General features: G+C 44.7%; 1 protein-coding gene, 2 long non-coding RNA genes and 1 pseudogene across 3 annotated transcripts; 1 reads left to right on the plus strand and 3 right to left on the minus strand.

The window, feature by feature from the left end:
• Positions 1-75,966: 75,966 nt before the first annotated feature.
• On the minus strand, positions 75,967-81,118 carry LOC143767883 (serine/arginine-rich splicing factor 9 pseudogene; annotated as a pseudogene).
• Positions 81,119-102,568: 21,450 nt separating this feature from the next.
• On the plus strand, positions 102,569-233,667 carry PATL1 (PAT1 homolog 1, processing body mRNA decay factor). The gene is made up of 19 exons (XM_077250815.1): positions 102,569-102,834; positions 106,872-106,962; positions 107,890-108,083; positions 122,189-122,266; positions 122,406-122,606; positions 122,688-122,744; positions 147,709-147,792; positions 166,731-166,924; positions 178,374-178,460; positions 196,979-197,159; positions 201,185-201,308; positions 204,115-204,212; positions 204,286-204,345; positions 210,475-210,620; positions 224,805-224,964; positions 225,047-225,187; positions 226,665-226,753; positions 232,089-232,238; positions 233,302-233,667. Exons 1-19 carry the CDS (start codon positions 102,820-102,822, stop codon positions 233,318-233,320), a joined length of 2,169 nt encoding a protein of 722 aa, XP_077106930.1. The 5' UTR covers positions 102,569-102,819; the 3' UTR covers positions 233,321-233,667.
• Positions 215,884-216,249, minus strand: LOC143764825 (uncharacterized). The gene is made up of 3 exons (XR_013213276.1): positions 216,211-216,249; positions 216,026-216,138; positions 215,884-215,953 (listed from the first exon to the last, which is right to left on the minus strand). It is a non-coding gene; the product is annotated as an uncharacterized LOC143764825 (long non-coding RNA).
• On the minus strand, positions 216,254-218,166 carry LOC143764826 (uncharacterized). The gene is made up of 4 exons (XR_013213277.1): positions 218,002-218,166; positions 216,581-216,647; positions 216,396-216,508; positions 216,254-216,323 (listed from the first exon to the last, which is right to left on the minus strand). It is a non-coding gene; the product is annotated as an uncharacterized LOC143764826 (long non-coding RNA).
• Positions 233,668-243,793: the final 10,126 nt, after the last annotated feature.

Below are 243,793 nucleotides of genomic sequence, written 5' to 3' on the forward strand. Positions count from 1 at the left end.
GGCTGAAATAATGAGACAATTATCAGATACTACCACATATCAACAAATTTCCTCTGATCCAACCCCCAACATTAGACTACAGATTAATAACATCCTTCAAAAGTACCAAGCTCTCAATATCTTGGACTCAAAAACTAGTCTTTTTCTCACCAATCCTCACCCTGTTACTCCAGTCATCTATACATTACCCAAAATACACAAATCACTCCTCAATCCACCTGGCCGACCAATTGTCGCTTCAACCGACTCCATATTGGCTCCCATCTCAATTTACTTGGAGAAAATTCTCACTCCCCTTACCAAAAACATGCAATCCTTCATCCTGGACACGGGCCACTTCCTCCAAATTCTTAAGCAGTTTGCCATCACCCCGCCAGATTGTCTCTTAGTCACATTTGACGTTAAAAGCCTCTACACCTCCATTAAACACGATCTGGGTATAACAGCAGTTGGTGATCTTCTTGAGCAATCTGCCTTTTCACACCACTCTAAACAGCTATGTATTGACCTGTTGTCTTTGATTTTACGGAATAATTTTTTTCTATTTGGGGATCAATTCTATCTCCAAACCCAAGGTACAGCCATGGGTGCCAACGTGGCCCCTGCCTACGCCAATACCTACATGGATTCTTTTGAAAAGGAGTATGTATACAATAACCTTCTGTTTCAGTCCCACAATCTCTGCTGGCTCCGCTACATAGATGATGTGTTTTGTCTATGGACGGGCCCACGGGATTCTCTTATCACTTTCTCTGAGCAACTCAATTCTGTCCGTGCTGAACTCCAGTTCACATTAAACTTCAGCACATCTCAAATTTCATTCCTGGACACTATGGTCATCAGAAGCCCCAATGGAGAGCTCAGCACAGACCTCTTCTCAAAACCCACGGACACCAACAGCCTTTTGCATTATCAGAGCTGTCACCCACTATCCACCAAAAATAGTCTACTGTCATGAATCCCAATGGCTAGGGATAGCAAGGGACAAGCAAAGTAATACAAAATATCGGACGAGCTCTAGGGTGATGGAACCTGGGCTGACCGCTGCCCTACGCCTGACAAACGCAACTAGAGATAGCCAGGGAGCGTGCCTACGTTGGTTCTAGACGCCACGCACCAGCCTAAGAGCTAACTAGTACTGCAGAGAAAATAAGACCTCACTTGCCTCCAGAGGAATGAACCCCAAAAGGTATAGTTGCCCCCCACATGTATTGACGGTGAAATGAGAGGAAGGCACACACATAGAGATGATATATATAGGTTCAGCAAATTGAGGCCCGCTGTAAACTAGAAAGCAGAACGATACAAAAGGGGTCTGAGCGGTCAGCAAAAAACCCTAATCAAAAAACCATCCTGAGATTACAAGAACCCATGTGCCAACTCATGGCACATGGGGAGAACCTCAGTCCACTAGAGCTACCAGCTAGCATAGAGACATAATAAGCAAGCTGGACAAAAAACCAAACAACTGAAAATCAGCACTTAGCTTATCCTGAAAGATCTGGGAGCAGGTAGGCAGGAACCAAACAGAGCACATCTGAATACATTGATAGCCGGCAAGGGAATGACAGAAAGGCCAGGTAAAATAGGAAACACCCAGCCTCTGATGGACAGGTGGAAACCAAAGGCCGCAACCCACCAAAGTCACCCAGTACCAGCAGTAACCACCAGAGGGAGCCCACAAACAGAATCCACAACAGTACCCCCCCCTTGAGGAGGGGTCACCGAACCCTCACGAGAACCCCCAGGGCGATCAGGGTGAGCTCTATGGAAGGCGCGGACCAAATCAGTCGCATGAACATCGGAAGCGACCACCCAGGAATTATCCTCCTGACCATAACCCTTCCACTTAACCAAATACTGGAGTTTGCGTCTGGAAACACGAGAATCCAAGATCTTCTCAACAACATACTCCAATTCTCCCTCCACCAGCACCGGAGCAGGAGGCTCAACCGAAGGAACAACGGGCACCTCATACCTCCGCAACAACGACCGATGGAACACATTATGAATAGCAAACGATGCTGGGAGATCCAAACGAAAAGATACAGGGTTAAGAATCTCCGAGATCCTATAAGGACCGATGAACCGAGGCTTGAACTTAGGAGAAGAGACCTTCATAGGGACAAAACGAGAAGACAACCACACCAAATCCCCAACAAGAAGTCGGGGACCCATGCGGCGACGGCGATTAGCAAACTGCTGAGTCTTCTCCTGAGATAACTTCAAATTGTCCACCACCTGATTCCAAATCTGATGTAGCCTGTCCACCACCACGTCCACTCCAGGACAATCCGAAGACTCCACCTGACCAGAGGAAAAACGAGGATGAAACCCCGAATTACAAAAAAAAGGAGAGACCAACGTGGCAGAACTAGCCCGATTATTAAGAGCAAATTCGGCCAGCGGCAAAAAAGCAACCCAGTCATCTTGGTCAGCAGAAACAAAACACCTCAAATAAGTTTCCAAGGTCTGATTAGTTCGCTCCGTCTGGCCATTCGTCTGAGGATGGAATGCAGACGAGAAAGACAAATCAATGCCCATCTTGGCACAAAACGTCCGCCAAAATCTAGACACAAACTGGGATCCCCTGTCAGAAACGATATTCTCCGGAATCCCATGCAAACGAACCACGTTCTGAAAAAACAAAGGGACCAACTCAGAGGAGGAAGGCAACTTAGGCAAGGGCACCAAATGAACCATCTTAGAAAAGCGGTCACACACCACCCAGATAACGGACATTTTCTGTGAAACCGGGAGATCAGAAATAAAATCCATGGAAATGTGCGTCCAAGGCCTCTTCGGGATGGGCAAGGATAACAACAACCCACTGGCCCGAGAACAGCAAGGCTTAGCTCGAGCACACACTTCACAAGACTGCACAAAGGTACGCACATCCCTAGACAAGGAAGGCCACCAAAAAGACCTGGCCACCAAGTCTCTAGTACCAAATATTCCAGGATGACCAGCCAACACAGAAGAATGGACCTCGGAGATGACTCTACTGGTCCAATCATCCGGAACAAACAGTCTTTCTGGTGGACAACGATCCGGTTTATCCACCTGAAACTCCTGCAATGCACGTCGCAAGTCTGGGGATACGGCGGACAATATTACCCCATCTCTAAGGATACCAGTAGGCCCAGAGTCTCCAGGAGAGTCAGGCACAAAACTCCTGGAAAGAGCATCTGCCTTCACATTCTTTGAACCTGGCAGGTATGAAACCACGAAATTGAAACGAGAAAAAAACAACGACCAACGAGCCTGTCTAGGATTCAAACGCCTGGCAGACTCAAGGTAAATGAGATTCTTGTGATCAGTCAAGACCACCACACGATGTTTAGCACCCTCAAGCCAATGACGCCACTCCTCAAATGCCCACTTCATGGCCAAAAGCTCCCGATTACCCACATCATAATTGCGCTCGGCGGGCGAGAATTTTCTAGAGAAGAATGCACATGGCTTCATCACCGAGCCATTAGAACTTCTCTGTGACAAAACCGCCCCCGCTCCAATCTCGGAAGCATCAACCTCAACCTGAAAAGGAAGTGAAACATCTGGTTGACACAACACAGGAGCAGAAGAAAACCGGCGCTTAAGTTCCTGAAAGGCCTCCACGGCTGCAGGAGACCAATCAGCAACATCAGCACCCTTTTTAGTCAAATCAGTCAAAGGTTTAACAATACTGGAAAAATTAGCAATGAACCGACGATAAAAATTAGCAAACCCCAAGAACTTCTGAAGGCTCTTAACAGATGTAGGTTGTGTCCAGTCACAAATCGCCTGAACCTTGACGGGATCCATCTCAATAGTAGAAGGAGAAAAAATGTACCCCAAAAAAGAAATCTTCTGGACTCCGAAGAGACACTTTGAGCCCTTCACAAACAGAGAATTGGCCCGCAGAACCTGAAACACCTTCCTGACCTGTAAAACATGAGACTCCCAGTCATCAGAAAACACCAAAATATCATCCAAATACACAATCATAAACTTATCCAGATATTCACGGAAAATATTGTGCATAAAGGACTGAAAGACTGACGGAGCATTGGAGAGTCCAAAAGGCATTACCAAATACTCAAAATGGCCCTCAGGCGTATTAAATGCGGTTTTCCACTCGTCACCCTGTTTTATCCGCACCAGATTATACGCACCGCGAAGATCTATCTTAGTGAACCACCTAGCCCCCTTAATGCGAGCAAACAAATCAGTCAATAGTGGCAGTGGATACTGATATTTGACTGTAATCTTATTCAGAAGGCGATAAACTATACAAGGCCTCAGGGAACCATCTTTTTTTGCCACGAAAAAAAAACCTGCTCCCAGAGGGGACGAAGATGGACGAATATGTCCCTTTTCCAAGGACTCCTTAATATAATTCCGCATAGCAGTATGCTCTGGCAGTGACAGATTAAATAAACGACCCTTAGGGAACTTACTGCCAGGAATCAATTCTATAGCACAGTCACAATCTCTATGAGGAGGGAGCGAATTGAGCTTAGGCTCCTCAAAAACATCCCTATAGTCAGACAAAAACGCAGGGATCTCAGAAGGAGTAGATGAAGCGATTGAAATCGGAGGTGCATAATCATGAACCCCCTGACATCCCCAGCTTAACACAGACATTGTTTTCCAGTCCAGGACAGGATTATGAGTTTGTAACCATGGCAGACCAAGCACTAGTACATCATGTAAATTATACAGTACAAGGAAGCGAATCACCTCCTGATGAACGGGAGTCATGCGCATGGTCACTTGTGTCCAATACTGCGGCTTATTCATAGCCAATGGTGTAGAGTCAATTCCCTTCAGAGGGATAGGAACTTCCAGAGGCTCCAGACTAAAACCGCAGCGTTTAGCAAATGACCAATCCATAAGACTCAGGGCAGTGCCTGAATCCACATAGGCATCGACGGAAATGGAAGACAGTGAAAAAATCAGAGTCACAGACAAAATGAACTTAGGCTGCAGAGTACCAATGGCAAAAGATTTATCAACCCTTTTTGTGCGTTTAGAGCATGCTGATATAACATGAGCTGAATCACCACAATAAAAACACAATCCATTTTTCCGCCTATAATTTTGCCGTTCACTTCTGGACTGAATTCTATCACATTGCATAGTCTCAGGTGCCTGTTCAGAAGACACCGCCAACTGGTGCACGGGTTTGCGCTCCCGTAAACGCCGATCAATCTGAATGGCCATAGCCATCGACTCATTCAGACCTGTAGGCGTAGGGAACCCCACCATAATATCCTTAATGGCCTCGGAAAGACCATTTCTGAAGTTAGCAGCCAGGGCGCACTCATTCCACTGAGTAAGCACCGACCATTTCCGAAATTTTTGACAATATATTTCCGCTTCATCATGCCCCTGAGAGAGGGCTAATAAAGCCTTTTCAGCCTGAATCTCCAGGTTGGGTTCCTCATAGAGCAATCCCAATGCCAGAAAAAACGCATCCACATTGAGCAATGCAGGATCCCCTGGTGCCAATGCAAATGCCCAATTCTGAGGGTCGCCCCGCAGGAAAGATATTACAATCTTGACCTGTTGAGCAGGGTCTCCAGAGCAGCGAGATTTTAAAGAAAGAAACAATTTACAATTGTTCCTGAAATTCAGGAAGGTAGATCTATTTCCAGAAAAGAACTCTGGAATAGGAATTCTAGGTTCAGACATGGGAGTGTGAACAACAAAATCCTGTATGTTTTGAACTTTTGCCGCGAGATTACTCAGGCTGGAAGCCAAACTCTGGACATCCATGTTAAACAGCTAATATCAGAGCCATTCAAGGGTTAAGAGGAGGTAAGAAGCAGCTAGACAGCAATTAAGGGCTAGGCAGCAAAACTCTGAAGGAAAAAAAAATAAAAATAAAAAAATAAAAATTTCCCTTAAACACTTCTTTTTCTCCTGCTTCAGCCCAAACAATTAACACTTTGTGGGCCGGCTATACTGTCATGAATCCCAATGGCTAGGGATAGCAAGGGACAAGCAAAGTAATACAAAATATCGGACGAGCTCTAGGGTGATGGAACCTGGGCTGACCGCTGCCCTACGCCTGACAAACGCAACTAGAGATAGCCAGGGAGTGTGCCTACGTTGGTTCTAGACGCCACGCACCAGCCTAAGAGCTAACTAGTACTGCAGAGAAAATAAGACCTCACTTGCCTCCAGAGGAATGAACCCCAAAAGGTATAGTTGCCCCCCACATGTATTGACGGTGAAATGAGAGGAAGGCACACACATAGAGATGATATATATAGGTTCAGCAAATTGAGGCCCGCTGTAAACTAGAAAGCAGAACGATACAAAAGGGGTCTGAGCGGTCAGCAAAAAACCCTAATCAAAAAACCATCCTGAGATTACAAGAACCCATGTGCCAACTCATGGCACATGGGGAGAACCTCAGTCCACTAGAGCTACCAGCTAGCATAGAGACATAATAAGCAAGCTGGACAAAAAACCAAACAACTGAAAATCAGCACTTAGCTTATCCTGAAAGATCTGGGAGCAGGTAGGCAGGAACCAAACAGAGCACATCTGAATACATTGATAGCCGGCAAGGGAATGACAGAAAGGCCAGGTAAAATAGGAAACACCCAGCCTCTGATGGACAGGTGGAAACCAAAGGCCGCAACCCACCAAAGTCACCCAGTACCAGCAGTAACCACCAGAGGGAGCCCACAAACAGAATCCACAACAGTCTACCCCGGTCACAGTTTAAACGAGTGGCACGGATTGTCTCTAATCCCGATTTATTACCTACTCGTCTGGATGACATGTCCCACAAGTTCGCAGCTAGACACTATCCTAGCAGTCTACTTGCCAGAGAAAAGGGGTCAGCCCTTGACCCAGTTTTAAATTTCAAATCACCAACTAAACCAGAACGAGTTCCCTTCGTTCATACCCATCACCCGGCCATGCCCTTGATTTATAACATCATTCGCAGACACTGGTCCCTATTGCACAGTGCATATCCACACATTGAAGCATTCCGAACACCGCCACTCATGTGCAAACGTAGGCCTAACAACATCAGGGACCGAGTTGTCAGGGCAGATATAGGTAGTTCCTCTAGGTCACCACACCAGACCTTCTTGGGCACCGAGAGGCGCGGCACATATCCATGTCTTAATTGTGCATGCTGCTCCAATGTGATTAAGTCCAACACCATCACCCATCCACATTCTGGTAAACAAATCCCCATCAAAGGATTTTTTACTTGTGAGTCTAGCAACGTGGTTTACGCTATTAAATGCCCTTGTGGGCTTCTTTACGTGGGTGAAACCACGCAACACATTCGCGAACGTATCTCCAGCCACAAGTCCACCATCAGGTGTAAAAAAACTTGGCTCCCTCTTCCACATCATTTTGTAGCAGCTAATCACTCAGTATCCCAGCTACGCTTCCAGGTGCTCGAGCAGGTTGAGCGTCCCAGACGTGGTGGGAATCATATAAAACTATTACGCCAACGTGAATCCTATTGGATTTTTACCCTGCAGACACTAATGCCCAAAGGTCTCAATAGGGAACTCGATTTAATCTGACTTTCTCCGATCAATATTTCTCTACCAGGTGACCTCGTGATCTCCTGCTGAGTCTCCTGCTATTTTGTATGACTTTGTATGACACTATATAGCATACTGTACATTGTGTTCATTATATTCTACTGTCTTTTGTAGGTGTGAGCATACTGACCTTCTCTATTCTGATTCTACTAACCTATCCCCTACTTACAGGTAGCCTGAACATTGTTATTCCACTGGGGTAAGTACCCAGATTCATTTTTTATTTTTATTTTATATTTTATATTTTAGTTTATTTTTCTTGTTTTCCCTTTTATTCCTTATATTTTGTTCATCATTTTCAATATTTTGTTTCTTTCTCTCTTATTTATTGCATTCTTCTTTTTTCATTTTACTTTTTCCTTTTTTCCTTTTTTTCAGTATTAGGTTCAATTTTTCATTTCTATTCAATTTTGTCTATTTTATTATTATACCTTTTTAATCATTTTTCTTTCTCATTTTTTTCATTTTTTTCTTTCTTTTCATTTTTTCATTTTATTTTTTTATTTTTTATTTTTTCATTTTTTTCATTCCTTTCATTTGTTTCATTTTCATTTCACAATAACAATCTGTGTATTTTTTCAGGTATTTTATGACTGTTTACCCTTAGTTTTCAGCATTCCTTTTTTCAATATGGTCCCCCTCGCTCCAATATGTCTATCTTTACATGGTTCATTCCATCCTATATTCATCATCATACCACATTCATTTTATTCCCCCTTTTATCTCCATTATCACCTCTATTTTGTACCTTATCCGCCCCCTTTTAATTCCTCATTTTCTGTTTTCTCTTTTTCCCCACATTACGTGTCCTAGCTCATTTACATTGGTTCATCTAGCTGTGCCACCACTGCCTGGCCCAGTGCCAGACTACCGCGCTCCCCGCAGCTGTCAGCCCTTCAGTACATAGGCGCTGTTCGCTACCAACTCAGCAACACGGCACATGCTCCCGCTTTTTGCGCTCCACCTTGCAATCCATTTTGGTCCCCTACCCTGTGCGTCCCTGTCGCGCTGCTTTCGACATCATTCTCTCAGCCCAGCGGCACCGCGCATGCGCCTGCCCTTTGCGTTCCACCACAGTCCCCTTCCTTGTGCGTCTTTGTCGCTCCTCCCCCGACGTCATCCCGTTCCCGCCCTACTTCACTTCCTGCTCTGGGTCTATTTTACCCACAGCCACCGGCCAAATGCACACACTACAGCCGCCTTTCCCGGACATAGGACCCACAGGTACTGTGCATCACCATACGCTCCTGCATACCGTTCCTAGTGTTTACTCATCTCATCAGCGCCCCCCCTGCAATCTAAAGGTGACACAAGGTGGGGGTGGGGGTCCGGGCCCCCATAGAAAATTTCAAATTTCCTGTGGTCCCCCTTCCCCACTGTCTCCTAATTTACTGTGGGGCCCGGTCACCTCTCCCACCATTTCACCTCTGGGGAAGGGCCCCAAAGGGGCACACAGGTGGCCCTCAAGAAATTAGGTGACACAGTGGGGAAGGGGTCCTCAGGAAATCAGGTGACGTGACACAGTGAGGAAGGCAATATACTACGTTGCTGGGCAATATACTACGTGGCTGGGCAATATACTACGTGGACATGCATATTGTAGAATACCCGATGCGTTAGAATCGGGCCACCATCTAGTAGTACTAATAAAACGTTATCTAGCCCTGCAAAAAATAAGCTATCACACAGCTCCATCATCCGAAAAATAATAATTTTATTTATATAGCGCCAACATATTCCGCAGCGCTTTACAACTTATAGAGGGGACTTGTACAGACAATAGACATTACAGCATAACAGAAATCACAGTTCAAAACAGATACCAGGAGGAATGAGGGCCCTGCTCGCAAGCTTACAAACTATGAGGAAAAAGGGAGACACGAGAGGTGGATGGTAACAATTGCTTTAGTTATTTGGACCAGCCATAGTGTAAAGGTACCTTCACACGAAGCGACGCTGCAGCGATAGCGACAACGATGCTGATCGCTGCAGCGTCGCTGTTTGATCGCTGGAGAGCTGTCACACAGACCGCTCTCCAGCGACCAACGATGCCGAGGTCCCCGGGTAACCAGGGTAAACATCGGGTTGCTAAGCGCAGAGCCGCGCTTAGTAACCCGATGTTTACCCTGGTTACCAGCGTAAAAGTAAAAAAAACAAACAGCACATACTTACATGCGTCCCCCAGCGTCTGCTTCCTGACACTGACTGAGCGCCGGTCCTAAAGTGAAAGTGAAAGCACAGCGGTGACGTCACCGCTGTGCTGTTAGGGCCGGAGCTCAGTCAGTGTCAGGAAGCAGACGCTGGGGGACGCATGTAAGTATGTGCTGTTTGTTTTTTTTACTTTTACGCTGGTAACCAGGGTAAACATCGGGTTACTAAGCGCGGCCCTGCGCTTGGTAACCCGATGTTTACCCTGGTTACCAGTGTAAAACATCGCTGGTATCGTTGCTTTTGCTTTCAAACACAACGATACACAGCGATCGGACGACCAAATAAAGTTCTGGACTTTATTCAGCGACCAGCGACATCACAGCAGGATCCTGATCGCTGCTGCGTGTCAAACGAAACGATATCGCTAGCCAGGACGCTGCAACGTCACGGATCGCTAGCGATGTCGTTTCGTGTGAAGGTACCTTTAGGCTCGGGTGTTCATGTAAAGCTGCATGAACCAGTTAACTGCCTAAGTATGTAGCAGTACAGACACAGAGGCTATTGACTGCATAAAGTGTATGATAACATGATGCGAACTTAACTGGTCTCATAAGGTGACACAAAATCTTTTTTTTTCTCAATGTTCTATATTTAGTTTTTCACTACTCAAATAATAAAAAAAATGGACGTTTGGTATTGCCGTCATCATACTGATGAGCCGAATGATATTGCAAGGTCATTTTTATCACAAAATGCTCAATTAAAAACAAAAAATCCTTTTTTTTTTTCACAATTTCACTGAACTTGGAACATGTTTCCCTTTTTCAAGTACACTATGTGTAAAAATCAATGGTGTCATTCAAAAGTCCAACTCGCCCTGCAAAAAACAAGCCCTCATATGTCTAATATCAGACCTGGGCAAAGTGCGGCCCGCGGGCCACATCTGGCCCTCTGGCTGTCTCAGTCCGTTCCATGGACCAAGACAGTCGTGGGGCTGGAAATCAGAGGTCTATGGGCCACACAGTGCCCGCCCGCTCGCTGTCTCTCCATCTGTGGCTCTGCGCTGCGCTGCTGACTCCTTTGGTGGATGAGGAGCCTCCTGCCAATTCCTCCAACAATCAGCGTGTGAAACAGCTGATGCGATGACATCACTTCATTGCGTCAGCTGTGTACCCCGAAGAGTCAGCACACTGGAGGCAGGGAGAGAAGCAGAGCGCCAGGGAACAGGACCGAGGTGAGCATGTTGTGTTCATTTTTTTTTCTCATGTGTATGGGCTATTTGGGTGGGCATGGGGAGGCTATGGGGGTGTGACATGGTGCTGCATAAGGGGGTGACATGCTGCACATGGTGCTGCCTTTGGAGGCGACATGCTGCACATGGGGAGGTTATGGGGTCGACATACTACACAAGGGGAGGATATGGGGGCGACATTCAGTGTATATGGGGAGGCTATGGGAGGCTCATATGATATACAGAAGGGGCTGCGCTCAGGTTCAAATGATATATAGGGGGATGTCAACATACTTAATTCTGCTCAATATTAGGTGATACAATTAATATTAATAATATGATCAATAGTATAATAATTATATATTGATATTACAGTTGAGCAGAATTAATTTTGGCCTATTGGTTCGGCCCTCCGCAGCAGCCACGGTCTCATGTGTCCCCTTGGGAAAATTAATTGCCCACGCCTGGTCTATATGGACATAAAAATGATGGCTCTTGGAAAAAAAAAGGAAGCACAAAACTAGAGCTCAAAGCTGGAAAATTTCCCCATCGTGAAAGGGTTAACAAAATTAATAAAGGGGATAGGGGAACTACAATACCCAGAGATATTAGCAAAATTAGGATTATTTAGTCTAGAAAAAAGATGACTGAGGGGCGATCTAATAACCATGTATAAGTATATAAGGGGAAAATACAAATATCTCTCCGAGGATCTGTTTAATACCAAGGAAGGTGACGGTCACAAGGGGGAATTCTCTGCGTCTGGAGGAGAAAAGGTTTTTCCACCAACAAAGAAGAGGATGAAGAATGGCCCCACTATCTTTGTATGGGGAGGTATATGAGATGGTACAACAAAGATAGTGGGGCCATTCTTCATCAATGGAAACCTAAATGCCACTGGATATCTGAAATTGCTACATGATGATATGTTGCCCTCGTTATGCACTTTAGATGGCACGTTCCCTGAGTTTTTCTAGCAAGATATTGCACCACCCCATTATGGGTGTCAGGTCCGAGCATTCCTACATGAACAGTGTCCTTGAAAGTGGATTGGTTGTCATGGGCCAGTTGAATTGCCACCAAGGACTCCAGACCTGGCTGATCCCCTTAGACTTTTATCTTTGGGGTCATCTAAAGGCAATTGTCTATGCTGTGAAGATACGAGATGGGCAGCATCTGAAACAACGGCTACTGGAAGCCTGTGCCAGCATTTCCTCTGCGGTGTTGCTATCAGTGTGTCAAGAGTGGGAGAAAAGTTTGCCCCCTCCCATATACTAATGTGCCACGAACAGGAAGTTGATATCACCAACCATTCCCATTTTATTTATGTGTATCCATATAAATGGCCCGCCCTGTATAGGAAGCCTAATGTCATTATGTCAGGAGCTTAACCTGTATTTTGTTTTCTGCTCACTTCTATCTTTTTCTTGCCATAGTGAGCCGACACCAGACAATCTAACGGGTGAGTTCAATTTTGAGATCTGAGCCTCGGAATTGTGAGTAGTGCCCCTGTTTCCATTATTAATAATGATCATTCATGTTTTTATAGATGGGATGTCATTGTTTTCTTGATATTCACATTTAGGAACAGGGTTCTCTACATCTTCAATCGTGTGAGGTTTAGGGTTCATTCACACGGCCATCAATTCTGTCATACAAAAGAATTGGTCCGACTCAAACTCTCCCCGCTCTTTCTCAGAGTTTAACTGTAATGGCACGCTGTGCACACCAATAGTTAAATGTAGTGTAGCTCCAGGTGGGCTCCTCAGAGCGCGGGGCCCAGGCCAACACCACCCTCTGACCCCTATCCTTAGTTATACTACTGCATGCACCTATAGACTTGTATGGGTACGTGTCATCCGAATATCAGATACACTTGCACCTTGCTGCCATAATTGCACATCTGCACTATCCCATAGTAGAACACTGGGCCTAGTGCTATCCAATACAACTTCACATAGCTCTCGGCCATGTCATACGCTCGTGTGAGCGAACCCATAAAATATAGTTCCTGGTCTGTGTGGGGAGCTGCTTATTAGGCCTCATCTGCACTGACATGTTTTCGTCAGTAATTTGAAGAATAAATGTGAATCTTTCTATTATATTCTGTGTGGGTTCAGCTCTGAGTTCTGTCTTACAAATCCCAGTGCTGAATAGTGACCAAAATAAGAAAGTGTGAATGAGGCCTAACTCTGCATTAGTCTTGTGTCCTGCTCTGTCTTCTTTATTTCCATATCCGTACTGGAGCCAGTGCTGTAAAATGACATTCCATTCCACAGTGTTGGGTTCTGTACTGGTAATTGGAATCAAGGAGAGTTATAAGCCTGAGTCTGGAGGGCTGTGTGTATATATATATATACTGTATACACACACACAGACGGAATACGCAGTGGAATATGGCCAGTGGGATATAGAGGACCTCCTGTGCTGTGCAGTATATAGAGGATGTGTCCTGTGCTGTGCAGTATATAAAGGATGTGTCCCGTGTGGTGTAGTGTATAGAGGTTAATAAACACTATGTTTGATATTACATCATTTTGCAACATAATTGGTATTATTTCTATATAACTGCAAGGTGGGCCCCAAGAATGATTTTTCTCTGGTGGGCCCAAGGTACTCCAGTCCAACGCTGCCGACATTACTCGTGGCCCTGATGATGATTTCACCATAATAGCCAGTAATGGTCAGCCATTGCCACAAGTGGGGTACAAAGAGGTCACCATTAAAGTGGGGCGGGTAGAATTGAAGGCCCAAGGAATTGTAATTGTTGATATTGACCGTTTCGCTGTGTCCAAGTGTGTCAGTGGATTGTTGTCCGTGAAGACAGTGAATTTTGCTGAGGCCAGGTAGTGCTTGAACCTCTCTCCGTCACTGCCCAAACGATGGCGGGGAAATCCAGCTTAAAGGAACTGTAGTTGTCAGGGTTCCTTTCAGTGGGACGAAGTTTCCTGCTGGCGTAGGCAATTACCCTCTCTTTGCCTTTCTGGACCTGGGACAATATGGCTCCCAGTCCCATGTTGCTGGCATCTGTATATAGCACAAATGGTTGGTCATATTCAGGGTAGGCCAGCACCTCTTCTCCCGTCAGCGCCAACTTCATACAAGTGAAGGATCCTTCCAGGCCGTCATTCCAGTCAAATGAGGTATTCTTACCCTTGGTTTTCTTGGATTGGCCCACCAACAGGTCTTGCAATGGCGCGGCTTTCTTGGTGAAGTCTTTGATAAACCTCCTGTAGTAGCCTACCAACCCGAGGAACTGCCGGACTTCATGGAGGTTGCTGGGCTTCGGCCAGTCTCTGATCACAGTGACCTTGTCAGGGTCTGGGGCCACCCCTTCAGCACTCACTACATGGCCCAGGTACTGCACTTTGGGCTTTAACAGATGGCATTTGGATGGTTTTACCTTTAGGCCAAAGTTGGACAGGGCTTCGAACACTTCGACCAGGTGCTTCAGATGGTCCTCATAAGTCTTGGAGAAGACAATGACATCGTCCAGATATAGCAACACGGTTTCAAAGTTCTTGTGTCCAAGACAGCACTCCATCATCCTCTGGAACGTTCCTGGGGCATTGCACAGTCCGAATGGCATGTAGTTGAATTCACAGAGACCCATCGGTGTGGTGAAGGCCATCTTTTCCTTGTCCGCCTCTGCTACGGGAACCTGCCAGTACCCACTGGTGAGATCCAAGGTAGAGAAGTAGTTAGCAGATTTTAAAGCAGCCAAGGACTCTTCTATTCTGTGCAGTGGGTATGCATCTTTATGTGTAATGCAGTTTATCTGCCTATAATCAACACACATCCTCATCGTGCCATCTTTCTTCCTGACGAGGACTAATGGAGCTGCCCAGGGGCTACAACTGTCTCTCACTACCCCAGCCTCCTTCATCTCTCGCAACATGTCTTTGGCACACTGATAATGAGCTGGGGGTACAGGATGGTATCTCTCTTTAATGGGTGGATGATCTCCCGTGGGAATATGATATTGAATCCCTTTTACCTGCCCAAAATCTAGGGGGTGCTTGCTGAATACCCGCTCATACTCATGAACCACTCTGTAAACCCCCTTGTTTCTGGTGTGATGGGGTGGAGTCAGTGCCCACGTGTAATTTCTGACACCAACCTTCCGTTTGCCCTGCAGAGCCATTGTCCTCCGCCTGGTTGGATGGGACCAAGGGTTCTGGTGCCTGTATCACATTATTATCAACAGTAAACAGTTTGGCAAGTGTGGCATATTTGGTTAGGTGGACCTCTTCCTCTCCACAGTTAAGGACATGCACTGGCACCCTCCCCTTGCGGACTTCAACCACCCCTCTGGCTGTCAGGAGGGTGGGCCTACTATCTGAATACACAGGTTCTACCAGGGCCTGGTAGTCTTTACCTCTGAGGCCTATTGCTGCCCGACACCATATTAACATTTCACTCCTGGGGGGTATTGCAATGGGGATTGAATCACTCACTGTGACACGGCCAATTTCACCACCAGTCAGTTCTACCTGCTGTCTCTGCATCAGAGCTCTGATTTCTTTCTGTAGGGCATGTTGTTCACTGTAACCAGCTGTTTCTGCCACCTGCTGTAACAAGACAATAACCTCTGCAAGACAATTTTCTATGACATTAGTACCAGTGGTCATCATGGGGGTACTGACTCTACCCCATCACACCAGAAACAAGGGGCTTACAGAGTGGTTCATGAGTATGAGCGGGTATTCAGCAAGCACCCCCTAGATTTTGGGCAGGTAAAAGGGATTCAATATCATATTCCCACGGGAGATCATCCACCCATTAAAGAGAGATACCATCCTGTACCCCCAGCTCATTATCAGTGTGCCAAAGACATGTTGCGAGAGATGAAGGAGGCTGGGGTAGTGAGAGACAGTTGTAGCCCCTGGGCAGCTCCATTAGTCCTCGTCAGGAAGAAAGATGGCACGATGAGGATGTGTGTTGATTATGGGCAGATAAACTGCATTACACATAAAGATGCATACCCACTGCACAGAATAGAAGAGTCCTTGGCTGCTTTAAAATCTGCTAACTACTTCTCTACCTTGGATCTCACCAGTGGGTACTGGCAGGTTCCCGTAGCAGAGGCGGACAAGGAAAAGATGGCCTTCACCACACCGATGGGTCTCTGTGAATTCAACTACATGCCATTCGGACTGTGCAATGCCCCAGGAACGTTCCAGAGGATGATGGAGTGCTGTCTTGGACACAAGAACTTTGAAACCGTGTTGCTATATCTGGACGATGTCATTGTCTTCTCCAAGACTTATGAGGACCATCTGAAGCACCTGGTCGAAGTGTTCGAAGCCCTGTCCAACTTTGGCCTAAAGGTAAAACCATCCAAATGCCATCTGTTAAAGCCCAAAGTGCAGTACCTGGGCCATGTAGTGAGTGCTGAAGGGGTGGCCCCAGACCCTGACAAGGTCACTGTGATCAGAGACTGGCCGAAGCCCAGCAACCTCCATGAAGTCCGGCAGTTCCTCGGGTTGGTAGGCTACTACAGGAGGTTTATCAAAGACTTCACCAAGAAAGCCGCGCCATTGCAAGACCTAGAAACACATGGGCCACTTGCACATTGAACAAGTCTATAGGAACCTGTTCACACCACCAGAAAACTTGAAGACAAAAGAGCACAGTGAGGTAAAAAATACTCTGTTGTAAAAAAAATCACAGTAATCAGCAAGTGCTAGTCAAAAGATGTAAAGAAAACAGGGTATTTAGTTGATACGTTTTTTTGCAAAAAAATGTATACTAAGCTGCTCCACCAAATCGTCAAGGTATACCCTTATAGAGCAGTCCTAACTAATGTATAAAATCCCTATCTGATATATTTAAAACCTGATCATCTGTATAGTACCTGTATAAGCAGGGTTCAGAGAAGGACTATCCATGTGGACATGCAGGATGGAACAGCTTAAATGCAAATGACCCACAGAGGAGTGGTGGACTCCCCAGTCTTGTAGAAACAAGAAAACAATTAGAGAACCAGAAACACATGGGCCACTTGCACATTGAACAAGTCTATAGGAACCTGTTCACACCACCAGAAAACTTGAAGACAAAAGAGCACAGTGAGGTCAAAAATACTCTGTTGTAAAAAAAATCACAGTAATCAGCAAGTGCTAGTCAAAAGATGTAAAGAAAACAGGGTATTTAGTTGATACGTTTTTTTGCAAAAAAATGTATACTAAGCTGCTCCACCAAATCGTCAAGGTATACCCTTATAGAGCAGTCCTAACTAATGTATAAAATCCCTATCTGATATATTTAAAACCTGATCATCTGTATAGTACCTGTATAAGCAGGGTTCAGAGAAGGACTATCCATGTGGACATGCAGGATGGAACAGCTTAAATGCAAATGACCCACAGAGGAGTGGTGGACTCCCCAGTCTTGTAGAAACAAGAGAACAATTAGAGAACCAGAAACACATGGGCCACTTGCACATTGAACAAGTCTATAGGAACCTGTTCACACCACCAGAAAACTTGAAGACAAAAGAGCACAGTGAGGTCAAAAATACTCTGTTGTAAAAAAAATCACAGTAATCAGCAAGTGCTAGTCAAAAGATGTAAAGAAAACAGGGTATTTAGTTGATACGTTTTTTTGCAAAAAAATGTATACTAAGCTGCTCCACCAAATCGTCAAGGTATACCCTTATAGAGCAGTCCTAACTAATGTATAAAATCCCTATCTGATATATTTAAAACCTGATCATCTGTATAGTACCTGTATAAGCAGGGTTCAGAGAAGGACTATCCATGTGGACATGCAGGATGGAACAGCTTAAATGCAAATGACCCACAGAGGAGTGATGGACTCCCCAGTCTTGTAGAAACAAGAGAACAATTAGAGAACCAGAAACACATGGGCCACTTGCACATTGAACAAGTCTATAGGAACCTGTTCACACCACCAGAAAACTTGAAGACAAAAGAGCACAGTGAGGTCAAAAATACTCTGTTGTAAAAAAAATCACAGTAATCAGCAAGTGCTAGTCAAAAGATGTAAAGAAAACAGGGTATTTAGTTGATACGTTTTTTTGCAAAAAAATGTATACTAAGCTGCTCCACCAAATCGTCAAGGTATACCCTTATAGAGCAGTCCTAACTAATGTATAAAATCCCTATCTGATATATTTAAAACCTGATCATCTGTATAGTACCTGTATAAGCAGGGTTCAGAGAAGGACTATCCATGTGGACATGCAGGATGGAACAGCTTAAATGCAAATGACCCACAGAGGAGTGGTGGACTCCCCAGTCTTGTAGAAACAAGAGAACAATTAGAGAACCAGAAACACATGGGCCACTTGCACATTGAACAAGTCTATAGGAACCTGTTCCCACCACCAGAAAACTTGAAGACAAAAGAGCACAGTGAGGTCAAAAATACTCTGTTGTAAAAAAAATCACAGTAATCAGCAAGTGCTAGTCAAAAGATGTAAAGAAAACAGGGTATTTAGTTGATACGTTTTTTTGCAAAAAAATGTATACTAAGCTGCTCCACCAAATCGTCAAGGTATACCCTTATAGAGCAGTCCTAACTAATGTATAAAATCCCTATCTGATATATTTAAAACCTGATCATCTGTATAGTACCTGTATAAGCAGGGTTCAGAGAAGGACTATCCATGTGGACATGCAGGATGGAACAGCTTAAATGCAAATGACCCACAGAGGAGTGGTGGACTCCCCAGTCTTGTAGAAACAAGAGAACAATTAGAGAACCAGAAACACATGGGCCACTTGCACATTGAACAAGTCTATAGGAACCTGTTCACACCACCAGAAAACTTGAAGACAAAAGAGCACAGTGAGGTCAAAAATACTCTGTTGTAAAAAAAATCACAGTAATCAGCAAGTGCTAGTCAAAAGATGTAAAGAAAACAGGGTATTTAGTTGATACGTTTTTTTGCAAAAAAATGTATACTAAGCTGCTCCACCAAATCGTCAAGGTATACCCTTATAGAGCAGTCCTAACTAATGTATAAAATCCCTATCTGATATATTTAAAACCTGATCATCTGTATAGTACCTGTATAAGCAGGGTTCAGAGAAGGACTATCCATGTGGACATGCAGGATGGAACAGCTTAAATGCAAATGACCCACAGAGGAGTGGTGGACTCCCCAGTCTTGTAGAAACAAGAGAACAATTAGAGAACCAGAAACACATGGGCCACTTGCACATTGAACAAGTCTATAGGAACCTGTTCACACCATCAGAAAACTTGAAGACAAAAGAGCACAGTGAGGTCAAAAATACTCTGTTGTAAAAAAAAATCACAGTAATCAGCAAGTGCTAGTCAAAAGATGTAAAGAAAACAGGGTATTTAGTTGATACGTTTTTTTGCAAAAAAATGTATACTAAGCTGCTCCACCAAATCGTCAAGGTATACCCTTATAGAGCAGTCCTAACTAATGTATAAAATCCCTATCTGATATATTTAAAACCTGATCATCTGTATAGTACCTGTATAAGCAGGGTTCAGAGAAGGACTATCCATGTGGACATTGCAAGACCTGTTGGTGGGCCAATCCAAGAAAACCAAGGGTAAGAATACCTCATTTGACTGGAATGACGGCCTGGAAGGATCCTTCACTTGTTTGAAGTTGGCGCTGACGGGAGAAGAGGTGCTGGCCTACCCTGAATATGACCAACCATTTGTGCTGTATACGGATGCCAGCAACATGGGACTGGGAGCCATATTGTCCCAGGTCCAGAAAGGCAAAGAGAGGGTAATTGCCTACGCCAGCAGGAAACTTCGTCCCACTGAAAGGAACCCTGACAACTACAGTTCCTTTAAGCTGGATTTCCCCGCCATCGTTTGGGCAGTGACGGAGAGAGGTTCAAGCACTACCTGGCCTCAGCAAAATTCACTGTCTTCACGGACAACAATCCACTGACACACTTGGACACAGCGAAACTTGGTGCCCTGGAGCAGCGGTGGATGGCCCGGTTGTCCAATTATGATTTCACCATCAAGTACCGGGCAGGGCACAAGAATGCGAATGCCGATGCGTTGTCCAGGATGCCCAACTTGCCAGAAACGGGAGAGGACTCCGAAACACTCGAAGAAATAGAGTTGCCAGCTTTCCATCGCTCCAAGGCCACTCAGTATTCCCATCATGTGAGAAACGGGCGCAGGAACAAGCAGGACGCCACGCTGAATCCCCTGCCTCACCATGGATGTGCAGAGACCCAGGACAGTGACCCCGCGGTCCGTCGGGTGAAAGAGCTCCTGACACAGGCAGGATCACACCCTGGCCCGGAGGATCCACAGGAGATGCAACAGCTGTGGAAGGGGAGAGGCAAGCTGTTTATTTACGATAGTAAGCTGTGCCGAAGAAGCATCGACCCACGCACCCATGAGTTGGTATGGCAGATAGTAGTCCCAAAGCAGGATGCGCCAATGGTTCTGGAAGCATACCACGATGGAGCAGGACATTTCGGATGGAGGAAGTTGGAGAGTCTGTTTCGTGGAAGTTTCTACTGGGTTGGCATGAAGAAAGCCATCAAAAAGTGGTGCCGAGAGTATGGCCCATGTAGCCTATGCAGGAAGGACCGTGACAGCCAAAGGGCTCCAATACAACACATCATCACCAGATGACCACTCGAACTGGTCGCGCTAGATCATGTGAAGCTAACACCCAGCCGGTCAGGCTATGTCTACGCCCTCACCATCGTAGATCACTACTCTAGATTTCTGGTAGTTGTGCCTGTCAAAGATCGGACAGCAGCCAAAGCCTTCCAGCAGTACTTCTGCAGACAGCACGGGTACTCGGAAAAGGTACTGACTGATCAAGGGCCAGCCTTTGAAGCAGAAGTGTTCCAGGAATTCTGCAACTTATATGGGTCTAAAAAGATCAGAACGACACCGTATCACCCTCAAACCAACGGGATGTGTGAAAAGATGAACCAAGTGGTAATTGACTTATTGAAGACTTTGCCTGTGGAGGAACGGAACTTATGGCCAGCAAAGTTGCCCGACTTGGTAGACATGTACAACCACATCCCAGTGAATTCCACCAACTGTACCCCAGCATACCTGATGAGAGGAAGATCCAGCAAGTTACCTGTTGATCTAGACATGGGGGTCCTAACCCCAGAAGATACCTCGCCAGATGCAGATTGGGATACAGAAAGGCAGCAAAGGTACCGCAAAGTACAGGAATGCGTGGAAAGAAGTCTAGCCCAAGCCAGACAAAAACAAGAAAGGGACTACAACCAGCATGCTCCTGCAATTCCCTTGTCACCAGGTGAACAAGTACTCAAAAGGAAGAGGAGACTACACAAACTTGACGACCAATGGGAAGCGGAACCATATACCATCCGACTTCGACAATACGAAGGTCTGTCTCATCAGCAAAGATGGAGAAACTTTGACAGCAATATCCAGAGACCACCTCAAAATATGCCCTGATAAGTTGAGAGATAGGGAAACGGATCCAGGAACATCTCCACCCGTAGAAGAAGAGAAGATGATACACACTGTTCTTGGCAATTTTCCCCAGTCTTGGACTCAAATAAATCAGGCCATCGTGGTACCTGTTTTAACGTTTCGTCAGCCGAAGCCGCCGGAACCAAATGTGATGCCAGATCATCTGGAGCCAAAAGAGACTCTGCACCAACAGATTCCCATAGCCGACGCGATCCCGGCTGTAACTCAACCACAGCAGACTCCAACAGAGGATGCCATGCCAACAGTTGAATCGGCAAGTCCTCCCTCTGCTGTCGGTGAATCTGCCATGCCCACAATTAGAAGCAGCAGTCCTGTGAGCTCCAGCATGCCAGTGCTACCTAGACTCACTAGAAGTGTAGCCAGAAGACAGTGCTCCACACCAGCGATAGTGAGCACAGCGGACCCTGTTAGGTCACTAGCAACCCCTGCATTGCGGAGGTCTACACGTAGCACTAAAAATCAGACCCCAAAACATCTGCCCCCAGCCACTCCAGAAAAGGCACATCTGTAAGATGCGCCTATTCTGGCACTTAGCCTCTCTCTTCCCACTCCCGTGTAGCGGTGGGATATGGGGTAATGAAGGGTTAATGTCACCTTGCTATTGTAAGGTGACATTAAGCCAGATTTACCCCTTTCTGCCAGCTGACGGAATAGTACGTCTGCTGGCAGATCCCCTGCTTTGAGGTGGGCTCTGGCGGTGAGCCCACCTCAAAGCTGCGACATATCAGCTGTTTTGTACAGCTGACATGTGCACGCAATGAGCACGAGTGGAATCGCGATCCGCCCGCGCCCATTAACTAGTTAAATGCCGCCATCAAGCGCTGACAGCGGCATTTAACTAGCGCTCCCGGCCGCGCGGCCAGACGTGATGGCCGATTGCTTTGAGCGCCACCCTGTGGTCGGCGTTCAAAATACACCTGCATTTCTGCTACATAGAGGTGATCTGTACTTCACCTCTATGTAGCAGAGCCGATCGAGTTGTGCATGCTTCTAGCCTCCTATGGAGGCTATTGAAGCATGCCAAAATAACAAAAAAAAAAAGTGTTTAAAAATATAAAAAAAATAAAAAATATATAAAAGTTCAAGTTTCGCCCCAATCAAAATAAAACAATAAAAAAAAAAATCAAACATACACATATTTGGTATCGCCGCGTTCAGAATCAACCGATCTATCAATAAAAACAAAGGATTAAACTGACCGCTAAATGGCGTAGCGAGAAAAAAAAATCAAAACGCCAAAATTACGTTTTTTTGGTCGCCGCGACATTGCATTAAAATGCAATAACGGGCAATCAAAGGAACGTATCTACACCAAAATGGTATCATTAAAAACACCAGCTTGGCACGCAAAAAATAAGCCCTCACCAGACCCCAGATCACGAAAATTGGAGACGCTACGGGTATCGGAAAATCGCGCAATTTGTTTTTTTTTTACCTAAACTTTGGATTTTTTTTCACCACTTAGATAAAAAATAACCTAGACATGTTAGGTGTCTATGAACTCATAATGACCTGGAGAATCATAATGGCAGGTTAGTTTTAGCATTTGGTGAACCTAGCAGAAAAGCCAAACAAAAAACAAGTGTGAGATTGCACTTTTTTTTCAATTTCATCACACTTGGAATTTTTTTCCCATTTTCTGTTACACGGCATGGTAAAACCAATGGTATAGTTCAAAAGTACATCTCGTCCTGCCAAAAATAAGCCCTCACATGGCAATATTGATGGAAAAATAAAAAAGTTATGGATCTGGGAAGGAGGGGAGCGAAAAACGGAAAAAGCTCCGGGGGTGAAGGGGTTAATAATGGAGAGGCGTCAATTCTGACACCTATCCATTATTAATACAATAGTACGAAATGGTTAAGAAAACACACACACATTATTACAAAGTCCTTTAATGAAATAAAGACACAGGGTGTTGTAATATTTTATAAGACTCTTAATCCACCTGAAGACCCTTGTCACCTGAAACAAAGTTAAAAAAAAACCAACAACAATATTCCATACCTTCCGTCGTTCTGTCCCACGTTGTAAATTCATCTGAAAGGGTTAACTAATTTTACAAGCAGAAGCCTGTTAATGCAGCCGCCCCTGCCTGTAAAAACTCGGGGAATGAATGGAAAGCAGGGTGATCTGTAGTTACCTTGAGTTGCGGTGACGCGCCCTCTGCTGGATGTCCTCATGAACTGGAGCCTGGGAAAAGTTCCCACGCTCGAGTTCATATGAGGACATCCAGCAGAGGTCGCGTTTTTTGTTACACGCCATGGTAAAACCAATGGTATCATTCAAAAGTACATCTCGTCCTGCAAAAACTAAGCCCTCACATGGCCATATTGACGGAAAAATAAAAAAGTTATGGTTCTGGGAAGGAGGGGAGCGAAAAATGAAAACGAAAAAACAAAAAAAGCTCCGGGGGTGAAGGGGTTGAGAGATTAAACCGGTCTCTCTTAAACCCCTTTCTGACCTCGGACGGGATAGTACGTCCGAGGTCAGAAGCCCCGCTTTGATGCGGGCTCCGGCGGTGAGCCCGCATCAAAGCCGGGACATGTCAGCTGTTTTGAACAGCTGACATGTGCCCGTAATAGGCACGGGCAGAATTGCGATCCGCCCACGCCTATTAACTAGTTAAATGCCGCTGTCAAATGCAGACTGCGGCATTTAACTACCGCATCCGGCCGGGCGGCCGGAAATGATGGCATCGCCGACCCCCGTCACATGATCGGAGGTCGGCGATGCTTCAGAATAGTAACCATAGAGGTCCTTGAGACCTCTATGGTTACTGATCTCTGGCAGCTGTGAGCGTCACCCTGTGGTCGGCGCTCACAGCACACCTGATTTTCTGCTACATAGCAGCGAACAGCAGATCGCTGCTATGTAGCAGAGCCGATCGTGCTGTGCCTGCTTCTAGCCTCCTATGGAGGCTATAGAAGCATGGCAAAAGTAAAGAAAAAAGTTTAAAAAAATGTGAAAAAAATAAAAAAAATATAAAAGTTTAAATCACCCCCTTTTCGCCCCAATCAAAATAAATCAATAAAAAAAAAATCACACCTACACATATTTGGTATCGCCGCATTCAGAATCGCCCGATCTATCAATAAAAAAAAGCATTAACCTGATCGCTAAACAGCGTAGCGAGCAAAAAATTCGAAATGCCAGAATTACGTTTTTTGGTCGCCGCGACATTGCATTAAAATGCAATAACGGGCGATCAAAAGAACATATCTGCACCAAAATGCTATAATTAAAAATGTCAGCTCGTCATGCAAAAAATAAGCCCTCAACCGACCCCAGATCATGAAAAATGGAGACGCTACGAGTATCGGAAAATGGCGCAATTTTTATTTTTTATTTTTAGCAAAGTTTGGATTTTTTTTTCACCACTTAGGTAAAAAATAACCTAGTCATGTTAGGTGTCTATGAACTCGTAATGACCTGGAGAATCATAATGGCAGGTCAGTTTTAGCATTTAGTGAACCTAGCAAAAAAGCCAAACAAAAAACAAGTGTGAGATTGCACTTTTTTTGCAATTTCACTGCACTCGGAATTTGTTTCCTGTTTTCTAGTACATGACATGCTAAAACCAATGATGTTGTTCAAAAGTACAACTCGTCCTGCAAAAAATAAGCCCTCACATGGCCAAATTGACGAAAAAATAAAAAAGTTATGGCTCTGGGAAGGAGGGGAGTGAAAAACGAACACGGAAAAACGGAAAATCCCAAGGTCATGAAGGGGTTAACACATGTCAGGGAAGTATCGTACCTCCTCCTCCACCAGTGTTGGCTGATGGCGAAGAACAATTTGTGGTACAGGACATTATTGATTCAAGACTTCATAGGAACCGGCTTCAGTATCTAGTTAGATGGCAGGGTTACTCTCCTGAAAACGATTCTTGGAAACCAGTAAGTAACATTAATGCTCCCCTGAAGGTTGCTCAATTTCATTGTAGATACCCAGACAAGCCTGGTCCAGGACCGTCCTGAGGCCGTTTCTAGGGGGGGGGGGGTAATGTCAGTATTCCGGGTTTTCCAAGTCACCTTGTGAATGATTTTGCCCTTTGTTAAGATGGAGTTTGCTGTTTTTGTCTGCCCTACTTCCTGTTCATTTGTTTAAAACCCGGCTTAGGTGTCAGCCTCCTTGCTGGAGTATTCTGCTTCCGTTTCCCCTTCAGCTCAGCTGCTTGTTCTACTGTGCTTCTACCCGTGGCTCTGGACATTCTCTGCCTATGTAAGCTACACTCTCAGTTATCCTTAGTCTGTTGACTTTAGAACTTAACCCTTGGTTCACTCCTCCTGGGAAGAACTCTGTTTTTGAACTGTGTTTTGGAACTATGTTACTGGACTGTGTTTTTGCTACTTAATCCTTCATTTACTCCCCCCGGTGGGAGCTACTGGAATCTACACCAGTATAATACTTTAATGTGAACTTGTTCTGGATTTACCCGTGTTTATGCCACAACTGAGATCAACTTGAGAACTTGTTTCTGGACTTACCCGTGTTCATGCCACACCTGGGATTAACCTGAGGACTTGTTCTGGACTTCCCTGTGTTTACTACATACCTGGATTTGACTCTTTCTGCACCAACAGTGTTTTGGATCTGCACCACGTCACCTGTCACAATCACCTTGCCGAGGACTCTGCCCTAAGAACTCTGCCGATTTGCTGTATATGATTAAGGGACTTGTTTAATTGCGGGTTATCAGTATATTGTTTTGGGTGTTATTGCTGTGGTACAAATACACTATTTGCACTAAACAAACCCGTCTCTGTCTGTTAATTGCCCCACGCTACCAGAATCCTAGAGTTCCTACAATAGTATTACACTGGTTCTCAGCCTATTAATGATGCACTATGGCGGGCTGCCTTGTGCTAACTATGATGCATCCTGTGTGAATAGAGGCCACAGTTTACAGAACCATTTGGGCCCAACTGCACCCTGAAAAAAATATAACGTGCAAAAAAACATGTCAATATATGTAAAGTATTGGTTGATATTCTGGCCATAATATGTAAGCTGGCAACCCGTGTCAAGGGTCCTTACGTTTGCCAGTCCTACTCTAACATGAAAACCACAAAAAGAGGAAAAAATTCTCCAATATTCAAGAAAATTTCATGTTAGAGTAGGACTGGCAAACGTAAGGACCCTTGACGTGGGTTGCCAGCTTACATCCCCCCTGCCCAAAGCTGTGGGTTTTGTCACCTTCAGACACCAAACGGGATTTGGGAGAGAGCATACACGTTACCGTGTAAATTGCCTGGTCTACGCTCTACTTGGAAACTGAAATCTTTAAAGGGAACCTGTCACCCCGTTTTTTGAAGATGAGCTAAAAATAGCGTTAAATAGGGGCATAGCTGGGCGTTACATTAGTGTCTTTTGTGTGCCTTTATTATCCACCTATGCTGCTGAAATACCTTTGTAAAGTCGCCGTTTTCTGCTGTCACTCACGCTGGTCTGGCCCTATGGGCGTGGTGACAGTGCTGTTTCTCCCCCCGATCAGGCTCATCATTCCGTTGGTGGCGTAGTGGTGTGCGCATGTCCAACAGAGAATATCCACTGCCCAGGAGATGAAAAAGAGCCCGATCTGCGCTATTCAGCCGTTTACCGGTGGGCTCAGCCATCTTTCCTGTGGCCGCGCGTGCGCAGATGGAGCGCTCTGCTGCCCGGGGCTTCAGGAAAATGGCCGCGGGATTCCACGCGTGCGCAGATGGAGATCGCGGCGGCCATTTTCCTGAAGCCCCGGGCAGCAGAGCGCTCCATCTGCGCACGCGCGGCCACAGAGAGATGGCCGCGCCCACCGGTAAACGGCTGAATAGCGCAGATCGTGCTCTTTTTCATCTCCTGGGCAGTGGATATTCTCTGTTGGACATGCGCACACCACTACACCACCAACGGAATGATGAGCCTGATCTGGGGGAGAAACAGCGCTGTCACCACGCACATAGGACCAGACCAGCGTGAGTGACAGCAGAAAACGGCGACTTTACAAAGGTATTTCAGCAGCATAGGTGGGTAATAAAGGCACACAAAAGACACTAATGTAACGCCCAGCTCTGCCCCTATTTAACGCTTTTTTTAGCTCATCTTCAAAAAACGGGGTGACAGGTTCCCTTTAAGGGCTAAGAACGACCTAGTCACCTGTGCATTCTTACCCTTCTTTTCTCTTAACCATCTCAGAGGGGTATGGTCTGACACTAGTTTTTACTTTCGGCCTAGTAGGTAATATTTCAGTGTATCTACGGACTACTTTATGACTAAGCACTCCTCCTCAACAGTCGCATAGTTTTTCTCGCAGGAAGAAAGTTTCTGGCTCAGATACAGGATGGGATGCTCTTCTCCATATATTTACTGAGACAGCATGGCTCCCAACCCAACATCTGAAGTATCTGTCTGGACCACAAATTCTTTGCTAAAGTCCAGTGCAACTAGAACTGGATGCTTGCACAGAGCCCACTTAGGCTGGTTTCACATTTGCGTCTGTGTACACAGCGTTTCATCTGCATAGATCCGCATGCGTCCTGCGTGCATATCTTTAACATGGTGTACGCAGGGACATGCGTGTGGATGCGTACGCATACGTCGTTTCTCGATGTGCCTTTGGTAGATGACTACTCCAGTCAGGGCTGAAGACCACAATATCATCAAGGTAGTCTTCAGCGTACTTCTGATGTGGAGCCAAGATCCAATCCATCTCCCTTTGGAAAGTAACTGGGGCCCCCTGCAGTCCCAAGTGTATTCTGGTGTACTGGAAACATCCATCAGGCGTCCAGAAGGCCGTCTTCTCCTTAGCACTCAGGGACATGGGGATCTGCCAGTAACCCTTCATCAGGTCAAGGGTTGTAATGTACATTAAGGGCCCAAATCACTCAACGAGTTCATCCAAGTGGGGCATCGGATACGCATCAAAACTGGACACCTCTTTCAGCCTGCAGTAGTCATTACAAAACCACCACTCGCCGTCGGTCTTCGGCACGAGGATGATAGGACTCGACCATCCACTTTTTGACTCCTCTAATACATTGAGGTCTAGCATTCTCTTAACCTCCTTAGATATTGTCTCCCTGCGTGCCTCAGGAATCCTATAGGGCTTGAGGTTCACCCTTACATGCGGCTCTGTCAACAAGTCATGTTCCACCACCTGCGTACGCCCTGACAACTCTGAGAATAGGTCCCGTTTCCACTGCAGCACTTCCCAACATTGTTGCTTCTGGGCTGGCGTTAGTCGCTGTAATTGTGACTTCCTCCACTTTGGCTTCGGAACATGCCCCAAGGCAAGGAGCTTCCAGCGATTCCCGATCTCGTCATTGTTTAAGCAAGTTCACATGGTACACGTGGTGCGGCTTCCTTCAACTGGGCTGGTGTAAGTTCTAATTGACTTCACCCAGGTTTTCCACCACCTCGTATGGGTGTCGCGGGTCCACCCCTCAGGGTGTCTGGGATGCAGTTACTGGCAGCTCGACCATCCAATCTGGTACAGGGGCATGCTGAGCTGTCGGTGTGTTTACTGACAGCTCGACTAGCCAATCTGTGACTGGGAGGCGTCGGCTGTCTCAGGTGTTCACTATCCCAGGTAATGGCCATGCCTACTTAACTGAGGAGCTTCTCCCAGACCACTGCCAAGCGTACATTCATCTTGTGAGGTTTGTGCTTTGTGCTCCCTGTGCCTTGAGTTCTATATTCTTGATCTAATGCCTGACTTTGGACTTCGTTCTGACCATCCGCCTGTTTAACACCTTCAGTTCTGATCCGTTATACTTCCGGTACTCTCACCTCAGAATGTTACCTGACTACTCTTTTGTCCCTTCCTTCTGTTTATGCATACCCTCCTGGCTTCTGACCTCAGACTCCCTGACCACTCTGACTCACGGCTCAGCCGTGAGAAGTGACTAGCATCACAATGGGCCTTTCCAATTGACTAGGAACTAGCTCTGCACTGTGGGGATAAGCATTAGCAAGTGGTGCCTGGGCTGCATCTGCCATAGCCTTGCTGATTGGTTACATATCCTTGCCTGTGCCTACTGTGCCTGGAGAAAATGTTCCTTCACTATAGCATGACATGCGCCATCCTCTCCTGCAACTGGGTGACATGCTCAATGACGCTGGCCAGTGGAGGCATGAGGGACTTCTCTGATGGAAAAGAGCAGAAATGGAAGCAGATTGTCCCAGTCTCAACCGTCCTTCTCAACGACCTTCTTGAGCATGTCCTTCAAGGTCTTATTGAAGCGCTCCACCAGGCCATTGGTCTGCAAATGGTAAACTGAGATTCGCAGGTGGGCAATTTGAAGGACTCTATACAGCTTCCTCACCACTTTGCTCATGAAGTGGGTTCCATGATCCATCAAAATCTCCTTTAGCAGGCCCATCCTAACAAAGATATGGACAAACTCCCGGGCAATACTTTTAGCCGAAGAGTTCCTTGGTGGCACTGCTTCAGCGTACCGGGTCGCATAGTCCATGACAACTAGGATGTACTGATGGCCCCATGCAGACTTAACTAGGGAACCTCCTAGGTCAATGGCAATCCTCTCAAAGGGGACCTCTATCACAGGCAATGGGACTAGAAGTAGGAGTGTTATCTGACAGGTGGGGCAGGACCTACAATAATTCAGGATCTCCCGGTAACATCCTGGCAAATACAATCTCTGCTTAAAGGCCCCGTCTCACATAGCGAGATCGCTAGCGAGATCGCTGCTGAGTCACAAGTTTTGTGACGCAACAGCGACCTCAGTAGCGATCTCGCTATGTGTGACACGTACCAGCGACCAGGCCCCTGCTGTGAGATCGCTGGTCGTGTCGGAATGGCCTGGGCCGTTTTTTGGTCGTTGAGGTCCCGCTGACATCACTGAATCGGTGTGTGTGACACCGATCCAGCGATGTCTTCACTGGTAACCAGGGTAAACATCGGGTTACTAAGCGCAGGGCCGCGCTTAGTAACCCGATGTTTACCCTGGTTACCAGCGTAAATGTAAAAAAAAAAAAACAGTACATACTCACCATCTGATGTCCGTCAGGTCCCTTGCCGTCTGCTTCCCACACTGACTGAGCGCCGCAAAGTGAAAGTGAAAGTACAGCACAGCGGTGACGTCACCGCTGCGCTCTGCTCTCACTGTACGGCGGCACTCAGTCAGAGCGGGAAGCAGACGGCAAGGGACCTGACGGACATCAGATGGTGAGTATGTACTGTTTGTTTTTTTTGGTAACCAGGGTAAACATCGGGTTACTAAGCGCGGCCCTGCGCTTAGTAACCCGATGTTTACCCTGGTTACCCGGGTGCTGCAGGGGGACTTCGGCATCGTTGAAGACAGTTTCAACGATGCCGAAGTCGTTCCCCTGATCGTTGGTCGCTGGAGAGAGCTGTCTGTGTGACAGCTCCCCAGCGACCACACAGCGACTTACCAACGATCACGGCCAGGTCGTATCGCTGGTCGTCATCGTTGGTAAATCGCTATGTGTGACGGGGCCTTTACTCTCTCTTGAGTTTTCTATGACCCCCAAAACACATGCAAATGGACCATGTCTAAAACCCTCCGCCGGTAGGGTCTCGGAACTAACAGCTGCTCCACTATCTCTCCTTCCCTCAGTTTGGTCACCCGATACAGCAAATCGCCATTGACAGCAAAGATTGGGAACCTGTGTCAGCCCCTGGTTCTTGAGCAACTCTATTACATATGGTAACATTATCTTCCAGAGAGACCTTGCTTTTGTATAGGACACTCTGTGCAACCCCCTTGCGCCACAAATTCCAAAATGATGAAAAATCTCGCCCCAGTATGACAGGATGTATCTAGTGTTTTACTACTCCAACCTAATGGGACTAAGTACCACAGTCTGTTCCCATGGTCACTCTGGCCACAGGGTAGTCCTTGTCATCTCCATGCAGCGGACACCCGCAAACTTATTCGGCATCAACTGGCTCAGCAGTGCAGCACTAATTAGGGTCACTAGACTTCCAGAGTCCAAAAGTCCAAGAACCAGTACCCCACTGACATCACTGTACATGTCTGCGGCCCCTTGACAGTCCACACTGTAGGCCAGATAGGCTGCAGTCAATTGGTTCAGGGGACATATGACACCGGGCGGCTACGTGTCTAGGATTTTGACATCGCCAACAGAACACATCCTTAATAACAGCCCTAGGGAACCCCTCAGTGGGATTGGGATGCCCCCATTTGTATTTCTATCCACTCTCTGTGGTGAGGCCGCCCACCTTTGGATATCCCAGTACGGGGAAGTGGCGATGTCTGGTGTCCCGAAGGATTTCTCAACAACCTGGTATCTCTCCACCAGGCTAACCAGGTCATCCACATTCCGAGGGTCGCCTTGGGCAACCCAGGTCTGTATTAGCCTGAGAAGGGAGTGGATGGACCTGTCCATCACCACACACTCGACCATCTGGGCGTGAGTGGAAGTCTCTGGCTGCAACAACTTTTGGACCAGGTGCACCAAATGAAACATATTTTATAAACATATTTAGAAACACTGCATGGACCAGGGCTCATACTACTGCACGTCCACTCTTTCCCTGTGGGCAGAACACTACCCAGACAATACAGGGTGAGGGTAAAACAGTGTGGCAATAATTTATTGAACCACCAACACACAATATCATATAGAACAGTCTCAGAAAACACCCAAGATGGTGCAAATTACAGAGTCTCACCCTTCCGCTGAGTCGCCAGGATTAGAGCTGCTTCCAGAGGCCGAATATCCCCACCAGTGGCTCCCCGCTTTTGGTGGGTCCCCACAGTGAGGAGATGATGACAAGCTTAGGAATCTGACAGTCCATTGATGTACGAGGCCAGGTGATTGATTGTCCCAACCTGGATTCTCTAAACATCTTTGAGGGTTCAGTGTTGGTAAATGAAACAGCTCTGTATTACTTCAGTTGGTGCCATGATGCCATGGCTGCTGTAATGTACTCTCCCTAAACACAGGCACATCGTCCTTTTTATAGGTCACAACAGGGGCGGACACAAACAGCTTGGGGCCCCTGTGCAGTAAATGTGTCTGGGCCCCCCTCCTTTTAAGGCGACAAAGATTAGATAGATAGATAGATAGATAGATAGATAGATAGATAGATAGATAGATAGATAGATAGATAGGACTGTGCTATACATAAGTGAGTACACTATATACTAAGGGACTGTGTTAGACATAATAATCAATAACATTTTCCTCCACCTCACCGTTCCTAAATCCATTATAAATCCCCTTTCCTCCCATCCCAATCTCTCACACCCCTCATTGTCCTCCCCCCGCATCCCATTATTGTCCTCTCCCCCACCCCCATGATTATTGCTTTCTTTCCACCACCCAATTATTACCCATTCACCACCTCCATCATTTCCTCCTCCCCCACCACCCCTATCATTACCCTCTCCGTCAACCCAATCATTGCCTTCTGCCCCACCATTGCCCTCTCCTCCTCCTACTCACACAGACACACACAGCACTATTCACCTCTCTGCATACACACACACACACCTCACCTCTGCGCACGCTATCCTGAAGCCCCACCATCGCCGGCAGCTTCCTGTCTCGCACAGCCGCCATGCTGAATGATGATGTCATTCAGCCGCTGCTGTGTGAGCTAGGAAGCAGGATGGATCCATTCCCTGCAGCTCCACTCCCATTTTCTCCTGCAGGCAGCTGAGCTCCAGGGATTGCTCCCTGCTAGCCGCACATGAAGGCAATCTGGCCAGGGGCCCCACGGAGCCGGATAAACTGGCCAGATTGCCCTTAATATTAGCCGCCCTGCAGGCAGGGCCGGTTTTAGGCAAAGTTGGGCCCTAGGCAAAGTTTAAAATGGGGCCCCAAATGCTAACATATTGCACAACACACAGAAGAATTTTGGTTGTATTTACATGCGCTGAGTTCAGGCCGTTAAACGAGTGTGATCAACAATATTGAAGTCGTTCAACGCTTGTTTCCCGGCCTCTTTACACCAACTGAGAAAGAATGATGGGAACAGAACAATCACTAATAGATCAATCTGTCCCCATACAGTATCATGTTATCAGCAGCATATCTACAGTTTACATCGGGCGATGTGCTGCTGAGAACAATGATTTCTGTTTCGGCATAAACCAATCACTTGATGAAAATGCAGCATTTTGCTTGTTTAGTATAATACACACCATAGTCCTCCATATTATATAATGTGCCCCATAGTCCTCCATATAGTATAATACACTCCTCATAGTGCTCCGTATAGTATAATGCACCGCCATAGTCATCCATGTAGTACAATTCACTTCCCATAGTATAATGCACCCCATAGTTCTTCATATAGTATAATGTATTCCCCAAAGTCCTAGTTATTGTATAATGCAGCCCACATATAGTATAATGCAGCCACCCCATAGAGCATAATGCAACTACCCCACAGAGTATAATGTAACCCCCCATAGAATATAATGCAGCCCCACTCATATAGTATAATGTAGCCCCCTCAGAGTATGATGTAATCACCCCTCATAGAATATAAATATAATACAACCCCCATAGAATATAATGTAGCCCTAAATAGAATATAATACAGCCCACCTCCATATAGAATATAATGTAGCCCCAAAGAGTATGATGCAATCCTCCCTCATAAAATCTAATACAGCCCCACATAGAATAGAATGTAGCCCCCATAGAATATAATACAGCCCACCTCCCCATAGTATATAATGCAGCCCCCCATAGTATATAACACAGCCTCCCCCATAGAATATAATGCATAATGTACCACCCATAGTATATAACACAGCCACATAGTATATAACACGGCCTCCCCATAGAATATAATATACCCCAAAATATATAACACAGCCTCCCCCATAGAATATAATATATCCCCCATAATATATAACACAGCCTCCACCATAGAAAATAATATACCCCCCATAGTATATAGCACAGCCCGCATAGTATATAGCACAGCCCACGTAGTATATAACACAGCCCACGTAGTATATAACACAGCCCATGTAGTATATAGCACGGCCAACGTAGTATATAACACGGCCCACGTAGTATATAACACGGCCCACGTAGCATATAGCATGGCCCACGTAGCATATAGCATGGCCCACGTAGCATATAGCATGGCCCACGTAGCATATAGCATGGCCCACGTAGCTTATAGCATGGCCCACATAGCATATAGCATGGCCCATGTAGCATATAGCACGGCCCATGTAGCATATAGCATGGCCCACATAGCATATAGCACGGCCCACGTAGCATATAGCACGGCCCATGTAGCATATAGCATGGCCCACATAGCATATAGCATGGCCCACGTAGCATATAGCATGGCCCACGTAGCATTTAACACAGCCACTTAGTATATAACACAGCCACTTAGTATATAGCACAACCACTTTATATATAACACAGCCACATAGTATAACACAGCCACTTAGTATATAGCACAGCCACTTAGTATATAACACAGCCCACGTAGTATAACACAGCCCACATAGTATATATTACAGCCACTTAGTATATAACACAGCCCACGTACTAGTGTATAGCACAGCCACTTAGTATATAACACAGACCACGTACTAGTAAATAGCACAGCCACTTAGTATATAACACAGCCCACGTACTAGTAAATAGCACAGCCACTTAGTATATAACACAGCCCACGTACTAGTATATATCACAGCCACTTAGTATATAACACAGCCCACATCCTAGTATATAGCACAGCCCGCATCTTCCTGTTATAGTAAAGAAAAAAAAACACTCCTCACCTCTCGTGCCCGCGCTGCTCCCTGCTCCTATCTTGGCGGCTGCACTGCCAGGCACAGCGCAGTGTCAGAGGCAGAGCGGGGAATGATGGGAGAGGGAGGGTCATCTGATGCTCTCTCCTCCATCGATGCTTTGAACTGTACCGGTAGACACCAGTATAGTTCAATGCGGCGGGGGATTCGACGCTGGCGGCAGGCTGACCCCCTGCCTCACAGGGGTCCCATAGCGGCTGTGTGATGTGCCGCTAGCTGGGGGCCCCTGGGGGAGCGGGGCCCCTAGGCAGCTACCTGCCCCTACCGCCAGCCCTACCTGCAGGGGCCCCCTGGAGCCTCCGTGCCCCGGTGCAGCTGCACCGGTTGAACCGTCGGTATGTCCGCCCATGGGTCACAAATTCTGGCATTCCACCACATGCTTGGAGGAAGGTGGAAGGAGACCATTGCTCACTGCTGGAGTGTTCAAACAACATGCATAGATTGTCCTTCATATTGCAGCAGAGGTGTATCTAGGTTTTCTGGCACCCGGGGCAAGAACTAATTTTGGCGCCCCCCACCAAGCACATATGGGATGTGTACACTAAGGGTATGTGCACACGTTGCAGATTTGCCTGCGGATTTTTCTGCACTAAATCCGCAGCTCTTGGCAGAAAACGCAGATGCGTTTTTGATGCGTTTTTTAACTTTTTTATGCGTTTTTGATGAGTTTTTGTATGCGTTTTTGAAAGCTAAATAAATATGTATTATTGAACAAAAAAAAAGATTTGTGATGTCATGTCTTGTCCAACCTCCTCTTTTAAATTTGTTCAACCCACACTCCATTACACACATAGATAGACAGATAGATAGACAGATAGATAGATAGATAGATAGATAGATAGATGAAGATAGATACAGTATATCTATGGATAGATGTAGATAGATATATGGATAGCTAGGCTACTTTCACACATCAGTTTTTTCTGTCAAGCAGGATCCGACGAATTTTTGAAAATATGGATCCATTGCAAATAGTGAAAAACTGATGCAATTGATCCATTGCTTTTTTTTAGAGAGAGAGAGAGAACAGAAAATGTGCATGATTTGAATGGAAACATGTATGAAAAACCGGATTCGGAGGCTGGATTCATCATTTCACATCTCAGTTTCGCCGGATCCGTCGCTGTGCGTTTTTTCGCCGGACAGATAAAAGTTCCTCTGTATGTTTTCTCCGTCCACTGGAACAGATTTTCTGATGGATGCGGCAAAAAACAGATGAAACGTGTGGCCATCAGGCACAATCTGGCGCTAATTAAACTCTACCATACTTACCATACTCGATCGCCTGCAAAAAATTAAAAATAATAAACCATATACTCCCTGTCCGACGCAGTCCAATTAATAACGAGCGTCCCACGATGATCTCCCCTATAGAACAGTGACATCGGGTGATGTCACTGCTCTATAGACCCCCCAGTGACACACTCACAGGAGACACTGGCTCCTGCAGTGCATCACTGAGGTTACCTTAGTTCACGGTCTCACTTTATGGCAAAGCTGCGTGGGAATTTTACCACACAGCAGTGCCACAAGTGAGAGTAGGGACTATTTTTTACAGTGGCGGAGGAATACATTGCGGAAGGATACCTTCCGTCATTGTATTCCTGGAGCCCCTGGAGAGCGGTCGGATCAGCTGATGTGGCTGCTCTCTACGGGAGATCGTCGTGGGACACTCGTTTTAATTGGATATCTGCGGATCAGGGAGTATAGTGTTTGTTTGTTGCTTTGATATTTTTTACAGGTGACAATGGCTTCAGGGATCAAGGTGAGTATGTACTCTATGTTGTATGTACTGTATGTCTATATGTATGTATTGTATGTAATGTATGAATGAACTGTATGTATGTATTGTATGTTATATGTTGTATGTACTGTACGTTGTATGTATGGTAATATGTTGTATGTACTGTTGTTTGTTATATGTTGTAAAGTATGTACTGTATGTTGTATGTACTGTTATATGTTGTATGTACTGTTGTATGTTGTATGTACTGTTGTATGTACTGTTATATGTTGTATGTTGTATGTACTGTTATACAGTACAGACCAAAAGTTTGGACACACCTTCTCGTTTAAAGATTTTTCTGTATTTTCATGACTATGAAAATTGTAAAATCACACTGAAGGCATCAAAACTATGAAATAACACATGTGGAATTATATACTTAACAAAAAAGTGTGAAACAACTGAAAATATGTCTTATTCTAGGTTCAAGAGGTAGTCACCGGAAATGGTTTTCACTTCACAGGTGTGCCCTGTCAGTGTCAGGACTCTGAACATTTTTTATTACCTTTTTGTGCATTACTGCCCTTTTCCAAGATGGCATCTTTGGTCTCATGTGCACTGTGTCTTCCTGCTATAAAACTCCATCCCAGCCTTCAGTCTGTGCTAGAGTATTCTGCCTTGCATCCAGCTCCTGACCTCTGGTGACTCCCTGGCTATATACCTGCTCCTGTGAACCTGTGGGGTTATCCTGCTACTCTGCTCTGAGTTCCTGCTGCATACACCAGTTCCAGTAATCCTCCTTCAACTGCTGCTCGTGTTTGCTTCCATCTGCATTTGCTGGACATGTAAGCTGTTTCTGCTCTGCAAGAACCTGAGACTATTACCCAGACCTCCCTGGTTGAGCTAAGATATTATTTGAACTGCCTTATAAGCATATCTATCTGTGTTGTGGACAAAGCAAGGACTTATTCGTGTCAAGTATCCTCAATTGTGCTTCATAGACTTTCTGCGTGATTGCATTTTCCTCTGAAGTTTCCTATAGACTGCTGAGCTGCATTTGATATTTGCACCAAGTGTTGTGGACTTGAGTTTCTCTCTGCTCCTGTTTGAATCACCGTGTGATAATATAGACTTTACCACTTATAAAACTGTGTCCTGTAGTTGTCTTGTTCCACGCAAAGAGTCTCCTGAGTTATCCCCTATAATTATTACAGTCAGGTGTAATAAGTTGGATTTCTTGCCTTATAAATGGGGTTGGGACCATCAGTTGTGTTGAGCAGAAATCTGGTGGATACACAGCTGATAGTCCTACTGAATAAACTGTTAGAATTTGTATTATGGCAAGAAAAAAGCAGCTAAGTAAAGAAAAACGAGTGGCCATCATAACTTTAAGAAATGAAGCTCAGTCAGTCTGAAAAATTGGGAAAACTTTAAAAGTGTCCCCAAGTGCAGTTGCAAAAACCATCAAGTGCTACAAAGAAACTGGCACACATGAGGACCGCCCCAAGAAAGGAAGACCAAGAGTCAGCTCTGCTTCTGAGGATAAGTTTATCCGAGTCACCAGCCTCAGAAATCGCAGGTTAACAGCAGCTCAAATTAGAGACCAGGTCAATGCCACACAGAGTTCTAACAGCAAACACATCTCTATAACAACTGTTAGGCCGGAGTCACACACAACGTATAAAAAATGGTCCGTTTTACACAGACGAGAATCGCACAAATGTTTCCTAAACAGTGATCCGTGTGCAGTGCGAGGATGCGATTTCCTGGCATCAAACTATCCGTGTGACATCCGTATGGCATCCATATGGCATCCATATAGCGAGATTTTCTCGCTGGCTTGCAAAATGGACATATAACGGTTTTTTAACCTGAAAGTAATTTAAATCATCATCAAGAACACTATTTAAGGGCCCTAAAACAGGTGGCCACCAATCTATGCAGTAGAGTCCCTGCTTGTGTTGGTGTAGTTCTTCTTTCTGAGCAACATGTCAGATCTATTTTCTTTTAACACCACAGAGCGTGTGCTTTACAACTGGGTACTGTCCCAATGTTTTGGGCAGCCATACCCAGTGATTGTGGATCCGAGGAGGCGGAGACGGATGTGGGTGCATCCACTTTTGAAGCAACGGATCAATAAAGGCCATTTCAACCATCTGTATTTTGCTCTGAGGACAAATCCGGACAAGTTATCCGGACAACTATTGTCGGATGAGGATTCAAACGTTTGACATTTTGTTTGACATTTTTCACCCAGGGATCACCAAGAAGGACACCAGGATGTGCAAATCTATTTCTGCAGAGGAGCGCCTTATCCTTACGTTACGGTATGTATTCATCCTCTTTATTGAAATTTTTTTTTTTTTCATGGCCTTATCCCTTTTTTGGAAAATAACCTTAATTGTCATGTTGCTTCAACATCATCTGTGCTATAATAATATGTTAGTGTTTAGAACATCAAAGCCATCGCATGTACTTAATTTTTTGGGAAACATGGCTTCTTAGTTATATATTCTTATTTTTTGCCAAGATTACACTGTTGTGTTCCATTTTTTTTATTTTTATTATCATTATGTTTACTTTTAGATTCCTTTCCACTGGCCTTTCATATGCGGCACTGCATTTAGAATTTTTACTTGGCAAATCCACACTCTCAGGCATTGTGCGGTATACATGTTTGGAAATCAGGAGAAGACTCCATCAAGAGGTGATGCCTGAGCCTAAAATGGCAGACTGGTTACGTATAGCCCAAGGATTTCAGGACACGTGCCAGTTTCCGCACTGTACTGGAGCTCTGAACGGAAAGCACATCCGTGTGCGTAAGCCGCCAAACTCAGGGTCCCAATTCTATAATTATAAACAGTTTTTCACTGTAGTGCTGTTGACCCTGGTCTACAGCCACTACAGGTTTATAATTATAGATATTGGGGCCTATGGGAGAACTGGAGACTCTAGAGACTTCAGTTCTTCCATTATGGGTCGGCGGCTGCGCAATAATGAGTTGGATCTCCCACCCCCAAGTCACATACCAGAGGCTAATTTGGATGCAGTGCCTTACATGATGGTAGCAGATGAGGCGTTTCAATTATCAAGGAACGTCATGAAGCCCTATCCACGGAGAGGCCTGGCCTACCGGCGGCAAATTTTTAATTTGCGTCTTTCTCGCGCCCGCCGTCTGGAAGAGTGTTCCTTCGGCATTCTCAGTGTAAAATGGCGGGTACTACAGTCCGCAATTCAACTGAGTGAAGGTAATGTCAATGGCGTGATAAAAGCTTGTGTTGTTCTTCACAACTTTACAAGATACCATGATTGTCCATCATCTGCTGATGATGAAGTTGAATCTGCAAATACTGTCTTGTCTACTACACGTTTTCTTTCTTCACATCGTCAGCCCTCTGGCATAAAAGTTTGTGATGTCTTAACAAATTTTTTTGTTTCACCAGAGGGATCGACTCTCTGGCAAGACAATGCTGTTTCTATCTAATTTTTTTTGTCTTCTAACTTAATAAATAGATTAAAGTTCCTGTTTGAATTGTGTTGTATGTTTTTTTTTGTTTTTATTTAAATATTTTAAGAATTCACATAATATATGTACAGTAGTCTTTTTTTTTTATATATTTTTTTTTAACAATACATAATACTCATTGTTTTAAAAAACGTTTTTACTGGTCAAAGCATATTTATAGTAGCCAAAAACATATTCATATCATATGTCATTTTAGGCATATTAACCAGAGCAAACAATAAAGCATAACATGCCAAGGACACAAATAACATTACACCCAAAACACCATCAATGGCAGCCAAATAACTATTACAAACAAATTAAAGGTTCTATTAGATTGGGGGTGGTGATGGCGGGTGGCCAGCATGTGCGGAACTTGGCCTAGGTGGTTGACCAACCTGACTGACAACCTGTGGTATGCCAGATATATATGAAGGATTTTGTTGCAAGGATCTATCCTGTGTCTGAGGGAAAAATTGTTGTTGAGGGTAGAAGTGCATTAACTCCTGTGAACTGGATTGACCCATTTGGTCATACCCCCCAGTACGGCCATGTCGAGCAGAAACATGTTGGGACCAGCCTCCAAACATGTGTCTGCTCAAGTGGCCAGATTAGACAGGTGCTGGATATTCATACATTGGCCTAGGTTGTGTTTGTTGGTGGGTTTGGGCAGGCTGTGGCTGTGGTGCAATACGTGGCGGGGGTGCTGCTACGACTGGTTCTGTTTGTTCCTGTGGAAGGTCTTGCACTGCAAGAAGGTTGGTAGATGACATTTGCCAACTTTTAAGATAGTTAAACACAGGAGTAGGGTTGTTTGGGGGTGTTGCCACATCTATCACTATTTGTAGACAACCTCTGGTCCGCAGCCTGAGCGAGCGCAGAATGGGACGCAAGTAGCGGGCAAGACTGCGGAAGTACTCTTCCTCCCCATCGTCATGGGCAGCTCTGGACAAATAGTCCAACACCCCTGTATCCACTTGTCTCCTGGTGGCAGTGGTAGAAGGCACCCTTCTGCTCCGCCCACGGTGTGGTCTTGTAGAAGGCTGTGGTGATGTATCCAGAGCCAAGGTTGGACTGCTGCTGTGGGCCCCTTCCTCCACCTCTGGATTGGCCTCCTGTGTGGCAGAAGACGCTGCTGCTGTGGTGGTGGTGGTTGGTTGCTGGCTGTTGGTTGGGCAGATGGGGCAGCTACTTCGGCACCTTCACCAACGGGGTCAATCACCACCTCAGAGTCAGATGCAGTCTCCCTTTCTGTAAGATTTGACTCTGTTCTGGTAATCCAAAAATAAATAAAAACTTGTTTAAAAAACATATTCACGTTATAACATGTGTTATACATTTTTGGACATGCATGCACTTACGGTCTGAGCTCCATCACCGGTGCAAGAAAATTAAGACGCTCAAAATATACATATTTTCTTTTCTTGAGGGTTGCATCACCACTACACCCAAAAAGTTGACGTTCACGCTGGTATTGGTCCCTGCAACTCCACCAGTGTCTATTGACATCATTCACTGCAAAGAAACACAAGAATTGTTTTAACTATCGAGCACATAACTCCAACAGGTACAGGGTTTGCAATCGAACACGGGCCCTGGAGCCTAGAGGGAAATAAAAGTCCCTTTGTCCTATATAAAAGGACTATTGCTATTAAATTTAACACATATTTGGGTGTCATGTTGCTGATTTCGCATCCGCAAACAAGAGTTTAACAGTAACTTCACTAATAACCACATCACATATGATGTGTTCATGGTAATTTTTCTCAGGAAGGCAATTTTTAAGATATTTTGGTAAAGGATGGTACTTACAAATTTCTTGCTGCACCTCATGAGGTCGCTCATCAAAATCGGGGAACATGTGGCGACAGATTGCTCTCCATGCTGCGTCTTTACGTGTACGGTCTGCATAATGTGCGTCGCGTTGGTCCCATAATTCTAGTCTATCATGGACCAGAGCTATCAGCATCTCTACATTTATATGTCTGGCCATGCTGCTACACTCCGTGGAGGCGTGCTTCCTGGTTTGCTCTACAGCGTGGCCAAGAAATTTGCATGCCAAAGCTTCCTGATAATGGATGATTCAATTTCCTGTCACCTGGAGAAGTCTTCCGTATTTCTCGCAATTCACACACATGGTCCGTGTGGAATCCGATTTTTTTTTTCTCGCACCCATAGACTTGCATTGGTGATTCTCGGCCGAGATACGCTGACAATCGCAGCATGCTGCAATTTCACTCGGATCCTGAATATGGCCGACAAAACAATGGATAATAGGAGCTGCCCCATAGATTAACATTGGGCTGAGTGCTATGCGATTTTTTTTATCGCATTGCACTCGGCCGTATTACGCTGTAGTGTGACTCCGGCCTTAAGAGGAGACTTTGTGCCGCAGACCTTCATGGTAAAATAGCTGCTAGGAAACCACTGCTAAGGACAGGCAACAAGCAGAAGAGACTTGTTTGGGCTAAAGAACACAAGGAATGGCATTAGTCCAGTGGAAATCTGTGCTTTGGTCTGATGAGTCCAAATTTGAGATCTTTGGTTCCAACCACCGTGTCTTTGTGTGACGCAGAAAAGGTTAACGGATGGACTCTACATACTTGGTTCCCACCGTGAAGCATGGAGGAGGAGGTGTGATGGTGTGGGGGTGCTTTGCTGGTGACACTGTTGGGGATTTATTCAAAATTGAAGGCATACTGAACCAGCATGGCTAACACAGCATCTTGCAGCGGCATGCTATTCCATCCGGTTTGCATTTAGTTGGACCATCATTTATTTTTCAACAGGACAATGACCCCAAACACACCTCCAGGCTGTGTAAGGGCTATTTGACCAAGAATGAGAGTGATGGAGTTCTACGCCAGGTGACCTGGCCTCCACACTCACCAGACCTGAACCCAATCGAGATGGTTTGGGGTGAGCTGGACCGCAGAGTGAAGGCAAAAGGGCCAACAAGTGCTAAGCTTCTCTGGGAACTCCTTCAAGATTGTTGGAAGACCATTTCCAGTGACTACCTCTTGAAGCTGATCAAGAGAATGCCAAGAGTGTGCAAAGCAGTCATCAAAGAAAAAGGTGGCTACTTTGAAGAACCTAGAATATAAGACATATTTTCAGTTGTTTCACACTTTTTTTAAGTATATAATTTCACGTGTTAATTCATAGTTTTGATGCCTTCAGTGTGAATTTACAAGTTTCATAGTCATGAAAATACAGAAAAATCTTTAAATGAGAAGGTGTGTCCAAACTTTTGGTCTGTACTGTATGTTGTATGTACCGTTATATGTTATATGTTGTATGTACTGTTATGTGTTGTATGTTGTATGTACTGCTGTATGTTGTATGTACTGTTGTATGTTGTATGTACTGTTATATGTTGTATGTTGTGCGTACTGTTTCATGTTGTATGTACTGTTATATGTTGTATGTACTGTTTTATGTTGTATATACTGTTGTATGTACTGTTATGTTGTATGTTGTATGTACTGTTATATGTTACAGTTGTGGCCAAAAGTATTGACACCCCTGCAATTCTGTCAGATACTACTCAGTTTCTTCCTGAAAATGAATGCAAACACAAATTCTTTGGTATTATTATCTTCATTTAATTTGTCTTAAATGAAAAAACACAAAAAGAATTGTCCTAAAGCCAAATTGGATATAATTCCACACCAAACATAAAAAAGGGGTGGACAAAAGTATTGGTGCTATTCGAAAAATCATGTGATGCTTCTCTAATTTGTGTAATTTACAGCACCTGTAACTTACCTGTGGCATCTAACAGGTGTTGGCAATAACTAAATCACACTTGCAGCCAGTTGACATGGATTAAAGTTGACTCAACCTCTGTCCTGTGTCCTTGTGTGTACCACATTGAGCATGGAGAAAAGAAAGAAGACCAAAGAACTGTCTGAGGACTTGAGAAACCAAATTGTGAGGAAGCATGAGCAATCTCAAGGCTACACGTCCATCTCCAAAGACCTGAATTAGGGTTGAGCGAAACGGGTCGATCATTTTCAAAAGTCGCTGACTTTTGGCTAAGTCGGCGTCTCATGAAACCCGATCTGACCCCTGTGCTTGTCGGCCATGCGGTACGCGACTTTCGCGCCAAAGTCGCGTTTCAATGACGCGAAAAGCGCCATTTCTCAGCCAATGAAGGTGAACGCAGAGTGTGGGCAGCGTGATGACATAGATCCTGGTCCCCACCATCTTAGAGAAGGGCATTGCAGTGATTGGCTTGCTGTCTGCGGCGTCACAGGGGCTATAAAGGGGCGTTCCCGCCGACTGCCATCTTACTGCTGCTGATCTGAGCTTAGGGACAGGTTGCTGCCGCTTCGTCAGAAGCAGGGAGAGCGTTAGGCAGGGTCCACTAACCACCAAACCGCTTGTGCTGCAGCGATTTCCACTGTCCAACACCACCTTCGGTGTGCAGGGACTGTGGAAGCTATTTTTTTTTTTTTTTCCCCTCAGCGCTGTAGCTCATTGGGCTGCCCTAGAAGGCTCCGTGATAGCTGTATTGCTGTGTGTACGCCACTGTGGAAACCAACTGCTTTTTTCAAAGCACATATCCTCTTGTTCCTTCCTTTCTGCACAGCTATCTTTTTTGTTTGTCCACACTTTTTATTTAATTTGTGCATCAGTCCACTCCTATTGCTGCCTGCCATACCTGGCTTAGATTACTGCAGGGAGATAGTAATTGTAGGACAGTCCCTGTTTTTTTTTTGTTTTTTTTGTGGGAGATTAAGATTGGCATTTCTGCTACAGTGCCATCCCTGTGTGTGCCATCTCTCACTGAGTGGGCCATAGAAAGCCTATTTATTTTTTCCGTGATTTGTGTTCTAAATTCTACCTCAACACAAAAACACTACATCAATCAGTGGGAGAAAAATATTGGCCTCAGTCAGGGCTTGTGTGCCACTGCTGTGTGTGCTATCTCTCATTCAGTGGGCTATAGAAAGCCTATTTATTTTTTTTATTTTTTTAATATTACTTGGTTTCTAAAGTCTCCCTGAAAAAAAAAAAAAACCTAAAAAAACAGTGGGAGAGTAATATTGCCCTTTCAGCTTGTGTGCCAGTCTTGACTCCTGGGTGTGCCACCTCTCTCTAATTGTGGGCCATAGAAAGCCTATTTATTTTTTCCGTGATTTGTGTTCTAAATTCTACCTCAACACAAAAACACTACATCAATCAGTGGGAGAAAAATATTGGCCTCAGTCAGGGCTTGTGTGCCACTGCTGTGTGTGCTATCTCTCATTCAGTGGGCTATAGAAAGCCTATTTATTTATTTATTTTTTTTCTTATTATTTGGTTTCTAAAGTCTCCCTGAAAAAAAAAAAAAAAACATAAAAAAACAGTGGGAGAGTAATATTGCCCTTTCAGCTTGTGTGCCAGTCTTGACTCCTGGGTGTGCCACCTCTCTCCCTCTCATTCAGTGGGCCATAGAAAGCCTATTTATTTTTTTTTTTAAATATTATTGGGTTTCTAAAGTCTCCCTTAAAAAAAAACAAAAACATAAAAAAACAGTGGGAGAGTAATATTGCCCTTTCAGCTTGTGTGCCAGTCTTGACTCCTGGGTGTGCCACCTCTCTCCCTCTCATTCAGTGGGCCATAGAAAGCCTATTTATTTATTTTTTTAAATATTATTGGGTTTCTAAAGTCTCCCTTAACCCCTTAGTGACAGAGCCAATTTGGTACTTAATGACCGAGCCAATTTTTACAATTCTGACCAGTGTCACTTTATGAGGTTATAACTCTGGAACGCTTTATCGGATCCCGCTGATTCTGAGATTGTTTTTTCGTGACATGTTGTACTTCAAGTTAGTGGTAACATTTCTTCGATATTACTTGCGATTATTTATGAAAAAAATGGAAATATGGCGAAAATTTTTAAAATTTTGCAATTTTCAAACTTTGTATTTTTATGCCCTTAAATCAGAGAGATATGTCACAAAAAATAGTTAATAAATAACATTTCTCACATGTCTACTTTACATCAGCACAATTTTGGAAACAATTTTTTTTTTTGTTAGGGAGTTATAAGGGTTAAAAGTTGACCAGCAATTTCTCATTTTTACAACACCATGTTTTTTTTAGGGACCACATCACCTTTGAAGTGATTTTGAGGGGTCTATATGATAGAAAATAACCAAGTGTGACACCATTCTAAAAACTGCACCCCTCAAGCTGCTCAAAACCACATTCAAGAAGTTTATTAACCCTTTACGTACTTCACAGGAACTAAAACAATGTGGAAGAAAAAAATTAACATTTTACTTTTTTTTGCAAACATTTTACTTCAGAACCATTTTTTTTAATTTTCACAAGTGTAAAAACAGAAATTTAACCACAAATTTTGTTGTGCAATTTTTCCTGAGTACGCCGATACCCCATATGTGGAGGTAAACCACTGTTTGGGCGCACCGCAGAGCTTGGAAGTGAAGGAGCACCGTTTGACTGTTTCAATGCAGAATTGGCTGGAATTGAGATCGGACGCCATGTCGCGTTTGGAGAGCCCCTAATGTGCCTAAACAGTGGAAACCCCCCACAAGTGACACCATTTTGGAAACTAGACCCCCCAAGGAACTTATCTAGATGTGTGGTGAGCACTTTGAACCCCCAAGTGCTTCACAGAAGTTTATAACGTAGAGCCGTGAAAATAAAAAATCGCATTTGTTTTCACAAAAATGATTTTTTCGCCCACAAATTCTTATTTTCACAAGGGTAACAGGAGAAATTAGACCACAAAAGTTGTTGTGCAATTTCTCCTGAGTACGTCGATACCCCATATGTGGAGGTAAACCACTGTTTGGGCGCACCGCAGAGCTTGGAAGTGAAGGAGCACCGTTTGACTTTTTCAATGCAGAATTGGCTGGAATTGAGATCGGATGCCATGTCGCGTTTGGAGAGTCCCTGATGTGCCTAAACAGTGGAAACCCCCCACAAGTGATACCATTTTGGAAACTAGACCCCCCAAGGAACTTATCTAGATGTGTGGTGAGCACTTTGAACCCCCAAGTGCTTCACAGAAGTTTATAACGTAGAGCCGTGAAAATAAAAAATCTCATTTTTTCTACAAAAATGATCTTTTTGCCCCCAAATTTTTATTTTCACAAGGGTAACAGGAGAAATTAGACCACAAAAGTTGTTGTGCAATTTCTCCTGAGTACGTCGATACCCCATATGTGGAGGTAAACCACTGTTTGGGCGCACCGCAGAGCTTGGAAGTGAAGGAGCACCGTTTGACTTTTTCAATGCAGAATTGGCTGGAATTGAGATCGGATGCCATGTCGCGTTTGGAGAGTCCCTGATGTGCCTAAACAGTGGAAAACCCCCACAAGTGATACCATTTTGGAAACTAGACCCCCCAAGGAACTTATCTAGATGTGTGGTGAGCACTTTGAACCCCCAAGTGCTTCACAGAAGTTTATAACGTAGAGCCGTGAAAATAAAAAATCTCATTTTTTCTACAAAAATGATCTTTTTGCCCCCAAATTTTTATTTTCACAAGGGTAACAGGAGAAATTAGACCACAAAAGTTGTTGTGCAATTTCTCCTGAGTACGTCGATACCCCATATATGGGGGTAAACCACTGTTTGGGCGCACCGCAGAGCTTGGAAGAGAAGGAGTGTCGTTTTACTTTTTCAATGTAGAATTGGCTGGAATTGAGATCGGACGCCATGTCACGTTTGGAGAGCCGCTGATGTGCCTAAACAGTAGAGACCCCCCACATATGACACCATTTTGGAAACTAGACCCCTTAAGGAACTTATCTAGATGTGTGGTGAGCACTTTAAACCCCCAGGTGCTTCACAGAAGTTTATAACGTAGAGCCGTGAAAATAAAAAAATCGCATTTTTTCTACAAAAATGATCTTTTTGCCTCCAAATTTTTATTTTACCAAGGGTAACAGGAGAAAATGGACCCCAGAAGCTGTTGTACAATTTGTCTTGAGTACGCCGACACCCCATATGTGGGGGTAAACCACTGTTTGGGCGCATGGCTGAGCTCGGAAGCAAAGGAGCGCCATTTGACTTTTCAATGCAAAATTGACTGGAATTGAGATCGGACGCCATGTCGCGTTTGGAGAGCCCCTGATGTGCCTAAACAGCAGAAACCCCCCAAAAGTGACCCCATTTTGGAAACTAGACCCCCCATGGAACTTATCTAGATGTGTAGTGAGAACTTTGAATGCCCAAGTGCATCACAGAAGTTTATAATGCAGAGTCGTGAAAATAAAAAATATATATTTTTTAACAATAAAGATTTTTTAGCCCCCAAGTTTTTATTTTCACAAGGGTAACAAGAGAAATTGGACCCCAAAAGTTGTTGTCCAATTTGTCCTGAGTATGCTGGTACCCCATATGTGGGGGTAAACCACTGTTTGGGCGCATGGCAGAGCTCGGAAGGGAAGGAGTGCCATTTTGGAATGCAGACTTTGATAGAATTGTCTGCGGGCGTTATGTTGCCTTTGCAGACCCCTAATGTACCTAAACAGTAGAAACCCCCAACAAGTGACCCCATTTTGGAAAATAGACCCCCCAAGGAACTTATCTAGATATGTGGTGAGAACTTTGAATGCCCAAGTGCTTCACAGAAGTTTATAATGCAGAGTAGTGAAAATAAAAAATATTTTTTTTCCCACAAAAAAGATTTTTTTAGCCCCCAAATTTTTATTTTCACAAGGGTAACAAGAGAAATTGGACCCCAAAAGTTGTTGTCCAATTTGTCCTGAGTATGCTGGTACCCCATATGTGGGGGTAAACCACTGTTTGGGCGCACGGCAGAGCTCGGAAGGGAAGGAGCGCCATTTTGCAATGCAGACTTTGATAGAATTGTCTGCGGGCGTTATGTTGCGTTTGCAGACCCCTAATGTACCTAAACAGTAGAAACCCCCACAAGTGACCAAATTTTGGAAACTAGACCCCCTAAGGAACTTATCTAGATATGTGGTGAGAACTTTGAAAGCTCAAGTGCTTCACAGAAATTTATAATGCAGAGTAGTGAAAATAAAAAAATATATTTTTTTCCAACAAAAAAGATTTTTAGCCCCCAAGTTTTTATTTTCACAAGGGTAACAGGAGAAATTGGACCCCAAAAGTTGTTGTCCAATTTATCCCGAGTACGCTGATGCCCCATATGTGGGGGTAAACCACTGTTTGGGCGCACGGCAGAGCTCAGAAGGGAGGGAGTACCATTTGACTTTTTTAGCGCAAAATTGGCTGTCGTGTTTGGAGACCCCCTGATGTACCTAAACAGTGGAAACCCCCCAATTCTAACTCCAACCCTAACCCCAACACAGCCCTAACCCTAATCTCAACCCGATCCATAATCCTAATCACAACCCTAACGATAATCACAACCCTAACCCCAAAACAGCCCTAATCTCAACCCTAACCATAACCCTAATCAAAACCCTAAATCCAACACACCCCTAACCCTAATCCTAACCCTAATCCCAACCCTAATCCCAAACGTAACACTAATCCCAACCCTAATCCAAACCCTAACCCTAATCCCAACTCTAACCCTAACTTTAGCCCCAACCCTAACTTTAGCCCCAACCCTAACCATAACTTTAGCCCCCGTCGTCACAAAAAAAGTTCAATGTAACCTTTTTTTTGTACGTCGCGTCCGCCATTTCCGCGGATGCGTGGCCGTAACTCTGCCCTCTCCTCCCCAGGACATAGACTGGGCAGCGGATGCGTTGAAAAACTGCATCCGCTGCCCACGTTGTGCACAATTTTCACAACGTGCGTCGGTACATCGGGCCGACGCATTGCGACCGCCCCGTACCGACGCAAGTGTGAAAGAAGCCTTAGGCTACTTTCAGACATAGCGCATTTTTGAGCGCTATTTTGCGGGCGCTTTTCAAAAATGCGCAATGTCATTTTCGTCTGCCGGCAAAGTGAATGAGAAATTCACTTTGCCGTTCAGACACACCGCAAAAAAACGCGGCGCTTTTGTCTGCAAACACGCCGGCGTAAAAAGAATTGACATGTCAATTCTTTACGCAGCGGCGTGTCTGCGTATCCCCCTAGGGCCCCATATTACCTTCTACACACAGCGCCTTTGTCCTGGGTGTCGGCGTCTTTGTACGGAGGGGTTGACACCCAGGACCGGACGTGACGTCGGACAGGAAGAGGGAAGCCCCCGCCCCCCAGTGAAGCAGCATGGAGTCCTTCTGTGTGTGTGTGTGTGCGTGTGTGTGCGTGTGTGTGCGTGTGTGTGTCCCCATGCGACGCTAGTGCCACCATTGTGCTAAGTCGCCGTATGGGACTACGACTCCCATCCGGTATTAGGATGGGAGAGTTGTCCCTGTGTCCGGCGACTTAGCACAATTGTAAAGTTACACAAAACACCTACACACAATACACATACATGACACACAGTACATACAACATATAACACAGAGTATATACTCACCAACAGCACACTTGTAGGCGAAGCCCTCGATCCTCCAGGAAAAAATCCAAAAATAATAAACCAAATTCATACTCCCTGTCCGCAGAATCCATAAAACGAGTGTCCCACGCCGATCGGCTGCTCTCCGGCGATACACTGCCAGGAGCGAAGCTCCTAGCAGTGTATCGCGTACTGTTCCGGAGTTCAATGACTCCGGCGTCTCGGTTAACAGCAGTACAGCTGCGTTGAACTTTCCCACGCAGCACTGCCGTTAAGCGAGAGTGCCGGGGTCAATGACCGCCGGTAAACTCGCTCGCGCATGCGCAGTGACACACCGACAGGAACTATGGCTCCTGTCAGTGTGTTGCTGCAGCCGTGGAGAGCAGACATATCTCTGGATGTGTCTGTTCTCCATGGAAAATCTTGATACGTGGCACTTAAATATGTGGCAATTAAATACGTGACACGTGGCACTTATACGTGATACGTGTCACTTAAATACGTGGCACTGAAATACGTGGCACGTGGCACTTTGATACGTGGCACGTGGCACTTTGATACGTGGCACGTGGCACGTGGCACTTTGATACGTGGCACTGAAATATGTGGCACGTGGCACTTTGATACGTGGCACGTGTCACTTAAATACGTGGCACGTGGCACTGAAAGATGTGGCACGTGGCACTTTGATACGTGGCACGTGGCACTTTGATACGTGGCACTGAAATATGTGGCACGTGGCACTTTGATACGTGGCACGTGTCACTTAAATACGTGGCACGTGGCACTGAAATATGTGGGACACGTCGCACAAAAAAGTTACATGTAGTTTTTTTTGTGTCGACGGTCCGCCGAAGCACGACGCATCCGTCGCACGACGGATGCGACATGTGGCAATCCGTCGCAATGCGTCGCTAATGCAAGCCAATGGAGAAAAAACGCATCCTGCAAGCACTTTTGCAGGATGCGTTTTTTCTCCAACGACGCATTGCGACGGAAGCCAAAAAACGCTAGTGTGAAAGTAGCCTAACCCTAACCCTAGCCCTAACCCTAAATTTAGCCCCAACCCTAACCCTAACCCTAACCCTAACTCTAACCCTAACCCTAACCCTAACCCTAACCCTAATTTTAGCCCCAACTTGTCTTCTCCTGCCGGCCGGCAGATGGCAGCAGATGGCGGGCGCACTGCGCATGCGCCCGCCATGATGAAAAAGCCGGCTGGCAGGAGAAGACAGAAGAGGACCCAGGGACCCCGGGTGAGTATGTTAGGGTCCCCGAATCCCCCTATTTCTCTGTCCTCTGATGTGCGATCACATCAGAGGACAGAGAAATAACTGATCGCTTTTTTTTTTTTTTTTTTTTTTGCGGTCGCCGGTAAACTGTTAATTACCGGCGATCGCAAAGCAGGGGTCGGTGCAAATCGACCCCGATCATGTTCTTTGGGGTCTCGGCTACCCCCGGCAGCCGAGACCCCAAAGAACATCCGGGTGCCGGGCGGCGGGCGCACTGCGCGTGCGCCCGCCATTTTTTCCCGGAAAAAAGATGGCGGCGCCCATGGGGAGACACGAGGAGCACCGGGGGAGGTAGGTAAGTATTGGGGGGCTATTGGGGGCCATCGGGGACCACATTTCTCTGTCCTCCGATGTGCGATCACATCGGAGGACAGAGAAATTAAACGGCAAATCGCGTTTTTTTTTTTTTTGTTGCGACCGCCGGTAAACGGTTAATTACCGGCGATCGCAACTCGGGGGTCGGTAAAAACCCCCCGAATCATGTTCTCTGGGGTCTCGGCTACCCTCGGCAACCGAGACCCCAGAGAAAATCCGACTCTGGGGGGCGCTATTCACTTTTTCCACAGCGCCGTTAATTAACGGCGCTGTGGTTTAAGTACCCTTAGCGGCCGCCGTTAAAAGGCGTATCGGCGGTCGTTAAGGGGTTAAAAAACAAAAAATACATAAAAAAACAGTGGGAGAGTAATATTGCCCTTTCAGCTTGTGTGCCAGTCTTGACTCCTGGGTGTGCCACCTCTCTCTCATTCAGTGGGCCATAGAAAGCATTTTTTTTTTTTTTCCTTGATTTGTGTTCTAAAATCTACCTCAACACAAAAACACTACATCAATCAGTGGGAGAAAAATATTGGCCTCAGTCAGGGCTTGTGTGCCACTGCTGTGTGTGCTATCTCTCATTCAGTGGGCTATAGAAAGCCTATTTATTTATTTATTTTTTTTCTTATTATTTGGTTTCTAAAGTCTCCCTGAAAAAAAAAAAAAACATAAAAAAACAGTGGGAGAGTAATATTGCCCTTTCAGCTTGTGTGCCAGTCTTGACTCCTGGGTGTGCCACCTCTCTCCCTCTCATTCAGTGGGCCATAGAAAGCCTATTTATTTATTTTTTTAAATATTATTGGGTTTCTAAAGTCTCCCTTAAAAAACAAAAAATACATAAAAAAACAGTGGGAGAGTAATATTGCCCTTTCAGCTTGTGTGCCAGTCTTGACTCCTGGGTGTGCCACCTCTCTCCCTCTCATTCAGTGGGCCATAGAAAGCCTATTTATTTTTTTTTTTAAATATTATTGGGTTTCTAAAGTCTCCCTTAAAAAAAAAAAAAAACATAAAAAAACAGTGGGAGAGTAATATTGCCCTTTCAGCTTGTGTGCCAGTCTTGACTCCTGGGTGTGCCACCTCTCTCCCTCTCATTCAGTGGGCCATAGAAAGCCTATTTATTTTTTTTTTTAAATATTATTGGGTTTCTAAAGTCTCCCTTAAAAAACAAAAAATACATAAAAAAACAGTGGGAGAGTAATATTGCCCTTTCAGCTTGTGTGCCAGTCTTGACTCCTGGGTGTGCCACCTCTCTCTCATTCAGTGGGCCATAAAAAAGCATTTTTTTTTTTTCCCTTGATTTGTGTTCTAAAATCTACCTCAACACAAAAACACTACATCAATCAGTGGGAGAAAAATATTGGCCTCAGTCAGGGCTTGTGTGCCACTGCTGTGTGTGCTATCTCTCATTCAGTGGGCTATAGAAAGACTATTTATTTATTAATTTTTTTTCTTATTATTTGGTTTCTAAAGTCTCCCTGAAAAAAAAAAAAAAAAACATAAAAAAACAGTGGGAGAGTAATATTGCCCTTTCAGCTTGTGTGCCAGTCTTGACTCCTGGGTGTGCCACCTCTCTCCCTCTCATTCAGTGGGCCATAGAAAGCCTATTTATTTTTTTTAAAAAATATTATTGGGTTTCTAAAGTCTCCCTTAAAAAACAAAAAATACATAAAAAAACAGTGGGAGAGTAATATTGCCCTTTCAGCTTGTGTGCCAGTCTTGACTCCTGGGTGTGCCACCTCTCTCTCTCATTCAGTGGGCCATAGAAAGGCTATTTTTTTTTTTTGTTTTTTTAATATTATTTGGTTTCTAAAGTCTCCCTGAAAAAAAAAAAAAAACATAAAAAAACAGTGGGAGAGTAATATTGCCCTTTCAGCTTGTGTGCCAGTCTTGACTCCTGGGTGTGCCACCTCTCTCCCTCTCATTCAGTGGGCCATAGAAAGCCTATTTATTTATTTTTTTAAATATTATTGGGTTTCTAAAGTCTCCCTTAAAAAACAAAAAATACATAAAAAAACAGTGGGAGAGTAATATTGCCCTTTCAGCTTGTGTGCCAGTCTTGACTCCTGGGTGTGCCACCTCTCTCTCTCATTCAGTGGGCCATAGAAAGGCTATTTTTTTTTTTTGTTTTTTTAATATTATTTGGTTTCTAAAGTCTCCCTGAAAAAAAAAAAAAAAACATAAAAAAACAGTGGGAGAGTAATATTGCCCTTTCAGCTTGTGTGCCAGTCTTGACTCCTGGGTGTGCCACCTCTCTCCCTCTCATTCAGTGGGCCATAGAAAGCCTATTTATTTTTTTTTTTAAATATTATTGGGTTTCTAAAGTCTCCCTTAAAAAAAAAAAAAAAACATAAAAAAACAGTGGGAGAGTAATATTGCCCTTTCAGCTTGTGTGCCAGTCTTGACTCCTGGGTGTGCCACCTCTCTCCCTCTCATTCAGTGGGCCATAGAAAGGCTATTTTTTTTTTTTGGTTTTTTTAATATTATTTGGTTTCTAAAGTCTCCCTGAAATAAAAAAAAAACTTAAAAAAACAGTGGGAGAGTAATATTGCCCTTTCAGCTTGTGCGCCAGTCTTGACTCCTGGGTGTGCCACCTCTCTCTCTCTAATTGTGGGCCATAGAAAGCCTTTTTTTTTTTTTTTTTTTTTAATATTATTTGGTTTCTAAAGTCTCCCTGAGAAAAAAAAAAAAATAAATTAGGTGGGAGATTAATATTGACATTAGTGCTTGAGTGACAGTCCTGCGTGTGTGTCATCTCTGTGATTTTGTGCCACAGAAAACAGAGTGTGTAACATTGTGCCTGATTTTCCTTGTGGTCTCACCAACCTGTTAAGGGATATTGAAATCATACTGAAGTTATAGCTCACCGTGTAAGTTGTTTGACAGCAACAAATAAAGTTACTTTGGTTAAGATTTTAAAACAATGAGGAAGTCTGGTGCAAGAGGTCGTCGTGGGCGTTCATTGTCAGCTGGTAATGATGGTAGTGGTAGTGGAGCATCAGGTGGTCGTGGGGATAAAAATATTCCACCTAAGTCTGGAGCTGTGGAGCCAGTTTCGTCGTCAGGCTACACAAGGCCTCGAACGCTCTCTTTTCTGGGAGTAGGAAAACCGCTTTTAAAGGCGGAGCAGCAACAGCAAGTTTTGGCTTACATTGCAGACTCAGCCTCTAGCTCTTTTGCCTCCTCTTCCGAAACTGGTAAATGTAAAAGCAGCGCGTCGCTTGTGGATGTTCACGGTCAGGGACAAGTCGCTTCCTTGTCCTCCTCAGCAAAAACTACAACAAGAGAGAAGGATGCAGCAGGCGACACAACGGGTCACTCCATGGAGCTCTTTACACATACCGTCCCTGGCTTAGAAAGTGAAACATTTAACAGGCCATGCCCATTACAAGTATATTCTGACATGGAGTGCACTGATGCACAGCCACAGCCAGAGTACTATGCTGCTCCTTTGACTCAGACCACCACATTGCCCTCTCAGGGTACAGATCCACAATCAGACCCTGATGAGACTATGTTGCCCCGCCACGAACGCTATACCACCGACCGACACAGTGACACAGACGAAGTTGCACACGAGCTCGAAGAGGAGGTAATAGATGACCCAGTTATTGACCCCGATTGGCAGCCATTGGGGGAACAGGGTGCAGGCGGCAGTAGTTCAGAAGCGGAGGTGGAGGAGGGGCCGCAGCAGGCATCAACATCGCAACAGGTTCCATCTGCCGGGCCCGTATCTGGCCCAAAACGCGTGTCAAAGCCAAAACCTGTTGGAGCACAGCGTTGCCATCCGGTTAAAGCTCAGTCTGCAATCCCTGAAAAGGGATCCGAGTCTAGGAAGAGTGCAGTCTGGCATTTTTTTAAACAACATCCAACTGATCAGCGCAAAGTCATCTGTCAAAAATGTTCAACTAGCTTAAGCAGAGGTCAGAATCTGAAAAGTCTAAATACTAGTTGCATGCATAGACACTTAACCACCATGCATTTTCAAGCCTGGACTAACTACCAAACGTCCCTCAAGGTTGTAGCACCCTCGGCCAATGAAGCTAGTCAGCAACGCAACATCCCTTCCGTCACTGTAAGGCCACCATTTTCCGCACCACCGGCAGTATCTGTGCAGGTTTCTTTGCCAGCCAAAAGCAGTCAGGGTCAGGGAATCACCAGTTTTGTAGGAGGAAATATTGCATCTAGGGCACCGGCGGAAACAATACCGTTTCCAACCGTCTCTCAGTCTGCCATGTACACCGGCACACCCGAAAGTTCCACGATCTCCAGCTCTCCAGTCCAGCTCACCCTACATGAGACTCTGGTTAGAAAAAGGAAGTACTTATCCTCGCATCCGCGTACACAGTGTTTTAACGCCCACATAGCTAGACTAATCTCGTTAGAGATGATGCCCTACCGGTTAGTTGAAAGCGAAGCTTTCAAAGCCCTGATGGAGTACGCTGAACCACGATACGAGCTACCCAGTCGACACTTTTTTTCCAGAAAAGCCATCCCAGCCCTGCACCAGCATGTTAAACAGCGCATCGTCCATGCACTCAGGCAATCTGTGAGTACAAAGGTGCACCTGACTACAGATGCATGGACCAGTAGGCATGGCCAGGGACGTTATGTGTCCATCACGGCACACTGGGTGAATGTGGTGGATGCAGGGTCCACAGGCGACATCAATTTAGGGACAGTTGTGCCTAGCCCACGGTCTAGGAAACAGTTGGCTGTAGGCGTTCGCACCCCCTCCTCCTCCTCCTCCTCGTCCTCCTGCAGAAGCTACAGCTCTTCCACAGAACGCAGTCTGCCAACCACTCCATCGGCAGATGACACTGTTGCACACCAGTTGTCCCATTATGGGCCAGCTACTGCCAAGCGTCAGCAGGCTGTATTGGCTATGAAGTGCTTGGGCGACAACAGACACACCGCGGAAGTTCTGTCCGAGTTCTTGCAACAAGAAACGCAGTCGTGGCTGGGCACAGTAGATCTTGAGGCAGGCAAGGTAGTGAGTGATAACGGAAGGAATTTCATGGCTGCCATCTCCCTTTCCCAACTGAAACACATTCCTTGCCTGGCTCACACCTTAAACCTGGTGGTGCAGTGCTTATTGAAAACTTATCCTGGGTTCTCCGACCTGCTCCTCAAAGTGCGTGCACTTTGCTCACATATCCGACGTTCGCCTGTACACGCCAGCCGTATGCAGACCTATCAGCGGTCTTTGAACCTTCCCCAGCATCGCCTAATCATAGACGTTACAACAAGGTGGAACTCAACACTGCACATGCTTCAGAGACTGTGCGAACAGAGGCGTGCTGTTATTTATTTGTGGGAGGATACACGGGCAGGCAGTAGGATGGCAGACATGGAGTTGTCAGGTGTGCAGTGGTCTAAGATACAAGACATGTGTCAAGTCCTTCAGTGTTTTGAGGAATGCACACGGCTGGTTAGTGCAGACAACGCCGTAATAAGCATGAGCATCCCCCTAATGCGTCTGCTGATGCAAAGTTTGACGCACATAAAGGAGCAGGCGTCTGCACCAGAGGAAGAGGAAAGCCTTGATGACAGTCAGCCATTGTCTGGTCAGGGCAGTGTACAGGACGAGGTAGCGGGCGAAGAGGAGGTGGAGGACGAGGAGGATGATGGGGATGAGTATATTTTTAATGCCGAACCTTTCCCGGGGGCACAGGAAATTGGTTGTGTGTCACGGCCGGGTTCTGGTTTTTTGAGGGACACAAGTGACGTAGATTTGCCTGCAACTGCCCCTCAACCAATCACAACCGGAGATTTGGCAACTGGAACTTTGGCCCACATGGCGGATTATGCCTTACGTATCCTAAAAAGGGACACACGCATTACGAAAATGATGAACGATGACGATTACTGGTTGGCCTGCCTCCTTGATCCACGCTATAAAGGCAAATTGCAAAATATTATGCCACATGAGAACTTGGAACTAATATTAGCAACCAAACAATCAACTCTTGTTGACCGTTTGCTTCAGGCATTCCCAGCACACAGCGCACGTGATCGTTCTCACACGAGCTCCAGGGGGCAGCAGACTAGGAGTGTTAGGGGTGCACACATCAGAAGTGGCGTTGGACAGAGGGGTTTTCTGACCAGGTTGTGGAGTGATTTTGCTATGACCGCAGACAGGACAGGTACTGCTGCATCAATTGAAAGTGACAGGAGACAACATTTGTCCAGTATGGTTACTAACTATTTTTCATCCCTTATCGATGTTCTCCCTCAACCGTCATTCCCATTTGATTACTGGGCCTCCAAATTAGACACCTGGCCAGAATTGGCAGAATATGCATTGCAGGAGCTTGCTTGCCCGGCAGCAAGTGTCCTATCAGAAAGAGTATTCAGTGCTGCAGGTTCAATATTAACCGAAAAAAGGACTCGTCTGTCTACCCAAAATGTTGACGATCTAACATTCATTAAAATGAACCACAACTGGATTTCGAAATCTTTTGCCCCACCTTGCCCGGCCGACACCTAGCTTTCCTATGAAAAGCTCTTGCCTGTGAATTACTTTTCTAATGTCTAATTTGCTGCAGCTGATTGTACAGCATACGACATGTTTACACCTCCCTAAATGGCAAAACTCCCCACACGGGGCCGTGGTATCGCGACTTGGCGCAAGCACCCGTGAGACTGCTGTTTGTCTGAAGAGGTGGGTGTGCTCGCTTTTGGTTGACGGCATTGCTACTGGGTCCCTCATAGTACAATGTAGTGTCTCTGGCGGTGGTGGTGCGCACCCAACGTCAGACACACCGTTGTAACATGAGGGGCCCTGGGGCGGTCCCGCCGGCCTCAAGAGAGTTCCCCCCTACCCCAGCTCAAAATGTGCTCTACCACGTGCAAAATTATGTCGCACAGCTCCACCAATCTTTAGTCTATTCGCTGACATCATTCAATGTCTGGCACTGACAATACAAATTTGTAGACATCTATGATGCAACTTAAAGTAGTCTGTGTCTGTGTCCTATATTGGCACCATTAAATAGTTACTGCCAAATTACTATGTCAGAAACTCAGCAGATGAGCCCACCCCTGTACCTAAGTATGCCACCTTTTTTTTTGTTTTGGTTGTTTTGCGAGACATTAACATCTATTTATATTTTGGGAGTACTGGGACAGACACTCCTTGCACTACTCCTCCACTCACCACCAAGCTGCCCGTGTATCCATGTAACCGCTGTAAAACTGCCATGAGCCTATTGTTTGTTATTTTAGGCCTTTGAAGCCTGTCTGCGGTCCCTCCTTCCACTAGTCCTCCACTGACCAGACCACTGCTGCCCGTGTACCCCTGGAACCAATTATAAAGTGCCTACAGCCAGCCCATTTTTTTATTTTAGGCCTTTGAAGCCTGTCTGCGGTCCCTCCTTCCACTAGTCCTCCACTGACCAGACCACTGCTGCCCGTGTACCCCTGGAACCAATTATAAAGTGCCTACAGCCAGCCCATTTTTTTATGTTAGGCCTTTGAAGCCTGTCTGCGGTCCCTCCTTCCACTAGTCCTCCACTGACCAGACCACTGCTGCCCGTGTACCCCTGGAACCAATTATAAAGTGCCTACAGCCAGCCCATTTTTTTATGTTAGGCCTTTGAAGCCTGTCTGCGGTCCCTCCTTCCACTAGTCCTCCACTGGCCAGACCACTGCTGCCCGTGTACCCCTGGAACCAATTATAAAGTGCCTACAGCCAGCCCATTTTTTTATGTTAGGCCTTTGAAGCCTGTCTGCGGTCCCTCCTTCCACTAGTCCTCCACTGGCCAGACCACTGCTGCCCGTGTACCCCTGGAACCAATTATAAAGTGCCTACAGCCAGCCCATTTTTTTATGTTAGGCCTTTGAAGCCTGTCTGCGGTCCCTCCTTCCACTAGTCCTCCACTGGCCAGACCACTGCTGCCCGTGTACCCCTGGAACCAATTATAAAGTGCCTACAGCCAGCCCATTTTTTTATGTTAGGCCTTTGAAGCCTGTCTGCGGTCCCTCCTTCCACTAGTCCTCCACTGACCAGACCACTGCTGCCCGTGTACCCCTGGAACCAATTATAAAGTGCCTACAGCCAGCCCATTTTTTTATGTTAGGCCTTTGAAGCCTGTCTGCGGTCCCTCCTTCCACTAGTCCTCCACTGGCCAGACCACTGCTGCCCGTGTACCCCTGGAACCAATTATAAAGTGCCTACAGCCAGCCCATTTTTTTATGTTAGGCCTTTGAAGCCTGTCTGCGGTCCCTCCTTCCACTAGTCCTCCACTGGCCAGACCACTGCTGCCCGTGTACCCCTGGAACCAATTATAAAGTGCCTACAGCCAGCCCATTTTTTTATGTTAGGCCTTTGAAGCCTGTCTGCGGTCCCTCCTTCCACTAGTCCTCCACTGGCCAGACCACTGCTGCCCGTGTACCCCTGGAACCAATTATAAAGTGCCTACAGCCAGCCCATTTTTTTATGTTAGGCCTTTGAAGCCTGTCTGCGGTCCCTCCTTCCACTAGTCCTCCACTGACCAGACCACTGCTGCCCGTGTACCCCTGGAACCAATTATAAAGTGCCTACAGCCAGCCCATTTTTTTATGTTAGGCCTTTGAAGCCTGTCTGCGGTCCCTCCTTCCACTAGTCCTCCACTGGCCAGACCACTGCTGCCCGTGTACCCCTGGAACCAATTATAAAGTGCCTACAGCCAGCCCATTTTTTTATGTTAGGCCTTTGAAGCCTGTCTGCGGTCCCTCCTTCCACTAGTCCTCCACTGGCCAGACCACTGCTGCCCGTGTACCCCTGGAACCAATTATAAAGTGCCTACAGCCAGACCATTTTCTTATGTTAGGCCTTTGAAGCCTGTCTGCGGTCCCTACTTTAAATACTCCTCCACTCACCACCAAGCTGCCTGCCCGTGTATCCATGTAACCGCTGTAAAACTGCCATGAGCCTATTGTTTGTTATGTTAGGCCTTTGATAGCCTGTCTGCGGTCCCTACTTTAAATACTCCTCCACTCACCACCAAGCTGCCTGCCCGTCTATCCATGTAACCGCTGTAAAACTGCCATGAGCCTATTGTTTGTTATGTTAGGCCTTTGATAGCCTGTCTGCGGTCCTTAATTTAAATACTCCTCCACTCACCACCTAGCTGCCTGTGTATCCATGTAACCGATGTAAAACTGCCATGACTGCCTACTGTTTGTTATTTTAGGCCTTTGATAGCCTGTCTGCGGCCCCTACTTGCAATACTCCTCCACTGACCACAATGCTGCCTGGAGTGCCTGCCTGTGTATCCATGTAACCGATGTAAAACTGCCATGACTGCCTACTGTTTGTTATTTTAGGCCTTTGATAGCCTGTCTGCGGCCCCTACTTGCAATACTCCTCCACTGACCACAATGCTGCCTGGAGTGCCTGCCTGTGTATCCATGTAACCGATGTAAAACTGCCATGACTGCCTACTGTTTGTTATTTTAGGCCTTTGATAGCCTGTCTGCGGCCCCTACTTGCAATACTCCTCCACTGACCACAATGCTGCCTGGAGTGCCTGCCTGTGTATCCATGTAACCGATGTAAAACTGCCATGACTGCCTACTGTTTGTTATTTTAGGCCTTTGATAGCCTGTCTGCGGCCCCTACTTGCAATACTCCTCCACTGACCACAATGCTGCCTGGAGTGCCTGCCTGTGTATCCATGTAACCGATGTAAAACTGCCATGACTGCCTACTGTTTGTTATTTTAGGCCTTTGATAGCCTGTCTGCGGCCCCTACTTGCAATACTCCTCCACTGACCACAATGCTGCCTGGAGTGCCTGCCTGTGTATCCATGTAACCGATGTAAAACTGCCATGAGTGCCTACTGTTTGGTATTTTAGGCCTTTGATAGCCTGTCTGCAGCCCCTACTTGCAATACTCCTCCACTGACCACACCAATGCTGCCCGTGTACCCCTGGAACCTATTTAAAAGTTCATAGAGCCTAGTTATATATTTTATTTACTATTAATAAGGCCATGATGGACTACGCTGTACCACGCTACAAGCTAACCAGTCGACACTTCTTTTGCGAGAAAAGCCATCCCAACCCTCCACCAGCATGTAGAAGACCGCATTGTCCATGCACTCTGGCAATCTGTGAGTACAAAGGTGCACCTGACAACAGACGCATGGACCTGTAGGCATGGCCACGGAAGATTACGTGTCCATTACGGCGCAATGGGTTAATGTGGTGGATGCATGGTCCACAGGGGACAGCCTACTAAGTCTGTCTGCAGTCCCTAATTCAAATTGTCCTCCACTGTCTAAATTGGAGCTTCCACCTTCTGGCTTTCGGCCTATAGTATCAGAAATTAAACTGCATTTGGCCTTCAACTTTGGTTAGGGCCTACTAACGGCTTCTGCCCCTCCCTGGTGTTGCCCTCAACTAAATAAAGCTGAGCTTCAACCTTCCGGCTCTCATTAAGTGGTTTTTAAAAAAAAAAATGGTGGTTAGGGCCTACTAACGGCTTCTGCCCCTCCCTGGTGTTGCCCTCAACTAAATAAAGCTGAGCTTCAACCTTCTGCTCCAAATTACCATTTTAAAAAATGCAATAGGCTTTTCCGGCCTACTAAAGGTGTCTGTCTGTGTTCCCCTGCCTGGTGTTGCCCTCAACTAAATAAAGCTGAGCTTCAACCTTCTGCTCCAAATTACCATTTTAAAAAATGCAATAGGCTTTTCCGGCCTACTAAAGGTGTCTGTCTGTGTGCCCCTGCCTGGTGTTGCCCTCAACTAAATAAAGCTGAGCTTCAACCTTCTGCTCCAAATTACCATTTTAAAAAATGCAATAGGCTTTTCCGGCCTACTAAAGGTGTCTGTCTGTGTGCCCCTGCCTGGTGTTGTCCTCAACTAAATAAAGCTGAGCTTCAACCTTCTGCTCCAAATTACCATTTTAAAAAATGCAATAGGCTTTTCCGGCCTACTAAAGGTGTCTGTCTGTGTGCCCCTGCCTGGTGTTGCCCTCAACTAAATAAAGCTGAGCTTCAACCTTCTGCTCCAAATTACCATTTTAAAAAATGCAATAGGCTTTTCCGGCCTACTAAAGGTGTCTGTCTGTGTGCCCCTGCCTGGTGTTGTCCTCAACTAAATAAAGCTGAGCTTCAACCTTCTGCTCCAAATTACCATTTTAAAAAATGCAATAGGCTTTTCCGGCCTACTAAAGGTGTCTGTCTGTGTGCCCCTGCCTGGTGTTGCCCTCAACTAAATAAAGCTGAGCTTCAACCTTCTGCTCCAAATTACCATTTTAAAAAATGCAATAGGCTTTTCCGGCCTACTAAAGGTGTCTGTCTGTGTGCCCCTGCCTGGTGTTGTCCTCAACTAAATAAAGCTGAGCTTCAACCTTCTGCTCCAAATTACCATTTTAAAAAATGCAATAGGCTTTTCCGGCCTACTAAAGGTGTCTGTCTGTGTGCCCCTGCCTGGTGTTGCCCTCAACTAAATAAAGCTGAGCTTCAACCTTCTGCTCCAAATTACCATTTTAAAAAATGCAATAGGCTTTTCCGGCCTACTAAAGGTGTCTGTCTGTGTTCCCCTGCCTGGTGTTGTCCTCAACTAAATAAAGCTGAGCTTCAACCTTCTGCTCCAAATTACCATTTTAAAAAATGCAATAGGCTTTTCCGGCCTACTAAAGGTGTCTGTCTGTGTTCCCCTGCCTGGTGTTGTCCTCAACTAAATAAAGCTGAGCTTCAACCTTCTGCTCCAAATTACCATTTTAAAAAATGCAATAGGCTTTTCTGGCCTACTAAAGGTGTCTGTCTGTGTGCCCCTGCCTGGTGTTGTCCTCAACTAAATAAAGCTGAGCTTCAACCTTCTGCTCCAAATTACCATTTTAAAAAATGCAATAGGCTTTTCCGGCCTACTAAAGGTGTCTGTCTGTGTGCCCCTGCCTGGTGTTGTCCTCAACTAAATAAAGCTGAGCTTCAACCTTCTGCTCCAAATTACCATTTTAAAAAATGCAATAGGCTTTTCCGGCCTACTAAAGGTGTCTGTCTGTGTGCCCCTGCCTGGTGTTGTCCTCAACTAAATAAAGCTGAGCTTCAACCTTCTGCTCCAAATTACCATTTTAAAAAATGCAATAGGCTTTTCCGGCCTACTAAAGGTGTCTGTCTGTGTGCCCCTGCCTGGTGTTGCCCTCAACTAAATAAAGCTGAGCTTCAACCTTCTGCTCCAAATTACCATTTTAAAAAATGCAATAGGCTTTTCCGGCCTACTAAAGGTGTCTGTCTGTGTGCCCCTGCCTGGTGTTGTCCTCAACTAAATAAAGCTGAGCTTCAACCTTCTGCTCCAAATTACCATTTTAAAAAATGCAATAGGCTTTTCCGGCCTACTAAAGGTGTCTGTCTGTGTGCCCCTGCCTGGTGTTGCCCTCAACTAAATAAAGCTGAGCTTCAACCTTCTGCTCCAAATTACCATTTTAAAAAATGCAATAGGCTTTTCCGGCCTACTAAAGGTGTCTGTCTGTGTGCCCCTGCCTGGTGTTGTCCTCAACTAAATAAAGCTGAGCTTCAACCTTCTGCTCCAAATTACCATTTTAAAAAATGCAATAGGCTTTTCCGGCCTACTAAAGGTGTCTGTCTGTGTGCCCCTGCCTGGTGTTGCCCTCAACTAAATAAAGCTGAGCTTCAACCTTCTGCTCCAAATTACCATTTTAAAAAATGCAATAGGCTTTTCCGGCCTACTAAAGGTGTCTGTCTGTGTTCCCCTGCCTGGTGTTGTCCTCAACTAAATAAAGCTGAGCTTCAACCTTCTGCTCCAAATTACCATTTTAAAAAATGCAATAGGCTTTTCCGGCCTACTAAAGGTGTCTGTCTGTGTGCCCCTGCCTGGTGTTGTCCTCAACTAAATAAAGCTGAGCTTCAACCTTCTGCTCCAAATTACCATTTTAAAAAATGCAATAGGCTTTTCCGGCCTACTAAAGGTGTCTGTCTGTGTGCCCCTGCCTGGTGTTGTCCTCAACTAAATAAAGCTGAGCTTCAACCTTCTGCTCCAAATTACCATTTTAAAAAATGCAATAGGCTTTTCCGGCCTACTAAAGGTGTCTGTCTGTGTGCCCCTGCCTGGTGTTGCCCTCAACTAAATAAAGCTGAGCTTCAACCTTCTGCTCCAAATTACCATTTTAAAAAATGCAATAGGCTTTTCCGGCCTACTAAAGGTGTCTGTCTGTGTTCCCCTGCCTGGTGTTGTCCTCAACTAAATAAAGCTGAGCTTCAACCTTCTGCTCCAAATTACCATTTTAAAAAATGCAATAGGCTTTTCCGGCCTACTAAAGGTGTCTGTCTGTGTTCCCCTGCCTGGTGTTGTCCTCAACTAAATAAAGCTGAGCTTCAACCTTCTGCTCCAAATTACCATTTTAAAAAATGCAATAGGCTTTTCCGGCCTACTAAAGGTGTCTGTCTGTGTTCCCCTGCCTGGTGTTGTCCTCAACTAAATAAAGCTGAGCTTCAACCTTCTGCTCCAAATTACCATTTTAAAAAATGCAATAGGCTTTTCCGGCCTACTAAAGGTGTCTGTCTGTGTGCCCCTGCCTGGTGTTGTCCTCAACTAAATAAAGCTGAGCTTCAACCTTCTGCTCCAAATTACCATTTTAAAAAATGCAATAGGCTTTTCCGGCCTACTAAAGGTGTCTGTCTGTGTGCCCCTGCGTGGTGTTGCCCTCAACTAAATAAAGCTGAGCTTCAACCTTCTGCTCCAAATTACCATTTTAAAAAATGCAATAGGCTTTTCCGGCCTACTAAAGGTGTCTGTCTGTGTGCCCCTGCCTGGTGTTGTCCTCAACTAAATAAAGCTGAGCTTCAACCTTCCGGCTCTCATTAAGTGGTTTTTTAAAAAAAAAATGGTGGTTAGGGCCTACTAACGGCTTCTGCCCCTCCCTGGTGTTGTCCTCAACTGAACAAAGCTGAGCTTCCACATTCTGGCTTTCGCCCTATACTATCAGATATTAAACTGCATTTGGCCTACTAGTGTGGTTAGGCCCTTGAAACAGTGTCTGCTGCTCTTGGGTTTGCTACTCCACTGAACAAAGCAATGCCGCCTGTTTAGTCCTGTTACCAATTTTGAACTGCATTTAGCCTACTTTATTCTTTGGCCCTATATCTGTTTCCTCCTCATCCTGCCCATTGCCCAGCCACTGCTAAATGAGTCTGCTGGTACATTGACCTAGACCACTACATTCCCCTTGTACACAGCCAGAATCTGACCCTGCTGAAAGTAAGGTTCCCCTTCCCGCATGTTATACCACCTTACACAGGGACAAAGAGGAAGGTGCAGATGAAAGTGCAGGTTCCTTCATCAGGTGGGGGGGCATACTCGTTGGCGACGTCACTGGCACAGGGCCCCTCAGAGTACGCAAAAGTGTCGCTGCTGGTGGGAGGCGCCTCCGCCATGCAAACACACCGCCGTACTTTGAGGGGCCCTGTGCCAGTGCCAATGCGAACGAGTGGGCCCCCCCCTGCTTGCTTGCTCAGGATCACAGCACTTGCAACGTTTAAATACTTACCTTTCCCTGCAACACCGCCGTGACGTAGTCCGCATTTCCTGGGCCCACGAAAAACTTGAGCCAGCCCTACTCCCCTCACAACTTTCCCCCAATTCCCTATGCCCAACTATTATTATACAGTTAATTAAGATTGGCAAGCTTCAGAAACAAGAATGGATGTTTTTGGCATTAAAATGGGCACTGTAGGTGTTTTCCTGGCCTCCACTCACTGCCGACTATGCTTCCCCATTGACTTGCATTGGGTTTCGTGTTTCGGTCGATCCCCGACTTTTAGCGATAATCGGCCGACTGCACTCGACTCGACTCTGGACAAAATCGGGTTTCCCAAAACCCTACTCGATCTTAAAAAAATGAAAGTCGCTCAACCCTAACCTGAATGTTCCTGTGTCTACCGTGCGCAGTGTCATCAAGAAGTTTAAAGCCCATGGCACTGTGACTAACCTCCCTAGATGTGGACGGAAAAGAAAAATTGAAAAGAGATTTCAACGCAAGATTGTGCGGATGTTGGATAAAGAACCTCGACTAACATCCAAACAAGTTCAAGCTGCCCTGCAGTCCGAGGGTACAACAGTGTCAACCCGTACTATCCGTCGGCGTCTGAATGAAAAGGGACTGTATGGTAGGAGACCCAGGAAGACCCCACTTCTTACCCCAAGACATAAAAAAGCCAGGCTGGAGTTTGCCAAAACTTACCTAAAAAAGCCTAAAACGTTTTGGAAGAATGTTCTCTGGTCAGATGAGACAAAAGTAGAGCTTTTTGGGCAAAGGCATCAAATGTCACGGGGATACAAGGAGGGCAAGAGCTAATAACCCGGGCCCCTGCAATTTCCCTCAGACTAGGGAAACCCTGTCTGACCCTCTACCTGAAGTTTACACTGAAGGTGTGCATGTTCAGGCCTCCACCCTCACCCTGACTCCTGATTCAGCCCTAGACTGAATACCACCGCCCACCACCCAGTGAATGCAATAGACCAATACCCACAGTTATAACAAACAAGGATAAAGGAAAATATACACCACACCGCAGTCAATCAGGAATACACTATAAAGGTGCAGGGCAAAATAAATACAAATATAGGAAGGAGTAAATAAGACAAAGGAAAATACACCACCAGCAACGAATCTCCAACAACCAGCATTGCAGGGGTGCCAATACTTTTGGCCACAACTGTATATGTTGTATGTTACAGTTGTGGCCAAAAGTATTGACACCCCTGCAATTCTGTCAGATAATACTCAGTTTCTTCCAGAAAATGATTGCAATCACAAATTATTTGGTATTATTATCTTCATTTAATTTGTCTTAAATGAAAAAACACAAAAGAGAATGAAGCAAAAAGCAAAACATTGATCATTTCACACAAAACTCCAAAAATGGGCCAGACAAAAGTATTGGCACCCTCAGCCTAATACTTGGTTGCACAACCTTTAGCCAAAATAACTGCGACCAACCGCTTCCGGTAACCATCAATGAGTTTCTTACAATGCTCTACTGGAATTTTAGACCATTCTTCTTTGGCAAACTGCTCCAGGTCCGTGATATTTGAAGGGTGCCTTCTCCAAACTGCCATTTTTAGATCTCTCCACAGGTGTTCTATGGGATTCAGGTCTGGACTCATTGCTGGCCCCCTTAGAAGTCTCCAGTGCTTTCTCTCAAACCATTTTCTAGTGCTTTTTGAAGTGTGTTTTGGGTCATTGTCCTGCTGGAAGACCCATGACCACTGAGGGAGATTCAGCTTTCTCACACTGGGCCCTACATTATGCTGCAAAATTTGTTGGTAGTCTTCAGACTTCATAATGCCATGCACACGGTTAAGCAGTCCAGTGCCAGAGGCAGCAAAGCAACCCCAAAACATCAGGGAACCTCCGCCATGTTTGACTGTAGGGACCGTGTTCTTTTCTTTGAATGCCTCTTTTTTTCTCCTGTAAACTATGTTGATGCCTTTGCCCAAAAAGCTCTACTTTTGTCTCATCTGACCAGAGAACATTCTTCCAAAACGTTTTAGGCTTTTTCAGGTAAGTTTTGGGAAACTCCAGCCTGGCTTTTTTATGTCTCGGAGTAAGAAGTGGGGTCTTCCTGGGACTCCTACCATACAGTCCCTTTTCATTCAGATGCCGACGGATAGTGCGGGTTGACACTGTTGTACCCTCGGACTGCAGGGCAGCTTGAACTTGTTTGGATGTTAGTCGAGATTCTTTATCGAACATCCGCACAATCTTGCGTTGAAATCTCTTGTCAATTTTTCTTTTCCGTCCACATCTAGGGAGGTTAGCCACAGTGCCATGGGATTTAAACTTCTTGATGACACTGTAGACATGGGAACATTCAGGTCTTTGGAGATGGACTTGTAGCCTTGAGATTGCTCATGCTTCCTCACATTTTTGTTTCTCAAGTCCTCAGACAGTTCTTTGGTCTTCTTTCTTTTCTCCATGCTCAATGTGGTACACACAAGGACATAGGACAGATGTTGAGTCAACTTTAATCCATGTCAACTGGCTGCAAGTGTGATTTAGTTATTGCCAACAGCTGTTAGGTGCCACAGGTAAGTTACAAGTGCTGTTAATTACACAAATTAGAGAAGCATCACATAATTTTTCGAACAGTGCCAATACTTTTGTCCACCCCCTTTTTTATGTTTGGTGTGGAATTATATCCAATTTGGCTTTAGGACAATTCTTTTTGTGTTTTTTCATTTAAGACAAATTAAATGACGATAATAATAACAAAGAATTTGTGTTTGCAATCATTTTCAGGAAGAAACTGAGTATTATCTGACAGAATTGCAGGGGTGTCAATACTTTTGGCCACAACTGTATATGTAATGTTATATGTCGTATGTTGTATGTGCTGTTGTATGTTGTATGTACTGTTGTATGTTTTATGGTGTATGGTGTATGTTGTATGTACTGTTATATGTTATATGTTGTATGTTGTATGTACTGTTATATGTCGCATGTACTGTTATATGTTGTATGTACTGTTGTATGTTGTATGTACTGTTATATGTTGTATGTACTGTTATATGTTGTATGTACTGTTGTATGTTGCATGTACTGTTATGTTGTACTAGATGGTGGCCCGATTCTAACGTATCGGGTATTCTAGAATATGCATGTCCACGTAGTATATTGCACAGCCCACGTAGTATATTGCCCAGTCCACATAGTATATTGCCCAACCACGTAGTATATTGCCCAGTGACGTAGTATATTGCCCAGTGACGTAGTATATTGCCCAGCCACGTAGTATATTGCCCAGTAACGTAGTATACTGCCCAGTGACGTATTATACAGCACAGAGCCACGTAGTATATTGCCCAGCCACATAGCATATTGGCCAGTCAAGTAGTATATTGCACAGCCCATGTAGTATATTGCCCAGCCACGTAGCATATTGGCCAGTCACGTAGTATATTGCCCAGCTACATAGTATATTGCCCAGCCACATAGTATATTGCCCAACCACGTAGTATATTGCACAGCGACGTAGTATACAGCACAGAGCCACGTAGTATATTGCCCAGTTATGTAGTATATTGCCCAGTGACGTACTATTTTGCCCAGCCACGTAGTATATTGCCCATTTACGTAGTATATTGCCCAGTGACGTAGTATACAGCACAGAGCCACGTAGTATATTGCACAGCGACATAGTATACAGCACAGAGCCATGTAGTATATTGGCCAGTCACGTAGTATATTGCCCAGCTACGTAGTATATTGCCCAGCCATGTATGTCACAGGTTAAAAAATAAACATATACTCACCTTCCAGGGCTCCTTGTAGTCCTGTCGCCTCCTTCTCGCGCAGGCGCGCAAGACCTGTAAGACCTGTGATGACGTCACGGTCACATGACCATGTCACGGTCACATGACCGTGACGTCACGGCAGGTCCTTCTCACGCAGGCGCGCAGGACCTGTGATGACGTCGCGGTCACATGACCGTGACTTCATGGCAGGTCCTTCTCGCAGACCATCCTTGCCACCGGAACCTGCCGCTTGCATGGAGCGGTCACCGGAGCGTCGCGAGGAGCGGGAAAGGTGAGTATATAATGATTTTTTAATTTTTTTAATTATTTTTAAACATTAGATGTTTTTACTATTGACGCTGCATAGGCAGCATCAATAGTAAAAACTTGGTGACACAGGGTTAATAGCGGCGGTAACGGAGTGAGTTACTCGCGGCATAATGCGATCCGTTACCGCCGGCATTAACCCTGTGTAAGCGGTGACTGGAGGGGAGTATGGAGCGGGTGCCGGGCACTGACTGCAGGGGAGTAGGGAGGGACTAATCGGACTGTGGCCATCGCTGATTGGTCGCGGTAGCCATGACAGGCAGCTGGCGAGACCAATCAGCGACTTGGATTCCATGACAGACAGAGGCCGCGACCAATGAATATCCGTGACAGAAAGAAAGACAGAAGGACAGAAAGACGGAAGTGACCCTTAGGCAATTATGTAGTAGATGTACTGTTATATGTTGTATGTACTGTTGTATGTTGCATGTACTGTTGTATGTTCTATGTACTATTGTATGTTGTATGTACTGTTGTATGTTGTATGTACTGTTATATGTTTGTGGGGTTTTATTTACATTCAACGCATTAGCCAGATGATGGGACTACCACTCTCCCATTGGCTAATGTGTCAATCACTGTCACTGTAGCAGGCATAGCCCGATGGGACTTGTAGTCCCATGAGACGATGCCTGCACACACACACACACACACACACACACACACCCGACAGACATGGCAGACCCCCGACAGCCCCGCACAGACCCCCGCAGGACCCCCAACAGCCCCGCACAGACCCCCGACAGCCCCGCAGACCCACACACACACGAAGACCCCACACACTCAGACACGCACAGTCTCCACCCACACTCTGGCGACACACTTCCCTCCTCCCGATCTGCAGTATTTCCCCCACAGCTAAACCGCTACATCAACGACTTACCAACGATCACGGCCAGGTTGTATCGCTGGTCGTGATCGTTGGTAAATCGTTTTGTGTAACGGTACCCTTAGTCACGTGCCGACAAGCTGCTCTTCCTAATTCAATGTTCAGTGAAAAACAGAAGCAGGAAGAGAAGATAGTTGTCACATTGACGTTAAGTATGAAAATCGCATGAGTGATGCAGCCATATGATGACTGTTGGAACTTGCACAGCTGAATCCTGACAGTGAGTATATTACAAGTTGTTAGGATTAGCTACAGGGTTTCATTTTATAATTAAAGGGTGTATCCAGGTTGGAGATGAAAGTCTTCAGTCATTATAAGTTACTGCAGCTTCTGATTTCTCACAGCACATGCACTGTTCACTTAGGATTCTTCTTTAGGCCTGTTTCACACGTCAGTGGCTCCGGTACGTGTGGTGACAGTTTCCTCACCTACCGGAGACACTGACACACGTAGACACATTAAAATCAATGTGTCTCTACAGATGTCAGTGATTTTTCGCGTACCATGTGTCCGTGTGCAAAACATGGAGACATGTCCACGTTTCTCCGGCAGCACGGGCTGCAAAGCGTCCCGCACACGTGCACACGGAGAACAGTGTGCACTCTCCACCGTGTGCACGTACCGCCGCAGGAGAAACAGCGCTACAGTTAAGCGCTGTCCCCTGCTTTTGGTGCTGAAGCCGGCATTCATTCCTTCTCCCCATAGGGGTGGAGCCGCATATTCATCACTGTAATGAGCGGTACCACGTGTCCGCTCACACAGTACAAGCTGCGGTGCTGAGTGGAAGCATCGCGGGAGCTGGGTGAGTATTTCAATGCAAGCGGGCCGGCGCACGGGGGGTGGGAGGCGGGAGGTGACCCCGAACTTTATTTTAAATTAAAAAAAACAAAAAAAACCTTGATTTTTCATTCCTTCTCTCCAGCGAACGCTGCTGGGGAGAAGGAATGAATGCTGGCTTCAGCACCAAAAGCAGGGGACAGCACTTAACTGTTGCGCTGTCTCCTGCATGGTCCGTGTGGTCCTCAGTTGGCACACGGGCGGCACATGGCTGCTGCACGTGTGCCACACTGATGTGCCACGTGAGCACACGGACACATGGACACGGATAACTCCAGTACCGATTTCTCCGGTACTGGAATTATCTGGACGTGTGAGACTGGCCTTACACAAGTATGAGACTTGTATACTTCTGGCAACATTCCAACTAGAAGTGTCCAGCCTCGCTCAATTCATTTTCGTTGAGTGAGGCCACACATGTCTAGTCAACACTTGACTGTATATATGCAAATCCCCAGCACGAGAGAATCCTGACAGCGTGCAGTGTGAGAATTCAGAAGTCTGCAGTCACATAGAATGACTGCAGACTCATCAGAAACTTGGACAACTCCTTTAATGCTCCTAGCATAAATGAAAATATGAGAATTAGTCAGCATCACAAAAAAAATTTACATCCAGGCACCTGATAGATCATGTTGTCTCTGGAGTCCTTTGGTTTCTTTTCTTCATCTTGTCCAGAACCCATGATGAGTTTTCTCATCCACAGCTCGTCTCTGCAGACTTCCATCTTCGCCGGTCTTCTGCAACACATCCCCACACGACACCCTTAAAGATAGCAGTGTCATTACAATGCTCCCCCAAAAAAATATCTGCCCTATACTGAGTCACTGAATAAATAATTGCTCCTCAGTATATTCCCTGTACAAAATATTACCCCAATACTGTCCCTCTTATGGTGCATGCCCTCCACACTCCCTTCTCCTTTCAATACTGGGCCCCCTCTTCACACTGGGTCGTCCCTTTGGAGCTCAGTCTCTATAATATGCCCCCTCACCACACTCCCCCATCCTTGGTATGCTGTGCCCTAACACTGTCCCCCCATGCCTCCCCAAACACTACTCAGTCTCCAATACACACAGCAATACCCCCATACATAGCAATACCCCACACACAGCAGTACCTCCACACACACACAGCAATACCCCCACACACAGCAATACTCCACATACACAGCAATACCCCCATACACACAGCAATACCCCCATACACACAGCAATACCCCCAATACACACAGCAATACCCCCCACACAATAGTACCCCCCACACACACAGCAATACCCCCCATACACAGCAATATCCCCCACACAATAGTACCCTCCACACAGCAATACCCCCCATACACACGGCAATACCCCCATGCACAGCAATACCCTCACACACACAGCAATACCCCACACACAATAGTAACCCCTATACACACAGCAATACCCCCATACACACAGCAATACTCCCAATACACACAGCAATGCCCCCATACACAGCAAGCCAATACCCCACACACAGCAGTACCCCCCACACACACAGCAATACCCCCACACACAGCAAAACCCCACATACACAGCAATTCCCCATACACACAGCAATACCCCCATACACACAGCAATACCCCCAATACACTCAGCAATACCCCCCACACAATAGTACCCTCGCACACACAGCAATACCCCCATACACAGCAATACCCCCATACACAGCAATACCCCCAATACACACAGCAATACCCCATACACAGCAATACCCCCCACACAGCAGTACCCCCCCACACACACAATACCCCCACACAGAAATACCCCCCATACACATAGCAATACGCCCATACACACAGCAATACCCCCATACACACAGCAATACCCCTCATACACACAGCAATACCCCCACGCACAATACTCCCCCACACACTACTCCCCCCACACACAGCAATACCCCCCACACAGAAATACCCCCCACACACAATACCCCCACACACACAGCAATACCCCCCCCCACACACAGCAATACCCCCCCACACAGTAATACCCCACATGCACATCAATCCCCCCCCCCACACACACACACACAGTAAATAGCTTCCCCCAATCTTCGGTGACTTCAGCTCCACTGACGTTGAGCACTTACCACCAATCTGACCCGCTGGGCGCTGGCGAGTGACGTCAGCAGCGTGGTCACATGACCTGATCACGTTGCTGGTGTCGCTCTGATCCGGCAGTCAGAGCTTCAATTGTGCTCGTGTCTGTGGGATGCGAGTACAATTGATCCATGGGAGCCGACGTGCTGCAGTTTCTTTGTGCCGACTGTCAGCTTGACAGCTGGCTCAGAGAACTGCCGACCTCTAGTGCGGGGGGGCATCAGAATGCAGCCGCTAGGGGAGACGCTTCACACCGCCGCATTAGGCGGCCCATCTGCGCCCCCTCGTATTAGGCGGCCCCGGCTGCCCCCTCTTAGATATGTCTCTGTATTGCAGAGCAGGAATGGGTTATCAACATATTAACAAACATACATTGTGCCTTTGTTACCTGAAGACAGAACAATACTAGCACTGCAATACTAGGGCAGATACAATAGCTAATCAGCAGTCACCAAATGGCAGCCATTGAACATTAACTCAATGACAATACGGATCAACAGTCATTCTCACTTGAAAAGGCTGCATTTTTGTTGAAAAAAAACGGTTCCGTCGCAGATTGTGAAAAACTGATGCGACGGATCCGTTTTTTCGACGGATCCAACTAGCTGAGCCAGCTAATTGGATCCTAAACAAATCGGAGCATGCTCAGTTAAAAAAAACGGAATCTGTTGCCGGATTACGTCATTTGACGGATCCGACACCATAGGGTTCCATTCTAGCAAACGAAAGACGGCGATGGATCCGACGAACACAAAAAACATTACTATGTCCTTTTTCTCCGGCCATCGGAAAACCAATTTTCGACCGGTCCAGTGAAAAACGGATGAAAGGCCATCCGTCGCAATCCGTCGCTAATACAAGTCTATGAGAAAAAAATGGATCCAGCGGCAACTTTTGCCAGATCTGGTTTTTTTTCAAAATTTGCCGGATTGTGACTGATGGCAAAAAACTGATGTGTGAAAGCAGCCTAACTCATGTCTCTGGGCCTACTGAATTAATATGTCTGGATATTTCATATTAAATGTGTAGTCGCCACACCCCTCCCCCATCTTAATAAGCCAGATATGATAGGTTTCCAATCATCCTTCTCCACTTATCGGGGAAAGTCCATCAGCATGTTTTTAAGCACAAACACGAATGTAAGAGGTCTCATCTTCATGAGAACGAAACTTTGTATCATCCACATTCCTTAAAGCATATTCCATTTCTTCCTTACAGATAAACACCACAATCCTCATGCCATCCTTGTGCATATCAGCATAGCGGCTTCTCTCATATTGTCTTTTAGATCTTGCCAATTTCCACCCCAAGGCAGGAAGTTCTGAGATGAGGACTCTGTATTCAGTTCGCCAGAAAGGTGATCTGTTCCACAAGCAGAGTCCTCCATAAAACCTCCCTAGTTTCTGGCATGACCTGGGAAACTCCACATGTAATCGACGAGAACCAAACTTGTATCCATTGCTTCCACTCACAGCGTTCTCTGCATCCAGCAAGTTGATGAAGGCGAATCCTGTGGCACCGCCTCCCCCATGATTCTTCAGCTCAATGGTACGGATCCTCCCATACTGATGGAACAACTCCTTCAACTCCTTCTCCCATACGATGGATGGTAAATTGCCCACGTAAATGTGCCCATTCCCCAAGTGCTGACCCCAGCCCTGGAGAAGGCCACTTATTGGCCTGGTAAATGGTGTTCTGGTGGGACAATACCTGGGCTGGCTAGGGTGATGGAAGACCCAGTGTCCCGAGGTCCCTGGGCATTGATATCACTGACCTTGACTGGCTAGAGGTGGCTATGGAGGTTGGCTGGTGTACGGTGGTCAATCTGCCATATAGTGTGAACAAGGTATGTGATGGTGGGATATAGTATGTGGATATAATTTTATTTTTATTAATATTTTACTGATTATCATGGTGTTCTCTTGTAGGATGAGTTATTTGCTAATTGATAAATGACTGTTGTAGAAAAAAAGAGAGTGGGCACTCGCCATCTGATAATATTCAGTCTTTATTATAACCACATGTCATTTGCAGGAACAGCAGGGAGAAACGTGATGTTACAAGACGACGGCCGTTTCGCGCTGCTGCACTTCCACGGGTCTTGACCCAAAATGTTGGGTCAAGACCCGTGGAATCCAAAATGTTGCCTACTGAAATGTATGTTCAGTAAATGCACTCAATACTTGGTCGGGGCTCCTTTTGCATCAATCACTGTATCAATGCGGCGTGGTATGGAGGCAATCAGCCTGTGGCACTGCTGAGGTGTTATGGAAGTCCAAGTTGCTTGGATAGCAGCCTTCAGCTTGTTTGCATTTTTGGGTCTGGTGTCTCTCATCTTCATCTTGACAAGAATCTATGGGGTTATGGTCAGGCGAGTTTGCTGGCCAGGGCTGCCACTAGGAATCTCGGAGCCCCATAGTGGCAAAATTTTTTGGGCCCCCTTGTGAGCCTGCCCAGGCTCCACCCCTCAAACCGTCCGCAGTCCCACCGCCCTCTCTTGAAAAAAATCAACTTCTGCACCACATTCTCACCAATCACACATTTACAGTTCTCATCACCTCATACATAACTTACTAAACATTTGTTAAAATATCCAATACAATTTCAGTATATTTTTATTTATGTTTCAATTTTTAAAATGGCCAATAATATCACAAACAAGGAACAAATACCGCTGCACTACGACCAGACCACATATTGCCACCATATAGTGATCAAATAATAGCACATACAAGGAATGAAAACTGTCACACCATGACCATCCTATGTATTACCACCACATAGTGACCGAATAATACCACATACAAGGAACAAATACCACCACACCATGTGCAGACCACATATTACCACCACAGTTATCGAATAATAGCATATACAAGGAACAAATACCACCACACCATGACCAGATCACATATTACCACAACATAGTGATCGAATACTACAATATTGATCTTTAATTAAAAAAACCACAATATTAATATTACCATTGTCATTATACACAGGAGATCTGTACTTCGTGTACAGTGTTCGCATACAGGTAATATACAGTGATCACCAGTGACATTATATATAGGAGCTCTGTATATGGTGTATAGCGTACAGGTAATACAGGGATCCCCAGTGACATTATACACGAGATCTGTACTTTGTATACAGTGTCAGTGAACATGCAATATACAGTGATCACCGGTGACATCAGGGCATAACTGCCCTGACTGGCGTATGGAACATTTAAGGGACATTAAAAATTCAACTAACTGTTCCGAACCACATTTGTTGAAACCAATCCCGAAACATTTTTTTGAGAGGCACAATAGTAATCCCAAGGGGTTTACAGTATGCGGGATTGATCGCGTTTATATGGGATTTGGGGCGGGAATGTTAAACAGAGACTGCTCCAAAAAGAAGCACGTTGGATAGTAACTTTAAATACGCTTTCACCAATAGGTCTGAATGAGGCCCTCAGTTTCAAGTCTTTTCTATAGATATATTTTCTTCTTTTTTATTTTAATTATGGTCCGGTAGTATTTTTTTGAATTGTTTTGTGTTTTTACTTTTGTGTTGCACAATTTCTCATGGTTGTTCTGTCTTTCAATTATATGCAGCTTTATGTATGACTTATTCACTCCTTTATTATGTGCTGAAGGGACCCTACACCGGATATCTCATCAGCTCATTCTGCTACACCTGAAGACTTATGGACTGTTTTGGAGGAAACTCACATCTGCTTTTAATATGCCTGCATGCTCAACTCTAGTGTAGCCCTCTGCCATCTGATTGACCGGCATTAATTTCTAGCCGGTAGTACATGGTCATGAAGCTTTATATGAGTAAATCTGATTAGTATGCTTTATGGCCATTATAATTTAGTCTGTGTAATGTTTATTATAACCTTTTTAGGCTTGTTCTATGATGTATTGCATTTGTATATGTCATTTCTATTCTATGATGGATTATTACTATTATGCATATGCGTTGCTATTCTTCAATAACATCACCAGTTCTTAGATGCATTTCTGTATATAAGCAATGTTTTTTCCTCTTATTAATGTTTAAGAAGACCTCGCGTTTCATTTTGTTTATTGCAGTATGTCTTTGTTGCATTCTTAAATATTTTTTCACTGCCTAATAGGTCTTCTTAATATTATTATTTATCAGTATTCACCAGTTCTGCTAAGTCCCGGTCACTATGGGGAGGAGTTCTTGAGGCTGGCTCTGGCTTCTTTTCGTGGTGACCTGTCCATCTTCTTACTTCCGGTGCAGATGCGCCCCACGCATGCGCTGTGTTGCCTCGGCCGCGTCGCTGGCTGAGAGCGTTGCTGTGGAGATGGAGAGGGATGACGCACGTCCTCCTGCCCATGATCCACGGCGCGCGGCGGCCCGCCTCGCTGCTGGCGCGTACACATCATGATGGGTCAGTGCGCCGATTCGCCAGAGTCCCCTTGCACTTCCTTATAAATATTCTGGCCCATTTTTATCGTTCACGTCTCCTGACGAAGCCAAGGCGGTGAAACGCGCGTCGAGGCTCCCTGTCCTGTCTGCAAGCCCGCACCCTGTTGCCACGATGTCCCAAGGTACTAGTATTCAGCCAGGCTTGGTTTAATTTTGATTAGGTCTACCTTGGATTACTCTTCATGGTGTAGCAATCCAGTACCCTGGATTTTCAGTGTGATTATCATTAATTAGCCTTTGATTTGTTACCCTCTATGTGGTTTCACTGATTTTTTGCTGGTTTCTCTCATGGCACCGTTGCTTCGGGTTTGCGGGCTTTGCAACAGTGGTACTTTTGTGCTGCCTTGCAGCGTTTTTTTTGTAACATCTGATGCGCTGATCTTTTTAGCTGTTACTGCTCACTTTTTGCTGTTGTCTCTTTTGTATGATGTATTTAAAAACAATTTTTTTCTAATAAACTATATATTTAATGCTTACCCCCGTTTGGTATGGACTCTATGTATTTTCACATTGATGTGCTATAACTTTTAGTCATATTATTGATCCATTACCGTAAAGTTTTTTTCGGTTTATATGTATTGGCTTACGGGGGATGCCCTCTGGTAGCTCTGAGGATTGTTTTGTAGGTGCATTACTTGACTGGCGTATGGGGCCTGCTGAGCAGAGGGGCCCGCGTTGCTGATCTGCCGGGCAGATGCCTGGTGGGCAGGTGGTTCTGTACTTCAAAGTGGGCCGCCGGGCCTTTAAAACGCCTTACTAGAGTTCCTGTGTGCGTGCGCTCTGTCGCCTGCACACGCTTACAAGTGCTGTGTCAGCACTTGACAGTATGTGCTCGCCGCTGCTGCCCTTGTCAGTATGGGCGCGCGCATGGCTGCAGCCCCTATCAGTGTCTGCAAGCATGAGAGTGCGCACGCACAGGGCCTTCAGTAACAAGGACCCCACATGTCCTCTCATTCTGTCTCATGTCTCTCCATACTTCCCCCCTGTCTCTCCATATTGTCCCTATAGTCATCCATAACAGTATAATGTATCCTGTAGTCATATATAGCAGTATAATGCACCCCATAGTCATCCATAGCAGTATAATGCACCCCCATAGTAGTATATTGTGCTCCATAGCGCCCTAGTCATATAGAGCAGTATAATGCAGTCCCATAGTAGAATAATGTACCCAATAGTCAGATATAGTATTATGCACCCACATAGTAGTATAATGTACGCAATTGTCTTATACAGTATAATGTACCCACATAGCAGTATAATGAACTCATATAGTGGTATAATGCACACCCATAGCAGTATAATGCACCCCCATAGCGGTATAATGCACCCCTATAGTGGCATAATGCAGCCCCATAGTAGTATAATGCAGCTCATAGTGGTATATATATAATGCATCCCCCATAGTGGTATAATGCAGCTCCATAGCAGTATAATGCAACCCCATAGTGGTATAATGCACCCCCATAGTATAATGCACCTTATAGTACTAAAATGCAGCCCATAGTATAATGCACCCCCATAGTATAATGCATCCCCATAGGATATAATGCACTCCATAGTATATTGCAGCCCCATAGCAGTATAATGCAGCCCGATAGCAGTATAATGCACCCCCACAGGAGCATAATGCAGCCCCATAGTATAATGCAAACTCTTTCCCTACCTCCCCCCACCCCCATAGTAGTATACTGCACCCCCATACCAGTATAATATGCCCCATACTGCGGCTTTGCAAAATAAAGTTTTTCCTTACCTGACTGAGCTCCAGCGGTGGCATCCTCTCAGATTCAGATGAGGCGCGCAGCGTCGTTCCGACATATGACAGTGACGTGATATGTAGGCAACGTGCACGCTGACATCAGCTGCTGGCCTGTGATTGTCTGCCATGAGATACACGTGATGTAGTGTTTGATCCACAAATGGGCCTTAGTACTGGATGTCTGACTCATGTACAGCAGTATTGGAGGTCATTTAGCCATTACTCACAGTGTGCAGATGCACATGTACTGTATGTATATAATAATGACATTGTCACCAATGGGCCAGGACATGATAGTAAGGACTTGCTATCTTCCACTGTTTTCTATAAAACATTGAGTGTGGGGCAGAGTGAGCACTGCTAATGAGTGTGGGGCACAGTGAGCACTGCTGCCAAGTGTGGGGCACAGTGAGCTGTTGTGAATTCAGCTCTTGGGCTCCCTCCGGTGGTTATAAGTGGTAGCGCTGCTGTCTTTGGATCGCTGCATTCATCAGGTGTGTCCACTTATTGCAATCCTGACTGGGCTATTTAGTCTTGCTTGACCCTTTAGTCAGTGCCAGTTGTCCATTGTTCCTGGAGGATTCACATCCGTTCCTGGTCTCTCCTGCTTTGCTGTTCATTTCAACAAAGATAAGTTCTGGCTTTGATTTTTGCAGTCCACATGCTTTGGGCCTTATTGTTCAGTTCTTTTCCATGTTTTGTCTTGTCCAGCTTGGTCTGTATAAGGATTTGTTTAGCCAAGCTGGTATCTCTGGAGATGCAGATATACCCTCCATATCTTTAGTTAGATGTGGAGATTTTGTATTTTCTGTGGTGGATATTTTCTAGTGTTTTAATACTGACCGCATAGTACTCTGTCCTATCCTCTCTATTTAGCTAGAGTGGCCTCCTTTGCTAAATCCTGATTTCAGTCTGCGTATGTTATTTCCCTCTCCTCTCAGTCAATATTTGTGGGGGGCTGTCTATCCTTTGGGGATTTTCTCTGAGGCAAGATAGTTTTCCCTTTTCTATCTCTAGGGGTATTTAGTCCTCCGGCTGTGTCGAGATGTCTAGGGAGTGTTAGGTACATTCCACGGCTACTTCTAGTTGCGGTGTTAAGTTCAGGGTCTGCGGTCAGTACAGGTACCACCTTCTCCAGAGTACGTATCATGCTGCTCCTGGGCCACCAGATCATAACAGTGAGTGCTGCTGCCAAGTGTGGGGCACAGTGAGCGTTGCTGTTGAGTGTGAGGTACAGTGAGCGTTGCTACTGAGTGTGACGCACAGTGAGTGTTGCTGCTGAGTGTGGGGCACAGTGAGCATTGCTCTTGAGTGTGGGGAGCAGTGAGCGCTGCTGCCGAGTGTAGGGCGCAGTGAGCGTTGCTGCCGAGTGTAGGGCGCAGTGAGCGTTGCTGCCAAGTGTGGGGCGCAACGAGTGCTGCTGCCAAGTGTGGGGCGCAGCGAGCACTGCTTCCGAATGTGGGGCGCAGTGAGCGTTGCTTCCGAGTGTAGGGCGCAGTGAGCGTTGCTGCCGAGTGTAGGGCGCAGTGAGCGTTGCTGCCGAGTGTGGGGCGCAGTGAATGCTGCTGCCGCTTGTGGGGCGCAGTGAGCATTGCTGCTGAGTGTGAGGCGCACTGAGTGCTGCTGCTGAGTGTGGGGCGCAGTGAGCGTTGCTGCCGAGTGTGGGGCGCAGTGTGCATAGTTGCTGAGTGTGGGCTGCAGTTAGTGATGCTGCTGAGTGTGGAGCACAGTAAGCGTTGCTGCTGAGTGTGGGGGCAGTTATAACACCCCAGGGTCCTGGTTGTTACAGTGGCATTGCTTTCCTCACTGGGAGAGTGATGTCATGCTTGGAAGCGAAGGAAGATCTTCTTTATCAGGTAATCCCAAGCATACATGTTCACACTCCAAGCCAGAATGGGGAGCTCTGAACCCGGTTTTCAGGGGAACTTCAGGGGAACACTGCTCAAAAAATAAAGGGAACACTAAAGTACCACATCCTAATCCTAGATATCACTGAATTAAATATTTCAGTTGCAAATCTTTATTCATTACATAGGGGAATGTGTTGAGAACAATAAAACATAAAAATGATCAATGTAAATCAAAATGAATATCCCACGGAGGTCTGGATTTGGAATGATACTCAAAATCAAAGTGGAAAATCAAATTACAGGCTGATCCAACTTCAGTGGAAATGCCTCAAGACAAGGAAATGATGCTTAGTAGTGTGTGTGGCCTCCGCGTGCCTGTATGACCTCCCTACAATGCCTGGGCATGCTCCTGATGAAGCAGCGGATGGTCTCCTGAGGGATCTCCTCCCAGACCTGGACTGAAGCATCCGTCAACTTTTGGAGTCTGTGATGCAACGTGACATTGGTGGATGGTGCAAGACATGATGTCCCAGATATGTTCAATCGGATTCTGGTCTGGGGAACAGACGGGCCAGTCCATAGCTTCAATGCCTTCATCTTTCAGGAACTGCTGACACACTCCAGCCACATGAGGTCTGGCATTGCCCTGCATTAGGAGGAACCCAGGGCCAACTGCACCAGCATATGGTCTCACAATGGGTCTGAGAATCTCATCTTGGTACCTAATGGCAGTCAGGCTACCTCTGGCGAGCGCATGGAGGGCTGTGCGGCCCTCCAAAGAAATGCCATCCCACACCATTACTGACCCACTGGCAAACCGTTCATGCTGAAGGATGTTGCAGGCAGCAGATCGCTCTCCACGGCGTCTCCAGACTCTGTCACATCTGTCACATGTGCTCAGTGTGAACCTGCTTTCATCTGTGAAGAGCACAGGGCGCCAGTGGCGAATTTGCCAATCCTGGTGTTCTGTGGCAAATGCCAATCGTCCTGCGCGGTGTTGGGCTGTGAGCACAACCCCCATCTGTGGACGTTGGGCACTCAGACCATCCTCATGGAGTTGGTTTCTAACCGTTTGTGCAGACACATGCACATTTGGGGCCTGCTGGAGGTCATTTTAGAGGGTTTTTTGGCAGTGCTCCTCCTATTCCTCCTTGCACAAAGGCTTAGGTAGCAGTCCTGCTAGGTTGTTGCCCTCCTACGGCCCCCTCCACGTCTCCTGGCAGCACCTCCAGCCTCTGGACACTACGCTGACAGACAAATCAAACCTTCTTGCCACAGCTTGCAAGGATGTGCCATCCTGGATGAGCTGCACTACCTGAGCCACTTGTGTGGGTTGTAGAGTCCGTCTCATGCTACCACGAGTGTGAAAGCAAAACCAACATTCAAAAGTGACCAAAACATCAAAAGTTATTGTGGGTGAGGATGAATTTTATAAGTTTCACTTTACTACAAAAAGATGCCCGCTTACAATCCATTTTTCCAGACCCCCCACTACTGTGTTTTAGGCAGCACCCAAATCTAAAAAGTATAATTGTCAAGAGCTCCCTGTCCTCTCCAACAGCTGCAGGTACCTTTCCTTGCAATCAGAAAAATGTAAAACCTGTCCATTTATAATGACCACGGACAAGATAAAGATCCCCAATTCACATCAGGACTACAAGAGACCAGGTACTTTCAGCTGCGACACTTCTAATGTGGTCTACCTAATTATTTGTACTAAATGTCCAACTGGGGGTCTGTATGTGGTGTGGGGGAGACAGGGCAAAAGCTTAGAACAAGAATTAATTCTCACCGCCACACAATAAGTGAAAAAAGAATGGATCTACCTGTGGCCATACATTTTTGTCTCCCAAATCATAACATTATGGACATGAAATTACTTGTGTTAAAAGGTAGCTTCAAATCTGAGACAGAAGAGTATGGGAATATAAACTGATGATGACCTTTGACAGCCTTAGTGCAGGAATGAATGTGTAGCATGGATTTATGTCTTTTTACATCAACTAAGGAACTTGCCCCTCAGACTATGAGGGGTCATCACAACAGAACCAGATCCCAATCAGAGGACAATAAAACATTCCTTATCTAAGAACTGGTCCAATATTTATGGACATAACTGTTTATCACTAGTGTTGAGCGATACCTTCCGATATCCGAAAATATCGGTATCGGATTGGATCTGCCGATATCAAAAAAATATCGGATATCGCCGATACCGATACCGGAAACCAATGCAAGTCAATAAGACACAAATATCGGAATTAAAATAAACCCTTTCTTTCCTTGTAGGTTAATTCTACATGAAGGAAAACAACTAAGAATAATGTAGAATGTATTGGGGGAGGTGGAGGAGACATTAAAGGCATTGAGGTTTAGCCCAATCAAATGGAATAGCAGGAATTATTATTTTTTTTTAGACGTTCGGAGTTACAAAAATATTGACTATGTTAATCTTTTTTATATTTTGTCAGATATTTATGTTTCACTACTTCCATGCTCTTCACCTTATTTTTTAGTTCTCCCACACTTTCTCCTTCATCATCCTCAGCAGCAGCATCTTTTTCATCAACTTCTTCACCTTATTCATCTTCTTCTTCACCTTCTTCCTATTATTCTTTTTTTTACATTCTTCATATTCTTCTTATTTAACTATTCTTCTTCTTTATATTCTACTTCTTCATCTTCTTCATATTCTTCTTCTTCATCATATTCTTATTTGTGACAGGCATTCCTGTAGTTGTTATCTATAAAAGTTTGACACCTTCCGTTCTGCCTGTCCCAAAAGATTTACAACAGGATTTGTCCGCGTTCAGTTTGGCCTGCAGCAGCAGGTTTTTTCCAGGGGCTCCACGAGGAGAAACGGACTCACCCCCATACACTGCTTAGTCTTCTTCTGCTTATAATTTAGATAATATCTTTTGCTCTGATTTTTAGTCTTATGCTTAAAGTACTTCTGCTTTCTGTTCTGCAGCTTCTTGTTCTTCTGCTTCTTGGTCTTCTTCAGGGTGGTCTCCAGGGTCGTCGTCTCCAGGGTCGTCGTCTCCAGGGTCGTCGTCTCCGGGGTAGTCGTCTCTGGGGTCGTTGCCTCCGGGGTCGTGGTCTCCGGGGTCGTCGTCTTCTTCGGGGTGGTCTTCAGGGTCGTCGTCTTTCGGGTCATCGTCAGGGAGAACCAGAGTGATTACCAAAAACCATTTAAAAAAGCTTGAACTTGGAAATGTAGCAGACGGTACAAGAAGGCTGAGGAACTGCCGAGAACCAGCTGACAGTACTGGAACCCGGATGGGTAGCCGAAGGTACAAGAGCCAATGGAACTATGGAGGACCAGCTGACGGTACTGGAACCCGGTTACTAAGCAGGAGGTACCCGTTCCAGAAAGCACTACCAAGGACCACCAGATGTTGGTGGAACTCGGATACCGAGAAGGAGGCACCTAAGCCAAAAGCTCTGCCAGGAACCAGCTGACGGTACTGGAACCCGGTTACTAAGCAGGAGGTACCCGTGCCAGAAAGCACTACCAAGGACCACCATACATTGGTGGAACTCGGATACCGAGAAGGAGGCACCTAAGCCAAAGGCTCTGCCTGGAACCAGCTGACGGTACTGGAACCCGTATGGGTAGCAGAAGGTACAAGAGCCAATGGCACTACCAAGGACCAGCTGATGGTACTGGAACCCGGTTACTAAGCAGGAGGTACCTGTGCTAGAAAGCACTACCAAGGACCAGCAGACGTTGCTGGAACTCGGATACCGAGAAGGGGGCACCTAAGCCAAAGGCACTGCCGAGAACCAGCTGGGGGTGCTGGAACCCAGATGGGTAGCTGAAGGTACCCATGAAAAAAAAAGTTGCAAGGCCGCGAGATGGTCACAGTTACCGAAACCCACAGTCCTACAGGGGGTGCTTGTCCTATTGGCACTATGGAACAAGCCTTAATTGCCAGATTCCGCAGCCCAAGAAGCACCTAAACTGCAGGCACCATAGAGTCGGCTAACTCGACCGCAACACGACAGGACAACGGATTGGTGGCAAAGTGACTTTGACACTGCCCAGAAATAGCTGGCATGCTGTAACCCGGCTGGGCAGGAGGGAGTACCCATGCCAAAGACACTGCCAAGAACCAGCTGGCGGTGCTGGAACCCGGATGGGTAGGAAAGCTACAAGAGCCAATGGAACTACCGAGGACCAGCTGACGGTACTGGAACCTGGTTACTAAGCAGGAGGTACCTGTGCTAGAAAGCACTATCAAGGACCAGCAGACGTTGCTGGAACTCGGATACCGAGAAGGGGGCACCTAAGCCAAAGGCACTGCAGAGAACCAGCTGGCGGTGGTGGAACCCGGATGGGTAGCTGAAGGTACCCATGAAAAAAATAGTTGCAAGGCCGCGAGATGGCCGCAGTTACCGAAACCCACAGTCCTACAGGGGGTGCTTGTCCTATTGGCACTACGGAACCAGCCTTCATTGCCAGAACCCGCAGCCCACATAAGAAGCACCTAAACTGCAGGCAACGTAGAGTTGGCTAACCCGACCGCAACACGGCAGGACAATGGATTGGTGGCAAAGTGACTTTGACACTGCCCGGAAACAGCTGGCGTGCTGGAACCAGGCTGGGCAGGATGGAGTACCCATGCCAAAGACACTTCTGAGCAGCAACTGGCGGTGTTGGAGCCCAGGGATTACAGGAGAATCAGAGTGTAGGCTGAGGCCTAATTGGAGCAAGTTGAAAGGGAACCTGTCACCCCCCCAAGCGTTTGTAACTAAAAGAGCCACCTTGTGCAGCCCTAATGCTGCACAAGGAAAAGGTGGCTCTTTTAGTTATGCTCCTTGCATACGCTGAAGTCAACACTTATAAAATGTGCCCCTCATACCGTGAAACAGTCCCAGAGGCGGGACTTTCCTTTTTAATGAGACGCTGCACAACTGTCATTCATACCCCCTTGGCGCCGTGCGACGCCTCCTCAGCGTTGTTTGAATCTCTCCCGGAGCCTGCGCTGTTATGTTATCCCTTGGCTATGTGCAGTTAGCACTGCCCATCTTCTGACATCATTTGATGTCAGGCTGAATGCGCCTGTGCGGCCACGCTGCCCGAGATCCCGCCATTCATGGGCATGCGCTGTGCATATCTTCGCCTCTCACTCATCTCCTTCCGCCTTCTTCAGACTGTGCGGCGTCAGCTGATCCCTAAGCGCATGCCAGGGCGATTAGGGATCAGCTGATGCCGCACATTCTGAAGAAGGCGGAGGGAGATGAGTGAGAGGCGAAGATATGCACTACGCATGCCTATGAATCCCAGCCCCGCAGTGTGAATAAATCAGAAGACACTGTGGGGCGGGATCTTGGGCAGCGCGGCCGCACAGGCGCAGTCAGCCTGACATCAGAGAACCAGCTGGCGGTGGTGGAACCCGGATGGGTAGCTGAAGGTACCCATGAAAAAAATAGTTGCAAGGCCGCGAGACGGCCGCAGTTACCGAAACCCACAGTCCTACAGGGGGTGCTTGTCCTATTGGCACTACGGAACCAGCCTTCATTGCCAGAACCCGCAGCCCACATAAGAAGCACCTAAACTGCAGGCAACGTAGAGTTGGCTAACCCGACCGCAACACGGCAGGACAATGGATTGGTGGCAAAGTGACTTTGACACTGCCCGGAAACAGCTGGCGTGCTGGAACCAGGCTGGGCAGGATGGAGTACCCATGCCAAAGACACTTCTGAGCAGCAACTGGCGGTGTTGGAGCCCAGGGATTACAGGAGAATCAGAGTGTAGGCTGAGGCCTAATTGGAGCAAGTTGAAAGGGAACCTGTCACCCCCCCAAGCGTTTGTAACTAAAAGAGCCACCTTGTGCAGCCCTAATGCTGCACAAGGAAAAGGTGGCTCTTTTAGTTATGCTCCTTGCACACGCTGAAGTCAACACTTATAAAATGTGCCCCTCATACCGTGAAACAGTCCCAGAGGCGGGACTTTCCTTTTTAATGAGACGCTGCACAACTGTCATTCATACCCCCTTGGCGCCGTGCGACGCCTCCTCAGCGTTGTTTGAATCTCTCCCGGAGCCTGCGCTGTTATGTTATCCCTTGGCTATGTGCAGTTAGCACTGCCCATCTTCTGACATCATTTGATGTCAGGCTGAATGCGCCTGTGCGGCCACGCTGCCCGAGATCCCGCCATTCATGGGCATGCGCTGTGCATATCTTCGCCTCTCACTCATCTCCTTCCGCCTTCTTCAGACTGTGCGGCGTCAGCTGATCCCTAAGCGCATGCCAGGGCGATTAGGGATCAGCTGATGCCGCACATTCTGAAGAAGGCGGAGGGAGATGAGTGAGAGGCGAAGATATGCACTACGCATGCCTATGAATCCCAGCCCCGCAGTGTGAATAAATCAGAAGACACTGTGGGGCGGGATCTTGGGCAGCGCGGCCGCACAGGCGCAGTCAGCCTGACATCAAATGATGTCAGAAGATGGGCAGCGCTAACTGCACATGGCCAAGGGATGACATAACAGCGCAGGCTCCGGGACAGATTCAAACAATGCTCAGGAGGTGGCGCACGGCGCCAAGGGGGTATGAATAACGGCTGTGCCACGTCTGATTAGGAAGGAAAGTGCCGCCTCCGGGACTTTCACGGTATGAGGGGGCACATTTTATAAGTGTTTAGTTCAGCGTGTGCAAGGAGCATAACAAAAAGACCACCTTGTCCAAATGCAGCATAAGTGCTGCGCAAGATGGCTCTTTTATTTACAAACGCCTGGGGGGGGGGACAAGTTCCCTTTAATATCTGTAATAGTGTGGGTGTGGAGGTAGCAGGAGCAATTGCCGGATACACAGCTGGGGATCAGCTGACGTTACTGAACCCCAATAATACCGCAGCAAATGTTGACTGTGCAGACAGTACTTCCAAGCAGCAACTGGCGGTGTTGGAGCCCAGGGAATCCAGGAGAAGCAGAGTGTAGGCCAAGGCCTAATTGGCGCAATTTAATATCTGTTGTAGTCTTAGTGTGGAGGTAGCAGGAGCAATTGCCGGATTCACAGCTAGGGATCAGCTGACATTACTGAACCCCAATAACACTGGAGCAGGTGTTGACTGGGCAGACGGCACTTCCGAGCAGCAACTGGCGGTGTTGGAGCCCAGGGTCAATGCTAGAAACAGAGTGGAGAAATTGCCGCACACACAGCAGGGGAGCAGCTGGCGTTACTGAACCCCAATAACAGAGGAGAAACTGTTGACTGTGCAGACAGCACTTCCGAGCAGCAACTGGCGGTGTTGGAGCCCAGGGATTACAGGAGAAACAGAGTGTAGGCCGAGGCCTAATTGAAGCAAGTTTCATATCTGTAGTAGTGTGAGTGTGGAGGTAGCTGTCAGGACTCTGAACATTTTTTATTACCTTTTGTGCACTACTGCCCTTTTCCAAGATGGCATCTTTGGTCTCATTTGCACTGTGTCTTCCTGCTATAAAACTCCACCCCAGCCTTCAGTCTGTGCTAGAGTATTCTGCCTTGCATCCAGCTCCTGACCTCTGGTGACTCCCTGGCTATTTACCTGCTCCTGTGAACCTGTGGGGTTATCCTGCTACTCTGCTCTGAGTTCCTGCTGCATACACCAGTTCCAGTAATCCTCCTTCATCTGCTGCTCGTGTTTACTTCCATCTGCATTTGATGGACATGTAAGCTGTTGCTGCTCTGCAAGAACCTGAGACTATTACCCAGGCCTCCCTGGTTGAGCTAAGATATTATTTGAACTGCCTTATAAGCATATCTATCTGTGTTTTGGACTAAGCAAGGACTTATTCGTGTCAAGTATCCTCAAGAATAATTTGGCTTCATAGACTTTCTGCGTGATTGCATTTTCCTCTGAAGTTTCCTATAGACTGCTAAGCTGCATTTAATATTTACACCAAGTATTGTGGACTTGAGTTTCTCTCTGCACCTGTTTGAATCACCGTGTGATAATATAGACTTTACCACTTATAAAACTGTGTCCTGTAGTTGTCTTGTTCCACGCAAAGAGTCTCCTGAGTTATCCCCTATCATTATTACAGGATACTCTAGCCTAAAAAAAATGGAGACTGCTGGAACAATGACTGCAGAAAGCAGACTAGAGCAGGTGTTTTCCATAATTAGATCACTGCAGAAAGATGTGGAAGGTCTACAAAAGAAGTTTGGAAGCTTTGCACACAATCAAGTGTTTGGACAGACTTTGCAGGACTTAAGCACCCGCATGGCAGCCCAGGAAAACAAACTTGCTGGCATAGAGTCCCAGTATGGACGGGCTTATCAGGACATAAGCACGCAAATAGCTGCACAAGCGACTTTTCCCTCTGGGCAACCGTCACCAGCTAGCCCACCGAAGTTGCCCCCATTCAGATTTAATGGTGATCGCGACAAATTTTGTGGCTTTGTGAATCAATGTATGCTATATTTTGATGTGCATGCTGACCGTTTTCCTAATGATAGATCCAAAGTATTGTGTGTAATAATGCTGCTGACCGGCCTGGGCGAATCCGATGATTGAGTCTCGTGACCCACGGTTAAATAACTTGGATGATTTTTTGGCCGCTATGGCATTAACGTTTGATGATCCTAATCGCCGTGCAACTGCTGAATCTGCTTTATTGTCTTTACGCCAGGCAAAACATTCTGTTATTGAGTATGCTACTGAATTCAGGAGATTAGCGGTAGATACCAATTGAGACAGTTATGCACAATTGCCTATTTTTAAAAGGGGTCTGTCTAGTATTGTAAAAGATGAACTAGCTCACTCTGAGTCACCACAAGAGCTAGAGACATTTATACAGCATTGTGTGCGCATTGACATTCGCCTTACTGAGCGTAGGCAGGAGAAGTTTGCTGCATATAACCGTATTTCTAACTTTTCCCTGCCTTCCAAAGAGCCTGCAGGTAAAACATCTCGGGAGGTGGAGGAGGTGCCCATGCAAATTGATTCCGTTCAGAGGCGCGAGATCAATGAGCGCCTGGAGCATCGCCTTCATGAAAGTCTATGTTTCTACTGCGGCCAGTCTGACCACTTCTTGATCAATTGTCCTAAGTGTCCTAGACGGCCTAACAAGGTGCTAGCAGCAGTAGGGGAGTATGACAACTGTGATGATGAATCTGACATCTCTGAATGTAGCCTGCCTTTAAACGCTGTATTCCATTCCCTTTCTATGACTTCACCCCCCAAGGAGCTTAAGGAAAAGAACTCTCACTGTTCTCTCCCTATTAAGATCCTGTGTTCAGGACAGTGGATTTCCAGTGCAGCTATGTTTGACTCTGGTGCAGGTGGCAATTTCACGGATATCGCATTTGCCAAGGAACATGGTATTGAAATTCAGCAAAGAGCCTCTCCAATTACCATGGAAACAGTGGATGGGTCACCTTTAATCTCTGGGCCTGTTGATCAGGAGACCGTACCCCTTGAAATTTTGTTGGAGCCTAATCATCAGGAGCAACTTTCTTTCTTGCTAATTTCTTCTCCTCATTTTCCTGTGATTTTAGGCATTCCTTGGTTGCGTTCTCAGAACCCAATTATCAACTGGGAGACCAAGGAGATTATCTTTCCAACAAGGAGCAACTCAGCGTTAACAGAAGCTGTCCCCTGAGTCCACGGCTTCGGAACCACATGTACAGGTATGTTCTTTACCTCCAGCATATAAAGAGTTCTCTGACATCTGTGATAAGAAGAATGCAGATCAGCTTACTACACACAGGCATTATGACTGTCCCATTGAGTTGCTTCCTGGAGCAGCTATTCCTTTTGGTAACGTATACCCTTTGGCGGCACCTGAGCTTCAAGCCTTAAAGGAGTATATTGATAAAAATCTGGCCAAAGGCTTCATACGTCCTTCTTCCTCACCAGCAAGGGCACCTATTATTTTTGTAAAGAAGAAGGATGGGACCCTGAGACCCTGTGTTGACTATCGGGAACTCAATAAGGTAACCGTACGAAACCGTTACCCTTTGCCTCTGATTCCCGAATTACTGGAAAGAGTCCGCCATGCTAAGGTGTTCTCTAAACTGGATCTTCGTGGGGCTTATAATTTGGTGCGTATTCATCCAGGGGATGAGTGGAAGACAGCATTCAGATGCCGGTATGGACACTTTGAATCTCTTGTGATGCCCTTCGGGCTCTGTAACGCCCCTGCAATGTTTCAACACCTTGCTAATGACATTTTCAGAGATTTGTTGGACCAGTTTGTAGTGATCTATTTGGACGATATACTAATCTTTTCTGACTCTCTACAGTAACATGAAGAACGTGTCAAAACTGTTTTAAGACGTCTGAAAGAGAACCATCTGTATATTAAGCCGGAGAAATGCGAGTTACATCGTTCTGAGATACAGTTCTTAGGTTATATCATCTCTCCCCAGGGGCTGAACATGGAATCTGGTAAGATTCAGGCTATCCTTGACTGGCCGGTACCCAAGAACGTTAAGGAGGTCCAACGTTTTATTGGTTTTGCAAATTTCTACAGACGCTTCATTTGAAATTTTTCTGATATTGTCCGTCCCATTACTTCCTTGACAAAGAAGAAAAAGCCCTTTAAGTGGTCATCACAGGCTCAAGAAGCTTTTCATCGGCTTAAGATCTGTTTCACATCAGCACCGCTGTTGATACACCCAGATCCAACACTTTCTTTCATTGTGGAGGTGGACGCTTCTGATAATGCTTTGGGGGCTATTCTCTCCCAAAGAACTGGAGAGAAGGGTCTGCTACATCCTTGTGCTTTCTTTTCCCGTAGCCTAACCTCAGCAGACAAGAATTACGACGTGGGAGACAAGAAATTGCTGGCTATTATTGCGGCTTTCAAAGAATGGAGGCATCATCTGCAAGGAGCTGCACAACAGATCATAGTGCTAACTGACCATCGCAATTTAGAGTTCCTTAGATCCGCTAGATGTCTTTCTCCTCGTCAGGCTTATTTTTAAATCAATTTAACTTTATCTCATACCGTCCAGGTTCTCATAATGGGAAGGCTGATGCTTTATCCCGAATCCATGCTGCGGATTCCGTACCTGGAGCCCCGTCCAAGACCATTCTATCTGATGCCAATTTCATCGGAGTTATCCACGATCAGGACTTGTGGAAGGAGTGCAGGGAGGCCTATGACGGTGATGTATTTCTGGCCAACCCACCTGTGGATATAAATCTTGTCTTTAAGGGTGGCATGTGGTTCAGAGATCGACGTATCTACGTCCCTGAGGTCGCCCGTCTGCAGATCCTCAAGTTGGTACATGACTCCAAGTTGGCTGGTCACAGGGGGGTACAGAAGACACAAGAGTTCCTGAGCCAATTCTTCTGGTGGCCAACTTGCCTGAAGGATACCAAAGACTATGTTCTCTCTTGCGAGGTATGTGCTCGTTACAAGACTCCTCATGAGGCACCTATGGGTCTTCTACAACTATTACCTATTCCGTCCCGCCCTTGGGGGTCTATATCAATGGACTTTATTGTGGAGCTGCTTACATCGGGGGGCATGAATACAATCATGGTGGTAGTTGATCGCCTGACTAAAGCTGCTCATTTTGTTCCGTGCACCGGCCTCCCCTCAGCTAAAGATACAGTGAACTTGGTTATACAGAATGTCTTTCGGTTGCATGGGGTTCCGGATGAGATCATCTCTGACCGTGGAGTGCAGTTCACTTCAAGATTCTGGAAGGGGTTTTGCTCTGCACTCAATATTAATGTCTGTCTCTCTTCCGCTTACCATCCCCAGACAAATGGTCAGACTGAGCGTACCAACCAGACGCTGGAACAATATCTAAGATGCTATGTCAGCCATCTCCAGGATGATTGGTTGGAGTTGCTGCCGTTAGCCGAATTTTCATATAACAATTCTCCACTAAATTTACACCTTTCTTTGCCAATCTGGGTTATCATCCATGTATCTTACCTAGGTCTTCAATTAATTCTCCGGTTCCGGCAGTGGAGGAAAGGCTGACTGCGATGAGGCAAAATCTGGAGGTTCTGACGGAATCCCTGACCACAGCTCAAGAACGTTATAAGAGATCGGCTGATAGATTCCGTAAACCTGCACCCATGTTCAAGGTAGGAGATTCCGTGTGGTTAGCAACTAAGAATCTGAAGTGAAACGTTCCTTCACAAAAACTTGGACAGAAATTCATTGGACCTTTCAAGATCAACGTTATTGTGAGCTCTGTGGCCTGCCGGCTGAAGCTGCCTAGGACTATGAAGGTACACCCAGTTTTTCATGTATTTTTACTAAAGCCTGTATCTCCTAATACCTTCCAGGGACATGTTGTGCCACCTCCGCAGCCTGTGGTGATTGATGGACAAGAACAATTTGTGGTGGAGGAAATTGTTGATTCCAGGATTCGCAGGAATCGGCTGCAATATCTGATAAGATGGCAGGGATATCCCCCTGAGGAAGACTTTTGGGAACCTGTGGAAAACATCAATGCGCAACAGAAGATTTCTCGTTTTCATCAGAGATTCCCTGAGAAACCAGGTCCAGGATTGTCCTGAGGCCGCATCTAAGGAGGAAGTAATGTCAGGACTCTGAACATTTTTTATTACCTTTTGTGCATTACTGCCCTTTTCCAAGATGGCGTCTTTGGTCTCATGTGCCACTGTGTCTTCCTGCTATAAAACTCCACCCCAGCCTTCAGTCTGTGCTAGAGTATTCTGCCTTGCATCCAGCTCCTGACCTCTGGTGACTCCCTGGCTATATACCTGCTCCTGTGGACCTGTGGGGTTATCCTGCTACTCTGCTCTGAGTTCCTGCTGCATACACCAGTTCCAGTAACCCTCCTTCATCTGCTGCTCGTGTTTACTTCCATCTGCATTTGCTGGACATGTAAGCTGTTGCTGCTCTGCAAGAACCTGAGACTATTACCCAGGTCTCCCTGGTTGAGCTAAGATATTATTTGAACTGCCTTATAAGCATATCTATCTGTGTTTTGGACTAAGCAAGGACTTATTCGTGTCAAGTATCCTCAAGAATAATTTGGCTTCATAGACTTTCTGCGTGATTGCATTTTCCTCTGAAGTTTCCTATAGACTGCTAAGCTGCATTTAATATTTACACCAAGTATTGTGGACTTGAGTTTCTCTCTGCACCTGTTTGAATCACCATGTGATAGTATAGACTTTACCACTTATAAAACTGTGTCCTGTAGTTGTCTTGTTCCACGCAAAGAGTCTCCTGAGTTATCCCCTATAATTATTACAGTAGCAGGAGCAATTGTCGGATACTCAGCTGGGGATCAGCTGACATTACTGAACCCCAATAAAACGGCAGCAAGTGTTGACTGTGCAGACAGCATTACCGAGCAGCAACTGGTGGTGTTTGAGCCCAAGGAATCCAGGAGAAGCAGAGTGTATGCCGAGGCCTAATTGGAGCAAGTTTCATATCTGTAGTAGTGTGAGTGTGGAGATAGCAGGAGCAATTGCCGGAGACACAGCTGGGGATCAGCTGACATTACTGAACCCCAATAACACGGCAGCAAGTGTTGACTGTGCAGACAGCACTTCCGAGCAGCAACTGGCAGTGTTGGAGCCCAGGGAATCCAGGAGAAGCAGAGTGTAGGCCGAGGCCTAATTGGAGCAATTTAATATATGTTGTAGTTTTAGTGTGGAGGTAGCAGGAGCAATTGCCGGATACACAGCTGGGGATCAGCTGACGTTACTGAACCCCAATAACACTGGAGCAGGTGTTGAATGTGCAGACGGCACTTCCGAGCAGCAACTGGTGGTGTTGGAGCCCATGGTCAATGCTAGAAACAGAGTGGAGAAATTGCCGCACACACAGCAGGGGAGCAGCTGGCGTTACTGAACCCCAATAACAGAGGAGCAACTGTTGACTGTGCAGACAGCACTTCCGAGCAGCAACTGGCGGTGTTGGAGCCCAGGGATTACAGGAGAAACAGAGTGTAGGCCGAGGCCTAATTGGAGCAAGTTTCATATCTGTAGTATTGTGAGTGTGGAGGTAGCAGGAGCAATTGCCGGATACACAGCTGGGGATCAGCTGACGTTACTGAACCCCAATAACAGAGGAGCAACTGTTGACTGTGCAGACAGCACTTCTGAGCAGCAACTGGCGGTGTTGGAGCCCTGGGTCAATGCTAGAAATAGAGTGGAGAAATTGCCGCACACACAGCAGGGGAGCAGCTGGCGTTACTGAACCCCACTAACACAGGAGCTAGTGTTTTTCTCTGTGCAGACGGCACTTCTGAGCAGCAACTGGCGGTGTTGGAGCCCAGGGTCAAGCAGGGTGTAGGCCGAGGCCTAATTGGAGCAAGTTTAATATCTGATGTAATATGACTGTGAAGGGAGCAGGAGACATTGCCGGACACACAGCAGGGGAGCAGCTGACGTTACTGAACCCCACTAACACAGGAGCTAGTGTTTTTCTCTGTGCAGACGGCACTTCCGAGCAGCAACTGGCAATGTTGGAGCCCAGGGTCAAGCAGGGTGTAGGCCGAGGCCTAATTGGCAAGTTTAATATCTGATGTAATGTGAATGTGGAGGGAGACATTGCCGTACACACCGCAGGGGAGCAGCTGACATTACTGAACCCCACTAACACAGGAGCTAGTGTTTTTCTCTGTGCAGACGGCACTTCTGAGCAGCAACTGGCGGTGTTGGAGCCCAAGGATTACAGTTCAGGTGGTAGAAACATGAACACAACAGGAGACTTGGATACTGTTGCCAACCAATTATTTAATCTGGAAGAGGAGTGGCAAAATCCTGCGAGATCCAGGCCTTGTTCATTTTCAGAAAAGCTGCTCAACAATATCGGAGGATAGTCGCATGCGACGGTCTGTTAGTACACCACCTGCAGCACTAAAGACGCGTTCCGATAATACACTAGCAGCAGGGCAAGCCAGCACCTCTAATGCATACTGGCTAAGCTCTGGCCATGTATCCAGCTTAGAGATTCAAAACTTGAAGGGGGAAGAGCAGTCTGGGAGTATACACTGAGAGGGCAAGACATGTAGTCTGTCACCATCTGACGGAAACATTGCCTCCTGCTGACTGGAGCCGTCTGTGATGGTGTAGACATTTGTGGCGGGCACACAAAACTTTGCCACAATTGGGCCATACTGGTCTTGCCTTGTGCTGAGGCACTGCTTCTGCTCCCTCTTTGTGCAGAGCTTCCTCCACTGCCTTGACGCACTGAGCTGCTTTGTAAAGCACAAGCAGCACTGCTCTCGGTTGGAAGGGAGAACATGATGGAATGCACCAGTTTGTCTTGGTACTCCCGCATTTTACGCTCCCGGTTCAACGGTGTTATGAGGCTTTGTAAGTTGTCCCGGTAGCGAGGATCTAGGAGAGTGTACACCCAATAATCAGCTGTGTTGAGAATGTTGGCGATGCGGCGGTCGTTTCTCAGGCACTGCAGCATGAAATCAACCATGTGCTGCAGACTGCCAACTGGCCAAGAAACGCTGTCCCCTGCTTGAGGCGTCATCTCTGCCTGCTCTGCATCACCCCACCCTCACTCTACATACTGACTACTAGAGCATTGTGTAATGTGTAACTCCCTCCTCTGGACAGATGTCTTCCTCCTCCATTGACTCCTCCTCATCCTCCTCACAAAGTGTCCCCTGCCTAGGCCTTTGTAAGGTACCACGTTGCGCAGACTGTCCAGAAGCTGATGGCGTTTGTGACTCCTCATCCTCCACCTCTTCCACAACCTCCTCCCTTAGTGCTTGCAGTGTTTTTTTCAAGCAGGCAGATAAGGGGGATAGTCATGCTGACTAGTGCATCATCTGCACTCGCCATCCACGTGGAATCATCAAAGGCACGCAAAACGTGGCAGATGTCCTTCATAGAGGCCCACTCAGTGGTGGTGAAGTGTGAACGGCGCGCAGTGCGACTTGTTTGCACCTGATGCAGCTGGTACTCCATTACTGCTGCCTGCTGCTCACACAACCGCTTCAACATATGTAACGTTGAATTCCACCTGGTTGGTAGGTCACATATGATGCAATGTTCCGGAAGGCGGAATCGGCGCTGCAGAGCTGCAATTTGCGATCTTGCCATGCTGGGACACCGCAAGTGAGCGCACTCTAGGCGGACCTTGTGCAGCAGTGCATCAAGATCCGGATAGTCCCTCAAAAAACTCTGCACGACCAAGTTGAGCACATGTGCCAGACATGGGATGTGAGTGAGGTTGCCTAGGCCCAGAGCTGCCACCAGATTTCGGCCATTGTCACATACTACCATGCCTGGCTGGAGATTCGCTGGCACAAACCACACGTCGCTCTCCTGCTTGATGGCATTCCAGAGCACCTGCGCTGTGTGGCTTCAATTCCCCAAATAAATTAATTTCAATACGGCCTGTTGACGTTTGGCCACGGCTGTGCTCATATCGGTCATAACAGGTAAGTGTTCACGGGTCCATGTGGAGGTAGACTGTGACGGCTCCTGCAGCGGTGATTCAGAGGAACTGGAGTATGAGGAGGAGTCAATGTGTACAGACTGGATTCCTGCAATCCTTGGAGTTGGCAGAACACGTACAGCGCCACTCTCAAGATCTGTCCCCAGCTCCACAACATTTACCCAATGGGCAGTGAGGGAAAGGTATCGTCCCTGTCCATGGTGACTGGTCCACGCATCGGTGGTCAGGTGGACCTTGCTACTGACGGCGTTTAGTAGCGCATGTTTAATTTTTCCCTCCACATGCTTTTGCAGGGCAGGGACGGCTTGCCTGCTGAAATAAAAGTGGCTAGGCACGTTGTATTGTGGGACTGCCAATGCCATGAAGTTACGGAAGGTGTCAGTCTCCACCAGCCTGAATGAGAGCATTTCAAGGGACAGTTTTGCAATGCCAGCATTCAGAGCCTGTGCTCGGGGGTGGTTTTCCGAGTATGGCCGCCTTTTCTCCCATGCCTGTGCTACCGATAGCTGTAGTAGACTGGCCTGGGAGTGTGAGGATGACAGGGAACGTGGTGCTGTGGGTGGAATTACACTGTGTCTCTGTCCAACAGTGCCAGAGGTTCTTCCATGGCGATCCTGTGAGGAAGCCGAACCAGCTGTGTGTGAGCTGGAGGAAGAGGCTACAACATGAGCTGAAGAGGTGGTAGATGCCGCTGTAGGTTGGCCTAGGTCTTCAGTGTGTTTTTGTAACTCCACCACGTGCTTGGTCCGCACATGTTTCCACATATTTGTGGTATTGAGGTTGCTGACACTTTTACCTCTTTTGACTTTCTGATTACACGGCTTGCATTTGACAAAGCAAATGTCATCTGCAACTGTGTCAAAAAAGGACCAGGCACTGCAAGTCTTTGGAGCGCCCGTTTTGGGTTTTGGAAGAGGCATGCTCCTAATGGGTGCCGAAGTGGAGGCGACAGGCAACGCAGTCTTCCCTCTCCCTCCTTTTTGGGCCGTTCGGGGAATCTCTTCCTCAGAGCTGCTCCCACCACCTTCCTGTACCTCACGCCATGTTTGGTCAAGGACCTCATCATCTACACTACCCTCTTCCAACAACTGCTTCTCCTGGGTAGTCTCGGCAGCACAGTACGCACCAGAAAGTGGCACCTGAGTCTCATCATCAGATGCGTACTGAGGTGTGCTGACTGTAGGCACTGGCCCACCCGCCTCTTCAGATTCAGAGAGACAAAGCTGTTGCGCATCACTGCATACTGCCTCTTCTTCAGTTTCTCGAATGCTGCTTGGCTGGCCCCCTCTTTCCAAGCCAAGAGATTCAGAGAACAGAAGTAGAGATGGCTCCTGTCCTGGGCTCTCTGACTGCCTGGGCAATTTGGCAGGTGGTGAAGAGACAGATGGCTGCTCTTCAGTGCTCTGTGCCTGAGAGGATGTGGCACTAATTGAAGTTGATGCGTTAGCTGCCATCCATCCGACAATGGCCTCAATTTGTTCGTCCCGCAGCAGTGGGGTACGGCGAACTCCTACAAAGCTGCGCATGAAGGACTGTTCCCTGCTAAAACTGGGGGATGATGAGTCACCGGTGCCCGCAGCAGGCAAAGAATCCCCACGTCCTCTCCCTGCAGAAACTCCACGCCCACGACCACGTGCCTTACTCCCTGCCTTTTTCATCTTGGTAGACTGATAAAGATAGGCAGAAAAGTACTAAGGGCTTAGTGTGCTTATTCCTGAACAGCTGCTAACAGGTATAAGAAACACTAATTTTATAAAGTGTGGACTAGACTTTAATATGAGCTAATGTGGCCTACACGACTGTAAAGTGAAGTGTTTGGTGAACTTTATTAACTTTTTGTTTTTTCACAAAAAGACACTGGATGTGCCCAAAGATGTAAAACCGATTGTATCACAAACTTTTTGTAGCGATTACAATGCAGGAAGGTAACCTACAATGCAATAGATGAGGCTCCAAAAAATAGGCTAATACTAATCTGGCTGGGGCTGCAGGGCACAAGGCTGCAGAAAGGCTCCTCTATGTACTGCTATATAGTGTTTTTCCACAATCTAGCAGGATACGGATAGAAACCCACTAACAGGATAAATCAGAAAAAATGTGCAGCAGGCAGCACTAATTGACAAAAGGACAATGGCACAGTATGAGGCAGTGACGCACGCTGAGCTGACTACAACCAGCTGTGGCTACAGAACAGGCAACAGCGTGAGCTGCACTCACACAGAGACCTTGCAGACAGCCGTGAACAGCACTAAAAGGCCAAAAGAAGCTCCTCTATGTACTCCTATATAGTGTTTTTCCACAATCTAGCAGGATACGGATGGAAACCCACTAATAGGATAAATGAGAAAAAATGTGCAGCAGGCAGCACTAATTGAAAAAAAGGACAATGGAACGGTATGAGGCAGTGACGCACCCTGAGCTGACTACAACCAGCTGTGGCTGCAGAACAGGCGACAGCGTGAGCTGCACTCACACACAGACCTTACAGACAGCCGTGAACAGCGCTGCAAGGCAAAAAAAGCTTCTCACACAGCAGTTGCTAAACAATGAAGCAAATCGCTATCTCAAACTATCCCTCAGTCAGAACAGCAGCGTCCTGTCCCTAACTGAATTCACAGCAGAGTGAACCCAAAATGGCGGCAGCGGCATTTATAGTGCATCATGACATCATTTCAGCAGCCAATCACCGCCATGCCCTTACTTACATGCCTAGCATGCATAACAGGATGTGCCCACACTTCTTAGGATTCCTCATTGGCTGAATTAAATTAAACTGGCTCATTGCACTATGGGAACTTCCGATCCCGGTATTCGATATACTGAAAGTATCAGAACTCAGTATCGGAATTCCGATACCGCGAATATCGGCCGATACCCGATATTTGCAGTATCGGAATGCTCAACACTATTTATCACTCATGGTAATTCTGCTTCATGTCACCTGTCTTATCCATGTTTTTTTTTTCTATACTATGTTGTGCATAAATATGTGATTCTTCATAATTTATTTTAGTCTTTGCCTGATGAAGAGACCAGAGTAATTGCCAAAATTTTCCATCTGTTGTCTATTCCATTTGCACAACAGCATGTGAAATTGATTGTCCGGAGGGGGGGGGGAGGGGGTGGGGTGGGCGTGGTGCCGCCGAGTGCGGGGCGCGGGGAGCGCTGCTGCTGCTGTCACCAGAAGAGGGAAGGCTAATGCTGTGCCAGGATTATTTATGGCACCAGCAACTATTGCACAACAAACTTGTAATAACAGAGCATTGTCCGTAGTAATAAAGTTACAGCCTTTGAAGTTCCCAGCAAGGCAAGGCCCCGGATTACGTCAGACGCAGATCACCTGGCAACAGAGCGAGCACGCTGATCACGCGCCGGAGGACGTATTATAGCAGCGGACGCGAACGCCTTTCAGTACAGCCAATCAAAGGAGAAGGAGTCGGGAACGCGCTCGTGCCAGCAGCCAATCAGAAAAGAGAACTGGAAAGAGGAGGGAGCGCGTGAGCGCGCCTCGCAGAGAGAGGGGGAGGAGAGTGCGAGAGTAGGAAAGCGAAAGACATGCTACGGTTTCAGGTAAGAATGGAGACCTGGGGGTGTGGAGGTTCGTGTCCGGACTGAAGTGCTTGGCATGGGGCAACGGACCCGAGCCAGACAGAATGGTGGGTGAGGGGAAAGTTACAGTGTCCTCCCAGGGATGAGAAAGGGGTTTCATGTACTCTGATAGAGTCCCCAGCTCACCACTGTGATTGTGGGGGCTGGTCATATTGGCGTTCAGGAGATGGGCACTTCCATCTGCGCACGGGGGCATGTCTGCCTGCGCCGTGTCTCGTGGGGCACTTCGGTCTGCGCCGTGGCTCTGGGGGGGACACGTCTGCCTGGGCCGTGACTCCTGGGGGGACACTTCTGCTTGGGCCGTGGCTCCTGTGGGGGGGGGGGGGTACGTCTGCCTGGGCCGTGGCTCGGGGGGGGGGGGACACACGTCTGCCTGGGCCGTGGCTCGGGGGGGGGGGGACACACACACGTCTGCCTGGGCCGTGGCTCGAGGGGGAGACACACACGTCTGCCTGGGCCGTGGCAAGGGGGGGGGACACAAACATCTGCCTGGGCCGTGGCAAGGGCGGGGGACACACACGTCTGCCTGGGCCGTGGCAAGGGGGGGGGGACACACACGTCTGCCTGGGCCGTGGCAAGGGGGGGGGGACACACACGTCTGCCTGGGCCGTGGCAAGGGGGGGGGGACACACGTCTGCCTGGGCCGTGGCAAGGGGGGGGGGACACACGTCTGCCTGGGCCGTGGCAAGGGGGGGGGACACACGCGTCTGCCTGGGCCGTGGCACGGAGGGGGTGGGACACACACGTCTGCCTGGGCCGTGGCAAGGGGGGGGGACACACGCGTCTGCCTGGGCCGTGGCACGGAGGGGGGGGGACACGCGTCTGCCTGGGCCGTGGCACGGAGGGGGGGGGGACACGCGTCTGCCTGGGCCGTGGCACGGAGGGGGGGACACGCGTTTGCCTGGGCCGTGGCACGGAGGGGGGGGACACGCGTCTAATGGGCCGTGGCACGGAGGGGGGGGGGACACGCGTCTGCCTGGGCCGTGGCAAGGGGGGGGCGGACACGTCTGCCTGGGCCGTGGCAAGGGGGGGGACACACGTCTGCCTGGGCCGTGGCAAGGAGGGGGGGACACAGAATAGCCTATGTACATGCAAACTTCGCATACACATGGAATAATAACCACATCCTCACCCTGCTCCCGTTCCCCCGGTGCTCTGCTCCGGTCTCTGGTGCACGCAGTCTCAGCAGTGCACAGCCAACGTGATCAATAAACCTATTTACCGGAGGTCAAACATTTCTGTGTCGTGGATTTCCAACATGCATTGCAGGTCAGTTTGTTCAGCATAAAAAAAATAAAAAAATCACCATGGGGAAGAGATCTCTATAAATCCCGTCCACCTTGCTGGAACTGTAAGGCAATGCATTTTTTTTTTTTACAGCAAAAATATGTATTGTCAGAAACTTGCCAAAAATTAATTGTGGGAACTTTACCCTAAGGAGGTGATAACCTGCACACAACACATTGCTGGTGCATCTTAGGGCTCATTCACATGTCAATGATTCTCTCATACTACAAAAACGGTTCAAGTTTCATCAGTTTTTCTTTTTTTTTTTTTTTTTGTTGTTTTCCTTATTTAAATCAGAGTTTTACCAACCTGTTTGAATGAGCCCTTACTTTAGGCAGAAGCATTCACTCTAAAGGTACTGTCACACTCAGCGACGCTGCAGCGATATAGACAACGAGCCGATCGCTGCAGCGTCGCTGTTTAGGTCGCTGGGGAGATGTCACACAGACAGCTCTCTCCAGCGACCAACGATCAGGGGAACGACTTCGGCATCGTTGAAACTGTCTTCAACGATGCCGAAGTCCCCCCTGCAGCACCCTGGTAACCAGGGTAAATATCGGGTTACTAAGCGCAGGGCCGCGCTTAGTAACTCGATATTTACCCTGGTTACCATTGTAAAAGTAAAAAAAAAAAAACACTACATACTCACCTTCTGATGTCTGTCACGTCCCCCGGCGTCCACAGGGTTACGCGCTGCTGCTCAGAGCTTCCTGCACTGAATGTGTCAGCGCCGGCAGTAGCAGAGCACAGCGGTGACTTCACCGCTGTGCTCTGCTTTACTGCCGGCACTGACACATTCAGTGCAGGAAGTTCTCGGCAGCAGCGCTTAACCCTGTGGACGCTCCAGGACGTGACAGACATCAGAAGGTGAGTATGTAGTGTTTTTTTTTTTTTTTTTTTACTTTTACAATGGTAACCAGGGTAAATATCGGGTTACTAAGCGCGGCCCTGCACTTAGTAACCCGATGTTTACCCTGGTTACAAGTGAACACATCGCTGTATCGGCGTCACACACGCCGATACAGCGATGACAGCGGGTGATCAACCGACGAAATAAAGTTCTGGACTTCTAGCTCTGACCAGCGATATCACAGCGGGATCCAGATCGCTGCTGCGTGTCAAACACAACGAGATCGCTAACCAGGACGCTGCAACGTCACGGATCGTTGTCGTTCTCGCTGCAAAGTCACTTAGTGTGAAGGTACCTTTACACGTTCTTTGCTCACATGGTCTAGGAAATTTGGGAATCCATTCTCGAGGGAATCTGTGGGAGAGAATGTGCATGTAGCTGTTTCATAGACAAGTCTAGTAATACACTTCCATGGTCAGTCCATTACTGAGAAATCAGAGTTTGAATTAATGAGATGAGGCTGAACTATGGTGGATCTGAAGCCTGTGTCGCTCCAGCTCTATTCCCTGCCCGGCTCCGCCGCTTCCTGTTTGACTGACAACGCCTTTGCCTAAAGTCACACAGCATAGAGGCTGGTAGTCAAGCAGGAATAGGTGACGTGGGGAATAGAGCTGGAGAGGCAGATGATTCTGGTCTATAATAGCTGCAATTGCCTCAGTTAAAACACTAATTTCTCAGTAATGAAGGAACAGATTGAACATGTAAACATATTGCTGGACTCATCTTTGAAAGAACTACAAGCACTTATACATGGGGGGCGGGGTGTATGTTGCTGTTAGATTTCTTTTAACGTAGTTTTTCCACTTTAAAAACAAAAAAACGCCCACCAAACTTTATTCCTCCTCCCTGGTCTAGTGTTGAGTCTCTGCCACGCCGCACTGTGTCTGTTATTGTTTGCAGCACTGACATCGCATTGGAACCCAACAATGTGTAAAGGAAAGCAAGCCATTTAAATGCACAGTCAGTTATTGACCGTGGCATTTAAACGGTTAAACATCAGTAATCAAGGTAAGCTCCATGCGCTGCTGATAAATTCAGATGTTGACTGTGTAGCACAAATTTTGCCCAAAATAGATGGGGCTCAACTTCTGTGCTTGCTGAATACGCCCTAGTAGTGGGTCAGTAGCAAACAAGTTGGCTCGATCAGCCGTCTCCTGGAAACCTTGAGCGCCGCCACCTCAGTAAGAGCCACTGGCACTCCTGATCCGACTGAATAGAAACCCAGCCAGAAGCTCCAGTCAAAACATAGAAAAGCTCTCTGTAGTTGGCCAACTTCCGGCAGGTCTGGTTTTGACTCCACTGGCACTGGTTTTAACTCAAATGCTGTGTTCATCATTGAAATAGGGATCAGTTCAGGATTCAAAAGGGCCAGATCTATTTATTAAACTGAACCAAATGATCCAGTTAACCAAAAAGAGTTGGACTGCCCACCACTAACCAAGCACACAGACAAAGATAAAAATGTAAGCCATTTAGGGGTTGAGGAGCCTTGTCGCATGACTAAAGCCTTATTCAGATGTGAAGGATCTTTCTCATGTATAAAAAGGTTCCACAGTTGCCATCATTGTTTGGTCTGTATGTCAGCTTTCACTATCAGTTTCATCAGTGATTTTTCCATTAAAAAATAAACTGCAAAGCTTCCCCTGTCCATTATAATGTTAATCATGGATTTTCACAAACCCGTAGACTTGCATAGGTAATTTAGACTGTTCTTTGATGCTGAACGGTCCGGTTAGGAGGCAGGTGCTAGAATACACTCACTTGCGCCATGCAGTTAACTGAACCATATTTTCTCTTTTAGTCTCTCGAGGATGGTGATGGCTTTCCTGACCTTGAGGAGGATGAGGACATTGACCAGTTTAATGATGATACATTTGGAGCTGGAGCAATTGGTGAGTTGGATCTGTCTACACATTTTGCTCCTTCCTCATTGAGAGGATTGGTTATACAAGCAATAGGTATTCAGTACAAGTAGAATGTCATCTACTAAATCAGTATAGTGTCTCTTATTTCAGGTTTTTGGTACAATATTTGTACCCTCCCATTAATGAGAAACTCCATTTTAGTTATTCATTAGTGACTGTGTCCTCCCAAAACCTAAAAAAAATGTCCGTATTAGTAAATATGCTAGTAATGGTGATAAATATAACAGTGACAAGTCTGGGGTCTCAAAATAAGAAACAAATGTGTGCCTAAATAGGTTTGTTGGGTGAATTACTGTTATTGTTAATGTATAGGAAATATCAGGACTTGAGTTAAAATATCCTTCCAGGCGTACCCTCGCCTGGATCCGTCATTGGGCTCGGAGAGGTGCAACTGCATACTGGTCTATAGAATTATCGAGGCAACCTTATGATGCTGCGCTTCGTATGGTCGCCTCCGCAGTTTCCCCTCCCAGTCTGCTGTCACCATGCTACAATACAGTGTGACGCACTACAGTTCAGAAAACCTGGTTATGCAGACTTGAATGAATGGCCACCCATTTGACTCTTCCCCTGTCTTGTATCCCTTTGCAGGAATAATGCATTCCTTTTTGAAGCTTCTGTAGGTGATGGATGCTAGATTATTTGATTACCACTGTTCCTTCATTTTAAGAAGTTGATGTCTTCTTGGGACAACAAACTTTAAATGTTCTCTGTTGTTTCAATGAGCTTGGGTTCTTCTGATGGCCGATGCATTGTGAAGCAAAATTCCTTTGTTTGAGTCTGAAAAAGACTCAGTAGCCAGCCAATAGATGTGTTGCTTTTAATGCTCTGTTCACTATTTTAGTGCCAAGACATCTACTTAATGAGCCTACTCGATTGCTCTTTTCTTTGCAGATGATGACTGGCGGGAGGAACATGAACGTCTGGCAGAGATAGAGGAGAAGATCCCTTCTTCTCAACTTTTGGCCAGAAGTATATCTCCCATTAATGACCCACTGGAAGAGCAACAAGAAGAGCTAGAGCACAGTCTTAATCAGCTTGTGAAGGAGATAGAAGAACCATCCCTCCCTCGTGGGACACGGACTCCGGTAATTAATAGGATTTCCCTCTGACAAAAATGGAAAAGCTAAACAATCATGTGAAGATTAACTGCATTGATTTGAGTGTCGGTAAACCCATTTTTTTTGTTGTTGTGTTATTGGGAGAAATTGATATCTTGAGTAGCCTGCTGCCACTGTGAGGCTAACCCCAAATAGTGTTTCCTTTGCCAGCTACACCCCTCCTGCAGCACTATATTTTTAACTTGTCAGTAGGAAGGAGACACTTCTGCCATCTTACAGGACACTTTTTTTTTATATATATATATTTCATTGTAATTTTTTTTTTTCTCCCTCCATATGGAAGATGGGGAACACAAGGTGTCCTTGTTGTCTGCCTTCCTGTGCAGGAGTGCTAGCGTCAGTGTGCTGTGACCATGCAGAACCCCCGCTTTGATGCGGGCTCCGGCGGTGAGCCCGCATCACAGCCGGGACATGTCGGCTGTTTTGTACAGCTGACATGTGCCCGCAAATAGCGGCGGGTGGAAACTCTGACAGCGGCACTTAACTAGCGCTTCCGGCCATCGGGCCGGAAATGCGCGCATCGCTGACCCCCGTCACGTAATCGGGGATCAGCGATGCGTCGGCGTGACAACCAGAGGTCTACTGAAGACCTCAATGGTTGTTGATGTCAGACTGCTGTGAGCGCCACTCTGTGGTCGGTGCTCATAGCAATGCAGCAATTCTACTACAGAATCTACAGATCTGAGCATCGGTCCTATGTAGCAGTCGATCAGGCTGTGCCAGCTTCTAGCCTCCCGAGGCTGTTGAAGCATGGCAAAAGTAAAAAAAAAAAAAATATATATATATAATCACACCCCCCCCCTTTTTCGCCCCTTTCAAAATAAAACAATAAAAAAAAAAACCTAAACATATTTGGTATCGCCACCTTCAGAATCACCCGATCTATATATAAAAAAAAGGATTAACCTGATCGCTAAACTGCGTAGCGAGAAAAAAATTTAAAACGCCAGAATTACATTTTTTTTGGTTGCTTGCTACATTGGTTATATTAAAATGCAACAACGGGTGATCAAAATAACATCTGCACCAAACTGGTACCATTAAAATCGTCAGCTCGGCACGCAAAAAATAAGCCCTCACCCGACCCCAGATCACGAAAATGGAGACGCTACGGGTATTGGAAAATTGCACAACTGTTTTTTTTTTGTTTGTTTGTTTTTTTTAGCAAAGTCCGGAATTTTTTTTTTACCATTTAGATAAAAAATAACCTAGACATGTTTGGTGTCTATGAACTCGTAATGACCTGCAGAATCATAATGGCAGTTTTAGCATTTAGTGTACCTAGCAAAAAAGCCAAACAAAAAACAAGTGTGGGATTACACTTTTTTTGCAATTTCACCACACTTGGAATTTTTTTCCCGCTTTCTAGTACACAAAATGGTAAAACCAATGATGTTGTTCAAAAGTACAACTCGTCCCGCAAAAAATAAGCCATCACATGGCCATATTGACGGAAAAATAAAAAAGTTATGGCTCTGGGAAGAAGGGGAGACAAAAACGCAAAACCGAAAAAAGCTGAGGTAATTAAGGGGTTAAAGAAGGCAGATAAAAACAGCAGAATTTACCTGTCCACCATGCCAGGGGTGCCCCAGATTCGAACATACTTTCCATCAGTGCTCTGTTTCATAAACAGAACGATCATAGAAAGACCGGCACTCTAGTTACATACAAAACATGTCATTAATATTGTTTTTTAATTGATGATCTGATGGAATAAACCTTGAAAAACTGCCTTTCTTTTTATCATTGTTTATAAATGGTATGCCATCCCTTGTCACGAGCCGTGTGCCGACTGGATTTATTTATGCTCTTACGGAAGACCTTTCTGGTCTAAACTGGGAGCTCAGGAGAATAGAATTTAAGGAAGGTGAGGATCCAAATCCTTCTGTCTCCCGCATCCCGAAGCTTAGTAATGCCTAGACCTGGGTCATCTCTTGGCAGCAGAATCCTCCATCACAGCCACCACTGACTCCTGCCAGCCACTTTTCTCTTTCAAGTACATACTGGATGTGTGTAAATATGTACAATCGGTACCATATGCAATCAGTGCCATATACAGCTGTCAGTATATATTGTAGCATTTAAGAGGCATATAACCAAAAACTACCTAGAACCATTATTGTACCCAAACAAAATCGGGACCCTGCAGCCCCATGACCAATTCATGAGCATCCCCCTAGTGTATACTGGTACGGTTCCGGTGTTAATAAAAGAAACAACCTATACAAGGTCAGGCACCATCATGTGCCAATTTTTGAGACAACTTCATGGAATGATCTCACCCGAATGTTGGAGAGAATCCTCCTGTCTCTCAACGGGTAAGAATGCCTCTGCTGCGGATAGCGTCTCCCGACGCGTTTCGTCCGTTATGGACTCATCAGGGGAGTATAATAAGCTGTGGCTGCGGTTTTTGGTTATATGCCTCTTAAATGCTACAATATATACTGACAGCTGTATATGGCACTGATTGCATATGGTACCGATTGTACATATTTACACACATCCAGTATGTACTTAGTTTCAATTATGGTTTGAATAGCAAACATTGCTCTATGGTTTAACACAAATGATGTGGTTGTAAGGCCAAAACAGGAGAATTATAGGGTGACTAATTGACCTTTGGAACTACGTTTTTTCTGATTAGTACATCGTGGAACAGGTGTATCATACATCAGGATACACTCCTTTGATTATGCAAAGCCTTATATATACATCCAGCTAGTATAACACAGGTTATTATTACAACCATACAATAGTTGTTCATACCTGGGGCTAGCTGTATTGGCTCTGTCAGCAATAATTTTTTGTTGTGAATTTTCTGTTTGTTGGTTTGTTTTCCCCATCTGTGTTGGGTAGGGTCACATTGGCACTAGGGTTTCCCCTCCCTTTTTTCTTTTTTCCTTGTTTATTGGTATTTATTCATTTTAACATATAGACCTAATAAAGGTTACGTTTTATCCAATCGCTCTATATTATTATTATTCTCTTGGATTTGTACCCAGCTAGCTTATATAGCCTGCCACAATGTGATTCTGCTGAAGGTGTCCAGGGCTGACATCGTGGTACTCCTGTGATGCGCCGCCGTAAAGCTCCATAAAGTACCATGATTTTTCTGATGTGCTGCAGTACTGTGGTATTACTGTATGTACTACAAGCGATTAAACAACCACAGGTTCAAGTCCCCTAAAGGAACTAAAAAACATGTGCAAAAAATGTAAAGGTTCAAATTGAGCCAATGGGTAAGCCTTCACTAACTGCCTCGAAGGAAAGACTAAAGTCCTATAATCATAAGCATTAGCCTTGGCACAATAATTGGCTAGAAGAATACGGTATGTTGACATAAATGATGGTTTTATTACTCCAACAGGTAAGTATAGATATAGAATCCAATGTTTCGACCTGAAAGGTCTTTTTCAGGGCAATCTGTGGAGAGTAGTCACTGCTGCACAGTGATGCAGATGTAGTTGCACTGTGATCAGTCAGTAATAAAACCCTCTTTTATTTCAGCGTATTCTTCTTGCCATTTATTGTGCTGAAGCTAATGCTGATGATTAAAGGTTCAAATTGCAGTCTCTTGTTCCTGTTAGCAATAAAGTAAAGAGAAAATTTATACACTCATTACCGTGTGCATAAAACTCTGGTCTGTCAAAATATAAAATTAACTTGATTGTAAAAACTATAAAGAGAAAAGTAATTAAAACTGCATATATTTTTTTTTGCTCACCTCCCTTTAAAAAATGCAATAAAAGCGATCAAAATGTTGTATGTACCCAAAATTTGTATCAATAGAAGCACACTAAAAACAAGCTCAGAGTTCCATCTATAGAAAAATGTTATGGGTCTTGGAAATGGTGACACAAAGCAAAACTTTTTTTTCATCAAATTCAGATTTATTTTTTTTCCACCACTTAAATAGAATGGGAAAAAATCCAAAGGGAGTTTTGTTTTCGCCATAAATTAACTTACCTGGAGATTTAAGTTTTCATATTACAATTATGGTGCTTAAACCCTCTAGGTTCAAGCAACATATTGTAATCCGATTTCTTATATTTTATTCTTCTTCTTCTCCGCGTTTTCCGCGATTAATGCGGCCCGAACCGCTCGGCGCAGAGACCCCGTTCAGGTGGCGTTTCGAAGCCCTAGGTGGGGACAGGTGTGCCATGTATTTTTGGAGTCGATCCGATTTGTAGTTTTTTTAAAAAAAATCGCATTTAAAAAAAAATAAAATTCCCATAGGAATCAATGGCGTCCTTTCCATGACCCCCAACTTGACCTTCCAAAGATGGCAGCTATGCAAATGTACGGTGTCCATTTTAGGACATGATCATTTATCAAAGTCAAACATCAGAATAAAGTGACTACGACACCCTCCGGTCCCGTGTGTGAAAAGTAAGTGCCCCCCCTCCCTCGGTCCCGTGTGTGAAAAGAAAGTGCAGCCCCCCCCCCCCCTGGTCCGTGTGTGAAAAGTAAGTGCCCCCCCTCCCTCGGTCCCGTGTGTGAAAAGAAAGTGCAGCCCCCCCCCCGGTCCCGTGTGTGAAAAGTAAGTGCCCCCCCCCCCGGTCCCGTGTGTGAAAAGTAAGTGCCCCCCCCTCCCTCGGTCCCGTGTGTAAAAAGAAAGTGCAAAAAGGAGGCGTGTGATGCAGGGAGAGACGCTGGCCAATGAACGCTTTCCTCACTAGACTGAGGAGAGCGCTCACTGGCTGCCGTCTGTCCCCCTGCATGGCGCTTCCCAATGGTGAGTGCTCACCTACAGTCAGGGGCCCCAGGGCACAGCACATAGAGACAGCAGTGGAGGAACAGCAGGACTTACAATGTGCCTTCTGCTTCCTCCACTGTTCTAATCGGAGCAGGCTGCAGCGTCTCCTCACAGAGAAGAGATGGGGGAGGAGCTCACTGCACGGGACAGCATGGCAGCACCAGGGGGCTGATATCAGTCCTGTCTGCTCTGTGCCCCATCCCCCACAGTAGTGGGTTCTGCAGCCCTCTCCAGCTGAACTATGTGACTTCATCTAGGGCTCCTCTGATCACCTGATATCACAGATTAGTATGTGTGTATGTATATGCTTGTATGTGTATGTATGTATGTGTGTGGTGTGTGTATCTGTGTATGTATCTACGGTATATGTGTGTATGTATGGTATATTTGTATGGCTGTGTGTATGCATGTACAGTATGTGTATGTACAGTATATGTATGTGTATCTGTGTATGTGCAATAAATTTGTATGTATATATGGTATGTGTTTATGTGCATGTACATACAGTATGTGTATGTATGTGTGTGCGGTATGTTTATACTATGTGTATATACTGTGTATGTACGGTATATGTGTGTATCTGTATGTACGGTATATGTGTTTATCTGTGTGTATTAACGGTGTATCTATGTACGGTATGTGTATGTATGTACGGTATACTGTATTTATGTGTATTTGTGTGTATGTATGGTATATGTATGTACGGTATGTGTATATAACTGTATGTACAGTGTGTGTATGTACAGTACGTGTATGTGTATATGTATGTATGGTATGTGTGTATGTATGTACGGTATATGTATGTGTATCTGTGTATGTATGGTATATGTATGTACGGTATGTGTATAAAATGTGTATATAACACAGCCCACATAATATATAGCACAGCCCACGCAGTATATAACACAGGCCACGCAGTATATAACAGTGGCCACGCAGTATATAACACAGCGCATGTAGTATATAGCAGCCACGCAGTATATAACACTGCCCTTGTAATATATAGCACAGCCCACGCAGTATATAGCACAGCCCACGCAGTATATAGCACAGCCCACGCAGTATATAGCACAGCCCACGCAGTATATAGCACAGCCCACGCAGTATATAGCACAGCCCACGCAGTATATAGCACAGCCCACGCAGTATATAGCACAGCCCACGCAGTATATAGCACAGCCCACGCAGTATATAGCACAGCCCACGCAGTATATAGCACAGCCCACGCAGTATATAGCACAGCCCACGCAGTATATAGCACAGCCCACGCAGTATATAGCACAGCCCACGCAGTATATAACACTGGCCATGTAGTATATAGCAGTGTGGGCATCATATCCATGTTAAAAAAAAAAATAATTAAAATAAAAAATAGTTATATACTCACCTCCGGCGTCCAGCGAAGCTGTCACGATGCACGCGCTGCTGCCGCCAGCTTCCGTTCCCAGAGATGCATTGCGAAATTACCCAGATGACTTAGCGTTCTTGCGAGACCGCTAAGTCTTCTGGGTAATTTCACAATGCATCCTGGGAACGGAAGCTGGCGGCAGCCGCGTGCACATTGGCGGATGACGGAAGGTGAGGATAGCAGGGCTTTTGTTTTTTTTATTATTTTTAACATTAGATCTTTTTACTATTTCTGTGTGATGTGCAATATGTTAGTATTTGGGGCCCCACTTTGCCTAAAACCGGCCCTGCCTTGAAGGTAAGACGATATGTCTAATCTTTCTCTGGCTGTGTCAATGGCAGACACAACTGTGTACCCTTTCCACGTACAAACCATTTTGTGGCTATCATCGGGACGGCAGTGCAGTGGCCATAATCCTTATATAAGCAGAGCAGCCCATTTCACAGTGACCTCTGTCCATCTGATAACTGGGTTACATGAAAGTGATGTCAGACTTCTCCAGCCATCCACCACTCTTGGACATAATGCTCACATTCATTGAGGGCTGCTTTTCCACCAGAACTAATGGTTACTACATTTACAGGGTTTGTCCCCTTTCCGAAAAGTATTTCCTATCAGTTATGTCAATATAAAACAAAAAAGCCTGTTCTTTACCTTCCCCAGTTCCAGCACGGAGCCTTGACTGCTGTCCCCAGTGTCTGTTGTTGTCTGCAGTTCTGAAGTCTCGTCAATGTAGGTGGCACGAGCTTCTGAGCTCACTGATCATGAGCGTGCCTTCCACATCGACAGAGCTGCTGAGCTCCTTTGTCTACAGCGCTGTTGAGTTGATGTATCTGGCCTTAATACCATGAAAGGTTTCTGCATTTTGTCATTTTGGTAACGATGTAAAAACTAGTCTGCTCTCTTAGGCCATGTGCACACGTCAGGATTTTTTGCGTTTTTTCCGCTATAAAACCGCGATAAAAAACGCGAAAAAAACGCTAACATATGCCTCCTATTATTTACCGTGTATTCCGCATTTTTTGTGCAAATGTTGCGATTTTTTTCCGCGAAAAAATCGCATCGCGGAAAAAAAAGCGACATGTTCATTAAAAATGCGGAATTGCGGGGATTCCGCACACCTAGGAGTCCATTGATCTGCTTACTTCCCGCACGGGGCTGTGCACACCATGCGGGAAGTAAGCAGATTATGTGCGGTTGGTACCCAGGGTGGAGGAGAGGAGACTCTCCTCCACGCACTGGGCACCATATAATTGGCCAAAAATAAAAGAATTAAAATAAAAAATAGTCCTATACTCACCTTCGATGTCCCCCGCAGTGTTCCCGCCTCACCGCTGCATGCTGCCGCTTCGGTTCTCATAGCTGGTGTGCGGTGAAGGACCTGTGATGACGTCACTGTCTTGTGATTGGTCGTGAGCGGTCATGTGACCGCTCACATGACCGCGACGTCATGGAAGGTCCTGCGCGCACACACCAGCTATAGGAAGAGGAACGGACGCCGCTGAGGAGATCGTCTGGGTGAGTATAAGCATTTTTTTTATTATTTTTAAACATTCTATCTTTTACTATTGATGCTGCATCTATAGTAAAAAGTTGGTCACACTTGTCAAACACTATGTTTGACAAGTGTGACCAACCTGTCAAGTCAGTTTTCCAAGCGATGCTACAGATCGCTTGGAAAACTCTAGCATTCTGCAAGCTAATTACGCTTGCAGAATGCTAAAAAAAACGCGAAAAAAACGCAAAAAAAAAAATGCAGATTTCTTGCAGAAAATTTCCGGTTTTCTTCAGGAAATTTCTGCAAGAAATCCGGACGTGTGCACATACCCTTAATTATAGGAGGCAACACTGGAAACATGGCAGCATTGGATACTGTTCTTTTTTTGCACAGTGGACTAAGTGGCAATATTTTCTGCAAGTTTGTGTCTCCTGGACCTATTTTTGTATCTTGCTATCATGGTGAAAGGTGCTGATCCTCCTCATTTCAGGGGCTCAAAACTAATTGGACAAATTAACTTTACCATAAATATAATGTTAATTCTGAATATGTTGTATGATGTATCCACAGTTTCCCTCAAGTACTGACAATTTAAAAAACAAACTCTCCTAACCTCGTGCCCCCCTGATGCATTGGTCCTGTTTTGGTATACTGAGGCTATATACTGCAGTTCCAATATAGTATGATGCACAGACTCAGTGGTGGTAGAGGGATCCGATGCTCCTTTTCAGTCATTGCATTCAATGGTATCTGGATCCTGAGAGTGCACATACTGGTAAAATTGAAATGCCAAGCCACACTTTAACCAGGTGTGCTCTAGATGAATTTCTTGAGTGTAGCTTCCAAAATATGGTCACTAGTAGAGGCTTCTGCTATTTTAGAACCTTAGAGGCTCTTCAAATGCTACTTGGCGTCTGATACCTGGAGCACTCCCGATAATCCGCTGTTCAGCGCCACAGCTGCATGTGTCGCGGCTGTGTGTCAGTCACAACACATGCATGGAGAGCCTGTTTGTTGGGCTCTCCACACGGTGAACAGTATAAAATAAAAACAATTCCTGAATTGCTTTTGTTTGGTAATTCTGTCTCCCAAAAATTGGAATAGAAAGTAATCAAACGTTGTGACCAAGATTGTATCAATAAAAATGTCAACTAGTCCCACAAAAAAAGAAGCCCTCATATGACTGCAGAAATATGGAAAAATCTTAGCTCCCAATTACGGCAATAGACATTTAATTTTTTAACAAAAACAAAACCCTCTTTTATTGTGACAGCAGCCAAACATAAAAAAAATATAAATCTGGTATTGCTGTAATCGCACCAACCCGAAGAATAAAGTTGCCTAATCACATATACAGCACAAGGAACGTCGTAAAAAATAAAGGCTATTCTTGACCTGTTGATTTTGTTCATTCTACCTCCCAAAGATCGCAGTAAGTCTCAGCTCACATTTATCCTGCACTCTACACTGAGCGCTTACACCTGAGTTTCCATGTAAGTCTCTGAAATAGGTGATTCAGACAGAAACCCTAATGGAAGATTCCCTCTAATGAGGCAGGTGGAGGCACTGTGGACTTTGTCTGACATATGATCCGGCGGTGTCTGTCTTTTTCAGCGTTCGTAAAAGTGAGGTCGGTAGTTTTGTGCATCTCTGAAAAGGAGACTGTTGAACAGAGGCTAGACGGAGGCCAGATTACCTCTGCTGCATTATGATAATGAATGGATCCCTCTGGGGTTTTGTCTGAATCGGGTGATTTGGAGATTTAGATGGAAACTCTGTAAGTGCTCAGCGTAGAGCGCAGGATAAATTTGATCTTAAATCTTCCCAACAAAAGCTTAAACTCAATCTGCTAAAGTCCCTGCTCTGTTCTGTCAATGGAATTATAGGGAGTTTCCACGTTACTGATAATACACAGGTTCAGGAAAAGTGAAATGGCTCCTCACCCCAATCCCCCCCCCCCCCTTCTAAGCCCCACAGTGTGCCTAAACCACATTCCACAGTGCTTTAATTCCTGTGAAGCACCTAAAGGGTTAATGAACTTCTTGAATGCGGTTTTGAGCACTTTGAGGGGTGCAGTTTTTACAAGTGTAGCTTTTCGAGTTTTTTTTTTTTTTTTTATCACATAGGCCCTTCAAAGTGACTTTAAATGGATTGTAGCTCCTAAAGAAAAATTGATTTGATAAATTTTGTTGGTTAAAACTAAAACAATAAACTTTTAAAACCTTCTAACTTCCTAACAAAAAAAAAAAAAGTTTGAAAAAAATCATTGATGTAAAGTATATGTGGTTATTATCTATTTTGTGTGGTAGAAGTATTTGGTTTAATCTAAAAATTCAGCGTTTTGAAAATTGTGCAATTTTTATCACATTTTTGATATTTTCATAAATAAAAATCACATAGACCAAAATTTACCACAAACATTAAGTGCAATGTGTCATGAAAAACCATTCTCCGAATCACTGGGATATATTAATGCATTCCAGAGTTATTACCTCATAAAGTGATACTGGCAAAATTGTAAAATTTGGCCTGGTGAAGAAAGTGAAAACAGGATCATAAAGTGAAGATTTTCCATTTTTCTACAGAGCCTCCTCATTTCAGGGGCTCAAAAGTAATTGGACAAATTAACTTTATCATAAATATAATGTTGATTCTGAATACCTTGTAGAGAATGGGGCTGGGTGAGGGCCTATTTTTTGCGCACCGAGCTGTCGTTTTTATTGATACCATTTTGGTGTATATAAGATCTTCTATTTGCCCGTTATTGAATTTTATTGCAATGTAGCGGCAACCAAAAAAACGTAATTCTGGCATTTTGATTTTTTTTTTCGTTATGCCATTTACTGATCAGGTTAATTTTTTTATATATATATATATATATATATATATATATATATATATATATATATATATATATATATATATATATATATATATATTCATAATCGTGCAATTCTGAATGCGGCGATACCAAATATGCGTATGTTTTGTTTTATTTTATTTTTTTTTTTATTTTGAATGCCTCGAAAGGTGGGAGATATATAGATATATATATATATATATATATATATATATATATATATATATACATACATACATACATACATACATACATACATACATACATACATACATACATACATACATACATACATACATTTTTTTTTTTTCCGAGTATAAGCCGACCCGAGTATAAGCAGACCCCCCTAATTTTGCCACAAAAAACTGGGAAAACTTATTGACTCGAGTATAAGCCTAGGGTGGAAAATGCAGCAGCTACCGGTGAATTTCAAAAATAAAAATAGATGCTCCATACCGTTCATTATGGCCCCATAGCTGTGCCATATAGTGCTCTGCACCATTCATTATTGCCCCATAGCTGTACCATAGAAGGCTGTGCCATATAGTGCTCTGCACCGTTCATAATTGCCCCATAGCGCTCTGCACCGTTCATAATTGCCCCATAGCGCTCTGCACCGTTCATAATTGCCCCATAGCGCTCTGCACTGTTCATAATTGCCCCATAGCTGTGCCATATAGTGCTCTGCACCGTTCATAATTGCCCCATAGCTGTGCCATAGAAAGCTGTGCACCATTCATTACTGCCCCATAGCTGTGCCATATAGTGCTCTGCACCATTCATTATTGCCCCATAGCTGTGCCATATAGTGCTCTGCACCGTTCATTATTGCCCCATAGCTGTGCCATATAGTGCTCTGCACCATTCATTACTGCCCCATAGCTGTGCCATATAGTGCTCTGCCCCGTTTATTATTGCCCCATAGCTGTGCCATATAGTGCTCTGCACCGTTCATTATTGCCCCATAGCTGTGCCATATAGTGCTCTGCACCGTTCATTACTGCCCCATAGCTGTGCCATATAGTGCTCTGCACCGTTTATTATTGCCCCATAGCTGTGCCATATAGTGCTCTGCACCGTTTATTATTGCCCCATAGCTGTGCCATATAGTGCTCTGCACCATTATTGCCCCATAGCTGTGCCATATAGTGCTCTGCACCGTTCATTATTGCCCCATAGCTGTGCCATATAGTGCTCTGCACCGTTCATTATTGCCCCATAGCTGTGCCATATAGTGCTCTGCACCGTTCATTATTGCCCCATAGCTGTGCCATATAGTGCTCTGCACCGTTCATTACTGCCCCATAGCTGTGACATATAGGGCTCTGCACCGTTCATTACTGCCCCATAGCTGTGACATATAGGGCTCTGCACCGTTGCCCCATAGCTGTACCATAGAAAGCTGTGCTGCTGCAATAAAAATAATAAACCACATACTCACCTCTCTTGCTAGCAGCTCCTCGGCGCCATCTTCCCGGCGTCTCCCTGCACTGACTGATCAGGCAGAGGGCGGCGCGCACACTATATGCGTCATCGCGCCCTCTGACCTGCACAGTCAGTGCGGAGAGAGAGACGCCGGGAAGATGGAGCGGCGCCCGGCGTGTGGAACGCGGACAGGTGAATATGTAATACTTACCTGCTCCCGGCGTCCCGCTCCTTCCCCCGGACAGCTGGTCTTCGGTGCCGCATCCTCTTCCTCTGTCAGCGGTCACCGGCACCGCTGATTAGAGAAATGAATTATGCGGCTCCGCCCCTATGGGAGTGGAGTCCATAGTAATTTCTCTAATGAGCGGTCCCACGTGACCGCTGAACAGGGGAAGAGCTGCGGCACCCGGAGACCGTGGGACAGGCAGGGGGAGCGCCAGGAGCCCCGGAAGCAGGTAAGTATGCCTCAGCGCCCTCTCCCCCTCACCCGCCGACCGTGACTCGAGTATAAGCCGAGAGGGGCACTTTCAGCCTGAAAATCTCGGCTTATACTCGAGTATATACGGTGTATATATATGTGTGTGTATGTATGTATGTATATGTATATATATATATATATTTTTTTTTATTTTAACAGGTTAACAGCAGCGGGTGGATCGCGATTCCACCCCTGGCTGTTAGAGGCGCCTGTCAGCTGTTAAATTATTCAAAAGTTGTTATCCCTATATGCAAATATAAGGAAAACCGTATAGACTGCAGACTAAGCACTGACAAACCTGGGTGTCACAGTAGCACGATAAGCTCAACAAAAGGATGAAGCTACTGAATCGGAACTGGCAGCATGCAAATGAGGCTAAAGGCCCCGTCTCACATAGCGAGATCGCTAGCGAGATCGCTGCTGAGTCACAAGTTTTGTGACGCAACAGCGACTTCCATAGCGATCTCGCTATGTGTGACACGTACCAGCGATCAGGCCCCTGCTGCGAGATCGCTGGTCGTGTCAGAATGGCCTGGACCTTTTTTTGGTCGTTGAGGTCCCGCTGACATCGCTGAATCGGTGTGTGTGACACCGATCCAGCGATGTCTTCACTGGTAACCAGGGTAAACATCGGGTTACTAAGCGCAGGGCCGCGCTTAGTAACCCGATGTTTACCCTGGTTACCAAAAAAAACAAACAGTACATACTCGCCTTTCGGTGTCCCTTGCCGTCTGCTTCCTGCTCTCACTGACTCCCGGCCGTACAGTGAGAAGTGAGAGCGCAGCAGTGACGTCACCGCTGCGCTCTGCTCTCACTGTACGGCGGCTCAGTCAGAGCAGGAAGCAGACGGCAAGGGACACCGAAAGGCGAGTATGTACTGTTTGTTTTTTTTGGTAACCAGGGTAAACATCGGGTTACTAAGCGCGGCCCTGCGCTTAGTAACCCGATGTTTACCCTGGTTACCCGGGTGCTGCAGGGGGACTTCGGCATCGTTGAAGACAGTTTCAACGATGCCGAAGTCGTTCCCCTGATCGTTGGTCGCTGGAGAGAGCGGTCTGTGTGACAGCTCCCCAGCGACCACACAGCGACTTACCAACGATCACGGCCAGGTCATATCGCTGGTCGTGATCGTTGGTAAATCGCTATGTGTGACGGGGCCTTAAAGAACAATTTGTAAATCTGAAACCTCTGGCCCTCTACTCCACACCCAGCACCACCGCCTTTTGTTATATGACTTCAGGCAAAGGAGCCATCAGACAAGAAAGGAGGCGGAGCTTGGTGAGGAATAGAACTGGAGCGACAGAGGCTTCAGACAAATAGCTCTTCACTCATTTGCATATCATACCAAGCACAGATTTCTCAGTAACTGAGGAATAGACTGTCAAAACCGGCCTGCAAATAGTTTGAGGAAATCCTGCTGACAAATTTCCTTTTAAGAGGCGCACATCTTACTCCAGTGGGCCTTTGTTCAAGAGTGGCAAACAAAACGCCAATCTTGGTGACTCTGCCCCTCAGTTTTTATAGTCAATAATGCTCGGGAGTGGCTGGTAGGCGTTGATCCCTATTATCAAGGTAAACTGTGTTTTGTTACGTTCACCAGTACAATGTGCATATTTTTAATAGGTAATTTTCCTTTATATTTTCAAGCTATCTTCTGGGATAAACTCAAGTATATGGGAATCTTCTTCAGGCCTGCGGCCAATCAGAGGACCCTTGCTTACAGAGGTAAGCTGGGGGTCATAGTCTACATTGCTTTATTTGCATCTTAAATGCTCTGCCTGTTGTCATAGATCCAACAATGAACATATTTTTACATAATTGTAATGTTATAAAATATATATTGACTCTTGATTTTTCATTAAAGGATATGAGTCCGCTCTCTATACTACACGAGTATGGCTTGGCTGCCATTCCTCCCCCCAATGGAGATAGCACTGAACAAGATGCCTCCGAGAGAGCTTTGCCTCGAAGATCCACCTCCCCTGTAATAGGCAGTCCACCTGTGAGAGCCGTGCCTATTGGGACTCCTCCGAAATATGTTGGCCCCATGTTCAGTCAGCAGCAGGTTCTTATATCATTAGTCATAGTGCTATTGAAGATTCCATTCTCATTGTTGATATCTTTACTAATTATTATTGTTTTTCAGGTTTTATGCCCAAATCCTATCCACATTCGAGCAGCCTCTTCTTTCAACAACCATCCGGTAAATTATTACTATACTTGCACTCCTCTGTCTTGAGCACATACAGTACACCTGTGCGCACACACTACAGTTGTGGCCAAAAGTTTTAATACTGACACAAATTTTGGTTTTCACAAAGTTTGCTGCTTCAGGGTTTTTAGATCTTTAGTCAAATGTTTCTATGGTTACTGAAATATAATTGATAAGTTTTTATATTTTTATTGACAAATACATCAAGTTTCTGCAAAGACTCAATGTTTACGGTGCTTGTCCACAGGTCGGATTGTCGGTGCTTTGGACGGAGTGGAAACCCCGCTCCGCCCAAAGCGCTTCCCCCCTTCTGTACTCGCGGTGATCGGCGTACCCTATGTATAGGACTGTGTTATTTAAAGGTAAACAGACATGCTGCGTTCTAAAAAGACACGCTGCATGTCCATAAATGCAGGTCTGCCCGATGCGTGTTCGCACGCGTAGTGGAGACAGCATTTCATAAAATGCCCTCCACTATGCTGCAACATCTGGACGCTGCGGATTGAACGCTGCGGCTGTACTCAGTGTTCAATCCGCAGCTAATCCGGATGTAATCTGGCCCGTGGACACATACCCTTATTTGAGGAGATTTCTGCCCTGCGCCCTGTGCTTGTTGGATATTAACTTCTGGGCCAAATCCTGACTGATGAGACCCTATTCTTGTCTCATAAATGCTTGGAGTTTATCACAATTTCTGTATTTTTGTTTGTCCACTCACTTTCTAAGGATTTAACCACAGGTTCTCAGTGATATTGAGATCTGTGGATTTTCCTGGCCATGGACCCAAAGTTTTGTTTTTTGAGCCACTTGGCAATCACTTTTGCCTTGTGCCATGGTGCTCCTAAGGAAAAGCATCATTCATCACCAAATTGCTACTGGATTGTTGGAAGACATTGCTTTTGAAGGTTGTTTAGATTCCATTCTTTATTAATGGCAGTATACCTAGGCAAAATTGAGTCTGAGCCACCCCCATAAATTTAAAGAAAACCCACATGAGACACAAAACTCATCGTTGCGCTCACCTTTACTTTTGCAGACAATTATATCTACTTTTTTTTTTGCCAGTAGTACAATACACCTGTACAGTGGTGTATCTAGGGGGGGGGGCAGCTGGGGCATGTGCCCCGGGCGCAGCTGGCAGGGGGGCGCAGTCAGGCCGCCTAATGAGGCGGTCTGCAGTGTCTCCCCTGGCAGCTGCATTCTGCCGCCCCCCGGACTGGGAGTCAGCTGTTCTCTGTGCCGACTGTCAAGCTGACAGCCGGCACAGAGAGGCTGCAGCGCTCCGGCTCCCGGTATTCAATTGTACTCGTGTCTTACAGACACGAGTACAATTGAAGATCTGACTGCAGGGCAGCGTCTAAATTGGAGTTGATTTCTTGAGGGGAAGAGTTGATTGCAGGAAGCTGCTGGTGGAGAAGAGAGAGCCGGAAATGAGGAGCCCTGTAAGGAGAGGACCGGACGGCTGCGGCATGGAGCCGTGTGAGGAGAAGATGAGGATGCAGAACTCTGTGTGAGGCTCTCAGGATGTAACTTGGAAAAGGGCCGATGAGACGCTGTGTGGGGAATGGGGAGATGATGAGACGCTGGGTGGGGAATGGGGGATGATGAGATGCTGTGTGGGGAATAGGGCGATGATGAGGAGCTGTGTGGGGAATAGGGATGATGAGACGCTGTGTGGGGAATAGGGGGATGATGAGACGCTGTGTGGGGAATAGGGGGCTGATGAGACGCTGTGTGGGGAATGGGGAGATGATGAGACACTGGGTGGGGAATGGGGGATGATGAGATGCTGTGGGGAATAGGGGGATGAGGAGACTCTGTGGGGAATAGGGTGATGAAGAGACGCTGTGGGAAATGGGATGATGAGACGCTGTGTGGGGAATGGGGGGCTGATGAGACGCTGTGTGGGGAATGGGGGGCTGATGAGACGCTGTGTGGGGAATGGGGAGATGAGACGCTGGGTGGGGAATGGGGGATGATGAGACGCTGTGCGGGGAATAGGGGGATGATGAGACGCTGTGTGGGGAGTAGGGGGATGATGAGACGCTGTGTGGGGAGTAGGGATGATGAGACGCTGTGTGGGGAATAGGGGGATGATGAGACGCTGTGTGGGGAATAGGGGGATGAGACGCTGTGGGGAATGGGGGGCTGATGAGACGCTGTGTGGGGAATAGGTATGATGAGCTGTGGGGGGAATGGGAGACGATGAGACGCTGTGTGGGGAATAGGGGGATGATGAGACGCTGTGTGGGGAATAGGGGGATGATAAGGAGCTGTGTGGGGAATAGGGGGATGATGAGACGCTGTGTGGGGAATAGGGGGATGATGAGACGCTGTGGGGAATGAGAGGAATGATGAGACGCTGTGTGCGGAATGGGGGGATTTATTGTGTGGGGAGATTTGGAGAGGAGATGGGGGATTTAAGGACACAAAATGAAGATCAAAGGGGGAGATGGGGGGGCATATATGAGGAAACAGTACAGGGGAATGGGTTGGCATGTATGAGGAAACAGTACGGGGGAATGAGGGCATGTATGAGGAAACATGTATGCGGGTGACTGCAGACTTCTGAATTCTCACAGTGCGCACTGCACGCTGTCAGGATTCTCTGCTGCTGCTGATTTACATACATGCGGTCACATGCTGACTAGACATGTGTGGCCTCACTCAATGAAAATGAACTGAGCGAGGCCGGGCACGTCTAGTCGGAATGTGGTCAGAAGTATGCAAATCACATGTTTGTGCTGACATGACTGTCCACAGGCAAGGGAGAACCCCAAAAGTGTGCAGTGCATGCGTTGTGAGAATTCAGAAGCTGCAATGTCAGGTTCCAGCTCTGCAGGTTCCAGTAGTCATCACATGACACGTCACTCATTTGTAATTTTCACACTTATGGTCCTGTGACAACGAGCTTCTCTTCTGCTTCTCTGTTTTTCACTGAACATTGAGAGCATTAGGGAGAGAGGTGCTCGTGGGTACATGACTAGGTGTGAAAGTCGCATATGTCCTGGGGGGGTTGCGCCAAAATGAATTCTTGCTCCGGGTGCCCTAGATACGCTTCTGCATTGACACACCAACATATAGGCACACCCAACTAACTGATGAGAGCCCTGTTTTTTCTTCTATCTTCTAAAATTAAATTTGTCCTCAAAGCTTCATACTTTTTACAGTGATTTTTGCCTCTCCAAGTTTCCCAGTAAAACAAATTTGTCCCATTTATGTAAATTCTTATGTGCTTGTGGCACTCCGTTATACTTGATTGAAGCAAATTAAGCTTTTATTTGCAGCCTGTCTGCCTAAACTGACAGTGTAATCTAAGCCAGTGTTCCCCTACTCTGGTCCTCAAGAGCCACCAGCGGGTCATGTTTTCAGGATTTCCTTAGTATTGCACAGGTGATCGTTGCATTACCTGGAAAGGCAAGAATTCCATCACCTGGGCAATACTTAGGAAATCCTGAACACATGACCTCATGGTGGCTCTTGAGGACCGGAGTTGTGGAGCACTGATCTAAGCACACAGGTCCTGATTTATAAAGTTGTTTTCTGGTATGAAACTCGTTGAATAATTAAAAAATGTATTATGCTCTGCTCAGTCTGCTAAGGTGGGGCATGGCATGGCAGAGCCCTGCCATGATAATTTGCATCACAAAGGTGGCTTCAATTACGCCAGAAATACGCACCAGCAGGTGTAACACCTGGCTATCTGTCAATAAGGGCAGGGGACCAGTTATTGCGGAGGATGCGCAGCACACATACCAACAACTGTCAGACTGGATAGTGCCAATTGGTGCACGGGAAGATTATAAAAGTATATTTGTAGATATGCAGAGGAGCTGGCCACTTGTAAAGAGAGTGATGGCGTGCTCTTTAAGATGACTTAAAGGGAATTTCACTATTGAAAAAAATGTGAAGTATTAATGTTTTACTTTTTTGGGCAAATATTATCTTTTTAAATGGTATAAAATAATGTAAAATGGTTTCTCATTTAAGTGGAGCATCTGCTGAAATTTGCCAAGAAAATCTAGTGTACTGCTCGCAAAACGACTGCAGTAAATGTAGACGGGATCTGTTCACATTTTTGTGTGACTCCTCTCCTCCTTCTGGGTGTTTGCAAAAGGGCAAGAGAGGACGAAAGTTTAGGATCACAGTGCGGAGCCATTTTGTTGGTGACTGCCAGTGATATTGACATGTGGACAGGTCGTGGATTTAGTTTATATAGAGAGAACCTTGTGACAGGTTCTTTGTGATATAGTCCGTCTAAAAATCACGTTTAGCATTCTAATTGCTGCCGTCATTCTGAAGAAACTGAAGATTAACGAAGTATGCTAATTAAGGTGCTCATCACACTGGTGATTGGGCTAAATAGCTCAGTGCACTATTCTGCCCTCTGATTTGGCATACCCCCCCCCCCCATCCCTCACTGGTTACTTAGTGCTGGCTGCTCTAAGTTTTCGCTGCTGATAGTGCTCTCACTCCAGGAAGCTATGGATCACTAATGACAGAGGAACCCGTGTGCAAAGTTGAGGGAGTGGTTCACGGAGTCTCTAAGCCACACCAGAGGTACGCGCTAATTAGCATACTTGATTAAACTTCAGCTTCTGGTAAAAGTTGGATTTTTGTAGGAGCTATAGCTCCTTCAAGTTAAGTGCTTAGTTTATACTGTCAGTTAACGCTTACAGAGACTCTGCAGTTTTTTGAGACCTTACCGCTGCAGACCCTGGCTCCAGCAGTGTCGCTTCCTGGGCTGCTTTCTATAGTTTTGTTAACATACTGCTGATAATATGCAATTTTATCACTGAGAGGACTAGTAAACCTGCAGAAATGTAGCCCTCTGCCTTATTTCCTCCTTCATCTGCCAGTTGTGGGAAGCATACTGCCTATACACAGTTGTGCACTGAAAGCTGCCAATCGGTGGTGTGGGTGAGACTATACAGAGCTCAGCTTTCAGAGAATTGATAAATCTACAGCAGCTTTGATGTAATCAAAACTACAGCAAGCAGCCTAGTAAGTGACACCTCTCTGGAATTAGGATTTCTGTCCCTACATCATGCTGCTTTCTGATAGTGCAGCAATAACCTGGTGACATATTCCCTTTAAATGGAAGTTAGCAGAAAATTACCTATTGTTTAAAACAGATCTTTGTGTTACAGGTAATATTTTTGTGTTGCTTTTTTTTAATCTTTATTAAAGGGAACCTGTCAGCAGGATTGTGCACAGCAACCTACACATAGTGTCAAATCGGCACCGTTAGACTGATTAAAATGATACCTTGGTGAAGAAATGCGTCTTGTGGTTGTTGTTTAATCTGTATTTGTAGTTTTCAGTTACTGATATTCTCATTCTCCGGGGCGGCCGGTGTGAGGGTCTTCATGTGGTGCTCTGCATAGCTATTCATCTGTATGGCTTCTGACAGGTCACTGATCCCTCACTGACCTGCCCCTTTTTTACATACTGAATATAATGTTTAACCCCTTCCCGACCTGTGACACAGCGTATGCATCATGAAAGTCTGTGCCAATCCGACCTGTGACGCATATGCTATGTCACAGAATGATCGCGTCCCTGCAGGTCGTGTGAAAGGGTTAACTCCAATTTCACCCGATCTACAGGGAGAGTGGTACTTCAGCCCAGGGGGGGTGGCTTCGCCCCCCCGTGGCTACGATTGCTCTGATTGGCTGTTTCACTTTCAACAGCCAATCAGAGCAATTTGTAATATTTCACCTACGAAAAGTGGTGAAATATTACAATCCAGCCATGGCCGATGCTGCAATATCATCGGCCATGGCTGGAAACGCTAATGTGCCCCCCGCCACCGATCTCCTCCCCAGTCCTCCGTTCTGTCCCGTACTCCCCTCCGTCCTCCTGTCCGCCCCCCCGTGTTACGATCCACCCCCCCGTGCTCCGATCCACCCCCTGTGCTCCGAGATAAAACCTATCACAGTGATCAAAATTAAAAAAATAGTAAATGAAACCCCCCCTTTATCACCCCCATAGGTAGGGACAATAATAAAATAAAGAAAATATATATATTTTTTTCTCCACTAGGGTTAGGGTTAGAATGAGGGTTAGAACTAGGGTTAGGGTTAGAGTTAGGGTTAGGGCTAGTGTTAGAATTAGGGTTAGAATTAGGGTTAGAACTAGGGTTAGGGTTAGAATTAGGCTATGTGCACACGGTGTGGATTTGGCTGTGGATCCGCAACGGATTGGCCGCTGCGGATTCGTAGCAGTTTTCCATCAGGTTTACAGTACCATGTAAACCTATGGAAAACCAAATCTGCTGTGCCCATGGTGCGGAAAATACAGCGCGGAAACGCTGTGTTGTATTTTCCGCAGCATGTCAACTTTGTGCGGATTCCGCAGCGGTTTACACCTGTTCTTCAATAGGAATCCGCAGCTGAAATCCGCACAAAAAACACTGGAAATCCGCAGGTAAAATGTAGTGCCTTTTACCTGGGGATTTTTCAAAAATGGTGCGGAAAAATCTCACACGAATCCGCAACGTGGGCACATAGCCTTAGGGTTAGGGTTGGAATTAGGGCTAGGGTTGAAAATAGGGTTAAGATTAGGCTTGTGGTTAGGGTTAGCGTTAGGGGTGTGTTGGGGTTCGGGTTGTGGTTAGGGTTGGGATTAGGGTTAGGGTTGGGATTAGGGTTAGGGTTAGGGTTAGGGTTGGGATTAGGGTTGTGGTTAGGGGTCTGTTGGGGTTAGGGTTGTGATTACGGTTATGGCTACAGTTGGGATTAGGGTTAGGGGTGTGTTGGGGTTAGTGTTGGAGTTAGAATTGAGGGGTTTCCACTTTTTAGGCACATCAGGGGTCTCCAAACGCAACATGGCGCCACCATTGATTCCAGCCAATCTTGCGTTCAGAAAGTCAAATGGTGCTCCCTTCTGAGCCCCGACGTGCGCCCAAACAGTGGTTTACCCCCACATATGGGGTACCAGCATACTCAGGACAAACTGGGCAACAATTATTGGGGACCAATTTCTCCTGTTACCCTTGCGAAAATAAAAAATTGCTTGCTTAACATAATTTTTGGGTATTAGAAATCACAGATGCACTGCAGAATTACATATATATGTGTGTGTATATACACACAGATGTGTGTGTGTGTGTGTGTGTGTGTATATATATATATATATATATATATATATATATATATATATATATATATATATATATATATATATATTTTTTATATTTATTTATATATATTTTTTATATTTATTTATATATATTAAGAAACAATAAAACCACAGTGTCAGTGCTCTGAGAAAAATAGGTACGTATTACCCAAACAAGAGAAACCAGCCCAAACAACCAGATAACGGATCCACAAAGGAACACCAAACAGGAGGTAAGTTATAAATAATGCCTTTATTATATCCAGATGGCAATACCATAAGTAAATACTATGTGCGCACAATAGGGCTAGGAGCCATTCAATATATATGCTCTAATACGTAAGGACAACCCAGTTCACATATGGTAATAACTACAGAAATACAATATATAAAAAATGTGCAACAGTGCAAAGAACCTAGTAAAAACTTAGCCACATTGCTATGTATTATATAAAAGATCAAAGTGACAGTGCCAAATTAAGGTAAAAAATCCTCACATAGTAATATTAAAGTGCAGTGCAAGGTGCGGAAAAAAGAGGGGTATATATAAACAATATTGTGTGCTGAGTATTACCTTCACAGGTCGCCACGTCCTAGATAGCGGACAGGGTCCCCTGACGAAGGACAGAAGGTCCGAAACGCGCGTCGGGGTGCGCTATCTAGGATGTGGCGACCTGTGAAGGTAATACTCAGCACACAATATTGTTTATATATACCCCTCTTTTTTCCGCACCTTGCACTGCACTTTAATATTACTATGTGAGGATTTTTTACCTTAATTTGGAACTGTCACTTTGATCTTTTATATAATACATAGCAATGTGGCTAGGTTTTTACTAGGTTCTTTGCACTGTTGCACATTTTTTATATATTGTATTTCTGTAGTTATTACCATATGTGAACTGGGTCGTCCTTACGTATTAGAGCATATATATTGAATGGCTCATAGTCCTATTGTGCGCACATAGTATTTATTTATGGTATTGCCATCTGGATATAATAAAGGCATTTTTTATAACTTGCCTCCTGTTTGGTGTTCCTTTGTGGATCCGTCATCTGGTTGTTTGGGCTGGTTTCTTTTTTTTTTTTTTTTTTTTAAGTTCTTTATTTAAGTTTTCAAATAACAAAAAAGAAAACAAACATAGAAGCTCACATAACAAATCTCAGACATGTACTGGTTCGGTAAAAACTAGAATGCATTAGGTAGATATGTGCTATCAGAGTAGACATGGCTGAAAGAAGACAAGTGAGCATAGAAAACAGTAACAAAACATGTTCAGGCCTAGAAAGAATAGCCTAAAAATGAAATGTAAGTCATGAGTAATAAACAGAGGCTACATGGTGTGACGGAAGGAATCTGTATAAGCATTATATTTGCTTCTGAAAGTGAGAGAGGACATGAGGCTAATATAAAAGAACTAGACGGGCGTATTGGCTGAGTAGCCCGAGTGGTGGGTCGGCCACGGGAAGGCATCCGGAAATCTAGGGAAAGGAGAGGGGGTTATAGGAATTGTAGATCAGAGCTCAGTTACAAGGGAGGGGGGGGGGGGGAGACGGTCAAGTCCGGAGGATTGGGATGAGAATTTAATCCAGGGAAGCCAAGAGTTTTGAATGGTTTCCTTTTTTTTTTAACATAATTTTTGGGGAAAGAAAAATTATTTTTTATTTTCACGGCTCTGCGTTGTAAACTTCTGTGAAGCACTTGGGGGTTCCAAGATCTCACCATATATCTAGATAAGTTCCACGGGGGGTCTAGTTTCCAAAATGGGGTCACTTGTTGGGAGTTTCTACTGTTTAGGCACATCAGGGGCTCTGCAAACGCAACGTGACGCCCGCAGACCATTCCATCAAAGTCTGCATTTCAAAAGTCACTACTTCCCTTCTGAGCCCCTACATGTGCCCAAACAGTGGTTTACCCCTGTGAAAATTAAAAAATTGTGGGCTAAAAAATAATTTGAGGAAAGAAAAATGATATTTTTTATTTTCACAGCTCTGCGTTATAAACTTCTGTGAAGCACTTAGGGGTTTAAAATGGTCACCGCACATCTAGATTAGTTCCATGGGAGGTCTAGTTTACAAAATGGGGTCACATGTGGGGAACTCCAATGTTTAGGCACACAGGGGCTCTCCAAATGCGACATGGTGTCTAACGATTGGAGCTAATTTTTCATTCAAAAAGTCAAATGGCGCTCCTTCCCTTCCAAGCCCTGCCGTGTGCCCAAACAGTGGTTTACCCCCACATGTGAGGTATCAGTGTACTCAGGAGCAATTGCCCAACACATTTTAGGATCCATTTTATCCTGTTGCCCATGTGAAAATGAAAAAATTGAGGATACTTTTTCATTTTTACGGATCAATTTGTGAAGCACCTGGGGGTTCAAAGTGATCACTATGCATCTAGATAAGCTCCTTGGGGGGGTCTAGTTTCCAAAATGGGGTCACATGTGGGGGAGCTCCAATGTTCAGGCACACAGGGGCTCTCCAAACGCGGCATGGTTTCCGCTAAAGATTGGAGCTAATTTTTCATTGAAAAAGTCAAATGGCGCTCCTTCCCTTCCGAGCCCTGTCTTGCGCCCAAACAGTGGTTCCCCCCCACATATGGGGTATCGGTATACTCAGGACAAATTGTACAATAACTTTTGGGGTCCAGTTTCTCTTTTTACTCTTGGGAAAATAAAAAAATTGTTGCTAAAAGATCATTTTTGTGACTAAAAAGTTAAATGTTCATTTTTTCCTTCCATGTTGCTTCTGCTGCTGTGAAGCACCTGAAGGGTTAATAAACTTCTTGAATATGGTTTTGAGTACCTTGAGGGGTGCAGTTTTTGGAATGGTGTCACTTTTGGCTATTTTCAGCCATATAGACCCCTCAAACTGACTTCAAATGTGAGGTGGTCCCTAAAAAAAAATGGTTTTGTAAATTTCGTTGTAAAAATTAGAAATCGCTGATCAAATTTTAACCCTTATAACTTCCTAACAAAAAAAAAATTTTGTTTCCAAAATTGTGCTGATGTAAAGTAGACATGTGGGTAATGTTATTAACTATTTTGTGTCACATAACTCTCTTGTTTAACAGAATAAAAATAAAAAATTTGAAAATTGCGAAATTTTCAACATTTTAACCAAATTTCCATTTTTTTCACAAATAAACGCAAAAATTATCGACCTAAATTTACCACTAACATGAAGCCCAATATGTCACGAAAAAACAATCTCAGAACCGCTAGGATCCGTTGAAGTGTTCCTGAGTTATTACCTCATAAAGGGACACTGGTCAGAATTGCAAAAAACGGGCAGGTCATTAAGGTCAAAATAGGCTGGGTCATGAAGGGGTTAAAAAGAAATTCATTCATCAGGCAGGCGGCGGCGCCTGTGCTGTAGCATGATACAGGGGATAATATGCATATTTTCATTTTATTTACATATAGTTTATAGTTTATAGAAAGTTTTGTTTGGGGAAAAAAAAATAAATAGTGGCCGCGTTCAGATAGATTCTACTGCGCATGCTCCGCTGCCAGCTCCATTTCTCTATCGCTTCATTGGGGGACACCGGAAACCATGGGTGTATGCTACTGCCACTAGGATGCTGACACTATACACAAAAAAATTCTCTTCCTCAGCAGTGTACAGCCCACCGACTGGCACTAGGTTAATTAGTTTAGCTTATAGTCAGTAGGAGATGCACACAGGTCTTACTAGATTCATATCTACCTCGGTTTTCGTCGTTTTCCAGTAACGTCTCCCTTTTCTCTTTATTTGGGTGACTCTTCTCCTTACCTCTGGAGGGATACAGTGTGAACAGTCACACTGTACCCCCACGTAGAGACTGAGTAGGGCGTGAACTGCCAACTGCCACGTATCCTCATATATCTCAGCCCCTAACACATGAAGAGTGTATAGGTGATCCGAACAGTGGTCCTGGCCCCAGTCCCCTGCCCACTCTGCCACCAGGGCCTGTTGGTTTCATGAAGCTAAGGATGGTTAGAGGAAGATCAAGAAGAATGAAGATGAAGCTCCATACTTTTTTTTTATTCCCGTAGGGCTCTGATGGTCAGTATAGATCTTTCACTTTATATGTGGCTTGTCCCCTTTAATTACAGCAGGATCGGTAGTGCAGGGTTACATTTGCGGTACCTTTTGGGCTTCAACACCCCCTCCCCACCTTGTCTCGTCTGCCGCATTTTCTAATTTCTTCTGTACGGCTTAATCTCTGTGCTTAGCTCCGCCCCTACTCCCGGCCTTTTCTCCCACCTGTGGCATTCACCCCCCCTCCTCTCCCCTCAGTGGCAAGGAAGCTTCGCGCCTTATCTTTCTTTGTGGGCCCTCCTCTTCCTCCCTACAGTCGCCATTTGCCGGCACCTGGAACCGGAATGTGGTGTTTCTGCAGGCAACACAGACGCTCCTCCTACAATCTCCCCACAGCCTTCCTTGTTTCCAGGAACTCCTGTGACATCCTGGAAGCAGACTTCAGGACCTGCATCTTTCCTGTGAGTAATCTCTGTTCTGCAGACTGACATTCTACTCAGCAAAATCCTTTCTGTCCCCTAACCTCTGGCATTAGTTAGTGGGTCTGTCTTTCTTCTATCATGTCTAATTCTAAGGGAGAGCGCTCTCGCCCTCCAGCTTCTTCTACTCTTGTCAAACACTTTGTTTACTCTTCTTGTAATTGCAGACTCAATGTCAGTCTTCTTCCCTCTGACAGGACTGCAGAAACCCCCATGCCTGCTACCAGGAGTACTCTTCTGCCCCCAAAGAGAAAGGTGCCCCTATCCTAGTGTGGGCTACCTCTGTCACAATCTTTTACGGACCTCACCAGGGTTTTGCATACCCTGGTGTCTGTTCTTGACAGATTGCCTGTTCCTCCTTCCATCGTTGCCGGCTATGCCTACCAACATGGGGCCGTAAGAGATCTAGGCAGGAGCGTTGTTCCAGCTTCTCTTCTTGCTCACTTCTCTCCCCCTGGCCCATCCCGGCGGACTGCTTCTTTCCGGTTCATCATCATCATCATCATCACCTTCTGAGTCTTGCTCTGAGGCCGTCTCGAATATATTTTCCAAAGCTGAATTGGACCTGAATTCTGACCAGGCTTCTAACATGAAACTTGGTCCAAAGCTTCATTGTGGTGGTCAATCAGACCTTTAATATTAACGATACCGCTACGGAACCCGCAGATCAGGTGGTTTCCTATAGACAGTCGAGACAAACTCCTAAGATTTTTGCCCCTCATAAGGGAATTTGAGGAGGTTCCTTCCAGGGAACGGGAAAACCGACCAGGCACTTCCAGAGGGGAAAGCACCTCGGCATCCTATACCTCCTGAGCTCACTGCAAACTGGACTGCCTCTCCAATTGTGGACCCTTCAGTTTCCAGACTGTCAAGCAACATGATTCTTCCTCTTATGGATGGGGCATCCCTGAAGGACACCAATAATAGGCTGATAGTCATTTGCCAAATCAGCCTTTGAAGTGGCTACTTCTACATTGTATCCTGCTTTTTGCCACCACCTGGGTGTCAGTCCATTGCATCATGGGCTAAGTAGCTCTGTCAGGGCATTCTATTTGGATCCCTGCTGGAGGAATTGGCTGGCCTAGCGGACCAGATCTCTCATGTAGGAAAGTATGTGGTATCTGCCTCTCTGGATGCTGCTTCATTTGCTGCTCAAGCATCCAGCAATATCATGGCTATCCGCAGAACCATTTGGGTTAAGGCGTGGCAGGTTGACTGTCTTCAAAGAAGTCCCTTACCAGATTGCCTTTACAGGGATCTTGTCTATTTGTCTCCAAGCTGGACCAAATTATTAAGGAGGCCAGTGGAGGAAACCCTTTTCCTATCCTGGCGAACCTGCTGCCTCTCTTGGCGGGAGAAATCTTCAGTTGAAGAGAAGCAGCAAAAGGGCCGAAGCTTGCGCTTCAACGGAGGATGCTGAGGTTTGGCCTGAGGAAGGAGAGAACTCATCCGTTCTCTCCTTCCTCAGGCCAAACCTCAGCATCCTCCGTTGAAGCGTAAGCTTCGGCCCTTTTGCTGCTTCTCTTCAACTGAAGATTTCTCCCGCCAAGAGAGGCAGCAGGTTCGCCAGGATAGGAAAAGGGTTTCCTTCAAACCTACCCCCTCATGGCGTCCCAGGGCTGTGCAGGGTAAATCTGCCAAGAGTAGACCTGGAAGATTTTCCTCATCATGACGCCTCTCCGACTCCCAGGTATTCTCCCAGGCTGGTCGGCTTTCTTGTGTTCTTCAGGGATGTCTTGGCTCACCTCGGTCGAGGACGCATTGGGTCAGAGAAGTAGTATCTTCAGGATACAAAATAATAGATTGTTTCTTAGCCCCTAGATCAATTCTTCGAGTCCCGTCTGTCCCTTCTCGGATCAGGGGTCATTGTTTCCATCCCAGCCCAGGAACGTTTCCCAGGTTTTTAATCTAACCTTTCCATAGTGCCAAAGAAGGACTGCTCGGTCCCGACCCATCCTGGATCTGAATTTACTGAACAAAAGGATCTGTCTGCCACATTTTAGGATGGAGTTCCTTCGTTTCCATGGAGTCGCAGGAGTTCCTGCGCTGCATAGACATCAAAGATGCCGATCTCCATGTTCCTATTTTCCCAGGGAGATTTCTGCGTTTTGCGATGCGTCAGGATCATTTTGTTTGTTGCCCAGCCGTTCGGTCTCACAACCGCTCCCAGGGTCTTCACGAAGATCATGGCATGGATAGCCATTCTACGGATCAGAGGCCTAGTGCTCATCCCGTACCTCGACAAATTTCTCATTAAGGCTCCATCCTTTTACCAGGCCCAGGAGAGCCTGTCCTTCATTCTTGAGACCCTGTCTCGACTCGGCTAGTTAGTCAACCGGGCAAAGTCTTGCCTTGCCCCTACTCAGTATCTGATATTCCTAGGCATGCTATTCAACACCCGTCAGGCAATGGTTTTTGCTTCCCAAAGAGAAGAGGGCAACCCTCCAGTAGAGGATTCTCTCTCTGCAGGGTCCACGACCTCCATCCTTTCACTCGGCTATGGTTTTCCTGGGGAAGGATGGTGGCAGCGTCGGAGATGATCCATTTCGCGCAATTCCACTACAGACCGATTCAGCAAGGCATCCTATCACAGTGGAACAGATCTGTTCTCTCTGGACCATCTAGTTCAGATCTCTCGGGTCAGAATGTCTCTAAGCTGGTAGCTGTCATCCCCGCTCATTCTTAAGAGTCGCTCTCTCCTTCCCGTTCACTTAAATGTGTTGATGACGTACTCTAGTCTTCTCGGCTGGGGTGCGGTCTTTCCCAACCTGACGGTCCAGGGACGTTGGTCGCCGGAGGAATGTTCCCTGCCGATCAACATCCTCGAGATACAGGCCATTCTTCTGTCCCTCTGCCACTGGGAGAAGCTACTTAGGGGCCTGCCAGTTCAGGTTCTGATAGACCATGCCATAGCGGTGGCATATGTCAACCACCAGGGAGGAACTCTGCCCTGCCCGAGGTACCCACGATCCTCTGGGAAGAGATGAAAGTTCCGGCGATACCTGAGATGCATATTGCCGGCGTGGACAACTGGGCCGATGACTTTCTCTGTTGGCGAGGGTCTCATGGTAGGAGAGTGGTCTCTACATCAAGACCTCTTCATCAGTCTTTGCCTCCGATGGGGTGCTTCGGATGTAGACTTCATGGTATCCTGGTTGAACAGGAAGGTCCTGCAGTTCGTTTCCAGGTCCCGCGATCCTCCCGCGGTGTGCGCCGATGGTCTGGCGATAACTTGGTCAGGTCACAGTTTGCCCTTCCCCATCTGTTCCCTCATGTCCCCCTCCTTCCCAGGCTGTTGATCAAGGTTGAAGGCGTGCTGTGCTGGTAATTCTAATTGCACCGGATTGGCCCAAGAGGTCTTGGTTCACAAAGATCGTCATTCTTCTCGTAGATGCCCTTTGGAGGCTCCCAGACAGAGCAGATCTTCTTTCCCATTGGCAGATTTTCCACCAGTAATCTTGGTCGCTCGATTTAACCGCAGTTCTAAGAGCGTCTGGGTTTTCAGGTCGGGTGATTCAGACCATGATCTGGGCAAGGAAGCTGTTGTCATCTCTGGTCTATTAGACTTGGAAAGCCTATTTACGTTGGTTTGAGGCTAATCACATGGTGCCTATGTCCTTTTCTGTCCCTTCTAGTCTGGCTTTTTTTTGGCTGGTGTTGATGCAGGCCTTAATCTCAGTTCTCTAAATGACCAAGTGTCTTTCCATTCTTTTCCAGAAGAACTTGTCCTCCCATTCTCAGGTCAGTACTGTTATGATCCTAGTGGCAAGGATCGCAAGTAGGACTAGCTAAGTAACTAAACCGACTACAAACTCTGGGGAAGTGGTAACTGAATTGACCGCAACCTGATCCTATCCGCGAACAACTATAGGCAGCCGTGGAACGTTACCTGAAAATCCTAGACGTCTCTTCACGGCCTGAGAAACTGACTATTCCTAGAGGGAACGAAAGTCCTCACTTGCCTCAGTGAAATGACCCCAAAGATATAGAATAGCCCCCCACAAATATTAACGGTGAGTTAAGGGGAAAGCACAAACGCAGAGATGAAATTAGATTTAGCAAATGAGGCCCGCTAACACTAGAAAGCAGAAAATAGAAAGGGAACTGTGCGGTCAATTAAAAACCCTATTCAAAATATCCACGCAGAGATCGCTCGAGCCCCCGCACCAACTAACGGTGCGGGGGAAGCAACTCTGTACCCCAGAGCAAACCAGCAGAAGAAATCACATATTAGCAAGCTGGACTAAACTCATCATACACAGAAATCATATTGCAGACTGATGAGCAAAAAATAATTAAACAGAACTTAGCTTCTCCTGAAGAGACTGAAACCGAAGATAATCAGGAGTAACCAGAATAGCACTGAGTACATTGACAGCCGGCAACAAGTGGAAGTGAAACAGAGCTAAATAGGAAACTCCCAAGTGAATAACGAGGCAGCTGATCAGCCACAGACCCGCAGGATAACAAACAAAGCCACCAGGGGGAGCCCAAAACAAAAGTCACACAATACCACCTGTGACCACAAGAGGGAACCTGAAAACAGAGTTCACAACACAGTACCTTTTTTTCCAAGGAATAGCCCACGCAGCGCCCCCGTACCGGACATCTGTTGATCCCTGGGACCTCAATTTAGTCCTGGAGGCCCTCAGGAGTTCTCCCTTTGAACTGCTTCGAGAAGTGTCTGTTTTTTTTTCTTGGAAGGTGGTATTTCTTGTGGCAGTCACTTCCATTATGCACTTCTTGGAATTGGCGGCTTTTTCCTGTTGCCCCCCCCCTTTTTTTGGTTCTCCACCAGGACAAGGTGGTTTTGTGGCCAATGCCTTGCTTCCTTCTTTCCCAATGTTGTGTCCACCTTTCATCTAAATGAGGATATTGTCTTTCCTTCCTTTTTGCCCTGCTCCGACTCATCCTCTGGAGCATTCACTGAACAGGTTAGACTTGGTCAGCTCGATGCGTGCCTCTTTGGCTAGCACCACCCCCTTCCAGAAGATGAACTGTTTGTCATTCCTGAGGGTGCATTTAAAGGCCCCCCCCCCCAGCCTCCAAGGCTACGGTTGCTCGTTGGACCTGGATAGCAATCTTGGAGGCGTACTGGGTCAAGAACAGAGCGCCTACCCCTGGGATTAAGGCAAACTACCCCAGGCAGTCGGTGCCTCCTTGGTGGTACACCATAGGGCATCTGGCCTACAACTCTGAAAAGCGGCAACCTGGTCTTCCATTCACACATTCGACAAATTTTACGGGGTCTATACCTACCTTTGGCAGATGCCAGCCTAGGTAGAACGATCTTGCAGGCGACAGTGTTTAGTTCTCCAACCTGAACGGAGTTTGTTCTGTTGCCAAACCAGGGACTGCTTTGGGACGTCTCATGGTTTCCTGTGTCCCCAATAAAGCGATAGAGAAAACAGGATTTTTGGTTACTCACTGTGAAATGTTTCTCGGAACCTTCGTTGGGGGACACCGCACCCTCCCAAGCTTTTATCAGATATTTTGTTTTTTTAACCATAACAAGATGTACAACAAATCATATGTAAGTATTCATTTTGTGTTTTTGTGTTTTACAATAGAATCCCCCCCTCCCCCCCCCCCCCCCCCCATGGAGACTAAATCAAGAGCAAACGATAATTTGTCCATGGATGACAATATCAAGAGTTCCAATTTACCATAGGTTGTACTTTTTTTTTTTTTTTTTTTTTTTTATATTATATACTGGTAAAACATTAAGGCTATGTGCCCACATTGCAGAATAGAAGCAGATTTTTCTGCTTTAAATCCGCACTCCCTTGCCAAGGAAAACACTTGCGGATTTTAATGCATTTTTGTCACGTTTTTCTTGCGTTTTTTTCCAAGCTTTTCCTATACAACTCTATGGTGGCGGAATCACAGTGATTCCGCTAAATTAATGAACATGCTTCGTATTTTTCCGCAATGCGATTCCGCTGCAGAAAAAAACGCAGCATGGGCACAGCAATTGCAGAATGCTATTAAAATTAGTAAGATGCGTTTTCAGAGCGTTTTAATAGTTTCTGCAGTGCAAAAATGTGGCGAAAACGCTTAAAAAACGCAATGTGTGCACACAGCATAATTAATCACATCCAAGCACGGCTGCCATAATTTATGGAAGAGTTCCAGCTTGATTCTCTTAGTGTTAATGCTTTTCTCAAGTTGAATTATATGGTTCGTTTGAGTAATGAAATCACGTCTGGACGGAGGCTCCTCTCTAATCCAATATTTTGCTATCAGTTTCCTTGAAATAAACAATCTTGCAATTACAATTTTGGTTGTCTTGTCAGTTAATATTTCCTCCAGATACCCTAATAAACATATCAACGGATCCCTAGGGACAACGCACCCATATATCACTCCAATGGGGTTCAACACTATAATGCAATAGGAGGAAAATCTGGGACAATGTCAAAGCATATGCAATATGCCCGCCTGAGATTGTGAACACCTAGGGCAATCAGAGTTGGATTTCAACCCAGCCTTAAATAGCATATCAGGTGTTCTATACACCCTATGAATCACATACAACTGTGACCTTCTCCCAGGCTCACTCATAGATATCTTGGGTACATACTATAGAATAGACTCCCACCTATCATCATCTATTTCTCCCAAATCAACCTCACACTTCTTTCTGGCCTTGATAGGGTGCCCTCCCAAAAAGGTGTGCAACAGATCTCCATATACTTCCGATAGTGCCCCCTTCATTCCACTATTTTTAAGTATAAAATCTAGCATTAGATCAGTCTGTATTTCTATAGGCCCTCTTCTTCTTTGTGCCTGGAATGCATGTTGAACCCGTGTGTATTGAAAAATATTCAGCCTTGGGTCATTCTGTATCAAGTGATCCAAATATGAATATTTTTTTTCCTGACGTCTTTAGATTTTTTTTATTTTTTGTTTTTATGAAGTACAACTTTAGTTAAATACAAATTAAAAGTTTTAAATTTTTTTTCTTCATCAGTTAATTTTTTACAGATTTCTAAAGTTTCAAAAAAGCGCAAATTTTGGCCTGGTATGGCTTTACATTTTTTATCATATCTCGGGCTAGAATTAAGATAGAGTTGAGAGAGGCATCATTTTTCTCAGAAAGGTACCGGCTTTCATTTAATATGTTACAAGACTATGTTTCTTTATATTTTGTTTTGGAGAAATCAAATTAAAAATTTTGATGCGCAATTCTGAAAAAAAGTATGTTTTAAAATTGTGAAAACATGCATGTGTGTTACTAGTGTTCTTGTTTATATTTGTACAGGGATTCAACTTGGGACCTATCAAATTAGTATTTTTTTTTTTTTAAGCCTTGAAACATCTGATTTTATGTTTGTGTGAGTTTCTTCCTTTTTTCTTTTCAAATTACAACTTATTGCATTCAACATTTTTATGTAACAATAAAGAAACACAAAAAACTACTGAATTGCCAGAATAAATACATTTTAATCATCATAACAACTTGCTCAGCATTTTCAACCTGAATTCATTGAACAAGCCAAAAGATAAAAGGTGATCATATCCTCAAGTGTGATTTTCTAAATACAGTCTCGTCCTAATTATATGTTAACAACAAGAACCAATATTTTTACCACCTATTTATACATGTATCATTTTTTTCTATTATATCACTAAACATGTCATTTACGAAGTGTTTAAGAAGAATAGTCCAGTAGTTAAATCCTTGTTCTATAAAATATGAACTAATCAAACAATTAATAGTAGGTTTTTACACTGGCCTGTTATCATCAATGTGTCCCTTCTAGTGGGTGAAATGTCATCTTGTCCATAAGCGCTCACTAGCAATGGCCGTTTCCTTCTGTGTCAGAGTATGTGCGGCTGTCATGGTGCTCGGCTCCACCTGAGTTATCTGATTTTTGTAACTTTTACAGTGTCTGGTTTTCTTGGATACACAAAGGATGGCGCTGGACCAGAAGGTGCAGAAAAGTCACTTCTACGTCTTCATTTTCACAATCTTTGGAGAGTCCAGTAGCCGCCACCAGCGCCGATCATATTCACAGGTCACATAGCCTTTTGTGTCATCCATTTCCGATCTTGTGCCGCCTTCTACCACTTCATGGACGTCACTGTCTTTATTTCCACTACATTGGATGACAGTCCGGTATTGCTGAGTCCCTGTGATGGGTTCTGCTTCCTGTAACCGATGTTATAACAAACTCTCCTCCTCCCCGTAGTCCTGGTTTGTACAATGCGTGAACTGGATGTTAAGAATATTTTTCTCCCTCCATTTGAGGAGTTGCATCGGTGTTAAGATTTGGTGTGAATACGGCCCGAGCTGCCGGCCTGTCATCTGCTCTGCAGTCACCGTCTACCCCTGGTCATTCTCAGCCCTAACAAAGCTTTCTCCTCTGTCCTCTCCTGCTTCTAAGCTTTAAAACAATAAAATAATACCGTAACATCTAGAAATCATGGATGATTTGGTAAATATGGACCCCACACTTCTACACCACAGGCTGAACAGATCTGAATTTGAGATTTTAGAACTGACAGTGTAATAGTTTTATTTTTTTAAACTATGATCCCATCACGATCCCAACATGTATTTTGGTACAGATGTGGCTAGGAGTATAACAGGCACATATGCAGTTTTTGAATTTTTTACATTAAACTTTTTTTCGGAAATGCGTTTTAAAGTTTTGCGTTTGCTTTCACATATGTAAAATATTATTAAATATACTCTTGTGGCATATCTGGTGAAAGCCTGTACAGTTCTGAGTAGTGGTGTTTATTTGGTTTCTCTATCTTTTTTGTAGCCTGAGTTATGAAGAGAAATGTAAAGGCAGGCAACACCGAAATTTGCACTTTTTCCAAACTTTGAAAATTAATAATAATAAAAAAAAAAGTTCTAGAATTTTTTTTTCTTCACATTTTGCATTCTCTGACACACTATCACCAAATAACAAAATCTCAAAAGAATTAAAAATATAGAGGTAAAAATCATTGGTTCACTTGACATGGAATGACCCCCTTGGGAACTGTATTTCCTCCTGCAACATTTCATATGACTTGATCCTCCCCCTGTAAATTAACTGACCTATCAACCCAATGCCCATTTAGGGTATGTGCACACGTTGCAGATTTCCTGCGGATCCGCAGCATTTTTTTTCCACGCAGAAGTGATTTACAGAACAATGTAAATCAATGGGGGGGGGGAAATGCTGTGCTAATGGTGCGGATAATTCCGCATTGAAAACGCAGCAGATTCAAAAAAGGACCATGTCAATTCTTTTTGCGGATCTGCAGCGTTTCTGCACCCATTGACTTCCATTGATTCCGTCAAATCTGCAGCAAAACCGCAGGATCTGAGGTTTTGCTGCGAAGTTGCATGCGAGAAACACTGCAGATTCGGAGGGGGAAGAGTGTGGGCGGAGACTGTGTGCGGAGAAGATGTGCGTGTCTGTGCAGGTGTTTGTGTGTCTGCGGAGCTGTGCGGGGTCTGAGGGTGTCTGCGGGGGGGGGGGGGGTGTCTTTGTGCAGGGGTCTGTGGGGCTGTGTGTGTGTGGGGCTGTATATAGGCAGGCATCTTCTGATGGGACTACTAGTCCCATTCCGCTATGCCTGCTACGGTAACAGGTAGCCAGATGATGGGACAGTATTGTCCCATCATCTGGCTACTGTGTTCAAGTGTTAAAAAAAAAACAACAAAAAACCATATCCAGTACACACATACATTACAGACGGTACATACAACATACATTACCTATTCACCAATCACCTAGTCCCCGAAGCCATCAATCACCTGTAAAAAATATTAAAATAATAAAACCAAAAGTATACTCCTTGATCCGATGTAATCCATGTAATAACGATTGTCCCACGACGATCTCCCGTGGAGAGCTGCGACCGCTTTCCAGGGGCTCCGGGATACAATGACTGAAGGTTTCCTTCTGCACTGTATCCCTCCGCCGCTGTCAGTACAGTATAGTTCATACTGTCACTTACAGCACAGCTGCGTGGGAAAATTCTCACGCAGTAGTGCTGTAAAGTGAGTGCAATGAACTCATTGAACCCTCAGTGATAACACTGCAGGAGCCATTGTCTCCTGTCAGTGTGTCACTGAAGGGCTATAGAGCGGTCACATCTCCTGATGTCACTGTTATATAGGGGAAATCGTCGTGGGACACTCATTATTAATTGAACTACGTCGGAAAGGGAGTATATAGTTGGTTTATTATTTTTTGCAGGTGATCGATGGCTTCGGGGAATTAGGCGTGGTTGTAAGTATGGTGAAATTAAGAATATTAAAATACTTTTTTCTGGCTGTATTTTTTAACTCTTTTCACTATAGGAATATTAATGTATACGTGTCTTATTGACACCTCTCCATTACTAACTGGGCTTGATGTCACCTTACAATACAAAGGTGACATTAACCCCTTATTACCCCATATGCCACCGCTACAGGGCAGTGGGAAGAGAGAGGCTAGGTGTCTTAATTGGCGCCATTTCTGGTGCGACTGGGTGCAGGTATTTGTAGCCCAGGCAATATTCATGGCCCTTCTCTAGGCTATGAATATCAGCCTGCAGCTGTCTGCAAAGCCTTTCTGGCTATAAATTATAGGGGCTATTTTAATAGCCAATAAAGGCTACGCAGATAGCTGTGGGCTGATATTCATAGCCTGGGAAGATCCATGGGCATTACCGGCCCCCAGTCGCCGGCTTTTCCACAATAAATATGTGTAGGTTTGATTTTTTTTTTTTATTATTTTGAATGTGGCGAAAGGGGGGTGATTGAACTATATATATATATATATATATATATATATATATATATATATATATATATATATATATATATATATATATATATATATATATATATATATATATATATATATATATATATATATATATATACACATATATACATATATATATATATATATATATATATATATATATATATATATATATATATATATATATACATATACACTCACCGGCCACTTTATTAGGTACACCATGCTAGTAACGGGTTGGACCCCCTTTTGCCTTCAGAACTGCCTCAATTCTTCGTGGCATAGATTCAACAAGGTGCTGGAAGCATTCCTCAGAGATTTTGGTCCATATTGACATGATGGCATCACACAGTTGCCGCAGATTTGTCGGCTGCACATCCCAAAGATGCTCCATACAAGGCAGGATGGATCCATGCTTTCATGTTGTTTACGCCAAATTCTGACCCTACCATCCGAATGTCGCAGCAGAAATCGAGACTCATCAGACCAAGCAACGTTTTTCCAATCTTCTACTGTCCAATTTCGATGAGCTTGTACAAATTGTAGCCTCAGTTTCCTGTTCTTAGCTGAAAGGAGTGGTACCCGGTGTGGTCTTCTGCTGCTGTAGCCCATCTGCCTCAAAGTTCGACGCACTGTGCGTTCAGAGATGCTCTTAGGCCTACCTTGGTTGTAACGGGTGGCGATTTGAGTCACTGTTGCCTTTCTATCAGCTCGAACCAGTCTGCCCATTCTCCTCTGACCTCTGGCATCAACAAGGCATTTCCGCCCACAGAACTGCTGCTCACTGGATTTTTTTTCTTTTTCGGACCATTCTCTGTAAACCCTAGAGATGGTTGTGCGTGAAAATCCCAGTAGATCAGCAGTTTCTGAAATACTCAGACCAGCCCTTCTGGCACCAACAACCATGCCACGTTCAAAGGCACTCAAATCACCTTTCTTCCCCATACTGATGCTCGGTTTGAACTGCAGGAGATTGTCTTGACCATGTCTACATGCCTAAATGCACTGAGTTGCCGCCATGTGATTGGCTGATTAGAAATTAAGTGTTAACAAGAAGTTGGACAGGTGTACCTAATAAAGTGGCCAGTGAGTGTATATTTTATATATATATATTTTTGAAAACATTTATTTTTTTACTTTTTGCATGCTTCAATACTCACCATGGGAGACTAGAAGCTCAAGTTGTCTTGATTGGCTCTTCTACATACAGGCAGTGATCAGATCGCCTGTATGTAGCAGAAATTCTCACTTGCTAAGAGCACCGACCACCAGGCTAGGGGTATATAGAATCCAGTCCGGTGCCTTCAACTGCGATAAGCCCTGCTCTAAGTAACCTTTACATGTCATTATTATCAGCTGATATTTTTGATTGAACAAAACTGCGTCTTGCTTCTTCACACTATTGATTTTAGGCTGTTGAATGGCATCGGTGTTTTTTTTTTTTTCTGTCCTTATGCACTTTACTACCATCTTTTGTATTTTTGTAATATTTTTTGCATCACTTGTTTCTAATAAAATTATGCTGTTTTGAACTGCAGTACTCCATCTTTCTCCTTATTTTTCATAGAGTTGGTTATTCCCTTTTTTGTGGGTTTTCTTGCACGATCTGAGTGCGATTCTTTTGCAGTTAAAATGCAACCTGGTATTGTTCCCACCAAACAGGGGGACTCTGACAAAGGCATACTGTTAAGCCCAATGTTGGAAAGGGGTTAATGGACTCTGTCTGAACATCCATTGTATATCAACAAAGTACAGGCTGTCTGTCAATCATTGCATGGCCAAACATTTAATGGGAACTGTCAGCAGGTTTGGCTGATCTAAGAAATGGCCACTGCCTTTCAGGTCTGATATACATCATTCTATGCTGTATATATACAGCATTCTATGCTGTATATAAGCTCCCAACCGGACCTGAGAAATAACTCTTATTATACTCGCCTGCGGTCCGGTGCGATGGGCGTCGCTGGTCTTGTTCCGGCGCCTCCCTTATGATCGCCACCCTCCTGCTTGCTTCTTGTGGATGACACGACCCCTGCATCATTCACACAGGCTCCCCGGCATCGCGCTCCTGCGCAGGCGTACTTCTCTGCCCTGAGGGCAGAAAAAAGTCCTGCAGTGCGCATACGCCAGGGCTCTTTGACCTTTCCCGACACCTGTGCACTGCAGTACTTTACTCTGAAAGATTTGGAGGAGTGGGCCAAAATCCCAGAAATGTCTGACCTCTAGATTTGCAAACAAAGGTTTCTGTACCAAATATTAAGTTCTGTTTTTCTATTGTATCAAATAGTTATTTCATCTAATAAAATGCAAAGTAATTATGTAAAAATCATATAATCTGAGTTTCTGGATTTAGAAATTTTTTAAGATTCTGTCTGTCACAGTTGAAGTGTACATACGATAAAAATTACAGACCTCTCCATTCTATGTAGGTGGGAGAACTTGCAAAGTTGGCAGTGTATCAAATACTTATATTCCCCACTGTCTAGCTTGTAATTTTATCATGTCTTTCTCAGTGTTTTCTTCAATGTATAAATATTAGACTAGTGTTTAGTTTAGATTTTTTTTCCGCAGAGTAACCCAGCAACGCTTTTGAGACACCCATTCCCTTCTGCCCTGTCCCCACTTCAGCGGGCACAGCTTATAGGAGGAGCTCAGGTAACCCTCATCTGTCTCTTTACGCGGCGCTATGTACTGTCTGTCTCTGTGTTACCTGATTTCGTCTCATGAAAGGGACAAGTAATGTATATTATTGACCTGAAAGGTTTTTAAGCAGAATGAATCAATTGCACAGTTGAAGTCTACCTTTAATACGTTTTCAGATCACAAATCTTTTGCCATGTTTATTTTTTTTCCATGCATGATTTACAACACCTTTTTAAAGGAGTACACCTGGGAATTAAAACCGTATTCACATTGACATACCACCAAAAACTATGACTAAGTTTACACTGGGCATTTTTGCAGCATTTTTTTGATGCATCTTTTATGCAAACTTACAGTACCAGCAAAGCCTATGAGATTTCAGAAATCTCATGAGTACACATTGTTTTTTTTGGTTTTTTTGTCATTGAGATTTTGTGCTTTGAATGTTTTTTTGCACAATGGAGCATGTCACTACTTTGAGTGTTTTTCACCCATTGAAATGAATGGGTGGTGAAAGAAATCCTGAAATAACGCACCAAAAATGCATGTATCATGCTGATTCTATGGAATAGGACTTTTTTGAACATTATCGGCATGTATAAGAGACAAATCTAGCGTGCCAAAACTGCCGCAAAAAAACAAGGAAAACATGCTTTTTTTCTGCACCTTTTTCCTGCCAATAGATCAGGTTTTGCTGCAGAAAGAAATGGTGAAAAAACACCTTGTGTCAACTTACCCTTAAGGCTCACATCCATAATAGTGTTTTTAGTTGTCACATTGTTATTCAGAACGAATCACTGTAAGAGAGACGCTGCTCCTAAGGCTGTGTGCCCACAATCGGGATATAGCAGCTTTTTGGACTCAGTGTATTTTCAAGCAGGTAATCGGTATGTGTTCATTGAACTATGCGGATTTACCCCATGTAATGAATATCTGTGGGTGAGACTACATGGCGAAGACGAGGGTCTCCGCTGCAGATAACTGACATGCTGTGGCTCACAGACCCACACCGCGGTTGTCAAATCTCAGTCGGCATGGGATTTACAGATCATGGCCCCCCCCATCATTATCAAGAGGCTCATATGTGGAGCTACACAGACCACACTCCCTGATCTGTGACGTAATGTCTCAAGAGTGGGGGCCAATCTGGATTTGCATATGCATCAGGTTGGGCAGTTCTGAATAGCACAAACTGTGACAATGGAGAACACTACTCTGGATGTGAGCCGTTATCATATTTGAAGTTGTCAGTGTGAGTCCTCTTTATTTTCCTGGAGTACCTCTTTAATTTTAAGAGTTGTTCTGTTTTTTCCTCAGTGGGGTTCTTTTGGATAGAAGAAGAATTTGTCGGTGCAGTGCCTGGTTGGCCTCTGCATATTCTTCTCATTTACACTTTGCAGGCCTAAAGAGCATTTTTTTTCATTAAACCAGGTTTAAAAATCCTAGGAAAAACTCCCTTACCAATGTTTATTTTATTCAATGTATGGAGTAGATTTGAAAGATAAGAAGCAATCAAAATCAAGATGTGTAACATGTACACATGTTTGTGGTCCAGTATAAGAGGAGATTCAGCAGTAATCTTTTTTTTTTTTCTGCTTGTGGATCCTGGTCTGTCAATAATTCAGGACACTTACAACATAGTTGTTGAGCTGAAGATGTGCTGCATAGTGTAAAAGGACTCAAAATTTCTCCTACACATCGTGGACATAGACCAAGGGTTATAGCTGCTAGGAGGTGGATACTAATGGATACCAAGTAGATAAACCAAAGCTACTGTACCAGAAAAGTTTTTAAAGCAGATTTGTGTGTGCGTATATATGTATACATTTGTGTGCGTGTGTGTATATACACAAACACACACTACCATTCAAAAGTTTAGGGTCACTTAGAAATTTCCTTATTTTTGAAAGAAAAGCAGTATTTTTTCAATTAAGCTAACATTAAATGATTCAGAAATACACTCTATACATTGTTAATGTGGTAAATGACTATTCTATCTGCAGTCGTCTGGTTTATAATGCAATTTCTTCATAGGTGTATAGAGGCCCATTTCCAACAACCATCACTCCAGTGTTCTTATGGTACTTTGTGTTTGCTGTGTAAGGCCAGCCTCACACGTCCAGATAATTCCGGTACCGGAAAAATTGGTACCGGAGTTATCCGTGTCCGTGTGCTCACGTGGCACATCAGTGTGGCACACGTGCGGCAGCCGTGTGCCCACTGAGGACCACACGGACCGTGCAGGAGACAGCGCTAGAGATAAGCGCTGTCCCCTGCATCTGGTGCTGAAGCCGGAATTCATTCACCTATGGGAGGTGGAGCCGCATATTCATCACTGTAATGAGCGGCACCACGTGACCGCTCATAAAGGACAAGCTGCGGCGCTGAGAGGAAGCATCGAGGGAGCTGGGTGAGTTTTATTTCCAGCGGGCGGGCGCACAGGGGGTGGGAGTGGGGAGGTTGCCGGCAACTTGATTTTAACCAGAATAAAAATAAAAAAACAATGATTTTTCATTCCTTCTCTCCAGCGAACGCTGCTGGAGAGAAGAAATGAATGGAGGCTTTAGCACCACAAGCTGGGGGACAGCGCTTACTGTAGCGCTGTCTCCTGCACGGCACACGGACGGCACAAGCATCCGTGTGCGGTATGTGTTTTACACGGACCCATTGACTTTAATGGGTCCGTGTGATCCGTGCGCTCCCACGAACACTGACATGTCTCCGTGTTTTTCAAACGGACACACGGTCCGTGAAAACACGCTGACATGTGCAGAGACACATTGATTTTAATGTGTCTACGTGAGTCAGTCTCTCCGGTACGTGAGAAAACGGTCACCACACGTACCGGAGCCACTGACGTGTGAAAGAAGGCTAATGGATGGTTAGAATATCTTTGAAAACCCTTGCTCAAGTATGTTAGCACAGCTGAAAACAGTTTGGCTCATTAGAGAACCTATAAACCTAACCTTCCTTTGAGCTAGTTGAGAATCTGGAGCATTACATTTGTTGGTTCCATTAAACTCTCAAAATGGCCAGAAAAAGATCTTTCATGTGAAACTCGACAGTCTATTCTTGTTCTTAGAAATGAAGGCTATTCCATGTGAGAAACTGCCAAGAAACTGAAGATTTCCTACAACAGTGTGTAGTACTCCCTTCAGAGGAGAGCACAAACATGCTCTAACCAGAGTAGAAAGAGAAGTGGAAGGCCCTGCTGCACAACTGAGCAACAAGAGAAGTACATAAGAGTCTGTAATTTGAGAAATCGAAGCCTCACAGGTCCTCAACTGGCAGCTTCATTAAATAGTATACGCAAAACGCCAGTATCAACGTCTACAGTGAAGAGGCGACTCCAGGATGCTGGCCTTCAGGGCAGAGTGGCAAAGAAAAAGCCATATCTGAGACTGTCTAATAAAAGGAAAAGATTAATATGGGCAAAAGAACACAGACATTGGACAGAGGAAGATTGGAAAAAAGTGTTATGGACAGACGAATCCAAGTTTGAGATGTTTGGATCACACAGAAGAACATTTGTGAGATGCAGAACAACTGAAAAGATGCTGGAAGAGTGCCTGACGCCATCTGTCAAGCATAGACGAAGGGAGAAATGGGGATTTCCAGCACATCCATCCAGTTTGAGTAAAATAATCAAAATTTATTTAGAACATTTTAAAAAACAACATTAAAAAGAAAGAGAGAGGAACTCTCTTTGCCTGACGCGTTTCTGGCGCACCACGGCGCCCTTAGTCATAGGAACTAATATGACATGAATACACAGGTTTATATATGACAAGGAACCAATCACAGACATAGCAATTAAATTTCATTGGAAAAAGCTGCAGCTAAATTCACATAACAAAACTTTACCTTATTTATCAAATGTCTTAGAAATACACTAACATCTGTTCTAAATTACCAAAAAATTCATTAGTTGTTCAATATATGTAAAAAAAATATTTTTGTAATTCATACCATGTGGATATTTGGTGTCTAAAGTTAGAATCCAAAAGGCTTCCCGCAGAGCTAATCGCTTCCTCCAATCTCTACCTCTAGGTGACTGACTAACCCTTTCAATGCCAAAAAAGGAAAAATCTGACAGATCTCCCTGGTGCACAGAGATAAAACTTTACCTTATTTATCAAATGTCTTAGAAATACACTAATATCTGTTCTAAATTACCAAAAAATTCATTAGTTGTTCAATATAAGTAAAAAAGATCATTTTTGTAATTCATACCATGTGGATATTTGGTGTCTAAAGTTAGAATCCAAAAGGCTTCCCGCAGAGCCAATTGCTTCCTCCAATCTCCACCTCTAGATGACTGACTAACCCTTTCAATGCCAAAAAAGGAAAAATCTGACAGATCTCCCTGGTGCACGGAGATAAAATGTTTTGTGGCCCCAGAATAACCTGGATTTCTATTCCTTACATTGGCTATATGTTCAGAAATTCTCTTTTTGATTTTCCTAGTGGTATAACCTATATAACAAATATTACAGGCTTTGCATTTTATACAGTATATAACATGATCAGAATCACAGTTGATAAATGATTTTATATTATAAGTAACATTGTGATTTGAAGAAAAAGAAGTAACCTCCCTCCAAGAGGAAAATTTTGATGAAGAAAAAATACAGGACAAAGATGTGCAGGTGCTTTCATCTAATCCTGCATATTATCCCCTCCAATCAAGAGTCCCTGCTCTAGACTTGTTTCAGACCTTAGTAGAACAGGATTTGAAAAAACTACATGCTGAAACACGAAATACTAACCATCGAAGTAACTTGAGTAAAATTCAATCCCAGGCTGTGAGAGATTTACAACACAATTATGATCTGACAATTCGCCAGTCAGACAAAGGAGGTTGCATAGTAGTTATAGATACTGCATTATACTGTAAATTGATAACATCTATTATACAGGATACCAGCACATACACTTCTATAAAATCTGACCCCACATTGTCTTTCAAATATGATATGACTGATATACTGAATAATGCACAGAGATTGGGGGTCATTGATAACAAAATTTATAAATGGCTGCTTCCGGAACATCCAATTATTCCAATTTTTCATGGGCTCCCAAAAACACATAAAAATGTTTTCCCTCCACCCTTACGACCTATAATCTCTGGGATGGGTTCCCTAAATGAGAATCTCAGTCATTTGATTGATGAATATCTTCAGCCTTTAATCCCAAGGATTCCAGGGTATCTCAAAGACACCTCATCAGTTTTGAAGGTTTTTGACACCTTCCAGTGGTGTCACAATTATTCTTTTGTGACTTGTGATGTCACAAATTTATATTCGTGTATTCCCCACTCTTTGGCTATGACAGCAATTGAATATCATCTAAATAAGTATAGCAGTTACTCAGATTCATTGAAATGGTTTATTCTTGCGTCCTTACATTATCTACTAAAACACAATTTTTTCATGTTCCAAAATAACTACTATATTCAAACCATGGGTGCTCCTATGGGGTCTAAGTTCTCTCCATCTTTAGCAATTTTATTTATGGCATGGTGGGAAGAAATTTATATATTTACGGATGATAATCCATTTCTCCCATGCCTTAATTGGTATGGGAGATTTGTGGATGATATTTTGTTAATTTGGCAGGGGGAGGTGACAAAATTTCCTGATTTTATGTCCTATCTCAATGACAATCAGTGTAATCTACGCTTCACCAGTGGCATTCCTTCAGATGAAGTCTCATTTTTGGATGTTCTCCTTACAGGCAGTAATACAACACAAAGGGTTAACACCTCACTCTATAGAAAAGACAACTCTGGTAACACGATCCTGATGTCCTCGAGCTCACACCCTCGCCACACCATTCACGCCATTCCTAGGGGGGAACTTACTAGAGCGAGAAGAATCTGCTCTAGCGATGAAAAGTTTCATAAAGAAAGTCGCATTATTTCTGATAGACTGCTGGACAGAGGGTACAAACAATCTAATATAAAACATGCATTCAGACAGGTTTCCAAAATTCCACGTACCAATTTGTTACATTCTGAAAACAAAAAAGTAAATGCTGCTTCTGAAGCGCACATTACATTTTCTACTGCGTACAGCAGTCAATACAACAAAATCAGACAGATTATTCTTAAATATCTTCCTGTAGTCAATCAAGATAGTTCTTTGTGCACAATTCTCCAAAATGGTTGCAGGGTAGTGGCCAAAAGAGGTTGCACACTGGGGAATATTTTATCTCCCAGTATGGTGCACCCGAAAAAAACTCCCACATCATGGCTATCAGTGAAGGGTTTCTTTAAATGTTCTGGCAATAGATGTAATGTCTGCCAATTTGCAGACAATAAGAGAACTTCTTTTTCTTCAAATCACAATGTTACTTATAATATAAAATCATTTATCAACTGTGATTCTGATCATGTTATATACTGTATAAAATGCAAAGCCTGTAATATTTGTTATATAGGTTATACCACTAGGAAAATCAAAAAGAGAATTTCTGAACATATAGCCAATGTAAGGAATAGAAATCCAGGTTATTCTGGGGCCACAAAACATTTTATCTCCGTGCACCAGGGAGATCTGTCAGATTTTTCCTTTTTTGGCATTGAAAGGGTTAGTCAGTCATCTAGAGGTGGAGATTGGAGGAAGCAATTGGCTCTGCGGGAAGCCTTTTGGATTCTAACTTTAGACACCAAATATCCACATGGTATGAATTACAAAAATGATCTTTTTTACATATATTGAACAACTAATGGAATTTTTGGTAATTTAAAATAGATATTAGTGTATTTCTAAGATATTTGATAAATAAGGTAAAGTTTTATCTCCGTGCACCAGGGAGATCTGTCAGATTTTTCCTTTTTTGGCATTGAAAGGGTTAGTCAGTCACCTAGATTTGGAGATTGGAGGAAGCAATTAGCTCTGCGGGAAGCCTTTTGGATTCTAACTTTAGACACCAAATATCCACATGGTATGAATTACAAAAATGATCTTTTTTACTTATATTGAACAACTAATGAATTTTTTGGTAATTTAGAACAGATATTAGTGTATTTCTAAGACATTTGATAAATAAGGTAAAGTTTTATCTCTGTGCACCAGGGAGATCTGTCAGATTTTTCCTTTTTTGGCATTGAAAGGGTTAGTCAGTCACCTAGAGGTAGAGATTGGAGGAAGCGATTAGCTCTGCGGGAAGCCTTTTGGATTCTAACTTTAGACACCAAATATCCACATGGTATGAATTACAAAAATATTTTTTTTACATATATTGAACAACTAATGAATTTTTTGGTAATTTAGAACAGATGTTAGTGTATTTCTAAGACATTTGATAAATAAGGTAAAGTTTTGTTATGTGAATTTAGCTGCAGCTTTTTCCAATGAAATTTAATTGCTATGTCTGTGATTGGTTCCTTGTCATATATAAACCTGTGTATTCATGTCATATTAGTTCCTATGACTAAGGGCGCCGTGGTGCGCCAGAAACGCGTCAGGCAAAGAGAGTTCCTCTCTCTTTCTTTTTAATGTTGTTTTTTAAAATGTTCTAAATAAATTTTGATTATTTTACTCAAACTGGATGGATGTGCTGGAAATCCCCATTTCTCCCTTCGTCTACAGCAGCTGTTAATCACCGGCAGGTACGGCACCCATCAGTTACATTTATTTGCAACGGTTCTTAGATGCATGTCTCGGCGTGTCAAGCTTCAACCCTTCCTCTTCCCCCCTCCTCCTTTTTCTGAATTGTTTATGCAGTGATTTGGAGCTCCGCCGAAGTTTTCTTTCAAAAAGCTCAAGTGAGTTTTTTTATATATTTGTCTGATTATACGGATGATATTATACAATACTATTATTTATTCCGTTGCAAAATTTCTAATGTTTGGGAAAAGCAGCAACTAGCTCACAAGTGTGGTTTGTATTCATACACACTGTGCAGTTTCCTATATAATCATGGACTCCCGCATGGCTAAATTAGCTTCAGTGTTTGATAATACAGATGGTATCTCTGCACCACCTAGTGAACTGAAAGATCTCTATTCGAAGCTGGAGAAGTTTTCTCAGCAAGAAATACGCACCTGGTGGGACCATAATACTCTCAAAAAATATGTTGAAAAAGAAATGATTCCCAGGGGTTTGCGTATGAAGAAATCTCCCACTTATATTTTTTCTGACAAGTTTCTTTCTGAGTGGAATATGATTCTTTCACAATGTTCGCTAAAGCTTATGAGTTTGATTATATCATATGAAGAAATAAAACTTCACCAACTCAAGATGGACATTGACAATACTAACAAAGAACTTTCTAAATATACTGACCAGCCTGATTTTGATATGCTTTCTAAAAAAATGACTGATCACTTGAAGATAATGGAGGATTCCATTATCAAAATGAAAAAATCTAAATTTAATAGAGACTCTTTTGACTACAAAAATGATAAAGTGTACTCATGGAAAAAACGGATTGATCACACACCCAAGCCTATACTTAGAAACCAACCTCAGTGGCATCAATGTGAATATGCACGTAGAAAATCTGTGTCTTTCTCTTCATCGGAGTATAATCCATCGGAGTGTGAAACAGATGTGTCCTTCTCCAGTGCGGATGCCAGACATGCTCACAACACTGCTATGTCAAAAAACGCCGGAGGAGGAGGGGGGGCAGGAGAGCCCGCAAGAGACGAATGGAGAAGATATCCCAGGAGGGAAAGAAAACGCAGACATCAGTATTGAACCAGCATCTGAACAGTGTCATAGTTTTGACTCCGACCATTTTATCTTCTACACAAATTGAGGTATTGGCCAAAGGTCTGAACTTTGTTCCATCTGGTAACTTCAATTTATTTGAGACTATCAAAGATGTCAACAAATTTACTCGTCTTCTTACGATTAAAAGACATTTTTTTTTCAGAAAATCTAAATGACTTCAATCCTAGCAGCAAAAAATCATATTGCACTAAAGAAAATAATGCGTCTCTTTCATTTATGGAACAATGCATGCTACTTACTTTAACCTCCCTCCAAGAGGAAAATTTTGATGAAGAAAAAATACAGGACAAAGATGTGCAGGTGCTTTCATCTAATCCTGCATATTATCCCCTCCAATCAAGAGTCCCTGCTCTAGACTTGTTTCAGACCTTAGTAGAACAGGATTTGAAAAAACTACATGCTGAAACACGAAATACTAACCATCGAAGTAACTTGAGTAAAATTCAATCCCAGGCTGTGAGAGATTTACAACACAATTATGATCTGACAATTCGCCAGTCAGACAAAGGAGGTTGCATAGTAGTTATAGATACTGCATTATACTGTAAATTGATAACATCTATTATACAGGATACCAGCACATACACTTCTATAAAATCTGACCCCACATTGTCTTTCAAATATGATATGACTGATATACTGAATAATGCACAGAGATTGGGGGTCATTGATAACAAAATTTATAAATGGCTGCTTCCGGAACATCCAATTATTCCAATTTTTCATGGGCTCCCAAAAACACATAAAAATGTTTTCCCTCCACCCTTACGACCTATAATCTCTGGGATGGGTTCCCTAAATGAGAATCTCAGTCATTTGATTGATGAATATCTTCAGCCTTTAATCCCAAGGATTCCAGGGTATCTCAAAGACACCTCATCAGTTTTGAAGGTTTTTGACACCTTCCAGTGGTGTCACAATTATTCTTTTGTGACTTGTGATGTCACAAATTTATATTCGTGTATTCCCCACTCTTTGGCTATGACAGCAATTGAATATCATCTAAATAAGTATAGCAGTTACTCAGATTCATTGAAATGGTTTATTCTTGCGTCCTTACATTATCTACTAAAACACAATTTTTTCATGTTCCAAAATAACTACTATATTCAAACCATGGGTGCTCCTATGGGGTCTAAGTTCTCTCCATCTTTAGCAATTTTATTTATGGCATGGTGGGAAGAAATTTATATATTTACGGATGATAATCCATTTCTCCCATGCCTTAATTGGTATGGGAGATTTGTGGATGATATTTTGTTAATTTGGCAGGGGGAGGTGACAAAATTTCCTGATTTTATGTCCTATCTCAATGACAATCAGTGTAATCTACGCTTCACCAGTGGCATTCCTTCAGATGAAGTCTCATTTTTGGATGTTCTCCTTACAGGCAGTAATACAACACAAAGGGTTAACACCTCACTCTATAGAAAAGACAACTCTGGTAACACGATCCTGATGTCCTCGAGCTCACACCCTCGCCACACCATTCACGCCATTCCTAGGGGGGAACTTACTAGAGCGAGAAGAATCTGCTCTAGCGATGAAAAGTTTCATAAAGAAAGTCGCATTATTTCTGATAGACTGCTGGACAGAGGGTACAAACAATCTAATATAAAACATGCATTCAGACAGGTTTCCAAAATTCCACGTACCAATTTGTTACATTCTGAAAACAAAAAGGTAAATGCTGCTTCTGAAGCGCACATTACATTTTCTACTGCGTACAGCAGTCAATACAACAAAATCAGACAGATTATTCTTAAATATCTTCCTGTAGTCAATCAAGATAGTTCTTTGTGCACAATTCTCCAAAATGGTTGCAGGGTAGTGGCCAAAAGAGGTTGCACACTGGGGAATATTTTATCTCCCAGTATGGTGCACCCGAAAAAAACTCCCACATCATGGCTATCAGTGAAGGGTTTCTTTAAATGTTCTGGCAATAGATGTAATGTCTGCCAATTTGCAGACAATAAGAGAACTTCTTTTTCTTCAAATCACAATGTTACTTATAATATAAAATCATTTATCAACTGTGATTCTGATCATGTTATATACTGTATAAAATGCAAAGCCTGTAATATTTGTTATATAGGTTATACCACTAGGAAAATCAAAAAGAGAATTTCTGAACATATAGCCAATGTAAGGAATAGAAATCCAGGTTATTCTGGGGCCACAAAACATTTTATCTCCGTGCACCAGGGAGATCTGTCAGATTTTTCCTTTTTTGGCATTGAAAGGGTTAGTCAGTCATCTAGAGGTGGAGATTGGAGGAAGCAATTGGCTCTGCGGGAAGCCTTTTGGATTCTAACTTTAGACACCAAATATCCACATGGTATGAATTACAAAAATGATCTTTTTTACATATATTGAACAACTAATGGAATTTTTGGTAATTTAAAATAGATATTAGTGTATTTCTAAGATATTTGATAAATAAGGTAAAGTTTTATCTCCGTGCACCAGGGAGATCTGTCAGATTTTTCCTTTTTTGGCATTGAAAGGGTTAGTCAGTCACCTAGATTTGGAGATTGGAGGAAGCAATTAGCTCTGCGGGAAGCCTTTTGGATTCTAACTTTAGACACCAAATATCCACATGGTATGAATTACAAAAATGATCTTTTTTACTTATATTGAACAACTAATGAATTTTTTGGTAATTTAGAACAGATATTAGTGTATTTCTAAGACATTTGATAAATAAGGTAAAGTTTTATCTCTGTGCACCAGGGAGATCTGTCAGATTTTTCCTTTTTTGGCATTGAAAGGGTTAGTCAGTCACCTAGAGGTAGAGATTGGAGGAAGCGATTAGCTCTGCGGGAAGCCTTTTGGATTCTAACTTTAGACACCAAATATCCACATGGTATGAATTACAAAAATATTTTTTTTACATATATTGAACAACTAATGAATTTTTTGGTAATTTAGAACAGATGTTAGTGTATTTCTAAGACATTTGATAAATAAGGTAAAGTTTTGTTATGTGAATTTAGCTGCAGCTTTTTCCAATGAAATTTAATTGCTATGTCTGTGATTGGTTCCTTGTCATATATAAACCTGTGTATTCATGTCATATTAGTTCCTATGACTAAGGGCGCCGTGGTGCGCCAGAAACGCGTCAGGCAAAGAGAGTTCCTCTCTCTTTCTTTTTAATGTTGTTTTTTAAAATGTTCTAAATAAATTTTGATTATTTTACTCAAACTGGATGGATGTGCTGGAAATCCCCATTTCTCCCTTCGTCTACAGCAGCTGTTAATCACCGGCAGGTACGGCACCCATCAGTTACATTTATTTGCAACGGTTCTTAGATGCATGTCTCGGCGTGTCAAGCTTCAACCCTTCCTCTTCCCCCCTCCTCCTTTTTCTGAATTATCTGTCAAGCATAGTGGAGGTAATGTGATGGTCTGGGGTTGCTTTGGTGCTGGTAAAGTGGGAGATATGTACAAGGTAAAAGGGATATTGAATAAGGAAGGCTATCACTCCATTTTGCAACGCCATGCCATACCCTGTGGACAGCGCTTGATTGGAGCCAATCTCATCCTACAACAGGACAATGACCCAAAGCACACCTCCAAATTATGCAAGAACTATTTAGGGAAGAAGCAGGAAGCTGGTATTCAATCTGTAATGGAGTGGTCAGTGCAGTCACCAGATCTCAACCCTATTGAGCTGTTGTGGGAGCTGCTTGACCGTAGGGTACGCAAATAGTGCCTATCAAGCCAAACCAACTTGTGGGAGGGGCTTCTGGTAGCATGGGGTGAAATTTCTCCAGATTACCTCAGCAAATTAACCTCTAGAATGCCAAAGATCTGCAATGCTGTAATTGCTGCAAAGGGAGCGTTCTTTGACGGAGGAAAAGTATTATTACAAATAAATTTTTTTTTTTTTTTTTGAACCTTGTCAATTTTTGAACTAGACATTCAATTCATTTGGTAACTCATTTGATTAATAAATGTATGAGTTTTCACGGAAACACGATTGTCTGGGTGACCCTAAGCTTTTGAACGGCAGTGTGTGTGTATGTATGTGTGCTCGTGTGTGTGTATATGTGCGTGTATGTGTGTGTATATATGTATATGTGTGTGTGTGTATAATATATACAGGTCCTTCTCAAAAAATTAGCATATAGTGTTAAATTTCATTATTTACCATAATGTAATGATTACAATTAAACTTTCATATACTATAGATTCATTATCCACCAACTGAAATTTGTCAGGTCTTTTATTGTTTTAATACTGATGATTTTGGCATACAACTCCTGATAACCCAAAAAACCTGTCTCAATAAATTAGCATATCAAGAAAAGGTTCTCTAAATGACCTATTACCCTAATCTTCTGAATCAACTAATTAACTCTAAACACATGCAAAAGATACCTGAGGCTTTTAAAAACTCCCTGCCTGGTTCATTACTCAAAACCCCCATCATGGGTAAGACTAGCGACCTGACAGATGTCAAGAAGGCCATCATTGACACCCTCAAGCAAGAGGGTAAGACCCAGAAAGAAATTTCTCAACAAATAGGCTGTTCCCAGAGTGCTGTATCAAGGCACCTCAATGGTAAGTCTTTTGGAAGGAAACAATGTGGCAGAAAACGCTGTACAACGAGAAGAGGTGACCGGAACCTGAGGAAGCAGTGGACTGAGTCTGGTGTGGAAACATCCAGAGCCACCGTGCACAGGCGTGTGCAGGAAATGGGCTACAGGTGCCGCATTCCCCAGGTAAAGCCACTTTTGAACCATAAACAGTGGCAGAAGCGCCTGACCTGGGCTACAGAGAAGCAGCACTGGACTGTTGCTAAGTGGTCCCAAGTACTTTTTTCTGATGAAAGCAAATTTTGCATGTCATTCGGAAATCAAGGTGCCAGAGTCTGGAGGAAGACTGGGGAGAAGGAAATGCCAAAATGCCTGAAGTCCAGTGTCAAGTACCCACAGTCAGTGATGGTGTGGGGTGCCATGTCAGCTGCTGGTGTTGGTCCACTGTGTTTCATCAAGGGCAGGGTCAATGCAGCTAGCTATCAGGAGATTTTGGAGCACTTCATGCTTCCATCGGCTAAAACGCTTTATGGAGATGAAGATTTCATTTTTCAGCACGACCTGGCACCTGCTCACAGTGCCAAAACCACTGGTAAATGGTTTACTGACCATGGTATTACTGTGCTCAATTGGCCTGTCAACTCTCCTGACCTGAACCCCATAGAGAATCTGTGGGATATTGTGAAGAGAAAGTTGAGAGACGCAAGACCCAACACTCTGGATGAGCTTAAGGCCGCTATTGAAGCATCCTGGGCCTCCATAACATCTCAGCAGTGTCACAGGCTGATTGCCTCCATGCCACGCCGCATTGAAGCAGTCATTTCTGCCAAAGGATTCCCGACCAAGTATTGAGTGCATAACTGAACATTATTATTTGATGGTTTTTTTGTTTGGTATTAAAAAACACTTTTATTTGATTGGACGGGTGAAATATGCTAATTTATTGAGACAGGTTTTTTGGGTTATCAGGAGTTGTATGCCAAAATCATCAGTATTAAAACAATAAAAGACCTGACAAATTTCAGTTGGTGGATAATGAATCTATAGTATATGAAAGTTTAATTGTAATCATTACATTATGGTAAATAATGAAATTTAACACTATATGCTAATTTTTTGAGAAGGACCTGTGTGTGTGTGTGTATATATATATATATATATATATATATATATATATATATATATATATATATATATATATATATATAGTTATTATTCATTTTTATATTGCCATTTATTCCATGGCGCTTTACATGTGAGGAAAGGGGCATACATAGACAAGTACAATAAACTTGAGCAATACAAGGCACACACAAGTACAGGAGAGAGGACTCTGCCTGCAAGGGCTCAGTCTACAGGGGATGGGTGAGGATACACTAGGAGAGAGTAGAACTGGTCATGCAGCGGTTCAGTAGACTGAGGATCACTGCAGGTTGTAGTCTTGTCGGAAGAGGTGGGTCTTCAGGTTCCTTTTGAATGTTTCCATGGTAGGCAAAAGTCTGATGTGTTGGGGTAGAGAGTTCGAGTATGGAGGAAGCACAGGAGAAGTCTTGTATGCTGTTGTGGGAGGAAGAGGGGAGTAGAGAAAGAGATCTTGAGCGGATCGAAGGTTGCGTGTGGGTAAGTACTGGGAGACTATGTCACAGATGTATGGAGAGATAGGTTGTGTATGGCTTTCTATGTCATAGGGTTTTGAACTGGAGCCTCTGGACAATAAGAAGCCAGTGAAGGGCTTGGCAGAGAGGAGAGGCTGGGGACTAACGGGGAGATAGGTGGACTAGTTGGGTAGTTTAGGATAGATTGGAGTGATGCAAGAGTGCTAGAGGGGGGAGTCCAGAGAGTAGGAGGTTGCAATAGTCAAGGCGGGAGATGATGAGGACGTGCACGAGTGTTTTTGCAGTTTGTTGGTCAAGGAATGTACGGATCCGGTAAATGTTTTTCAGTTGGAGTCGGCAGGAGGAGCCAAGGGCTAGGATATGTGGCTTGAAAGAGAGGGCAGAGAGTCTAGTATCACCCTGAGGCACCGAGCATGCGGGACTGGGGAAAGTGAGCAGACACTGATGGATAGGTCTGGTAGAGGGGTACAGTGAGATGGGGAAAGATGATGAATTCTGTTTTGTCCATGTTCAGTTTTGGAAAGCTAGCAGAAAAGAAAGAAATTCTCACTTGAAGCATAATTTTCAACTCGTATGTTTGCAGTGATTTTTTTTTTTAACTATTGTTTATGGGACCACTGGCCCCTTTCACTAGCACCGTCATTCTAATCTTTAAGTTGAGTGCTAGCCATCGTATCCTTTTAGATCCAGGATAAGGCCAAATCTGTGATGCCATGAGATGAGAGAATGTGTAACGAGGGAATGGTCCACAGTGTCAAAGGCAGAAGACAGGTCCAGGAGAAGGAGGGCAGAGTAGTGTCGCTTGCTCTTGGCGGTTAGTATGTCATTGGTGATTTTAGTTAGGGCAGTTTCAGTTGAGTGATGCGGTCGGAAGCCAGATTGTAACCGGTCAAAGAGGGAGCAGGAGGAGAGGTGGGAGGACCGTTCAAGATGTACATGCTATTCCACTAGTTTTGTGGCATAAGGGAGATGTGATATCGGGCGATAGCTAGACACAGAGGATGGGTTGAGGGAGGGCTTTTTGAGGATGAGTGTGATTGAGGCATGTTTGAAGGATGACGGGAAGACCATTTGCATGTGAAAAGTTGAGTTGGGTTGGGATGAAGATCGTCACGAGGTTAGTTTATGAGGTGGAACGTGAGAGGGTCAAGCGTGCAAGTGGTGAGATGTGATCTTGACAGAAGGGTGGAGAGCTGATCTTCTGTCATGGTGGAGAAGCTGGTTTTGGAAGAACGGCTGAGCAGCTAAGAGGAGGGGCATTGGGGGCTGCAGGCCAAAGCTTTCTCTGATATCAATTTTCTGCTTAAAGAAAGAGGCAAAGTCTTCAGCAGGAATGAGAGGAGAGAGGGGAGGTGCTGGGGGACGGACTAGAGAATTGAAAGTGTTGAAAAGCTGTTTAGGGTTGTGAGACAGGGAGGATATGAGAGATAAGTTTGTTTTGCGGCAGTGAGTATGGACTTGAAGTTGGCAAGGGACTGCTTGTATGCGATAGTATTCGGCAGAACGGGATCTCTTCCATCTCCGCTCAGCAACCTTGGAAGCCCGTCTCAGTTCATTGGTTCGGCTGGTCAGCCAGGGTTGCCTGTTGATTGTTCGAGTTTTGCTGTGCGTGAGGGGGGCGGCCAAATCGAGTGCTGCTGTTATTGTGGTGTTATATAAAGTGGCAGCAGCATCTATGTCATGTAAGGAAGCTATGTCTGTAAGAGGGAGAAAGGACTCAGAGAATGAGTGTAAATTGAGGTGTTTGAGATTTCTGCGAGGGTGGGTGAGTTTGTTGAGTGGGAGTTGCACACTAGGAGAGGAGAGGGAAGAGAATGTCAGTAGGTTGTGGTCAGACAGGGGGAGGGGTGAGTTAGTGAGATCCAGCATTATACTGTGTGTGGGGGCTGCACTATACTGTGTTTGTGAGGGTGGGGCCTACATTATACTGTGTGGTGGGGCTGCATTAAACTCTGATGGGGCTGCAGTATACTCTGAGGGGGACTGCAGTATACTCTACCAAGGACCATGGGGAGTGCATCTTAACCCCTTTCTGAGGTTTAGCGGTGGGCGAAATTGCGATTCACCCGCCACTGTTAGCTAGTTAAATGCAGCTGTCAAACGCAGACAGCGGCATTTAACCGGCGCTTCCGGCCATCGGGCCGGAAATGAGCGCATCGCCGACCCCGTCACATTACTTCTGCATAGTAACCATGGAGGTCCTTGAGACCACCCTGTGGTCGGCGCTCATAGCAAGCCTGCATTTCAGCTACATAGCAGCGATCTGATGATCGCTGCTATGTAGCAGAGCCGATAGAGTTGTGCCAGTAATTTTTTTTTTTTTTTTTTCTCTTACAAAGTTTGGAATTTTTTTTCACTACTTAGATAAAAGAGAACCTAGACATGTTTGGTGTCTATGAACTCGTAAAGACCTGGAGAATCAGATCAGTTCAGTTTTCGCATTTATTGAACCTAGCAAAAAAGCCAAACATAAAAGTGGTACCACCAGCGGAACACCATCGCAACAAACACACACACACACACACACACACACACACACACACACACACACACACACACACACACACACACACACACACACACACACTATATGCCGTACACACCACACACCCAAACTTAATACGCCGTATGCAACACACCCTGGGGGCTGCATTTAGAGCACGCGGTGGCAGAGACTTTATGGGTATGACCTGCATTTCTCTATAGGATGTTCACTTTGATATACATGTATATACCAGTACTTTAAAAACATTTCTATTGGGAACATTGAGTTTATTTCCCCTGCTTCTGTTACCTGCACTATGCGTGTCTAAAATAGATCTTATTTCTATAGGCTTGCAGGGTGATTATCTCTGTATATACGTGTGCAGGTTAACCCATTTCTGCTGCTCATAGTGCTGTATGTCCTTCACACGAGTTCTGGATGTACTTTGTCTTTTTTAGTCTGTCTACTAATGTATTTGTATATTTAGAAAATAAAATATTTTGTACACTTTACTCATGAGTTTTGGACTGTTTACTCCGCAAATTATTTGTAGGATTTATATTTCTGGAGTGTCCTTTATGCATATATGTGCCAAACCTTTTCGGGCATATGGCGTGTCATTTTGATTAAGATGTATCAGTGGTACCTGTTTATATGCACAGAAAAGTAGCAGACCAGGTTTCTGTGCCCGACTAAGCAGATGGTTCAGGGTCAGTGAAGGCGGTCTCAAGGGAGCGCTGAGGAAGCAGCCAAGAGGGATAAAGGGGGGTGTTGAGCACCACCGCAGCTCCAGCCGATCACCTCCAAGGGAGGACAGAAGCGGGCTACCAGAAAAAAGCTTTGTTGCAGGAGCGCTGAGCAACTCCCACCTGAGAAAGACCGTGTTTCCGTCGAAACGCGTTATGGTTAAACTTTACCTGGTGTTTCAGTCTCCTTCAGCGCTCCTGCGACCAAGCTTTTTTCTGGTAGCCGACTAAGCAGATGGACACTTTCAGAATAAAAACACTAATGAATTTCAATGCTTGTCACTGCAGTCTATGATCCCATCTGGGTTCATTTGAATCATAGTTTTAGGGGGATTCAAGCGGAACCACTGAACAGACTGCAAACCACGCAGTGTGAACATAGCCATAGGGGTATTTTATCTGGCTTATGTTTCCCAGTAGGTAATAAATGTTATTAGTGATAACCATCTAGATTTTTCATTCCTGCTGCTTGCTACAAAGTGATTCAGCGGAGTGTCTCCAGGATGTATGTAGTTGTTGGGGAGAACAATCACTTTACTACTTATGTCCACCTCCTAGTAGTAGCAGTTATAACCCAATGTCTGTGTCCCCAAATGAATGTGATGAGAAATTAATTTTACAGTGAGTAACAAGAAAAAATCCATTTGTCCGTTGCTTACTGTTGCCGATAAAAAATTTTTCCGGAAATGGTCTTTTTATCCCTTTGCAACTTTTCGTACATTAGGGTCAATATTGCTGGTGCATGAGATAGATAGATAGATAGACATTATTTTATTTTTTTCCTTCTCTAACGTATATGCTTTTTTTTTTTTTTTTCAGGCAGCAGCTGGCCGGATGTCTCCTAGCCAGTTTGCTCGTACTGGTGGCCTCCATGGGCCTGTTATGGCGGGTGTCACACCTAAGCTTTTACAGGGACATGTAGCGTCGATGGTTCCACCAGGAAGTGGAGGATTCCGTCCCTTTTTCGGTGTTCCGTCTGCAGCTACCCCAGGAGCCCATTTGAAAAATATAAGGTAGATTGTCAAATGAATAACCGTAAAATTAAAAAGGTATTCTTATTTCACTAATAGCTTCATTGTGCAATGAAAATGTATAGCTTTCTAATGCAGTTATATCCAGGAATATTATGTATCCAGGAGTATTATATATATATTATGAGATATAACTCTCTAATTTAAGGGCATAAAAACTAAAAGTTTGAAAATTGCTAAATTTTCATAATTTTCGACAAATTTTTGTTTTTTTCACAAATAAATGCAAGTCATATCGAAGTTTTACCACTATCATGAAGTACAATATGTCACGAGAAAACAATCTCAGAATCAGCAGGATCCGTTGAAGCGTTTTAGAGTTATGACCTCATAAAGTGACAGTGGTCAGAATTGTAAAAATTGGCCCTGTCACTTAGGTAAAAACAGGTTTTGGGGTGAAGGGGTTAAAAAAAAAAAAAAAAAAGCGCCATTTTCCGATACCCGAAGCGTCTCCGTTTTTCGTGATCTGGGGTCGGGTGAGGGCTTATTTTTTGTGTGCCGAGCTGACGTTTTTAATAATATCACTTTTGTGCAGATACGTTCTTTTGATCGCCCGTTATTGCATTGTAATGGAATGTCGCGGCGACCAAAAAAACGTAATTCTGGCGCTTTGAATTTTTTTCTCGCTACGCTGTTTAGCGATCAGGTTAATGCTTTTTTTTTTATTGATAGATCGGGCGATTCTTATCGCGGCGATACCAAATACGCGTAGGTTTGATTTTTTTATTTTTTTTATTGTTTTATTTAGGATGGGGCAAAAGGGGGGTGATTTAAACTTTTTCTGTTTTTTACGTTTTTTTCATATTTTTAAAAACATTTTTTTTTTTTACATGTGCCATGCTTCAATAGCCTCCATGGGAGGCTAGAAGCTGGCACAACTCGATTGGCTCTGCTACATAGCAGCGATCATGAGATCGCTGCTATGTAGCTGAAATGCAGGTGTGCTGTGAGCGCCGACCACAGGGGGGCGCTCACAGCAGACCGGCATTAGTAACCATAGAGGTCTCAAGGACCTCTATGGTTACTGTCCTGACACATCGCCGACCCCCGATCATGTGACAGGGGTCGGTGATGACGTCATTTCCGGCCGCCAGCTTTAGTTAAATGCCGCTGTCTGCGTTTGACAGCGGCATTTAACAGGTTAATAGCGGCGCGTGAATAGCGATTTCACCCGCCGCTATTGCGCGCACATGTCAGCTGTACAAAACAGCTGACATGTTGCGACTTTGATGTGGGCTCAGTGCCGGAGCCCACATCAAAGGGGGATTCACGGCATGCGCCGTACATGTACGGCACATGTCGTGAAAGGGTTAAGAATTATCTCAATTTAAGCGCTTTAATGGGCGCTTGGGCTATTGCCTTGTTAATCCATCATCGGTTATGCAGATAAAAGGTCTGGAGCTGAATTTCAGGTGTGGTATTTGAAAGCTGTTACTGTGAACCCACAATATTTGGTCAAAGGAGCTCTAAATGGAATAGAAACAGACCATCCTTAGACTAAAAAAAAATCTGTCAAAGTCCACAGAATACAACAATGGTGGATAGTCTCCGAATCCTTTCCATGGTGAAGAAAACCCTTCTACCAACATCCATCCATTTGAAGAACACTCTCCAGGAAGTTGGTGTATCAGTTTCTAAGTTTACAAGTTTACCATAAGGAGAAGACTTCATGAGAGCAAATAAAGGGCTCACCACAAGGTTCAAACCTTTTATCAGCCTTAAAAATAGGCCAGATTAGACTTTACCAAAAAAACATCTAAAGAAGCCAGCACACTTCTGGAAAGCATTCTTTGGACAGCTGAAACTAAGATCCACCTGTACCAGAATAATGAGAAGAAGAAAGTATGGAGAAGGCATGGAACGGCTCAAGATCCAAAGCCCACCACACCCTCTGTAAAACATGGTGGAGGAAGTGTGATGGCATGGACATGCAGGACTTCCAATACACTGTTCCTCTAGTGTTTATTGATGGTGTGACAGAAGCCAGCGGATGAATTCTGGAGTGTACAGGGCGATACTGTCTGCCCAGATTCAACCAAATGCAGCAAGGTTGATTGGACGGTGCTATACAGTACAGATGGACAGTGACCCAGTACATACTGCAAAAGCAACCCAGGAATTTAAGGCAAAGTGGTGGAATATTCTGCAATGGCCGAATCACTCACCAGATCTCAACCCCATCGATCATGCATTTCACAGGCTTAAGACAAAACTGCCTGCAAACAAATTACATTTTTATCGATAGATCTTGGAATAATAAGTTCCACAACTGGATGTGTGTAAATAAAATGTTCCTGTGCTGAGATAATCTTGTAAATTGCTGTGATTCAGTTTAAAAGTGTGACAGTTGGGTATTTTCTGTCGCTTCAAATGTGGTCCCTCAAAAAAAAAAAAAAAAAAGTTTTATAAATTTTGTTGGAAAAATGAGAAATCAACTTTTAATTAACCTTTATAACTTCCTAATAAAAAAAAAAAAAAAATTGTGCTGATGTAGACATGTGGGAAATGTTATTTATTAAATATTTTGTCTTGACAGAGCGCTCTACTTTAAAGGCATAGAAATTAAGTTTCCATTTTTTTTTCACAAATAAACGCAAGTCTTAGGCTAGGTTCCCATTGCGTTAATGGGATAGCGCTAACGGACAGCGTTGCACGGCGAAATTAATGCCGTGCACCGCGTCCGTTAGCGCTCCCATTGCCGGCAATGTTAGAGCGCATTGCTAGCGCATGTCATTTTCGGCACGCGCTAGCGATGTGCCGGTCTTTTGTAGCGCGCCTCGGACGCTGCTTGCAGCGTCCGCGGCGCGCCAGAGGTCCGTTCCCCGCTCTCGCAGATCGGTGATCTGCGAAAGCTGGGACTTTAACGCGACCCCTGAACGCGGCCCCTAAAAAGACATTGCGTTAGCGCAATCCGCTCGCGCTAAACGGATTGCACTAACGCAATCTGAACCTAGCCTTATAGAATTTTTTTACCACTTTCATAAAATACAATGTCTCGAAAAAACATTCTGAGAATCAGTGGAAACCGTTGAAGTGTTCCAGGGTTTTTACCATATAAAGTTAGATTGGTCAGATTTTTTCAAATTTGGCCTGGTCATGAAGGTACAAACAACCTTAGGGTTAACATACTAAATTGTGATGACAGGTTCCCTTTAAAAGTAAAAACAAAAACATATATTTGGTATTTGCCATTTTCAGAACTGTCCATCTATCAAAATGTAAAATTAATCGAATCTGTAAACTGTGTAACGAGAAAAAAATAAAAATGCCAGAATTAAGTTTTGTTTTGGTCTCCTTAACCATGCAATAAAAGGCAATCAAGACATTGTATCTACCCCAATATGGTACCAATAAAAAAGGTCAGCTCGGGGCACAAAAAAAAAGAAAAATCACACAGGTCGTGATCTGAAAAATTATCGGTCTCTGGAAAATGAGAAGTTATTTATTTATTTTTTACTACTAAATTTATTTTCACCACTTAAATATAAACAAAATAGACATGTTTGGTATCTATGTACTTGTACTGGCCTGGGGAATCATATCGCCAAGTCAGTTTTACTATAAATTTAATAAGGTAAATAAAAAACAGAAAAAGAAAAAAACATTATGGAATTGCACTTTTTTTTTTTGGGGGGGGGGGCAATTTCACCGCACTTTGAATAATATTCCCGTTTTCCAGTATACTATGTGGTAGAATGAATGGTGTCATTCAAAAGTACAACTTGCCCCACAAATAACAATCTCTCATATGGCTATATTGATGGAAAAATAAAAAAAGTTATGGCTCTTGGAATAAGGGGAGGACAAAAACAAAAAATGTACATAGGGGAACTGTAGGGATTTTTTAATTGAAGTACATTTTAAAAGTGATTATATGATTACAGTGGATTGATCTTAAATATCTTTTAGTTCCAGATCTCTCCTTTAACCCCTTCACCCTGTAGCCTGTTTTCACCTTCCTGACCAGGCTAAGTTCTAAATTTTACAAATCTGTCCAGGGTCACTTTGTGGTGGTAACTCTGGAAAGCTTCAATGGATCCCAGTGATTCTGAGATTTTTTTTTTTTTTTGCAACACACTGTACTTTTAATGTTGGTGGTAAATTTAGACTGAATTTTTTTGCATTTAATTGTGAAAATATTGGAATTTTTATACATTTTGCAAATTTCAGTTTTTTTATCCTTAAACCAGTTAATCATGCAGTACAAAATAATTAACATTTCCCTCATGTATACTTTACATGTGCATCAATTTTGAAACATAAGGTTTTAACATTTCTAACCTACTAAAAAAAAAAAATCAGCAATATACAAAAGTTTTTTGGTTCTTTTCAGGGACCACATCACGTTTGAAGTGACTTTGATGGGCCGGTGTGTCAGAAAATACCCCCAAAGTGCCACAATTTTCAAAACTGCACCCCTCAAAACCACATTGAAATAGTTGTTTGTTTTTTTTACACAATTTACCCTGAGTACTCCAGTACCCCCAGTATATGGTCGAAAACTACTTTTTGGGCACCGTGCAAAGCTCAGAAAGGAAAGCGCGCCATATTGTAGTGCACATTTTGCTGGAATGGTTTGAGGATGCCATGTCACATTGGCAATACCCCTTCATAAGTGACCTCATTTTACAAACTCGCAAGGAATTACCGTATTTTTCGGACTATAAGACGCACCGGACTATAAGGCGCACCCAGGTTTTAGAGGTGGAAAATAGGGAAAAAAAATATTTGAAGCAAAAAAATGGGGTAAAATATTTAATAACATAAATAACATACTATTATATGTGGTGTTATTATATATAATAGTATGTTATTATGTTGGAAGCTGCAGGACCAGTGTGGTGTCTGTACAGTACTATATGAAGATGCTGGAGGGTGAGTATAAGAATGGGGGCACAGGGCTTATATTGAAAGCACCACTCCAGCACTGCAAAATAGCACTGGAGTGCTGCTTTAAAATCCCATGGGAGAACTATAACTCCCAGCATGTCCTGAAGATCCTATGACATGCTGGGAGTTATAGTTCACCACAGGAGTGGCAGAGTGCTTTATTGTGTTTTGGAAAGACTAACCTCTTAATTGTGGCAGCCTGCCAGCCACTGTGGTGAGGTAAAAGCATCCCATGACTGCACACAGAGCCCTCCCTCTTGTTGCCTCTCCACAGAACAGGTTTTGAGGAAGCTGCAGATTCTAGTGGGGAGTCTGAAGGACCTGTGATGATGTCGAGAAGAGGGAGGGCTCTGAGCTGCCATGTGATGCTCCAGCCCGCCCACTCCTGACATCACACAGGTCCTGTTTGTGCACAGCACTCGGCATCCAGGCATGGCAGGCAGTTATACAGCGATCTCCTCTCCGCTCTGGCCCCTGCTGCTGCTGCCTCCTCCTCCCCAGGACACACAAATCTGCTGCTGCAGGAATCAGTGCTGAGGAAGCCATGCGTGTCCCTGCTTAAGTGCAGTATTCATTTGCTGCTCCTGGCTCACCGCTCAGCTCATGGTGGGCGGGGAGCCGCTAATGATTATTCACTGCACTTAATCATCGGGACCACATGGTTTTCCCAGCGCTGATTCCGGGCAGCGGGGACATCCTGAAGTGGGATAACAGTGCGATCCCACTCACTGCTGCCCCCCTCCCCACATGCTACATCCGTACCATAAGACGCACCCACACTTTCCTCCCAAATTTGGAGGAAAAAAAGTGCGTCTTATGGTCGGAAAAATACGGTAATCTAGGGGTAGAGTGAGCATGTTGTCAGCACGGGTGTGTCACAGAATTTTATACCATTATACTGTGAAGACAAAATAACTACATTTTTAACACAAATTGTTTTAGCTTCATATTTTACATTATCACATGGGGAAATGGGTAAAATGGCACCAAAATGTCTCACACAGTTTCTGCTGAACGTGGCAATACCCTATATGTGGCTGTACAGTACTGTTTAGGCTACTTTCACACTAGCGTCGTGCACTGCACATCGCTATGCGTCGTTCTGGAGAAGAAACGCATCCTGCAAAAGTGCTTGCAGGATGCGTTTTTTCTCCATAGACGTGTATTAGCGACGCATTGCCACACGTCGCAACCGTCGTGCAACAGTTGTCGTGTTGCGTCGGACCGTTGGCACAAAAAAAGTTACATGTAACGTTTTTTTGTGCGTTGTTCCCGTCTGTGCCGACCGCGCATGCGCGGCGGAACTCCGCCCCCGCCTTCCCGCACCTCACAATGGGGCAGCGGATGCGATGTAAAACTGCATCCGCTGCCCCCGTTGTGCGGCGCTTTCAACGCTAGCGTCGATGCGCTGCAATGTCGCATAGCGACGTGCAGTGCACGACGCTAGCGTGAAAGTAGCCTTAGCTGTACGGTGAGACTCTGGAAGGACAGGGTGCTATATGCTTTTGGAGAACAAATTATCGTAGAATAGTTTGCAGACTCACTATACAGAGCCCCGAAGTGCAGTTGCAATGACAACTTTGACTCCTTGGGTGTTAGCCTGAAACAAGCAGCAGTGGATGTTGCGGAGTGAAAATTGCAACTTTGTCTTTGCCAATACATTGTAGTGCCCCATATGTTGTAGAGCCGTACATTGTGTCCAGCTCGTGCTTCTGGAGACATGCATCGGTAAATGAAGCGGGCTGTCATCCATACAGTAATGCCAAACATGTGGACAGTTAACTGCGGTTTAGAGACACTGTGGGGCTCAAATGGGAAGGAGGGATTTGGGAGTGCAAATTTCTCTAGATTTGTTTTGGGTGGCTAGGAGCCAAAGTGCTTTTCCAGAGCCTTTGTGCTACCAGTAACATGGAAACCCCCTAAATTTCCATTGACAGATGACAGACCTGAGTGGGGTTTGCTTCTTATGTGGATTTAAATGATCTTTTATTGGGAACATTTTACATAGCATTTTGGACCACACTTATCCCGTGCTCTACACTGAACACTTATATCGGGTTTTCCATCTAAATCTCCAAATGACGGGAATCCAGATGAAATCCCTGAGGGATCCATTCACTATAGGCAGCAGAGTTACTCTGGACTCGTCTTGCCTCTTCAGTTTCTTTTCAGAAGTGCACAAAACTTTAGCTGACCTCGCTTATGTGCACCCTTAAAAAGACGGACACCACCGGATCACAAGTCAGACGGTGTCCACAGTACGTCAATCTGCCTCATTATAGGCAATCTTCTGCCTGGGGGTTCTGTCTGAATCATGTATTTTAGAGATTTACACGATGTAAGAGCTCAGAGCAGAGCACAGGATAAATATGAGCCGAACCTTACTGCAATATTTGAGACGCAGAAAGAACAAAACAGCAGGTGAAGAATTGGTTTTATTTTGTTACGCTGTTTCTGATGCGATATAAGTGATTATACAACTTAATTCTTCGGGTCGGTGCTATACCAGATTTATATCGGGTTTTTTTATGCTTGGCTGCTGCTATCGCACACTAAAAGATGCTTTTTTTTTTTTTTGCAAAACTAAGTTTATGCATCACCATGTTTTGAGAGCTATAATTTTTCTATATTTCTGCAGACAATCATGAGAAGGCTTGTCTTTTGAGTTGATGTTTTTATTGGTACCATTTTCAGTCACAACATTTTTTTGATCGCTTTCTATTCCGATTTTTTTTTGGAGGCAGAATAAAAATCTGCAATTCAATAATTTTGGGGGATTTTTATTTTAATGACGTTGACCCTTTATTCTTTGGGTTACGATTACTGCGATACCACATTTGTAAGTTTTGTCGCTTTTCTACAATAAAAACTATTTTACAGATTTTTTTTTTTTTTTTTGCATCGCTGTATTTTGAGAGCTTTGGTGTTTTTGTGTTAATGGGGCTGTATGGCTTTTTTTTGCGGGATAAGGTGACATTTTCAGCAGTACCATTTTTTAGTGCTTTTTTTTTTTTTTTTTTTTCTTCCAGTGGTTTGATGTAAAAGCACTTCTTTTGCCCCCCATACCCCCTTTTTTTTTTTTTTTTTTTTTTTACAGTGTTCACTGAAGGGTTTAACCAGTGGGACAATTTTATAGGTCAGGTCGTACCGGATGCAGCGATACAGAATATGTGTACTTTATTTGGCTTTGTTTTTACACAAGTGTGTATTTATTGGATTAATGTGGTTTTGTTTTGTTTTCTTTAAGTACCGTATTTTCCGGCGTATAAGACGACTGGGCGTATAAGACGACCCCCCAACTTTACCAGTTAAAAAATAAAATCTTCTTAAAAGTCGGGGGTCTTCTTATACACCCTATGTCGTCTTATAGGGCCGGTGAATATGTGCCTTTTGGGGGGGAGTGATCCTGATGACGACGAGGGGGCGTCTCACAGGAAAGTGAGTATCCCCCATTACCTTATCCTAGCGCTGCAGCGTGGGGTCTCTGTGCTGGGAGCGGCGGCTGCTGTGCTGTGGTGCGGCGGCTCCTCTTCTGCAGTGTGGGGCCTCTGTGCTGTGGGGCGGTGGCGGCGGCGTATCTTTATGCAGTCGGGGCTCCTCCGGCATCTCATTAAAGCCTGGAGGCCCCGCGGCGCCGGCAACTCCATCGGTACAATGCGGTGGCCTCCGGGAAAATGGCCGCTGCTCAGATTCAGATCTCGTCCCGAGATCTCGGGAGACGAGATCTGAATCTGAGCAGCGGCCATTTTCCCGGAGGCAGCTCAATAGGTGCGATGCGGTGGCCTCCGGGAAAATGGCCGCTGGGGGCTGCGCATGCTCAGATTCAGATCTCGTCCCGAAATCTCGGGACACGAGATCTGAATCTAAGCAGCGGCCATTTTCCCGGAGGCCACCGCATTACACCGATGGAGTTGCCGGCGGGGCTTCCAAGCTTTGAGATGCCGGAGGAGCCCCGACTGCATGAAGATACGCCGCCGCCACAGCCCCACAGCACCAGAGGCCCCACACTGCAGAAGAGGAGCCGCCGCACCACAGCACAGCAGCCGCCGCTCCCAGCACAGAGACCCCACGCTGCAGCGCTATGATAAGGTAATGGGGGATACTCACTTTCCTCCCCCCCACCCACCATATACACCCGGCGTACAAGGCGATTCCCGGCGTACAAGACGACCCCCGACTTCTAAGAAGATTTTCAGGGGTTAAAAAGTCGTCTTGTACGCCGGAAAATACGGTATTGACAATTTTTTCAAACTTTTTTTTCCTTTATATACAGTGTCCCAGGATGGGACACCAACTTTCCCAGTGGCGAAAATAAGTTCAGTAGTAAAAAAATAAATTAACTTCTCACCATTTTCCTTAATTTTTCAGATCGCTAGCTGTGTGATGGCTTTTTTTTTTTTTTTTTTTTGTGCCCTGAGCTGACCTTTTTTTATTGATACCATTTCTGTCACTAGGTTTTCCCCTTATAGCGTGCAGCCAGCATCTTTCAGCCCTCTATTAAAGGATTCTGCTCTGCAAGTCATAAAAGACATTTTAATATACTCACAGATGGCGCGGTCCAGTCAGATGGGCTTCTCTGGTCTTGATATGGTGACTCCTCTCTTGTTACAATTACCAACCTTCTTTCCTGCCTCATATGGATGACACGTCCTACGTTATCGACACACTGTCCCCATCACGGTCCCGCTCAGGCACTTTGCCCTGAAGGGTTCTGTGTGGAGGACGCACTATGGTGCATACGCTGCTCTCGTCCAGCCAGGGAGAAGTGTGCTTGTGCAGGAATGAGATGAGATGAGTCCTGGTCGTTGCAGTAATGTCGCTCTGCCACTAAGGGGGGTGATGTTACGTCTGACTGCACTAAAGGAGTTCACCTGACCAGGTATCACAGACACACACTACACTCCACACTCCGGCCACCAGGGGGGGGTTCTATCTATTAGGCCACTCCTCACACTCTGGTAAAACTGGGGGTTGGACAGGAAGTGAGAGAGAGAGCAGCCCGAGAGAGTTCAGGAGAGGACCTGTCAGGGGTGGGATCCTGACAGTTGCCTAGCGAAAAGGACAGATCGTTACGGAGCTGTGCCTGTGAGGTATAGCGGCAGGCTCCTTAGAAGGGACACGAAGCGGAGTATATTGCGGAGAAGTGAGAAGCGAGATCCTAGCACAGAGGCGAGAGAACCAGAAGGAGTCGTGCCCTTAAGACCGTGGCAACATCCTTCTGAGGCGTGTAGCCGGTGGCCGGAGCACTGAGGAAGTAAGCGACTCTTAAGTATTACTTTAAACAGCGGCAGGACAGTTAATTATAGGTTGGCTGTCTCACCTAAATCACCTAACGAAGACAAAGGAGGCAATTGTGGGAGAGGGGCGTCTCTAGGGTCCCAGAATAACTCCAGGCCTACCCCGTCATACGGGTGCGTCCTAGCCATATCATCTGGGGGACGGAGAGAGAAAGAACATCAGAAACAGACACAACAGTTGTGAGGACTATCCCGTGGTGCTCAGCAGGGAAGTACTACAACACACAGGCGCTAGAAGGTAGGCACTGATTTCCACCTGCAAAGGGAACTCTGGATGTGCCTTCGGACCGGCCGGTCTCAGCCAGCCCTGTTAGCAGTGCTCTGGATTGTGGAACCTGAAGCCTTCAGTAAAGAGACTGCAACCCTGTGTCCTCGTTATTCATCGCGCCTTGCACCACGCACCACCATCACACCTTTCATTGGACGCCCCTTAGCAGGGTCACGGACCGGGTCTAGCCACCGTGACAACCCCAGGACCGAGACAGAGAGGCCCGGTACTGAGTACCCCGCGGCCCTGCGTCTGGGGACGCTCCAGATGCGCTTCTCTCGTCCAGCCAAGGAGAAGTGTGCTTGTGCAGGAGTGAGATGAGATGGAGGGTACTGTGTGGAGGACGCACTATGGTGCTTTGCGCTGCTTTCGGCAGGGCAGGGAGAAGTGTGCTTGTGCAGGAATGAGATGAGATGGAGGGTACTGTGTGGAGGACGCACTATGGTGCATGCGCTTCTCTCGTCCAACCAGGGAGAAGTGTGCTTGTGCAGGAGTGAGATGAGATGGAGGGTACTGTGTGGAGGGCGCACTGTGGAAAACCATTTAAAGAATTATCAGGGCAGAGTTACAATTGTACCGTGGCTTGGGAAATAAGAGTGATACCTACTGGCACGTCCCAGGATCCTGCACAAGTCGCTCTGAGTTCTGCATTTACACCAGAAGGGAGATGTTCCAGCAGCAGGACCATTGTGGTGTGTAATTGCCACAGTCGGGTGACTTCAGCAGCGCAACATCTGACATTACTGATGACGCACTTCTGAGATCACCTGACCGCAGCATCCGATCTCAGGCCTCAGCGGGCCTGCTGCTGCAACGATGGCTTCTCACTTCTGGAGTGAATGCAGATCTTGGGGCAGCCTGCACACAAGCCAGGAAAGATCTTAAAATATTCCAAGTCACTGGTAAAATATAAATGTTGCCATGACAACCCCTTAAGGCACCAGGTCAAAAATGACAATGGCATTGTATTTTTCAGGCCTCAGCAGCTGCAGTTCCGCCCAGATACCACTCACCTGCACCCTCAGCACAGGCGTCTACTTTTTCAGCGTCAGCAGAACCGCAAGTAAGTACTGTATTTAACTTTATAGGGATTATTAGGGCAAACCCTTCTAAACAGCTAAACTGGCAATCATAAAAGTATATATGCATCTCTCCCAGCGTCCTCTTCTACCAGTGGTCATGTGACAGGTCACATGATTGTTGCAGCCAATCAGCTACTTATTTGGCTACAGACTTTCCGCCAGAACAGATATTCAATAGTGATCCACCCCTCTAAAGTAATGTTGGTGCCCTTTCTCTAGTAAAATTTTGTATTTGAAATATTTGCACATCATATAGTCGGCTATGCCCAGCGTTTCCATGTATTACTGTTATATTACTATATTATATTATATTACTGTCCGCCAAGTTATATGTTTCAGAGGGAGGGACAGAGAGAAGAGACAAAATTCAAAGAATCAAGCTAGATTTTTTCCAAAGATAATTTTGTATTGGTTTTGGACATGCAGATATAATTTTGACTTTTAGGCCGCAGTCAGACGTCCATTTTTCATGTAGTGTCCTGTCCGTGTTCTTCACAGAACCCATGTTTCTTGTTTGATCTGAGTTGGAAACAATGTTAAAAATAGTTAAAAATAGACAACTTAGGGCGTGGCCTGGCTGTGAAGGGAAACAGTCGCATGTCTGAGGAGCTCCTGCCCAGCGCTGGATTCCCACTAAATTTAATTAGCCCTGCAGCGTGAGAAATAACCCCATAGATAGACAAGAAGCTGTGCCTGACCCTGGAGTGGACGGTGCACCCCACCCCAGCACGAGTCCCAGAAACTGAGAGGAGAGAGGGAGACAGGACAGCGACGCCGCCATCTTTAACAGATCCACGGCCGGGTCTGTGCCGGGCTGCGGCGACTGCAGGGAGGTACGAACTGCCCCCTTCCCACACACCCTCTCCAGCCTCGGCTTGCCGCTCATGCGGCTCACCGCTTACCTGCAGCTGTGCCCCCTGCGGTCCGGTGCATCTCGCTGTGCTTGGCGGCGCTCTGGACTGCTGCTTCCATAACCCGGTCCCTGTCCCATGCGGTGGTGCCTGCAGACATAGAGGGACACCACGGTCGGCGATATTGCTAGACGAACCCATCGCCTGTGACGGCGCTCTGCTCTCCTGGAGGCCTGGTAATTCCCCTGGACACATCCCTGTCGGCGAGGTGAGGGAGCTGTAAGTTTTCCCGCCAGTCCTGGCGCCATCTTTGACTCGCCGCGTGGTGTGGAGGGAGCCCCTGCACGCTTGAAACGGGAGCTATACCTTTGCTGGGATCGCTCCCCGTTTGCAATCTGTACTTGTGCCTTGTCTCCTGCTGCCCCATACCCACCTGTTTAACACCTACTGGCCTGGAGAGATAGCTGTGGATGTTTGTGCACTGTTACACTGAGGCACACTTCAGCAGAAACCGTCTCCCTGTGCTGGGATCACTCCCCGCCTGCAGCCTGTGCTTGTGCCTTGTCTCCTGCTGCCCCATACCCACCTGTTTAACACCTACTGGCCTGGAGAGATAGCTGTGGATGTTTGTGCACTGTTACACTGAGGCACACTTCAGCAGAAACCGTCTCCCTGTGCTGGGATCACTCCCCGCCTGCAGCCTGTGCTTGTGCCTTGTCTCCTGCTGCCCCATACCCACCTGTTTAACACCTACTGGCCTGGAGAGATAGCTGTGGATGTTTGTGCACTGTTACACTGAGACACACTTCAGCAGAAACCGTCTCCCTGTGCTGGGATCACTCCCCGCCTGTAGCCTGTGCTTGTGCCTTGTCTCCTGCTGCCCCATACCCACCTGTTTAACACCTACTGGCCTGGAGAGATAGCTGTGGATGTTTGTGCACTGTTACACTGAGGCACACTTCAGCAGAAACCGTCTCCCTGTGCTGGGATCACTCCCCGCCTGCAGCCTGTGCTTGTGCCTTGTCTCCTGCTGCCCCATACCCACCTGTTTAACACCTACTGGCCTGGAGAGATAGCTGTGGATGTTTGTGCACTGTTACACTGAGACACACTTCAGCAGAAACCGTCTCCCTGTGCTGGGATCACTCCCCGCCTGTAGCCTGTGCTTGTGCCTTGTCTCCTGCTGCCCCATACCCACCTGTTTAACACCTACTGGCCTGGAGAGATAGCTGTGGATGTTTGTGCACTGTTACACTGAGGCACACTTCAGCAGAAACCGTCTCCCTGTGCTGGGATCACTCCCCGCCTGCAGCCTGTGCTTGTGCCTTGTCTCCTGCTGCCCCATACCCATCTGTTTAACACTTAGTGGGCTGGAGAGATAGCTGTGGATGTTTATGCACTGTTACACGGAAGCACACTTCAGCAGAAAGCGACACCCTGTGCTGGGATCACTCCCCGCCTGCAGCCTACACTTGTGCCTTGTCTCCTGCTGCCCCATTGCCTACTGCCGCCCTGAGTACGAGGCACTTCAATTCAGCAGAATGTAGTAGACGTTGTAGCCGGGACTGAACACACTAAAAGCAGTACCATTAGCTTCCAGCCCATGCGGCCTCCCTCTGCATGCGGCTCATTTTGCAACTAAGTGAAATCAGCAAGTAGATAAAACTTTATTGACGGGGCGCATGTGCAGAGTACGGCAATGACAGTCATGTTGTGCTGAGCTCTGCTACCCGGCGGACCCCATTCAACCCTTTCCAGCGATCGAAACATTGAAAATATTCCCCTCCCGGGGACAGTCTATCTCTAAGAGCAGGGCAATCAGTAATGCCGAAAAAGGGGGGCGCAGCACTGCCGACGGGCCGCACCATTTCAGACCTCCTTATGATCGGCACCCCCTCCAAAATGGCTGCAGCAACTAACCCTCCGTCTGCTTCTGCAACTCAGGGTAATGGGGACGCAGAGCAGGATGATGCTTCCCCAAACTCTGAAGCAATGATTTCAACGGCTGCCCTCACGAGGTCCTTGCAAGAAACCTTTAGAGAGGAGCTTACCACCGCCATGCAGGGTATCTCATCCCAGTTGCAAGACCTGGCACAGCGCACAAATAACTTGGAGGAAAAAATGGATGTTGTCTCTGACGCGCTGGAGGAAGATCAGGAGACTCAAGCGGCATACTGACCGTATTACTGAGCTGGAATTGAGATGTGAGGATTATGAGAACAGGTCCAGAAAGAAGCAACATTGGAATTAGAGGACTTCCTGAACATGTGGTTGCCCTTAAAGATACAGCAGCAGCCCTTTTTGCAGCCCTTCTACCTGACCTAGACCCGGCCCTTCTCCATATTACAAGAATACACAGGGCACTGGGTAAGCCAAGATCTAATGCTATGCCCAGAGATGTAATACTAAAGATGCACTATGAGGAGACCCGTGATCAGATCTTGCTGGCGGCTAGAAACCAACCTATCTTACCTGGCCTACCAGACTCAGTGCACATTTATGCAGACATTGCGCCCACAACATTGGCCAGAAGAAGGGCCCTCAGGCCAATTACTACCTCCCTACCAGAGGCTCAGGTTAAATACAAGTGGGGTTTTCCATTCGCTCTTATCTTCACTTTCAAGTCTCGGCTCTATACCTGCCGGTCACTAGAGGAAGGAACCCAGGCCTTGATAAAGGCTAGTATTCCACTATCTCCAGAGACTCCCTCGCTTCCACAAAGAAAACCCAGGCCAACAAGGGAATGGACAAACCATCCCAGAACAAGAAGTGAAGACACTCAGATTACCTGATTTGCATACCTCAAGATTTGATATCCCCAAAATAATTCATGTTTCTCTAGGTTATATTTATGGGGCCAGTTGTTGTCTTTGCCCTGCTCTGGATTTAGGTTAACTACCTAGCAGTTAATGTTCGGTCTATCTACAGTTGTATTACCTGCTAATGCATTATCTAGTTCCCTTCTCCTTCCCCCCCCCCCCTTTTTTTTCCCCCTCCCCCCCTCCCCCTTCCCCCCTCTCCCCCTCTTTTCCCCTCCTCCCCCCCTTCCCTCCTCCCTTTCCCCTCCTCCCTTTCCCCTCCTCCCTTTCCCCTCCTCCCCCCCTTCCCCCCTCCCTTTCCCCTCCTCCCCCCCCCCTTTTTTTTTTTTTCTCCTCTCCCATCCCTTTCCCCCTCCCCTCTCCCTCTCTCCCCTTATTATACAGTCAACTTTATATGATTCAAGGGTTGGGGTCCTAAGGGTTGTACCATGCTGCCCAACCCTGGCGATTTTTGGCGTCCTTTTTAATATGGGACCCCAGATCGCCATACTTTGTGGGCTCAATGCCTTTTGGAAAACTTATGTTATGTTTTGTGTCGACGTCCTCCCCTTGTTTGTCTCTTTCCCTCCGTTCCCACATAGAGATTATGGCTGTGGTGGTGAATTTGTAGGCCGAGGTCGGGTGGGAGGTGATGGTTTGCATTCTTCTAGCAGTACTCATTTAACCAAACATGTGTAGAGTGCTCTCCCATAATGTTAGGGGCTTCAACTCACCTGTAAAACGTAAAAAGGCCTTCCTCGATTATCAGAAGCACAATCCGGATGTAATCTGCATTCAGGAAACCCATTTTTCCAATTCATCCCAACCCAAATTCCTGGACGTACATTATTCAAAATTTTTCCTTTCAACCTGGGACCGCAAAACAAGGGGCGTGGCTATTCTAATTAAAAACAGCTTTCCATTCCAACCCACCAACACGTATTCCGACCCTGAGGGCAGATTCATTATCTTGATGGGAACCCTGCAAGGTTTAAATATATGCATTGTTAAAGGGGTTGTCCACTACTTTCAATTAACCCCCCAATGTATCCCCCCGGGGCCCCTGATGAATTGTGCAAATACCTTTTGTTGCCGTTTTTGCCTGTGAGCGGCGCTGTAGCGGTGGCTGAGTCCGGGTCACGTGACCCCCAGGCTGCAGCCGCCGCTTATTTCCGCCGACGTCACGTCAATTTCCAGGCTCTGGAAATTGACGTGACGTCAGCAGCAGGTGTGTCCCAGCCGCACAGTCAGAGCAGTCACTCATCAAGAGTGACTGGGCTGTGGGCGGGGCTGGTGGCTGCCTGCGGGGCTGTGCTGGGGGCGGGCGGGGCTAGGCAGTGATGATGAAGGTGCGGGCGCTGAGGTCTGTATGTACGTGCCGGTGCTCTGCGTGCCAGCGCCGGAATGTGGGTACGGCGCCGGGGCTCTGGTACGGCGCCGGGGCTCTGCGCCGGCATGTGGGGGTGGGGGTGGGTTGGCCGGCGCCGGGGCTCTGCTGCCGGTATGTGCTGGGTCTGCTGCGGGGGGTGGGGTGGTCTTTGGTGTGTGTGTGTGTGTCTCTGTGTGCAGGCATTGTCCGATGGGACTACAAGTCCCATCGGGCTCTGCCTGCTACAGTGACAGTCAGTGACACATTAGCCAATGATGGGACAGTAGTAGTCCCATCATCCGGCTAATGTGTTGAATGTCAAAAAAAACAAAACAAAAAAAAACCACACATATACAGTACATACACACATACAGAACATGCAGCATGCGACGACATGCTGCATGCGCCGACATGCTGCATGCGACGACATGCTGCATGCGACGACATGCTGCATGCACCATGCGACGGCATGATGCATGCGACGGCATGCGACGCGCGACGGCATGCGACGACATGCGCCATGCGACTGCATGCGCCATGCGACGACATGCGCCATGTGACGGCATGCGCCACGCGACTGCATGCGCCATGCGACTGCATGCGCCATGCGACTGCATGCGCCATGCGACTGCATGCGCATACAGTACATACATACAGACATACAGTACATATAACATAGATTACATACTCACCATCACTTGTCACTTTGATCCCCGAAGCCAGTGTCATAAAAAATATTAAAATAATAAACAACCAATATACTCCCTGATCCGCAGAAATCCAATTAAAACGAGTGTCCCACGACGATCTCCCGTGGAGAGCAGGAGCCTCTGCTGATGCAACCACTCTCCAGGGGCTCCAGGAAGACAATGAGGGGAGGAAGGTATCCTTCCACAATGTATTCCCCACAATGTATTCCTACGCCCCTGTGAGAAAATAGTCCCTAGTCTCACTTTATGGTATGCTGTATGAGAAAGTTCCCACGCAGCTTTTTGCCATAAAGTGAGACCAGTGAACTATAGTAACCTCAGTGATGCAGTGCAGGAGCCATTGTCTCCTGTCAGTGTGTCACTGAGGGTCCTATAGAGCAGTGACATCACCCGATGTCTCTGTTCTATAGGGGAGATCATCGTGGGACACTCGTTATTAATTGGACTACGGCGGACAGGTAGTATACGGTTTATTATTTTACGTTTTTTGCAGGGGCTGAAGTATGGTAAGTATGGTGAAATGAAGAATATTAAAATACTTTTTCCTAATGTGTGTGTGTTTTATTAACCCTTTATTAATATTGGATTAATAATGGATAGGCGTCTTATTGACGCCTCTCCGTTATTAACCCGGCTTAATGTCACCTTACAATAGCAAGGTGACATTAACCCCTTATTACCCCATATCCCACCGCTACACGGGAGTGGGAAGAGAGGGGCTTAGGCTGGTTTCACACTTGCGTTTTTATCTGCATGCGTTTTTTAAAAAACCGCATGTGTGAAAAAACGCATGTAAACGTGGTAAAACGCTGCGTTTTTTAGACGCATGCCTTTTTGCATGTAGAAAAAAAACCCGCGGCGTTTTGCCGCGTTTACATGCGTTTTTTCATGCGTTTGCGTTTTTAAAACGCATGCTGAGAAGTGTGTGACAGCTGCCAATCATCAAAATCCACAAGAAAACCCACTATAAATAGAAATAGCTAGGGGTAGGGTTAGGGCCTAACCCTAACCCTAAACGTGACAAATACGTGGCACTGAAATACGTGGCACTGAAATACGTGGCACTTACATAGGTGGCACTGAAATACATGGCACGTGGCACTGAAATACGTGGCACGTGGCACTTAAATACGTGGCACTTAAATACGTGGCACTTAAATACGTGGCACTTACATACGTGGCACTTACATACGTGGCACTTACATACGTGGCACTTACATACGTGGCACTTGCATACGTGGCACTTGCATACGTGGCACTTGCATACGTGGCACTTACATACGTGGCACTTACATACGTGGCACTTACATACGTGGCACTTACATACGTGGCACTTACATACGTGGCACTGAAATATCGTGGCACTATGTCATAAAATGTTCATTAAACGGTTAGGGGTGAGGTTAGGGGTAGGGTTAGGGTTTGGATCCCTTTATCACCCTGATGGTGGTGGGTGGTTTTTCAGTGTTTTTCCTGTTTTTTTTTCTATAAAAACGCATGCGTTTTTAACGCAAACAAACGCGCGCGTTCAAAAACGCATGCGTTGCCGAAAACGCGTCAAAACGCATGCGAAAAAACGCATGCGTTTTTAATGTTAAGTATAGGAAAAAAACGCATGCGTTTTTTAGCGCTTAAAACGCAGCGTCCAAAAACGCAAGTGTGAAACCAGCCTCAGTGCCGGAATTGGCGCATCTAAGGCTACGTTCACATTTGCGTTGTGCGCCGCAGCGTCGGAGACGCAACGCACAACGCAAACAAAAACGCAACAAAACGCACGCTAAAACGCTGCGTTTTGCGACGCATGCGTCCTTTTTGGCCGAAAGTTGGACGCAAAAAAAATGCAACTTGCTGCGTCCTCTGCGCCCAACGCTTGCGGCCAAAAAAACCCATGCGTCGCAAAACGCAGCACAATGCATGTCCATGCGCCCCCATGTTAAATATAGGGGCGCATGACGCATGCGGCGACGCTGCGGCGCCGAACGCTAATGTGAACGTAGACTTACAGATGCGCCATTTCTGGGGTGGCTGCGGACTGGTATTTGTAGCCGGGGGGGGGGGGGGACCAATATCCATGGCCCCTCTCTAGGCTATTAATATCAGCCCGCAGCTGTCTGCGTAGCCTTTCTGGCTATAAAATATAGGGGGGACCCCACGTCATTTTTTTGGGGGGTCCCTCTATTTTAATAGCCAGTAAAGGCTACGCAGACAGCTGCGGGCTGATATTCATAGCAGGCTACAAATATTGGCAGAAGAAAAAAAAAAATGAGACAAAACCAGCTCACCTACTAGGCATTTGTTGTGGGGAAGCCCGGATGACGTGCAGTCTTCACGTGAGGCAATAGAACAAATAGAGGAGAAAATCCAGCTTCCAAAAATATCAAAATTTATTAAAGATAAAATCCAAAGTCCAAAAACATGGTTCACAGGAGAAGAAATAGCAGCAAGCTACATGTTTCGAACAATAAGTTCTTTTTCAAAGCTGCTCACCATGCACCAGAGTGAGGTTTAAATAGCAGCTGTGAAAATCACAGAAAATCACTCCACCACCTGATGCAGCAGTGATTATATACAATAAAAACGCAAAAATATCACAAAAAACATCACAAAAAAACAAAGAAATATATAATATACATATGTGAAATATATAGTACAACTAGACAATGTGAATCTCTCAGTAATGAAACATGATTTCCTTGCGAGCATTTAAGCCCATGGGATGGCAAGTGTTAAGGTAAAACATCCAATAAGCTTCACGCGTCATAAGACGTCTCTTCAAGTCTCCTCCTCTGGCTGTCACTCCAAGCCTCTCAATGCCGACAACCCGAAGGAATGCAGTATTTCTTTGATGACTGGTGATAAAATGCTTAGACGCATGAGACACAGAACGATTATTATTAGTGGACACAACAATATCAGTGATATGTTCAGAGATACGCGTCTTTAACATGCGAGTGGTACAACCTATGTAACTTAATTTGCATTTCATGCATGTTATCATATAAACCACATTCTTACTATTGCAGTTAATAAATTGCTGGATTTTATGTTCTTGTTTATCACTGCTATCAGTAAAAGAATGCGTGACAACAGAATGGGCACATGTGCGACATTTAGAAGCACCACAGTGATAAAAACCTATATGGTGTAACCATGTATGGGAGACTTTACTAGATTTAAATAGGCTGGGTGAGAGAATGTCAGACAAAGTGGTAGCCTTTTTTGCAATCACCTGACAGCCTGAAGATAGAATTTCAGAAAGAATCTCGTCCTCATATAAAATAGGAATGTTTTTCAAGATAAGAGATTTAATATCGTTGTATTGAGGACTATATTTGATAGAGCAAAAGGTTTTTTGATTTTGATACACTTTTTTCTCCTTATTTTTTGATACCAGCATATCGCTGCGTTTTTTTTGTTGTACTATATTTTTAGCTCTATCAAGAGCCCACTTAGAATAGCCTCTTTTTTCTAATTTTTTACAACACAGATCGGTCTCTTGCTTTAAAATACTGGCATCATTACAATTCCTGGTTATTCTGGTAAGCTCGCCCACTGGTATGGACTTTATTGTACAGGTCCTTCTCAAAAAATTAGCATATAGTGTTAAATTTCATTATTTACCATAATGTAATGATTACAATTAAACTTTCATATATTATAGATTCATTATCCACCAACTGAAATTTGTCAGGTCTTTTATTGTTTTAATACTGATGATTTTGGCCTACAACTCCTGATAACCCAAAAAACCTGTCTCAATAAATTAGCATATTTCAACCGTCCAATCAAATAAAAGTGTTTTTTAATAACAAACAAAAAAAACATCAAATAATAATGTTCAGTTATGCACTCAATACTTGGTCGGGAATCCTTTGGCAGAAATGACTGCTTCAATGCGGCGTGGCATGGAGGCAATCAGCCTGTGACACTGCTGAGATGTTATGGAGGCCCAGGATGCTTCAATAGCGGCCTTAAGCTCATCCAGAGTGTTGGGTCTTGCGTCTCTCAACTTTCTCTTCACAATATCCCACAGATTCTCTATGGGGTTCAGGTCAGGAGAGTTGGCAGGCCAATTGAGCACAGTAATACCATGGTCAGTAAACCATTTACCAGTGGTTTTGGCACTGTGAGCAGGTGCCAGGAAGCATGAAGTGCTCCAAAATCTCCTGATAGCTAGCTGCATTGACCCTGCCCTTGATGAAACACAGTGGACCAACACCAGCAGCTGACATGGCACCCCACACCATCACTGACTGGGTACTTGACACTGGACTTCAGGCATTTTGGCATTTCCTTCTCCCCAGTCTTCCTCCAGACTCTGGCACCTTGATTTCTGAATGACATGCAAAATTTGCTTTCATCAGAAAAAAGTACTTGGGACCACTTAGCAACAGTCCAGTGCTGCTTCTCTGTAGCCCAGGTCAGGCGCTTCTGCCGCTGTTTATGGTTCAAAAGTGGCTTTACCTGGGGAATGCGGCACCTGTAGCCCATTTCCTGCACACACCTGTGCACGGTGGCTCTGGATGTTTCCACACCAGACTCAGTCCACTGCTTCCTCAGGTTCCCCAAGGTCTGGAATCGGTCCTTCTCCACAATTTTCCTCAGGGTCCGGTCACCTCTTCTCGTTGTACAGCGTTTTCTGCCACATTGTTTCCTTCCAACAGACTTACCATTGAGGTGCCTTGATACAGCACTCTGGGAACAGCCTATTTGTTGAGAAATTTCTTTCTGGGTCTTACCCTCTTGCTTGAGGGTGTCAATGATGGCCTTCTTGACATCTGTCAGGTCGCTAGTCTTACCCATGATGGGGGTTTTGAGTAATGAACCAGGCAGGGAGTTTTTAAAAGCCTCAGGTATCTTTTGCATGTGTTTAGAGTTAATTAGTTGATTCAGAAGATTAGGGTAATAGGTCGTTTAGAGAACCTTTTCTTGATATGCTAATTTATTGAGACAGGTTTTTTGGGTTATCAGGAGTTGTAGGCCAAAATCATCAGTATTAAAACAATAAAAGACCTGACAAATTTCAGTTGGTGGATAATGAATCTATAATATATGAAAGTTTAATTGTAATCATTACATTATGGTAAATAATGAAATTTAACACTATATGCTAATTTTTTGAGAAGGACCTGTATGTCCAGGATGGCTGCTGGACGCATGTAAAATGCTATTGCCAGAGAGGGGTTTATGAAATGTGGAGGTGGTAATAACATGGCCCACAGTACTGCACAGTGTCAAGTCCAAAAAAGAGGCTATTCTAAGTGGGCTCTTGATAGAGCTAAAAATATAGTACAACAAAAAAAACGCAGCGATATGCTGGTATCAAAAAATAAGGAGAAAAAAGTGTATCAAAATCAAAAAACCTTTTGCTCTATCAAATATAGTCCTCAATACAACGATATTAAATCTCTTATCTTGAAAAACATTCCTATTTTATATGAGGACGAGATTCTTTCTGAAATTCTATCTTCAGGCTGTCAGGTGATTGCAAAAAAGGCTACTACTTTGTCTGACATTCTCTCACCCAGCCTATTTAAATCTAGTAAAGTCTCCCATACATGGTTACACCATATAGGTTTTTATCACTGTGGTGCTTCTAAATGTCGCACATGTGCCCATTCTGTTGTCACGCATTCTTTTACTGATAGCAGTGATAAACAAGAACATAAAATCCAGCAATTTATTAACTGCAATAGTAAGAATGTGGTTTATATGATAACATGCATGAAATGCAAATTAAGTTACATAGGTTGTACCACTCGCATGTTAAAGACGCGTATCTCTGAACATATCACTGATATTGTTGTGTCCACTAATAATAATCGTTCTGTGTCTCATGCGTCTAAGCATTTTATCACCAGTCATCAAAGAAATACTGCATTCCTTCGGGTTGTCGGCATTGAGAGGCTTGGAGTGACAGCCAGAGGAGGAGACTTGAAGAGACGTCTTATGACGCGTGAAGCTTATTGGATGTTTTACCTTAACACTTGCCATCCCATGGGCTTAAATGCTCGCAAGGAAATCATGTTTCATTACTGAGAGATTCACATTGTCTAGTTGTACTATATATTTCACATATGTATATTATATATTTCTTTGTTTTTTTGTGATGTTTTTTGTGATATTTTTGCGTTTTTATTGTATATAATCACTGCTGCATCAGGTGGTGGAGTGATTTTCTGTGATTTTCACAGCTGCTATTTAAACCTCACTCTGGTGCATGGTGAGCAGCTTTGAAAAAGAACTTATTGTTCGAAACATGTAGCTTGCTGCTATTTCTTCTCCTGTGAACCATGTTTTTGGACTTTGGATTTTATCTTTAATAAATTTTGATATTTTTGGAAGCTGGATTTTCTCCTCTATTTGTTCTACAAATATTGGCCTCGGCCGTCGGCTTTCCCCCTCTGGCGCAGAAAATTGCGCGGGAGCCCACGCCGTTTTTTTCAGTTTTTTATTAAATTAAACGCTCATTAAGCCCTGTTTCACACTTGCGTCGGCACGGGTCCATCGCTATGCGTTGGGCCGACGTACCGACGCACGTTGTGAAATTTGTGCACGTCGTGGGCAGCGGATGCAGTTTTTCAACGCATCCGCTGCCCATTCTGAAGTCCGGGGAGGAGGGGGCGGAGTTTTGGCCGCGCATGCGCGGTAGAAAATGGCAGACGTGACGGATGTGCCAACGGTCCGCCAAAACACGACGCATCCGTTGCACGATGGACGCGACGTGTGGCCATCCGTCGCGATCCTTCACTAATACACGTCTATGGGTAAAAAACGCATCCTGCGAGCACATTTGCAGGATCCGTTTTTTTCCCAAAAAGACGGATTGCGAAAAACGCAAGTGTGAAAGTAGCCTTATAGAAACATCGGCCTTTCTATTATATATCTATGGATATATCTATCTATAGATATATTTATCTATAGATATATCTATAGATACATAGATGTATCTATCCATATATTTGGCTGCTTTCACACATCAGGTTTTTGCCGTGAGGCACAATCCGGCGAGTTTTGAAAAAAACGGATCAATTTTTTTCTGATGGATCCGTCTTTTTCTCATAGAGTTTCATCCGTTTTTTGCCGGATCCGTCAAAAAAGCTGTTTCCGCCGGATGGAAAACACATACAGAGGAACGTTTTTTCTGTCCGGCGAAAAAACGCACAGCGACGGATCCGGCAAAAAAAGTATGAAACTGAGCTGTGAAATGATGAATCCGGCCTTGGAATCCGTTTTTTCATGCATGTTTCCATTCAAATCATGCACATTTTCCGTTTATTTACTTATTTCCAAAAACGGCATTAAAACCGCGCATAAACCGCACCAAAAAAAGCATAAAAACTGCATCAAAAACTGCATCAAAACCTGGTGCAGTTTCGCAGTTTTGGTGCGGTTTTGATGCAGTTCTTGGTGCGGTTTCGGTGCGGCCTTTTCCGCAGCATGTGCACAAGTCTGCGGCTCCCATAGACTTACATTGGTTGTACACTACACTGCGGATTTGATGCAATTCAGTGCAGCAAAAAACGCTGCGGATCTGCAATCAAATCCACAATGTGTGCACACAGCCTCAGCATTTAGTGAACCTAGCAAAAAAGCCAAGCAAAAAACAAGCGTGGGATTGCACTTTTTTTGCTATTTCATTGCACTTTGAATTTTTTTCACATTTTCTGCTACACGACATGGTAAAACCAATGATGGCGTTCAGAAGTAGAACTTGTTCTGCAAAAGATAAGCCCTCACATGGCCATACTGACGGAAAAATTATGGCTCTGGAAAGAAGGGGAGCGATAAACGAAAACAAAAAAGCTCCAGGGGGTGAAGGGGTTTAGAAACATGGATATGGACATATCTATGGAAATAGACATAGATATATCTGTATCTATCTATCTATCTATTATCTATCTATTATCTATCTATCTATCTCATATCTATCTATCTATCTATCTATCTATCTATCTATCTATCTTTCCCTCTATCTATCTGTAATGGAGTGTGGGTTGGACAAATGTAAAAGAGGAGGTCGGACAGAAATGACATCACAAGTCTTTTTGAAGCTAGAGGAGGGAGAGGAGGGAGGGGTTGGGGTGTGTTTTGGAGAGGGTGTGCTAGGTTCAGGCTTAGTAGCAGTGCAATGCATCATGGAACTTGTAGTATTAGAGCACAATGACTCAGGAGAAAGGAAGTTGTCGATTAACCCCATGAGAGCTGAATCCAGCACTAAAATGTGCTGCTACAGCATGATAAAAGGTAATATTGCTAAAATAAACACAGTAGATGTTTTCAGTGGCACATAATAGCAAGATTTATGAAAAAAAAAAAAAGTTATAGTAGTGGACAACTTCTTTAATAGTTACCTGCCAACGGCCACTCAGACTCGGGTCATGCTTTTAATCTTATCAAAATTAGCCTCATTCTCATATCATCACCTTATCTGGTGTGGCGATTTTAATCTCACTCTCAGCCCGTCGCTTGACAGCAGTTCACTAAATCGAGTTGACATATCAAAAATAGACAGGAAAAAGATTCTACAAATGCTGAAAGTAAATTGTCTGGCCGATATCTGGCGAGAGCAAAATGGCCGTCAGAGGGGATATACATACTTTTCACCTGCACAAAAGTCCTATTCCAGAATTGACCTACATCTCACATCCTCCAGAACACTTCCTTCGGTTTTATTCTCCCGACATATCATATCGTCTTGGTCAGACCACGATGCGGTCCTTTCTGCATTTAACTTTGCCATTACCTCTTCTAGACTCTTCAGGTGGAGACTGAATGAATCCCTACTAGTAGACCCATCGGTTTTATCTACCATAAAGGACGAGCTGAATCTATATTTCCAAACCAACAATACTGCAGAGGTGTCCCCGGGAAATGTGTGGATGGCACACAAAAAATTTATAACAGGGACCCTAATTAAAATCGCCTCTAGCAAAAAAAAGCAAAGGTCTGAGCTACAATTACAATTAGAAAATAAACTCTCAAAATTAGAACAGGCAAACCAAAACCTCCCCTCACTCTATCTAATTAAGAAAATTCATGAAACTAAATTACAACTCAATACCATTCTAACAAACAGATCAGAAAGAGCCCTGGCTTGGACTAAATCTACTTTTCACAAATATGCAAACAAACCAAGCAGCATGTTGGCCCGTAAACTTAAGAGTAGAGCGCTCTTGAATGATATCCCCCATATTAAAGATTCTACAGGCCGTATCACTGCCCATCCTGATGCAATATATAAAACATTTCAGCAATTTTATCAAAATCTTTACTCCCTCCCGCGGCCTCCTTCTCCATCCCGCATCCAGAATTTCCTCAAAGACCTGACATTACCTACAGTTCCGAATTCTGATATGGCATATCTTCAAGCACCAATCAACTCTGAAGAAATAATGGCAACGATCAAAAATTAAAAAAAAAATAAGGCTCCGGGGCCTGATGGGCTCACGGCGCAATATTATAAAAAATTTGATAGCATACTCCTACCTCATATACAAAGCTTTTGTAATGCTTTACTAAACGGAGCCCAAATGCCACCCGAATTTTACGTTGCCCACGTCACCGTGATCCCAAAACTGAAGAAAGATCACCTCTACCCCAAAAACTACAGGCCTATTTCACTGCTAAACATAGACTTAAAAATTTTTACATCTATAATCACGGCCAGAATAAATAAATTACTGCCTTCCCTAATACACCGGGATCAAGTGGGGTTCATCCCCAGAAGACAGGGCCCAGACAATATTAGGAGGAACCTTAATTTAATACACTTAGCTAATCACTCCAAACAGCCCCTACTCTTGTTAGCACTCGATATAGAGAAGGCCTTTGATTCAGTGTCGTGGACTTACTTGTTTGAGGTCCTTGCGAGGTTTGGCTTTCCGAGTGGTTTCATCTCCTGCCTTAAACTTCTGTACGACCAACCCACGGCCTATCTAAAGTTACCCTCAAACCAGCCTACCCCTATCAACATCCAGCGTGACACCAGGCAGGGATGCCCGCTTTCCCCGGCTCTCTTCGCCCTAGCCATGGAGCCATTAGCGGAAGCTATCAGAACCAACCCTACCATTAATGGACCTACAATCAGAGGTGACCACTACAAGGCTAGCCTCTTTGCAGATGACCTGCTTTTGTCCCTAGTCAATGCCATAATTACACTCCCAAATCTTTCTGCCGTTCTCCATGAATTTGAATTGGTCTCAGGCCTCAAGATTAATGTAGATAAATCTGAAGCCCTGTTTATCAACACTCCCAGAGATACACAAAACAACATAATAGCGCAATTCAAATTTACTAGAAATGAGCAATACTTAACCTATCTCGGCATTAATCTAACTTCCCATAGGTCGACGTTATTTAAATGGAACTATGCTCCCTTAATTTCCAACCTCAAATCGGACGTTACCAGTTGGTCATCCATGTCCTTATCCTGGTTGGGTAGACTCCACGCCATTAAGATGGTTTCCTTACCACGATTTCTGTGTGTTTTTCGATCCTTGCCCATTCCTCTCCCTGCCAAAGCGTTACTAGATATCCATAACACGATTTCTAAATTCATATGGCAGGGGAAGAGGCCTAGAATAAGGCTTAAGACTATGTTTATTAACAGAAGACGGGGGGGTCTCTCCCTACCCAACTTCATCTTGTGTTATAGAGCGGCCCAGCTAGCCCAGCTAATAAGTTCTAATGCGGATAAACACAGCACACCCAGATGGGTGAATCTCGAATCTCACCTCCTGTCCCCATTTACCCTCCCTGGCCTCATGTGGACGTTGCAGAGACTCCCGAAAGGGATTCACAAGTCAGCCCCTTTTACAGCACACTCCCTGTTGCTGTGGAGGAAGGAGAGATTTAAACACTCCCTGCAATCCAGGACCTCCTTAATGACACATATTTTTCACAATCCAGCTTTCTCCCAGGGTTGGATCCTCGCCCCTTTGGCTGGTGGATATCTAGGGGTTTAATTACCCTTAAACAGCTTACCTCACCATTTAACACTCTACTCACTAAGCAAGAGTTCATCCAAAAATACTCTCCACCAATCTCTGAGATATTGCGTATCATCCAAATTTTTCATTTCGCTGAACAGTTGCTGGGACATGGTACCGCCCACCGCCCATCGGGTTATGAACAAATATGTTTGGGTGACCCGCTGGGCGGGGGAGCTGTCTCTTTAATTTATTCGAGCCTAAATGCAATACCAGGAGACGTTAAACTTAAATATATGATACAGTGGGAAAATGACTTCAATAAGATAATGTCCCCATCAGAATGGCAAAAATGTTGTTGCTCCCTCACTAAGGGCAGTCTCCAGACTTCTATAGTTGAGACGTCTATCAAACTCCTACATAGAACATATCTGGTCCCGAGCAGGCTACATGCTATCTTCCCAAACATATCGGATCGATGTTTCAGAGGGTGTGGTGCTCTGGGAGATCTGGGGCATACGTGGTGGGATTGCCCGGTCGTGTCCGCCTTTTGGTCAAAAATCAAATCTATTGTAGAGGAGCTGTATGGTGGGGTGATCCAGTTAGAAGCAACGGTGTTTCTGCTGGGGGCCAGATATCCGGGCTTCTCCAACAAGCTCCATAATTTAATCAGCTATTTCTTGCTGCTAAGCTACACATTGCAGCGCGATGGAAAACAGCTACCCTATCTCTCTCCCCAGTAATAGACAAGATGAACACTATCATGCTATGTGAACGAATACAAGCTACAAGAGAGGACTCCTGGGAGTCATATTATAAAGTGTGGAGACCGTGGATTGAAAGGGATCCTGACAGTAATCTTGATCAAGTTTTAACATTATCTCTATGAGGCTAATCTAATATCCGATGGTTTATATCGGACTCGCTCCTTATACCTGACCATTGATTGTTTGACTGATACCACTATGATGCAGTTATGGATCTCTTACTCCCCCCCCCCCCCCTCCCTTCTTGCTCTTTCCATTTACCTGTCTTTGTCCATGTGTTTATTCGTATTGTTTAAATATCATTAAAGTTATTCTGGATTTCGATAATATTCAAGTATATTCCCCTGCGTGGGATTTTGTTGTAAAGCTTTCTGGATTTATCTTGAAAAATAAAAACTTGTTGAAACTAAAAATAGACAACTTAAAGTTGGGCTAGACCAGGGGTCCCCAAGCTGTAGCTCGGGAGCCACATGTGGCTTGCAGTCCCATGAACTGTGGCTCGCGGCTTTCTGTCAGCTTGGTGCATTAGCTCCAGATTTAGTACACTGGTATGAAGAGCACAATGGTGAACTTTTTCAGTAGCCCAGCAGAGAAGACCTATTTGGGTACACTTCTACTGGTCTTGGAGGTTTAGAGATAATTTAAGTATGGTACGCTGGAGATAGGATGATGATGCTACCGGTCAGAGGAGGTGCTGGAAGATGGATGTGACTGTGTTGGGAGTGTGTGATGGGAGAATGCGGAATGTGGTGGGAACCCCTGGATCTTGGTATACTGCTTTGGGGTGATTTGTGTGGAAAAGCTTTGGTTATCATTATACCAGTATTGGGGGCTTTGGTTGCCACTACTGTGAGGGGGGCAGCAGCTTTATGTGGCTCGTTATCCTCTTGCAGAGCTGAATGTGGCTCTCAAGGTCAGAAAGGATGGGGACCACTGGGCTAGACTGTCCCATTAATAAGGGAATACATTTTGCCTTGTGTTGATAATTTAACTTCAAATTGTTTTACAAATGTTCAGTGAACAGTTATCATTATCCTTACAAATAAGTATTTGTACCGCGATATGTTTTTCAGCCAACATAGAGGTGTCGGTGGCTCTGGGGGAGATCGCTCTTCCCGGTCCTCACACACAGAAGTTCATCTACGTGACCCCTATGCAGGTCTTATGCTACAACGAGAGAAAGAGTGGGTCTGTCGTATTCAGCTCCTCCAGCTGCAGAGCACGGACCCCTACCATGATGATTTCTATTATCAGGTAAATGATCTAAAGCACTGATCTTGAGATATCGCATTCTGAAGGCCCCCATATACAGGTCCTTCTCAAAAAATTAGCATATAGTGTTAAATTTCATTATTTACCATAATGTAATGATTACAATTAAACTTTCATATATTATAGATTCATTATCCACCAACTGAAATTTGTCAGGTCTTTTATTGTTTTAATACTGATGATTTTGGCATACAACTCCTGATAACCCAAAAAACCTGTCTCAATAAATTAGCATATTTCACCCGGCCAATCAAATAAAAGTGTTTTTTAATACCAAACAAAAAAACCATCAAATAATAATGTTCAGTTATGCACTCAATACTTGGTCGGGAATCCTTTGGCAGAAATGACTGCTTCAATGCGGCGTGGCATGGAGGCAATCAGCTTGTGACACTGCTGAGATGTTATGGAGGCCCAGGATGCTTCAATAGCGGCCTTAAGCTCATCCAGAGTGTTGGGTCTTGCGTCTCTCAACTTTCTCTTCACAATATCCCACAGATTCTCTATGGGGTTCAGGTCAGGAGAGTTGGCAGGCCAATTGAGCACAGTAATACCATGGTCAGTAAACCATTTACCAGTGGTTTTGGCACTGTGAGCAGGTGCCAGGTCGTGCTGAAAAATGAAATCTTCATCTCCATAAAGCATTTCAGCCGATGGAAGCATGAAGTGCTCCAAAATCTCCTGGATAGCTAGCTGCATTGACCCTGTCCTTGATGAAACACAGTGGACCAACACCAGCAGCTGACATGGCACCCCACACCATCACTGACTGTGGGTACTTGACACTGGACTTCAGGCATTTTGGCATTTCCTTCTCCCCAGTCTTCCTCCAGACTCTGGCACCTTGATTTCCGAATGACATGCAAAATTTGCTTTCATCAGAAAAAAGTACTTGGGACCACTTAGCAACAGTCCAGTGCTGCTTCTCTGTAGCCCAGGTCAGGCGCTTCTGCCGCTGTTTATGGTTCAAAAGTGGCTTTACCTGGGGAATGCGGCACCTGTAGCCCATTTCCTGCACACGCCTGTGCACGGTGGCTCTGGATGTTTCCACACCAGACTCAGTCCACTGCTTCCTCAGGTTCCCAAAGGTCTGGAATCGGTCCTTCTCCACAATCTTCCTCAGGGTCCGGTCACCTCTTCTCGTTGTACAGCGTTTTCTGCCACATTGTTTCCTTCCAACAGACTTACCATTGAGGTGCCTTGATACAGCACTCTGGGAACAGCCTATTTGTTGAGAAATTTCTTTCTGGGTCTTACCCTCTTGCTTGAGGGTGTCAATGATGGCCTTCTTGACATCTGTCAGGTCGCTAGTCTTACCCATGATGGGGGTTTTGAGTAATGAACCAGGCAGGGAGTTTTTAAAAGCCTCAGGTATCTTTTGCATGTGTTTAGAGTTAATTAGTTGATTCATAAGATTAGGGTAATAGGTCGTTTAGAGAACCTTTTCTTGATATGCTAATTTATTGAGACAGGTTTTTTGGGTTATCAGGAGTTGTATGCCAAAATCATCAGTATTAAAACAATAAAAGACCTGACAAATTTCAGTTGGTGGATAATGAATCTATAATATATGAAAGTTTAATTGTAATCATTACATTATGGTAAATAATGAAATTTAACACTATATGCTAACTTTTTGAGAAGGACCTGTACATAAGATTAATGTAGCTAATAATGATTTATAGGGGCCCCTGACAACTGATTGTCGAGGGAGATGTCGATTGGACATGTCCATTTTCAAACGTCAAATCGCTTTGCTCTCCAGGAGATCAGTCTGGCTAGATATATCTGGCGTCAGCTTTCTTATGGAGCACCCAGGCACACTCTGCCGATTGAGTGCTCTTGTGTATGGGAGACACAGCCGCGATGGTCTGCCGGGGAAAATGATCTTTGTCTTCACTGAGATCTCCAATATCATCTCTTACTATTCCACATTTTATGGTCTCTCACCTTTCCTTTTTTTGGTAAATGCTAGAAATAGACAACTGTGAAGTGGAGCAATGTCCATAAAAATGATAGATTGCTGCTAAATTCTTTATAATCTCTCTAAAAACTTATTCTCTCATATTATTATTGAATCTTATTGAAGAAATTGCATATGTAGTGAAAACCTGCTGTTTAGGGACAAAGTAGGGTTTGAAAGGGATGGAGCACTATTTAATATTTGAAGCATAAATTTAGTTGGATTAGTTGGTGCATTAGCAAAGCTTCCAAAAAAAACAGGGCCCCCAGAGACCCCACTTTAAAAACTGCATCTCTTTATAGAATCTCTCTTGGGGTGCGGTGAACATTTTGTACTCGCTGGTAGAACTTAGATTTTGCTGAAATTGATTGTGGGCACATTTTAGGAAGGCCCCAAGTTGCCAAAACAGTGCAAAAAAAAACCATCATAATTGGTCCCATTTCAGAAACTGCACTGTTCAAGGAATTAATCTAGGGATGTAGTGAGAATTGTGACCAGTTTGCTCATTGAATTTTAAAACATTGGCACATGGGAGGTAAAAAAATAAATCACTGAAATGTCATTATAGCTGCAAATCTTTCATTTCCACAAAGGGTAAATAAATGGAAATGGATCCTGCAATTTCTTACTCCATTTCTTTTGAACATGGTGATACCGCATTTGTATTTATAAACTTTTTGGCCACACACCATTTAACTTTGGAGGGCAAATTTTGCTGGAATCTTGTTTTTTTTTGTATGACAAGTTGTGTTTTTTTTATAGGTACTATTTTGGGGTACGTAATATTTTTCGATTTGCTTTTTATTCTTTTTTTGGACTTATGCAAATAAAAATGCAGTTTTTTTTATCCTAAGTTTTGTGTTTTCTTTTTCATACATTTCATTAATGTTTTTTTTAAACCAATATTGGACTTTGTTTTTCAGTTTGATAGCTTGTGACATACACTGCAAATCTTGTATTATAGCACATAAGACATACTAGTTTTATGCTGACTCGTTTTCTCTTTAGACTTATGGCAATCCCTAACAGGTCACCTTATTCCGAGGCTATTACTTGGCTTCAGTTTGCTATGGCAACCATCAGGACCCTACGATTGCTAGGTGCAGATGGGGGGAAAAGTACAAGCCCGCACCCTCTGTGTAACCATCTATATTCCATCTATATTCCACTGTTGCTATTGACTACAGCATCCAGGGGTTAAACAACCGATGAAGCAGTGTCAATGTATAGTACGCAAAGAAAAACGTGGATCCAGTGGGAAGTAGTGATGTTGAATAAAATTTCAGTATGTATTATCCCCCCCAAAATGTAAAAATATTAATGAAAAAAATTAGAGGTATACCACCACAGCTTATTACAGGCTCATGCACAAAGAATAGCTTTTAGCCTACGCGTTTCGACATCCATCTTATTCATGGCATACATGTCAATGTATAGTACACATCCTGTTGCATTTTCATCTTCTTGGGTGCATTATTTATTCTTTGGTGCTGTGAATAGTAATATGGGCTGTCATTAGTGGTTTAATCTTACACGTAGTGCCTGGTGAGTCCCTAATTTTAAAATTACAGAGGAATACTACAATTTTGTATACCCTAGAAGCCTGTGTAATGTATATTTCCCATAATACTATAGTATTTAAATCCAGCACTGTACAATTCGAATTGAGTTGAAATTCCACAGAAAATAATACAATTGCATAACTGTAAATCACTAACATTAGCTATGAGAAGTCAGCCTATACTTCATCCCTTAGGCTTGGTCCACACTAAGTCTCTGCCTACTGTCAGGCGCTTGTGCTCAGGAGGTATGTGCCTAACGTGGGCACAGGCAGGAGAGATGCAAGGGCTACCATTTGTAGACCTCAAGTACATGTAGATTGTAGGCTCCTCTACAGCAGTGGTAGATGGTCTGCAAAAGCTAGAAAGTGTATACATAGCGCACAAAATGACGCATGATTTTTTTCCAGGCACAGCAAGCAGAATGTTCAAATATAGATTGTTTATTTGTAATGGTTGTAATCTAACTTTCTTGTGAAATCTAGAATTACTTCGAGAAGCTAGAAAAGCTTTCCTCCAGTCAAGACAGATTGAGTGAGGGTCCCAAAAAGGAACGGACTAGACTAATTACACCACAAGTAGCCAAACTGGAGCACGCTTACAAACCTGGTGAGTGTTTAGAAAGAAAGCCCACGTAGTTTTATGGTTCAGTGCATCAAGACTGGAGTTTTGTACACCAGTCTTGATGCGGAGTTTCGTCTAGTAAGATGCACCAAATTTTTTAAGATGTGCATGTCTCTCAACAAATGTGTCACATTTTTCTGCTTCCATGCACCAGACACAGAAATGTACTCGAATCCTCGACCAGAGGCTAGTTCTGCTACAATTGGCACCATTTTTGAGCCATATGTCATTATAATGAGTCTGCTGAGCAGTGCTATGGCCCTCTCGCTAAGATATGTTGCGCTGCACACCTTTTTAAAAATAAGGTGGTGGAGCTGGAATAAAAGCATCAAGATTAAAGTTTGTGACATTTGGAAGAGTTTCACCAGTTTTCTTGTGCAAGATGTTTGAATTGGCTCTTTAATGTTTTAAATTTTTTGGACTGTTTTAGGCTATGTGCCCACGTTGCAGAAATGCTGCGGAAATGTCTGCAGCATTTCCACAACTCCCTGCTGCGGGTAAAACACATGCGGAATTCGTATGCATTTTCCCGCAAAACACAAGCGTTTCTAGCTTGCAGAATGCTTGTGTTTTCCAAGCGATTTGAAGCATCGCTTGGAAAACTGATTGCCAGGTTGGTCACACTTGTCAAGCATAGTGCTTCGCACGTGTGACCAACTTTTTACTATTGATGCTGCCTATGCAGCATCAATAGTAAAAGATAGAATGTTAAAAATAATAAAACAAAAATGGTTATTCTCACCTTCCGACGGCCCTCGATCTCCTCCGTGGCACCCCCAGTACATTCCGTTCCCAGGGATGCTTTGCGCGAAGGACCTTTGTGACGTCACGGTCGTGTGACCACGATGTCATCTCAGGTGATTCACGCAATGCATCCCTGGGAACAGAAGCCACCGAGTGCACCGCTGAGAGCCGGGAGGATTGCGGGGGCCATCAGAAGGTAAGTATATCCCTATTTTTTATTTAAATTATTATTTTTACAGGGATATTGTACCTAGGGCCTGGAGGATAGTCTCGTCTCCTCCAGACCCGGGTACCATCCGCACATGAAGCGCTCACTTTACTATGGCTGCGGAATCGCATACTATGTGATTCCGTAGCTGGAAAATCCGCAACATGGGCACAGCAACTGCGGAATCCCATAGGATTGCATGGGAATGTGTTTTTTAAGCTTTTTTTTGCATTTCTGCTGCGGCAAAAAAGAGGCAGAAGCGCATAAAAAGACACAACGTGGGCACATAGCATTAATCAGGTTTTTGAGTTGCATGTATATTGCATATTTGTATATTTTTTCTTTTTTTATGTATTCGAAGACAGTAATTCTGCAATTTTCACACTGGCAACTGAAGTTTTTTTTTAGTCTCCTGCTTCCTGTCCTTTCAGAAAGAGTTTTCTGCAGGTTCAATATTAACAGAGTCAGGATTACAATGACAAGTAACACCTCCATAGACGATTGATAAGAAGATCCACCATAGGTGACAGCTTCCCCCATTGCCTCTCTTCTCATTATATGCTTCAATAAAAAAAGATAGTCCATGTCCTTCTATTGCTGCTAATGAACATGTGGATTTCTTGAAAACAGGACATATGAGTCTAGAATAGCCTCAGTGACCAGTGTGAAAATTACCATACAGATTGTGACCCTCAAAAATATCATTGGTCCATCCAAAAATTCCTTAAAGGGAATTGGCACATGAAAAATGCTATTAACCTGCAGATATGGGGTTAAACTGCAGGATAATAACGTTCTGAAGCTGCCGGGCACTTCAACCCCTGCTGCCAGGGGGAAAATAACTTTATTCCTCCTGATAGTGTTCCGGTTTCAGTCATAGGGTTGGCACCGATGCGGGTTCAGTCACTGCTCTGTATAGAGAGCGCTTCTTTACTGCTGAGCCCTGGCATGTGCCCAAATAGTAGATTTCAACCACATACAAAAGAAATTGATTTATGGCGAGAAATTTCTCCTTCTATTTCTTGTGAACATGACAAATTTAGGACTAAAGCAACATTTTAGTAAAAGAACTAAATGTGAATTTTTTTTTCTTTTACATTCTATTAATTTGTGACCCTCCTGACATTTTAAACTTACTGAAGTTTTTAATATTTTGGAAAACACCCATTTTAAAAACTGCCTTCCTCTGAAGCAAGTATAGTTGTCTCACAATCACATCAAACGTGAAAAGATTTGTAAAAAAAAGTTTGAAAATTGCTAATTTTTCTATGTTTTTTTAAGATGATTTCCTAACTAAATGCAAAGCATAATAATCTAAATTCACGGTGGACATTAAAGATGATGTCCACTACTTGGATAACTTCTTCTCATACCTGTCGCTTAGCCCTGATAAAATTAAAAAGGCTATAGTCTCCTCCCATGCAGGCGCCGGCGTCACTGTCTCCGCCTTCAGAGCAATAGAACATGACAAGGAAGTCCAAGATGCAGTTGATCCCTGGTTTCCTCTTCATGTTCGATTGTCGGAAGGCAGAGATGATGATGCCGGTGCCCCATCAGAGATCAACAACCCATCACAGCCCCGGGGAGAGCGAGCGCCAACACTGCGGGAGCTGTGCCAGCACGGGAGGTGAGTATAAGCTTTAATTTTTTTTAATTTTTTTTATCAGGGCCAAACATTTTGAACCCCGGCAGGATCTGCACAACATATTTTCTCAGAAATGCCATTGTTTGAGACTAATATATGGCTACAGTTGTCCAACCAGGTCTGTGGTGTGAGCAGCTTGAATTGCCTGATGGGTTCTCTGAGTCCATACAAAACCTTGTGTTATTAATACATAGTGCAGTTTGAAGGCTCTCTTGGAAAGCTGACAGTTTCCAGTGTGAACAACCCACGAAAGATGATTGACGCTGTGGCAACCCATCGCTCTGATGAAGAGGTAAGTTATCAATTTTCTTTTTATTTCCCCAAATATCATTAAAAATGCTTAAAAATTTTTTTTTACGCTACAGGAAAATCGAGAGAAACAAGTGCGCGACAAAAGACGCCAAACTCTTATTATCATTGAGAAGGTAAGGGTGTTTTGTTTTTTTTGTTTTTTTTTAAATAACACAGTGATCTAGTAATAATAAGACATCCAGTGATGCTTGAAAGTTTGTAAACTGTTCAGTACCTAAAATTGTCAGATTTTCTCACAAGTCCTAAAATTAGATAGAAAACCAAATCTAACAAGTAAAAAAAAAAATATTAGACTTATTAATTTTTTTATGGCAGAAAATGAACCAATGTCTGTTGCTGGCAAAGGTATGTGAATCTTTAAGGTTAGCAGATAATTTGAAAGTGAAATTTGTCATCCCATTGACTGAAAAAGCCAGACTATCGGCTACAAATGGGCGATCCATTTTATTTAAAGAACGAAGATCTATCACAGTCTTGTCTTCACAAGACATTTGTGGCAGCACATTATGGCATGAACAAAGGAGATTTTTGAGGATCTCAGATGAAGTGGTTAATGCTCAATGGGCTTGAAAAGATTAAAAACCATCTAAATAGTTTGGTCTCCATGAATTCCCAGTCAGGCAGATAGTAAACAAATAATAGTCATCTTTATTTTTATATAGCGCTATAACCTATTCCGCAGCTCTTTACAGACATTATCATTACTGTCCCCCATGGGGCTCACAATCTAAATTCCCTATCAGTATGTCTTTGGAACGTGGGAAGAAACCGGAGTGCCCGGAGGAAACCCACGCAAACACGGGGAGAACATACAAACTCCTTGCAGATGTTGGGATTTGAACCTAGGACTCCAGTGCTGCAAGGCTGCAGTGCTAACCACTGAGCCACCTTGCTGCCCATGTATATAATTCAAGACTGTTCTTACCAGGGTCGTAATGATCGCGAGTGCGACCGTGCCCATGCAGGGGGGAGCCCACCCCGACACCAGTACTTGTTTCAGCTGGATGTGCGTCCAAGGATGCACATTCAGCTGAGATGTATTGCTGCAGAGAGCCTCACCAGGTCCCTGCACTGTATTTCACACCTTCAGCCAATAGCAGGCACACCAAAGTCAGCTGCCTACCTCTTCACTGGCTATGGAATAGGACACCTTGTGTTGTGGGAAGTTAAGAATTATTTATTCTTTCCTAAATTTGTTAGAGAACAGCAGCAGGACGGGGAACATTGTTACAAGATGGGCCCATGAGGGGGTACATTATACCAGGGAGGTGTTCAGGATGGGGGGACATTATTACTGGAAAGGGCCCAGGTTAGGGGACATTATACAAGGAAGGTGACCAGGTTGAGGGGGGGGGGGGGACATTATACCAGGAAGGAGCCTAGCATGTTGGACATCACTGCAAGGGGCCCAGGATGGGGGACACTGTTACTGCAAGGGGCCCAGGATGGGAACATGGTTACTGAAAGGGACAACAGGATAAGGGACACTATTACTGGTAGGGGCCCAAGATGGGGGACACTATACCAGGGAGGGGCTCAGGAAAGGTGACATTAATACAGGATGGGGGACTTATTCCGTTATTTAGGGGGAGACACATGTCTTTATAGGATTTAGAATGCAACAGCCCATACATATGACCAATACGTAGGTTGGGGCCAAGATCCAAATTTTACACTGGGCCCATCAGACTCTAGTTATGCCTCTGGTTTTTGGCCTCCCCTGGAATGGTCAATCAACTGATATCACTCAAAGAGCAAATTGTTTAATGGTCTGCAAGATTACAAATGATCCCAATGTCACCTTTAAAGGGAACCTGTCACCCCCAAAATCGAAGATGAGCTAAGCCCACCAGCATCAGGGGCTTATCTACAGCATTCTGTAATGCTGTAGATAAGCCCCCGATGTATCCTGAAAAATGAGAAAAAGAGGTTAGATTATACTCACCTGGGGGGGTCCGATCTGATGGGTGTCGTGGTCCTTTCCGGGGCCTCCGATCTTCTTACGATGACGTCCTCTTCTTGTCTTCACGCTGCGGCTCCGGTTGAGGGTAGAGCAAAGTACTGCAGTGCGCAGGTGCTGGGTCTCTCTTACCTTTCCCGGCACTTGCGCACTGCAGTACTTTGCTCTGCCCTCAACAGAGCAGACAAAGTACGCCTGCGCCGGAGCCGCTACAGGAATATAAGAAGAGGACGTGATCTAAGAAGATGGGAGGCCCCGGACCGCACTGCGACACCCACCGCAGTGGGACTGCCCCTGGATGAGTATAATATAACCTGCTTTTCTCATTTTTCAGGATACATAGGGGCTTATCTACAGCATTCCAGAATGCTGTAGACAAGCCCCTGATGCCGGTGGGCTTAGCTCATCTTCGATTTTGGGGGTGACAGGTTCCCTTTAAGTAACTAAAGCCCTTTCACATTAACTAATGTTCTTGAGTCCACCATCAGGATGACATTGAAGAACAATGGAGGCATAGCAGGATGGCAAGGAGAAATCAACTGCTGTCAATGAAGAACATTGTTGTCCATCTGCAATTGGCTAAAGATCAGCTGGGCAAGCCCGTAGGTTTTTGGAACACTGTTTTGTTGTTGACTGACCAAAATATAGCTTTTTGTTTAAATAACAAATGTTATCTTTGAAGAAAGAAAAACACTACATTGTGGTGCAAAAACCTTACAGCATCTGTGAACATGATTTCATCCTGTGTTTCTGCTTCTGGGCCAGGATGGTTTGCTCTCATTGGAACAATACACTTTGAATTTTATCAGCAAATGATAATGGAAAATGTCATGACATTTGTCTGAGCTGAATTCAAGAGTATGCAGAAAGACTATGACCCAAACCTCACAAATCATTCAACATAAAATAAAGTTGTAAGCTTTTGAGCAGGGCCCTCATTCTTCTTGGTATGTGCTATTCTGAATTGTCCGATATTGTCTGTACATGTCTTCTCTGAATTGTAAAGTGCTGCAAAATATGTTGGCGCTATATAAATAAAATTATTCAGTCAGATTTTAAGAATGTCGAAGGCCTGGCCTTAATCCTATAGAAGTTTATTGGAGCAGTGAGCTAGAGAAAACCCGCCTACGTTACAGATGTGACACTATTGTGTAATGTAATGGAGGAATGAGCTAAAATTCCTGTAAGCCGATGTGGAGGACTGATGAACAATTATGTTTAGATGCTTTTATTGCTGCACAAAGGGGCACACCAGATACTGAAAGCAAAGGTGCACATTCTTTTGCCACTAACTGATTTGATACCGGTTTATTTTCCTCAAAAAAAAAAAACATGACAAGTTACTTTTTTGATTCATTTAGTTCTCTTTATTTACTTTTAAACTGGTGAAAATCTGATTTAGTTTTAGGTAAAATATATGCAAAAAAATGGAAAGTTGTGAAGAGTCAGGATTATAGATGAGCAAACTTGTTTGGCAAATGTTCGCCAATCTCAAAGTCAGCAAAAATGTTGCACATTTGGATTAGTGTTAGGATTCCTGAGCATTTTCCACAAAATTCAGTAAGTGATCAAGTTTCCACTATGAATGTGATCTTACCGGCCGTTCTGACCACGGAAAGATCTTTAGTCGATCAGAGCACTGCAGGGACATGCTGTCAGATGTCAGTGTGACCCCGCAGCTGTGACTGTGACCGGCGGTACTGTAAATCATTACCGCCGGTCAGAGAACTGCAGTTCCCACCCTGAAATGACAGCGTGAGCCCACAGCTGTGATCGGAGGTAAAAGTTTACCTCCGGTCACTGGCGTCAGCTAATGGGACTACCACTCCCATCAGCTGCCGCCTGCTGCCGCTAATAACTGCGAGAGCAAAAGCGGCTGATGGGAGTATTCATCAGCTGACGCCTGTGCGCTAAATAAAAAACAGACTGGGTTCTCCTGTATTTTTGATAACTAGGCAAAACAGACAGCTGCAGGCTGCAACTCTCAGCTGTAAGCTTTAGCAAGGTTGTTTATCAAGAATAGAAGGGCCCCCACCCTGTTTTTTTAAATTATTTAAATAATTTAAAAAAAAAAAAGCGTTGGGTCCCCCTCATTTTTGACAACCAGTCAAGCTGAGGCAGATGGATGGGGGCTGGTATTCTCAGTCTGTTAAGGGGCCATGGACGGTGCCTCCCTCCCACCCCAGCCTAAAAAAAAGCAGCCCACAGCCACCCAGTAAAGGCGCATCTATTAGATGCTCCAATTCTGGTGCTTTGCCCGGCTCTTCCCACTTGCCCTATGGCGGTGGCAATTGGGGTTCATATTTGTGAGGTTAATGTCACCCTTGTATTGTCCGGTGACATCAAGTCCACAGCTTAGTAATGGAGAGGCTTCTATAAGACACTTATTCATAACTAATCCTATAGTTACATGGTAAATAAAGATACGGCCAGAATAAACTCCTTTATTTGAAATAAAAACAAAACCCACTTTTCCATTTTTATTTAAAAATAACAGTTTTACTCCCCTAAAGGTACCTTCACACTACAGACAACGATGCCGATCGCTGCAGCGTTGCTGTTTAGTCGCTGTGTGGTCGCTGGAGAGCTGTCACACAGACGGCTCTCCAGCGACCAACGATGCCGAAGTCCCCTGGTAACCAGGGTAAACATCGGGTTACTAAGCGCAGGGCCGCGCTTAGTAACCCGATGTTTACCCTGGTTACCAGCGTAAATGTAAAAAAAACAGTACATACTCACCTTCTGCTGTCTGTCACACGTCCCTCGCCGTCTCCTTCCCGCACTGACTGTGAGCGCCGGCCGTAAAGTAAAAGCAGAGTACAGCGGTGACGTCACCGCTGTGCTCTGTACCGCCGGCACTCACAGTCAGTGCGGGAAGGAGACGGCGAGGGACGTGTGACAGACAGCAGAAGGTGAGTATGTACTGGTTTTTTTTTTTAACATTTACAATGGTAACCAGGGTAAACATCGGGTTACTAAGCGCGGCCCTGCGCTTAGTAACCCGATATTTACCCTGGTTACCACTGTAAAACATTGCTGGCATTGTTGCTTTGGCTGTCAAACACGACGATACACGCCGATCTGACGACCAAATAAAGTTCTGAACTTTCAGCAACGACCAGCGATATCACAGCAGGATCCAGATCGCTGCTGCGTGTCAAACACAACGATATCGCTATCCAGGACGCTGCAACGTCACGGATCGTTATCGTTGCAAAATCGGTTAGTGTGAAGGTACCTTAAGGCTATGTGCACACGTAGGAAAAGAGGTGCAGAATTTTCTGCACCAAATCTGCATCTCCTGGCAGAATCCGCAGCCGTGGATTTGCTGCGGATTTTGTGCGGAATTGATGCAAATTTTCTGCGGTTTTTGCCACTGCGGAATTTTAACATGGAGGGGAGCAGAAACGCTGCAGATACGCACAAAAGAAGTGACATGCACTTCTTTGAGATCCGCCGCAATTCCGCACTGAATTTTCCGCACCATCTGCACAGCTTTTTTTTTTCCCATTGAATAACATTGTACTGTACATCACAGTGCGGATCTGCAGCGTTTCTGCGCGGAAAAATCCGCTGTGGATCTGCATCGTGTGCACATAGCCTAACGCCCATTGCATTGAAGCCCTATTCTCCTGTAATAAATAGAAAATAAAAAAAAAACATATCCCTCACCTGTCCATCGTTCTGTCCCATGCTGTAATTCATGTCTGGGAATAAACAGTTTTTAACCTGGATGATGCCAAGATATGACCATCCAGGATGAGAACCAGTGGTGAATGAGCTGCTACAATCTCAGCCTAAATGACTAGTAGTGATGTCATGGAGGTTACCGCAGTTCTGAGGCTGTGTTCCCAGCCGGGCATCTGAACTGCGGGGACCTCAGTGAGATCACCGCTAGCACAGTGAGGAAAAAGTCTCACCGTGCAGCGGTGAGTTCACTGTGAATAATTTCTCTATGGTTTTTGGTAAAATTCTGAAGTACCATAAATTTTGATTAATAAAAATCAGAAATCTAAGAACTGGTTGGTAGAATGAAGGACTGAGGTGCTTGTTTTAGCAATGGGCGGAACAGAGGCATAATGCTACAGTCTTAGCTGAGCTTTAGCTCGGAGTTCCAGTAAATTGCGGTTATCTGTGGACTGCATGTGCTATATGGATAGCCCATCATAGGCACAGTAAGAACGTGCTCACAAGGTGAGGTATCAGTGACCCCTGACATTTGAGGTTACAAACAGTGCTCTGGTTTTAGCTGATCAGTAAGGATGACAACACTCTGTTGCAGGCATTTTCTGTATTGTTAGAGCTGGAAGACTTTGAACGGCGTTTTTCCCTTTGCTGTGAAGACGAGCGGGAAGCACTGACTGAAGAACGTAGGCAGAAGGTGCAGCAGCTCTGTGACATCCTCAGGGTCAAGGAAGGAAGTGAGAGGTAAGTGGTTCATTGAGAGAAATGTATGAATCTAGCAGAAGGGCTAATGTAGAGCTGGAATATGATTAGTTCCACAGGACATCTCCATATTTAACTTGCATTTCTTTAAGCAGTTTTAATTTGGGCTTCAAGATTACAAATTCGTCAGTTAATTAATATTAACAAATTTAATGTACAGAAAGTTATGAGTAGTAAAATATATCAATGCACTTCCCTCTCCCTATTGTTACCTTTCTAATTACGATAAATTCACTGTTAATACAGTGCTGAAATCACATCACATTTCAAATTCCTCAGTCAAGCTTCCTTTTATCTACCACGGTCCATGGTTCTATGGCTGTAAGGCTAGTTTCACACTAGCGTTAACTGCATTACGTCGCAAATCCGTTTTTTTGCCGAAAAAACGGATGCGTCAAAAAAGTGAAAAACGGTGACAAACGTATGCCACGCATCCAGCATTTCGACGGATCCGTCGCAAATCCGCTAAACGTTTCCGTCGAAAATACTGGATGCGTTATATACGTTGCATACGTTTTACCATCCGTTGCATCCGTTTTTCCGACGGATCCGTTTTTAAAAGGGGAGGCTCCCAAAATTTGATTGGCTACTGGAAAATTTGAAAAACTATATAGTACTGTATTTACAGCCCATCTTTGTGGGTTTTAGTTTTGTGGCAGCGATGGAAGGTGTTCTTGGGAGGATTGCTAGTTTGGTTACCGACGTTATCTTTGAGACAAATCGCCTGGATATCATAGTGCGGGAGAAGGAGGCGGCAGCGGAAAGGCGTAGGATGCTTCTGCAGCAACGGAGACGGAGGCGACTGTGGATTCATCCGATTAATCAACTACGGATGACCCGGGGTGTCCAGTCCACTCTGTACCTGGAGTTGCGGCACAATCCACACAAATTCCACAACTACGTGCGGATGAGGATTGAACATTTCGATTTTTTGCTTGCAAAACTGGAGGATGTCATCCGAAGACAGGATACAAGGATGAGGCTTGCCATCACACCGGCGGAGCGGCTGATGGTGACCCTGCGGTAAGCCTCTTTTTTTTATTTCATTGCTGATATTGAATGTTATATTACATGCTGCAGACAATACTGCGCTGACATATTGCGCACTATTTTCTGCAGCATGTAGTTTTGGTTTTCTTGGCGGACATTCAACTGCTTTATTTAAATGTCATTGCTGATATTGAATGTTAGATAACAGACTGCAGAAAATACTGCGCTGAAATTTTGCGTTGCATTTTCTGCAGTTTTTTTTTTTTTTTTTTTGGTTTTTGGGTTTGATGACATGCAACTGTTTTTTTTCTGTCATTGGTCATTTTGAATGTTATATTACATGCTGCAGACAATACTGCGCTGGCATAATGCGCACTATTTTCTGCAGCATGTAATTTTGGTTTTCTTTGCGGACAGTCCACTGCTTTATTTAAATGTCATTGCTGATATTGAATGTTAGATAACAGACTGCAGAAAATACTGCGCTGAAATATTGCGTTGCATTTTCTGCATTTTTTTTTTTTTTTTTGTTTGTTTTTTTTGGGTTTGATGACATGCAACTGTTTTTTTTCTGTCATTGGTCATTTTGAATGTTATATTACATGCTGCAGACAATACTGCGCTGACATATTGCGCACTATTTTCTGCAGCATGTAATTTGGGTTTTCTTGGCGGACATTCCACTGTTTTTTTACACCGGTTTCATGCTGGTTTTATTGGGTGTCCCGTCCTTAAAAAAAAATTAACAGTGCCATATTAAAACTTGTTGGTCTGTGCAATTTTTTCTAACATTTTTTTTTTTTTAAAGTTTCCTAGCTACGGGTGAATCTATGACTTCGCTCCATTATCAGTTCAGGCTGGGCATTTCAACTATCTCTGGAATAGTGAAGGACACATGTCGGGCTGTTTGGACCACTTTGCAACCAGAGTATATCCCCCAACCATCCATGGAAATCTGGTTGCGAAGTGCTGAAGAGTTTCAGCAAATTTGCAATTTCCCTAATTGTGTGGGTGCAGTTGACGGGAAACATATAAGGATTGCGAAACCGGCAGGAACAGGATCGGAGTATTATAATTATAAGAAGTATTTCTCCATCGTCCTTATGGCTATTGCAGATGCCAACTGCAGGTTCCTTGCCGTGGACATAGGAGCGTATGGACGGTCCAACGATTCACAAGTTCTTAAAAACTCTCCGATGGGTCGTTGCCTTTATGGAGAGAGCTACGATTTACCGCCAGCCAGACCACTGCCAGGAACCAATGACCCAGCCCTGGAATATGTTTTTGTAGGTGATGAAGCCTTTCAACTGTCGCCGCACCTACTGAAACCGTACAGTAGCCGGAACTTAAACCATACCAAGCGGGTCTTTAATTACCGGCTTACTAGAGCACGAAGAGTCGTGGAGTGTTCCTTTGGCATATTGACGGCGAAGTGGCGGGTTCTGCTGACGGCTATCAAGTTGAAAACAACAACTATAGACGAGGTCGTTAAAGCCTGTGTGGTGCTCCACAACTTTGTCCTTTCAAAGGAGCCCGTTTCCTTGGATGATGAAGAGTTGGAGACCACCTTGTGGGACTACCGCAGCAGCTCAGTTCGCTCTACAAGTTCAGTTACAAGGATGAGGGACCAGTTTGCCGATTATTTTGTCTCACCTGTCGGGCGGATCCCGTGGCAAGACATGATTGTGTAACCAGTTTCCCATGTGTTTTGTTTATGTAAAAAATGTGTTTCTGCCCAAAAAAAAAAAAAAAGGCCCAAAAGCGTGGTTTTCTTGCTAGTAAAACCGTTTTGTTATACCTTTAAAATGTTCGGTGTTTGTTTTTATTAAAACCTTTTTTATTATATTACCTTAATAAATCCAGACACACACACAGAGTAGAATTTTATATTCAGAATTTTATTTTAACTCTTTTTTTTTTTTTTTTTTTTTTTTTTTTTTTTTTTTGCCAACAAAAAATATTTTTTTTTAATATCAAATTTGTTTTTGGAAGATTTTGCAAAAAAAAACTAAACATCGTATTTACAAATCTTGAAACTGTTGGGTGGAGATATGAGAGGAGGAGGGGCAGGAAGGTTGGACCACGTCGATAGGTGGGGAAACCCTACTTGTTTGGGGTGCAGTGGAAGGGGGGGGTAAACCAAGAGGCTGACCAGAGGGGGGTGGTGTTGGGGTAGGGGGAAGAGAAAAGCTGGGTAAAGAAAACATTGGGGAAGTAATTTGGTCTGGGGGCCGGGATTGTTGTGGGGACTGGGTTGGGTATTGTGACTGGGTAGGGTAGTGGGACTGGGTTTGGTAATGGTGCTGGTGTGGGGATTGGGGCTGGGTTTGGTAATGGTGCTGGTGTGGGTATTGGGGCTGGGTTTGGTAATGGGGGGTATGGTGTGGAATTGGAGTGGAGGTGTGGCGAGGTGTGTGGGTAGACTCGTTAACGGCCTGCAGTAGAGCATTATGGCAGGTATTCATTACCCGCATCTGTTGCTCAAAAGATAGTTTCTCCATGGTCCTGAGCATGGAGTTAAAAAAAATATTGGCCGGATCGGGACTTACAGCTGAATGCAGCCTATCCAAGCGACTGCTGGTTTCACGGCTTGTTTCACTGATGCGTGACTGCACCATGTTGAAACCAGCAGTCACTTGCTCTCCCAAAATTTTGAAAGAGCCTTGGAAGGATGCATTCAGGTGCAAGAACTCAGGAGCATAGCTCTTTTCCTGACCCCTCTGTCGCTGCCGCCACGAACCTAATGGTGGTGTCGAGGTGGCAGGATCAGAGGGGTGGGGTAAAGGAAACGCTATCTGTTCAGCATCAGATGCGAGCAATGAAGGCTGCAATAATGCTCCACTGCTTGGGACGGATGAAGTGGAGGGGACAGAGGGGTCAGAGGAGGGGTCAGAGGAGGGGACAGAGGTGTGGGGCCTACCGACGTGGCCCTCAGTGGCGGACTCAGGAGGGATCGCTCCAGAGGGCGCAGAGGAAGATGCAGGCGCCCGGTGGCTGGAGAAGGTGCTGTGAAAGAAAAAACAAATGAAATTAATACATTGGAATGAAAAAGCCCTGACTGAAAGCAAACTAAGTAGACAGGTTAACATGGTTATTAGTGGGCTGTAGAATACTTACACTCTGCTCAGCATGGTTCGCCTCAGGAAGGAGAGGGCCGGGCCATATTTATATTTGCTCCTCTTCCTTCCTGCAGAGCCACTCGGGGCCTTCATCTCATCATTGAATTCCCTCTTAAAGCGATCCCTCAGTGACCGCCACCGCTTCCTAATCTTTCCAACTGTGAAGACAAGAATCAAAAGAAAAAAACAAAAATTGGTAAATGCAATACATTACAGTCAGCTCAAAACATCACTGGAAAGTGAATACTTACCTAGTTTGCTCTGCTGCTGAGGATGAAGGCTCTCCCGCCTTGGAAACAGGTTGCGACACACTTCGTCCCAGAGCCGACGGGTGACACCGGTATCAGCATGCCTGCGGTCAGCCATGTTCCACAGCGGCTCCCGCTCGCGAACCTCCTCGATGAGATTCTCGATATCAATGTCGTCATCATCATCATCCTCTTCTGCGGGAGCACGCTGTGAAGCCTGTGCCAAAAAAAAAAAAAAGGAAAACAAACAAATTAGTACACTGAAACACTAAAGTACCAATAGAATACCCCTCCCCAAAAAAAAAAAAACTCACTGATAGCCGACCGCGGCGACGAGTCCGCCGACTCTGGGATTGTCTGGGAGAACCTTCAGCGGCAGCAGCAGGAGCAGCAGCAGCAGCAGCCTGAAATAAAGGAAACAAATTCTCAGTAATGTAGGCATATATTTTCTGTGTTTAGTTATGTATGAAAATCTGTTTTGTGTATGGTGCAGTGTGATGTGCGAAAAAACGGTTTCCCCACTACTTACACTTGGTTCCTCCTCCACTAGCATCTCTCCACCCGTCTCGCCCCCTTCTGACAGCTCCTCATCTGATTCAGCTTCCTGTTGAAACATAATTTATGCATGTAGTTATCCATAAAAATGTAATTTAAAGAAATTAAAAAAAAAAAAAAAAAAGTTTTGTGTTAACTTACCGATACACGCTGTTGCTGTGGAGGAGGGCTGTCAGAAGAGGACATTGTTGCTCAAGCTTGCTGCGGCCCTGGTGTATCTGTAAGTTAAAAAGACACTTGCAATCTGCTCTACACATTGAAGTAGCAGATTTGGGGTCTTCAAAACTTACTTGAAAAGATTGGTGGCTGTGGTCCTGGTTGGTTGGGACTAGAGGCGGCTTGCTGCGACTGTGGTCCTGGTTGGGACTAGAGGCGGCTTGCTGCGGCTGTGGTCCTGGTGTATCTGTAAGTTAAAAAGACACTTGCAATCTGCTCTACACATTGAAGTAGCAGATTTGGGGTCTTCAAAACTTACTTGAAAAGATTGGTGGCTGTGGTCCTGGTTGGTTGGGACTAGAGGCGGCTTGCTGCGACTGTGGTCCTGGTTGGGACTAGAGGCGGCTTGCTGCGGCTGTGGTCCTGGTGTATCTGTAAGTTAAAAAGACACTTGCAATCTGCTCTACACATTGAAGTAGCAGATTTGGGGTCTTCAAAACTTACTTGAAAAGATTGGTGGCTGTGGTCCTGGTTGGTTGGGACTAGAGGCGGCTTGCTGCGACTGTGGTCCTGGTTGGGACTAGAGGCGGCTTGCTGCGGCTGTGGTCCTGGTGTATCTGTAAGTTAAAAAGACACTTGCAATCTGCTCTACACATTGAAGTAGCAGATTTGGGGTCTTCAAAACTTACTTGAAAAGATTGGTGGCTGTGGTCCTGGTTGGTTGGGACTAGAGGCGGCTTGCTGCGACTGTGGTCCTGGTTGGGACTAGAGGCGGCTTGCTGCGGCTGTGGTCCTGGTGTATCTGTAAGTTAAAAAGACACTTGCAATCTGCTCTACACATTGAAGTAGCAGATTTGGGGTCTTCAAAATTTACTTCTAGCACTTTAGCTGTGTCCTGGTGGGCAGCGGCTGTGTCCTGGTGGGCAGCGGTCCTGGTTTATCTGTTAATATGTATAATGGATCTATAGTTAGACCACCCCCTGAACTAGGTAATGCTCAATGATAAACACCCTACTAAAATGATGTCAGAAATGTTCATACAGGTGAACACCAAAACCCCCCCAAAAAGTGGCACGTTATACCATTCATTTCCATGTCCCATAAAATAAATTTTTTTAATTTTAACACCAAGAAAAAATATATTTGACACATTTTATGTGAAAAAAATAACCTCCCCCCCCCCCCAAAAAAAAAAAAAAAAAAAAATTTACAGGTTAACCTTTATTAAAAAAATTAGCCCTCAACCAACCCTGTATTGCATGTGTAACCATTGGTACATACACCAGTTTTAAATTTACCTTTGTGAAATAATACTACGGACATTTTTTTAATAAACATTTTATTATAATTTTTTTTTCACTCTTTTTTTTTTTTTTAAATCACAATTAGGAGCTGACATGCTCTTTATTTTAAATACAAGTACTTCAACTGCAAATGGTTATAACTGTAATTTAAAAAAAATCAACACTTTTATTAAATAGAAAAAACCCACACTCACATTCAAACCACAAGCTGCAGACCGCTAGACTTTTTTAAAAAACACATCAGATTTAAAAAAAAAAAAAAATAAAACCACATGCTGCACAGACCACTATACAGTCAATACATCAGAAAAAGGCAAATAACCAATTACAGCATGGACAAATGCACATGCAATCAACAAGACGCACACAAAAAACATGCCTGGTATGTGTCCACATTCAGGATCGCATCAGAATTTGGTCAGGATTTTCCATCAGTATTTGTAAGCCAAAACCAGGAGTGTAAAAATTAGGTAAAGTATAACACGAAAAAAGGCATACTTTTGCTTTTATCACCCACTCCTAGTTTTGGCGTACAAATACTGATGGAAAATCCTGACCACACCCTGATGCAATCCTGCACATGGACACATACCCTCCCACATGAACAGGCATAAAATTGGCAAAGGCATAATATGGTGCAGGCACATGATACAAAAGCACACAGCCGTACAAAAATACACACATGCACGCACATAGCTTTAGGCAAATACACATATGTACAACAAAGGCAGAAAGGTGAACCCAATCAGAAGACGCATACACACACACACACACACACACACAAAAGGCTGACAATCCTTTGGCTGAAGCTGCAGGTCTTCACAGTGGCTGGCATCATGGTGGATCTGGACTCTAGCATGGCACTGGCTGGTGCAGGACGATGGCAGGCCTCAGGTTCTCTTCAGGTTTTAAGCTCTTTCAGTAGTCAGTACCTCATATACACACACAAATGCACAGGCACACAGATGCACACAAAAATTGCAATACTCACACTGGCTCTATGGTGGCTGGAGTCTTGTGGCTGGAGTCCCGTGGCTGGCTCCTTCCTGTGGCTGGCTCCTGTGTCAGGCTGTGGTCTTGTGGCTGAGGTCTTATGGCTGGAGTCCTGTGGCTGGCTCCTTCCTGTGGCTGGCTCCTTCCAGTGGCTGGCTCCTGTGTCAGGCTGGTGTCTTGTGGCTGGGGTCTTGCTGGCAGTCTTCTCCTCTCTGGGTCTTGCAGGCATATGTGGGGTTGAAGGCCCAGGCCAGGTTTATATAGATTTGGGGGTGTCTGGCCAATTGGCAACAAAATCCAGCTTCTGAGCATGCTCAGTGTAAAAAAAACGTATTGCAGCGCTGTATTGCGTCGTACGACGTGTCCCGACGCATCCGTCGCTCATAGGCTTCCATTGCAGCCAACGACGTATGCCGCAGGATGCGTCGCGACACGTTTTTTAGGCGGAGACAAAAAACGTTACAATCTACGTTTTTTTGAGACGACGTGTCGCCAAATTTCGACGCATCCGTCGTAAAACGTACACGACGTATGCCAATCCGTCGCCATACGTCGCCAATACAAGTCTATGGGAAAAAAACGCATCCAGCAAAAAGTTTTGCTGGATGCGTTTTTTCTGAAAAAAGACGTTTTGAAACGTAATGCAGTTAACGCTAGTGTGAAAGTAGCCTAACTTGTCATTTACATAGAGGGATCTCTTGGGTGTGGTTACTCAAATGATGGTTCAGACTGTTTAACTCTGTGATCACTTAGGGACTTTTGAACTTAAAGGGAACCTGTCGTTTTTAACTAAAAGAGCCATCTTGTGCAGCACTAATGCTGCATTCTGTCAAGGTGGCTCTTTTATTTGGGATCCCTTCTAATGCTGCAATATTCGGTGTTTTAATTAGCCCGCCATACCTGTTGTCTGTCCGGGGGGCATGTCTTTTCCCCCCGGACACAAATGCCTCCCAGCCATCCCTCAGCCCTCCTCCTGTGCCTTCATTAACGTCCCCGGCGCCTGCGCTGTAAGTTCCTTTTTCGGGCATGCGCAGTTTGCGCTGCCTTTCGACTCCCATCACATGATGGGAACTTACAGCGCAGGCATCGGGAATGTTAATGAAGGCACAGGAGGAGGGCTGAGGGATGGCTGGGAGGCGTTTGTGTCCGGGGGGAAAAGACATGCCCCCCGGACAGACAACAGGTATGGCGGGCTAATTAAAACACCGAATATTGCAGCATTAGAAGGGATCCCAAATAAAAGAGCCACCTTGACAGAATGCAGCATTAGTGCTGCACAAGGTGGCTCTTTTAGTTAAAAATGCCTGGGGGGGGTGACAGGTTCCCTTTAATGATCAGTGTCACTTTGTGGTAATAACTCTGGAACACTTCAACATATCCCAGTGATTTTGAAATTTTGTTTGTGACAAGTACTTTCAGTGGTAACTTTAGGTTGATAACTTTTGAGTTATACTCTCCTCCCATGCCTATGTCAATCCAGCAGTGTCCGCACTTGCGGTCCCGGAGCTTTGGTGCGGTGGAGTGACAAGTGAGCCTGGTGCCCAATCAGTGCTGACGTCACTGACCCTGCCTTCATACGAATTGAACATGAAGAGGAAGTTAGAGATCAGCTGCAGCCCAGACCTCCTCTGCATGTCCAAAGCCTCGAAACTTTAATTCCCGCAAGGGGTAATGGACAAGACAATATCTTATGCAATTTTTACCGGACAAGACAGTACTCCATATTTGGATATACACTACTGTTTCAGTACATGGCAAGGATCAGATGGAAAGAAGAGCTACTTGGCATTTAAAACGTAGATTTAATTTAAATAGATTGTAGGTGCCATTAGACTAGCCCCTGAGGTCCCAGAATGGTAGAAACCCTCACAAGTGGCCCCATATTGGAAACTTCACTGCGTAAAGATTTCATCTAGACGATGCCCTATATGTCGTCAGGCCACATGTCAGATAAGGAAGGCGCACTATTTGGCTTTTGGAGCACAGATTTTGCTAGAATGGTTTGCGGGTGACATTTGCGGAACCCCTAAGGTGCCAGAACAGCAGAAAAAAACAAAAGTGACCCCATTGTAGAAACTGCACCTCTCAATGAGTTCGTCTACATCTGCAGTGACTATTTAGTAACATCCATGAAATGGTTTATTCTGGAGAATTGCAAATCTGTCAGTTTAGTGCCCATACATTGTGCCTAGCTTGTGCTTCTGGAGACATGCATCTCGTAAATTAATTTGCTACTCCCAACTTTAATAATGCCACCCATGTGGCGGTTTAAGCTCAGAAGTAAGGGGGCTTTTGGAGTAGAGTGCAGGTTTCGCTGGATTTTATTTGAGGAGGTGGGAGCTGTTGCTTTTCCAGAGTCTTTGTTCTACCGGTAACGTGGCTACTCCCTATATTTCCAGTGACTGGTGACGGACCTCAGTGTGGGATGGCTTTGTGCAGGATAAGTTGGGGCCTTTATTGGTAACATTTTGGAGTACATAATATCTTTTGATCACTTTCAGTAGATAGCTGGGATCTTATTCTTGTTTTCTACTCTGAGTTCTTAAAACAGGGTTTCCATCTAAATCCCACAAAAGTATGATTCAGATGAAACCGCTGACCGAACCACTCACTATCAGGCTGATGGAGAGATCGGGGGTATCCATCTTTTTAGGCATGCGCATAACTGGTCAACTACACTTGAGAGTGCTGAAAATATGCCTAAAATTATCGGACAGTGCTGAAACAGAAACCAGGCAGAGTACAAATTGACTGCATCTGCCTCATTATAGCGAGTGGTTTCGTCAGGGGTTTTGGCTGAACCACGGTTTTTGGGATCTACTTGGAACCCTGACTTAAGTTCTCAGTCGATAGCACATGATGAATATAAAAATGAGCGTTATTCTTTTTTTTTGGGAGGTTTTATTATTTTATTAACAGCCTTCGGCTCAGTCTCAAGCCATGGTGACTTGATGTATGAAAACAGTGATCAGACGCCGAAACGCGCGTCGGGACAAGGCACATCCGAGGGACTTCACCATCAGCTGGTAAATACCAGGTGGCTTGTTTTTTTCCCCCTTTTATCTGGGCCCATCTCGTTGTACATGGGCTATATCACGCTGACATCACTCTGATCACTGTTTTCATTTGTTTTTGAATATTTTCTTATACTATTCATTTTTCTTGTCACCCCAGTAAATATGCACATGCACTTTATCTAGCCATACACCTTTTGATATTCTTGCTTAACTTAGTTTATTATGTGCATCATGGTTCTTATTACTCATGTCACTGATTCTATGGTATTTTTTACATAGATACGTATACACATGATGAACTTTCACTTGAGTTATATTAATTAAATATCTATGTTTGCCATTTTGTATGTCCCTGGTTTAGTGCCTATTCCTGGTATCTGTTTCCACCCTACCATATTTTAATACATTGTGTAATATATACCTTATTAATGGACTTCTTTTCGGTTTTTCTTTGTGGTTTTAAAGTAGTCAAGTTGTAGATTGATGATCCTTGCTTCGAGTGACATGTCTGGCTTGATTTGTTTGAAAATTGATTTTTTTTTCATTGTTCTTGACATCAATCGTATTGATAAAATCCTTCTCCAGAACCTCATTTTGAAGGCATTGATTCTTCTGGCTTTGTTCTTTACCGTCATAGGTTTCACATCCGTATGTTACCACAGAAAAGGCCAAACTATGTATGAGCCATATCTTTATCCCCACTTGATTTTTAACACCTTGTCCAGTCACTTCATTCTTGATTTGCCCATAGCTATTATCCTGGTAACTTATGGTGTCATCGCCGTATCTTGAGTTATCATTGATCTGACTTCCAGTTTTTTGCCGTCCATCTCAAATGTGTCGCAGTCTAGCCTGGCAGTAATCAATATCTCTGTCATGTTTGTGTTGAGCTGCAGTCCCATGTTCGAACTTTCATCTCGACCCTCCATGATAAGTGTTTCTATATACACTTGTTGCTATCAATGTTTTGTCATCTGCGTTTTTAAGATTAATGATTCATCCAGCAATTCATTCATTCTTTTTCGGCAAGTCCTGCCTTCCTAAATATTGCTTATACATAAAAATTGAAGAGAAATAGTGATCAGATGCAGCCTTGTCTGACGCCTTGCTCTTCTTTGAACCATGTTATGTTGCCATGTTATGTTCAGACTGTTGCTTCTTGGTCAGTGTAAAGGTTCTTAATTGTTGCATCTTCAGTAGTATTTTGCTGGCATGATGTATGAGTGCAATAATCTGATCGGTTTCACAGTCAATAGCATCTCCCTTCTTCGAAATAGGAATAAACACGGAACTTGTCCAGTCCTTGGTCCATTTACCAGTTGTCCATATCTGACACAGGTGTGTGATGACATCAACTGCTGCTTCAGAAGGCACTATTGGAATTTTGTCACATTCAGGCGATTTGTTGTTTGACAGAACCTTTATCTCAACAGCGACTTAGTCTTTCTGGATGTTCGGCTTTCTATCATTTCCAGTCTGTTTCTTTCTGTACCAATTTGTTCTTGTAGAGGTGCTCATTTTCCTCTTTCCATCTTTGTGGTCTGGCTCCATTAATTTGTTTGCGTCTTTCAACATCCGTTATTATGATTGCACAAGTATTTTAACACTTTAGATACCGTGGTAGTGGTTTTGTAGTGCCTCAATGGTATAAAATTCTATGACACATATGTATCCTCACTGCATCACTAGGGCACCTCAGGGGCTCTTCTAATGGGTCATGGCACCTGCAAACCATTCATGCAAAATCTGCATTTCAATATGGTGCTGCTTCCCTTCTGAGCTTTCCATTGTATCTGAAAAGTAGGTTCCGACCACATATGGGGTATTGGTATACTCAGGAGAAATTACATAACAAATTATCATCTATTTTCTTCTATTAGCCCTTTTGAAAGTCTGGGGCTAAAACAACATTTTAGTGTGGGGAAAATGCACAATACACCCCATTAGACGAATTCTAGAGGTGTAGTTTCCAAAATGTGGTCACTTGTGGCAGGTTTCTGCTGTTTTATCATCTTAGCGGCTCTTTAAATGCTACTTGGTGCCCACAGTCTAATCCTACCAAATCTGTGCTCCAAAAGTCAAATGGCGCTCATTCCCTTCCAAGCCCTCCCATGTGCCCAAACAGTAGTTTCCCCCACATATTAGTGTACTCAAGAGAAATTTCACAACAAATTGGTTGGTCCATTTTTTCCTATTACCATTGTGAAAATGAAAAAATGTGGGACTAAAGCAATGTTTTTGTGGAAAAAAACATTTCATTTTTGTTCGATGTGGTTAAATTCTGTGAATCAGTGGGTTCAAAATATTCACTGCATCTATAGATAAATTCCTTGAGGGGTGTAGTTTCCACTTGTGGGGGTGGGGGGAGATCCTGTTACTTTGGCACCTCGGGGGCTCTTCAAATGCATTATGGTGTCCAAAGTCTATTCTGGCCAAATCTGCACTTGAAACGTCAAATCGCACTTCTTCCCTTCCAAGTTCTGCTTTCAAACAGTAGTTTTACCCCACATATGGGGTATCCATGTACTCTGGAAAAATTGCGTAACAAATTGAGTAGTCCAATTTCTACAGTTACTGTTATGAAAATGAAAAATTACTAAATTACTAAAGTAACATTTTAGCGATAAACATGTAACTTTTTTCTTTTCTTTCAATTTGCTGTTATTCCTGTAAAACATCTGAAGTGTTAACAAACTTTGTGAATGCAGCTTTGAATACCGTGAGGGGTGCCATTTTTACAATAGTCTGTTTTTTTGACTTATCGGACCCTTAGTCACTTTGGAAAAATGAAAAATTCCTGCTAATTTTTTAACCTAATAAACATCATAATATGACCTCTATTTTATCCAACAAGGAAAGGGCCTAAATAATTTACCACTTCAACAATGTTATGTATAAAAAACATAAATTTACTAAATAGACAAAACAAAAAATATAGTAATAAGACAAACAGGTGCCTCTTGTGTGAGAGACCACACAGCAAACAGCTTTAAAATGTATATAGAAATTAGATTCATTAAAAAAAAAAAAGTGTTTAAAGAAAAATTGGATATTCAACAGGTAGCATAAGTATTATATATGGGAGTATCTATTTGCATACTACAAAACCATGTGCTTTCATGCAAGTGCATAGAGAAAAGACCGGCAGGTTTGTATATGCCTCTTGAATATAAGCCAAGTGGCCTCAATTAGGTGTGTATGCCAGTGACTGAATACACATAAATAACCATGTATGAAACATTTTACATATTGATATTTTTAATGGTGAATATTCGGTGAGTTAGACCTCAATCTGGCTGTTCTTCCTTCAGCCCCCTAATTTTTAACCTGCCAGCTAGCTACAAAAAAAGTGGTTCAAAAATTGCTGACATAAAGTAGACATGTGGTAAATGTTGTTTATTATTTTGTTGACTTTTTCTTTTCTTTGAATTTTTGTACCCTAAAAAAAAAAGTTTGAAAATTAAAAAATTGTGAATTTTTCAATATGTGTCAGTTTTGATAATTTCATTAAATGGTATTTTTATCAACCTAAGTATTTACAGAAACACTGGGTTACAATAAAGCTTTCCAGAATCACCACCACATAAAGTTACACTGGTCAGAATTGAAAAATGTTGGCCTGGTCAGGAAAGTGAACACAGACTGTGGTTTGAAGGGATTGAAGAAACAAATGGCACAATTCCACATTGAAATTGGACACATTATTGTATTAGACACTAGTTTAGGTTTTCTGTTGACTAGATACATGCAGTTTGCTTAATCCCTCTTTCAACTTTGCCCACAGAGCAACTGAGGAACAGATTGTCCAGATCATGTGCATTAGAAAGGGAAAGCGCTTGGTGGGACGGATTCTCCCTTTCTTTCCTTTGCAGCAGTGCACTTCATTGATTTCCACTGCAGCACACAGCTTGCCCTTCCTCATCAAGAAAGATGCTCAAGATCAGGTGTCCATTCTTTACTAGACTTTTACAAATCTCAATTTCCTATATGTTTCCATCAAATTTAGTTACAACCCATCTCTCCCAGATCTTGCCATGCCTGGCTGTTCCCTGTGCTCAAGTGGTGAGCCAGCTGTCTGGATCGCATGTCACTTCCCTGCTGCAGTGTCTCTGTGGATCTGGTGTTACTTCTCCTCAACATCAACTTACATCTCTGCTTCAGAATAAGGTAAAGTTTAGATGCTTTTTTTAGAAGGAAATAACATGCAGAATTATGCAAATGTGTAAAATTATTTTCCAAATGTTTGGTTCAGTGGATCGACAATTGCATTGTGGTTATACCTATAGCGATTCATTTTATCATGTTAAAGAAGCACTCCTCCCATCAAAGTTTTTATCCTCTTAATATATTGCAGTCATGTTATACAGCACTGTGTTCTTATTATTGCTTATTTTGCCTTTCTACCCAGCTAATTCTTCTCTTTGCTCTATGTAGAAATGGGAAGTTTCTTGCCCCTGCAGAAACCATTCCCCTTTTCACCTCCTGACCCAGCTTCTATTCCCCTGCCAGGGACTTTTGCAGGGACTGATGAGTCATACAGGGAAAACTGACTTCCTCTTTCTACATAGAGCTTAGAAGGTTTCAGTTAGTCAGATTTTAATCACATGACGTCATAGACCTAATGGAAAACAGAAGAATTAACTAGGTAGATAGGTAAATGAGCAGTTGTAAGTACACAGTGCTATGTAATATGTTCTGCATAGTGTTCTCAGTGGCCTTTTGAGAGGATTTCAACTGATATTTATCTTGTAGATAATGTGCGAACATATCAAAATTATGTTCGATTCTACTCCAAAGGGTGAAAATATAACAAGGCCACATTCATGTCATGAGACCACTCATTATCACATCCAAATTGGTTCAGAAATGAACATAGAAACAGTAAAACTTGATGCCACAGAGGACACCATTGAAGTTCTCAAACAGAAATCACAGCCACATTTAAAGCAATTATTTGTCAGGGTGACCTTTAGGAGTGGCATCAAGAAGCAACTTTATCTATTGCACATTGTGTAATTTTCACACTGTTTTATTGTCACCCCTTATTCCTCCATTATTGAAAATATTCGTATACTGGCTCTTAATGTCCAAAGCGCATAAGAAAGTTATATCGAATAAATCAAACAATTGCATGTGTTGTAAGTAGTCGTTAGTTTCCCTTTAGACAATTTGATAAATTTTACGGGCTTTACAGATTCCCAGTTGGGAGAAAATATCCCTTCATTTTCACATTGAAAGGAGCAGCCGAATAAAATAATTGTAGTAGGTTTATATCGGAATACTAACTTCAGATGACATGTACCTGGTGTGTTCCTAAGAATTCATTCCGCATCTGTGGTCAAAATTTTTATTAAATGGATAGTAGTTAAAACCAGGCTTTAGGCACACACTAGGAAACTATACGGGTTTAGCAGAAAGGTGTACGCTCAATCCGTTTTACATTCTGCTAAAACTAGATGGGTTATGCTTTCTGCCATATGAGTGCAGCAGAAAGGCTCCACGACAGTAGAAAATGGGACACTTTTCCTCATAAAGTGACTACATGTTGAATCTTATTGAGCAAAGTGTTTTTATAACTATTGCTTTTATTAGTGAGCATAGTAACATCACCACCCACTCTTGTATTGTACTTATTACCCCACAGCTTGGCTTAACCCTCCTTTGCCAGATTCTTGACCGAGGTGAAGAATTGATGAGCTCTGAATGTCCTACTGCACTGAACCAAACTCTCTGGTATGTTGTGTCACCTGACCTTTAAATGTATCTTGTCTACAAGACAATGTGGCCAATTCTTCAAAGCTTTAACACTTTAATAATGTCCTAGAAGCTTTGAGAAGTCGCAAAATGTTTGCACAACCCACCCACAGTTGTGTAAGGATTTGGTGAATTTTGGCATTTTCACAACTTTGTATGTCAGCTCTGCTGAAATGGGTAAAGCTGAGCAGGAGTCTGGGCATGGCTACGCCTCTGTTGAATTACCGTATATACTCGTGTCTAAGCTGAGGTTTTCAGCACATTTTGCTGCAGCTAAAGCCTGTGCCCACTGCTAAAAAGAAATGAATATTCACTGCGCTGGCCGTGAATATTCATTTCTCTTATAGTGCACTCAATTGCAGCCGCCGGCTTCCAGCACGATGCACACATCCTACTTGCCTTCCCCGCATGCCCTTGCTGCATCTCGTTCCGGTGCCAGCAGCTCTTCCAGCTGAGCGATCACGTGTGCCCCGCTCATTGAGGTAATGAATATTCACCGCTCTCCACTCACATAGGCGTGGAGTGAATATTCATTACCTTAATGAGCGGGGACACTTGATCGCTCAGCCGGAAGAGATGCTTATATTCGAGTCAATACGTTTTCCCAGTTTTTCATGGCAAAATTAGGTGCCTCGGCTTATACTAAGTTCGACTTGTACACGAGTATATACGGTAATCAAATCTGCCTGCATTTTCTACACCAGAAAGGCTACCTCAGTCTCTGACTGGAGTAGAATTTCTGGTGCTGCACATGGAGGTGCTGCATGTCACTTACTAGAGGCGCCAAACTCATTGAGTGGCTTGCACCTCTTATGTTCAATTTGTTTTTATTAATCAATTTTGAAAATACAAAAAAAAAACCATAACATACTACCAGAATATATTATGATCAAATAAGTCACGCAGGACTGAACAAAACTTGTAATAACAATATTCATGTGGAAATATATAAACAGGTCCTCAACATTGCAGCTGCATAAAAATAAACTAAGTTTTAATATCAGCAAATGAAAATTATTCTGAAAATTTCAACATAGAGGTTAGAAAGAGGGAAAGAGAAAAAAATAACACATTTTAAGGGAGGGTGGGAGAAGAGAAATGAAAAAAGTGTGGGGGGGTAACGGGAAGAAGGTGTATGTAAAAGGGACGGAAAGATGAGTGAAATGAGGTGACAATTTTGAGGTAAGCACACAACAACCGAGAAACACTTCACGAGAGAACGACCCAACTATTGGAATATTTAATAAAAATCCACTGAGTCCTGAAACAGGACAATCTCCTAAAACTATCACCGCGTCCAGAGCTTTCGGTTGGAGTGCACCTCTTAATCAATTAAGCGTTGGGTACTGTCAAGACCGGCACATCACGAGCTTGTGCTACACCAGTCTTGAGGACACGGTCCTATTATATTTTTGTACAGGTCCTTCTCAAAAAATTAGCATATAGTGTAAAATTTCATTATTTACCATAATGTAATGATTACAATTAAACTTTCATATATTATAGATTCATTATCCACCAACTGAAATTTGTCAGGTCTTTTATTGTTTTAATACTGATGATTTTGGCATACAACTCCTGATAACCCAAAAAACCTGTCTCAATAAATTAGCATATTTCACCCGTCCAATCAAATAAGTGTTTTTTAATAACAAACAAAAAAACCATCAAATAATAATGTTCAGTTATGCACTCAATACTTGGTCGGGAATCCTTTGGCAGAAATGACTGCTTCAATGCGGCGTGGCATGGAGGCAATCAGCCTGTGACACTGCTGAGATGTTATGGAGGCCCAGGATGCTTCAATAGCGGCCTTAAGCTCATCCAGAGTGTTGGGTCTTGCGTCTCTCAACTTTCTCTTCACAATATCCCACAGATTCTCTATGGGGTTCAGGTCAGGAGAGTTGGCAGGCCAATTGAGCACAGTAATACCATGGTCCGTAAACCATTTACCAGTGGTTTTGGCACTGTGAGCAGGTGCCAGGTCGTGCTGAAAAATGAAATCTTCATCTCCATAAAGCATTTCAGCATTTCCCCAGGTCAAGCCACTTTTGAACCATAAACAGCGGCAGAAGCGCCTGACCTGGGCTACAGAGAAGCAGCACTGGACTGTTGCTAAGTGGTCCCAAGTACTTTTTTCTGATGAAAGCAAATTTTGCATGTCATTCGGAAATCAAGGTGCCAGAGTCTGGAGGAAGACTGGGGAGAAGGAAATGCCAAAATGCCTGAAGTCCAGTGTCAAGTACCCACAGTCAGTGATGGTGTGGGGTGCCATGTCAGCTGCTGGTGTTGGTCCACTGTGTTTCATCAAGGGCAGGGTCAATGCAGCTAGCTATCAGGAGATTTTGGAGCACTTCATGCTTCCATCGGCTGAAATGCTTTATGGAGATGAAGATTTCATTTTTCAGCACGACCTGGCACCTGCTCACAGTGCCAAAACCACTGGTAAATGGTTTACTGACCATGGTATTACTGTGCTCAATTGGCCTGCCAACTCTCCTGACCTGAACCCCATAGAGAATCTGCGGGATATTGTGAAGAGAAAGTTGAGAGACGCAAGACCCAACACTCTGGATGAGCTTAAGGCCACTATTGAAGCATCCTGGGCCTCCATAACATCTCAGCAGTGTCACAGGCTGATTGCCTCCATGCCACGCCGCATTGAAGCAGTCATTTCTGCCAAAGGATTCCCGACCAAGTATTGAGTGCATAACTGAACATTATTATTTGATGGTTTTTTTGTTTGTTATTAAAAAACACTTTTATTTGATTGGACGGGTGAAATATGCTAATTTATTGAGACAGGTTTTTTGGGTTATCAGGAGTTGTATGCCAAAATCATCAGTATTAAAACAATAAAAGACCTGACAAATTTCAGTTGGTGGATAATGAATCTATAATATATGAAAGTTTAATTGTAATCATTACATTATGGTAAATAATGAAATTTTACACTATATGCTAATTTTTTGAGAAGGACCTGTATACACAGCATGTGTGATCTTGTCTGTCAGATCCATTTTGCCATTCAAAAAATTGGAGGCCGGACAACATTTTTCTCTCCTTTTATGAGGGCAATCATTTCTTAGCGATTTTTATGCTGCTTACCAGCTGGCATAAATGCACTTTATCTGCAGGACACCGCCCAATGAAAATGGGGAATGTGCTGTTGACCAGATAATGCATTTTGGGACAAAGCAATCATACTACAGTACTACAGTTACCGTATATACTCGAGTATAAGCCGATAATTTCAGCCCATTTTTTTAGGCTGAAATTGCCCCTCTTGGCTAATACTCGAGTCATTCCCAGGGGTTGGCAGGGGAGGGGGAGCGGCAGCTGTGTAATCATATTCACCTCCTGGCGCGGTCCCTGCAGTCCCTGCTTCTCCGGGTGCTGACAGCTTCTTCCTGTGTTGAGCGGTCACATGGTACCGCTCATTACAGTAATGAATATGGACCCGACTCCACTCCCATAGGGGTGGAGCCGCATATTCATTACTGTAATGAGCGGTACCATGTGACCGCTCAATACAGGAAGAAGCTGTCAGCGCCAAAGAAGCAGGGACTGCAGGGACCGCGCCAGGAGCAGGCGAGTATGACAGGGGCAGTGCGGGATATTCACCTGACCGCGTTCCACCGCTGGGCGCCACTCCGTCGTCCGCATCCTCTGCAGTGACGCTCAGGCAGAGGGCGCGATGACGTGATTAGTGTGTGCTGCCCTCTGCCTGAACAATCAGTGGAGAGGAAGACTGAGCGGTGCCCAGCGGTGGACTATAGCAGTTGCTGGGGACCTGAGCAACGAGAGGTGAGTATGTGATTTTTTTTTTTTTTTTAGTCGCAGCAATAAGGCTACGTTCACATTAGCGGCGGGCGGCGCCGCATGCGTCATGCGCCCCTATATTTAACATGGGGGCGCATGGACATGCGTCGCACTTGCGTTTTGCGCCGCATGCGTCGCTGCGGCGCCCGCGTCCGGGCGCAGAGGACGCAGCAAGTTGCATTTTTGCTGCGTCCAAAATCAATTAAAAAAAGGACGCATGCGGCGCAAAACGCAGCGTTGTGCATGCGTTTTGCTGCGTTTTTGTTTGCGTTGTGCGCTGCGGCGCCGACGCTGCGGCGCACAACGCAAATGTGAACGTAGCCTAACATATGGGGCAAATGTGTCTATGGAGCATCTTTTGGGGCCATAATCAGCATTTGTGCAGCATTATATGGGGCAAATATCTGTATGGAGCAATCTTATAGGGCCATAATCCGCATTTGTGCAGCATTATATGGGGCAAATATCTGTATGGAGCATCTTATAGGGCCATAAACCGCATTTGTGCTGCATTGTATTGGGGCAAATGTCTGTATGGAGCATCTTATAGGGCCATAATCGGCATTTTTGTGCAGCATTTTATGGGGCATATTTTAATATGGAGCATCTTATGGGGCCCATCATGAACTGTATGGAGCATTATATGGGGCTCCTGATTCAATATGGATATTCACAAACACTTAACCTACTGATGTCTCAATCAATTTTTACTTTTAGTGGTATCTATTTTTATTTTTGACATTTACCGGTAGCTGCTGCATTTTCCACCCTAGGCTTATACTCGAGTCATTAAGTTTTCCAAGTTTTTTGTGGCAAAATTAGGGGTCTCGGCTTATATTCGGGTCGGCTTATACTCGAGTATTTACGGTATGTTAGTTTTATTCTGTTCCCATCCGGTGTTTTTTTTTTTTGAGGTTTGTATAAACAGGCCAGTAAACAAGCGCTTGTTTACTGGCCTGTTTATACAAACCTCAAAAAAAAAAAAAAAAACGGATGGGAACAGAATAAAACTAACATACCGTAAAGATCCAGCATGCATAGAACAAATTTAAGTTACACAAGATGCATCTCCTTATACAGATGTCTGTGCTGTTGCTGTAAGGGGGTCCTGTGGTATATTGCCAGTGAAAAGCTAGCCTGGAGAAAGGATGAAACGACACTCACTCCTGGAATCCTGGTCCCCCTGCTGCTCAGCCTCTGCTAGACTGGAAGCGATGACCAGGAACTTTCTTGATCCATATATCAGATATTCGCCACCATTATTGCACTTTCCTTATGAGCAGAGCATAACACGACAGGCAAAACCATGTAAAAAGAAAATATTCACTGTATCCAAAAGTATACATACCAAGATGTGTCAATGCTACATTAGGCGCATCTATCAGGGGGATGAATATCACATTAGGTTCATATTTTTATAGAAGTAATTTTTCCTATGGTGTCTCTGAAATGTGATTGGTTGTAATGGTCATTTCCATGTTTTGTGTTTTAGGACACCCCTTGTAGCACAAGTTGCCCATTGCCTTTTGCAGATCCAAGCCAACTGCCTACCACAGCCCCTCTGCTTTCCGGACACAGCTCTGCTGCACTTTTCACGTTACCTCGATGATCAGAGTCTCAGTCAGTTGCAGTTAAAGTTCAGGTGAAAATGTATTTTTTCTTTTTCTCCTGCTGTATGGAGCTGTAGGCAATAAATGATTAAGGGTGTTTCTACCCGAGTGCGTAAGCATTATGGCTTTTTTAATATGTGCACAATCTGCCTATTGTTTCTATCTTATATGATTACAGGCTAAGTTTTAACGACTTTCCTTTGGACCATTCAGAGCACAGACAATAACGTCCTAAATAATCTGAGAGAGACTGGTCTGGTTTATAGCCCTGCAGAGAACTGAAAAGCCGTTTGACAGAAGTCGGGCAATAGAGATCACCCATCTCATTGTTATTGAAGGGGTTGTCCACTACTTGGACAAACCCCCTTTTAAGTGCTGTATTCCCCAGTATCAGCTAAAAATACCAGATAATGCGCTCCTGCATCGGGGCTCATGTGACATTGGCTGCAGCATTTACATACCATAATCAGCCGTCTCTAATGGGCTGCGGGTCTCCCACTTCCTTCAGGCTTCTGAGGAATGCATGACAATCGCAGCCCATTAGGGGCCACTGATTGGCTGCAGCACTCACTTGGCATAACCGTGCCGCAGAAGACCTGGTGCCAATATCGCTGGAACGGCACCGATGCGGGAGGTGAGCCTCGGCTATTTTTATTTTACATTGGGGAATATTGTATTTAAGAAGAGGTTATCCAAGTCACGGACAGTCTGTTTTCTGCTGCACTGTCACACAAGTAGATATACCAAGGGGGAAGCATGTATTTTAGAAGAGGTTGTGGGAGGGAAGACTGTGGTCTTTGCAGATTTGACACTTTGAAATCATAGATAATATCATGAAAGTTCTGCATCTCGGCATTCACTGAGTGTAGCAGAGGTCAGGATTTAGATGACCAATATCTGGATGTTTGCTCTCTTATGTATGCAGTAGTTTGTACTTTGGGATACCTGTTCTCCTAATTTACTCTTCCCATACTAATGCTATATGGCATAGACTTCCCCAAGACTCTAAGGGATCTTATTATCCAAGTGTAGCATTACTATTATTATTACAAATCTCTCTTGTTCATTAAGGGTTTCTTTTTCCTTGAAATTTAGGTCCGCTCCTAGTCCGTGAGAAAAACTGCACCTTGGACTCTCTGCAGCCCTAAACTCAGTCTTTGCTTCAAGGGTTTTATGTGAGGTTTTATGATGTTTCCGCAAAGGTGTATATGAAGCACTGCAGTAAGGGGAAAGGCGTGGTTGCCCTCCATCTACAGGAAGACACGGCAAAACCGATGCGAGACAGAATATGTACCAGGCTGAGCCCATACCATTTTTTTGTGTAGGATGTTAAAGAATGGCTCTGTGAGATCCATCATTGCTAATGTCACTGAAAGGATCTTTAAGATGAATCCGGTTTATTTTTTTTATACATATATATATAGTGCCATGTAAATAAATATAAAGTATTATTAAACTGGACTCCTTAATGACCATGCATTTGTACATGTTAATAGCAGCACTGGTTATTAGAATATAAAAGATGCTGAATATGACAAGTTGAACGCAAGAAAAAACGTTCACAGTTTCAGTATTTTTAGATTAAAATCCAGTTCATAACTTGTTGGTATTACATGATCTAAATTATAAAATATTGCTGTGTACATTGAGTGACTACTAAAAACGCACATTTTGTATAACTGCAAATCCACTGAGTGCATATACTTTTTTTTTTTTATGAAATAATATAAAGGATAGCTTCAAATGAATTCCCACAGACATAGGGCACCTGCTAATCACCACACTAATAGGGTCTAAAACAATTTAAACGGACTGTCTGCACAAAATGACTGTTGAAACCAAGTACAGGCGCTTGTTGCACCACGATGAGGCCAAACATTTAAGTCCCACCTGCTCTTTCCCCATCTAACTCCAGGCCTTCTCTGCCTCAATTATTCCAGAACTGTCAATCAGAGGAGGGGGGATATAATGGGTAAAAAGCAGGTGGGAAGGTGCACTTAAAGGGACTCTGTCAGCAAAGAATGACTGTTCATACCGAATCACATTTACAGTAAATACCAGCCTCTAATATGGAGATTATCAAGACTGCTTAGATCAGGCTATATCAGGGGTGGACAATTAATTTTCCTGAGGGACCATGTGAGACTGTGACTGTTGTGGAGGGCTGAATCAATAGGATGAATTCTGCTCAATATTAATACTTGCATGTTCATTATAATTATTTTAGATTTCTATTGAGCAGAATTAAGTATGCTGATGCCTCCCCTATATGCCGTATGAGCCCAACCACAGTCCCTCTATTTACAGTGTGAGCACCCACATAGCCCCCTGTATACAGTGAGCGCCCGCTGTATAGTGAGACCCCACATACAGTAGCTTCATATATACAGTATAAGCACCACCTTGCCTCTATATCCAGTGAGTCTTCAGACAGTTCCCCTATATGCCGTATGACCCCCCCATATAGCCTCACTAAATACATTGCAAACCCCCACATAGCCCCTGTATAGATCAGCACAAGCCACCATCAAAGCATATGTGCAAAAAGTAAATGTGTATCAGCCCATATGAAGGCTAGTGCAAAGAATTCTGTATTTCTGAAGATATGTAGTAGGTTGAAGGTATAGATATGAAGATAAATGGAAATAAAGAAAATAGTCATATCGAAGTAGGAAATGTAAGTGCTATAGAATAAACTGTTGTATAAATAAAGCCATGACTAATATAAATACATTTATATATGTGCAACTGATATGAAAATATAAATACATGAAGAAAATATATGCCTTACAAATACATATTTGGTAGATTTCTTTCAACGTAATATACAGCCATGGACTAAAGTATATTGGCACCCTTAAAATTGTTCCAGAAAAAAGTGTTTCTTTCAGAAAATAATTGTAGTTACATTTATTTTGTTATACGCATGTTAGTTTCCTTTGTGTGTATTGAAACACAATAAAAACAGAGTAAAAAGGCAAATTTTAATTTTACACAAAAATGGACTATACAAAATTGTTGGCACCCTCAACTTATTTGGTTCCACACCCTTTGGAATAAATAACTGCAATCAGTCACTTACAAATACCGAAAAACAAGCTTCTTACATCTCACAACTGGAATTTCGGACCACTTTTCTTTTGCAGACTGCTCCAGGTTGCTCATATTTGAAGGTTGCCTTATCCCAACAGCAATCTTAAGATCTCTCTACAGGTGTCCAATATAAAATAAAGCGCAACATGTGCACATCAACCAAGACCACCAGTGATAAAGGTTAGGGCTCATACTCACATGTGAGAAATTCGGATGAGTCTCGCACTTCAATACCCGGCACTCAGATCGGAGCGTGCGGCCGCATTGCAATACATGCAGCCGTACGCTCCGATCAGAGTGACGGGTGCAGTGCCAGGTATTGTCATGCGAGACTCATCTGAGTTTCTCGTATGTGAGTATCAGCCCTTAGAGGCTCACCTTTAGTGGTTATGCATCCAGAAACAAGCCTGTGGTAAACGTGTGAATCAATAGGGCTGCTGCTCCACCCGCTGGATACCCCACAGGATCCAGAACATGTTGAAGATGGAGGTTTCTGGTTGACGTGATCTTGCAACGCTGTTCACAAATGAACCAGACTGAAAAAGAAGGTTATAAAAACTTTATTTGCTACACGTTTCAGATCAGTTCCTGCTTCTTCAGGCAAACATATGTGATTGTTATAACCATTACAAACAATGCAGTGATAATTGGCTAACAAACCAAATGCTAGGGACAGCAGGTGGTAACCATTTTATGCAAATGGTCCTCGTCTTGGTCATTAGCAAATACCATAACACTGTATAAACATTACCAAACCTCTGACGAGGTGTATAAATTTCAAAAATTCGTATGCAAGAACCACTACAACTTCAAAGAAGGAAAATACTCTGCTCAAGAAAATAAAGGGAACACTTAAACAACAGAATATAACTCCAAGTAAATCAAACTTCTGTGAAATCAATCTGTCCACTGAGGAAGCAACACTGTTAGACAATCAATTTCACATGCTGTTGTGCAAATGAAATAGACAACAGATGGACATTTTTGGCAATTATCAAGACACAATAAAACGAGTGGTTCTGCAGGTGGGGACCACAGACCACATCTCAGTACCAATGCTTTTTGGCTGATGTTTTGGTCACTTGAATGTTGGTTGTGCTTTCACACTGTGGTAGCATCAGATAGACTCTACAACCCACACAAGTGGTTCAGGTAGTGCAGCTGATCGAGGATGGCACATCAATGCGAGCTGTGGCAAGAAGGTTTGCTGTGTCTGTCAGTGTAGTGTCCAGGGGCTGGAGGTGCTACCAGGAGACAGGTCAGGAGACGTGGAGGGTGCCATAGGAGGGCAGCAACCCAGCAGTAGGACCTCTACCTTAGCCTTTGTGCAAGGAGGAGCACTGCCAGAGCCCTGCAAAATGGCCTCCAGCAGGCCACAAATGTGCATGTGTCTGCACAAACTGTTCGAAACCGACTCCATGAGGCCATGAGCTGCTGCTGCTGTATGTGTCCCTATTACTACACCTGATACCCCAATACTGAGCCGCTGCTGCCGTATGTGTCCCTATTACTGCACCCGCTGTGTCAATTCTAAAGCACCCCCTCTATAATATAGTAATGCCAGGTGCAAGTGCCCTAGAAAACACTGCCCATATTTGGCCCTCTAGACAGTAATATTGCCCTGTGTGCCCCTTTGATGGTTACAGTAACCCGAGTTCCCCTATAACAATAAGAGCCCACTTTACATTTAATAATGTCCCGAGTCTCCCCCTGTACAGCTCCCCTATACAAAGCATGATGCTCCCTCACTGTATAGTACCACCCACACAGTATACTGACCCCTTAGTAGACTCCAAACTGATGGCTTCAATACTGTATGATGGCCCCTTCACTGTAATCCCCACACTGTATGATGGCCCCGTAGATAACCTAATAGTATAATGTGCCCCGATAGTCCTCAATATAGTACAAGACAGTACCCCTATAGGCAGACCCTGTGGTATAAGGCAGCACCCCCCATAGGCAGATCCTGTAGTGTATAAGGCAGTGCCCCCCCCATAGGCAGATCCTGTAGTATTAGGTAGCACCCCCATAGGCAGGTCCTGTAGTGTATTAGGCAGCCCCCCATAGGCAGATCCTGTAGTGTATTAGGCAGCAGCCCCCCCATAGTCAAATCCTGTTGTGTATTAGGCAGCAGCCCCCCCATAGTCAGATCCTGTAGTGTATTAGGCAGCAGCCCCCCCCCCATAGTCAGATCCTGTAGTGCATTAGGCAGCAGCCCCCCACAGTAAGATCCTGTAGTGCATTAGGCAGCCCCCATAAAAAACAACACCACAATACTCACCTCTCTTCTTCCTTGTTCCGTCGGCGCTCTGCTCCCGCTCTTGTCCTGACAGCGGGTGCAAGGCTGTGACATCACCACGCCCACTGTCAGTGTCGGCGTCTGTAAGTGACATCAGATGCTGATGGGGAAGGAGCGCAGCGCTCCTTCCCTCATCAATGCGGTGAGCTGTATCGGCTAGTTGCCGATACAGCTCATAATGCGATGACGGCGGGGGGCCCACTGCTTGCATCGGGCCCCCCCGCCTGCTCAGGGACCCCATAGCGGCAGAGCAGGGAGATCGATTCTCTCTGCTCTGCCGCAGAATGTAACTATCGGCGTGCTGCGCGCTCCAATGCAGTTACAGTAGCGTAGCTCCGGGTGGGCCCCCTCAGAGCGCAGGGCCCGGGGCGATGGCCCCCTCTGCCCCCCCCCCCCCGGTAGCTACGCTACTGGCGCGGATCAATGAACACTTGCGGATTCACCTGCGTTCAATAGCCGGCAGTGGACATGTGCTGCATCCAAAGCGCTACTAATTACTGAATATGTGCACAATCCCAAAGGAGGCCGAGAAACAAGTGATGAACGACTTCAATATTGTCGATTACTCCCGTTTAGTGGCTTGAACTTAGCGCTTGTAAATGTGTATGCAAAGGAAAAAAGGGAAGGGGAAAAAATTCAGCTGACCAGTTTGAAGCAGAAGTCCTTGTGTGCAAGTTTGCTCAGGAACAAAAATCTTGATTGACTCAGAATGTAATTCACGCAAGGAGGTGCCTGGATCAGAGGCGTTGTCACAACAGAGAAAAAAAAAAAGAAGGAAATCTCCAGCGTGAAACTTGGATAAAAGTTCAATTTATTTAGACAAATCCATTAAAATCCTTATTTCATAGTGGTACAGCAAATGATGGGGTACATGATACGACCAACGCGTTTCAACCTGTTAAGGTCTTAATCATGGTATCGTATATGGTCAGAGCAACAAAACATATATAGAAAAAATTAAACACAAAACACAACAGGTGCAGCAATTGGAATCGAACAAAAAAAACAAAAAACTGGTGCACTAGTTAAAAGTAGGGTTGAGCGACTTTCATTTTTTTAAGGTCGAGGCGGGTTTTGTGAAACCCGACTTTGTCCAGAGTCGAGTCGAGTGCAGTCGGCCGACTATCGCTAAAAGTCGGGGATCGACCGAAACACGAAACCCAATGCAAGTCAATGGGGAACCATAGTCGGCAGTGAGTGGAGGCCAGGAAAACACCTACAGTGCCCATTTTAATGCCAAAAACATCCATTCTTGTTTCTGAAGCTTGTCAATCTAAATTAACTTTATAATAATAGTTGGGCATAGGAAATTGGGGGTCATTTGGCAAAAGTTGTGGGGGGTAGGGCTGGTTCAAGGCTTTAGTGGGCCCAGGAAATGTGGACTACGTCACGGCGGTGGAGCAGGGAGAGGTAAGTATTTCAACGTTGCAAGTGCTGTGATCCTGAGCAAGCAGGGGGGGCCCACTCGTTCGCATTGGCACTGGCACAGGGCCCCTCAAAGTACAGCGGTGTGTTTGCACGGCGGGGGTGCCTCCCACCAGCAGCGACACTTTTGTGTACTCTGAGGGGCCCTGTGCCAGTGACGTCGCCAACGAGTATGCCCCCCCCACCTGATGAAGGAACCTGCACTTTCATCTGCACCTTCCTCTTTGTCCCTGTGTAAGGTGGTATAACATGCGGTAAGGGGGACCTTATTTCCAGCAGTGTCAGATTCTGGCTGTGTAGAGTGCAAGGGGAATGTAGTGTTCTGGGTCAATGTACCAGCAGACTCATCTAGCAGTGGCTGGGCAATGGGCAGGATGAGGAGGAAACAGATATAGGGCCAAAGAATAAAGTAGGCTAAATGCAGTTCAAAATTGGTAACAGGACTAAACAGGCGGCACTGCTTTGTTCAGTGGAGTAGCAAACCCAAGAGCAGCAGACACTGTTTTAAGGGCCCAAACACACTAATAGGCCAAATGCAGTTTAATATCTGATACTATAGGCCGAAAGCCAGAAGGTAGAAGCTCAGCTGTATTCAGTTGAGGGCAACACCAGGGAGGGGCAGACACCGTTAGTAGGCCCTAACCACCAATTTTTAAAAACACAGCACTTAATGAGAGCCAGAAGGTTGAGGCTCAGCTGTATTCAGTTGAGGAAAAACACCAGGGAGGGGCAGACACCGTTAGTAGGCCCTAAACACCATTTTTTTATTTAAAAACAGCACTTAATGAGAGCCAGAAGGTTGAAGCACAGCTGTATTCAGTTGAGGACAAACACCAGGCAGGGGCAGACACCGTTAGTAGGCCCTAAACACCATTTTTTTATTTAAAAACAGCACTTAATGAGAGCCAGAAGGTTGAGGCTCAGCTGTATTCAGTTGAGGACAAACACCAGGCAGGGGCAGACACCGTTAGTAGGCCCTAAACACCATTTTTTTATTTAAAAACAGCACTTAATGAGAGCCAGAAGGTTGAAGCTCAGCTGTATTCAGTTGAGGACAAACACCAGGCAGGAGCAAACACCGTTAGTAGGCCGTAACCAAAGTTGAAGGCCAAATGCAGTTTAATTTCTGATACTATAGGCCGAAAGCCAGAAGGTGGAAGCTCAGATTTAGACAGTGGAGGACAATTAGAATTAGGGACTGCAGACAGACTTAGTAGGCTGTCCCCTGTGGACCATGCATCCAACACATTAACCCATTGCGCCGTAATGGACACGTAATCTTCCGTGGCCATGCCTACAGGTCCATGCGTCTGTTGTCAGGTGCACCTTTGTACTCACAGATTGCCAGAGTGCATGGACAATGCGGTCTTCTACATGCTGGTGGAGGGTTGGGATGGCTTTTCTCGCAAAAGAAGTGTCGACTGGTTAGCTTGTAGCGTGGTACAGCGTAGTCCATCATGGCCTTATTAATAGTAAATAAAATATATAACTAGGCTCTATGAACTTTTAAATAGGTTCCAGGGCTACACGGGCAGCATTGGTGTGGTCAGTGGAGGAGTATTGCAAGTAGGGGCCGCAGACAGGCTCACAAAGGCCTAAAATAACAAACAGTAGGCAGTCATGGCAGTTTTACATCGGTTACATGGATACACAGGCAGGCAGCATTGTGGTCAGTGGAGGAGTATTGCAAGTAGGGGCCGCAGACAGGCTCACAAAGGCCTAAAATAACAAACAGTAGGCAGTCATGGCAGTTTTACATCGGTTACATGGATACACAGGCAGGCAGCATTGTGGTCAGTGGAGGAGTATTGCAAGTAGGGGCCACAGACAGGCTCACAAAGGCCTAAAACAACAAACAGTAGGCAGTCATGGCAGTTTTACATCGGTTACATGGATACACAGGCAGGCACTCCAGGCAGCATTGTGGTCAGTGGAGGAGTATTGCAAGTAGGGGCCGCAGACAGGCTCACAAAGGCCTAAAATAACAAACAGTAGGCAGTCATGGCAGTTTTACATCGGTTACATGGATACACAGGCAGGCAGCATTGTGGTCAGTGGAGGAGTATTGCAAGTAGGGGCCGCAGACAGGCTCACAAAGGCCTAAAATAACAAACAGTAGGCAGGCATGGCAGTTTTACATCGGCTACATGGATACACAGGCAGGCAGCATTGTGGTCAGTGGAGGAGTATTGCAAGTAGGGGCCGCAGACAGGCTCACAAAGGCCTAAAATAACAAACAGTAGGCAGTCATGGCAGTTTTACATCGGTTACATGGATACACAGGCAGGCAGCATTGTGGTCAGTGGAGGAGTATTGCAAGTAGGGGCCACAGACAGGCTCACAAAGGCCTAAAATAACAAACAGTAGGCAGTCATGGCAGTTTTACATCGGTTACATGGATACACAGGCAGGCAGCATTGTGGTCAGTGGAGGAGTATTGCAAGTAGGGGCCGCAGACAGGCTCACAAAGGCCTAAAATAACAAACAGTAGGCAGTCATGGCAGTTTTACATCGGTTACATGGATACACAGGCAGGCACTCCAGGCAGCATTGTGGTCAGTGGAGGAGTATTGCAAGTAGGGGCCACAGACAGGCTCACAAAGGCCTAAAATAACAAACAGTAGGCAGTCATGGCAGTTTTACATCGGTTACATGGATACATAGGCAGGCACTCCAGGCAGCATTGTGGTCAGTGGAGGAGTATTGCAAGTAGGGGCCGCAGACAGGCTCACAAAGGCCTAAAATAACAAACAGTAGGCAGTCATGGCAGTTTTACATCGGTTACATGGATACACAGGCAGGCACTCCAGGCAGCATTGTGGTCAGTGGAGGAGTATTGCAAGTAGGGGCCGCAGACAGGCTCACAAAGGCCTAAAATAACAAACAGTAGGCAGTCATGGCAGTTTTACATCGGTTACATGGATACACAGGCAGGCAGCATTGTGGTCAGTGGAGGAGTATTGCAAGTAGGGGCCGCAGACAGGCTCACAAAGGCCTAAAATAACAAACAGTAGGCAGTCATGGCAGTTTTACATCGGTTACATGGATACACAGGCAGGCACTCCAGGCAGCATTGTGGTCAGTGGAGGAGTATTGCAAGTAGGGGCCGCAGACAGGCTCACAAAGGCCTAAAATAACAAACAGTGGGCAGTCATGGCAGTTTTACATCGGTTACATGGATACACAGGCAGGCAGCATTGTGGTCAGTGGAGGAGTATTACAAGTAGGGGCCGCAGACAGGCTCACAAAGGCCTAAAATAACAAACAGTAGGCAGTCATGGCAGTTTTACATCGGTTACATGGATACACAGGCAGGCAGCATTGTGGTCAGTGGAGGAGTATTGCAAGTAGGGGCCGCAGACAGGCTCACAAAGGCCTAAAATAACAAACAGTAGGCAGTCATGGCAGTTTTACATCGGTTACATGGATACACAGGCAGGCACTCCAGGCAGCATTGTGGTCAGTGGAGGAGTATTGCAAGTAGGGGCCGCAGACAGGCTCACAAAGGCCTAAAATAACAAACAGTGGGCAGTCATGGCAGTTTTACATCGGTTACATGGATACACAGGCAGGCAGCATTGTGGTCAGTGGAGGAGTATTGCAAGTAGGGGCCGCAGACAGGCTCACAAAGGCCTAAAATAACAAACAGTAGGCAGTCATGGCAGTTTTACATCGGTTACATGGATACACAGGCAGGCACTCCAGGCAGCATTGTGGTCAGTGGAGGAGTATTGCAAGTAGGGGCCGCAGACAGGCTCACAAAGGCCTAAAATAACAAACAGTAGGCAGTCATGGCAGTTTTACATCGGTTACATGGATACACAGGCAGGCAGCATTGTGGTCAGTGGAGGAGTATTGCAAGTAGGGGCCGCAGACAGGCTCACAAAGGCCTAAAATAACAAACGGTAGGCAGTCATGGCAGTTTTACATCGGTTACATGGATACACAGGCAGGCAGCATTGTGGTCAGTGGAGGAGTATTGCAAGTAGGGGCCGCAGACAGGCTAACAAAGGCCTAAAATAACAAACAGTAGGCAGTCATGGCAGTTTTACATCGGTTACATGGATACACAGGCAGGTAGCATTGTGGTCAGTGGAGGAGTATTGCAAGTAGGGGCCGCAGACAGGCTAACAAAGGCCTAAAATAACAAACAATAGGCAGGCATGGCAGTTTTAAATCGGTTACATGGATACACAGGCAGGCAGCATTGTGGTCAGTGGAGGAGTATTGCAAGTAGGGGCCGCAGACAGGCTCACAAAGGCCTAAAATAACAAACAGTAGGCAGTCATGGCAGTTTTACATCGGTTACATGGATACACAGGCAGGCAGCATTGTGGTCAGTGGAGGAGTATTGCAAGGAGTGTCTGACACAGTTAGTACTCCAAAAAAATAAATAGATGTGAATGTCTCGCAAAACAACTATAAGTAAAAAAAGGGTGGCATGCTTAGGTACAGGGGTGGGCTCATCCGCAGAGTTTATGACAAAGTAATTTGGCAGTAAATTAGTATTTACTGGTGTCAATATAGGACACTGACCCAGACTACTTTAACTAGCATCATAGATGCAAACAAATTGGTATTGTTTGTCAGTGCCAGGCATTGAATGATGTCAGTGCATAGACTAAACATTGGTGGAACTGTGCGAGATAATTTTGCACGTGGTAGAGCACAGTTTGAGCTGGGGGGGGGGGACTCTCTTGTGGCCGGCGGTACCGCCCCAGGGCCCCTCATGTTACAACGGTGTGTCTGACGTTGGGTGCGCACCAC

Source organism: Ranitomeya variabilis, chromosome 4, assembly GCF_051348905.1.
Source record: "Ranitomeya variabilis isolate aRanVar5 chromosome 4, aRanVar5.hap1, whole genome shotgun sequence".
NCBI lineage: Eukaryota > Metazoa > Chordata > Amphibia > Anura > Dendrobatidae > Ranitomeya > Ranitomeya variabilis.

Coding starts and splice junctions, on each gene's coding strand:
- PATL1 (XM_077250815.1), top strand. Junction 178,461..196,978: donor CAGCGTCAGCAGAACCGCAA/GTAAGTACTGTA, acceptor TATGTTTTTCAG/CCAACATAGAGGTGTCGGTG. Junction 225,188..226,664: donor CATCTCTGCTTCAGAATAAG/GTAAAGTTTAGA, acceptor ATTACCCCACAG/CTTGGCTTAACCCTCCTTTG.